This window comes from Bufo gargarizans, chromosome 1, assembly GCF_014858855.1.
Source record: "Bufo gargarizans isolate SCDJY-AF-19 chromosome 1, ASM1485885v1, whole genome shotgun sequence".
NCBI lineage: Eukaryota > Metazoa > Chordata > Amphibia > Anura > Bufonidae > Bufo > Bufo gargarizans.
The window spans coordinates 122,958,903-123,202,695 of NC_058080.1; the positions used below are offsets into that span (position 1 = coordinate 122,958,903).

At 42.7% G+C, this 243,793-nt stretch overlaps 3 protein-coding genes and 1 non-coding gene across 6 annotated transcripts; 3 read left to right on the plus strand and 1 right to left on the minus strand.

Moving 5' to 3' along the window:
- Window positions 1–25,002: 25,002 nt before the first annotated feature.
- Window positions 25,003–27,127, plus strand: HELT (helt bHLH transcription factor). Its single transcript, XM_044290237.1, has 4 exons — window positions 25,003–25,059; window positions 25,137–25,241; window positions 25,596–25,692; window positions 26,643–27,127. Exons 1-4 carry the CDS (start codon window positions 25,003–25,005, stop codon window positions 27,125–27,127), a joined length of 744 nt encoding a protein of 247 aa, XP_044146172.1.
- Window positions 27,128–34,375: 7,248 nt separating this feature from the next.
- On the plus strand, window positions 34,376–34,447 carry TRNAC-GCA. The gene has a single exon. It is a non-coding gene; the product is annotated as a tRNA-Cys (tRNA).
- A 26,835-nt stretch (window positions 34,448–61,282) lies between these two features.
- On the minus strand, window positions 61,283–221,157 carry LOC122934684 (EF-hand calcium-binding domain-containing protein 6-like). 3 transcript variants are annotated; one of them, XM_044290365.1, is made up of 19 exons: window positions 220,882–221,157; window positions 204,369–204,684; window positions 190,629–190,738; window positions 190,364–190,464; window positions 189,609–189,686; window positions 187,570–187,740; window positions 186,192–186,329; window positions 180,648–180,748; window positions 176,650–176,795; window positions 174,149–174,345; window positions 170,293–170,400; window positions 164,491–164,556; window positions 154,558–154,668; window positions 96,461–96,554; window positions 94,364–94,488; window positions 89,402–89,645; window positions 88,849–89,021; window positions 84,246–84,408; window positions 61,283–61,792 (listed from the first exon to the last, which is right to left on the minus strand). In XM_044290365.1, the coding sequence occupies exons 2-19, from the start codon at window positions 204,658–204,660 to the stop codon at window positions 61,535–61,537; spliced, it is 2,676 nt and encodes an 891-aa protein (XP_044146300.1). In that variant the 5' UTR covers window positions 204,661–204,684; window positions 220,882–221,157; the 3' UTR covers window positions 61,283–61,534. The 3 variants fall into 3 exon arrangements, with proteins under 3 accessions (XP_044146300.1, XP_044146380.1, XP_044146457.1); XM_044290445.1 differs by lacking the exon at window positions 220,882–221,157 and adding an exon at window positions 212,474–212,555; XM_044290522.1 differs by lacking the exon at window positions 61,283–61,792 and adding an exon at window positions 75,915–75,987.
- Window positions 221,158–235,853: 14,696 nt separating this feature from the next.
- On the plus strand, window positions 235,854–243,593 carry SLC25A4 (solute carrier family 25 member 4). The gene is made up of 4 exons (XM_044297610.1): window positions 235,854–236,073; window positions 241,268–241,754; window positions 242,049–242,189; window positions 243,138–243,593. The coding sequence occupies exons 1-4, from the start codon at window positions 235,963–235,965 to the stop codon at window positions 243,293–243,295; spliced, it is 897 nt and encodes a 298-aa protein (XP_044153545.1). The 5' UTR covers window positions 235,854–235,962; the 3' UTR covers window positions 243,296–243,593.
- The last annotated feature ends 200 nt before the right edge of the window (window positions 243,594–243,793 follow it).

The window sequence follows — 243,793 nt, forward strand, 5'->3', positions numbered from 1 at the left end:
TACCATGGTGATGGATCATGTGATGACTGGAGTGACGTCACCACAGGTCCTGTTCCTGCAATGAATGCTCACCACAGGTCCTGTTCAGCAAAAGAGACAGAAGAGATGCCGGGTTACGCGATCAAGTGGACTAAGGTGAGAAAAAAATTATAATTTAACCCCTAACCCCTTTTACTATGCATTCTGTATTCAGAATGCTATTATTTTACCTTATAACCATGTTATAAGGGAAAATAATACAATCTACAAAACACTGATCCCAAGCCCGAACTTCTGTGAAGAAGTTCGGGTTTGGGCACCAAACATGCGCGATTTTTCTCACGCGAGTGCAAAACGCATTACAATGTTTTGCACTCGCGCAGAAAAATCGCGGGTGTTCCCGCAACGCACCCGCACCTTTTCCCGCAACGCCCGTCTGAAAGAGGCCTTAAGAAATACGGCAGCCTGTTCAGGTAACCTGTTCAGGCATAAATGCTGTCTGTCGGACAGACAAAAACCGCTGCATGTGGTGCTATTTGTAAAACTGGCATTTATGCCGGAATGTGGCCAGATCCCTGTTGGATGTCATTGTGGCCATAGGGCATCTGGCAGTTCCTGGCATTATCTGGCTATGCTGGATACAGGATTTTATAACTGTGAACACTGTCGTAACTATAGGGGTCGCAGTTGTGACCGGGCCCCTAAGCCAGGGGGGCCCAGAGGGTCCTCTTTGCCAGTGGTGCTGTATATTTCCCTTTATAAGATGCACTGCATTTTATAAAGGGAATACTAGTGAGCGCTTCCATAACGAAATCTCTCACTAGTCTGCAGGAGGAGGGGGAGAGAAGTGCTGTGAGTGCTGTACAGTACTTACCCCTCCTCCTGCTCTCTCTTCCCGGGGCCGGTGCTGCTGTGTCCTGGCTGCCTGCAGCGTCAGGACGTACATAGCGCACTCTGACCTGATGCTGCAGGAGGTCAGGTGACTGCCGCGCGGGACCTGAGAAAAGATGAGAGCCCAGGATACAGCCTGACTGGAAGAGAAGCGGCACAGCAGGAGAGGTAAGTTTGTTTCTTTTTTTTTTTATAGTCTGATCTGAGGTCTGATTAGGGGTCTGAAGAGTCTGATTGGGGGTCTAAACGGTCTGATTGGGTGTCTGAAGGGTTTGATTGGTGGTCTGAAGAGTCTGATTAGGGGTCTGAAGGGTCTGATTAGGAGCCTAAAGGGTCTGATTGGGGGTCTAAAGGGTCTTATTAGGGGTCTGAAGGGTCTGACTGGGGTCTAGAGAAGTCTAATGGGGTTCAGAAGGTCTAATGGGGGTCTGATTGCGGGTCTTGAGGTCTAATAGGGGTCTGGAGGTCTAATGGGGGTCTACACGTCTAATGGAGGTCTGAATGGGTGTCTAATGGGGGTCTAGAGGTCTAATAGGGGTCAGATATGGGAGTTTGGAGGTCAAATGGGGGTCTGAAGGTCTGGTCTGAGGTCTAATGGGGGTCTGGAGGTCTAATGAGGGTCTTATATGGGGATCTGGAGGTCTAATAGGGGTCTTATCTGAGGTCTGATATTGAGGCAGGGTCTGACATTGAGGTCTAATGGGGGGGGGGGTCTGATATGGGATCTGACAGAGGTCTAAAGGGGGTCTGGTCTGAGATAGGGGGTCTCATCTGGGGTTTGATATGGGGGTCTGATCTGAAAGGTAAGTGGGTATTTTTTTGTACTGGCATACTATCTGTGTGGTACCAGTATTTTTACGGGGACTGTTTCTACAGTATAGTATTGGGGATGGGGGGGGGGGCAGAATGGGATGTTGAAAAGGTGAGGAGGAGGATGGAAAAGTAGGAAAGTAAGATGTCTGTTTGTTAAACTCTGCAGCTGGAAGAAATCACCATGGTGGTCTGGTCTGAAAGAGAAGATGAGGAAAGAGAATATCTACATCAGAGGAGACATCACTGGATGTAAGAGGTACATATGTGGGTCTGTATTACCCTGTATGTTCTGTAGCGCTGTATGTAATGTTTTCCAAGTATGTCTTTAAGGGGTTGTCTGCTTTATTTTTTATACGAGGGCTGCCTTCTCTGCTCTGTTTACCTGCTCACCACTGCAATTGCTGCGGTGAGCAGGTAAAGAGAGCAGAGAAAGTAGCTCTCATACCAGCACTGACCTCTCTTCAAACAGCTGATATCCCGACACCCCTTTAGGATAGGTCATCAGTAGTAAAAAGAGGACAACCCCTTTAACAGTAGGACTGGAGGGAATGGGTTAGGCTTCTCTCACAAGACCGTAAGGCTTTTTCAGTGTTTTGCGGTCTGTTTGTCACGGATCCGTTGTTCTATTTTTTTGTTTCCGTTTTTCTGTATGGCATATACAGTAATTACATAGAAAAAATTGGGCTGGGCATAAAATTTTCAATAGACGGTTCTGCGTAAACAGAACGGATACGGAAGACATACGGATGCATTTCCGTATGTGTTCAATTGTTTTTGCGACCCCATTGACTTGAATGGAGCCACTGAACATGATTTGTGGGCAATAAGGCTCTAGTCACATGTCCGCAATTCTGTTCCGAATTTTGCGGAACGGAATTGCGGACCTATTAATTTCTATGGGGCCACACTATGTGCTGTCCGGATCCGGAAATGGGGATCCGCACTCCCGGGTCCGCAATTCCGTTCCCAAAAAAAATAGAACATGTCCTATTCTTGTCCGCAATTGCAGACAAGATTAGGCATTTTCTATTATAGTGCCGGCAAAATGCGGAGCGCATATTGCCGGTGTCCGTGTCTTGCGGATACACGGATCCGCAAAACACATACGGATGTGTGAATGGACCCTAATAGGACATGTTCTATCTTTCAACGGAAATACAGAAACGGAATGCATAAGGAGTACATTCCGCTTTTTTTTTTGCGGAACCATTGAAATGAATGGTTCCGTATACGGAATGCAAAAAACGGCCCGTATACGGAACGCAAAAAAACGTTCGTATGAACGAGCCCTTCGCTTGAGAATTTGGCATGGGGTGGGGAATGTTAAAATTTTTGCCTCAGGCACCAGAAAGGCTAGGTGTACCCCTGCCTCTTGCCATAAAGCACTGAGGGAAGCTGAACTCCTGCACCAGGGCCCATGAGCCTTTAGCTACGCCCCTGACTGTGAACGTAGCCTGAGGAAAAACAATTCTTCAAAGAAGTATGAGCCAAAATTTCTCCACACAAATATGCATCAAAGGATCCTTACATGCATGAATTTGGATCTGTTGTTTTTTTACCAGTGAAAAATCGTCAGAATAAGAACTTTTTTTTTTTTGCCATCTTCTGGGCATTTTTTTCACAATGTTTTTTGTACTTTATCTTACTACTAGTGTTCTTCATGGTATTTTTCCCCTATAGAATGTGCTGTTAAAATACGTTTTTTAAAAGAAGCAAGAAATACAAAAGAAGACACCTAATAAACAAAAACACCAAGAGAAAAAAAAAGAACTCCAGCGAACATCTGAAGCTGGCATTGCTACAAAAAAAATAACTAAAAGCTAACAAGCAAAAAACTTTGTGCAAAAGCAGCCTAATGGTGGCTGTGCACACGGGGACGATTTATGTGCAGAAATCCACACCAATACCGGACAATAAAGTACATAAATCTGCACTATTTAACCCCTTAAGGACCGAGGACGTACCGGTACGCCCTATTTCCCGAGTCCTTAAGGACCGAGGACGTACCGGTACGTCCTGACTTAAAATCTGAATTCCGGCGCCGCGGGGGTTAATCGAAACGGGATTTCGGCTGAAATCATTCAGCCGGCATCCCGTAACAACGCAGGGGGGGGTCATTGGACCCCCCCGTATCTGCGATCGCAGAAAACCGCAGGTCAATTCAGACCTGCGGTTTTCTGCGTTTCCGGTCCATTCGGGTGTCCTGTGACCCGATGAACCGGAAAAAGACTGCGATCGGTGGCATAATTTTACACCACCAATCGCAGTCCGAGGATTTGCAGAGGCGGAGCTGGCCCTGGTGCTGAACGCCGCTGTCCAGGGTGCTGATTGGTGCAGGGGAGAGAGGCGCGAGATTCAAACTTCCTGCGCTCCTCTCTCCCCTCCTCTTCCTGTCCAGCACCCTGACCGTGCAGCATCGTCCAGCACCAGCTCCTGTGTCCCCCTAAATCGGCATCCATCACCCTCCTGCACCCATCGCCACCCAGGTAGGTTAGGGTCAGTGAGGGAGAGGCACCTTTAGGCAGGGATAGAAGGGAAAAGTTAGAAAAAAAAAAAAAAAAAAAAAAAAGCACCATTATTCCAAACTTTTTTTTTTCAACTTTCAGACCCCAGACCCCCCCTGCCACTTGCCCCCCCCGCATCCCCCCCACCACCAGCCCCCCCACCACCACCAGCCCCCCCCCCTACCCACCAACCCCCTCCCCCCACCACCAGACCCTTCCCCCACCACCACTTTTTTTTTTTTTTTCTGCGTGCGCTGACTGGCCGGCACTTTTTAGCGTCCGTCCACTGTTAGCGCATCGCCCGCCCCACCACCCCACCGACCGCTGATCAGCGTTGAACCGCTGATCAGCAAGTTTGAACTTTTTTTTTTTTTTTTTTTCCTAACACTTGCCCATTTTTTTTGCCTGGACTTTTTAGTACGTGAACACCCGTGCCCCCACACACACGCACATAGAATAAAGGTTTACACGCACGCACATACACACGCACACACACACACCCATGGCCCGCCGGGTGTTCTCGGCCGAGGAGGCATATGCCCAGATTGCCTCCGACTCTGAGAGCCCCAGTGAGGATGAGGATGACCCCACGTTCCTTTTGTCATCCGCATCCTCCTCATCATCATCGGATGACGATGAGCCACCAAGGCAGCGGAGACGCCGCCAGGCGGAGCCAGGGGCCACACATGCTAGGGATCCTGTGGCCCACCCTAGTACGAGCCGCCCTGGGGTTCGTACTGGTTTCCCGGCCCACCAAATAAGTTCACCGGAGCCCCCTGCCGATGAACTTAGCTGGTGTCCCCCAGTGGACTTTGAGCCTGAGATTCCGGATTTCGCTGGCAATCCTGGAATCCAGATTCCCACAGTGGGGTTTACTGAAATAGACTTTTTTAGTTTTTTTTTCAGTAACCCACTGGTGAATTTGATGGTGGAGCAGACGAATCTGTACGCCCAACAGTTCGTCGCTCAAAACCCAGGCTCAGTTTTGGCTAGACCCGGTGGCTGGACGCCGGTCAGTGCAGCCGAGATGAGGACATTTTGGGGCCTCGTGCTGCATATGGGTCTAGTCCAAAAACCCAGTGTCAGGCAATACTGGAGTGGGGACGTCCTGTACCAGACCCCACTGTACAGTATGGTCATGACACGTCACCGGTTTGAGGCCATCCGGAAATGTCTGCATTATTCCGATAATGCAGCATGTCCACCCCGAGGTGATCCTGCCTATGACCGGCTGTACAAGATACGGCCGGTCATCGATCACTTTGGGGCCACATTTCAGCAGGCCTACGTACCTGGAAGGGAGGTCGCGGTTGATGAGTCTCTCGTTGCGTTCAAGGGGAGACTCAGTTTCCGCCAATACATTCCCACAAAGCGGGCGAGGTATGGCGTGAAGCTATACAAAATTTGTGAGAGTACCTCAGGGTACACTTACAAATTTCGTGTGTACGAGGGGCGAGATTCCCGGATTCAACCACCAGAATGTCCCCCCACTCTGGGTGTTACCGGGAAACTCGTGTGGGACCTTATGTACCCACTGCTGGATAAGGGTTACCACTTGTACGTGGACAACTTTTATACCAGCATTCCCTTGTTCAGGTCCCTTGCCGCCAGATCCACGTTCGCTTGTGGGACCGTGCGGAAAAATCAACGCGGCCTCCCTGCCTACCCCCTCCAGGTACCTATCCCCAGGGGTGAGACCCGTGCACTTACCAGTGGAAACCTGTTGCTGGTCAGGTATAAGGACAAGAGGGATGTCCTTATGCTGTCCACAATCCACGGTAACAGCACCACCCCAGTCCCTGTGCGAGGTACCGCGGCAACGGTCCTCAAGCCCGATTGTATCGTCGACTACAATCGGTATATGGGAGGAGTTGATCTCTCTGATCAAGTCCTCACGCCATATAACGCCATGCGCAAAACCCGGGCATGGTACAAAAAAGTTGCGGTCTACATGGTACAGGTTGCCATGTACAACTCTTTTGTACTATCCCGAAGCGCTGGCAGCACAGGGACATTCCTCCAATTCTATGAGGCAGTCCTCAAAGACCTGATCTTTTCGGACCGGGAAAGAGCAGGCCGGAGTACCTCGGGAACTGGAGGCGCCCGGATCGTCCCTGGCCAACACTTTCCAGGTGTGGTCCCCCATACTGGAAAGAAGGGACGAACCCAAAAAAAGTGCAGAGTGTGTCACAAGAGGGGGATACGGAAGGACACCACAACTCAATGTGACACGTGCCCCGATCATCCGGGCCTCTGCATTATCGATTGCTTCAGGGAGTATCACACTTCCATGGAGTACTAAATTTTTATAATCCCCAACAGTTCACTAGAGCAGTGTTTCCCAACCAGTGTGCCTCCAGCTGTTGCAAAACTACAAATCCCAGCATGCCTGGACAGCCTTTTGGCTGTGCGGGCATGCTGGGAGTTGTAGTTTTGCAACAGCTGGAGGCACACTGGTTGGGAAACACTGCACTAGAGAACATAAAACACTATGGCTCTCAGACTTTGGAGACACGAAAACAATTTTTCTTTCCCCAAAAAATATTAGTTTTAGTGCAGGCATCCTCAAACTGCGGCCCTCCAGATGTTGTAAAACTATAACTCCCAGCATGCCCAGACAACCTACAGCCATCATCAGGGCATGGTGGGAATTGTAGTTTTACAACATCTGGAGGGCCGCAGTTTTAGGATGCCTGCTTAGTGTCTCCAAAGTCTGAGAGCCATACATATTGGGCATCGTCGCGTGCGTAAAAGTCGTCGCTATAAAAATAACTTTTTACCAAACGCCTCGGATGAACGGTGTTAAAAATATAAAATAAAAACGGTGCCAAAACACCTATTTTTGGGCAAAATTTAAATTTAAATCCATTTTGCCGGTAATAAAGCAAGGGTTAACAGCCAAACAAAACTAAACATTTATTGCCCCAATTCTGTAGTTTGCAGAAACACCCCATATGTGGTCGTAAATGGCTATATAGCCGCACGGCAGGGCATAGAACGAAGGGAACTCCATACGGTTTCTGGAAGGCAGATTTTGATGGACAGTTTTTTTTTTTACACCATGTCCCATTAGAAGCCCCCCCTGATGTAGCCTAGACTAGAAACTCCAAAAAAGTGACCCCATCTAAGAAACTACACCCCTCAAGGTATTCAAAAATTACTTTACAAACTATGTTAACCCTTTAGGTGTTCCACAAAACTAAATAGCGAATGTAGAAACAATTTTAGAATTAAATTTTTTTGTTACATTGCCTCAAAAAAGAGTAATATAGAGCAACCAAAAATCTAATTTACCCCAAAAATTTTCCCAAAACAACAACCACCTTATCCCGTAGTTTCCTAGATGGGGTCACTTTTATGGAGTTTCTACTCTAGGGGTGCATCAGGGGGCTTGAAAGGGTACATGGTGTAAATAAACCAGTCCAGCAAAATCTGCCTTCCAAAAACCGTATGGCGTTCCCCTTCTTCTATGTCCTGCCGTTTAGCCAAACAGTAGTTTACGACCACATTTGGGGTGTTTTTGCAAACTACAGAATCAGGGCAACCCATTTTGAGTTTTGTTTGGCAGTTAACCCTTGTTTTACTCCTGGAAAAAACTGATTATATTGGAAAATTTTCCAAAAAATAGAAATTTCTAAATTGTTTCTCCATCTGCCATTAACTCTTGTGGAACAGCTAAAGGGTTAACAAAGTTTGTAAACCCAGTTTTGAATACCTTGAGGGGTGTACTTTCTTAGATGGAGTCACTTTTTTGAAATTTCTATTCTAGGGGTGCAACAGGGGGCTTCAAATGGGACATGGTATAAACAAAACCAGTCCTGCAAAATCTGCCTTCCAAAACTCATATGGTGTTCCCCTCCTTCTATGTGCTACCGTTCGGCCAAACAGTAGTTTACGACCACATATGGGGTGTTTTTGCAAACTACAGAATCAGGGCAACCCATTTTGAGTGTTGTTTGGCAGTTAACCCTTGTTTTACTCCTGGAAAAAATTGATTATATTGGAAAATTTTCCAACAAATTGAAATTTCTAAATTGTTTCTCCATCTGCCATTAACTCTTGTGGAACACCTAAAGGGTTAACAAAGTTTGTAAACCCAGTTTTGAATACCTTGAGGGGTGTACTTTCTTAGATGGAGTCACTTTTTTGAAATTTCTATTCTAGGGGTGCAACAGGGGGCTTCAAATGGGACATGGTATAAACAAAACCAGTCCTGCAAAATCTGCCTTCCAAAACCCATATGGTGTTCCCCTCCTTCTATGTGCTACCGTTCGGCCAAACAGTAGTTTACGACCACATATGGGGTGTTTTTGCAAACTACAGAATCAGGGCAACCCATTTTGAGTGTTGTTTGGCAGTTAACCCTTGTTTTACTCCTGGAAAAAATTGATTATATTGGAAAAATTTCCAAAAAATAGAAATTTCAAAATTGTTTCTCCATCTGCCATTAACTCTTGTGGAACACCTAAAGGGTTAACAAAGTTTGTAAACCCAGTTTTGAATACCTTGAGGGGTGTACTTTCTTAGATGGAGTCACTTTTTTGAAATTTCTATTCTAGGGGTGCAACAGGGGGCTTCAAATGGGACATGGTATAAACAAAACCAGTCCTGCAAAATCTGCCTTCCAAAACCCATATGGTGTTCCCCTCCTTCTATGTGCTACCGTTCGGCCAAACAGTAGTTTACGACCACATATGGGGTGTTTTTGCAAACTACAGAATCAGGGCAACCCATTTTGAGTGTTGTTTGGCAGTTAACCCTTGTTTTACTCCTGGAAAAAATTGATTATATTGGAAAATTTTCCAAAAAATAGAAATTTCAAAATTGTTTCTCCATCTGCCATCAACTCTTGTGGAAGACCTAAAGGGTTAATAAAGTTTGAAAAAACAGTTTTGAATACCTTGAGGGGTGTAGTTTCTAGAATGGGGTCATTTTTGGGAGGTTTCTATTATCTAAGCCTCACAATATGACTGCAAACCTGAACTGGTCCATAAAAAGTGGGATTTTGAAGATTTCTCAAAAATTTCAAAATTTGCTTCTAAACTTCTAAGCCTTGTAACATCCCCAAAAAATAAAATATCATTCCCAAAATGCTACAAACATGAAGTAGACATATGGGGAATGTAAAGTCATCACAATTTTTGGGGGTATTACTATGTATTACAGAAGTAGAGAAACTGAAACTTTGAAATTTGCTAATTTTTCAAAATTTTTGGTAAAAAATGTATTTTTTTATGCAAAAAAATTAACTTTTTTGACCCAATTTTAGCAGTGTCATGAAGTACAATATGTGACGAAAAAACAATCTCAGAACGGCCTGGGTAAGTCGAAGCGTTTTAAAGTTATGAGCACTTAAAGTGACACTGGTCAGGTTTGCAAAAAATGGCCTGGTCCTGAAGGTGAAAATGAGCCTGGTCCTTAAGGGGTTAATGTGTTTTTATGCGGTTTTGGTGCTGATTCAATGCACATTTTCTGCAGATCTTACCCTTTAATTGAAAACAGTGAAATCCGCATAAGAAAAATGCTACAACAAATGACATGCTGCAGATTTCAAAATACATTTTAAATTTGTCTAATCTTATACATTTTACAGTGTTTACTGTATTCTGCATTAAAAACAGGGCAGAAAACATGCACAAAATCTGCATCATGTGCAGGCACCCTAAGAGTTCACAATATCTGGGCACCGGCCGTTTGCACCGCATCATAGATGCGCAACTATTCACTTGAATGGGTCTGCATCCAGAAGGCATGGTGCGGAATGGAGTCACGGAACCTGTCTTCTGTCCGTGCCGAACTTGTTCTATTTTTTTTTTGCGGTGCGGAGGGATCACTGACCCATTCAAGTTGAATGTGTCTGCATCTGTCTGCGCCAGCCACACGGACGGTGCCTGTGCACTGGGGACCGCAATTTTGTGGTCCCAGATGCACGGAATGGGCGGCACACGTCCATTAGGGGGCCTTCACACGGGGCTGATTTTGTGGCAGAAAATTCTGGAACTGAAAATCAGTTTGGATGTGATAAACAGTAAAAATAATAAAACGAAAACAAAATCAGTTCCATTCATTTGAAAGAGGCAGCAAGCACATGGATTTCTGCAAGCCCCATTAGGGTGAATGGAACTGATTTTCAGTCCTGGAATTTTTTGCCACAAAATCTGCCGCATGTGACGGCACTCCCAGGTTGCTGCTATTAAAAAAAATGAGAGGCGGTATCTGGTTACTGACTGCGCCATATTCCCCTTGCACTACTTTAGATTAGGGTCCATCTGTGTCTTTTATTCGAGTAACATAGTACATAAGGAGTGATATTTATTATAGTCAGAGAACCCCTTTAACAAACTGGAGACATTTACTTAGGTGTCAGGTACAAATGATGCAGAAAGAAAGAAAAAAAAAACAATATCCATAAATGTAAAGAAAAACTAAACTGGTAAAACGTCTCCATATGCAAATGAATCATTTAAACCAAATTAAAGGGTCACCGGCCCTTTAACAATGGAATCAAAGTGCCTGAATTAAATAAATAAATAAACAAATAACCAATTAAATAAATAAAACCCAGCAGATATCTGGTTGTAATGCTATAAATGGAGAGCTGATACTGATCTCAATGCCATGATTCTGGTGCCAGTGAATCCTGTTGGGCATGGCATAGTTGTGCCAAACAGCTGTACACTGCATTAAGTGATTATGCCCCCAAATCCTCCCAATGGACACAAAAACAGAGCCTGTACCTTGTCAAAATAACAAAACCGAGGAGTTATGTGAGAAGTAAAGTCCCCCCAGATCCAAGCAGCTTTCCCAATGCATTAAACGTGCCTTGAACGCGCTCCAGACATGGAGCTTGGGTGAGGGGGCCCTGGGGTGCCCACTTCTCCCCTCCTTCTAATTCTCTGCAATGTGCCTGTTGTTCTTTTCATATCATTTTCCAGTCAGAGACAAGACAGCTTGTAGGAAGCCCCCCTCCTCCCCTCCATTCCCAGGCACAGACCCCCAGAAGGTGGTGGTGTGATGGAGGCGTAAAAACCAGCGCTTGGCACCAGAGCACACAGACACCCAGCCTGACAATGCTGGGCCAAATATGTTTGCAGAAAATTAGACAATTGTTGGATTAAAACGTATTCAAGTATGAAATAATACCCTTTCTTGTGTGGCAGGGAGTGAGAATGCCGCGATGTGGAGGCTACAAAAGTGTCCACTGCGCCTTTTGTCAGGTTTGCGCCTTGGCGTCCTCTCTTGGCGCATTACCCGGGGAACCTTAAACGCGATTGTTTCATTCCTTTTAATGACATTTACCGGATCAAAACATGCTGTTAATTCGATCAGAAAGCTCTCCCCTCCGCAACAATGGCGCCATCATTTCTCCTGAAGTTTGTTAAATTGACCAAAATTAGGCAAATGAATAGAAGGGGTAAAGGGTGGCGCTGGCCGCGTCCCGTGCCCCTCTGCTGCAGGTGACACTGAATAGTCCGACACGTTCAGGAGCAGCTGCATTCCGCTTTATTTCTTTTCTTTCGGGGGAAATTAGGCCCATGCAAGCATTCACACTTTCTCAATGGGACATTTTCTTATAGGATAATAGACTACAAATTGAGCCTCTCCAAAAAAAGAGAAGAAGAAGGGGAGTGCGCCCGGGAGCCCTCGTGTGCCAAAAGCCTGCAGGAGCCAAGAGCCTCGTGTGCCAGCCCCAGCCCCACACCTGCCGGGCAAAGAAAGGAGGGCAGACACAAAGCTTGCCATCTCTCATAAAGATAGACGTGTCAGCAAGTCGTGTGAGAAATCCGCCGAACAAACGTCTGGCATGGGGCTCCCTTCAGCTCGGCGGAACAGCCTATTAAAGGCTTACTTAATTGCTTGAAGGACTCTGGACAGGCAGTCAGGGGGCTCGGGGTGGACCTGGGGTGGCTTCTTGGAAAATCCTTCCACACAGGAGATCGTGGGAGAGAGGAGAAGAGAGGGCGCCCCCTGCGCGCCATGCGCCCTGGTGGAGCTGTGGTGCGCCGCGGGACAGCACCGGAGGCCTGCCAGGGATGGGGCAGGAGTGCTTCAGACCCCCTCCCAAGGGGCACCCAGCTCCTGCAAGAGTGCTTCAGAAGACCCCCTCCCAAGGGGCACCCAGCTCCTCCAAGAGTGCCTCAGACCCCCTGCTAGGGATGGAGCCTTTAAGGCTGCTTTATAGTTTCTTCCCATGAAGATGTTAATGGTCTATGGTCAGCTTTTCAAGGACGGATCTTGGAAATAAACTAAACTAAGGAAATCTATTAGAGCCATGTGTTTAACCATTTAACCCTTTATTGCTGTGCATATTGCAAAGCAGCATTTCCACTAATTGGAGAGGTAACATATTACAGGTTCCTGCACCCATGTGTCTGACAGGTCACGTTGTAGATTACATCTTACCTATGTTACTATGTGTAATATTCAGTATGGATTCACACATATTCTTATTATATACATATGATATATATATATAGTGTAACTATCATGAAGCTATATATATATATATATATATATATATATATATACACAGGCTGAAGCACTCTCCACGTATTGTCCACACAGGTACAGCCACACGGTCAGGTTTCTTGATGCAGTTTTGGAAGCTAAAAACAGGAGTGAATTCAAAAAGAGATGAGAAGTCGTACCTGTCTTTTATACCTTCTCTCATTGTATGATCCACTCCCGAAAACTGCATCGCAAAACCTGACCGCGTGGCCGTACCCTAAGGCCACCTGCACATGCGGAATACGCAGCGTATTACAGCACCAGCAAAGTATATAAGATTTCACAGATCTCATGTACACTTTGCGGGGGTTTTTCCATGTGAAAATTGAGCTGCTTTGCGGTTTTCAAATTTTAAAAGCATGTCAATTATGTTTACTATTTTAGCTACAGATTTTGCCCTTTTCAATTGAATGGTGAGATCTGTGGCAAAACCGCATCAAATCCACACCAACATTGCGGATTTTGGGGCATATACGCTGCAGAAACACACATAGATCCACACGGAAACTAGTGCGGATCTTACGTGCGCTCACCCGTGGAGGTGGCCTAAAGGTGGTTTCATGCATACAATGGGGCAGATTTACCAATCCTACAGCTGTCCACACATACACCAAATTTATACCACTGGCTCACGCTGGATGATAAATTTTGAGCATGGTTAGACACCTTTGTCCTACTTTATACCCATTATTAGGCTACATGCACACGACTGTTGTGTGTTTTGCGGATCCGCAAAACACGGATGGTGTCCGTGTGCGTTCTGCAATTTGCGGAACGGCATGGACAGCCTTTGATATAACTGCCTATTCTTGTACGCAAAACGGAACAGAGCAACGGATGCGGACAGCACACAGAGTGCTGTCCGCATCTTTTGCAGCCCCATTGAAGTGAATGGGTCCGCATCCGAGCCACAAAAACTACGGATCGGATGCGGACCAAAACAACGGCCGTGTGCATGAGGCCTTAGGCTGAGTTCATATCAGCTTTCAGCCTTTCCGTTCTATGTCTCCAATATAGGAGCAGGAGAATGGAAAGGACGGATTCAACACATAACTGAGCCAAACGGAACCTAAGGACCCCATAGACTATAATGGGATCCTTTCAGTTTCTGCTCAGAGGAAGATTTTTGACGCATGCAGGACTTTGGTCTCTGCTTCATAAATCTTCCTCTGAGCGGAAACCTAACAGACCCCATTATAGTCTATGGGGTCTGTAGGCTCAGTTATGTACCGAATTTGTCCTTTCCATTCTTCTGCTCTCATAACGGAGCAGAAGAACAGAAAGGCTGAACGCTGATGCGAACTCAGCCTAAGCCAGAAGTGAATACAGCAGGAGGACGTCCTTTCTTTATATTTTACATTCCTTTGGAAACCACTCTGGATTTGGTTCTGAAAAAAAAAACGCATGAAAACATGCCACAAAAAATGGTGGCGTTTTTAAAAACAAATGCTGTGCATAAAATCACCCTAAGGCCACTTTCTGGTCAGTATTTAGCATCAGTATGTGTTAGGTCCGTTTCAAATATGTAAGGCTTCCCTCTCAGTTTTTCTCTGGAGTAATACAGAAGTGCCGAAGGGAATTGATGCTACAGATCCCATAGTTCTCGAATGGGGTCGTTCATGGCATCTAGCACATCAGTTTCTATGCTGGATGTCAAATAGCTGTGGACAAAATGCCACATGCAGCGTTTTTCTGTCCATCGCTATGAGGCTATGGAAGCCCGCCTGTACAGTAAAGTGCCCAGAAACATATATCAGCTGTAACTGGCTGGACTCATATCCATCACTAACACTGTAATGTAAATAGTCACAGCATTTATGCCGGAAAGCAGCTGGATAACCGCCAGTCAATGGGGATCTTGCAGTGAACTAGAGAATACGGCAATGCTGGTTCTGGTAAAAAGTTCACCAGAGATGTGAACGCGCCCTGTCCTAGGGAAAGCTAGAGAAGGCCGTGGTTCAAACTGTTGGCCCCCCACTGATCAGATACTGATGAACTAGCAGTAACTTACATTACTCACCTTACTGGTTCACCCCCACTGCTGCTCTGTCCCTACTTCCTGGCCCATTCTTTTCACACAGGAAATGGGAGCCATTTACTTGCTGCAGGAGTGATATGTCTCCGCCAGTGATTGGCTGAGTGGGCCTTTCATACCACTTCCTGTGTGTTAAGATTGGATAAGAGACAAGTGAGGACCTGATAAGCATTGGAACAACAGTGGAGGGGAACTGGTGAGGGGAGTAATGCTTCCTTTTATTTTTAACCCATTCTGAACCTTTTCTAAACAATGTTATCCTGCTTGACAAACTGTTTAATGTTATACCATGTGCAGTACCCCAGAGGACTTGAGGGTTAAAGTTATTGAGTGAAATGTTTTAGATGATATTGTTAAAGCACTTATTTACTTGTGAACTATGTACATTAATAGCAATATATGGGCAACACATAGTTAATATTGGCAGGCTGGTTAGGTTGCCAGGGTAATGGACTATGTCCACTCCCTAGTTAGTTAGTTAGTTATTCTGAGCAGAGCTAGCAGGCGGATGTGTGTGAGAGTTCGTTCCAACCAGGCCATAGTCCAGAGAACCCCTGTCTCTGAAACTACAGCTGCCAAAAAGCTGCTTTACTACTAGAGTAACCCTATGGCTGGGTTCAGACCTGAGCGTACTGAACGTACGCTCTGTATGCGCTATTGTACGGGCGTTTGCAATCACGCATACAGAGACAAGCGAACGCCCATTGTCGAGCGTTCACGCTGAAGTCTATGTACGGGAACGCGCGACAAGACGCCCCAAAGAAGCTCCTGTATGAACGCGCTGTAAACCGCTCAGGTCTGAACCGGCTGTAAGAGAAAGAGACCAGACATCTTAGAAGGTCCAGAACCAATGAGGGAATGCAAGCTTCAGACAACAAGGTATTCACTTGTTTATGGCATTGAGACTTTGTGGAAAGGATTATTGCCTCTAGCATCTACCACACTTTGAGACAGACTGGTCATCAATATTTAAAATTCTGCACCCCTCATCCTGGGAACTGAAAAAGGAGATAAGGACAATATATCACATCTATGGTTATCTTGAGAAGATAGCAAAGCATTTGGAGTGAGACTTGTACTACAACTGCCATCATTGTTGTTGTCTATACACAGCCATTGGGAGAAGATTGCACTGTGATATACACTGTCCGTCCCAAAAAAATAGTCGCCACCAAAAATATTTAGTTGGACCCCCTTTAGCTTTCATTACGGCACGCATTCGCTGTGGCATTGTTTCGATAAGATTCTGCAATGTCACAAGATTTATTTCCATCCAGTGTTGCATTTATTTTTCACCAAGATCTTGCATTGATGATGGTAGAGTCTGACTGCTGCGCAAAGCCTTCTCCAGCACATCCCAAAGATTCTCAATGGGGTTAAGGTCTGGACTCTGTGGTGGCCAATCCATGTGTGAAAATGATGTCTCATCCTCCCTGAACCATTCTTTCACAATTTGATCCTGATGAATCCTGGCATTGTCATCTTGGAATATGGCCGTGCCATCAGGGAAGAAAAAATCCATTGATGGAATAACCTGATCATTCAGTATGTTCGGGTAGTCAGCTGACCTCATTCTTGGAGCACATACTGTTGCTGAACCTAGACCTGACCAACTCCAGATCATAGCACTGCCCCCACAGGCTTGTACAGTAGGCACTAGACATGATGGGTGCATCACTTCATCTGCCTCTCTTCTTACCCTGATGCACCCATCACTCTGGAACAGGGTAAATCTGGACTCATCAGACCACATGACCTTCTTCCATTGCTCCAGAGTCCAATCTTTATGCTCCCTAGCAAATTGAAGCCTTTTTTCTGCTTTGCCTCACTGATAAATGGTTTTTCTTACGGCTACATAGCTGTTTAGTCCCAATCCCTTGAGTTCCCTTCGCATTGTGCATGTGGAAATGCTCTTACTTCCACTATTAAACATAGCCCTGAGTTCTACTGTTGTTTTTCTTTGATCTGATTTTACCAAACGTTTAAGTTATCGCCGATCACGATCATTCAGGATTTTTTCCCGCCACATTTCTTCCTCGAATACGATGGTTCCCCACTATCCTTCCACTTTTTAATAATGCGTTGGACAGTTCTTAACCCAATTTTAGTAGTTTCTGCAATCTTTTTAGATGTTTTCTCTGCTTGATGCATGCCAATGATTTGACCCTTCTCAAACAGACTAACATCTTTTCCACGACCACGAGATGTGGCTTTCGACATGGTTGTTTAAGAAATGAGAAGCAACTCATTGCACCAGTTGGGGTTAAATACAGACGTGGACAAAATTGTTGGTACCCTTTGGTCAATGAAAGAAAAAGTCACAATGGTCACAGAAATAACTTTAATCTGACAAAAGTAATAATAAATTAAAATTCTATAAATGTTAACCAATGAAAGTCAGACATTGTTTTTCAACCATGCTTCAACAGAATTATGTAAAAAAATAAACTCATGAAACAGGCATGGACAAAAATGATGGTACCCCTAGAAAACACAGAACATAATGTGACCAAAGGGACATGTTAATTCAAGGTGTGTCCACTAATTAGCATCACAGGTGTCTACAACCTTGTAATCAGCCATTGGGCCTATATATATGGCTCCAGGTAATCACTGTGTTGTTTGGTGATATGGTGTGTACCACACTCGACATGGACCAGAGGAAGCAAAGGAAAGAGCTGTCTCAAGAGATCAGAAAGAAAATTATAGACAAGCATGTTAAAGGTAAAGGCTATAAGACCATCTCCAAGCAACTAGATGTTCCTGTGAGTACAGTTGCACATATTATTCATAAGTTTAAGATCCATGGGACTGTAGCCAACCTCCCTGGACGTGGCCGCAGGAGGAAAATTGATGACAAATCTAAGAGACGGATAATCCGAATGGTAACAAAAGAGCCTAGAAAGACTTCTAAAGAGATTCAAGGTGAACTTCATGCTCAAGGAACATCAGTGTCAGATCGCACCATCCGTCGTTGTTTGAGCCAAAGTGGACTACATGGGAGACGACCAAGGAGGACACCATTGTTGAAAACGAATCATAAAAAAGCAAGACTGGAATATGCCAAACTACATGTTGACAAGCCACAAAGCTTCTGGGAGAATGTCCTGTGGACAGATGAGACAAAAATCGAAGTTTTTGCCAAGGCACATCAGCTGTATGTTCACAGACGAAAAAATGAAGCATATCAAGAAAAGAACACTGTCCCTACTGTGAAACATGGAGGAGGCTCTGTTATGTTCTGGGGCTGCTTTGCTGCGTCTGGCACAGGGTGTCTTGAATCTGTGCAGGGTACAATGAAATCTCAAGACTATCAAGGAATTCTAGAGAGAAATGTACTAGCCAGTGTCAGAAAGCTTGGTCTCAGTCGCAGGTCATGGGTCTTGCAACAGGACAATGACCCAAAACACACCGCTAAAAACACCCAAGAATGGCTAAGAGGAAAAAATTGGACTATTCTAAAGTGGCCTTCTATGAGCCCTGACCTCAATCCTATTGAGCATCTTTGGAAGGAGCTGAAACATGCAGTCTGGAAAAGGCACCCTTCAAACCGGACACAACTGGAGCAGTTTGCTCATGAGGAGTGGGCCAAAATACCTGCTGAGAGGTGCAGATGTCTCATTGACAGTTACAGGAAGCGTTTGATTGCAGTGATTGCCTCAAAAGGTTGCGCAACAAAATATTAAGTTAGGGGTACCATCATTTTTGTCCATGCCTGTTTCATGAGTTTATTTTTTTACATAATTCTGTTGAAGCATGGTTGAAAAACAATGTCTGACTTTCATTGGTTAACATTTATAGAATTTTAATTTATTATTACTTTTGTCAGATTAAAGTTATTTCTGTGACCATTGTGACTTTTTCTTTCATTGACCAAAGGGTACCAACAATTTTGTCCACGTCTGTAACTTGTTGCCAGCTGAAAGATAATCGCCCATGCAGTAATTATCCAATAGGAGGCTCATAACTATTTTCTTAGTTAAATCCAGGTGGCGACTTTTTTGGGGACAGGCAGTGTATATGTATGTGTATGTGATCCAGCGCTACTTGACCGTAGGAGCCACATTGAGATAATAGACCGCCGAGGAAGGCCTTGACAGGCCGAAACGTCCGGTCGCCAAATCTAATTATCTACTAATTATGAGCGTTCATCGTGTGAACACTGCCATTTTTCTTTAAAAAAACAATGTTAAACTGCTGTGAAATTTTATGGAGCCACAATATCTTCCTTGCATTTTTACTGAAATGATAAATGATACATTTGTTGGGGTGGCTGGCCATGCCCCCTTGCCGCGCTCCTTTTAGGGAAACTGACAAGAGCAGCGTAATATCTGAGAGAAGCGACAATTTTTTAAATTCGCAGTTAAAAAGTTGCTAATACATAGTATGCGACTTTTTACCCCACTTTTCCGGCACAAGGGAGATGATAAATCTCCCCCATAGTCTTTTGCAGAGTTCTGTCCTGCCTGTGAGTAATGGACACTGCAGGAGGACTCATACATGTTAGGGCCTATTCACATGTCTGTGTCTGTGATGACTTTCGTGACGAGACGGTCATTGTTTCATCCATTAACGTTTCATTGTCCTTGTGTCTGTTTTTTTCCCTCTGCGCATCATCTGTACTCCCTATAGATTTCCACAGCATTTTCTACCAATGCTCAATGTAAAACACTGGTCAGAACATGGATGCCATGCATGTCCTGTTACCGGTTTTCACTGTTCTTTAGACTTCAATGGGCATGTTTGGTCCTCATCGCAGACTTATAAGGCCTCATGCACACGACCGTATGTATTTTGTAGTCCACAAAAAATGTATCCGCAAAAAATATGGATAACATCCGTGTGCATTCCGTATTTTGCGGAATGGAACAGCTGGCCCCTAATAGAACAGTACTATCCTTGTCCGTAATGTGGACAATAATAGGACATGTTCTATTTTTTTGCGCAACAGAAATGCGGACACACTGAAACGGAATGCACACGGAGTAACTTCCGTTATTTTGCGGACCCATTGAAATGAATGGTTCCGCATACGGTCCACAAAAAAAACGGAAAGGACACGGAAAGAAAATAAGTTTGTGTGCATGAACCCTAAAGTAGTGCATATCTCTACTGCTTTTCCACTGGCCCATGGTCAGTGAAAAAACAAGGATAGTGAATAAATACTATGAATGGATATGTTCGCTGTCCTTGTTCTCCACGGACAGGATACGTCTGTGACTCAATAATGTGTAAACGTGTTCACGCCACATTATTGCCTCTACTTAGTATGAATGCCAGGATGCTAAGCATGTTCATACATGTTTGCCCTCTGTTGGACCAGTATATATCGGTATATCACAAAAAAAGTAGTAAAGTGTAGTAAACCACTGTACACTATTCGATACAGTAGTAACCTGTATGTGTATATATATATATATATATATATATATATATACATAACAGAGGCATACAAGGGCAGCTTTTCAGGACGGATACGTAAAGCAGACAGGCGTGAACATGGTCTTATCTGCCCTGATACATGGTAGCAAGCTTCACAGCTCACAGAGGACTGCCTACACTCCATTCAGTTGTATATAGCTATCCGTAGGCTGAAAGTAACTTCTTAATTCAAGTGAATGGGAGCAGCGGAGCAGTGACCGGTAACGGCCAATGCACAGTGTCCGGTGTAGCTCTGCTGCCCGGTCCCAGCCATCTGATATCGATGACCTATCTTAAATCAATCTCATTTTAAGGCACCTGAAAGTTGTAGAATCTAACAAGGTGTTCCGTACAGGTACGGTCTAAAATAATCTAACACTTCATATGGCTGCCGTTCTCAGTGATAAGGCAAATGAAATAATGAACACAAATGGGAATTGTAAGTAATGCAAATCAGTACATCCACATCAATGTAACACTTATGAGATATTCATTACACCTAAAAGTGGACCTGTACATGTTCTGTATAAATGGAAGCTGAGCCCTCAGGTCATTTCCTCTGGTGAACCCAGGGAAACCCTATGCAGTAGTGTGTTCTGTAAACTTAAAGGGGTTTTGTCACAAAACATATTCAACATTTTTCAATCCAGCACCTTGATCTAAATACTTTTGTAATTGCATATAATTAAAAATGTAGTATAGCCAGTGAGCTACTCAATAAAATGTATCTGTACAGCGCCACCTGCTGTTTGTTCTTTTCCTTATTTTTTATCTGTTTCGCTGAGCTGGTAGAACGTGCTCAGTTTAAAGGGGTTTGGAGGCTTTCACTATTGATGACCTATCCTCAGGATAGGTAATTAATATCAGATCAGTGGTGGTCCGACTCCTGGCACCCCCGACGATCAGCTGTATGAGGAGATTGCGTGCGCATGTGCCGTCTCCCATCTGCCTTCCTGTTCTCTGCTGCTTTGCCATAGACATACAGCAGCAGAAAGAGAAACAGGAGACTGCGCACTGCGCACGCCGTCTCCTCAAACAGCTGATCTGTGGGGGTGCCAGGTGTTGGACCTCCGCTGATGTGATATTGATTACCTATCCGGAGGATAGATCATGAATAGTGAAATCCCGGACAACCCCTTTTAAATATTCAACTGCCACCAGCAGCTGTGACAGTTAGGCCCCATGCACACGGCCGTTGTTCACAGCCGTGTGCGGGCCGTGGAACCGCGGCCTGGATCCCTCCTGTGAGCTGGAGCGCACGCTCCAGCTCACAGGAGGGATCCAGGCCGCGGTTCCACGGCCCGCACACGGCTGTGAACAACGGCCGTGTGCATGGGGCCTTAGGCTACATTCACACGACCGTATGTATGAGTCCGCATTCGTTCCGCAATTTTGCGGAACGAGTGTGGACCCATTCATTTCTATGGGGCCTCAAAAGATACAGACAACACACTGTGTGTTGTCCGCATCCGTAGTTCCGTACCGCGGTCCCGCAAAAAAAATAGAACATGTCCTATTCTTGTCCACATTTGTGGACAAGAATAGGCATTTTCTACGATAGTGGCGACAAATTGCGGAACGCACATGGGCCGGTATCTCTGTTTTGCGGATCTGCAATTTGCAAATCCGCAAAACACCACGTTCGTGTGAATGTAGCCTTACAGGGAGAGAACTGCAGCAGAAAGGACACAACCGCGAGCTGGCAGGCTGCAGATAATCTAGCAGAGCAATTGGAGCAGTGACTGTGGAGATCTCTGGACCCGTGTGCAGTACAGGGCTGGGTCTAGCTTTGTTAGAAAGGGATTGTCATGTAATATATGGTGTCTGATTTCCATTTTTTACATTAGTCATGGCATAACCCCTCTTAATGGTAAATGTCCAGGTTTCTGTGGCTGCAGGGAGGGTCACTGTTTTATGGACCTCATGGGGGATATTTACTATTATTTTCAGAAAGGTTGACAAGATAAACCTAAAAATATTAGGGCGGCTCTGTGATGTGTGTGGATGGTAACAGTCACGTGCACAGTCAGACGTAAGATGCCTGCTGACAAAACAACCCTGTTCTGGTTATGGACCTGATTTTCAGTGGTGGGAGTTTCTGCAACACAATCTGTCACATGTGAATACGCCCTTACTAGTCACAGTGTGTACATCGACTGTCTGTCCAGTGACAACCATAAGGCTGGGTTCACACCTGAGCGTTTTACAGCGCATTCCTACGCACTCTAAAACGCTCAACAAGGAGAAACCAATGCTTCCCTATCGGCATGGTTCTCACCTGGGCGTTTTACAGCGTGTACGATCGCGCTGTAAAACGTCCGACGCCCCAAGAAGTACATGAGCTTCTTTGGGGCGTCTTGTCGCGCGTTCCCGTACATAGACTTTCGGGAACGTGCGACAATGGGCGTTCGCTTGTCTCTGTATGCGCGATTGCAAACGCCCGTACAATCGCGCATACAGAGCGCTCCATCGCGAACGCTCAGGTGTGAACCCAGCGTTAGGTGGGTGTCATGGTAAATAAACAATAATGGCAGCCTGCGCTGTTACCGACTGGGACATTCGCAATAACTAAATAAAAATGAAAGGTAAATGGGTACGATAAATTAAAGGGCAAAATGAAACTAGGCATGGCTAAGGGTAGTTTCACACTAGCGGCAGGGGACTCCGGCGGGTGAACAGCCTGTTGGACGCGTCCTGCTGCTAGTTCACATTCACTATAATGGGGGCGGCGGAGTTCCAGCGGTGGCATGGCAGCGCACGGCGAGAGGCAGCCGGACTAAAAGTACTGCATGCATTAGTACGGCTGCCTCTCGCCGTGCGCTGCCGTGCCTCCGCTGGAACTACGCCCCCGCCACCAATATAGTCAATGGGGACAGAGCGGCAGTCCGGGGGCACACGTGAACTAGTGGCAGGACAGATCCGACATGCTGTTTACCCTGGCAGTACCCTAAGCAATCGGCGCTTGCTGTGCTACACTGTATCTGTAGCATGCTATGGGAGTGCAAACCACTCATCAGTTTCTGTAGCTCCAACCCCTTTGACTTCTGAAAGTGACGAGATCCCTAATTAGTCTAATCACATAGCTGCCTCTCCACACTGCCGACTGGTTAGTGGCAATTATACCCTAATATGTCACAACAATACTGCTAGGATCAATCAGTCAGTGCTGGAGACTGGCAAGAGTTAAGGCATTGAGAGTCTCCAGGACTAGGACTGTATATTCTCTTTTTAATTATTTGATAGATTTTATCAATATTGTTGTGACATTTTAGGGTATTATTGCCACTAACCAGTCAGCTATGTGACAGTACTAGTTAGTGATCCCATTATTTCTAGAGTTTCATTTTTTATACCTTTTATTACTTATTGTTGCTATTTTGTTTATATTATTGTTTCGTTATGGCAAATGTCCCAGTCGGTAACAGCGCAGGCTGCCATTACTGATTATTCATCCTGACAGCTCCTTATGGTTGTCACTTGACAGCCAGTCTATGTAAAAAACTAAACCAGAAAGATATAACCGGCTTCAAGTTTACCAAAGTGGTGCGCACCGTAGAGTGAATTCAGAGCGTTTTGTTAGACGCCAAAAATACAGGTGCAGCCACCCATACATCTGGGGCATATCACAGCTCTTGTAAGCCTCACACTTTACAAAACTTTCCAGCGAGGCATAAAAAGTGACTTAGGGCTCATGCACACGACCGTATGTAATTTGCGGTCCGCAAAAAATACAGATGGCGTCTGTGTAACATCCTTTTTTTTTTTGCAGATCCATTGTGACATTGCCATTCCTTGTCCGTAAACCGGACAAGAATAGGACATGTTCTATGTTGTTTTGCGGAAAGGTCATGTGGACATACGGAAACATAATGCACACAGAGTCATTTCAGGGTTTTCTGCGGACCCATTGAAGTGAATAGTTCTGCATATGGGCTGCAAAAAAAACGGAACGGAGACAGAAAAAAAGTTGTGTGCATGAGCCCTTAAACACATAATACATGTCTTCCACTTTTTTGAGACAACGGTTTTGCGTAGTAAATCTCTCCTATGTTTGTAAAACACGATTCCTGCACATTTTTGACAGACCTTTTGCCATTTCCAGCTGTGACATCTGTGATTTGTTTTCTTTACACCAACTAGGAACCTGAAGTTCCCCTCTGCCCTGTGCTCATATTAGGGTACGTCTACATGGCGGTGTTGGCCACGACAGCTGTTGCTAAAGTAGTGTAGTGCAGTGGGGGTACCATAGGAAGCAATGGGGTCACATCGCAACTCACGTGTTTGCTGAAGTCACAAAAAATCCAACACTGCTTCACGTGTCGCAGTCGCAGCAAACATGCGAATCGCACTGTGACCCCAATCGTTCCTATGGTATCCCCGGTACACTGTGATACTTGGGGATGACACAGGCACATGGCATGTCACACCCAAAATCATGATGTAGACCTACTCTTATGGTAAGCTATGGCTCTTAAGAGGAACTCTTCTACTGAGGGAACTGCCTGGTGGAATTGTCATTTCTTTTCTTGGGATCATAAGAGATGATCAATAGAAATCCCACAAGGAAATGAGTGCAGACACAGGAGCCCCACCTTTTACCAGTGTGTATCCAGTATAATAGGGGGGATAATGGGCACCTCTGCTGATGCCACTTGACATTGGCAGCTCCATGCTCAGGGGTCCCTGTCTCCTCACCTCTGTCAGGGCCCACGTGGATTATGAGAGCAGCCTGGCCCCCTCCCCGGCTCGCCCTCCCTCCCCTCTAATCCCTGAATGCACACGGCTGAGAAGTGATCGCTTTATAAGCGCAGCCCGGGAGGGAGAGGCAGACAGGACCAGCAGCTCAGCAGCATGGACATCAGGCTCATGGGGGCACCGGCCAGGATCGCCAGAGTCAAGGAACGCAGAGTGAGTACAGCGCCCTGCCACCTGCGCCTCCTCCCTGCCCGCTGCACTGGGCACTAATGCCATTTGTTTCCTTCCAGAGGACCCCAGTGTCCCATAAAGTGATAGAGAAGAGGAGAAGAGACAGAATCAACCGCTGCCTCAGTGAACTGGGCAAGACTGTGCCAATGGCCCTAGCCAAACAGGTGAGGGGGCCCCCCCTGGTGTGCCATCTAATCCACACTATATATATGTCTCATATCTATCTATCTATTGTCTAATTTATATCTGTCTTTCCTCCATATTCACCACCTGTTTCCCCCACGTACTTCTTACCCCATTCCTTGACTTATGAAATCATGCTCTTGAATGTGGCCATACACAGCATAATGACTGGTCAGTGGTGACTGATCACTTACCATCTTTTTGTCTAGTGCACTGCAAATTTCAGACAGATTTTAAAGAACTATTTTGGCTGTATGTGGCGTAGCGTACCGCGGCATTATCAGAAGTTTTGCCTTGTGACATCTGTATAAACTAAATCAATGTCTCATCTGCAGAATTCCGGAAAACTAGAAAAAGCTGAAATTTTGGAAATGACTGTCCAGTATCTTAGAGCGTTACATGCTGCTGATTTCCCGAGGGGGAGAGATAAAGGTGAGACTTCGTCTGCTTTTGTATACTAGATATCTTTTTCATATCCTTTAGGGCTCATGCACACGAATGTATTTACTTTCCGCTTCCGTTCAGGTTTTTTTGCGGACCGTATGCGGAACCATTCACTTCAATGGGGCTGTGGAAAATACAGAAGTTACTCCGTGTGCATTCCATTTCCGTTTGTCCGCATGTTCGTTCCGCAAAAAAGTTGTGCATGTCCTATTATTGTCTGTGAAAGTTCTCATTTATCCAGGTCATGGTATATCTGTAAAGAATAAATCAAGGCAACTGGACTTACTGTAGATTTCTTGAAAACGTTTCACTCATTCTTCCAAAGCTCGTTGGAAGAACGAGTGAAACGTTTTCAAGAAATCTACAGTAAGTCCAGTTGCCTTGATTTATTCTTTACAGATATGTCCTATTATTGTCCGCAAATGACGGTCCAAAGCCTCATTCAAGTCAATGGGTCCGCAAAAAATAAGGAACGCACACGGAACACATCCGTATGTCATCGGTATTTGGCGGATCCATACTGTAGAAATGCTATGCCCAGCCCATATTGCTCATGTGTTTGGTGATTAATAAGTTACTGTTTCTGTATACGATCCGCAAAAAAAGTATCAAATACGGAAACCATACGGATATGTTTTGTGCAATAACGGAACGGAAAAGGACTTAAATCAGAGAAAAAAACTCATATACGGAACAATGGATCAGTTAAAAACGGACCGCAAAACAACAACGGTCGCGTGCATGAGCCCTTATATTGTAATTGCTTCACGTTCAGACCATGTTCACACAGCGCAGGTTTGTTGTAGCTACGATGCTTTTCTGGATGAGTTATAGCTAGGTGTATATGTGTGTATTGATCCATATCTGTGCTTCTGAATATCTGTGTCCTCTTGTATCATCTCTGCCCCTCACTCATTCCTACTTATACCTCTCAACAGACCTTCTCTCCGAATTTGCCAATTATTTCCATTACGGCTATCATGAGTGCATGAAAAACCTGGTCCACTACTTGACCACAGTAGAAAGAATGGAGACCAAGGACACTAAATATGCCCGAATTGTTGCCTTCCTTCAGTCTAAGGCCCACCTGACCACAGAGCCATTGTTCAGCTCCTTGCAGGAAGTGGACATGTCCTGCCAGCTTCATTCCTCTCCGCCTGACTATCCAAGTCCTGGTGACTCCACATTTACGCAAAGTCCAAGTGGATCATTTTCTTGGCATGGCACCACCAGGAGCCCCGCACTAAATTACCTCACAGGTCCGACCACCATGCCTCTGCCCTGCACGCCACCTCAGCAGACTCAACATAGCAGCTTCTTATCACCGATGCAGAGTCTGGACAGACATTACCTCAACCTGCTGGGCCATTCCCATGCCAATACTTTCAGCATGCACAGCGCACAGCATCCTGCTGTCCTGTGATGACCTTGAGAGACTAATTTGCTAAAATTCCTGCGCCACTCCCACAACCCAGAAGAAAATGGTCTGATCAGCAGCAGCCAATCAGATCCTTACTTTCATTTTCAAACTTGCACTACTGAAATGATAGCTAGAACCTGATTGGTTGATTTGAATAATTACCACCTCACAATACAGAAATCTATGGCCTTGTGTAGTATTGGTATTGCAGCCGTTGTGGCCTCGCATGAGCTGCCTCGAGTGCGCCCAGCCGCCATGAATCCTGTTTATTGTTAGTGGGTTGAACAATGTGCACATTTTCAATATGTAGTTACCTCAAAATGAGAAAATGAAAGTATAATGACTGTTAATGATCTGACAGAACTTTGTGCCAGCACCTCCCCACGGAGCCTGCTCTGCTCCCTGTGATCAGCCCTTTGTCACGCTGCTCAGCAGCAGGCACCAAGGGTCAGAGTCGCCATTATCATGTAAATACTTGTAAATTGTGACGTGCTCATTAATTTATTGTAATGCAAAACCCCTTTCTTCTGTCAGAGCTTCATAGGTATCAAGTTAGATATATTTATACTGTAAATTTGTAATAAAACTTTCTGGCTCCATGTGTGTCGCCCTATTAGTCATTTATTATGTGGAACATTTTATAATCGTTTTATAAATGATTCTGATGCCAATGTCTGACTGAAACAAGGAATAAGACTTTGTGCAGTCTATACAAAACTTTGGGGGACGGGGTACCATTTGTATGTCCAGTGTTCATGCATAGCACAGGGGCCCTAGAGACAAAGGGGCCACTGCTTCAGTAAAAAGAAAATCTAATAGCACTATCTGTTACACAAGGGGCTATGGGAATGATAATGATTCTCTCCCTTGCAATCACTTTATAAATTGGGGGTTTGGGCTGGCTTTTGGAGAACTTGGAGCTAGCACCCAACACTTATTAATTGAAAACTAGGAGGCGGGCCCCTGGGTTGTTTTGAGCAGGGGCCCACCTGTTGCCCTGGCTTATAAAAACACATATTGATACATAAATAGGGTAGATTAGACAGTGATTTTAGATGGAAAAATTCTCGGGCCTGGGTGATACTGGAGACCAAAAAGCCAGTACACTGTTGGCGTCACTAGTACTGACCCTCATCCGTGCACATATTACATTACTAATAGACAATTGTAGTAAGAACAGGTACAGTATGAGCCACAGCCCATGGCTGGTTACATGACTTACCAACATACATACTTACCAACTTGTAAGAAGGAAAATTTGTACATTTAAGCTCTACCTCTCGCCTCTTTGAAAAACCTGTAGAACTCCCACAAAATACCCCCTTTCACAGCTCAGTTTGCAGGATTGGACAGTTGGCATCCATAGATGTACTATGACTACTCCTATTGGTTAACAGGTTTACATATAGGTTGTTATGTATTACTATAGGGCTGTCTATATGTGTCTGGTGCTCCATATCTCACTGCAGTTCTCTCTCTCTCTCTATATATATATATACACACAGTAGTTATGTCACTATAGGACTATATAATAGCTGTAGGGTTGTACATAAAAGTATGCTGCTATATTTGACTATAGAGCTCTATCCTATCGACTTGCATTTTTCTTTTTTATTGGAGTAGACATTTTGTGACAAATTTATTTGTGTTTGCTCCATTTTTAGGGCGGTTTGCGTAGTTCCTGGCAGTTTACTAAAGGCTGTATTGCACAGCCCAATGTGGCAGGCGATTGTCGGGAGGGAAGTGTTCCTTCCCAGCAATCCCTGCTCACTAGTGGAGGAGACCCCTACTATTACATGCACCGATCTCTGCAGCATGGGAAGGAGCGATCGCTATGCCATCGCTCGTCCCCATGCTGTATGCTGGTTTGCCGACTGCAGATCATTATTAGATACCACGATCCGCCGCCTGCAGATACGTTTTTAACATGTCTAAAGATTGAGCATTTTCTCATTCATCGGGCAATCTGTGGCATTATTACATTGCTAGATGCTCGCTAAGGAGCGCTCATGTGAACCCTCATTAGCAATTAGCTTCCAAAAACATTTCTATGCCCATTTGTCGCTGACTTTTTGCAAAGTCCAGTGGTGGACAAACTGACAGATTCTTTGTAATAATATCATTAAACCTTAGACTGAATAACCCATAGTTATTTTGTGCGACCAATTAAAAAAATGACGCACAACATTTTGTAAATAGCTTCAAACCAAGCAAGCTCTTTAAAAAATGCAAAAGATTGCATATTAATACATTAGCCCCTTTCTGTTACTCACAGTAACCTAAGGCTGGTCTGACTTGGCATTGTTTTTTGTGCCAAATAACAGGAATATATCATTAATACGCCTGGCATATTGTGTGACTTGACAAAACCCTGTCTACTTTTCTTGACACTATCAAGGCACAAACATCTGTTCAATTTGGCATGAAGTAATAATAAATGTGTCTAAATGAATTTGTGCCAAAAAGAAAGTACAATTTACTCTAGATTTCAGGGGCAACAATAATAGCAAATCTACCCCATGTTTCCATTCACTGACAGGAAACAGAGATCATAGACAGTGCAGAATTGAAACCAAAAATGTATGATACAAATTAGACATTACATAAGTTTTCAGTAAATGTACAAATAATTTAATATTTTATGGATTTAAATAGAATTTGCCAGCAGCTTTAACCTCTCCAAACCGCTTACAATGCTGGGTCATGATGTGTAAACCAGTTTAACATATGGCTGTTCCAGTCTCCTGGATGGACGCTAGATCTGTCACTCAAGAGAAGATAGGTTGGGAATGTTTACTGCAGCAGATGCTTGGCATTGTGGCATGTGACAGATTACAACTTCATTTTCTCACTTAGTAAACTAGTATGACCATCAACATTTGTTTTAAAGGTTTTTTGGGGGATTTTGATATTGATGGCATATCCTTAGCTGTGGAAGAGGCCACAGCAATCCTTGGAGTGCTGATGCCTCTTCCTAGGCTAGTGGCGTCACCCTCATCAGCCAAATCCCATTCTAGTGAATTGCTTGGTAAGCTGGTAGGAAGCCGCAGTGCTCTAGAGAGCAGCAGATCAGTGGGGTTGCCTGAAGTTGGACCCCACCAATCAGATACTGATGACCTATAGTGGGGATAGGCCATCAATATGAAAATCCCAGATAAGGCATTTAACTTTCTTACACCTATCTAGCACATTCAGCAGTTTGGAGGGAGTAAAATTACTCCACATTCTCTTTAAAGGGGTTCTCCAGGAATGATTAAAATTAGCCGCAAGCAACCTGTCCTAAAATGTGAATTTTTGCCTCCACTTCCAGAGCTGCCTAGGTGAGGGGTTAGGGCCCCACTACACTGCTGTGCAATATATAGTAATGATGTGATCCTGCCTACTAAATGCCATCATGGCTGAGCAGCCTGACAGGAATGCTCACCAATATGTAGTATATGCATGTGCCAGAGAGTAGTATTGTCATGGTGTAAGGGGAGGGGAGAAACACCAGAAGGAAAATGACCTGGAACTAGGTCCTAAGGTTAGGGACAGGGAAATGGTCACCACCTACGGAAACCCTAGCTCTGACTCCTGTCAGTATGAATAGACCCTGAAGGTGGGAATATTCATACACCGGAAATCTGGGTCCTGGAAATCCCTAGGATTAGTGACAGGGTCTGAGACTATTGGTTACTTCCCAGATGAACGAACTAGCGTCTCCCTGAGGCCTAGTAAGCGACGAGCAAACAGAGTACCAAGAGAAGTACACTTATCTTATATAGAACATGGATGAGCAGGAACTCAGATGATGACAACACACCAGCTCTTCCAACTCCAGGCAGAGAATATCAACCGCATGGTATGAAGTGTGAGTCCAGACTAAATAGAGGAGCAGTAATGACCACAAGCTATACCTGAAACAAGAGATGTGGTCATACCAACAACACTGCAAAGTGAAAATCGTGAGGCTGTCAGATAACCTCATGTGATGCAAGTCTCTCAGATCTTCTAACCTTTGTCACGGGAGGGATCATGACAAATATGTACTGAGGCCCCACCACCTAACCCTGTCCCCCATCATCCCCTAGGCAGCTCTGCAAGTGAAGGCAACCATTCCTACTCAAATTCTACGACATGTTGCTGGTAGAAAGTTTAAACTATTCTAGGAGAACCCCTTTAAGTTACACACATCACTGTGTATGTTCAGCCTTAAAATAGAAGAGCTTTCACATAAAATGTAACTACATAAAAAAGTTGTCAAATACATTGTATAACTTATTTTCTTCTGATCCTTCCGTCTATATTAGGCCTCATGCACATGACCGCTGTGTTCCGTTCCGCAAAATGGAGTTCCGTTGTTCCGTGATCCGTTTCCGTTTTTGTTTCCGTGTGTCTTCCTTTATTTTTCGAGGACCACCAGACATAAAGGAATGTAAAAAAAAGTCTAAGACAGGTTTGCCATGCAAATGATAGGAAAAAAACGTACGCGGACGCGGATGACAATCTTGTGTGCCTCCAGGTTTTTTAGCGGTCCCATTGACTTGAATGGGTCCGCAAACCGTTTTCCGCGAAAATAATAGGACAGGTTATATTTTTTTGACGGACTGGAACCACGGATCACGGACGCGGATGGCAAACGGTGCATTAGCCGAGTTTTCAACGGACCCATTGAAAATCAATGGGTCCTCAGAAAATCACGAAAAATGGTGCAACGGACACGGAATAAAACAACGGTCGTGTGCATGAGGCCTTATAGTCCAGAGCTGCATTCACAATACTGCGGACTTTGGAGCTAAAATCTTACTCTCCCACCCTCTATTGAGAGTTTGTTAGGGTGATTGTGTCACCTTTACACCAGACACTGTGAAGTGATCTGATGTAGGAAAAAATAGTTGTCCCACTTTATTGCAGCTGTCATGTATGTTTACTGTGTATGCCAGGAAAACTCCCAACATACAAGGTAAACATGTTCATAGGTTATATTTAGGGTACATGCACACGTTCAGGATTCATGTGCGGAGAATCTGCACTGAAATCCGCAGGTGTTCGCAGGCAAATCTATGCGGTCAATTCGCATCAATTGGTGCGGATTTGCATACGGATTTGGTGAGGATTTTCCGCATGCAGATTTTACTAAGCGAATGAGGAAAATCCAGTCAGGAAAAATAAAATATATTGACATGCTGCGGAATTTAAAATCAGCAGCGCAGGTCAAAATTTACGCGAAAAAATCTGCATCATGTGCATTGAGAATTTCAAATTCTCATAGCATACAATGTACATGACCTACGGGGGGATTTTCTGCACGAAAATCCGCATAGAAAATCTGCATGCAATCCTGATCATGTGCATTTAGCCTTAGGGATCAGCGAATCAACTTCAGATGAAACATCCGAAGTCTATTTGCATAAAACTTATTTTGAATACTGTACGGAGTGAGCGCTCCGTACTGTATTAGAATGTATTGGCTCAGATGAGCCAAAGTTATTACTTCCAGAATTTGGAAAAAGGTTTTTAACAGTAGAAATAAAATTTTTAAGTTATTACCCGCTTGCTCCATACAGTATTCAAATGAAGTTTTATGCGAATCAATTTTGGATGTTTCATCGGAAGTTGATTCGCTCATCACTAGTTATATAAGCCAGATGGAGGTCAAAACAGTAGATAACGTTTTTCTATAAAAGAGTTTCCAATAAGAATGTATAGAATAATGTTATATTTTTATGTACAGTGGGACCCTATGAAGAAAACAGAAGTATTGAGCAGCTCTCACCTGCCAGGGATTCCACTGGTATAGCACGGAACAGCTCCTTCACCCGAATCAGGAGAAATACGGAAGTATAGAAGAAAAGAGATTTTGTCCAGCTTGTACTTGTGGTAATCCAAGGCTTCTTTATTGAAAATTCAGTATAAAATCCAGGTACAGAAAGCAGAGTCTACATGTTTCGGGCACAATGCAATTTTGTGGGACCCTATGGTTGACGAGTGCAACTGGATGACACACATGAAAGTGTTAGGCTGGGTTCACACGGGCGAGATTTCCGCATGGGTGCAATGCGTGAGGTGCACTGAATTCGGACCCATTCACTTCTATGGGGCTGTGCACATGAGCGGTGATTTTCACGCATCACTTGTGCGTTGCGTGAAAATCGCAGCATGCTCTATATTGTGTGTTTATCACGCAACGCAGGCCCCATAGAAGTGAATGGGGCTGCATGAAAATCGCAAGCATCCGCAAGCAAGTGCGGATGCGGTGCGATTTTCATGCATGGTTGCTAAGATGAAAGTCTATTCACTGTATTATTTTCCCTTATAACATGGTTATAAGGGAAAATAATAGCATTCTTTAATACAGAATGCTTAGTAGAAGGTCAATTGACGGTAAAAAAATTAAAAAAAATTAACTCACCTACTTCTCTTGATCGCGTAGTTGCCGATCTCTTCTTACTTCTTTAATCATGAGCTGCCAGCTAAAGGACCTGTGGTGATGCCACATCACATGGTCCAATCACATGGTCCATCACCATGGTGATGGACCATGTGATTGGACCATGTGATGAGCTCAATGATGTCACCACAGGTCCTTTGACAGGTCCTGAAGAAAGAACAGGAGACCGGCAGCTACGCGATTAATTGGAGGAGGTGAGGTAATTTTTATTTTGTTTTTTAACTCTCAATTGACCTTGTACTATGCATTCTGTATTAAAGAACACTATTATTTTCCTTTATAACCATGTTATAAGTGAAAATAATTACATCTACACAACACCGAACCCAAACCTGAACTTCAGTGAAGAAGTTCGGGTCTGGGTACCACATTCAGTTTTTTATCGCAAAATGCATTGCACCCGTGCAATAAAAACTGAACAACGGAACGCAATCGCAGTCAAAACTGACTGCAATTGCATACCTACTCCCGCGGGTTTGCCGCAATGCATCCGGGACGCATCCTGAGCCAAAACATGACGCCCGTGTGAACCCAGCCTTAGAAATGTGCCTGTCAACCAACTTTCCAAGACCAGCAGAAAGCAGCTCTGGACTGGAGTACCTGCTGTACCTAGGGTTAGATCACATCAAGAGATCAGCAATACGTTTACAAAATTACTCAGCAGTTTTCCATAGATTGTGTATAGGAATATGGTAAAGGGAAGGTTAAAGGTCAACATACAGTTTAAATATACTGTAGAAAAGTCAGGATTGCCCCTCCTCCCAAATCCTGTTCTGACCTGGGGATAAACTGGTTACACTGGAAGCAGGCTGAGCAGCGTTGGGGGTATAGCTCAGTGGTAGAGCATTTGACTGCAGCTCAAGAGGTCCCCAGTTCAAATCCAGGTGCCCCCTGTTTTTCTTAATATTAATTAGAAAAATGAAGAATTAATCTACATCAATCAACATGTGTCTTTCAATACCAGTATGAAAGCACAAACATGGAAGTGATGCAATGTAAGAGGAACAGAGTGCTGGCTCATACTACTTGTACTACTTTTATCCTTTCTCTTAGATAGAATCTTATTGCATGATTATGCAGATTTGCCATTCAGACATCTAGGAAAGCTGGGTAATCAACATTGTGGAAGCAGTGATGTCAGTCATATTATTGACTGTCACCCACCTTGCAAAAAGATAAGGGTACTTTCACACTTGCGTTAAACTTTTAGTTCAAAATTGAGTTTTGTCCTAGGGGCTCAATACTGGAAAAGAAACTGATCAGTTTTATCCTAATGCATTCTGAATGGAGAGCATTCCGGTCTGTATGCATCAGGACGTCTTCAGTTCAGTCACTGTACGGTTTTTGGAAGGAGAAAATAACGCAGCATGCTGCTGTATTTTCTCCGTCCAAAATTCCAGAACACTTGCATTATTTTACATTGAAATGCATTAATCTGGCCCCAAGTGTTCAGTAAAAACGGATCCGGTTTTGCATGCGCAGACCTTTAAAAATGTGAAAAAGATAAATACCGGATCAGTTTATCCGGATGACAACCAGAGAGAGGGATCCGGTATTGCAATGCATTTGTGAGACGGATCCGCATCTGGATCTGTCTACAAATGGTATCCGTTTGCATACAGATTGCCGTATCTGGCAGGCAGTTCCGGCAACAGAACTGCCTGCCGGAATCCAACAACACAAGTGTGAAAGTACCCTAACATTTACCTAATAGCAGATTGAAATTTCTAATTTGTAATTCGCAGACATTTTCATTTCCTGTAGTTTGTAGGCAGCACAGTCAAATAGGTACAAATAGACAGAGACAGGTTAAAGGGGTATTCCCATCTCATACAATGGGGGCATATAGCTAGGATATGCCAACATGGTCTGATAGGTGGGACCCACACCTATCTCTAAAAATAAATTTCTCTAAAGCAGTGCGCTCGACTGCAGTAGCGTCCTGGTTGCCATGGTTACCGATCGGAGCCCCAGCGATTAAACTGGGACTCCGATCGGAACTCCGCTGCCACCAATGATCGGGGGGGGGGGGGGGGAGGGCCACCAATGTTATTAATACAATAGAGGGAGGGAGGGGGTCGCACACTGGCCACCAACGTATTAATACAATAGAGGAAGGGAGGGGGGGCCGGGGGGAGGCCGCACACTGGCCACCAATGTTATTAATACAATAGAGGGAGGGAGGGGGGGCCGCACTGGCCACCAATGATATTCAAACTGGGGAGGGAGGGGGGTCTGCCCCCTGCTGCCTGGCAACCCTGATCTCCTACAGGGGGCTATGATACGCACAATTAACCCCTTCAGATGCGGCACCTGAGGGGTTAATTGTGCTGATCACGGCCCCCTGTAAGAGATCAGGGGCTGCCAGGCAGCAGGGGGCAGTCATGTACACAGTTTGTAGTATATTCTAACTAGAAGCGTCCCCATCACCATGGGAACGCCTCTGTGTTAGAATATACTGTCGGATATGAGTTTTCACGATGTAACTCAAATCCGATGGTATATTCTAACATAGAGGAGTTCCCATGGTGATGGGGACGCTTCAAGTTAAAATATACCATCGGATTGGAGAAAACTCTGATCCGATGGTATAAAAGGGACTCCTGACTTTACATTGAAAGTCAATGGGGACGGATCCGTTTGCAATTGCACCATATTGTGTCAACTTCAAACGGATCGTCCCCATTGACTTGCATTGTAATTCAGGACGGATCCGTTTGGCTCCGCATGGCCTGGCGGACACCAAAACAACTTTTTTTTCATGTCCGTGGATCCTCCAAAAATTAAGGAAGACCCACGGACGAAAAAACGGTCACGGATCACGGACCAACGGAACCCCGTTTTGCGGACAGTACTGTCGTGTGCATGAGGCCTAAAGGAAAGGAAAATTTTAAGCAAATACATCTTCATTTTCCTGGATGTCTTAAGGCAGCACAGTCACAAATGGGACTTACAAAGCACTGTTTAAATGGGTGGGACAAAGGCTACATTCATATATTCTATAATAAACAGAGGCCTATGGAGGGAGAAAGTCTAGCCTATAATTTCTGTCAAAATGTTGACCAGCATTGCAGATTCATTTTAATGCGTGTATTCCGTGTTGATGGATCCATCATGCCCATTATAGTCTATGGGTCTTTGAAAACTATGGATGAAGGGATGCTTTGAAAATAATTTTTCAGCTGTGCAGGGTCAGCGAAACACTGATGACACATAGACAGCAAAAAAAAACTGACACACGGACCCAACACGGATCAAATTGTAGCACTTGATGGTTTTTGTGACTGCACTTAGGGACACTTTCAAAGTTTTTCGGACTGACTGACCTTCATTTCTTAAAGTAATGATGGCCACTTGTTTTTCTTCACTTAGCTGCTTTTTTCTTGCCATAATACAAATTCTAACAGTCTATTCAGTAGGACTATCAGCTGTGTATCCACCTGACTTCTCCACAACGCAACTGATGGTCCCAACCCCATTTATAAGGCAAGAAATCCCACTTATTAAACCTGACAGGGCACACCTGTGAAGTGAAAACCATTTCAGGTGAATACCTCTTGAAGCTCATCAAGAGAATGCCACGAGTGTGCAAAGCAACTAATCAAAGCAAAAGGTGGCTGCTTTGAAGAACCTAGAATATGACATTTTTTCAGTTGTTTCACACTTTTTTGTTATGTATATTAATTCATAGTTTTGATGCCTTCAGTGTGAATCTACAATGACCCCAAACACACCTCCAGGCTGTGTACGGGCTATGTGACCATGAAAGAGAGTGATGGGGTGCTGCGCCAGATGACCTGGCCTCCACAGTCACCGGACCTGAACCCAATCGAGATGGTTTGGGGTGAGCTGGACAGCAGAGTGAAGGCAAAAGGGCCAACAAGTGCTAAGCATCTCTGGGAACTCCTTCAAGACTGTTGAAAGACCATTTCAGGTGACTACCTCTTGAAGCTCATCAAGAGAATGCCAAGAGCTGTGCAAACCAGGATTTGGTCAGCTGTTCCTATTTCCGTCAGCAAAACTCGGACATATATGGATGTCTGTACGGGTTTGACTGTTTTTTATGGAACCATTCAATTAAATGTATGAGTTTCAGAATAGTGCATGCTGCGGGTTTCCCAATGGTTTGTGCTAAAAACTGATGTGTGAATTGCACCGTTCACTTTAAATGCCTTCCCGCGACCCACCATGCATGTACTATATGGCAGATGTTGGGTGTTCGATCACACCTGAGTTGGAGCCATAGCCAACAGGGGCTTGCTGTTCAGGTCAACTATGGCCATGACATCTAGGGGGGTCATTTAGAGGGAGAAAGCTGCCTCCGACCACTGAACATTTTCCTCCCCATGATGAGCTGTTTGGTTACTATGGCAAGCAGGAGCTTTCTAAAGGCCTATCATTGGAAAATTTATATTAAGCCTTGCCTCAGTCAGGGTTTTATAGGACCATATGAGGGGATTTATCACGAGCGGAATATTTTAAGTCAGTTTTGCTTGAGTCTGTGTTGGACTACTTTGCACCAAATTTGTCAAATGTTGCACGTTGTTTGTTAAATTTGGCACATCTTTAAAACTAACATTTTGTTCTAGAAATGCTACTCCAGTTTTTTCTTATTTTTTACCCCACCCTCCTACTGGAGTGAGTATGCAGCTTCTTTTTTCTTTGCTTCTTTTTTTTTTAAGTAGCAGTGATACATCCGGAGTGAAACTAATTAATTGTCTATCATAATACAGGTCCTTCTAAAAAATTAGCATATTGTGATAAAGTTCATTATTTTCTGTAATGTACTGATAAACATTAGACTTTCATATATTTTAGATTCATTACACACCAACTGAAGTAGTTCAAGCCTTTTATTGTTTTAATATTGATGATTTTTGCATACAGCTCGTGAAAACCCAAAATTCCTATCTAAAAAAATTAGCATATCATGAAAAGGTTCTCTAAACGAGCTATTAACCTAATCATCTAAATCAACTAATTAACTCTAAACACCTGCAAAAGATTCCTGAGGCTTTTAAAAACTCCCAGCCTGGTTCATTACTCAAAACCGCAATCATGGGTAAGACTGGCGACCTGACTGCTGTCCAGAAGGCCATCATTGACACCCTCAAGCAAGAGGGTAAGACACAGAAAGAAATTTCTGAACGAATAGGCTGTTCCCAGAGTGCTGTATCAAGGCACCTCAGTGGGAAGTCTGTGGGAAGGGAAAAGTGTGGCAGAAAACGCTGCACAACGAGAAGAGGTGACCGGACCCTGAGGAAGATTGTGGAGAAGGACCGATTCCAGACCTTGGCGGACCTGCGGAAGCAGTGGACTGAGTCTGGAGTAGAAACATCCAGAGCCACCGTGTACAGGCGTGTGCAGGAAATGGGCTACAGGTGCCGCATTCCCCAGGTCAAGCCACTTTTGAACCAGAAACAGTGGCAGAAGCGCCTGACCTGGGCTACAGAGAAGCAGCACTGGACTGTTGCTCAGTGGTCCAAAGTACTTTTTTCGGATGAAAGCAAATTTTGCATGTCATTCGGAAACCAAGGTGCCAGAGTCTGAAGGAAGACTGGGAAGAGGGAAATGCCAAAATGCCTGAAGTCCAGTGTCAAGTACCCACAGTCAGTGATGGTCTGGGGTGCCATGTCAGCTGCTGGTGTTGGTCCACTGTGTTTTATCAAGGGCAGGGTCAATGCAGCTAGCTATCAGGAGATTTTGGAGCAGCTCATGCTTCCATCTGCTGAAAAGCTTTATGGAGATGAAGATTTCATTTTTCAGCACGACCTGGCACCTGCTCACAGTGCCAAAACCACTGGTAAATGGTTTACTAACCATGGTATTACTGGGCTCAATTGGCCTGCAAACTCTCCTGACCTGAACCCCATAGAAAATCTGTGGGATATTGGGAAGAGAAAGTTGAGAGACGCAAGACCCAACACTCTGGAAGAGCTTAAGGCCGCTATCGAAGCATCCTGGGCCTCCATAACACCTCAGCAGTGCCACAGGCTGATTGCCTCCTTGCCACGCCGCATTGAAGCAGTCATTTCTGCAAAAGGATTCCCGACCAAGTATTGAGTGCATAACTGAACATAATTATTTGAAGGTTGATTTTTTTTGTATTAAAAACACTTTTCTTTTATTGGCCGGATGAAATATGCTAATTTTTTGAGATAGGAAATTTGGGTTTTCATGAGCTGTATGCCAAAATCATCAATATTAAAACAATAAAAGGCTTGAACTACTTCAGTTGTGTGTAATGAATCTAAAATATATGAAAGTCTAATGTTTATCAGTACATTACAGAAAATAATGAACTTTATCACAATATGCAATTTTTTTTTGAAGGACCTGTATATCATATATAAGAAAATATATAGAAAAAAAATAACATTGGTAACACCAATTTCCAAAATATCTGAATTATCAATATATAAGTGTCTATTCCAGTGATGGCTAACCTTGGCACTCCAGCTGTGGTGAAACTACGACTCTCAGCATGCTCCATTTATTTCTACAGAGTTCTGAGAGCAGCCAAGCAAGGGGGGTATATTGGGAGTTGTAGTTTTACCACACCTGGAGTGCCAAGGTTAGCCATCACTGGATTCTGTACAGTGAACACTGTAACAAAAAAAACTAAAAGTGTCCAAATTGATGCTTTTTGGTAACTTTGCCTCCCTAATGAATTAAATTGAATAAAAAGTGTTTAAAAAGTCATCCATAACCCAAAATGGTATGTATAAAAACTACAACTTGTCCCACAAAACAGAGCCCTCACACAGCTCCATAGATGAAAATATATAAAAGTTATGGGTGTCAGAATATGGTAATGAAAAGAAAACTTTTTTAAAGTTTATTGTTTTAAAAGTATTAAAACAGAGAGGGGTGGGAGGAATACTTGTATTGCTTGGAAGTTCTCAAAGGACTATAATGGATGCTGTGATTTCGAAATGTAGGATTTTACACGATTGATCCTCTTGTTATACTTTATAAAACTTAATAAAGTTTTAAATAACTAAGAAAAATAAAACAAACAGTATCAATTTGACATCACTATAATTATCTAGATGTCCTCGTAAAACAGAACTTATAAAAGTATTCCACAATTGCATTTTTTTCCAATTCCACCCAATTAATTATTTTGTTTGTTCCCCTTCATCATATATTTAAATTGGACCTTTAGAAAGTACAACTTGTCGTGCAAAAATGAAACCCTCCTATGACTATGTGAATGAGAAAATAAAAAAGTCATGTGTTTTGTTAGGCAGGGAGTGAAAACCTAAAAAAACTGAATATGGCTGTGTCAGGAAAAGGGTTAATGGGTTCATATGCTATGCGGTTGCAGTCTGGATAGCACACTGACAGAAAGGACTATTCCCTGCATCTAAACATCAATACTGTATTATATATGAGATATAGATCAGGGTTATGCATGGTCCAGAAGGTAGCTAGAAGACACTTGATTCTAGTCAGTATGCAATATACTATTGATTGTGATGACAACAATGCCTGTTGTAGAGGGAAACAAACATTTGACTGGTTGGAGTTTGACCTATGGTTGTTTCATTGTTCCAAGACGTAAACAGCACCAAGTACAGGTGAAACTCCAAAAATTAGAATATTGTGCAAAGTTCATTCATTTCAGTAATGCAACTTAAAAGGTGAAACTAACATATGAGAGACTCATTACATGGAAAGCGAGATATTTCAAGCCTTTATTTGTTATAATTTGGATGATTATGGCTTACATTACAGCTTATAAAACCCCAAAGTCACAATTTTGAGGTACCCTTTGCTCAGGGGGTATGGATTAACTAGCTGACTAGAGGGTGACTGCATTAATGCAAATCCATTCCATTACTGAAATAAATGGACTTTTGCACGATATTCTAATTTTTCGAGTTTCACCTGTATGTCTGGCAGCTGCTTATCTCCTTTATTATAATAGCATGCACATGCAGCTGAGCCAAACAGGCATGTTCGTGAGCCAGAGCTGATTTTTATGTCATGTCTACAGCCAGATTAAGAATTCCCTTTACACGAGTAGATAATCGTTTGAAAAATTGTAAAATCAAGTGAAAGTGATCAATTATCAATTAGTAGTGTAAAAACATAGAACGATCAAACAATAATTGTTTATGGCTAGTTTCACATGTCTGGATCCGCCATTGCCAGGCGCTACTTGATACCTACCTGCCCCATTCACTATTAGGTGGACCACCGAAGATCCGGCCGCAATCTGCCAAACATGCCAAGAATTTTATCCTGCAAATTCTCGTCAAATTGCGTCTTGATCTCCACCAATCCTCATTATACTAGTGAGGATGTCAATGTGGTAGCTTCTGTCAACGTCGGAAAGCAAAGTGATCCGTCAGGCTTTTCCTTGGATGTAAAAGTAGTTAGTGTGAAACTAGCCTTATTTGTGCATCTAAAGGGTTGTCATTCATTGTTCAATTGAATCAGTTATCTACTCATGTAAGGAGGCCTTAAGAGGCAAAGATTAAAAATCCACAACCAGCATTCTTGTGAGACAGGTCAAGAAAAAGTTTAACCTGCAATTGGTACCCATCACATGACCTTCACTTCTGACATAAGAACCTCAGCAAGACATGACAGCGTTCCCTTTTCCCTTGCATTTTCTTTACGTTATTTATGCTTTTTGTCTTGCTTTATTGATTTCCACTAAATGAAGTGTGCATCATAATGTCAAGTTATGAAATTCATGAATATGAAGCAGAGTTTAAGATCTATAAACTGTTAAAAAAAGAAATTTATTTTGGAAACTTGAGAATACTTTATTTACAATATATTCTCGAGTTATAAGAATGTACTTTATTAGAATGTACAATGCCGCCATTCACAATGGTGGGCCACAGGCTCCTCTGGGCTGCAGCCTGAGTTGCCCGTGTAGCGGCACAGGTGGTCACAATTATTTCATTGCACATCTGAGGACAGCAAAACAGTTGTATGTTCGGCAGCCACAATATTTGGGGCCCTATGCAAAACTTCTGGGTCCCAGGCCCTGGATGTTTTGGCCTACTGATGCACCAGTGGAAGGCTGTGTGGATTAAAGCTGGCCATGCTCTTCTAGTCGACATCTTTCTCTCCCAATCCACCCATACATATACATGTTTGGCTTGGCTGAGCATGCATAAGTAGTGAATGGGGAGAAAGTCACTGCCAGGCACCTTTGGTAGCAGCTTGTCTCATGAGAACAAAAGGATCGGCAGTTGAAATCTAATGTGCCCGATTGGCAGGGAGCAGGGAGGAAAGCCAGGGTCCAAAGCTGCCAATTTCAGCACGTTTTGCAGAAATAGATCTAATGTGTATGGTCAGCTTTAGAAATACAGACATTAATGACCAACCTGTTATGTCAACCTAGAAAAGTGAGACTGTGCAAATAGAATGAGCAAAATGAATTAAAGATATTCTTCTTTGGTATATAACTTGATATATTTGGAAACCTGGACAATGGCTTTTATGCATTTGGGATCAGGGTCTTCTGGCTCATGGCAGGACATACTTCACTGTTAACTGCCGCTACATGGAGTCTTTTTGTAATACAGTTTCCCAATTTTAACTTCAGATTAAAAATTCAGCGATATGTCGAGTTGCATGTAACACCAGACTAAATCTGTCACTCAATCCATGTAGACTCAGCCTAAGGTGTCTTCTTAAAGGACTTGTCCAGAATTAGAAAAATATGGCTGCCTTTTTCAAAAAACAGCACCACACCTGTCTATAGGTTGCATGTGGTATTGCAATTTAACTCCATTCTCTGCAATGGAGCTGAGCTCAACCCATGAACAGGAATAGCGCTGTTCCTGGAAGAAAGTAGCCATATTTTTGTAATCCTGTGACATATGCGGCTATTGTGATGTCATAAGGGTGGCTTGAAATCTGGCTCCATCTATTACACTCTGTATGAATCCCAGGTGTGAATACCCTCACTTTGTACCACTGGAGTGTGAAAATAGTTGTTTGGCATCTCCGGACACTCTAGCTACAGTTTTGGGCAAAAGTCGAACCTGACACAGTTTAGGCTTTACAAAAAAAGATTAAAAATGTTTGATCAGCTTAGCAGGGGGAGATTGATTTAAACCAGATTGTGATTAAACATGTTTCCTCTGCTCTCACAATGCATGAATTCATTTATCCGTATTCCCTCTTTTCTTTAAATAAGTTGTGTATGGCTGATTTCCAATCAAATCCCTGCAAAAAAAAAAAAAGAAAGAAAGAAAAAAAAGCTAGCCATGGGTTTTGGGAGCTAATTCATTGCAATGGCCCTGAATGGGACAATCCCTTGTTTCTTGGGTTTCACCCTTGAGTAGGCAAGAATAAATATCATCATCTCCATGAAATCAAAGGTTCTGCACTGTTCTCTGGAACAAAGCTACATGACTCCTTTATTTTACCAAGCTCGAAGTCTTGAGTCTGCATAGGACTCCCCTCCTTTTCCTTAATACAGAGCTCACTTGTGCTCCCATGCGTTATTGAACAAACAGATCACCATGCTGTAACCAAACCACCACAAGCTATTCCAAAGCCACTGGGACCTCTTTAGAATGAGCAGTGCAGGTGCCTCTCTGGCAGCTGCCTGTAATGCAAGCAACAAGTACTAATCTTTTTCCCCGACCAAGAGCCAGGAAGAGCTCGTAAGAAAGCCTGCCTTAACGTATGTGTGAGCGGGTGAGGATTGTGTCCTTAGGGAGGTTAGAAAGGCGCTATGGTCAAAAACTGACAGCTTTTTTAAATATTCCTTTTTTGGTAAAAACTTGTGTCATTCTTACATTAAAATGACCTATCTGAACCAGTCCTTGCAATTTGGTTTATTTCTGAGGTCAGTGAAGTTTTTTTTAGAACTCAAGGAATGGCGTTTTAAGGGTGCAATCACACCGGTTTTAGCGGCATTTTTCCTGCACCGAACGTTTTTTTTTTTTGCACCATTTGCACTCCAGTTTTATAGCCGAAAGCTGATGGGAAATATGAAACACAGGATACACCAGAGATTTTTTCCCCCTGACGTTTTTCTTAATTAGGTGCCATTTTATGTCTTTCTGACTTATTTTCAGAAGTGCTACGTGTTGTAGCTCTTAGGCCTCTTTCACACGAACGATACGGAATAGGTTCGGATGCGTTCAGGGTGTGTTCAGTGAAACTCGCACCATTTTGCAAGCAAGTTCAGTCAGTTTTGCCTGCGATTGCGTTCAGTTCTTCAGTTTTTTCCGCACAGGTGCAATGTGTTTTGATGCGTTTTTCACGAGCGTGGTAAAAAACTGAAGGTTTACAAACAACATCTCCTTAGCAACCATCAGTGAAAAACGCATTGCATCCGGACTTGCTTGCGGATGCAATGCGATTTTCACGTAGCCCCATTCACTTCTATGGGGCAGGGCTGCGTGAAAAACGCTGAATATAGAACATGCTGCGATTTTCACGCAATGCAGAACTGATGCGTGAAAAACAACGCTCATGTACACAGACCCATTGAAATGAATGGGTCAGGATTCAGTGCAGGTGCTATGCGTTCACGTCAAATAGAAGTTGGGAGTACTCCCATAGCCTCTCCAGCTTTAAAATAAAAATGTCTGAAAAGCTGAGTGAAGGAACTACTACATAACATGAATACAGCTTAGTTTTTTTTTTCTGTTACGGCACTCACACATAGGACATTTTTATGATATTTTAATAGTTTGGACTTTTCAGACGTGGCGATATGTAATATGTTTATTTATTTATTGTTTACATATTTTATATGTAAAATTGAGAAAGGGGGTGATTTATATATAATATTTAGGTGTTTTTTGTAAACTTTTTTTTTAAACTTTTTATTTAATAACTATTTCCCCCCTTAGGGGCTAGAACCTGGGATCTTTTCATCCCTTGTCCTATTCACCCTGATAGAGCTCTATTAGGGTGAATAGGACTTTACACTGTCTCTGCTGACCTGTGCATAGTACACACAGTAGCAGGGAGATTACCATGGCAGCCACGGCTTCAGTAGTGGCTGCCATGGTAACCGATCGAAGCCTCGGGATTACACTGCTGGGGCTCCGATCAGAAGCTGCCACTGCCACCAATGAGGAGGAGGGGAGAGGGGACCCTGTGGCCACTGCCACTAATGATTTTAATACTTGGGGGCTGCACTGTACCACCAATGTTTTTAATACTGGGGGGGAAGGGTGCACTGCGCCACAATGATAATTCACCTTTAATACAGATATAGGAGGCGGGTGCAATAACACATAGCCGGCACCCGACCTCTGACAGGGAGCTGCGATCAGCGACAGTTAACCCCTCAGGTGCCGCACCCGCCTCATGTATCTGTAAGAGGGCCTTCCATTGGTCCATACTTTATTAACTAAGTAGCAGTACATGTAGAGCGGTGACCAGGGATCTCCCTGCACTTACTATTATATCTGGGCGCAGCTCCGTTCGCCCGCTGTGGCCACCATTACCGTCTCCCGCGCGGTATGCTAATTACTACTATTGGAATAACAGGGAGGAGATATCAGCTTCTCTCCCTGGGTGTTCCTTCTCCCTGGCTGTAGCGCTGTCCAATCGCAGCACAGAGCGTCACAGCCAGGAAGAAGGAGAGGTTTTTTTCTCCCTGGCTGTGACGCTCTGCAAGGTGATTGAACAGCGCTACAGCCAGGGAGAAGGAATGCCTAGGAGAGAAGCTGATGTCTCCTCCCTAGTGTTCCAATAGTAGTAATTAGCATACAGCGCAGGAGATGGTAACGGGGCCACAGCGGACGAACAGAGCTGCGCCCAGGAATAATAGTAAATTCAGTAAGATAGTTAATAAAGTCCGGATCCATGAAAGGTCCTCTGGTTAATTTTTATTGGTGGCACAGTGGCCACAGTCCCTCCCCTCCTCCGCCCACTCTCTCCTCATTGGTGGCAGTGGCTGGCCGGCATCACAGTTGGAAGGAAGGAACATTCTCCCTCCTTCCGGCTGTACGGCCGCCCGCGGGCGCCACCGACACGCTTCTGCAAACATTCTTGAAGTCAAGGAGGCAGCTTTAAGTCACAGTTCTATTATTTCTGCAGATTACTATTCCAAAGTAAGTGACTAAACCGGAAGCTATGTAACTCCTCATTCGACCACTCAATTAATTGAGCAAAACTTTGGATTTATAACACACACTGCAAACATTTAGGGACCTCATTAACCAGGGGCGTACATTGAAATCAAGGGGCCCCATAGTAAATCTCATAACTGGGCCCCCCACCCAAATATAAAGTACAATTATTGTATTAGTGTATGCTTATTTATACAGTTGCAAGAAAAAGTATGTGAACCATTTGGAATGATATGGATTTCTGCACAAATTGGTCATAAAATGTGATCTGATCTTCATCTAAGTCACAACAATTGACAATCACAGTCTTCTTAAACTAAAAACACAAAGAATTAAATGTTACCATGTTTTTTTTAACACACCATGTAAACATTCACAGTGCAGGTGGAAAAAGTATGTGAACCCCTACACTAATGACATCTCCAAGAGCTAATTGGAGTGAGGTGTCAGACAACTGGAGTCCAATCAATGAGATGAGATTTGAGGTGTTGGTTACAGCTGCCCTGCCCTATAAAAAACACACACCAGTTCTGGGTTTGCTTTTCACAATTATCATTACCTGATGTGAATGATGCCTCGCACAAAAGAGCTCTCGGAAGACCTACGATTAAGAATTGTTGACTTGTATAAAGCTGGAAAGGGTTATAAAAGTATCTCCAAAAACCTTGCTGTTCATCAGTCCACAGTAAGACTAATTGTCTATAAATGGAGAAAGTTCAGCACTGCTGCTACTCTCCCTAGAAGTGGCCATGCTGTAAAGATGACTGCAAGAGCACAGCGCAGACTGCTCAATGAAGTGAAGAAGAATCCTAGAGTGTCAGCTAAAGACTTGCAAAAGTCTCTGGCATATGCTAACATCCCTGTTAGTGAATCTACGATATGTAAAACACTAAACAAGAATGTATTTCATAGGAGGATACCACAGAGGAAGCCACTGCTGTCCAAAAAAACCCATTGCTGCATGTTTACAGTTTGCACAAGAGCACCTGGATGTTCCACAGCAGTACTGGCAAAATATTCTGTGGACAGATGAAACCAAAGTTGAGTTGTTTGGAAGAAACACACAACAGCATGTGTGGAGAAGAAAAGGCACAGCACACCAACATCAAAACCTCATCCCAACTGTGAAGTATGGTGGTGGGGGCATCATAGTTTGGGGCTGCTTTGCTGCGTCAGGGCCTGGACGGATTGCTATCATCGAAGGAAAAATGAATTCCCAAGTTTATCAAGACATTTTGCAGGAAAACTTAAAGAGGACCTTTCATCAGTCCAAACATTGTGAACTAAGTATCATGATCTGTACAGCGGTGCCCAGGTATCTCACTGCACTTACTATTATCCCTGGGCACTGTTACGTTCTCCTGCTATGCCCTCCTGTATCTTCGGTCACTTGGTTATAGTAGGCGGAGACTGCCCTTGTTCTCCGGGGGGTCTCCTTCTCCTAGGCTGTAGCACTGGCCAATTGCAGGCTGTAAGCTCTGCGCTGCGATTGGCCAGCGCTACAGCCTAGGAGAAGAAGGTGCATAGGAGAACCAGGGCAGTCTCCTCCTAGCAGGAGAACGGAGCGGCGCCCAGGGATAATAGTAAGTGCAGTGAGATCCCTGGGCGCCGCTGTACAGATCATGATACTTAGTTCACAATATTTGGACCAATTAAAGGTCCTCTTTAAGGCCATCTGTCCACCAGCTGAAGCTCAACAGAAGATGGGTGTTGCAACAGGACAACAACCCAAAGCATAGAAGTAAATCAACAACAGAATGGCTTAAACAGAAGAAAATACGCCTTCTGGAGTGGCCCAGTCAGAGTCCTGACCTTAACGATTGAGATGCTGTGGCATGACCTCAAGAAAGCGATTCACACCAGACATCCCAAGAATATTGCTGAACTGAAACAGTTCTGTAAAGAGGAATGGTCAAGAATTACTCCTGACCGTTGTGCACATCTGATCTAAAACTACAGGAAACGTTTGGTTGAAGTTATTGCTGCCAAAGGAGGTTCAACCAGTTATTAAATCCAAGGGTTCACATACTTTTTCCACCTGCACTGTGAATGTTTACATGGTGTGTTCAATAAAAACATGGTAACATTTAATTCTTTGTGTGTTAGTAGTTTAAGCAGACTATGATTGTCTATTGTCTATTGTTGTGACTTGATCATCTTGTCAGATGAAGATCAGATCACATTTTATGACCAATTTGTGCAGAAATCCATATTATTCCAAAGGGTTCACATACTTTTTCTTGCAACTGTATATAAATATATATATATATATATATATCCATAGAAAAGGTCAGGCAGCACTCCCTTGATATGCAGCTATAACTGTAAGGTGCCCGCGGTGGTCCCTCGATTCAGGACGAAGACAGCAAAGAAAATCTGCAGCACTCCTTGAAGTATAAAAAATGTGTAATTTTATTCACACATGTACAGACCAGTACAGACCAAAAGTTTGGACACACCTTCTCATTCAAAGAGTTTTCTTTACTTTCATGACTATGAAAATAGTAGATTCACACTGAAGGCATCAAAACTATGAATTAACACATGTGGAATTATATACATAACAAAAAAGTGTGAAACAACTGAAAATATGTCATTTTCTAGGTTCTTCAAAGTAGCCACCTTTTGCTTTGATTACTGCTTTGCACACTCTTTGTATTATGGCAAGAAAAAAGCAGCTAAGTAAAGAAAAGACGAGTGGCCATCATTACTTTAAGAAATGAAGGTCAGTCAGTCCGAAAAATTGGGAAAACTTTGAAAGTGTCCCCAAGTGCAGTCACAAAAAACATCAAGCGCTACAAAGAAACTGGCTCACATGCGGACCGCCCCAGGAAAGGAAGACCAAGAGTCACCTCTGCTGCGGAGGATAAGTTCATCCGAGTCACCAGCCTCAGAAATCGCAGGTTAACAGCAGCTCAGATTAGAGACCAGGTCAATGCCACACAGAGTTCTAGCAGCAGACACATCTCTAGAACAACTGTTAAGAGGAGACTGTGTGAATCAGGCCTTCATGGTAGAATATCTGCTAGGAAACCACTGCTAAGGACAGGCAACAAGCAGAAGAGACTTGTTTGGGCTAAAGAACACAAGGAATGGACATTAGACCAGTGGAAATCTGTGCTTTGGTCTGATGAGTCCAAATTTGAGATCTTTGGTTCAAACCACCGTGTCTTTGTGCGATGCAGAAAAGGTGAACGGATGGACTCTACATGCCTGGTTCCCACCCTGAAGCATGGAGGAGGAGGTGTGATGGTGTGGGGGTGCTTTGCTGGTGACACTGTTGGGGATTTATTCAAAATTAAAGGCATACTGAACCAGCAGGGCTACCACAGCATCTTGCAGCGGCATGCTATTCCATCCGGTTTGCATTTAGTTGGACCATCACACCTCCAGGCTGTGTAAGGGCTATTTGACCATGAAGGAGAGTGATAGGGTGCTGCGCCAGATGACCTGGCCTCCACAGTCACCGGACCTGAACCCAATCGAGATGGTTTGGGGTGAGCTGGACCGCAGAGTGAAGGCAAAAGGGCCAACAAGTGCTAAGCATCTCTGGGAACTCCTTCAAGACTGTTGGAAGACCATTTCAGGTGACTACCTCTTGAAGCTCATCAAGAGAATGCCAAGAGTGTGCAAAGCAGTAATCAAAGCAAAAGGTGGCTACTTTGAAGAACCTAGAATATGACATATTTTCAGTTGTTTCACACTTTTTTGTTATGTATATAATTCCACATATGTTAATTCATAGTTTTGATGCCTTCAGTGTGAATCTACAATTTTCATAGTCATGAAAATAAATAAAACTCTTTGAATGAGAAGGTGTGTCCAAACTTTTGGTCTGTACTGTATATATTGTGAGGTTTTGCTCTGGTAGACAGGCTAGTGGACGCAGTATAGAGGCAATCACAAAGTCTTTAACTTAAACAGTTCAGTGTTTATTCACACATAAGGAGACACAAAATGACCGTTCACAGTCTTGGTGTTTGTTCAGACCATGCAATATCTATAGAACAAAATCTTCACCTGGTTAGCAGTCTTTCCCCCAGTCGTCCACAGCAGGCTTTAGGTGCCTGTTTCGCAGCAGGCGGCTTTCAAGCCTTTAGCACGGCATTAATTCACAGATCCCAAAACAGAGTCTCCACAGCTTCCCTGTCAGATGGAGGATCATCCACACCCAGCTGAGACTGCTGGCTGGATTTTATATAGGCCAATAAAGACCCGGCCTGGAGCGTGGGGAGCAGCCACCCACCCAGCACTTTGGCTACTCTCAGTAAGAGCCGGCCCAGATCGGCTTTACAGCCATACTAACAACCATTGTCAATCAGCACTAGCTGCCGCTGACACTTAAAACTACCGGCTCTTACCTCACCGAGGCCAGGAACCTTGGTTATACATACCTTCCATCAATGACGGCCCCTTGCGCCTTCATACATACCTCCCCCCTTTGTTCAACCCTGAGCGGGTGAACACCCGCCAGACAGTGTAACTGGGACAGGGCATCTGTGTTTCCCTTTAACCTGCCTACACTATGTTCCATGGAAAATTTTAAGTTTTGTAATAACAAGAACCACCTGGTGACCCGCGCATTCCTCTCTTTGGCCTGGCTCATCCACTTGAGAGGAGAGTGGTCGATCACCAGACAGAACTTTCTCCCCAAAAGATAATAGAGGAGAGACTCGAGTGCCCATTTGAAGGCCAGGCACTGTCTCTCCACTATACTGTAGCTAGTCTCGGCTGGGGTAAGCTTTCGGCTAAGGATGTTCCTCCCCATTAATGTCCTGAGAGAGTACAGCTCCGAGGCCTTCAGAGGCATCGGTCTGTACCACAAACTCCCTCTTGAAGTCAGACATCACCAATACCGGGGACCCAAACAGGGCAGACTTCAAAGCGGAGAAAGCCTTTTCCGCCTGCTCAGTCCACTGAACCGTCACTGACTTGCGTCCCTTCAAAAGGCCTCTCAATGGTGCAGCGACTGTAGACAAACCTCATATAGTACCCCACCATACCCAGGAACGACTTTACTTGCCGAGTAGTGACAGGTCAGGGCCAATTCCTAATTGCCTTAATTTTATTCACCTGAGGTTTGATAATTTCGCACCCAATTACATACCCCAGGTACATGGTCTCTTCTAACCCTATCGTGCACTTTTTTGGATTAGCGGTTAAGCCAGCCTTCCTAAGGGAGTCCATTACAGCCTGTACTTTAGGTAGGTGACTTTCCCAGTCGGTGCTGTGGATAACATTAGTCTTTGAAACGTGGCGGGAGCACCACAAAGGGTAATACCTTGTACAACCCCTCTGGCGTGATGAAAGACGTTTTTTCCTTGGCAGCCTCCGTCAATGATACCTGCCAGTACCCTTTGGTGAGGTCCAACACAGATAAATACCGTGCTTGGCCTAACTTCTCAATAAGCTTATCCACTCGGGGCATGGGATATGCGTCAAACTTGGACACCTCATTCAGTTCGTGGAAGTCGTTACAGAACCGCAATGTCCCGTCTGGCTTGGGTATTAAGACTATCAGACTGGTCCATTCACTTTTTGACTCCTCGATGACACCTAGCTGGAGCATTAGCTGCACTTCCTCTGCAATGGCTTGTCGCCGAGCCTCGGGTACCCGGTATGGTTTTATCCAGACTTTTGCCTGAGGCTCAGTGATAATGCCATTTTGGACTATGGAAGTGCGTCCAGGAAGGTCCAAGAATACATCCGTGTTCTGACTAATGAACTCCCTGGCTTCCTGAGCCTGTTTAGAGGAGAGGCTGTCATCAATTTTCACTGTGGCAGCCATTTCCCTTGCTTCAGACAGAGGGGCCGAAACCGCTTCCCCTAGGAACCCTGGTTGTGGGCTGTCTTTCATACAGGTTTCCCTATCTTTCCAGGGTTTGAGCAGATCCACATGGTACACCTGCTCCGGCTTTCGCCTCCTTGGCTGGTGTACCTTGTAATCTACCTCTCCAATTTTTTCAAGCACCTCGTAGGGGCCCTGCCACCTAGCTAGGAACTTACTGTCTACGGTTGGTACCAGAACCAATACCTGATCACCCGGGTTAAAGGTCCGGACCCGAGCCTGCCGATTATAGATCCTACTCTGGGCTCGACTGTGCTGCCTCCATATGCTCCCTAACCAGAGGTAAAACTGTTTCCATCCGTCCTTGTATCTGGGTGACGTACTCAACAACACTTTTGTGCGGTGTGGGTTGTTGTTCCCACGGCTCTTTGGCAATGTCCAACAGACCGCGAGGGTGTTTGCTGTATAGCAGTTCGAAGGACGAGAACCCAGTAGAGGCCTGGGGCACCTCTCGCCCTGCGAACATGAGATAGGGCAGAAGAAGGTCCCAGTCCCTCCCATCCTTAGAGACCACTTTTTTTAGCATATTTTTTAATGTTTGATTAAACCTTTCTACCAGGCCATTCGTAATACACAGACGTCCGTAGCTGTTTTATGTGGAGCAACTTACAGCGTTCCCTCATGACCTTGGACATAAACAGGGTCCCTTGGTCAGTCAGAACCTCCTTAGGCAGACTCACGCGAGAAAACATCTCCATTAGCTCCTTAGCTATGAGTTTGGCTGATGTATGCCGCAGTGCATTGTCAAGGACGACCAAGATGTGTTGGTGTCCTCTAGCAGACTTCGACCTGCGATATCCATAGCGATTCACTCGAACGGGACCTCGATAATCGGGAGGGGTACCAGGGGACTACCGAAATGTGGCTGGGGGCTCGTTATCTGGCAGGTTTGGCAATACTTACAATATCATTCTACCTCTCTGAACACACTGGGCCAGTAAAACTGCTGTAGAATCCGGTCCTGCGTTTTTTGCATTCCCAGATGACCCCCCAGAACATGCTGGTGGGCTAACTCTAACACGAGTTTGCGATAAGCCTGGGGCACCACCAACTGTTCTATGGATTCACCTGGCAGCTTGTTTACTCGATACAATATCTCTTGATGAACCACAAAACGGGGAAACACTGACTCTGCCCCCGGTTGTTGTGGTTCCCCATCTACTATTAATACATTTTCCCAGGCTCGGGATAGGTTTGGGTCCTGGTGTTGTGCAGTACCAAAATTATTCCCGGAGACATTGAGGTTGGCTAGCTCCGGACCTGGCGGCAAGTCCTCCCACCATCACACTTAGCGGGGTTGTATCCCCCTCTTCCACTGAAGTGGCTGTCAGCCCCTACTGCTGGCCCTTCCGACTCTGTTCCCAGGGTTCTGGTCTCCCCCCTGAGGGGGGCCACTCTGCTAGGGTTACATGTGTCTCACAGGTATCGGTAACTTTCGTATCCGGCCATAGTGCCATGAATGCACACAACACTAGTCACGTAATAAGTGACACCTAGCAAAAGGAAAGGAGATGAGAAAGTGAAACCAAAACAAAGAACATCATACAAGAGGTAGAGAAGAACATCTGCCAGATCTTCTCACAGAATTGGCGGTGACATATATATATATATATATGCACATATTCAACAGACAGAGGCCAACGTTCACAGCTCTCTCCTCTAAGGCATTGCAGCAAAGTGTGTGTTAATGAGTGATTATTATAGCCATAGTAATAAAGTCCTCTGTGCCCCTCCATAATAATAAAGCCCTCTGTGCCCCCTTTATAGTAATAAAGCCCTCTGTGCCCCTCCATAGTATTAAAGTCCTCTGTGCCGCCTCCATAGTAATAAAGTTCTCTGTGACCCCTCTGTATTGAAAAAAACTAAAAAAACAAAACAAAAACACAGTAACTACTCACCTTGTCCTGAAGCTCACATACCTCTCTTCCCTGCAGGCACAGATCGCTCTGCAGCACTGTGCCTGCAGGCTAAATGGTGGAGCGGGGAGAAGTCTTCCTGCTTTACCATTCAGAGCGCCGTCGGCCTGAAGGAGGGGAGGAGCGTGGGAAGCTTAGCGGTGAGTGACAGGACCGCAGCTCCCTGCACTCCAGCAATGAGCGCTTCCATCTGATTATTCTCATTGCTTCTGGCACCCCCGTGGGATCCGGAACTGGGGGCAGACCGCCCCCCTTGCCCCCCCCCCCCCTTAGTATGCCACTGATGCTCCCTTCCTCTGCTGCTGTGTAACCCGTCTTGTAAGCTGTAAGACTAGAAAGTGAGGGGGCAGGGCCATTCAGCCCTACCAGGCCCCCCAACCTCACAGGCCCCATTGCGTTTGCGGGGTCTGCTGCCATTGACGATACTCCACTGTCCTTAGCCCTGTTTTTACATGGTATATACCAAGCTAACTATCCCCCTATGTTCCATTTTTTTTATGGCAGACCTTAACACTTACATTCATTCCATGGCATCACAGGTCTCCACTGCTGAGCGCAGCCTTTTTCTGCACTGGTCACATGATGGTGACCTCATCACAGGTCCTACCATCACTTACGCTGCTGAAAAGATCACATGACTATGATGTTATCGCAGGTCCTTCAGCTATGGAGTATAGGCAGAACTGGCAGCAGATTCACAGTAATTCCTAATCAAAACTTTTGTCATTAGATGTTATTTCTTTCAATAAACTCTTTCGAAACACTATTTCAAAGTGAGGCTTCGCATTGTTTCAACATTGAATGTGGGATCTATCTGGAAGTAACAAATCTCCTGCAAGTCAGTGATATAGTGGCCACCATGTTAGGATCCGATGACCCGTGCTTCAGGAAGAAGAGACATATTCCAGGCTTGGTCTCTGTTCTAAGTGCTGGACATGACGTTTACCTGTCTTTCTGCAATTAGATGTATTCACGGAACAGGCATCAAGAGACAGATCCTGAGCCCAGCCTCTGTTCTCACCAGTGGACATGGCATTTACTGGACTTATGCAGGTTACGATATTCACAGAGCAGTTGGGTTATATATTTGGAGTGTATATTGATAACAATCTCAATTTATTATAATAAATTGCGATTGTTATCAATATAGACTCCAAATATATGAGTGCCTGTCCACTTCTATATTATTACTATAACATTGAAGAGGGTGACTCAAAAGAGGACAAGAGCATCATACCTAGGATACAGAGAGTGAGCCATCTCACAAACAGTTTTTTAATCCCGTTGGGTTATATGCTGCAGAGAGAGGCAGGTTCCAAGTTCAGTCTCTGTTTTTACCAAGATACATGACATTTATTAGTCATTTTGCAGTTATATGTGTTAACAGAAAAATGAGTCATGTTGAAACCGCTACATGTACCCTCATATTTAATAACTGTAAAGCATGTCTACCTATAAATATGAAGATATCATCGTTTCCTCCTGTGGAAAGACTTACATGTAAATATGTACGGTAAAGTTAAGTTTGAAATCTCTATTATGGGGCCTGCGTTGCATGAAAAACGAAAAAATTAGAGCATGCTGCAATTTTCACACAACGCACAAGTGATGCGTGAAAATCACCGCTCATGTGCACAGCCCCATAGAAATGAATGGGTCCGGATTCAGTGCGGGTGCAATGCGCTCAACTCATGCATTGCACCCGCGCGGAATACTCGCCCGTGTGAAAGGGGCCTAATAGAGATTTCATGTCTATCAAGTAGCAATGTATCTGAGGCTTTCTATGGATCTTAACAGTACTTAAAGGGGTTCTCTACTGTAGTTCAATAATGAAATTGTTAATGTTTCCAGAGTACCCCAAATGTTACAAACGTATGTCCCATATACCTATTTTTCATGTCAGCATTTTTCTTCCCCTATTATCAGTATCACTGCTTCCTGGTAGGAGGTTTCTATGCAGAACTTCCTATTTTCAGTATCTTTCTGTTGGGTATGCTAACCAAACCCACCATGCTTTGCTTTATAATGTTTCTGAGGGCTTGCTTTGCCTATTTAACACAAAGAAGGAAGGTGAGTGGGTGTAGCTTTACAGAGAGAACATTGTGGTAGGTGGGGCCAGCCATGAGAAACATTACAAAGCATAGCCTGCTGGGTGTGATTTGCAATCTCAGCAGGAAACTGATGAAAACAGGAAGTTCTACGTGTAAACATCTTGCCAGGCTGCAGTGATGCCAAGAACAGGGGAAGGAAAGTATTGATATAAATGACAGGAATATGGCGTAATTTCATTACGGGACTGTAGAACCCCTTTAATAGTTGGTCATCTGACATATTAAAGGAACCTCAGGAATAGCTCTTGCTTAATCCTAACTCCATACATTACATTCCATAACTTGTGTCCACATTTGCAGTCACTCTCCAATATGGAAAGTGGAAAACAACAAAAAAGCCTGAGTCTTTGGACATGTGTGACAACATAATTCCAAAACTGTCAAGATAAGGGAGTTAACTGTGCATTTGCGTGTTCCAAATTTCTAGGTACCTATTTTCCACCTTAATAGTGTCAGGTACAGGGTGAAAATAACAAGAAAGTCACAGCGCCTTATACAGTGATAGGCACAGAGTTCCCAAATACAGTGACATCCACATGGCCCATGAACAGACCAGCAATATGACCCCTATTTAAATTGCAGCCATATTTACCCCATATACAGTAAAGGCATGATCCACCCATATGCATGACATATGACACCTACACTATATACTTCTATTACTAATAGAATTACCAATTCTATTGAAAACTTAGGCTGTCTAGACATGCATCAGATTTATCACAGTGGCTCAAGCTGGATGATACATTTGGTGCTTAGCTGGACAATTCTGTCTAACTTTAAACAAACTATTGTATGGCTTAAGACGAAACGGAATTACTGCAAAACAGCTGGTATTAGACCACGTCCCCTTACCTGCTGAACTGCACCCTGTTGGCGAGCTAAGACCAGTGCACCAGAAATCTGCACCAAATTCTGTTGCAATATGCAACAAGTTCACAAGGTGCAGTAATATTAGTAAATTTTTTCCACTGTGTTCAGGTGTTCAGATGCACCCACTGCAGACAACTAAATCAAGCATACAATCTCTATGGACAAAAAATGTTAGTAGTAAGGGTCATACTGAAGAGCTAAGTGACTTTAAGCATGGCACTGTCACAGGATGCCACAAGTAAATTTGTGAAAGTCATGATCTGCCAGATTTGCCCCAATGAACTGTAAGTGCTATACCTGTGAAATGCATCTAGGAGTGACACCAGCTCAGCTTGGAATTCCATGGCGGTGTAGCTACATAGAAGCCTAAGATCACCATGCGCAATACATCAAGCATCACTTGGACTGATGTAAAGCATGCTGCCACTGGAATGTGGAGTAGTGGATTTTGTTTTTGGGAGTTATAAGTGATGTTTCACTGTCTGGCAGTCTGATGGATGAATTCAGTTTTGGTAGATGCCAGAAGAATCGTACCTACTAGAATGCAGAGAGCCCACTGTACCATGTGGTGGAGGCCGGATAATGGCATGGTGCTGTTTTTCAGGGTGTGGCATCTTGTTTCTAGTGAAAATTCTTGTTTATAATACAGTATACACAGACATTTTACACAATTGTTGCTTCTAAGGGCGGACTGGCCATAGACCCTACAGGGAAACTTCCTGATGGGCCGATGGCCAGGGGGCCACCTGAGACGTCCTCACAACCACCAGCTAGGAACAGTATTAATTAATGCTAGAAGCGTCAAGTACTTATGTCCCTGGTCAGCAGCTGCAGGTGCCCTCCTGAATTCAACTGTATTACCGTCCTCAAGACAGGGGCACAAGTATTTTATGCTGCATTGTGGTATTCGGTTCTGCTGGGGCAGTATTTTGTTCTGCACCAAGGTACTGTTGGCCCTGCTTTATTGTGTTGCCCCACCTTCTGTCAATCTGGATCTACCTATGACATGGGGCCCATTTTAATTTTTTTCCAGGACTACTTTAAGTTTCCAGTCCGCCCCTGGTTGCTTCCAACATTGTGGTAAGAATTTGGGAAAACCATTTCCTATTCCAGTATGAACTTGCCTCTATGCACAAGGTGGGCCACAAAAGACACGGGGGGAGATTTATCAAGACTGACACTCTCTGTGCTGCCAGAGCATGAGCCTAATTTATGATGAGACGCACACCTCACCATAAATTAGGCACATCTTCCTACAGTCAGTGCGCCTAAACTCAAATCTACGACAGCTTAGAGACTGACGTAGATTTCTGGCCTTATTTGCACCAGAAAACTGATGTAAATTAAGATAAATTTGTCTCGGCTGTTGGCCATGCCCCTCACCATGCCTTCTTTTGGAAAAAAATTCAAAAAATTAAAAATTCACATTTAAAAAGTCACAAACATTATAAATCTCCCCCATGGTGTGATTAATTTAGTGTGGGGGAACTCAAGTGTCTTAAGTGTCACAGATCCCTGGCCTCAACCCCATCAAACACCTTTGGGGTGAATGGGAATAGTGACTGCGAGACACACTTTCTCATCCATCAGTGCTTGACCTATCCAGAATCCTGTGGAAAGCAATGCCATGGGGTGGAGGCTATTAACCAGTTTTCAAATGAATAAATTTAGATGAGTTGAATACTGAACATGCTAATGCCTGTATTACACAGCCTGATGTGGCAGAAGATTGTCAGGAGGGAAGCGTTCCCTACCAGGAATTGACTGCTCGCTAGCGGAGGAGACCGCTGCTATTACATGCAGCATTCTCCTCTGCAGCATGGCGAGAAGTGATCGCTATGTCATCACTTGTTCCCATACTGTATAGTGGTTTGCCGGCAGCAGATCGTTATTAGACACCACAATCTGCCGCTGGCAAGCAATTTTTTAACATGTGAAAAGATTTTAATTGCTTGGGGATCGAGCATTCAAACGAATGCTTGTTAGCAATTATCTGACATGCCAATAGGTTATCTCAGTATTAAAGCGAACCTTTCACAAGGATTTCACTTAATAAACTATTACCAGTACCTTATAGATTATCCTCATTGTGTTTCAATGCATTCTTGTGCCGCTTTCCTGGAATGGATATTCATGAAAAAAACGACTTATAAAGTCCTCGTATCCAGCTCCTGAAGTCACGCTAGCAGTCAAGGGGGTAGCCCTTCCCTCACTCCGGGCTGTAACGCCCCTGCCCTAACCCCGCTTCTAAGTAGTGTAACTGACACCCGGCTCAGTCGCCGGGACCGCGCTTGTACAGGCGGCGCATGCGCCGTCGGACTCGAGCGCGATCCTGTAACTAAATTGCGCGTGAGGAAGAGAAGACAGACAGGCATCGGGGACGGCGCATGCGCGATTCAGTTACAGGATCGTGCTCGAGTCCGGCGGCGCATGTGCCACCTGTACAAGCGCGGTCCCGGCGACTGAGCCGGGTGTCAGTTACACTACTTAGAGGCGGGGTTAGGGCAGGGGCGTTACAGCCCGGAGTGACGGAAGGGCTACCCCCTTGACTGCTAGCGTGACTTCAGGAGCTGGATACGAGGACTTTATAAGTCGTTTTTTTCATGAATATCCATCCCAGGAAAGCGGCACAAGAATGCATTGAAACACAATGAGGATAATCTATAAGGTACTGGTAATAGTTTATTAAATGAAATCCTGGTGAAAGGTTCGCTTTAAGTAAATTATAAAGGTATTATAAAAATAAAATAAAACCAGGCATGATGATAAAAGTGTATTTTTAATATAGTAACTATGGTATTTTGCCAGAGACCTATAAAACAGTGCTGCAGTATATAAGCTATTTAGTGCAATAAGTACAGAGCATCTTTAATGGTAAAAGATTAACTAGACATAGATATTTGTCAGAATATGAAATCGAACCCAATTATTTATGAATTTCAGATATTAAAAATGTATTAAAAACATAAACTTCAGCTTTAACAGTGAGTTGACAATGGTTAAAAGGGTCCTTTGGGTTTAGTACATCGATGACCTAACCTCAAGATGGGCTATCATTACAATATCAGTGGAGCACTAACTTTTGGCAATCCCGCCAATCAGCTGTTTGAAAAGTCAATAGCACAAGGGTGCTGGGAGTTAGCCCAGCATCATTCTGATATTGAAGGTTTGTCCTGAGGTTAGGTCCTCAATATTCAGAATCTGAAACACCAATAGCCCATCAATATCCAATCAGTGGTGGTCCAACTCCTGGCACTGCCATCAATCAACAGATTGAAGGGACAGTGGTGCCCAGGCACGCCTACTTCATTGTTTACCAGGCATAGCTCCATCTATATTTTGTAGCAACTGTACCTGGTACTGTAGCTCTCTGCAACTCAGTCTCTTTCAAGCGATGGGCGCTGAGCTGTGATACCAAGCACAGCCTCTACCAAAGGCATCAGGCTTTTCCTGGTAAACAATAAAAGGGATGTTGCTCTCGCCCAGGCACTATGACCCCTTTTAATTAACTGATTGGTGGGAATGATAGGAATAAGACCCCACAATCTAAAATTTATGGCCTTACCCAAGGATAGGCCTTCAATATGAAAGTCCTGGAAAGCCCATTTAACTAATGGAAAACCCCTTTGTGAAAAAGTAGAAAACGGACTGTTTAAGAATTGATGGGAAGATACCACATTCACAAAATTACTTAAAGATCACCTATTTTATATAAACTTTAGAGTAAGATAGATTTGCCATAATAATTGGAAAGGTCTATTTTGAAGTACATTCGGGGTCATTTATCTAACTGGTGTAAAGTAGAACTGGCTTAGTTGCCGATAGCAATCAATCAGATTCCATCTCTCATTTTCCAAAGGAGCTGTCAAAAATGAAAGGTGGAATCTGATTGGATGCTATGGGCAACTAAGCCAGTTCTACTTTACACCAGGTTGATAAATGACCCCAATTAATTTCACAGACTTGAGTTTCACCTACAATACATACCACATGAGCCTATCTTTATCATCTTCATTAGTGAGGTGGTAGAATGGTTTTCCAGTGTGGAGGAATTACAAGAGCCACATGCTCAGACAACCTTTGCTCCTCAACAGCTGGAGAGCCACCATTATAGAAATGTGAATAAACAATCTAGGTGTTTATGTAAAATAAATTTAGACCTTTACACTGTGTTTTCCAGTGGTGTTTTTGGACTGGAACAGTTCTCTTTCTTACATGTGTGTTCTAGAAAAGATTTGTAGTTAATACGGCCATCCATATTCTGGTCATATTTGGACATGATGTGAAAAATCTCATCTTCGTCAAGTACAAAGTTGCAGAGCTTCAAAACGGATCTAAATTCTGGTAGAGATAAGTAGCCACTGCTGTCCATATCCAGCTTTTTAAAAGCTCTACGTAGAGTCTTCCATTCTCCTTTCAGCTGCATATTAGAAAAAAATTGGAGTTTAAATCCCTCTGTGCCAATTAGGAATGTTGACTATTTAAATACGTATTTGTTTATGGAGATCAAAATTGTTAAAATGCATTTAAAGGGATTTTCTGGGAGTTAAATATTGATGACCTGTCCTCAGGATCATCACCAGGATCGGATTGGTGGGTCCAACTGTCAGCATCCCTGCCAACCAGCTGTTTGAAGAGGTTGTGGTGCTTGGAAAAGAGCTGGGGCATATTCATAGTATACCAAGCTCAGTACTGTACATTGTATAGTGGATGTGCTTGGTATTGTCGGAATATTTATGCTGTCTCCGATTGACAGTCTATATGATTTATGTGAATAAATTAAAATCGGTAATAAAGGAGATTTTAACTTATTATCATAAATATCAAGCTAAAACAAGCTCATGATCTGCGTTGAATTGAAGACAAAACCCAGTTACAGACAAAATATATATGTAATTTATTAATACAATTTATAGTGCAAAATAATATATATAACAAAATTGGCGGTAATAAAATTCAATCAATGATATGCAAAATAGTGGTATAGACAAAAATAATTGAGAACATATATCTATATATATACAATTATGCCTTCTTATAATAATACTCCTCACTTATATTAAAAGTCAATTTAATACTTGATTTCTCTCAGCCGACAAATGTCTGATTAAACCCAAATCTGGTTTATCTTTTATCTATATAAATATATATATATTATCAACCATACTGGTCTAGAACTGAATTCAGTTCCTTGGAGATAATACCGTGTTTTCACTAGTATATTTTTAATCTCCCTGTATTGGATTAATTTTCAGGATGATGCTGCAGGTACACCCCAATCTTATTCCAAAACAGATACTATACACAAAGTATGGTTAATTGAATATATCTATAGATATGTATTATATTAATTAATTATCCTATAAAATATAGGTAAGGTTATACTATACCAAAATGTCAGCTAGCAGAAATCAGTTTCAATGGTTCTAAGATGGCTGCCTCCAATGACTGGCAAGATGGTCAAGATGATGTTCAGAGAGAGAGCGAGATCGATCCCTTCTATCAGCCCATACCATCTTTTTATCCTATCTTAGAAAGGGCTTGGCCAAGTTTTATCATTAACTAGTGACCTCACTTTATAATTAATAGAACCATCCTCTAGGGAAAAATATACCCTAGATCTTTGTTACCCTAACACTAGATGGCACTAGTATTCCATACAAAAAAAATCGAAGCATTCATTTATTTCTCTTATTCATATAATAGCACTAACATGTAATCTAAGGTTTCAGACAAACCTTGAGAAGATCTTAAAGAGACAATGAGTTTTATACTTGGTCAACTAACTTGTGTATCCTTAAGTCTTTTGACCAGACTTGATTAAATCAAAATAAATATGGCTATCTCAATTCATTGTTCTTGGATGAGACAGGGTTTGTTCATGATCACCTGTGTCCACATTTTCCCATTCCAGGAAAGAAATAATTAATTTGTGTGTTCCACTGAGACAGATTCTAAACATGACAGAGGAGTTTATACCTCATTTCTAATCTTACAATTGAATATATCTATGAGGACTATACTTTTATATATATACTATATATTCAGCACACCTATTAAAATTGGTTATAAAAAATCAATCTACTCCTATATTGATTAATATAAAAATCACAAAGAAAGATTAGAGTCTTTCTATTTACTAAAATCATCAGAATTCAAATACATTGTCTTATCTAGGCCATCACATTTCATTAGACCTTGGGACATCTCCTTCTCACAAAACAAACCTAGGTAAACACTTTGGTATATATCGTAAACCTTAGGTTAGCAATTTCAGAGTAAAAAAAAATCCTGAATTCACTCTGCCTTAAAATAAGACAAAATGGTTGTCCCTTAGGCTCATGTCCATACACTTATATAGGCCTTATAATTATGGACTTTATTCATACTCAATAGTTCTGACAGTATTGTAGTTTAATCCTATTCACTTAAATGAGACTCAGCTGCACTAAGTTCATGTGACCGATGGACATAACATCAACGTTCTGAGGAAGAGGCCTCCTCCCTTGCCTGAGTGCTTCAGTCCCTTACATTAGCTGAAATAGCTGAACGGCAGAGATGCCAGGAGTCAGACCCCACTCATTTGATATTGATGACCTGTCCTGAGGATAGGTCATCAATATTTAACTCCCAGAAAACCCCTAGAATTATAATAGACTTCAACCCATTCCCCAAATCCTATTTATAGAAGACTGAGGGAGCCTACTAGCTCTGTGGTGTGTAAAGATGTTCCAAGGTGTTCAGCATTTTATACGTATAAAGGTTAATAATCACTGTATAATGAAAAATTGTGCAACTTTCTACTATAATTTGTTTTTCAGTTGCTCAACATTTTTAAAGATCTCTGCTGTGAGTGGGAATATTCTCATTTACATCAAGGGACTGAAAACCTATACAGACCTAGCTCTACTCACACTTCAGGGTTCACTACAATTCACTACAATGTGTTGTAGACAATCCTCTATTCATCAAAGATGGCTCTCATGTCCATGATTATTTACTATCTTGTGTCAGTTCAGCTATAGTGTATGGGCCTTGAAAGCTGTTATGTTTACATTGGTGTCACAGCTTCCATTTTTATAACGGAACCTATGATGCCGTGTACAACCTGTTGTATGGTGGATCCAAACTGTGATTGACAGACCACATTGGCTTATAATTGGTGTCATGGTTCTTAAACATAGATCTACAAAGGGTGAGGAACAAAACAACAATTAGTAGTTGTACGGCATGGCAGGAAACAGTCTGCTGGATTGCTCTGCCTTCTGGCATGGCTGGAAATTTGTAAAGCTCCTTCTGGCTTCATTCACTATAATGGGGTCCGAGTGGAGACCCGAGCGCAATACAGCAAATATGCTGAGAATCAGCTGGAAGAAAACCACTGCTCATAGCAATTTTCTTCCGGGCGATTCTCTGCATATTTGCCATAATGTGGCCGGATGTCTGCCCATTATAGTGAATGAGGTCAGGTGGAGCCTTACAAACCTCCTGCAATGCCAGAGTGCGCAGAGATCGCAGCCACTAGTGTGCAACTAGCCTTAAGAAAGCTGTTGAACTTATAATTATACAATGGTTTATCTATCCATTCAATAAGAAATCTTATTAGAATGGATAATTTATAGAATATGATGTTATAAACAACTAGCAGGAGCTTACCTATAGTTTAAAATACATAAAGCAATGATGTTAGAGAGTGATTTTAAGTTCTGGCAATCCAGGAGAATGAAAGAAAAGATACAGTAAGAATAGAAGGATTTCCAGGAACAAGCGCCACAAGATTGATAAAACAGAACTACCTTATTAACTTTAGTAGACTAAGTGTATTGGTGTCCATATTGTATGAAGTTGTGTGTATGTCCTAATAATTTGACGAAGGGGCTTGAACTTAAAACAGGTAATTAACCGGACTTAATAAAATAATTCTGCTTCACTGATCTGGTAACGCTGGTGGTTCCTAGAAATTCTTCTATATCCTGCTTGATCCACTACTGTCATGGCGCTGTGTGGGTGGTAAACTCCACACTGAACACAGGAGGGAAGGGAAAAGGTACTAGGCCTGGAAACTAGGGAAAGGGGAAAGGTCACCACCTAATAATTCCCTAGACCGAGACCTGACTACTATCAGTATGAACAGACCTTGATGGTAGGAATGTTCATACGTAGGAACCTAGAAGCCTATTTGACCCTAAAGGGCCCTGGAAATAGTGTCAGAACAAAAGATGACCTGTTCCTGCCCAGCTGAAGGAACAGGAGACACCCTCAGGCCTAATACCAAAAGATAGGGGATTACAACAAACAAGAAATAAGGAAAAGACACTTAACTCCGAAGTACGCAGACGAGCAGGAACTCAGTGGTGAACCTAACACCAGCACTTCCAACACCCAGAAAGGAGCTGTCAACCGCATAGCAATATGGGTGAGACCAGACTAAATAAAGGAGTTGAAATGACCACTTAAGCTACACCTGAGACAAGAGGTGTGGTCATAACCAGCAACAAAACAGAAACAAGTGAAACCAAAGAGGCTGTCACATCACATCACATGCAGCCAGTCTCTTAGATCTTCTAACCCCTGTCACGGGAGAGACCGTGACAACTACTGACCACCAGAAAACAAGTCTGCCGAATAGTTCCTGCAGCCCTAACTACATCCACGATGAACATTCATGTGCACCTAGTACACCAACCACTGTAAATTTTTCTTTTCCTTACAATATTACCCTATGTAGCACTCCATTTTTACTAGTTAAGTTGAAAAGCAAGATAATCATGCTAGTGTTCCTAACTGGGTAACATGCTCCTTACTTTCAAAAGTGGGAGAGACATCTTATTAGAGACATAGTACTCTTTACCTCACAGGAGGTCCCTAAAATGTGTTCTGTTACAAATGGCATCACGGGAAAAGATGGAAAACTTGAAGATTATTTCTCGCTGGTACTATTGTCCAGTTGTTGTACATCATATGTATCTGGGCATTTCTGAGATGTGTTGATGTGGGTTGGCACGAGGCACTATGTTGCATATCTGGTGCAAGTACCCTGTATCAAATCCTTTGGGACATATCATGTACATATACAGTATGTTAGGTATTCAGGGAAACACCTCTCTAATACATCTCAATGTATGCTTCTCTCTGATCCATGGGACTTTGGCTCAGGTTAAAAACAGCATACTGAGCCATCTCCTTACATCAGCTAGATTGGTGATTCCTAGGCACTGGAGATTGGTGGAACTACTCACTTTCCTTGAATGAGCTGCAGAGGTTTGTCATATTTGAAGAACGGAGGAGCAGGTTACAGAAACCCATGAACATTTCTTTGACTTCTTAGCTTTCTGGATCCCATGGATGGCTTTCGTGGACTCATCAGAATTTGAGAATTTCATAGGTTAGCTGTAAGGGGTAGGTTAGATCCTCTCCTCAAACACATAGTATCCCCACTCTTCATAGTTTATTTTTTCCTTTATTAATTTTATGCTATGTTGATTATTATTAATCTTTCTTATCTCTTCTACCCATACCTCTATATCTCTAGCTTGCTCTCTTCTCTAACGCTACATCTCTTGACTCTTCTTTTCAGGAATAGTATTGAGAAGAGAATGGTATATTGGCATGACACTAAGCTATACTATCAGCTTTAGGCTACCACTCGACTGATATCCCAAGTTTTCCACTTTCTATTGTGGGTTAGGCTGAAAGTCATAGGGCTATTTTTATTTTTTCCTGGAATATGTTTGAATGATACATACAGTGCATTTGGAATGTATTCAGACCCTTAATTTTTCATGTGTTTTGTTATTTTGGGCCTTGTGCTAAAATAAAAAAAGTTAAAATTTTTCCCCTTCATTCTGCACTCAGTATCCCATAATAACAATGTGAAAACAGACTGTTCAAAAGCTGTTGAAAATTTGTTGAAAAGGAAAAACTAAAATCTTGCATTGACATATGTATGCAGACCCCTTATTCAGGAATTAGTTGAAGCATCTTTGGCATAAATTGCAGCCTCTGGCCTTCTTGGGTATGATGCCATAAGGTTTTCACATCTGGATTTGGGGATTTTCTACCATTCTTCACTACAGATCCTCTGAAGCTTTGTCAGGTTGGATGTTCAATTGGGTTGAAGTCAGGACTCTGGCTGGGCCATTCAAGGACATTCACGTGTTGTCTTGGCTGAGTGCTTAGACTCATTGTTTTGTCCGAAGGTGAACCTTTGGCCCAGTCTGAAGTCTAGAGCATTCTGGATCAGTTTTTAACTAAGAAAATCTCTGTACTTTGATTCATTCAACTTACCCTCAACCCAGACCAGTCTCCCTCTCCCAGCCACAAAACAGCCCCACAAGATGATGCTGTCACCACCATGCTTCACTATAGGAATGGTGTTGGACAGTGCCTGGTTTCCTCCAAGCATGACACTTACAATTGAGGCCAAAATGTTCAATCTTGGTTATATCAGACCAGAGAATCTTGTTTCTCACAGTCTGAGAGTCCTTTAGGTGCTTTATTTGCAAACTTTCATGTGTCTTTTCCTGAGAAGAGGCTTCTTTCTGGTCTCTCTGCCCTAAAGCCCAGATTGGTAGACTGCTGCAGTGATAGTTTACCTTCTGGGAGTTTCTCCCATCTGCACACAGAATCTTTGGAACTCATCCAGAGTGACCATTGGGTTCTTGGTCATCTCTCTTACAAAGGCCCTTATCTGGTTACTTAGTTAATAGGGTGGCCAGCTCTAGGAAAAGTCCTGGTTGTTCCAAACTTTTTCCATTTAAGAATTATGAAGGCCACTGTGCTCTTAGGAACTTTTAGTGCAGCATAAATTTTTCTGTATCCTTCTCTAGATCTGTGCATCTATACAATCCTGGCTCTGAGCTCTACAAGCAATTATTTCCCCAGAATGGCTTGGTTTTTGCTCTGATATGATTTGTCAGCTGTGAGACCTTATACAGACAGGTCTGTGTATTTCCAAATCATGTCCAATCAACTGAATTTACACAGGTGGACTCCAATCAAGGTGTAGAAACATCTTAAAGATGATCAAGAGAAATTGGAGGCCCACAGTGCTAAATTTCAAGTGTCATAGCCAAGGGTCAACGGAAATTTTTAATTTTTCCTTTTTAATTCATTTGAAAAGATTTCTAAAATTGTGTTTTCACTTTCTCATTATGGAGTACTGAGTGCAGGATGATTTTTCGGAATGCACTGAAACATTGGTTATCTGATAATGTACAATGATTGTTTGTACCTTACTCTATGCCATATACCAGGGATGCTCAACCTGCGGCCCTCCAGCTGTTGTAAAACTACAACTTCCACAATGCCCTGCTGTAGGTTGATAGTTGTAGGCTGTCCGAGAATGCTGGGAGTTGTAGTTTTGCAACAGCTGGAGGGCCACAAGTTAAGCATGCCTGCCATATACCAATGGCTTTATTTTCTCTGGCTTTGTATCTTGCTCCTTAATGTGAATAAAATACAGGTTATACATGTACATAAAAATAACAATAATAATTAGAGATGAGCGAATTTTGAAAAAATTTGATTCGGCTGGTCTTCTGAATTTTTGAAAAAATTTGATTCGATCCGAATTTATTCGCAGCGAATCACGATAAAAACAGCTGCAGAGAGCCTTTATAGTGGTGTAGAACACTGTGCCTTGCAGTAACATGCATAGGGAGTCTGCTGTGGTAGTGAAATAATACTGTAAGTCAGTATGACATGCAGATGACAGGCATAGCTCTTAGAATCACTGCACACTTCACTTATTTGGGCAGTCACGGGGCCAAAACTGACCAAATAACTCAAGTATGAACTCAGCCTTACAGATCGATGTTAGCGCCAAGAAGAAGTGCACTCCTTTTACACCATCAGCTGATTCCACATAGATGTCTACAGAACCTGTTCTATTAAACGCTTATACAAGTAGAGCCCTCCGACAGAGTGGAGAGGGTGTCAGCAGTAAGTTTGTGTTGACGTCACTGATTATTTTGCCCTTCCTCTGATCCGTCAGAACAATAACCCACAAAAAACAGATCCTGTCTCTTGAGCATCCGCTTTCACTCAGTCAGCATTTGTTTAGTAATCCATCAGTATTGCTAATGCTAAAAAAAACAGGAGTGGATCCAAAACAGAGATAACACATGAATGGAATATTTGCATGTCTTCTTTGTTTTGTACCCACTCCTGCTTTTGGCTACCAAATCACAAGCCAATTCTGATGGGATCATACAGGCCTTACAGCTGCTACACAGACAGGATCCGTTGTGCGTCTCATTTTTCCTTCCTTCTGACAGATCAGTAGAAAGGTCAAATAAATGATGATGTCAGCCAGGACGAAAGGCAAAATAGTGGCCCAGTCATGAAGTGGGGAGGGTGGGAACAGCATAAGAAGTCCACAGAGTGGCCCTATGACATAGTGGTGAGGTGGAAGTAGCATGAGGAGGCCACAGAGTGGCACAATGACATTGTGGAGGTGGCATCAGCAGCATCAGGAGGCTACAGAGTGGCATCAGAAGCAGCATCAGGAGGAGGCCACTAAGTGGCACAATGACAGTGTGGAGGTGGCGGCAGCATCAGAAGGCCACAGAGTGGCAAGGTGACATAGTGTGGAGGTGGCAGCAGCATGAGGAGACCACAGAGTGGCAAGGTGACATAGTGTGGAGGTGGCAGCAGCATGAGGAGACCACAGAGTGGCAAGGTGACATAGTGTGGAGGTGGCAGCAGCATCAGAGGACCACATAGTGGCAAGGTGACATAGTGTGGAGGTGGCAGCAGCATGAGGAGACAACAGAGTGGCAAGGTGACATAGTGTGGAGGTGGAAGCAGCATGATGAGGCCATAGAGTGGCATAATGGCAGTGTGGAGGAGGCAGCAGCATCAGGAGGAGGCCACTGAGTGGCACAATGACAGTGTGGAGGTGGAACAGCATCAGTAGGCCACAAAGTGGCAAGGTGACATAGTTTGGAGGTGGCAGCAGCATGAGGAGACCACAGAGCATAGTGTGGAGGTGGCAGCAGCATGAGGGGACCACAGAGTGGCAAGGTGACATAGTGTGGAGGTGGCAGCAGCATGAGGAGACCACAGAGTGGCAAGGTGACATAGTGTGGTGGTGGTGGTTGCAGCAGCATCAGGAGGCCACAGAGTGGAAAGGTGACATAGTGTGGAGGTGGGTGGAAACACTAGTACCCGCTGAAGATGGTGGGTGAAAGAAGGAGCACTTGGCATCAGATGTGTGGCATCAGGGGGGTGGCAGCATAAGAATAGTAGCTGAGGCAGGTAGCCAGAAGAAACTGGTCTCTTTTGTCAAAGTGTTGGTGTGGCACCATGGATGATCTAGTCTGATGCATCAGGCATTGGTGGATGGAAATCCTGGCTGATCCACACCTGATTCATCTTGACAAAGGTCAGTATCTCCACATTTTGGGTGGAGAAGCGAGTTCTTCTTGGGTTAACTATAGCCACCGCCGCACTAAACACCCACTCTGATGTCACACTAATGGCCGGGCAGGACAGCTTTTCTAGGGCAAACTCTGTTAGTTGCGGCCACAAATCCAGTTTGCCTGCCCAGTAGTCCAGCGGATCTTCAACTTGGGGTGGCACTATGCGGGTGAAGAAAGCTGCACATCAACGACTCTAGACTCAGGCTACTGCTGATGGAGCTTGTACTGCTCCTGCTACCCCACCCCTCCCCAGCAGCCATGGCAGTGGAACGTAAGTGCAGAGGGCCCCCCAGTCAGACCTGCGAGAGGATGGATGATGGCGCAGATAGGCAGCGGCCAACTGACTACATAGGATGTTTTTTATAATAGTTCAATTTGTCTTCCCTCTCATCAGGTGAAAAAAAATACCCCATTTTGGACCAGTAGCGATGGTCCAACAAGGTGGAGAGCCAGAAGTCATCCCTCTGCCGAATGGTGACAATTCGGCTGTCACTATGCAAGCAAGTGATATCGGGCTATTTGTGCAAGTGACTCGGAGGGACTCCCTGCCTCCTTTTCCGCTGCATACTGCCACGGTGTGTCTGGGTTCTCTGCCTCATCTTCCTCATCACCCTGTAGCTCCTCTGGCTGGTCCTGCTCCTCCTCTCCTGTCACCTGTGTAGAAAAACAACCCACTTCACTAAACATTGCTTGTGCTCCAATGTCCTCCTCCTCCTCCAGTTCAGCCCCCACAGGGCTCATGTGGCTGTGAGATCTAGGCGCCAGGTCTCCAGTCCACTGACCAGCCAGATTTACCAGCATCTGTTCCAGGACATGAAGTAGTGGAATGACATAGTTCATCTCGTAGTCCTGGCGACTGACAAATAACATAGCCTCCTCTAAAGGCCTGAGCAAAAGGCAGGTGTCACGCATGAGCTGCCACTAGCTGACATAAAAGTTACACAGGGGAGTACTCCTGTCCGCTTGGATCATCAAGATATCATTTATGGCCTTTCTCTGTTCGTATAGTCGATCCAACATATGGAAGGTGCATATCAGCCTATGTTGGGGGATGTCGTTCTGCCGCTTTAGCTTAAGGAGGGTGTGTTTTGCGGTGTACGAGTGGCTGCAGTGCATGCAAAGTTTCCTGGCCATTTTTAGGATGTCTTGCAGATGGGTGGAAGACTTCAGGAACCTCTTGACAACCAGATTGAACAAGTGTGGCAACGTGGAGGCGGAAGCGGCGTCATCTGACCAAGTTGCTGGTGTGCAGGAACCTCATTCACCCAGTGGACCGTAAAGGACACGGCGGCGCTGTCGTGCACTTTGGCAGACACCGACAGGCTCAAGGACTGGCCCACCTTCTGTTCTACATGTGTGTGCAGGGCTGGTACTGCCTTTTTGGCAAAGAAATGACAGCTTGGGACTCTCCACCTCGGCTCGGCACAAGCCATCAGTTCTCTGAAAGGTGCAGAGTTCACCACTTGCACCAGCAATTCGGACATAAGCACATTCAGCTTTTGCGCCGTTGGATGAGTGCACGCATACTGTTGTGTCTTGGCAATCACTTCGGTGATCGATTGCTGATGGAATGATTGACGAGGAGTAGGAGGGCGAGGAGCAGGAGCATCAGAACCAGCAGATGATGGGAAGGACAGACAGCTCTCTTCGGCTGAGGTGGTGGAGCCTTGACTGCCTGAAACCAGGTGCGTGCCACTGGGTGATGTAGTTGTTGCTGTGGCAGGATGGACCACGACATTGGAGCCACGGTTCTCCCAGGCCACCTTATGGTGATGCTGCATATGTCAATTCAGTGCCGTGGTGCCAACATTGGCACCCTGGCCACGCTTCACCTTCTGCCCACAGATTCTACATAGGTCTATGTTCACCTCCTCCAGCGGCTTAACAAAAAACTGCCACACCGCCGAGTAGGTGATTTTACCCCCAACAGTCCACACCGACTGACTGCTACCGACGCTGCTTCTGCGAACCCCGGGCATGTAGGCTCCTGGGAAGCAGGTGGTCTACCCCGGGCACGTTTGGCTCCCGACCTCCCACTGCTGCCACCCTGCTGTCTCCTGGCCACGTTATTGTCTTGCTGGCTCACGGGCAAGCTGCCACCCTCTTCGCCTGATGATAATGATGATGAAGGCCCTAAATCACCCAGCTCCCAAGTGCGATCAGCTACATCATCATCATCGAGTACTTTCTGCACATCACTGATGTCTTTCTCAACGGTCTCTGGGTCAGGAGCCTGACCGCTAGCAAGACCAGCTCCCACGCCACTCTCCTCATCACTACTTGCCCGCCTACTGGAGGAAGCGGCTGATGTCTCCTCCAGATCTTTGCTGGGCAGTAGCTGCTGACTGTCCTCTAGTAGATCGTGATTGCTGAAAAGTGGAGCCGAGCCTACGGCATATAATACTTCTCGCGCTTAGGGAACTGAAAATGACAGAGGAAGGTTCAGGGAAGGTGGGGGCACAGGGCCTGCTCCCGGGCTGTGCCAACTAAGAGTCGTGTCAGAGGAACCCACCGACTCTTGGCTGGGGTTGTCTGATGTCACTTGGGATGAAGTGGATTACTAGTCAACCATTCAAGAAACGCTGGGTTGCTGGTCAAGACACGACTGCTAGGTAACACAGGGAGCTCAGGCCTCTCGCTGCAACCCCTGCTTCCACGCCCCCTTACTCTACTGCGACCTGTGCCTGCACCAGAATCATTTAGGCCTCTGCCACTCCCCTGTGCAGGGCCTGGCACTTCTCTGTCTGACATACTGTTAGATCAAATAAATAAATTAAAAGGAAATAAAAACACCCCAAAAAAGTCTTTAATTTTCTCACTTCAGCACACAACTGCTATTAAGCCCTTTTTTTTAACACTAATACATGCCAAAAAGAGCTGTAATTTTCTCACTTTACTACACAACGGAAAACACTTTTTTGTGCCACTAGTACATGCAAAAAAGGGCTTTAAAACATATAACTGCACCGCTGAACGGCAAATATATTTTTTCTTTTGCCACTAATACATGCCACAAAAGGCTTTGGAACATATAACTGCACCGCTGAACAGCAAATATATTTTTTTCTTTTGCCACTAATACACGCCACAAAAGGCTTTAGAACATATAACTGTATTGCTGAATGGCAAATATATTTTTTCTTTTTCCACTAATACATAAAACAAAAGGCTTTAGAACATATAACTGCACCGCTGAACAGCAAATATATTTTTTCTTTTTCCACTAATACACGACAAAAAGGACTATAATTTTAGCACTTCACCACACAACGGCTAATAAGCCCTTTTTTCCCACTAATACAAGCCAAAAAATGCTTTGGAACATATAACTGCACTGCGCAAGGGCAAAAAAGACGTAGAAATATTTTCTTGTAATAAACCCTGTCGATGCCTGGATCAAACAGTACTTGCACCCTAATAAGAACGGTTTGCTGGAATTACAGAGCTGTATAATGGCAATTTGGATACCCAGTCAGTGCAGCAAGGTGTAATAGGATTGTTCCTATTACCCAGGCTGTAACATCCCCTACTGAACCCTGTTCACCATAAATGCTGTGGAATGATTCCTCTCTATCCTTTCCCTACACCTTTAATAATCTTTCCCTGCATTTGCAAATCATTTTTTTTAGCACAATTAAGTTTTTTCTAGCACTGTCCCTAGCGCCTGCTGACGTCTCTCCCTGCACTAAGAACACTGGAAAATGACAGAATCCAAGACGGCTGAGGCTATTTATAGGGCTGTGACATCACAGGGCTGGCCGTTGATTGGCTGCTTGCATGGCATTATGGGTGATCCCGTCTTCCCAGAGTTCCTTGCTCCATGTCCTCACACGTGCAGCAGCCATTTTAGGAAAAAATGTGATTTGTTACCACGAATGGCGCGAAAATTTGGATTCGGTGCGAATTGAATAAAACCTGAAATTCGGATCAAATTCCACTTGCTCAACTTCGATTCGCTCATCTCTAATAATAATATCATGCTTGTATAGTTTACACATAGCTTGCACAGAGTAGTGTATTTACTTGCACAGGAGCAACAGCTCTTAAATGAGAAGAAGTTAGCAGGAGAAAGCCTAGCATTTCCATCCCTTAGAATACATGCATGATGCAGTACTCTTCAGGACACACAATTTATCATTTCATGCATGATCAGCCATGCACATAATATAGGCGGGTGCCAGATGCAAATTGTCAAGACCTAATATCTGTCCTCTGTGAACTTCTTTATATCAATACAAAACCTCAGCTAAGCTGTCATTATTAAGGGACGCCCATTTTCAGTCTGCAGCAGGTAGACCCTGCTTTGGTTTAGTGATTTACTGGATGTCCATTCTAAGTGTTTTACAGCCCTCAATAAGTATGCACACATACAAAGCATGTCTCGGACAAATACTACATTAGAAATGTCTGGGCTGGGAACAGGTGGAAGGAACAAGAGTTCATGTATTAGGCCTCTTTCACACGACAGTATGGTTTTAAGGTCCCTTTTTAACGGATCCGTTTTTTTGTTTCAGTAGTGTTTCTGTTTCCATTCCGCTTCTGTTCCGTTTTGCTGTTCCGTTTTCCCGTTTGGTTTTCGTTTGGGATTCGTTTTTTGGGGGATCGCAAATGGAAACTGAAGCATACAATAATGTTTAAACAGTAAGTACATAAAAAAATTGGTCCGGGCATAAAATTTTCAATAGATTGTTCTGCAAAAATGGAACAGATACGGAAGACATACGGATGCATTCTGTTTTTTTTTGCGGAACCGTTGACTTGAATGGAGCCACGAATCATTATTTGCGGGCAATAATAGGACAAGTTCTATCTTTCAGCAGAACGGAAATACGGAAACGGATCCATTGAAATGAAACGGAATCCACACAAACGGAAACGGAAAAAAAAGCGTTCGTGTGCAAGAGGCCTTAGTCTAATTTACCCAGTCTGACTATCCAATATAGTAAGGTAAATCTGTTATTGGAACATAACAGACAACTCAAGCAAAATGAAACTTTAGGTTCTCGCCATACATTAGCTATTACAGGATGGTTTCTACGTTGTAGCAGCTTGTGGTTGAGACAGATTTTTTTCCCCACAGATGTAAATTATTAATTGCCTTTTCCTATGCAGGTAAGTCCAGGACTGATATTTTTCCCCTTCAACAGAAAAACATTTAATGCAGCATTTTTCTGTCATGCAAATAAATTGCCTATAATAAATGACAGATGAAAAATGAATATACCGGTACATTTATACGATTTTAAAGCAAAGCTGATTCCCCCCACTGAGAACGATGACTTGAACATTATATTTGCTCTACCTTTTTAAAGGGAACCCCTCTCACTGACCATGGTGGCTGATCTGCAGGCAGCATTTTATAGAGCAGGAGGAGCTGAGTGACTAATAAAGTTTTAAGGGAAAAGATTCAGTATAGCCTGTATTTTATTAATTTAACCCCTTAGTGACCACCAATACGCCCAATATGGCGGTCACTAAGGGTATGGCGGTCACTAAGGGACCTTAGGCTGAGCCGCTGCCTTTTTATGGTGGCCCAGTCTTAGGGCTCGTTTACACGACCGTATGGCTTTTTCAGTGTTTTGCGGGCCCATTGAAATGAATGGTTCTATATATGGACCGTATACGGAACGCAAAAAACGTTCGTGTGAACGAGCCCTTAGTGCTGCACGGATGTTCCAAAATCCTTACTGCGTGGCACTTGCGGTCAGAGCATAAATTATCCGTATGTTATAACCAGTGTGTTCTACGGTCATAAACATGTATGAAAAGATAACGATAACTGTTTATTTATGGCAGCTTCCACTCTTTAGGGATCACAGCTAAGGCTACTTTCACACTAGCGTTTACGTTTTCCGGTATTGAGATCCATCATAGGGTCTCAATATCGGAAAAAAACACTTCAGTTTTGTCCCCATTCATTGTCAATGGGGACAAAACATAACTGAACAGAATAGAATGCTCAAAAATGCATTCCCATACCGGAGAGCAAACCACAGCAAAACGGATCCGTCATGAGTCATGACCCATAATGCAAGTCAATGGGGACGGATCCGTTTTCTCTGACACAATCTGACACAATAGAAAACGGATCCGTCCCCTATTGACTTTCAATGGAGTTCATGACGGATCCGTCTTGGCAATGTTAAAGATAATGCAGACGTTTGTATTATCAGTAATGGAAGTGTTTTTGCTGAACCCTGCCGTATCCAGCAAAAACGCTAGTGTGAAAGTAGCCTTAAGCCGCATTCTGTAAGTCCCCTTGCAGATGAGCTAGAATTCCGCGCGGGGTGCAATGTTTGATGCGAATGCATTGCGCCCGCACAGAATCTGGACCCATTTATTTAAATGGGTCTGTGTACATGAGCGGTGGTTTTCACGCATCACTTTTGCGTTGTGTGAAATTCGCAGCATGTTCTATATTCTGCGATTTTCACGCAACGCTGGCCCCATAGAAGTGAATGGGGCTATGTGAAAACCACATTGCATCCACAAGCAAGTGCGGATGCGATGCGATTTTCACGGATTTTTGCTAAGAGATGTTGTTTGTAAACATTCCGTTTTTTATCATGCGCGTGCAAAACGCAGTAAATTGCATTGCACCAGCGCGATAAAAACGGTCAGTTGGCTATGTTTGCGAAATCGCGCAGATTTCACTGAACGCATCCGGACCTAATCCAGACACGCTTGTCTGCAAGGGGCCTAATAGTTCTAGAGAGCTGTGATTGCAATATATATGTCAGATGACAAAAAGCAGCAGCTCACGCTACTTTTCTGCGCCTCTACATAACTTAGGTGCATCTGCCATCAGTGCAGGGGTATCTTAATAAATGACCCCTATATCCTTACCTGCTAAACTGAGGGTAAAAATATTCACATCCAGATCTCGGAATTAATCAAAGGGGTTATGCCATTAATAATGTAAAAATGAAAATCAGACATCATATAGTATATGACAATCTAACAAAGCTAGAACCAGCCCTGCCCCTTCCATGGATCCAGAGATCTCCCCATTCATTGCTCTGCTAGAGTCTCTCCAGGCTGCAGCTCAGGGAGTGTACCCTTTCTGCCGTAGCACCTTCCCTGTAACTGCCACAGCTTGTAACGGAAGATATGGCTCGTGGCAGTCAATTTCAACTGAGTACGTGCAAGGTGTGACCCCTAAAGAGTGGAAGCCGCCATAAATAAATAGTTATCTATATCTTCCAAATATAGGAAAGAGACTGTAGAACACTCTGGGTATGATATATGTTATGAAATTCGTTCACGCTCTGTTTACTTGTAAAAGCAGAATTGCGTTATGGATTCCGTTACCACAGACCATAACGCAATTCTATGATGGAATGTATAACGGAATGCCTTTAGCGGCATTCCGTTATTCATTCCCTCATAATAGAAGTCTATGGCCTGCATAACGGATCCGTCCCGTTTCCGTTATACAGGAAAGGACTCCCCTGCATAACGGAAACGGGACGGATCTGTTTTGCAGCCCATAGACTTCTATTATGACGGAATGAATAACGGAATGCCTCTAAAGGCATTCCATCCACCAAACGAACCGTGAACGAATTTCAAAATATGAAATTCTCTCATCTCTAGTTCTGACCGCAAGGGTCACGCATTAAGAATTTTGGATCAAGATTATGTGTACTTTGTTAATTGTACATGCATTTTATCGGATAAGCTATGTCTATTATTAGGAATTGGCTACAAAGTGATACTGGTCGTGTGACAGCTGTCACACCCAAGGATAGCAGTGTAGCGGGATTAGCACAGAAATGAATGGGGTCACAGCAACTTGCATGTTTGCCACAACCGTGCCCACAGCCGCAGAATTGCAAAAAATCCAGCAGTGGGGTCGTGTTCATGGCACACATGCGAGTCACACTGCAACCCTATTCATTTCTATGCAAACCCACTTAGGGCCGGCGCGTCCATATAGGCAAAGAGGGCAATTGCCCCCGGGCCCCCAAGTCCTTAGGAGCCCCCGCCGGCCCGCAACTAACTATATTTTCGTGGGGGCAGCGGCTACAGGACAGTCACACAGGGAGATGAGCACTTCCATTGTGGAAGCGGAGAGGACTACTATGGGGTCATCTACGGGGGCACTAAGAAGGGATATTTTATACTTACAAATTATGGGGGACACTGTGGGCATCTACTGGGGCACTATATATGGGGAATTTTATACTGGTACATTATTGGGGGCACTAGGAGGGAGGGGGGAGAGGAGCACTATGGGGGCATTTACTGGAGGCACTACATAGGGGTATTTTATACTGGCACATTATGGGGGCACTATTTGGAACATTAGCTCAACTGGGGGCATTACAAAGGGGTATTTTTGCACTGTTACATTATAAGGGGAATTATTTCTACTGGGGGGGGCATTATGGTGGGCTTTATTACTCCCCCATGGTATGACCCCCTAGTAGCAGCACCGGCCTCTCCCTGCTCTGCTATCCCTCTGCCCCTTCTCCAAATCCTTATTATGAAATCTTTCTCATTAGGATAAAACACATCATCAGCTCCACCGAGCCCCCGGCCAAAGTGTGGAAGTGGCGTCCGAGATCCCCAAGGGCCAAGCCAAGTAACTGTAAGTTTCATGTGAAACAATTATAGCACACTTTCTGTAAATCCAATAAACTTCATTTCACTTCTCAAATATCACTGTGTGTGTCTCCTATATGATATATTTAACTGACATTTTTTATCGTAACAACTAGTGTTGAGCGCGAATATTCGAATTACGAATTTTTTTCTCGAATATCGCAATTTCGAGATTTCGCGAATATTTAGAATATCGTTCTATATATTCGCGAATTCGAATATTCGTATTTTTTTTTTTTATTATTATATTTTTTTCTTTCCCACTTCTCTAAAGTTGTTCTTACCTGTCCTTTGGATTCCTGGCTTCCTGGCTGCTCCAGTCAGTGGTGTTTTCAACTTACTGCTATATTCCATATTAGCTAAATTACAATCTAATCTATATGTGTATTTTACGAAATTTCGCAAGTTGCGATGCGAGTAATATAACACGAAATAATCGCATGAAGATTTCAATTTAGCACTGCTGTATTCCATATTAGGCTAGAATATGGAATATAGCAGTGCTAAGTTGAAATCTTCATGCGATTATTTCGTGTTATATTACTCGCATCGCAATTTCGGCTTTTGCAAATGTTCTTAATATTGCTCTAACTTCGTCTTTTAGAATATTACGAATATTCTAAAAGACGAAATTTCGTAAAATACACATAGATTGTATTTAAGCTAATATACTGCTATAGTAATATTTTTTAATAGTGTACATATTTTACAAAACTTAAGTTCAGAAGAGGCAAAAAAAAAATTAGAGGCAAAAAAAGGGATTATAGCAGTATATTAGCTAAATTACAATCTATATGTGTATTTTACGAAATTTCGTAATATTGCTCTAACTTTGTCTTTTAGAATATTCGTAATATTCTAAGAGACGAAGTTAGAGCAAATCACGAAATTTCGTAAAATACACATATTAGCCTAGCCATAGTCAATTAGCATAGGAACGTTGCCTTATACTATCAAGATAAATAATCGCAATACGCGAAAAAAATATTCGTATATTATTCGCGATAATTGGAATAATTACGAATATTCGATTTCGACGAATATAACACGAATATTTATTCGAATATTCGCGAAATATCGCGAAATCGAATATGGCACCTCCCGCTCATCACTAGTAACAACCAACGATTTATACAGGAAAATCATGACGATTAACAAGGTTGCCCAAACTTTCGCATCCCACTGTATATCTGCTCAGCTCTTCCAGCAATATAACATGCTGCCTACACATGGGGCTGTTTGTAAAATGTGACAGGTTCCCTTTCAAGTAATACAGGATGGAAATCAGAAGACAATTTTAACTGACCCTGATCAGGAGACTTATACATTTTTGGGGAAATTTGCTGATATTCTGTCAAAGAGGGTAATACATTTCTGACAACAGCAGCTACAGGCTAGTTGGCCCATGTTTAGATTTCTTGGACACGATTGCTTCTAGTGTGGTTTACGTCAAGAAAACATCACCTCAGAGTATGTGCAGTGTTATTACCATTATGTAATAATTTCTTATTAATAAAGCAAAATCTTAATTGGGGATTGACAGTGCTTTTGTTAGGGTGGTGTCACACCACTTTTCGTAGCACTTTTTTTGAGCCAGAAGTGGATCCAGCAGAAAGAAATATAAGTCATTTTTATTATATTTTTCATTCCCTTCCAATACACATCTGGCTTTGGCTCATAAACTGCATATAAAACTGCCACAAAAAGCTGTGTGACACATGGACATCGTGAACAAAAGCAGAAATAGACTGTACATGGGGTAACCTTCAGCTGCCTACACCTAGCTGCCATTGTACAGGATTAGGCTACATGCACACGACCGTATGTGTTTTGCGGTCCGCAAAAAAAAGGATGATGTTATGTATGGCATCCGTTTTTTTTTGCGGATCCGTTTTTTTTGCGGATCCATTTGTAATAATGCCTATCCTTGTCCGCAAACTAGAAAAAAATAGGACATGCACTATTTTTTTAGCGGAGCAACGGAACGGACATACTGTCACGAGGGTGTCAAGAGCCACGTCTGACTCCGTTATACCCGGGGTCAGGAAGTCGCAGCGGGTGGCTGCGCGCTCTATGTCTAAAGATCACGTTGTTTCTTAGTGATTGTTTTCTGTGTTTGCCTTGCAATCCTTTTTGTCTCACTCAGGGATCCGTAGCTTCTCCTCCTCAGCTGTTTCTTGTCTGCCACTCCCAACCTCCTTATATTCTCCTCTCACACTTCTCTAGTTGCCAGTTATAGAGCTTCCTGCCTGGACTTCTATACTGACCCACTGGAGCTGTGAATCCTGGTTGTTGTTCCAGAGTGCTACCCTCCGGATCCCTGTTGGGCTTTTTGTTGTCTCCTGTTGTCGCCCACCTGGGATTATATGTTGAGTCTGTATTGTCTGTCCTCCCCTTGGTGTTTTCCTTTAGAGCTAGTGGTGCGGACTAGTGTTCCCACCGCCCTGTTCACTATCTAGGGCTCATCTTAGGGAAAGCCAGGGTTTTAGGCACGTGATCGGCGTACGGGTGAGGAACCCGTCTAGAGACGTCAGGGCAGCCAGGTGCCAGCCGCAAGGTGAGTCAGGGGTCACCACCTTCCCTCTCACTTGGGCAGGGCCTTCCTCTTTCCCTCCCTCTGTGTCACATATGTAATAGTCACGCCGATCGTGATACATACTGATGCGGACAGCACACGGTGTGCTGTCCGTGTTTTATGCGGACCCATTGAAATGAATGGGTCCGCATCCTATCCGCAAAAAAAACGTATCAGACACTGAAACAAAATACGGTCGTGTGCATGTAGCCCTATACCATCATGTGGCCCTCAGGATTATTCAGTTACAAATACACTTGCACAAACTGCAATTTCCTTATAGTTTACAGAGATCTTATTGCACAAATCTCCAAGAATAGTCATGTTATACAACAGACTATCATTTCCAACCACTCCAGGCTACTTTCACACGTTTCGGTGTCCGCCTGTGAGATCCGTTTAAAGGCACAGATTGCATCAGTTTGGCTCCGTTCCCCCTCCATTCCACTCTGGAGGCGGTCACCAAAACGCTGCTTGCAGCGTTTTGGTGTCCGCCTGGCCGTGCGGAGCCAAACGGATCCGTCCTGACTTACAATGTAAGGCAACGGGGACAGATCCGTTTGACATTGACACAATATGGTGCAATTGCAAACGGATCTGTCCCCCATTGACTTTCAATGTAAAGTCTGGACGGATCCGTCTGACTAACAATTAGACTTAGACTTTTTTCTTAAATAGAATGCAGACGGATCCGTTCTGAACGGATACCATCGTTTGCATTATAGGTGCGGATCCGTCTGTGTAGATACCAGACGGATCCGCACCTAACGCAAGTGTGAAAGTAGCCTCAGACTTCTCAGCTCAACAACCACATATTAAAATAAAGCAGACCCAGCAACCAGGTAGAAAACAGGTAACAGGAACAAATGGCTTTGGATAGAAAAAGCACACATAACCATCTATAAACAACTAAACTACATAATAATAATGATAAAAAACAATAAAGCTAATCTACTGCAAAGAGCCATGGAAATACAAGCAAGAACAGTCTTGTAGGTTTGAGAGGCATTAATTTTCTATAATTTTACTGTAAAAGCAGCAAACATGAAATGATATAACTGATGATCTTATATATTTTCAGGAACAATGCATTACTACATAACTGGCCATACTGTTTACATGCATTTCGCTTCACTATGTCTAGTGTCTGATTAATCTGGAGGATTGGTAAGACAAATAAAAGTCTGATAAATGCTCTAATATAAGGCCTCATGCACACGACTGTTGTTCTGGTCCGCATCCGAGCCGCAGTTTTTGCGGCTTGGGTGCGGACCCATTCACTCCATGTGCTTTCCGCATCCGTTGCTCCGTTCCGTGGCCCCGCAAAAAAAAATAACATGTCCTATTCTTGTCCGTTTTGCGGACAAGAATAGGCATTTCTACAATGGTCCGCCTGTTCTGTTCCACAAATTGCGGAAGGCACATGGACAGCTTCCGTGTTTTGCGGGACTGCAAGAAACGGAACGGTCGTGTGCATGAGGCCTTAGAAAAATAAATTCCATGGATCCAGCATAAGGACTCCAGCAATCTTTGCTGGTCTTTATTTACAAGCTATGAGCATGTGACCTCTGCAGCCAATCATTGGCCTCAGCGGTCACACATTTTACTATTTGCCTCACCACTCGGTGACAGTGGAAGCCACTTATTTGCTGCAGCAGTCACGTTCTGGTATGGCACATCATTGCTGGCAGCGTGTAAACATGGGCTGGCAGGGGACTGCCATAGTGTCTCTGCTGGATCATTAGGGGATTGAAGAGGTACCGTTATTTTCATTTTTAGAGCATTTTTTTTCAAGGAGCCATACAACCCCCTTTAAAGGAGTTCTATCTGAAACTGACCACTTCAGGTCCAACTTATCTAACCTCCAGCAACCAGCTGTTATCACTGGGGTAAAACTCCATCCGCCCGCGTATTGTCATGTTGTGGTATTCTCATACCATTATGTGCCCATTCAAATGACTGGCAAACTTGGCTGCATCAAGTCTGCGAGTATGGGAGCCACTCTTTGCAGGGGCCCTTCATTTTATCTCATAGAGGGAGATCTGGAAGGGAGATATGTGCTTTTCACATTAACAGAACAGACAGATTATACCATATAATGAATAATAAAAATAACAAAGAATAAAAAGTGCAAACCTGTGGATTAAAGGTCATGTATCAACCAGCTGCTTTGAACTTAAAAGCTTTCTAACAGTACATTGGACTGATATAACATGTAATTCATTTCTGTAATAGCTCTCTAACAGAAAGAACTCAAGGGAATTTACCTTCTTACGCATTCTTGAAGTCAGCGTTCCCAGGTCATTAGCATGATTTTCAGATGGATCTGCCTGTGACTGAGAACTCCGCATAACGGCCTCCATATTGGTTTTAGTCTTCAAAGCTTGCCGGCGGGGCACAAAAGGCTTTAGGAATTCAAAGTAGGATACTCTAATGATGAAATCAAGAGCAAAAGCCAATAGAATAAAAATGGCAGTTAAAATACTAATGTATTTCTCCATGTATTTGTAGTTATGAATCATATGTTGTAAGGTCTGACCACACCGTTACCATATTCTGGATCTATGTACAGGGAAGTTTTTTGGACAGCTTTCATTGCTGATTTGTGCTGCAGTAAGTTGAATTAACAAATGGACACTCGTTTGGCATATGCTGCGTCGTTTGGGCCATGTGGATACTTTCTGCACATGCTGAAATCTTTTTAATTGCATACACCAAATGCAGTGTTCAAATGTAATATGGACATCCTGGTCTGCACATTAAAGCAGCTCTGTCACCCAGATCAACACTATTAAACCAATACTGGCCAGTACGGCTCGTCATGCTGATGTCACGGCAGACGTGCACTCAGACTCACAGATAAACCACCAACTAGGCTCTAGGCGAGAGGCAGGGGAAGGGTTACCTCCTAGCTAATCCCTGACCTCTCTCCCTGCATTGCTCAGCCCACATGCAGACCTTGGTGATAGGTTTGATGTGTCCCCGTGCCAGGGCTGAAACACCCTAAATTCCCTGAGATGGTGAAGAGGGGAAAAAGGAGCAGCCTGCTCGCACAGAACCTGGATGAGAGAGATGACACAAAACAACCAAGACAGCAAACAACAAAACTTGAAACCACACTTATCTTTCTGAGCTGGAACAAATAACCTTCCTTCCTAGCTTCCAAGGCCAAAGTGATTCCTATAATCCACTCAGAGCACTGGGATGGAGTGCTATTTAAACTAATGAACCCACGCAGTGCACCTGATGAGAGTCGGATCCAGCACGGCTCTAAAACAAAACACTAAACTCGTGCTGCTATTCTGGCCGACCTCCGCACATAGTCAGAGTGGGGCATGACAGCTGATTAAAACTATACCTTTCTTTTGTCTTACAGGGAATTTCCCGGTGGGTCGATGTCCAGGGGGCTACCTGGGCCTTCCTCACGGCCGGCCAGTGGATGTTTTTGGGGATGCATTTAGTGATGGACTGTGGTATTTGGCTCTGTTGGGGTGGTATAATGTGCCACAATATGGTATTACTGGCCCTGCCTTCCATCAATTTGGACCCAACTACAAAACGGGGAAACTTTTAGTATTTTTCCAGGGCCACTTTAAGTTCCCAGTCCGCCCCTGATATTATATACACAGCTCTGCCCTCAGCATGTCTAGCCCTGTCAATCAAGGGGAGGGGAGAGGAGAGTGTGCAGAGCACAGGGGGTGTTACAGAGCAGTGCTCAGAATATTCAGCCCTGCCTCTTGGTGCTCGAATTGCTCATTTGCATATGGATACAAATGCATATTTCTCTGCAACTGTTTAGCATAAAGATAAAAGAAAGGTACAGTTTTAATCAATCAGCATGATGAGCCCTACCAGCCAGTATGCCTGGTTTAATAGGATTGTTCCTGGTGACAGAGCCTCTTTAAAGGGAATCCGCCACCAGCGAACTCCCTTTCAAACTGTTTGCATAGACACATAGTTGTGGTAACCTGATTAAAATGCAGTTTTTCTTTGTTGATCTGAAGCTCCGTTCCACAGTTATGATACCTTTTCTTAATATGTATATTAGGCCTTTGGTGCAACGAGGATGTCACCATTGCTCTTGTTGCTCCCAAGCTCCACCACTTTCCATGGCCAGCCCCTGCCTGGATGCTTTGATTAGCAGGGCCAAGCAGTGGCAAAGCAGCTCTTTATTTAGTACTGATGTATTATTGCTGGTGCTTTTAGCCTGAATTTATCTAATATGCAGCTGTTGTTTACTACTATTGCTTGTTCTTCTTATTGCACTTGCACTTTATTTAATTGATATACTTATTTAAGTTTTATTAGTTAGTATACAATTCTTTTGCACAAATTTCATTTATTGCTAATATCCAGAATAGGGTACAGTCATGGTAATGGATCTTAATTATTATACCTGCAGTGATCCTCTATATATGTATTTTGTTCCATAAATTCTTTATAAAATTTGGATCATTGTGTAATTTCATAATTTTTTATTATCAGTAAACAATATTTTAAACTATATCTTGATGGTATTTGTGATTAACAGAGGATTTTTAAGTGTTTTGTTTCAATGGTATGTTCTTGGTTTATTAGGGTAATATCTAATATATACAGTCAGATCCATAAATATTGGGACATTGACACAATTCAAACATGTTTGGCTCTATACACCACAACAATGGATTTGAAATGAAACAAACAAGATGTGCTTTAGGCTAGGTCTACACGACGACATTTGTTGCGCGACAAAAAGTCGCGCGACAGATAGGGCGCAACAGTTGTCGCGCGACATTTTGTTGCACTAATGTCGCGCAACAATTTTTATAATGGCAGTCTATGGTGTCGCACTGCAACATGCGACATGTTGCGACTGTCGCGTCGCAGTCGCAGCATGTCGCACGTTGCAGTGCGACACCATAGACTGCCATTATAAAAATTGTCGCACGACATTGGTGCAACAAAATGTCGCGCGACAAATGTCGTCGTGTAGACCTAGCCTTAACTGCCGACTGTCAGCTTTAATTTGAGGGTATTTACATACAAATCATGTGAACGGTGTAGGAATTACAAAAGTTTGCATATGTGCCTCCCACTTGTTAAGGGACCAAAAGTAATGGGACATAATATTAATCATAAATCAAACTTTCACTTTTTAATACTTGGTTGCAAATCCTTTGCAGTCAATTACAGCCTGAAGTCTGGAACGCATAGACATCACCAGACGCTGGGTTTCATTCCTGGTGATGCTCTGCCAGGCCTGCAACTATCTTCAGTTCCTGCTTGTTCTTGGGGCATTTTCCCTTCAATTTTGTCTTCAGCAAGTGAAATGCATGCTCAATCAGATTCAGGTCAGGTGATTGACTTGGCCATTGCATAACATTCCACCTATTTCCCTTAGAAAACTCTTTGGTTGCTTTTGCAGTATGCTTTGGGTCATTGTCCATCTGCGAAGGGCCGTCCAATGAGTTCTGAAGCATTTGGCTGAATATGAGCAGATAATGCCCGAAACACTTCAGAATTCATCCTGCTGCTTTTTTCAACAGTCACGTCATCCAAAAATACAAAATAACTAGTTCAATTGGCAGCCATACATGCCCACGCCATGACACTACCACCACCATGCTTCACTGATGAGGTGGTATGCTTAGGATCATGAGCAGTTCCTTTCCTTCTCCATACTCTTCTCTTCCCATCACTCTGGTACAAGTTGATCTTGGTCTCATCTGTCCATAGGATGTTGTTCCAGAACTGTGAAGTTTTTTTTAGATGTCGTTTGGCAAACTATGATCTGGCCTTCCTGTTTTTGAGGCTCACCAATGGTTTACATCTTGTGGTGAACCCTCTGTATTCACTCTGGTGAAGTCTTCTCTTGATTATTGACTTTGACACACATACACCTACCTCCTGGAGAGTGTTCTTGATCTGGCCAACTGTTGCGAAGGGTGTTTTCTTCACCAGGGAAAGAATTCTTCGGTCATCCACCAAAGTTGTTTTCTGTGGTCTTCCAGGGTCTTTTGGTGTTGCTGAGCTCACTGATGCGTTCCTTCTTTTTAAGAATATTCCAAACAGTTGCTTTGGCCACGCCTAATGTTTTTGCTATCTCTCTGATGGGTTTGTTTTGTTTTTTTCAGCCTAATGATGGCTTGCTTCACTGATAGTGACAGCTCTTTGGATCTCATCTTGAGAGTTGACAGCAACAGATTCCAAATGCAAATAGCACACTTGAAATTAAATCTGGACCTTTTACCTGCTCATTGTAATTGGGATAATGAGGGAATAACACACACCTGGCCATGGAACAGCTGAGAAGCCAATTGTCCCATTACTTTGATCCCTTAACAAGTGGGAGGCACATATGCAAACTGTTGTAATTCCTACACCGTTCACCTGATTTGGATGTAAATACCCTTAAATTAAAGCTGTCAGTCTGCAGTTAAAGCACATTTTGTTTCGTTTCATTTCAAATCCATTGTGGTGGTGTATAGAGCCACACATTTTACAATTGTGTCGATGTCCCAATACTTATGGACAGGGCAGGAACGAGACGATCTTAAACGATACTGTTACATGCTTTTTGTTGAACAACTCTTAGGCTACTGTCTGTGGAAGACCGGACCTTGCTGGGGTGATAAGGAAAAGGTTTTGGAGCCCAATGCCATCCATCAGTGACCGGGGAATCTAGTCTAAAGCAGCGCGGTTCCAAACTTTTTATTACTTGTACTGAGTGTGAACACCTACCACACTATCCCGGAGCCTGCAGCAGCGCAAGTATTTGCCTTTATTGGGACACAGGACTGACTTTCATTGTGTGTTTTTTTCTGAATACTTATGGACCTGACTGTAGGTGTTTATTATTTTTATAGAAGAAAATCTGTGAAATCTCACCGGCCATCACCATTAGATTCAAACTTCTTTGATAACATTTCTCGTTCATAGTCATTCAAATGTATGCAAAGTTCAGATAACAGATCCTTAAATTCCTCTTTGCTGACAAAGCCTGTGCCATAGGGATCAAGGTCTTCAAATTCTCTGCGGAGGTCGTCCCACAAATACTCCACCTAAGATAGAAAGACAAACAAGCATGTCCCTTATCATAAACTAAAGTATTATTATTTTGGTTAAAATATTTCATTTTCTATGTTGCCCATTCCAACTAATCACAACACAGTTTTCATTTTTCAAGAACATTACATAAAATAAAATTTGCGCTGTGATTGCCATGAGCAACAAAGGCAGTTTTTTTCTTTTAGACAGTTTGATAAATTCTCCCCATCCACAGTGATCACTAACTGCTTATAACTTCCCATGATCCTCTCACTATGGAGTTGGGGTCCCTCAGATACTAGACCATACAGCTGCCCACAGTTTTCCACATACTCTACTCTAGTTTTAGAATTGTCCTAAACTTTTGTTGCTAATGATAGAATTTTTTTTTTACCTTTGCACGGACATTATCTATAAGTATGTCAGAGTCACAGTTCAGCTTTTTAGACCGGATCTTAAAATCTCCATCTCCTTTCTTTGGGGGGCTAATCTTCGCATTTGGATAGCATGCTGATTTGGGGGAATATCCAAAATGCCTCACAAACTCCAGATAGTCAAGAGTTTTGTCCTGGTTAGTAATAAAGGTGCTCCAAAGTCTGCGGATCTCTCCTCGTGTGACTCCCGGCTGGATATCCAACCTTGAAGAAATAATACAAAATAAAATGTATGAAAAAGTCAAATACAAAGTATATAATCCTTATTCTTTAAATATAACAGTTTTTTCTTGTATTAACAGGTAACGCAAAGCTTTACAGCCCTAGATAACATGCAGACCCACGTCCGTCACTGTCTGTTCAGGAGGTTCACCTCACTCCACATAACAGCAATCAATCCAACGGAACAGACCTACTGTCAGCAGCTCAAGTCGGCTGCAATACAACTTCAAACTTTAATTTATTGAAGATCGATTTCTTATACAAAATTCTGTAGTAAAACATGTAGGACATTGACTCCACCTTCATCCTGTCCTCCTCCCAAGCCACACAACATTTCAGGAAACACTTCCCCCTTAGTCACGCGTGTAGGAGGAGGAGGAGGTAGCCAGGTTTAAATAGCATTATAATAAAGTTTTTTCATCAATCTATAAATGGTACAAATACAATTAAACATACAGTAGATTAGATATCAGTGACTAATCAAACCCACCCAGAAATGTGATCACAAGAAAACACTAAACTTGCAGGCCTCATTCAGTACTGTTGGCTCCATGGTTTTCAGATTGACTATCCACCATTCTGTGCACCTCCCTTTGCAACAATACTCTTCTGTTTAACTCCTCATTGTCCTTAGCCTCAACATACTCCAACACCGGAAATTTCAGATCGCATACGTAAAATGTGCCATGTCAAAAAATGACATGCCATGGTAGTTTCACCTCATCTCTTTACTTGATTTCTCCTGTTTACCTTCCTTCTCTTCAATTTCATTCATTCCGATTTCTTGATTTCTCCATATTTCCTGATGTTTGCTCTTTGCTCATTAACCCTTATCTACCTCACTGTTCAACATACAATTTCCTACACAGGCATTTCAAGCAATAAATTACATAGCTCGTAATGCAGGTGGCAAAACAATAGATATCCCACATCCTATTGTGGGGAAAAATGCGTTCGCCTTTCATTATTGCATGACGGTTCTGGCAATTCAGACAGGTAAACGTTTTTCTTTTTTACAGTTACTCTCTGTCTAATATCACTTCTAATCAGCATATTATTCTGAGGTTACCCTTTCGATATGCAAACAAGGTGACATCCCTGAACAAATGTCCATACTTCTGATTATGTCTCAAATGGTACCAATATTTAAAAAATGTTTGTTTTTTGTTGTTTTTTATCATAGACGCATGTCGGTTGTACGTAGATACATAAAGGAAACTTTCTTTCTTCTTATTCCTCTGGATATTCCAAAGTTCATTTCTACTCTTTGCTCCAACGTCTCTGCTAATTTTGACCATCTCGGTCCTAGAATATCTGTTTATTAGTAATTCTTTCTCTATTTCTATCATATTTCTTACCTAAGCTTGAAACCCACAAAGCATGCATGAATTTAGGTATACTGTGGAAGGCATGGGGGCGTGATGACTTGTGGATATTAACAGACTATTTCGATCAATTGGCTTAATACATTGAGTAGTTTCTAATCGCCCCATCCTCAGTGTCAGTTCGAGATAAAAAATTGATAGTTGAATGAGAACTTAATCGTCTTGGGACAAGTATGAACAAGTAGGAAACAAACCGCAATAAAAAAGTTTCATTGTATTTCCATAGGAGAAAAATGTCATCCACATATCACAACTGTCCCGATGGACATGTGTAATTTATATGTATCTCAGGCAACAGATACAGGACAAAGGCTATGGGATAGGAACACGTAAGGGCCTTTGCAATTCTCTCTTCCATTATTAAGCTCTTGTAGGAATAAATGAATATCCTTCTTAAACGTACCTGTAGGATCACCTGCACAATTTTTTATATACTTTTTTATATACTTTACAATACTTTGTACCATTGCTCTATAAGCATTCTACAGCATTCCTCTAGGCCAGTGATGGTAAACGTTTAGAAACCGAGTGCCCAAACTGCAACCCAAAACCCACTTATTTATCGCAAAGTGCCAACACAACAATTTAACCTGAATACTACAGTCCCATATAGTATATCTTCCATGTACTTTATCACTTAGCTATAATACAAACCGGATTCCAAAAAAGTTGGGACACTATACAAATCGTGAATAAAAACTGAATGCAATGATGTGGAGGTGCGAACTTCTAATATTTTATTCAGAATAGAACATAAATCACGGAACAAAAGTTTAAACTGAGAAAATGTACCATTTTAAGGGAAAAATATGTTGAATCAGAATTTCATGGTGTCAACAAATCCTCAAAAAGTTGAGACAAGGCCATTTTCACCACTGTGTGGCATCTCCCCTTCTTCTTACAACACTCAACAGACGTCTGGGGACCGAGGAGACCAGTTTCTCAAGTTTAGAAATAGGAATGCTCTCCCATTCTTGTCTAATACAGGCCTCTAACTGTTCAATCGTCTTGGGCCTTCTTTGTTGCACCTTCCTCTTTATGATGCGCCAAATGTTCTCTATAGGTGAAAGATCTGGACTGCAGACTGGCCATTTCAGTACCCGGATCCTTCTCCTACGCAGCCATGATGTTGTGATTGATGCAGAATGTGGTCTGGCATTATCTTGTTGAAAAATGCAGGGTCTTCCCTGAAAGAGATGACATCTGGATGGGAGCATATGTTGTTCTAGAACCTGAATATATTTTTCTGCATTGATGGTGCCTTTCCAGACATGCAAGCTGCCCATGCCACACGCACTCATGCAACCCCATACCATCAGAGATGCAGGCTTCTGAACTGAGCGTTGATAACAACTTGGGTTGTCCTTGTCCTCTTTGGTCCGGGTGACATGGTGTCCCAGATTTCCAAAAAGAACTTTGAATCGTGACTCGTCTGACCACAGAACAGTCTTCCATTTTGCCACACTCCATTTTAAATGATCCCTGGCCCAGTGAAAATGCCTGAGCTTGTGGATCTTGCTTAGAAATGGCTTCTTCTTTGCACTGTAAAGTTTCAGCTGGCAACGGCGGATGGCACGGTGGATTGTGTTCACTGACAATGGTTTCTGGAAGTATTCCTGAGCCCATTCTGTGATTTCCTTTACAGTAGCATTCCTGCTTGTGGTGCAGCGCCGTTTAAGGGCCCGGAGATCACGGGCATCCAGTATGGTTTTACAGCCTTGACCCTTACGCACAGAGATTGTTCCAGATTCTCTGAATCTTCGGATGATGTTATGCACAGTTGATGATGATAGATGCAAAGTCTTTGCAATTTTTCGCTGGGTAACACCTTTCTGATATTGCTCCACTATCTTTCTGCGCAACATTGTGGGAATTGGTGATCCTCTACCCATCTTGGCTTCTGAGAGACACTGCCACTCTGAGAAGATCTTTTTATACCCAATCATGTTGCCAATTGACCTAATTAGTGTTAATTGGTCTTCCAGCTCTTCGTTATGCTCAAATTTACTTTTTCCAGCCTCTTATTGCTACTTGTCCCAACTTTTTGGGGATTTGTTGACACCGTGTAATGGTCCTCAACCTTTTATAATATTCTCTCTCAGAGATTGCCTCTTAGCACAGTTGCTTTTCTGGCAGCTTGATATATCACAGGGATGGAGTCTCCCTGGACAAGGGTTCTGTCTTGGCCTACTTGGCAGCAACATAGACAGAACAGGTCTTCTTGCAGCTTTTTGTCTGGCCAAATCCCAGCACTAATGCCGGAAACAGGCCGGATCCCCACCAGCGCCTATTATAGTCAATGGGAGAGGTAGCATCTGGCTATGCGGGATAAGTCCTGCAGGCTGCTCCTCTGCGGCAACAGCCTGCCGGAAGATTTTAGCGCTAGTGTGAAACTAGGCTAAGCTAAGCAGCAGTACTCAGTGTCAGCCAGCAGCTGCAAAAGTAAATAGAATTTTATTGTATAAAAAGAGAGACAAAAACCTGGATCCCAATGCAATATTGCCCTTTATATATCCCTCATAAGGCGAAATCATGAATTTGGGAAATAAAAGATATAAGTGAGCTAGAAAGCTTGAGTATTGATTGGGTTTAAGACTCTTCTAGACGCACCGCAGCCTCAAATTGGTGTGCTATTCCAATGTACATACACTAGAAAGGTTCAGCGACGGGCAACCACATTATTAAAAGGGATGGAAGGTCTCTCTTATAATGAGAGGCTCAGGAAAAAGACACCTTAGAGGTGATCTGGGATAGAATTTATTTATTCCAAGGACTTTTACAAAGGACCAGTTGACAATCTTTGTGCGCGAGAAATAGCAATTTAAACATCAATACAGGAAAGGATTCTTTACAGCGCTGGTCGTACAGTGTTGGCAACACACAGTGTATGATGCAGTGGAAAAATGAATCAAGCCAGCAAAGGAGGCAAAATGGACAATCACAATACATTAGTAAGTGTCTTACTTTCTCTACATGATAAATGCCATTTGCTGAAGTGAGACAACCCCTTCAGCCTAACAATTAATGTATAATTGGTCTGAAAAAGTACGAACTTGATAGACCTGTGTCTTTTTTCAACCTGTAGAACTATGTAAATTAGGTTATGAGCTATGAGAATCTGTGTGCATCAGTTTGCTGGCGCTATATAAGTAATGGAGATTACTGTTAATAAATAGAAAAATATCTTTATCTCCTACCTGAATTATGTAAGTTCTGGTTTACAAAAAAACATCCTCCAACATTTCAGTCATTGACAATGTATAAAAACTATGTATCTCTCTGTTGAAGTAAAGCAAACTATTTAAATGAACCTACCGCTTTAAAAGGAAGTACATAGTCTCTTGGGTTAAGCGTCTTGAATTCATTTCGTCCAGATCTTCAAATTCTTTCTCTACTGCTGCATAATTCTTATGAATGAGGCTTTTAATAACCTTGAACAGCTTCAAAAACAAAATGATGTTATTGAATAGAGACAGTGTTATTGGCTGATCACCTGCCTCCTACTCTTACTATGGCATTGCTTTTATACAGTTTTATCAATAAACTGATGTCCATCTTTAAATATCACTTTGTTATTTTTAACATAAATAGGTAAATTCTATGCTGAATAAGGTCCACATTTATCATTTTCTGCATAGATATGGTGTTAATTGACACAATTTTGGTTGCTTGCAGCCACCACTAGGTGGTGTACAAGAGTATACTGCATACTGTTTATACATAGCACTCAATAATACAAATGTAAGTTCCAAAGTTTCCTCTAGAGCTGTCTGTAGGAAACCAGAATGCTATTATTTAACCTAATGAGTATTAAGTATTCTTTATCATAAAAAAAAGAGTTCTGGTCACTATATAGACATATAATGAATCAAATCAGCTCAGAATGTTGGTCTTAGAAATACCATAGTGATAAAGGAAGACATTCAAGCAGAAAGATAACGTTAGGCTTAAACAACAATGAAATAGACACAGAATAACTGAATATGTAGCATTTGGGTGGTGTGATCTGGAACACAAAGTCATTACATTACACATGCTCAGGCATTAACAGTCACTTAAGTATGTAGCTGCCTTCCAGCCTATGTATACATGCAATGTAGTCACTTCTGTGTTCAAAGAAAGAAAGAAAGAGTAATGTTTGGCTACTTCTGACCAGTAGAACTGAACTGTATGTTTTGCTTCTTGTATTGACTGCCATTATAGAATAACCAAAGGACTTTGAATCAACTAGTGTTGAGCGCGAATATTAGAATTGCGAATTTTTTCCTCGAATATCGTAACTTCGGGATTTCGCAAATATTTCGAATATAGTTCTATATATTCGCGAAATCAAATATTCATTTTTTTTCCATCTGAAAATATGATTTCTCCCTGCTTCTTGCTTGTGGGTCAATAAGCCATTGGCCCACAAGCAACTTAAGCAGGGGGGAATCATGTTTTCATATGGAAAATAAAATGACCAATATTCTAAAAAACGAATACATAGCACTATAGTGAATATATTCGTTATTTACAATTTTGGCATTATTTTTTTCCTATCTGTACAGTTGTTCGCATACTCCTCCCCGACAAGCGTCCCCGTCACCATAGCCTGTGGGTTAGAAAATACCATCGGATCTGAGTTTTCCCTGAGATCGTGAAAGCTCAGATCCGATGGTATATTCTAACGCACAGGCGTTTCCATGGTTACGGGGATGCTTGACGGGGAACAGTATGCCAAAGTGGAATAACAGTACACATAAATTACAGTCTATATGTGTATTTTACGATTATTCGGAATAATGCTTTAACTTCGTCTTTTAGAATATTCGTAATATTCTAAAAGACGAAGTTAGAGCAATATTACGAAAATTCGTAAAATACACATATAAACTGCAATTTAGCTAATATAGTGCTATAGTAATTTTTTTAATAGTGTATATATTTTCCAAAACTGAAGTTCAGAAGAGGCAAAAAAAGTTAGACAAAGAAAAAAGATTATAGCACTATATTAGCTAAATTACAGTCTATATGTGTATTTTACGAATATTCGTAATATTGCTCTAACTTCGTCTTTTAGAATATTCGTAAAATACACATATTAACCTAGCCATAGTCAATGTCATTGGAACGTTGCCTTATACTGTCAAAAGAAAAATCGCAATATGCAAATAATTAAATCGCATATTATTCACAATAAATAGAAAAATGACGAATATTCGATTTCGACGAATATAAGATGAATATTCAATCGAATATTCAATCGAATATTCGCGAAATATCGCGAAATCGAATATGGCACCTCCCGCTCATCACTAGAATCAACATGTAATATGTAATTTCATACAATGGTCACAATATATTGTGTTATGACATATATTCCCCAATACCATTCTCCTTGCAACAAAAAAAAAAACCATGAATATCATTTACCTGTTCTGGTGTTCTCCCTGGTCCATATTCTCTATCCTCTTCAAATGCTAAACTTCCAATTGATCGCTGGTCAAAAAGACTTGGCACTCCTTGTCTGTAAAGGGAAAAGCATATTTGCAAATCATGCCCATTATATAAATTACCAGTAACAATACAGCAACATGAATTACAACGTATCTACTAAAAATATAATAACATAGGTCACTCAGCAGCTGCCAACATAGCATACCAGAACTTCATGACCTATTGTTAATAAACATAATAGATATATAGAAGGGACAATGGAAATAATACAGAAACAGAAAGGTTCCAGTTTGCAGTCAGTTACATCCTCAGCTTTCTGGTGACAACTTTTAAAACAAATTCATTGTATTTCTCTAATTCGTTTTAAAAGTTGTCACCAGAAAGCTGAGGATGTAACTGACTGCAAACTGGAACCTTTCTGTTTCTGTATTATTTCCATTGTAAATAAGAAACGTCAGACTTTGATTCTATAATTATTTTTTTTAGGAATAATTTAGTGCTACAATATTATTAATATTATCATCCTCATCATCATTGTTATTAAGCTTTTCTGTTATATAATAGCAATGTTCTGCAGCAGTTTTCATTCAGTGGAAACAATAAAAGACAATATAAACAAAATGAACAGCACCAAATAATGAGCAAAAAGGAGAAAGGACCTAAAGGGAACCTGTCACCGGGATTTTGGGTATAGAGCTGAGGACATGGGTTGCTAGATGGCCGCTAGCACATTCGCAGTACCCAGTCCCCATAGCTCTGTGTGCTTTTATTGTGTAAAAAAAACGATTTGATACATATGCAAATTACCCTGAGATGAGTCCTGTCCCTGACTCATCTCACGTACAGGACTCATCTCAGGGTAATTTGCATATGTATCAAATTGTGTTTTTTTTACACAATAAAAGCACACAGAGCTATGGGGACTGGGTATTGCGGATGTGCTAGCGGCCATCAAGCAACCCATGTCCTCAGCTCTATACCCAAAATCCCGGTGACAGGTTCCCTTTAAAGGCTATGGACACCTTACAGACATTTTTTTATTACTGCATTCTACTTATTTTGTACTAGAAATCATTTCTTAATTGGTCTTAAAAATAATAATAATAATCAACAGTTACTTTCTACAGCTTTCAGTTTCAGAGCATTTGCAGAATAGCAAGGGGTTGTTGTGATGGCTGGATCTATATCTCTGAACTCCGAACTCCTTATTAAAGCTAAATTCTTCTCAAACTGATTAATGCGCTAAGAAAGAATAGATAAAGGCTACAGATCAAGCCATCAGAAGAGCTCCCTGATGGATTCAGTTTGAGGCAGAGAGCCCTGCTCATCTGACACTGCACTGGGGAAGCTGGGAAGCTGTAGAAGAAAAAATGGTGAAAAGGTTTAACAAAGACCAAATTAAAAACATTTCCCCCAAAGGTGTCTATAGCCTTTAAGACCTAATGCTGCATCCACAACTATATCAGGGTGTAACACAAACCTCTAACTATATTTTGTCATGATACAGTAAGAAATATATATCATAGAAATGATAGATAGATAGATAGATAGATAGATAGATATTTTGTCTAGAGATACAGTAGATTAAATGTTGCTTTCAGTTTCATATTAAATTAGCTTGGCTAAAAACATATACAGTGGAGTCATTCTTCTTGACAGTCAATAGCAAAAGTACAGGGCGTGCAGTAGAAATAGGGGTGTTCTCTAATGAGCTTTATCTCCGCTTCAATGAGCAATACAGACGCCTTGACAAGGCCAAATGCTGCAGACCTCCAAGGCTTTTGTCCGGAGGAATGGCTTGCACTTTGCATCCCTTTAAAAAGCACGAAGGCCTTTCCAAGTTCTAATGAGTGATGTGGATTTTGAGGGCGACCCTGGGTCATACAGGACTAATCAAGCGAAAACAATACCCAAAATTTGCCTGACAGACACCAAGTATCTGAGGACTGTATCAAAAAGACTTAGGAATTGACAAACACACAGCCAGTGCCAAAGGATCAAATCTTGAAGGTGGCGGGATTAAAATTATTTATTCATTGTTAATTTATTTATTTATGTATGTGCAAATATCCTGCAGGTGCTTAGAGGACTCTGAAAAGAGGCGTTTTTTTAGCGGTCCATTTAACTCATTCTTTTCCTTAAGGCGATCAAAACATTGGCATTTATGAAGCATAGGGAAGTTAAAAAAAAGTATTGTAAATAATTGTAAAGGATTGGGGACTTAGTCAAGACTGTTGGGCGGAGAGGCCATTAGGGTATTAGCTGTTCAGTGTCCAGCAAATTAGCAAATGAATGCTTATGTCAACACAAGAATAATCCCTATGTGACTTAACATATAGAAAAGTGTCCACTTGGTCTTGGCCAGTTACTGCCAAGGTTGGGATCTTACTATTAATTTCTAAAAAATGTTGTTTCTCAATCATTGGCTAAGATGCTATTACACAATATTCCAATGTTCTTCATCATTACCCTGAAACCAGCAAGTACACATGTTGACCACTCACAGGACACATCTGTGGATTCATGCTGCGTGTGCCCAATTCTGTCCCTTTCCATGCTAAGATTACCTGCATTCATCAGAACAGTAAAGCCTTATCCAGGGGTGGGATTCAAATATTTAACAACAAGTTCCCTACTCAAAGGCGGACACGCAGCGTCACGACACATGTTTACATATGCATACACCATATATAGTATGTGTCACGGATGTACCGAGACATACAGACGTTCCCGCAACAGGTGGCAGAAGATCTGTGAGACTGGCAACATGTGGTTTGATATGACATGTTTTCCTTTTGGATCAATTAACATCTGTGTTGTTTCTGGTGCTTGCCACACCTTCTATCGCCAGGTGTTGCTATTGTGGTCATTTAACCTCTATTGTTGTTTCTCCCACTACGCTATGCGGTTTATAGCTTCTGTTGGACTTGTGGTTAGCTTGTGTTCGGTTCTTGGCTGAGTTCCTGGTGCTACCAAAGCTTCATTGAAGATAAGTGTTTCCGTTCCCTTTTGTATTTTGTTTTGATATATGTTTGTGTTGCCCTTCCCTGTTGTTTGTCATTAGGCCTGAGGGAGACTCCTGTTCATCCTTTCCTTTGGAGGAACAGGTTGACTCAGTCCTGACATTAGTTCCAGGGTCCTATAGGGTATCTTCCTACCTTTGGGGCCTGTTCATACTGGTAGTCTGTCAGGACTGGAGTTAGGGTTTTCTCTAGGAGGTGTCCATCTTCCTTCCCTAGTTTCCAGGCCTTATTACAGTATCCCCTTTCCCTCCTATGCTTGGTGAGGTGTTTTCCTCCCACACACGAGCATGACAATATATTCAACACACACATAAATACACCATATATACACTACACACACATACCACCAAACTAAGGAGCTAAACTATCAGCAGCACGCCAAGCAATGGAAGTGAGCATCTCCAGCTGCCCTGCCACCACCAGAGCACCGGATCCAGGCTCAGCTGGTATCTGGAGAACTGGAGGGAACTGGCTGAATCCCATGCCTGCCCTAATCTTGTTCCTGATTGTCCAGTTTCGATGCGATGGAATTGTGCTAACCTGTTTTGTAGAATATCACCAGAACAATTATGTGACATACAAACTATGCACAGTATGTATAACATATATCACTTATCTACAGGATAGTTAATAGATGTATCATCGTAAGGATCTGAGCACTATGACCCCCATGGAACAGGAGAACATGGATCTCTGAGTCTCTTGTATGAATTGAGTGGTGGTGCGCATGTGTGACCTCCACCACATTCACTTCCATGAGACTGCTCGAGATAACCTGGAGATAGACTAGCACTGTACTCTGCAATCCCACAGAAGTGAATGGAATGTTGATATGCGCTGCACTGCTCCTTCCATTTTTTGGAGCTGTGGTATTGATGACCTTTTCTTAGGATAAGTCATCAATATCAGAACAGCAGGGATCCACTCCTTTAATTTTTTCAAGTCACTAAAAATAAAGGAGTTAATGCTGAGCTGAAATAATATCCTGTTTCATAGTAACTAGGCTCAGAGAACAAAGATCATGTCCACCAAGTTCAACCTGTCTGATATACAGAAAGACAAAATGGGGGATTGTAGAAAATTGTGTCTATGTTTTCACCCTTACTACTGTATTGGGCTAGTTTCACACAGGCAGCAGAGCAAGTTCTCTGTATCCAGCTTAGCCGGATACTGCCTTTCAACGCCAGAGCCCATTGAATATAATGGGAACTGGCAGGGATCCAGCAGCTCACTGGATAAAAACTTGCCCACAGCGATATTTGTTAGGCCAAATCCCTGCCGGATCTCATTATAGTCTGTAGGTATCCAGAGGTCACACGGCACCGTCTGGCTATGCTGGATCATTCTGAACTATTATTTGTAGTAATACTTGACTAGTACTGCACATAAGGAGCCCAGATAAAAAACACCCTGACTGATGTGCCATGTCATAATGGAGAGCACTCCTGTGTATGCACATCATGGTGACATATTTCCTTTAAAGTGTACATAAATGTTTCACATTTTTTCCAAATGCCCTAAAAATCATATGGCTACAGTATACGGATTCTGATTTCTACAATATGTGCTGCAGTGAGCACTGTACTGGCAGGAGTACACATAGCTGCTCCCGCCTGTGACTGTCACCGCCAGTTCTGTGAGAAGGTCTGGCAGACGTCCTTCTCTACCTCTTGCATGATGTTCTTTGTTTTGGTTTCACTTTGTCATCTCCTTTCCTTCTCCCAGGTGTCACCTATTTAGACTAATCGTCTCCCTTTATATTCCCTCCCATACTGCCTCACTTTGCGGTTTATACTACTTCCTGGATGAGTTGTTCACTGCTGGAGGCTGCTGCTGCTGTTTACTCAGATAAGTCTTTTCATGTATTGTGTTTCCTTGCTGGCTTGATTCTAGGTGACCCTGACTCCGTCCGTATTAAGTGCAGGGAGCCGGTGGTCAGTCTTAGGTACGTGGGGCATGCAATCATCTACCATTGAGACCCTTGCATGGGCATAGCAGTCAGGGAGAGCTCTTAGGGTTATATAGGTATATGCTCCTTAGTTTGGGATCAAGCCAGTCAGACGTTTTTTCATAAGTTCCAGCTATCTGCAACATCATCCGTGAAAGTGACTCTGCATAGCACATCACTGCAATGTACCCTCCGACGATGTGCTATGCCAGGCTTTAGCAGAGTGGAGTAAGGACAGACAGGAGCTTTGTACAGCACATCCCTGCTCATGTGTGTCCTTGCTCCAATTAAGCCTGGCATAGCACACTGGTGCAGGCAGGGGCGAAACTAGGAATACCCAGCAACTTCCCCACAACTCATAAGGCGCGGGATCACCTCATGTCCAGACCTGCTATGGTTATCATACTTACCTGATCCTCAATGCTGTGTTTTAGCTTCACCGCAGGTTCTGCAGGTCTTGAGTCTCCTTGGATCAACATGTATTTTGATGTGGGGAATGAGTTTGCTACAGCCAATGACTGGCCACAGCAGTGACGGGTCACGTGCCACAGGGGTGACTTCTAGCATTTCTAGGAGGATATTATGGGCTGTCAAAGGACATTACAAGAAGAGGGGTACAAGAGGAGAGAATTACAACTCCCAGCATGTCCAGACTGTTATTACATGGCAAGAAAATTTAGACTAGAACCTTCAGAATCACAGGTGCATATCCATGAAGCAAACATCATTACAAAAAACAAAATGGCTGCACACCGTTATATATACAAACAATAGAGCTAAGAAATGGGGGTCATTCTAGATAAAAGTGGTACAATACCGACTATATATGAGTAATGGAAGTTAGGCAGTATATTTAGTGATAGGGACCCATCTGGGGAAGCCACTTTGACTCCTGGTAGATGGGCCCGACACGTATGTGCGCTAAGAGCTTCCATTACTCATATATAGTCGGTATTGTACCACTTTTATCTAGAATGACCCCCATTTCTTAGCTCTATTGTTTGTATATATAACTGTGTGCAGCCATTTAGTTTTTTGTAATGTTATTACATGGCATCAGTGGACATTAGATAAAAAGATAAATGTCGCACTAAGAACACCACTCACCAACCGGTGCTCCTGTATATCGAGACCACTCGCTCGATACAAGAAAACGTGAATTGTAAATGAATGAACAGGGCATGAATGACCATGTTTAGTAGGTAAATATGTATTTATTCCTAAACAGACAAATAACTAATACATAAATTGTCTAAAATAGCAATCAATAATGGATAGCAGTATGATATACAATGTATTGAAAGCAAAACCATAAATTGATATACAATATAAAATAAAATATATTAAAAGGACAAATGTTCAATATAACACCATATGCTGGATCCAATGGTTATAAAGGTCCGAAATGATAACTATGTATCGATGGAACTGGCAACTTAGTATTGAGACTAAGATCAAGTGTCTCACAATTAGTCACAGCGGCATCCCGCTGCAAAAGCGTAGGTAGCGGCGTCCCGCTACTAAATAACTTGCAGATAGGAGTATTCCTTTACCTTGTAATCGACCAGAAGTTTTTCAGGAGTTTTCATCAGAACCTTAGAATGTCCACACTGCCCGGAGGTGCCTTTGGTATTGAAGCACTATTCAGCCGGGAGATCAAAGACGGCTCTTTCTTTGGTTAGTGGTCGATTCTCAGGTGCGGTCGGTCCTTTGGTACAAAGAGGGGGTGCAGCACCAGACGCATTTCGGGGTTCAACCCCTTCCTCAGTGGTCTGCTTCACCCCTCTCTAAACCCCTCTTTTATACTCAATGATCCACGGTCTCATTAGTCCCAAATCGGACGTCATATCCTGTTCATCGGTTCATCTTCCGATATAAGATCAGATGAAATTATAGAAATAAGAAAGATTGCTAGGGGTGTGAATAGCACTTTTTAGTTTCTTGATTATAACACCATGTTTGCAATTGAATGATAATGGAGAACACATGAACCGATGAACAGGATATGACGTCCGATTTGGGACTAATGAGACTGTGGATCATTGAGTATAAAAGAGGGGTTTAGAGAGGGGTGAAGCAGACCACTGAGGAAGGGGTTGAACCCCGAAACGCGTCTGGTGCTGCACCCCCTCTTTGTACCAAAGGACCGACCGCACCTGAGAATCGACCACTAACCAAAGAAAGAGCCGTCTTTAATCTCCCGGCTGAATAGTGCTGCAATACCAAAGGCACCTCTGGGCAGTGTGGACATTCTAAGGTTCTGATGAAAACTCCTGAAAAGCTTCTGGTCGATTACAAGGTAAAGGAATACTCCTATCTGCAAGTTATTTAGTAGCGGTACTCCGCTACCTACGCTTTTGCAGCGGGACGTCGCTGTGACTAATTGTGAGACACTTGATCTTAGTCTCGATACTAAGTGGCCAGTTCCATCGATACATAGTTATCATTTCGGACATTTATAACCATCGGATCCAGCATATGGTGTTATATTGAACATTTGTCCTTTTAATATATTTTATTTTATATTGTATATCAATTTATGGTTTTGCTTTCAATACATTGTATATCATACTGCTATCCATTATTGATTGCTATTTTAGACATTTTATGTATTAGTTATTTGTCTGTTTAGGAATAAATACATATTTACCTACTAAACGTGGTCACGGTTATCCTGAGTGCCCTGTTCATTCATTTACAAATCAGTGGACATTAAATGGAGAGAAATATGAGGAAAAAACTTCAACTTCCAGCATGTCCAGACTTTTATTATCTGGCATCAGTAGACATTACAGGGAGAGGGATAAGAGCAGAGAAGTACATTTTCCAGAACATCCAGACTGTTATTATAGGGCATCAGTAAACATTACAGGGAGAGGAGTATAAGAGGAGAGAACTACAACTCCCAGCTTGATCAGACTGTTATTATGGGCTATCAGAGGACATTGAAGCAACTTATATATTGCACAATAGAATTGTCTATACTACTACTATTACTAATAATTATTATTACCTGTGTGATAAAAACAGGGGTGGAGCGAGGGGCGGCAGATGGGGCACGTGCCCTGGGCACAGAGGCTGGGGGTCGCACCCAGTTCTTTTTCTTTTCACTGCTGGGTAGTTCATTAGCATAGTGAAGCGGGGAACCATCAGCTCCCTGCTTCACTGTTCTGCTGAGCTCCCCCCTCAGGCCACACATCATACTGTTGGCTGTGGGGGTAGTGTCGAAAGTCCAGGAATCAGCCTCCCGCTCAGCCAGCAGTGCGATGTGTGTGTGGGAGCGCTTCGTCAGGGAAACAGGTAAGTATTTGTGTTTTTTTCTTTCTTTCATGTAGCTGGAGAGGCCACTGGGGGCCAAAGGGGGCCACAAGGAGGACATAATAATAATTGTGAAATAATTGTGAGGGGGTACAAACGTTGGCATAACTACACTAAGGGGGCACATATCTGGCAATAACTACAAAGAGGCGCCACATATCTGGGCATAAATACAGTGAGAGGGCACATATCTTGGCATAACTACTGTACAATGAGAAGGTACAAACTGGGCATACCTACTGTAAGGGGCACAAAGATGGGCATATCTACTGTGAAGGGGCACAAAGGTGGGCATAACTAATGTGAAGGGGCACAAAGGTGAGCGTATCTATTGTGAAGGGGCCACAATGTGGGCATAACTACTGTGAGGGGGCACAATGTGGGCATTAGTACTGTGTGGTAGCACTAAGGGGAAATGCCCTAGATTAACCTATTATACATTGGGCTGGCTCGGTCTTACAGTCCAGCAGAGCACCCCCTCGTAGGTATTTACCAGGTACAGTGACCATCCCTTCCTTATGTGATAATTCTTTTTTCTCCACAGGGACCTTGTTCTGGATCCACCAGACATCACGCCGACATGCCAGCAACACCCTGGATGCGGTAGGACCAGTTGGGTCTTACCGTTATTGCAAGGTGCATTGGTACCGCTGTGTACCATCTATTTTGTGCGGACGCACATCACTATCCTCTGAGCATTTCCACCGCATCTATACTTCACTATACCCACAGTCACCAACAGCACCAGTTTGAAAAAGTCCATAAAGGCCGAAATGTCACAAATAACAGCCGTCCTGCAAAATAAAGATAATGAATCTTTCCATTATACCCTATGATTGATTTTATTAGGTGGGACTGGGTGAGTATAGTTATGGATTGGGTAGAGTTAGAGGAGTGGCTTAGTGTAAATAAAAATTTGCCGCGGCGCGCTGCTTAACTTCCCCCTCTTTATGTAATTTTGAGTCGCGGCGAGGGCCGCAAATCTGAATTCTTGCTCCGGGTGCAGCTACACCTCTGGACAAGAATTTGGAGAAGTGAGGTCAATCACTGCCCCATGCCTGCTGAAGATGCGAGCCCATAGCACTGACTCACATGAGCAAATTCTGCCTCATAGGGCACCTTACACTGTGTTCCTGTTGGACTACAACCTGTACTGTTGACCATATCACTTAGGCACTGGAAACATTTTTTATTTCAGCAGATAACTGACTCTTGTGCTATAATAACAGCCATAGGTCACTCCAAGATATTGGATTGCTACTGACCATGGCATGGTGAATTGACATTGAAAAAAGCATATAAATAGTAAAGCAAATAAAACTTATTATCAGCAGTAGGCAATGCTGCTAGAGCTCTAAACGATATATATTAGAAATATTCCAATTCGTCTAGGCTACATATGAATTTTGGCACAGAAGCACTACGTGCCATGGTATCTCCACTGTTAAAATCATTGCAACATAGATATTAGCTTAACAAGTGCAACGAGATTTGACCAAAACACTATGGTAATGGCTTGTAGACACAATGGTTGGTGAGTGCCCATCTATAGGTCTCTATCTGAGGTATAAGAAAGATGTTACACAACTGAAATCACCATGTGGTACATAGATGTATTATAAGCACAACATATCCACTCGGGGGGCAGTTGTACTGTTTGGCAGTGCTGCCACGAGAGAGCTTTGTCCATGGACAATGACTCTGGCAGTAAGCGTACAGAGAATGAGCACTCTGATGCTGACCTAAGGCAGCATCTCAGTGGGGTTTCCATGTACAATGTGACCCTGAGGGACAAGCTACACAAGAACTCAACAGGACACAGGATGAGCCTGAAACTGATACTTACATGTTTTCTCAAAGAGTACTGTTCTGGGGTTCACAAATCACCCGTGATTGATACTGTTTCCATATCTATTAATGGTTATTACTTACAATTCTAAATTTTACAGTTCTTCACCGTAGAGAAGTAATGATTGCTGCATGTCAGTGATACCTGAGGAGCATACAAGAACCATTTCTTCCAGCTGTAAACGAACAGGTATGCGTACTATTGCAATGGTGTCCATCATTACTAGAAAATAATAAAAGCAGGTCCGAATGTTTGTCTGATACACTTTGTCCAAATTGAAGCTATTGACACAAATAAAGGGTTTGTCCCATTCAACATGGATCAGCAACTTTCGGCACCCCAGCAGCTGTGAAACAACAACTCCCAGCATGAACACTAACTCGGCTGTTCTTGTAACTCCCATAGAGGTGAAAGGAGGATTCTGGTTGTAGTTTCAGAACAGCTAGCGTGTCGGAGGTTGCTGATCCCTAAATTACAACAGTGTATGCCCTGTCCACAGCATAGTAAATAAGTGATTGTCAGGGGTCCGATCACTTGGACCACTGACGAAAACAAGGACAGGAGCCTGTGCACTCCCGCTCGAAGGGAGCAGCGCACATGCATGTGCGCTATCACTCCATTTAGCTCTAAGCGCTTGTACTCGGCTCTCTCCAGCAATCCCATAGAGGTGAACAGAGTGGCAGACACCCATGCTTGTTTGCTGATTCATTCAAATGGAGGAACACAAGCCCCCATTCTCAGGATCGTCAGGGGCCCCAGAGGACAAACCCCCACCAATCAAACACCTATCCCACCGGCGTAGCTAAAGGCTCATGGGCCCTGGTCCAAGGGTTCAGCTTGGGCCCCCCCCCCCCCTGTTTTGTGGCTAGAGAAGCACATAGCCTTCATGCTGCCTGCGTCAAAAAATTGAAACAGTAGACCACCACCCCAACCCCCCCCCATGCCAAATTCTTGACCTAACCCCTTCCCTCCAGCCAGAGCTAAAACTTGACCAGCATGCATTTTCTATAATACTGGTGTCTTCTTATGCGGCACAAGTGTCTTTGGGCCCCTTCAGGCTCCTGGGCCCGGTAGCGACTGCTACCTCTGCACCCCCTATAGCAGTGGTCGGCAAGCCGCGGCTCGCGAGCCACATGCGGCTCTTTTCACACTTTAATGCGGCTCTTCTGTGTGCCGGGTGCCCGCTCCTCTCCCTCCTCTCGGGCGGCCGCACCAAAAGTCAGGACTCTGCAGCTAGCCAGACTGTCAGTGCGCGCCCTGTGTGCAGCCCCGGCGGCCGGCTCCACGCAGCTCCAGTGCGGTCATGTGGTATGGGGGGGGCGTGACTTTCTGTGTAGTGCCGCGGCGGCGAGGCAGCATCCTCTCTCTGTCTGCCGCCCTCAGAAGACTGTGCCTCCCAAATCCACAGCGTGTCATCCGGTAGGTGTAGCAATGGCCTGGCCTGCCTGCCTCTGGGGACTCAATTTCTGTGACATAAAAAGGAAGGGTTGGGGGGGAAGGGATGAATATAAACTATATGCCTCTGGAACTTGAAAATGAGAGATGTGGGCAGGGCCAGGCAAAAAGAAAGGGGTGACTGATGGCCATCATGGGAGGGGGGGGGGGGGTGATTATGAATTAAGTGTGCCTAACTATAGAAATGAGAGATGTGAACAGGGCAGGGTAAAAAGAAAGGCGTGATGGCCATCATGGAGGGGGGGGGAATGTGACATGAGGGGGGAGAAATGTGACACGAGGGGCATAAATGTGACATGAGGGGGTGAAATGTGACACGATGGGCATAAATGTGACATGAGGGGGTGAAATGTGACACGAGGGGCAGAAATGTGACATGAGGGGGTGAAATGTGACACGATGGGCATAAATGTGACATGAGGGGGTGAAATGTGACACGATGGGCATAAATGTGACATGAGGGGGTGAAATGTGACACGATGGGCATAAATGTGACACGAGGGGGTGAAATGTGACACGAGGGGCAGAAATGTGACACAAGGGGGTGAAATGTGACATGAGGGGCAGAAATGTGACATGAGGGGGTGAAATGTGGCACGATGGGCATAAATGTGGCACGAGGGGCAGAAATGCGACACAAGGGGGTGAAATGTGACATGAGGGGCAGAAATGTGACATGAGGGGCAGAAATGTGGCACGAGGGGCAGAAATGCGACACAAGGGGGTGAAATGTGACATGAGGGGGTGAAATGTGACACGAGGGGCAGAAATGTGACATGAGGGGGTGAAATGTGACACGAGGGGCAGAAATGTGACACGAGGGGCAGAAATGTGACATGAGGGGGTGAAATGTGACACGATGGGCATAAATGTGACATGAGGGGGTGAAATGTGGCACGAGGGGCAGAAATGTGACATGAGGGGGTGAAATGTGACACGATGGGCAGAAATGTGACATGAGGGGGTGAAATGTGGCACGAGGGGCAGAAATGCGACATGAGGGGGTGAAATGTGACATGAGGGGCATAAATGTGACATGAGGGGGTGAAATGTGACACGAGGGGCAGAAATGTGACACAAGGGGGTGAAATGTGACATGAGGGGCAGAAATGTGACATGTGGGGGTGAAATGTCACACGATGGGCAGAAATGTGACATGTGGGGAGAAATGTGACATTGTGGGATTGACATAAAAAGGGTTGATGTGAAAAGGGGGGTGTGGACATAAAATTGCGGAATATCGTAATCTAGGAGCCAGCAAAATAAGTTAGTGGCCAGGTTCTGAGGTCAATATATAACAGTACCAGTGAGGACTATTTGAGTGTGTTTTCACATACTTTTATATGTACTTTTTTAGTTGTATCTTGATTTTTATTTCATTTTATGTTGTTTTTTACTTTTATTCAACTTGACTGCAGAGCCAGTGCAATGTGTGCATGCCTGTTTTATTACTTTTACTTCTTGCCTACTGTTTGAGTGTATCCATCAAGGTGGAGAACCCTGCTTAAAATATCCATGATGAGCCCCACTAATTTTATAATACTATTTACACACACATAAGATGCCATATATCCGTCATCCACAGATAAATACCAGTGTGTCATCCACAGATCCCCCATAACAGTGCGTCATCCACAGATAAATACCAGTGCGTCATCTACAGATCCCCCATAACAGTGCGTCATCCACAGATAAATAACAGTGCGTCATCCACAGATAAATACCAGTGCGTCATCCACAGATCCCCCATAACAGTGCGTCATCCACAGATAAATACCAGTGCGTCATCCACAGATCCCCCATAACAGTGCGTCATCCACAGATAAATACCAGTGCGTCATCCACAGATAAATACCAGTGCGTCATCCACAGATAAATAACAGTGCGTCATCCACAGATAAATAACAGTGCGTCATCCACAGATAAATAACAGTGCGTCATCCACAGATCCCCCATAACAGTGCGTCATCCACAGATAAATACCAGTGCGTCATCCACAGATCCCCCATAACAGTGCGTCATCCACAGATAAATACCAGTGCGTCATCCACAGATCCCCCATAACAGTGCGTCATCCACAGATAAATAACAGTGCGTCATCCAATATTGCTTCTTTTATGTGATTAAGGATGCCGGTTTGGTGTTGGTGGCTTTATTTTAAAATGAAACATTTTTATAGGTGCCCTGTTTGACATGGCTACAAAGAAAAAACAACGAAAAACGGAAGACGAAAACCGTGAATTTAAAGTGGAATGGACCGAGACTTTCGCGTTTCAGAACGTAAATGGCTTTCCGACCTGTCTTATTTGCAAAGAAAAATTGGCGCATAACAAAAAATCTAATTTGGAGAGACACTTTACAACAAAACACTCGTCCTTTAGTAATAAATATCCTGTTGGTGATGCTAGGAAGAAAGCAGTTGAGGAACTTCTGAAGAGTCAAGAAAAATCAAGTTCTGCGTTTAATCAGTGGGTGCAGTCTTCCAACTATGTTAATTTTGCAAGTTTTGCGGTTAGTCAAGAGATTGCTAAGAGAGGCAAACCATATACAGATGGCGAATACATAAAACGTTGTTTTATAAGTGCATCAGAAGAGTTATTCAGGGATTTTAAGAACAAAGAAGAAATTCTAAAAAAAATTAAAGAGTTGCCATTGTCTGCTAAAACAGTGAAGGATAGAACAGCCAAAATGTCTTCCAATATAACCAACCAACAAGTTGATGATCTTAAAGTAGTTTCAGCTTTATCAATAGCAGTTGACGAGTCTTGTGACTTAAATGATACAGCTCAAGTTTCACTTTTTGTGAGATTTATGTCAGCTACAGGTCCTAAAGAAGAACTTTTAGGATTATTGCCACTGAAAGGTCAAACACGTGGAGAGGATATAGCAAATGCTGTAATTGGTTGCATTGAAAAATATCATATTCCACTTGATAAAATCGTCTCAATTGCAACAGACGGGGCAAAAAGTATGACCGGCGTAAGAAAAGGTTTTGTTGCTATTATGAAAGAAAAAATTAGTCACGAGATACTTACATACCATTGCATCATACATCAAGAAGCACTTTGTGCGCAGACATTTCCAGAAGAAATGTGCAAAGTTATGGAATTGGTGATTAAGATGATCAACTCCATTGTAGCTAAAGCTCTTCATCATCGCCAATTTAAAGAATTTTTAGTTGAAATGGAGAGTGAGTACGCAGATCTTCTGCTGCATAACAAGGTACGTTGGTTATCAAGAGGAAACGTTTTGAAACGTTTTGCTTCCTTATTATCAGAAATCAAAGCATTTTTCCTCGAGAAGGGTGTTCACTATCCAGAATTAACAAACGATCAGTGGATCCAAAAACTGTATTTCATGGTGGATGTTACTTCCCATCTAAATCAGCTTAATCATAAACTACAGGGGAAAGGAAACATAATTTTTTCGATGTTAGAAGAAGTTATTTCGTTTGAAAACAAATTATCTGTTTTTGCTCAAGATTTTGACAGAGAAACTTTGATTCACTTTCCAAGCCTGTTGAAACATCGCCAAGAAAATAATTCTGATATTGACATTACCTATTTTAAAACAGCACTTTTAAATATCAGGGAAGCTTTTCTCAAGAGGTTTCAGGAATTTAGAAACAGCAAAGCGACGTTGGCCTTTGTTAAAAAACCTCTGGATGCCACTGTAACGGAATTAAATTTTTCTCCCTTTAATATCGACATTGGCAACTTTGAAATGCAATTGCTGGATTTAAAAAACAAAGAACTGTGGAGCTCGAAATTTGAACGTCTTTGTGCTGATTTAGAAAGATTGGAGAAAACCAAATGTGAACTTAGTTCACAGCACAAGTGGTCTGCTTTGAAAGACCTGGAGAAGGAAGATATGTTGATTTTTAACACCTGGAATAGTATTCCTGACTCATATAATCAACTAAAAAAGCTAGCGTTTGCTGTTCTTTCCTTGTTCGGGTCTACATATTTATGCGAACAATCATTTTCAAGCATGAACCTTATCAAGAGTAAATTGAGAAATCGTCTCATCGATGAGAACCTGGAATCGTGCCTAAAATTAAAAACAACAACATACAAACCTGACTTACTCAAACTATCCAAGGAAATGCAAGGCCAATGTTCACATTAGTGGTTGTGACTTTGTCAGTCATTGTCAGAATGTAATTTTCTCTATATTGTAAGGCAAATTTTACAGAATTTAACGTTATCGATAAATAATATCGTTCTAAAGTTTTTGTTTTATTAGTTGTGTTATTTGTATCCTCCCGACCTATGTGGATACTTGCATGCAGAATATTCTCAATAAAAACTTATTGAAACTAAAAACAGTGTACCATCCTATGTATTTTCGGTTTTAAAAATGTGGCTCTCAAAATAAATTTCAATCGTGGTTTTGGCGGGATTTGGCTCAGTTGAAAAAAAAGGTTGCCCACCACTGCCCTATAGCTACGCCCCTGACCTATCCCTAATACTGTGGATAGAGGATAAGTTATATAATGTGACAACACTTTAACTGTGGATGTTTCCTCTTCCATCCAAAGGGGTTGGACAGTTTCTGGCTACTTTTGACCAGTATGTTTTTTAGATGATTTTTTAGTCTTTGTTGAAATTCTGCACCATTTTCTATATTTCATTAGGTATGTCCCCTTGTTTGCCAAGTCTTTTGTGATGTCCACATAGCGGTCTTGTCCATAAGATGGCCGCTGATGGAAGGTCATGTGAACAGACAAATCACCTCCATGTGATGTCTCTTGCATTCCAGCACACTACACCTCCCACTACACCTCTGGAACTCCCTCCCAGAACACATTAGAACAACATCAAACTACCTGGAATTTAGGAAGTTGGTTAAGACCTGGCTTTTTGTGTAGGATGACGTAGGGGCCCACCAATATAGCCGTCGACAAGCGCTTCGATCGGATTGAGTTCCTCTAGAGCGCTATACAAGGACTTAGTAACATAACATAACATAACATAACATAAACTGCCAACAGTGCAAGTGCAGATGTCAGGTGCGGTGTATTTGAAAACAGGAGACATCACATAATTTGCCTGGTCCCATCACCCTCCATCCGCAGCCATCTTATGGACAGGACCTCTGTGTGGACAGCAGAAAAAACTTGGCAAACAAGGGGGTGAATGAAATATCGAAAATGGTGCAGAATTTCAACAAAGGCTATAATAGTAAATGTCAAATAATCATCTTACAAACACATAGGTCAACAGAAACCCCAAAATTGTCAACTCCTTTAAAAAGGTTTACTGTTTTGGAGTAACTATTCTTTTTTCTTAGAAGGGTCCTATGATGATATGTCGATCATAGTGTATCTAGGTTAATAGCCTTGCTCTGTCGTTTGTAATTTAGGGGGGTAAGCTATAACAATTCCTTAAATGGATTGTCTATGTTCAGTTAAAACTTTTCCTGCAACAGTAAACATGCTAAAATAACAAAGGAAGTGATAGCGTAGCTATAGAGCTATAGTGGAAACAGGGGAAGTGGCTACTATGGGGCCCATCTGGGCTGAGGACTGAAAAAAGTTATTGTCAGGGCCCCTTGAGTATTATACAATTACATTATAATTAAAGACAGTATATACAGTGACATGATATACAGTATATAGATATAGGAAGCAGACATAGCAGCTGCCAGGTCTGGTTTGAGAGAGTTATCTAGACTAGCCACAGGAGTGAGGGTTGCACAGGAGGAGGGTGTTGCTGGTGGGGGACCCATTCAAATATTTGCTGTTGGTCCCAGTCACTTCTAGTTACGCCACTGAGTGACATCATCTTCCTGGCTGCTGTAGTGACATCCTGTGCACACCACATCATAGAGCAGACAGTCACTAGCCTCTGCGGAGTACGGCACATGACTGCTGAGCAAACACCGGCAGGAAGGATTGGGGGACAGAGCAGGAAGCAGTAGGGAGGAAAATGATCATCACTTCATTTTTTAGTTTGGCGCATTTACTGTTGGTAGGAGACTTTTTATTGAACTTTGACAAACCCTTTAACTTTGGCTTAAGGGTAATGAAAAAGTTTTTTTTTCTCTCCAAACAAGCTCTTTAAGAAATAATCAAAACCTGAAGAATGTATGTGTAATTAAATCAAGTAAAATGAAATATGCCTGCAGTATACAAGCAAATGATAAGGTACTGTTCTCTAAAAGCAGATCATCAACAGCAGTTGTGTCTTTCAAATAATAAAATTGTCTGCATCTTCAGGCTGTTTCAGTGGCAATAAGATATCTCCAGAAGTATCTATAGAGATGCAAACCCAGCCAATGGTCACTGCATTGACACAGTAGCAAAACAGTGCCTTTCTTTTCATGCAAGGTGAATAAAATGAGATGCAAAGTTAACATTTAAGATGGCATTGTTCTTCGCCTAATCTGACCACCATCCGAGTGGTGATCTGGTTATTAGAAAAAAGGGAGAAGAATGGAAAACATTGGCAGGGATTGAAGCCGGGAGATGAATGTGGAAATGTAGAATGATTGTTTCATTTTTTTTTTTTTTGTCTTTCAGCTGACGGTCATTTCTGTCCGTCTTTTTTTTTTAGAACTGATCCAAGGGGACAGGGAAAGTCAGTGTGGGGAGCTAAGGAAGACCCTTTTCTACAGCTGCGGCTGAGGGGATTAAAGTGCTTCATCCACAAGGCAACATTACACAAGTAGCCTTTGAACAAAAGTCATGGATACTATTAATGATATGGTAATCCTTAATCGAGCTACCTCCCAGTAGTGATTATACTGACATGGGAAGAATATATAAGTCGGGAATGCATCCCACAAACAACACTGTTCTTTTGTCCTTTCCAAGCTTGAGTAGGACTAACTTCAGTAGCATCTATAACGTCACTTTTCTCCTCTATGTATAGAAGAAACAAAAATCTAGACCTAAGACTGGATTTGCTTCCTGCAAGTTCCCACACACATTTTGTGTTGTTTAAGAAAAAGTACCCCTGTCAACCTTAGGGACTGATGGCCATCTGAGAGCAGGACCACACAAAGGTTCCTTAAGGAGGTCTGGCAGAAGATGATTTAATTGCTCAACAAAGCGTGTCTCAGTATCTAGTATGAACATTGAAGTTAAACATTTGGAATAAGGGAGTCATATACTTTATATTTCCCATAAATGTGGACCATTAGGCATGGTGTATTTTATCTCCCCCATTTTCTAGTTACACACGCAGCTGCTATTCAAACACCACCCGTCCATCAATCTGAAAAAGCCCTGAGTCAACATTTTACTTCTGTTCTCCATCACAAAAAGAGCAAATATACTACACAGAAAGGGGCGTTAGAACAAGTGTGCAGGCATATTGGCAGGATTTGCAGAATACACAATGATGACAAAATTGACAATGTTAACACATGTAATATAAATAAGGCTGTGTTCACATTGGAGATTGGGTCTTTCTCCATTTTTTGCTTATGAAAGGATCAAAACTGGTTAAGAAACCATGCAAATATGCATCAATTGTCACTAGAATTTATAGACCTGTGTACTGGGTCACCAGTTGTCAGAACCATTTTCATCAGTAGATTCTAAAAAGTCAATAAAAATATAGATACATAAGAATTCCTTGTCCTGTGAACTGCACCGTAAAAAAATCGTAGATACAAATTTTGTTTGTGCTGGACAGGAAAATGTTGCACACAATGTTCTGCCCTTTGCAAGCAGATTACAACAGATAATGACAAATTCTTCTTCAGACAACACCACGTCCCATTTCCAAACATTATTTGGTATAAAAAATTGGAGAGAAATGGAGGATTGCAGAAATGTTACATCAGCAATATATATTCTAAGTATAATAAATATACTTTATATACTATAAGTATGAAAATATGCAATAACCTATAATGCCAGGACTTGATAAAATGAGCATAGACATGTGGGTGCCTTTACTTTGTATTAATAGGTTTTCAGATAACAGTTTTTTCATGCATTAACCCCCTAGAATGCTTTTTGGGCAACATTTCAGGTCTACAGAAGCCTTGAGGTGCCACAATATAGGAAACAGACCACAAAATAACTCATTTTGATAACTACACCCAAGGAATTCATCTAGAATTTTAACCCCCTCATAGAATTTATTAACATTGAGTGTGAAAATTAAAAATTGTGTATTTTCCAATAGTATATTGCTTTAGCCCTAAATATTTCATTCTCACAAGGAGAAAATGGAAAAAAGTACAGCAATACCACATATTGTAGTCGTAACCTGCTTTTGGGGCAAATTCTAGGACTCAGAAGCGAAAGGAGTGCCATTTAGCTTTTGATTCGGAAATTTAGCTGGAATGCCATATTGCATTTACAGAGCACCTGCGGTAGTAGTACACTAGAGGCCCCCAAGAAATTACCCCGAAAGGAAGTGAGATAGGGGTGTAATAATGGTTTTGACCCCATAAGTGTTTTATAGATTTTATTATTATTTTATTAACATTTCACTATGGAAACAAAAAATCACATATGTTTGTAAACTGCTGTTTGGTGACACAGTATGGCTCAGAAGGGTAGGATCCCCAGTTGGCTTTTGATGCAGAGTTTGATGGAATGTTTTGTGTTTCATGGCACATTTGCAGCACCCCTGAGGTACCAGTAGAGTGGAAACCCCTAAGAAATTACCCCATTTAGGAAACTACAAACCCCCTCCGCTAAATCAACTCACTTAGGAATGTAGTGATAGTTTTGCCCCCACAGGTGTTTCACAGTCTTTCTTAATGTTTGTTAAAAAGAAAAAGAAAAATTTCAATTACTGTGTTGTTTTAGCCCATTTTCACAAGGGTTTATTGGAGAATAAACACCCCAGATAATTGTTATGCAAGTTATCCCAAGTACGGCAACACCACATATGTGGTCATAAACTGCTGTTTGCGGACATGCAGGGCTCAGAAGGGAAGGAGCACCATATGGATTTTGGAACATGGATTTTACTAACATGACTTTTTAAGACCCAGAACTTAATTAGTTTTTTTGTCCACTGGGTTGTATGAGGGCTTTTTTTTTTTTTGGGGGGGGGGGCAAGCTGTAGTTTTTATCTGCACATACAGCTTTCTTATTGCCTTTTTATTTAATTTTTTGGGAGGTGAAGTGGAAAGAATTGCAATTCTGCAGGATTTTTTGTTACTTGGTTTCACTGTGCAGCATAAATAACATGATAACCTTATTCTGTGGGTCAATATGATTATAGTGATATCAAATTTACACAGTCAAGTAACATAATAATAATAATTATTATTATGACTGCAATACCCCAGATAGGGTACTGTTGCACCAGCAGATAGCATATGAGTGGAAATGGGAGTGGATTCTCCATTTCCCCCCCTCTTGATAGGATTGGGCTAGTCCGACTTCCTGTCAGGAGGGCAGAGCTAGCTATCAGATCATTCTCATTAAGGCCTAGGACCAGAATTCCATCTCCACTGTGAGGAACACTGCCCAGAGGAACAGGAAGGTCCAAGGGCTGCAGATACCCATCAAGCTATGGAGTTCCAAAGAGCAGAGTGACCAGCTACATTGAGCTTTAAAGACACGGATGCAAGGTGAGGGATAATGAATTAAACACCCATCACCGCAATCCAAGTCTCTGCAAGGTAGGGAAAAACTATTTAAGACACCCATCACCCCAGGGCAGGATAGGTAAATCTGATAGCCTGTATTACGTAGTAGAAAACTGCAGAAACAGGTACAAGCTTAAAGGGGTTGTCCAAGTTATTTTTATTGATGACCTATCCTCAGGAGAGGTCATCAATATCAGATCAGCGGGGGTCTGACACCCTGCATCCTCGCAGATCAGCTGTTTGAAGAGAAGGCGCTTGCCGTGCCAGCGCTGCCTCCTCTTCATTGTTTACCTGCTTGCCGTTGCATCCGCAGTGGTGAGCAGGTGTAATTGCACCCAAGCCGCCCCATATATTTCAATGGGACGGCTCGTTTCTAAGCACGGCACGCACCTTTTCTTCAAACAGCTGCCGGTCTGAAATTGATGACCTATCCTGAGGACAGGTCATCAATATGAACAGCCCGGACAACCCCTTTAATAGCCATAGTAAAGAAGAATTAGGGGATTATTTGTTAGAGATTTTGTGAGCTAGTTTACCTTGAGTTCCATCTAACCAGCCACCCTACCTTATCATCTGGTGACAGAGATTGCACCTTGTACTCATTATTGCTGGATGTACCGCAAGTTATCATTTGCAACCAGTAAAGAAAGCTGCTTGTTGTTCTCTCAGGTCTGTCTTATTGCTTCAATTCACATTTTCACTGCACCAAACCCCAGGGAACAATGGCCTGAGGGAGCACACCAAGACACAACATCTCATCAGGGCCACTACCACTCCTATTCTCTGGACCAGCTCCTCAGGGGCTTGCTTCATGACCACCAGCTAATATCCAGAGTAGCTGCCATATTCAGCATGGACAGCAGCTAGATGGGCTGAGAGTGACAAATATTTGGAGCCATGCCGACTGCAGTGCATCACACAGCTGCTGGAGAGCGCATGGGGAGGATCTATAGAGCAAACATGATGATCGAAGTGGTCCTACAGATGCTCAACTAGGTTAAATTCTGTGGAATTTGGGGGTCAGGGTAGTACTTGGAAGTCTTGATCATGCTCTTCCAACCAATGTCAGACATTTGTAGCCTTGTGACATTTTGCATTGTCTTGTGAGAAGATCCCATTTGCCCCAGGGAAGACAATCAGCATGTATGGGTGTACATGTTCTACAAGCATGGATTCATACCCAAACCGGCTGAGAGTGTCTTCCACATGGATGATCTGGCACAGTGAATGCCACGAAAACATTCCCCAGATCATAGTGCTGCCACCACGAGCTTATGTTCTTATAGCAATAGTTGCAGTTTTTTTTTTTCCTCAGGGAATATGTGACTCATCATCATTTGTCCACTAACTATACGCTTTTATTACAGCAGCATGCAAACAGTTCACCAACTGCGCACAAAATAAAAGCCAATAATCATCCCTTATTGCAACTCTGAAAAATAACCCCTTTTACCCATGACAGCAACGAGAGATACACTCACCTAAAGAATTATTAGGAACACCTGTTCTATTTCTTATTATTGCGATTATCTAGTCAACCAATCACATGGCAGCTGCTTCAATGCATGTAGGGTTGTGGTCCTGGTCAAGACAATCTCCTGAACTCCAAACTGAATGTCAGAATGGGAAAGAAAGGTGGGCTACAACAGCAGAAGACCCCACCGGGTACCACTCATCTCCACTACAAATAGGAAAAAGAGGCTACAATTTGCACAAGCTCACCAAAATTGGACTGTTGAAGACTGGAAAAATGTTGCCTGGTCTGATGAGTCTCAATTTCTGTTGAAACATTCAAATGGGAGAGTCCGAATTTGGCAAATGAGAACATCATGCCTTGTTACCACTGTGCTGGCTGCTGGTGGTGGTGTAATGGTGTGGGGGATGTTTTCTGGGCAAACTTTAGGCCCCTTAGTGCCAATTGGCCATCGTTTAAATGGCAAGGGCTACCTGAGCATTGTTTCTCACCATGTCCATCCCTTCATAACCACCATGTACCCATCCTCTGATGGCTACTTCAAGCAGGATAATGCACCATGTCACAAAGCTCACAAAGCTTGTATTACTCATACAGACAATGCATTCCAATACAGAAGTATTGGAATGCATTGTAAAGGGGACCAGACCCCGAAAAGTCCCAAATGGGACAAAAAATAAAGTAACAAAAAAAGTTGAAAAAATTAAGTTTCCCCCCCAAAAATGATAAGTTTCAAGTAAAAAAAAAACACACACACATCATTTTCCACAAAATGTTTTTTTCAAAATAAGGAACGAAAGAAAAGTAGACATATTATTATTGACCTAACCCCTCAGATGAACACCGTAAATTTTTAAAATAAAAACTGTGCTAAATAAACCTTTTTTTTACCTTGCATCACTAAAAGTACAACACCAAGCGATCAAAAAGGCGTATACCCACCAAATAAGTACCAATCTAACCGTCACCTCATCCTGAAAAAAATGAGCCCCTTCCTAAGACAATCGCCCCAAAAATAAAAAAACTATGGCTCAGAATATGGAGACACTAAAACTGTTTTTTTTTGTTTTAAAAATGCTGTTATTGTGTAAAACTTAAGTAAATAAATAAAAGTATATATATTAAGTATCGCCGCGTCCGTAAGAACCTGATCTATAAAAATATCACATGAACTAACCCCTCAAGTGAACACCATAATATTTTTTTACAAAAACGGTGTAAAAAAAGCCATTTTTTGTCACCTTACATCACAAAAAGTGGATCAAAAAGTCATACGCACTCCAAAATAGTGCCAATAAAACCGTAACCTCCTCCCGCAAAAATGGTACCCTACCTAAGATAATCGCCCAAAAAATGAAAAAACTATGGCTCTTAGACTATGGAGACACTAAAACATGATTTTTTTTGTTTAAAAAATGAAATCATTGTGTAAAACTTACATAAATAAAAAAAGTTGACATATTAGGTATTGCCGCATCCGTAATAACCTGCTCTATAAAAATATCCCATGACCTAACCCCTCAGATGAATACCGTAAAAAAATAAAAATAAAAGCAGTGTAAAAAAAAGCCATTTTTTGTTACCTTACATCACAAAAAGTGTAATAGCAAGCGATCAAAAAGTCATATGCACCCTATAATAGTACCAATCAAACCGTCATCTCATCCCGAAAAAAAATTGCTCCTACACAAAACAGTCGCCAAAAAAATAAATAAAACTACGGCTTTCAGAATGTGGAGACACAAAAAATATATATATTTTTCAAATGCTTTGTTATGTAAAACTGAAACAAACAACCTAAAAAAGTAGTCATATTTGGTATTGTCGCGTCCGTGACAACCTGCTCTATAAAAATACCACATGATCCAACCTGTCAGATAATTGTTGTAAATAACAAAAAAAACTGCGCCAAAACAGCTATTTCTTGTTACCTTGCCTCACAAAAAGTGTAATATAGAGCAACCAAAAATCATATGTACCCTAAAATAGTACCAACAAAACTGCCACCTTATCCCATAGTTTCCAAAATGGGGTCACTTTTTTGGAGTTTCTACTCTAGGGGTGCATCAGGGGGCTTCAAATGGGACATGGTGTCAAAAAACCAGTCCAGCAAACTCTGCCTTCCAAAAACCGTATGGCATTCCTTTCCTTCTGCGCAATGCCGTGTGCCCGTACAGCAGTTTACGACCACATATGGGGTGTTTCTGTAAACTACAGAATCAGGGCCATAAATATTGAGTTTTGTTTGGCTGTTAACCCTTGCTTTGTAACTGGAAAAAATGGATTCAAATGGAAAATCTGCCCAAAAAGTGAAATTTTTAAATTTTATCTCTATTTTCCATTAATTCTTATGGAACACCTAATGGGTTAACAAAGTTTGTAAAATCAGTTTTGAATACCTTGAGGGGTTTAGGCCACTTTCACACTTGCGTTAGGTGCGGATCCGTCTGGTATCTGCACAGACGGATCCGCACCTATAATGCAGACGATGGTATCCGTTCAGAACGTATCTGTCTGCATTCTATTTAAGAAAAAAGTCTAAGTCTAATTGTTAGTCAGACGGATCCGTCCAGACTTTACATTGAAAGTCAATGGGGGATGGATCCGTTTGCAATTGCACCATTTTGTGTCAACGTCAAACGGATCCATCCCCATTGACTTACATTGTAAGTCAGGACGGATCCATTTGGCTCCGCATGGCCAGGCTGACACCAAAACGCTGCTTGTCCGCCTCCAGAGCGGAATGGAGACGGAACGGAGCCAAACTGATGCATTCTGAACGGATCCGCATCCATTCAGAATGCATTGGGGCTGAACTGAACCGTTTGGGGCCTGCTTGTGAGAGCCTTCAAACGGATCTCACAGGCGGAACCCCAAGCGCAAGTGTGAAAGTAGCCTTGCGTTTGGGGTTCCGCCTGTGAGATCTGTTTGAAGGCTCTCACAAGCAGCCCCAAACGGTTCAGTTCAGCCCCAATGCATTCTGAATGAATGCGGATCTGTTCAAAATGCATCAGTTTGGCTCCGTTCTGCCTCCATTCCGCTCTGGAGGCGGACACCGAAACGCTGCTTGCAATCCGTCCTGACTTACAATGTAAGTCAATGGGGGCGGATCCGTTTGACGTTGACACAATATGGTGCAATTGCAAACGGATCTGTCCCACATTGACTTTCAATGTAAAGTCTGGACGAATCCGTCTGACTAACAATTAGACTTAGACTTTTTTCCAATATAGTTTTTGTTAATTTTCTCCCAATCAAAAATAATAACAATCACAGCATCATCTTTAACATGACATCAATCATAAACACCAAATGTCAAAAAATCATGAATCATGACTATTGATTAAGCAGTTTGTCACATTACGATGCATATTAAAGTAATAGCGCCACCCCCCCCCCCCCCCCCCCCTCGTCCCCTGCATCAGCCGAAACTCTGCATCCAATCACTGAATTGTAGAAGCATGTCATCTGGCTTATATCACCTTTAATGCCCCCAGCGCATCCTTCAGATCCTCCAACAAATACCACACTGTCAATTTGAAAGGAGACATAATTCTTGGGTACTCACCGGGTTTCAGTATACTTTTTTTTGCCCCTAACAGAACTTTATGCCATTGGCGTGACAGGCTCCGTCGTATAATCGTCCGACTGTCCAGACCTGACAATTTGCACATTTAGTATTGCCATTGCAGGAGCAGTGGCGGATCCAGAGCCTGGTCTCGGGAGGGGCACTTTCAGATTATTTTCTGTCCGCCGCCACAAAACAATGGTGCTTATGGAACAGACTACACAGTGTAGGCTATATGTGTATAACAAACATATTTCACATGAAACTTACAGTCACTTGGCCCTTGGGGATCTCGGACGCCACTTCCACACTTTGGCCGGGGGCTCGGCGGAGCTGATGTGTTTTATCCTAATGAGAAAGATTTCATAATAAGTATTTGGAGAAGGGGCAGAGGGATAGCAGAGCAGGGAGAGGATGGTGCTGCTACTAGGGGGTCATACCATGGGGGAGTAATAAAGCCCACCATAATGCCCCCCCGTAGTAATAATTCTCCTTATAATGTGACAGTGCAAAAAATACCCCCTTGTAATGCCCCCAGTTGAGCTAATGTCCCCATAGTGCCCCCATAATGTGCCAGTATAAAATACCCCTATATAGTGCCCCTAGTAAATGACCCCATATTGCTCCACACCCTCCTTCCTCCTAGTGCCCCCCATAATGTACCAGTATAAAATGCTCCAGTAGATGCCCTCAGTGTCCCCCATAATTTGCAAGTATAAAATACCCCTTCTTAGTGCCCCCCGTAGATGACCCCATAGTACTCCTCTCCCCCTTCCCCATAGTACCCACCATAATGTGTCCCAGTATAAAATTGTACTGTACAGAGAGCCCATATAAAATACCCCTTCTTTGTGGCCTCAGTAGATGCCCCTATAGTGCCCCCAATCATGTGCCAGTAATAATAGCCCCCCTGTGCCAGTAATAGCAGCCCCCCTGTGCCAGTAATAGCAGCCCCCAGTAATAACAGCCCCCCCTGTGCCAGTAATAATAGCCCCCCTGTGCCAGTAATAGCAGCCCCCCTGTGCCAGTAATAGCAGCCCCCAGTAATAACAGCCCCCCCTGTGCCAGTAATAACAGCCCCCCCTGTGCCAGTAATAACAGCCCCCAGTAATAAGAGCCCCTCTGTGCCAGTAATAACAGCCCCCAGTAATAAGAGCCCCTCTGTGCCAGTAATAAGCCCCTCTGAGCCAGTAATAAGAGCCTCCAGTAATAACAGCCCCCAGTAATAAGAGCCCCCCTTTGCCAGTAATAACAGCCCCCCTTTGCCAGTAATAACAGCCCCCCCCCCTTTGCCAGTAATAAGAGACCCCCCTTTGCCAGAAATAAGAGCCCCCCCTTTTGCCAATAATAAGAGCCCCCCTTTGCCAGTAATAGCCCCCCTTTGCCAGTAATAGCCCTCCCTTTGCCAGTAATAGCCCCCCTTTGCCAGTAATAGCCCCCCTTTGCCAGTAATAGCCCCCCTTTGCCAGTAATAACCGCCCCCAGGTGCCAGTAAAAGTATTGTATATAATGAAAAAAAAAACACACATACTTACCTCCATGTCAGCGATGCGATGCAGGCCTCTTCTGGCCTGTGTCCCACGCTGTATGGCTCAGGCAGCGCGATGACGTCATCGCGCCGCCTGCGCCAGCCTCTGATAGGCTGCAGGCACTAGGCCGGCAGCCTATCAGAGGAAGGGAAAGGGACACGCCTCTCCCTTCCCTGCCGCAGCACAGGCAGGCATCTGTATCGCTGTCCTGAGGACGGCGATACAGATGCCTGGAGATGAGCGCTTCCACAATGGAAGCGCTCATCTCCCTGTGCCCAGCCGCCGCCGCCGCTGCCCGCCGCCAGCTCGGGGGGGGGGCAATTGCCCCGTTGCCCCCCTCCCCGGATCCGCCACTGTGCAGGAGTAATATTCGCCTCACTCCCACCACAGTTTTTCAGCAGATTAGTCACCTCAGTCCAATATTCCTTCAACTTCAGACAACTCCATAATCCATGGAATAAGTCCGTTTTTGAAAAGCCACATTTTGGGCAGGCGATCAGCCTGTCTTGTCTCGCATCAGAACTGGGGATGTCAAAACCATATATTGCATGATGCAATATCTTTAAATGGGTCTTTCGCCAGTGCTCACTTGGAATGGCTTTGTATAATGCCCCTATACCTGAACATATAGGCTGGTGTATGTCTTTCACCTCTAGAAGTGTCTCCCACTTCCGAAACATTTTTTGGGGATCTACTCTCTCCCATTTGTCTCTAAGGGATTGATAAAGAAGTGAGATCGACGGCCTGGTGTTTATTCTTAGAAGCAAGTCAAAATCATTCGCTCTCCATTCCCTAGTCAGGTCTTTGCATATACTCTTTCCGTAAGACATAAGTTGCATATACAGCAAAAAGGTTGGCTCCTTCAAATCCCACTTCTCTTTCAATTCTGTCTGCGTCATCCACCTAGGTTCCATCTCGTGAAATAAGTCACCTATTTTTCTAATCCCAGCCTGTGCCCCAGCAATCATGAGTTTGCCACTCCTACCCGGTTCAAAATTAGGGTTAGCCACTATTGGGAGATGCTTAGACATTTGATATGGCAAACCGTACATCTTTCGTAATATTTTCCACACAATAATTGTGTCCCTCAACACCAGGGATTTTTTGATTGGCCCTGGCAGCTTAGAGATACTGGTATGCAATAATGCCACCAAGTTCCAAGGTTTCGCTAGCTGTTTTTCCAGTCTAAGGTTGGAATAAAAAGATGTCTGGTTTGCCCAGTCCAATATATACCTGCTGTTACAAGCTATATTATAGCTCCGAATGTCCGGGAAGTTGATGCCGCCTAAGTCCTTCCTCACCTTTAGTTTATTCAAAGCAATCCTTGACCTTTTGCCCTGCCATATAAACTGTATAAACCTACTCTCCAGGAGTGTAACATCTGCATGACGTAACAAAAGTGGGATCGTCTGCATGGGATATAACAGTTTTGCAACCCCCATCATTTTCACGAAGCAGCACCGCCCCATTAAGGAAAGGGGTAATCCCTGCCATCTGTCTAAATCAGATATTAATGGTGGAAAGTTAAGTTGATATAAGGAATGAGGATCCCTCCCAATTTTTACCCCTAGGTATGTTATATATGATTTAGTTATCTTAATTCCTAGCGAGCTAGTCAATTTTTTCTTTAGGGCCTTACGCATGGGTAATAGAGGTAGGAATTCACATTTAGATATGTTTACCTTATATCCAGAGTAGCTTCCAAAGGCCTCCAAAGCCTGAAAAACAATTGGGATATGTTTTCTCTGGTTTAGCCAGAAATAAAACCACATCATCAGCAAAAAGTGCTGCCCTGACTTGTGACGAACCCACCTCTATTCCCTCATACAGATCCGACGAACACAAAAGTCGCGGCAGAGGTTCCAATGCCAGGTTGAACAGCAGAGGAGAGAGCGGACACCCCTGCCTCGTGCCTTTCTTTAAACCAAAAGGTTTCGATAAATAGCCCTGGGTGTACACCCTTGCCTTGGGATTTTTATATAGATTCTCAACAAATGTTCTAAAAGCTCCCTTGAATCCTAGTTTATCCAACACTGCCTCCAGTCATGCCCACCTTACAATGTCAAAAGCTTTTTCAGCATCCAAGGTGAGCATGGCTGGAGTCTCCCCATCTTTAGGTCTGTGGCGGACCCTATCCAAGACTGCTAAAACCATCCTGATGTTCATAACTGCCGAGCGGCCCTGAACAAACCCCACCTGCTCAACCCCTCAGGGACGGCAGAAAAGAAGCCAGCCTGTCGGCCATAATTTTAGACAAAATCTTTGTGTCCACATTAATTAGGGAAATAGGCCTGTAAGAGCCAGTTAATAGGGGATCTTTCCCTGGTTTGGGTAAAAGCTTGATGTAAGATACATTTTCCTTATCCAGGTCTATTCTGCCCTTTAGCACGTCATTGTAAAGCTGCAACAATATTGGGGATACTTGTGAAATTAACATTTTGTAATACTCCCCCGAAAATCCATCGGGCCCCGGGGCCTTAGCATTTCTTAGGCCTTTGATGACCAATTGGAGTTCCTCCATGGTCACGTCCACATTTAATCTCTGAAGTTGGTAAGATTTTACAGTGGGTAATTTTACCCGCTCTAACAGGGTATCAACTAGTGAAGATGAGGGGTTGTCCTCATACAAAGCCGCATAATACTGACCTACCACCTCATTTATACCCGCCGAGTCAATAATCACCTTCCCCTTACTATCCTTGAGGCTGGATATAAACTGGGGCAGTCTCTGACCTTTAGCCAAGTTTGCCAACAAGCGGCCAGCTTTGTTACCATATCTGTACATTTTGGCTTCAAATTGCGTTTGTTTGAGAGATTCTCTTTCCCTTTCGCTAATTTCAAAGGCCTGGCGCGCTTCCACCCAATTCGCTTTATTTTCAGCAGTGGGAACTTCCGTAAACTGCCTGTACGTTTGTCTGACTCTAGCACTCGCCTGTTCTAACGCTTGCTGGCATGCTTTCTTTCTGCTGAATATATATCCCATAATACGCCCCCTCATAAACGCCTTAGACGTGTGCCAGAAAAGTTCCGGCGCACCGAAATGGGTCTGGTTATCCTCCTTATACTCCTCCCACCAACCCACCAGTTTATTTTTAAAATCCTCATTGTCTAGTAAGTTCGAGGGAAACCTCCACAGATAATCTGTGCCCTTTAAGAAAGTGTCCCTCAAGACCAGGGTCACTGGAGCGTGATCCGATATAGCTATATCCCCAATATCAGTATGTTCCACTAAGCCTGATAAGGTACCCTGAGTGAAGATACAATCAATGCGTGACCATGAATCCCTGGCGTGAGAATAAAAGGCGAACGCCCTATCATCTGGATGATATTGCCGCCAGGGGTCCACCAGCCCTAACGATTCCATCATAGGCCCCAGAACTGCGTCCTGCGCCATGTTAGCCCTAACTTCCGCGGATTTGGTTCTCCTATCCTCCTTTCCCACCACTACTGAATTGAAGTTGCCCCCTACTATTAGGTTAGAGGTCCTATCCGTGAGTAGGTTACCTTCCAGTGCCCTGAAAAATTGAGTGTTATTGGAATTCGGGCCATACACATTATAAATAGTGTACTCTACATTTTGTACTCGTATCGATACCTTGACCCACCTCCCTTCGTCATCAGCTACCGAACCTAACAGGGCAAAATTGAAAGCTTTGTTAAACAATATCAGGACTCCTGCTCTCCGCTCAGAGGAAGCTGATCCAATCACTTGTCCGACCCACAATTTTTTCATTCTCCCAAAATCTCTAGCTAACAGATGAGTTTCCTGAAGCAGAGCTATGTCAGGTTTCATCTTCTTAAGGTGACGGAGGATCATCCACCTCTTCTGCGGTGAGCGTAAGCCCTTTACATTCCAGCTAACTATTTTCATATTCTCTACTATTGTCAATATATGACATTCCAAAGACGAGGATTGCAACTGGGTGGTTATAACTCCTGATCAAATGATTCCGGAAGCGAGCGTTGGCTGATGCATGAACATGAACAACACCCTTTACAACATAGTAAAAACAAAAATAAAAGACACCCCCCTCCACCCCCTTGTTTACTAGGGATACCCCCTAGCACTGAACTCCTACTGTAACACATCAATCTATGCATTACCCCCTCACTATTCCTTCTGACTTCTCTTTATTCTGGACTGCATAGACTGACTACCCGCCCCCCTTAACCACAATAGTGCAAACCGCATAACATGCAGAAACATTATTAGAACAAACATATAGGGTCTACCCCCTGCATATGCCTGAATCTACCAAGCTCCTTGCGACACAACCACCTCAAAATGCAGACAATATACGAGCTACATGAGTCCCGTGCCAAAATTTAACTCGTCCACCTGCAGTGACCGCGACCATGAGTCCCTTCTCCTGGGACGAGGGATCCGCTTGTCTACCGGAACCAGCTCCCAGTCCCGTCTCCGCCTGTCTGTAGGTGGTGAACGTCTCCAATCCGGGCTCTTCGTTCTTTCTCTGCCCTGCTGTCGGTGTCCCGGAGATCTGCCTCTTTGTCGCTGCTCTCCCACTCGGTGATTCGCATGGAAAAAGTTCCGCTGCAGCGTCTGGATCTTGGAAGGTCGGCATGGTAACTTTCAAAATCACGGGTACATTAGTTGGAATCTCATCTGCTGTCTGTATAGCTCCGAGCAGAGATTACTAAATTCACGCCGCCTCTTTGCCACCATAGCAGAGTAGTCTGTGAACATCAGTACGATGTGTCCTCTCACTTTCAACGGCCCTTTGCGAGCTCTAAAGGCCCTCAGGATAGACTCCTTGTCGGTATAGTCCAGAAATCGCATGATGACTTGGCGCGGTTTTGATGGCATGTTCTGGGAGTTAGTGCTACTTTGCGTCTGAGAGTCCATAACGGGTCCCACACGGTGAACCCTCTCCACCTTATGCTCCCACATAAATTCAGGGCTTGTGTTATCTCAATCTCATATATTTCTCTCAACGCTGGCTGCTTGATATTCTCTGGCAAGCCCACTATCCGTAAGTTATTCCGCCTAGACCTGTTTTCTAGGTCTTCTAAGCGATCTTTCAGCACAATGTTCTGTTTAAACAGATCCTGGTTATCGTGATTACACCTGGAGACATCTTCCTCCATTGTCGCAACCCTGTGCTCCAGCTTCTCTATGTGCACCTCATGCCTCGCTACTGTATCATGCAGTTCGTGCAGAGACTGTGAAAGAGTCTTAGCGAGCGTCTCCTTAATGTCTGGAGCCAAATACTTGGCCACCTCAATGGCTAAAGTTTTGTAGTCGATTTTGAGTAAATCCTCATTCGGCTTACCACCGTCGGCTGTCGCTTTATCAACTCCCGCGCTGTTAATCGGGGATGCAGGGCGGGAGTCCGCCATCTTGTCCAGCGTGGTATTTGCGGTCTGGCTTGCCCCGCTTGTAACTTGCCGTCTGCCGCTACAAAGTAAATAACGGTCCATAGCCCGGACACCGTCGCTGTGTAGGTACTCCCAGGCGACTTTCGGAGTCCCTTGATGCCGCTGGAAAAGGAGCGCAGGAGATAACAGGGAGAGCTCACTCACTCTGTGTCCTGCATTCCAGCGCCGGAACCGGAAGTCTCAAAACTTTTTTTCTTAAATAGAATGCAGACGGATCCGTTCTGAACGGATACCATCGTTTGCATTATAGGTGCGGATCCGTCTGTGCAGATACCAGACGGATCCGCACCTAACGCAAGTGTGAAAGTAGCCTTAGTTTGTAAAATGGGGTCATTGTTGGGTGGTTTCTATTATGTAAGCCTCACAAAGTGACTTCAGACCTGAACTGGTCCTGAAAAAGGGGGTTTTAGAAGTTTGCTGAAAAATTTCAAGATTTGCTTCTAAACTTCTAAGCCTTCTAACATCCCCAAAAAATAAAATGGCATTCACAAAATGATCCAAACATGAAGTATACATATGGGGAATGTAAAGTAATAACAATTTTTGGAGGTATTACTATCTATTATAAAAGTTGAGAAATTGAAATTTGGAAATTTGCTAATTTTTCCAAATTTTGGGTAAATTTGGATTTTTTTTTTATAAATAAAAATACTTTTTTTAACTCAATTTTACCACTGTCATGAAGTACAATACGTGACGAGAAAATAATCTTAGAATGGCCTGTATAGGTAAAAGCGTTTTAAAGTTATCACCACATAAAGTGACACATGTCAGATTTGCAAAACATGGCCGGATCCTTAAGGTGAAAAATGGCAGGGTCCTTAAGGGGTTAAAAAATTATTTGTATTTTGTGTTGTAGTATCCAGCCATAAGTTTTTCTTTCGAGGCAGCTATATGAGAAGGTTTTTTTGCAGGATGGGCTGTAGTTTTTATAGCTACCACTTGCAGTTGACTTTTTGATGATTCTTATTTTGTATGGGTTTCACCATGCAATATAAATATGATTACTTTATTCAATTGATATGATTTTTATAACTTTTTTATGGTTTACTACTTTTTGAATCAAGAAATCACTTTTTTATTAAAATCATTAGATTTTTGTGTCATTTCAATTTTTCCATTGAGGCATTTGTTCAAGTGCATTTTTGTGGAATAGACTCTAGTTTTTATTTGTACCATTTTGGATTACATATTACTTTTGATAGGTTCTTATTTAATTTTTCTGGAGGTTAGATTAACAAAAAACAGCTATTCTGTCAGTGAGTTTTATGGGGTTCATCAAGCAGTATAAATGGCATAATAATTTTATTGTTTGGGCAGCTATGTTTATGGCAATTACCAAATTTATATAAATGTTTTTTTTTCTAGTTTTACACCATAAAAATCACTTAAAAAATATATATTTTGTGTCACCATAAGACATAACTTTTTTTTTTATTGATGGAGCTTTATTTTTTTGTGGGAACAGCTGTAGTTTCCTTTGGTGCCATTTTGGGATACATATGACATTTTGATAACTTTTTATTCCATTTCTTTAGAAACAAGCTGCCAAATAGTAGTAATTCTGTGAATTATTTTATTTTATAAAGGGTTCGTAGTGAGAGGGTAAATAACATGATACCTTTATTATGTGATTTCATATAATTATGATACAAAATGTATATACAGTACAGACCAAAAGTTTGGACACACCTTCTCATTCAAAGAGTTTTCTTTATTTTCATGACTATGAAAATTGTAGATTCACACTGAAGGCATCAAAACTATGAATTAACACATGTGGAATTATATACATAACAAAAAAGTGTGAAACAACTGCAAATATGTCATATTCTAAGTTCTTCAAAGTAGCCACCTTTTGCTTTGATTACTGCTTTGCACACTCTTGGCATTCTCTTGATGAGCTTCAAGAGGTAGTCACCTGAAATGATCTTCCAACAGTCTTGAAGGAGTTCCCAAAGATGCTTAGCACTTGTTGGCCCTTTTGCCTTCACTCTGTGGTCCAGCTCACCCCAAACCATCTTGATTGGGTTCAGGTCCGATGACTGTGGAGGCCAGGTCATCTGGCGCAGCACCCCATCACTCTCCTTCATGGTCAAATAGCCCTTACACAGCCTGGAGGTGTGTTTGGGGTCATTGTCCTGTTGAAAAATAAATGATGGTCCAACTAAACGCAAACCGGATGGAATAGCTTGCCGCTGCAAGATGCTGTGGTAGCCATGCTGGTTCAGTATGCCTTCAATTTTAAATAAATCCCCAACAGTGTCACCAGCAAAGCACCCCCACACCATCACACCTCCTCCTCCATGCTTCACGGTGGGAACCAGGCATGTAGAGTCCATCCATTCACCTTTTCTGTGTCGCACAAAGACACAGTGGTTGGAACCAAAGATCTAAAATTTGGACTCATCAGACCAAAGCACAGATTTCCACTGGTCTAATGTCCATTCCTTGTGTTCTTTAGCCCAAACAAGTCTCTTCTGCTTGTTGCCTGTCCTTAGCAGTGGTTTCCTAGCAGATATTCTACCATGAAGGCCTGATTCACACAGTCTCCTCTTAACAGTTTTTCTAGAGATGTGTCTGCTGCTAGAACTCTGTGTGGCATTGACCTGGTCTCTAATCTGAGCTGCTGTTAACCTGCGATTTCTGAGGCTGGTGACTCGGATGAACTTATCCTCCGCAGCAGAGGTGACTCTTGGTCTTCCTTTCCTGGGGCGGTCCGCATGTGAGCCAGTTTCTTTGTAGCGCTTGATGGTTTTTGTGACTGCACTTGGGGACACTTTCAAAGTTTTCCCAATTTTTTCGGACTGACTGACCTTCTATTCTTAAAGTAATGATGGCCACTCGTTTTTCTTTACTTGGCTGCTTTTTTCTTGCCATAATACAAATTCTAACAGTCTATTCAGTAGGACTATCAGCTGTGTATCCACCTGACTTCTCCACAGCGCAACTGATGGTCCCAACCCCATTTATAAGGCAAGAAATCCCACTTATTGAACCTGACAGGGCACACCTGTGAAGTGAAAACCATTTCAGGTGACTACCTCTTGAAGCTCATCAAGAGAATGCCAAGAGTGTGCAAAGCAGTAATCAAAGCAAAAGGTGTCTACTTTGAAGAACCTAGAATATGACATATTTTCAGTTGTTTCACACTTTTTTGTTATGTATATAATTCCACATGTGTTAATTCATAGTTTTGATGCCTTCAGTGTGAATCTACAATTTTCATAGTCATGAAAATAAAGAAAACTCTTTAAATGAGAAGGTGTGTCCAAACTTTTGGTCTGTACTATATATATATATTTTGCTATTTTTGTATAATGAAATCACTTTTTTATGAAAAGTAATTTTTTGCATTACTGTATTCTAAGACCAATAACATTTTTATTTTTCTGTCTAGGCAGCTGTATGAGGGCTTTTTTGTGTGGGACGGGCTGTAGTCTTACTGGTACCATTTTGAAGTACATTTAACTTTTTGATTGATTTTTATATAATTTTGTGAGTTGAGATGACCAAAACTAACAATCCCAGCATTATTTTTTTTTTACTTTTTTATGGCCTTTACTGTGTAGCATAAGTATCAGGCTCATTTTATAGATCAGTTATTATGAATGCTCCTTTCCTCTGCAAACCAAAAGATCAGAGGTTCCTTTACTCCTTCATGACATCCATTGTACATGTATGGAGGCTGTCCCACTTTAAAGATGGCGCCCGAGTGCGGCGGATGCCATAGCCGCTGGGTTTCTACTGTTTCATACAGAAGATACGTGGGGCTAATGTGTTTGATCCAGAAGTCACTCTGGGCACATCCTGACTCCTGGCAAACTATGTGCAGAGTATGACATGGTTGCCCAGGCTTATTGAGGACCACTCAAAGTGAACAAGAGTTAAAGGGGTTGTAATTAAAAATGTAGTATAGTCAGTGTTTTCGTCAATAAAATGTACCTATATAGTGCCACCTGCTGGCTGTTAATTTTCTCATTTCTCTGTCAACCTCACTGAGGTGGACATATATGTTGAGTTCCATCATTCAACTGCCTCCTGAGCTGTGATAGGGAGAGAGCTGCAGCTACAGCAGAAAAGACACATTCCCTGGGCTGGCAACTTGATATAAATTTAGCAAAAATTTAGCTTGATATAAACAATTGGAACAATGAATAAGGAGATCTTTGGATCTATTTGAGGTACAGGGGTCAAATGACAGGCAGACATTCTCCTTCAAGATTTGCTGATAGAGAGCACAATTCATGGTCCCATCAATTATGACAAGTCCACAGTATGTCAGCACTGGTCCTGCAGAAACGAGGCAAATCCATCATACTAACACCGCTATGTTGGACTTTTGGTATGATGTTCTTACGATCAAATGCAGTGGTAGCTTTATAGCAGATGTCACATGATCTATGTCTTCCCAAAACCTCGTCAGTCTATAGAATAAAGCCCCCAAAGTCTTGCGGGTTATATAGATTTTTTTTTTCTCGTTCTTTTTTTTAAGCAAATGTGTGATGAACCTTGGATGCCATTTCCCATGGATGCCATTTTTGCCCAGTCTCTTTCTTATTATGGAAAGGTGTGTGTAGACCTTAACTGAGGTAAGTGAGACCTGCAATTCGTTCATCTGGATTCTTTTGTGACCTCCTGGGGGAGTCATCAGTGTGCTCTTGATAAAAGTTTGATAGGCTTGCCAGTTCTGGAAATGTCCAGCTCTGTCCCTTGTTTTCTTCATTTGTGGATAATTACTCTCACTAAAGTTTACTACAGTCCCAGATTTCAATGACTTTGTTTTGCACCTGTATTTAAATCTCTTTAGAATATGGCATTCTGTGCTGCTTTTTGAGACCTTCTAGCCTGCTTCACATTGCCAGACAAGTTCTATTTAAACTCTATTGAAACTGTTGGTGGCATTTTACTCATTTTGGGCTAAAATATTTTTTTTCTGTCTTTATTAAAAAAAAATGTAACAGTCTTCCCTCTACAGATTTCACTTTCACTACATCTTCAGATTAGTGCATTCTGTTTTATACTGAATCCATCAGGGAGCTGCTCTGATGGCTCAATGTGTATCCCCTATCCCTGAACTCCTGACAGGTCATAAACACCCATTATGTCTACATTCCTATCAGTTTGAGTGTTTAAGATGTCAGGAATTCAGAAATAAGGGCAATACATCTAGCCATCAGGGAAGTTTCCTTACAGTTTAACTATAAAACAGAAAGTAATAGTCTGTAGATGTGGTGAAAGTAAAAGCTGTAGAGTAAAAACTGTTGAAAATGAAAATTAGGTGTCCATAGCCTTTTATTTAGATTAAATCTGTCTGGCAGTAAGCATGCCTAGGTATCACTAGTGAAATTGAACTCAATTGTTAATTGAATTTGGTTGATTTACTAGCTAAGGGTACTTTTACACTTGCGTTTTTCTTTTCTGGCATAGAGTTCCGTCCTAGGGGCTCTATACCGGAAAAGAACTGATAAGTTTTATCCCCATGCATTCTGAATGGAGAGTAATCCGTTCAGTTTGCATCAGGATGTCTTCAGTTCAGTCGTTTTGACTGATCAGGCAAAAGAGAAAACCGCAGCATGCTACGGTTTTATCTCCGGTGAAAAAAACTGAAGACTTGCCTGAACGCCGGATCCGGCATTTTTTCCCATAGGGATGTATTAGTGCCAGATCCGGCGTTCAGAATACCGGAATGCCGGATTCGGCGTTCTGTTATGCGTATGCGCAGACTGAAAAAAAGGTGAAAAAAATAAATGCCGGATCTGTTTTGCCGGATGACACCGTAAAGACCGATCCGGCATTGCAATGCATTTTTTCGACTGATCAGGCATTTTTAAGACTGATCAGGATCCTGATCAGTCTTGCTAATGCCATCGGTTAGCATACATTTTGCCTGATCTGGCAGGCAGTTCCGGCGACGGAACTGCTTGCCGGATCTCTCTGCCGCAAGTGTGAAAGTAGCCTAAGGGGATAATTGCTTTTTCACATAAAGTCATTGAGCCAGTCAGAATCCTACTCCAGTACTGATGAGACATCTCACAGTAAACGCTGGTAATGAGGTGCTATCAATATATGGAGCTATAGACATGCATTACTTATTCTCTTTATCATTCATTATGGTTTTCCAATTTGTCTGTAAAAAATGTTGACTGTCTGTGATCTTGGGATAATTTGTCCAGAATTAAGATTCTGGTTAGAAACCCCATAGGTGGTACTAGTGAGATGGTTCTCTTTCTTGGGAGATAACTTTTTGCATATTACTTTCCCATGGAGCATTGCCAATAAGTCTCTATACCCTGGATCGCTTCCAGTAAGTCACCATACAGGACTGCTCTCTTTAAAGAGATTCAGCACCCTGCCTAAATCACATAATGCCAGGTAGGGTTGAAAAGCACTTTCTGTCTCCAAATGTGAGCTGTTACCCCTAGCCCAAGGGGACAAAGGCTCTTATATCAAATCCTTAGGTTTCGGTATTTCTCAGGCCTCATCGCAAATCACTTACCTGGGCATCAAAATAGGGAAATCTCCACATTCCATTTATCAATTGAACTATCCACCATTGCTGACCAAAATAAAAAATGACCTGGACAGATGGCAGAACCTGCCTTTGTCACCGGTAGGACGTTGCCACTTGGTTAAGATGATGGGGGTGGCGATACTATTATACCCACTTCAGACCATTCCTATACTCCTGTGTCATGCTGATGTCAAAGGGCTAGAGAGCAAGTTCATTCACTTTATTTGGAATGGGAAGAAGCCTAGAATTTCCCTGAGGAAATTAAAACTGTGGAAAGAACACGGAGGTCTCAACTTCCCAGATATACAGGGTTACAATATAACCTGCCTCAGCAGGCACATATTAGATTTGTTTAATGGCACGTCTTACTATTCCAACTATTACGTATGGAAAGACAATTAGCTGTGCCCTGGGATCTGCTGGCTCTCTTACATACAAAATTGCCCAAACTCCCGTATGTGGCAAGTCGATCACTAATCTTAAGGGATACTATTATAGTATGGAAAAATATTAGGAACCTATTTGGTCTCTCGTACCAGTTCTCCAAACATCTCCCCATACATAATAACCCTAATTTTATCCCGGGACAATATGAAAATGGGGGATCTCTTTCATGAACGGGAGGCTAGGTGGGCTACTATATCGGAATTGGAAGATAGATGGAACTTGTAGGGACGAAATCTGTTTCCCTATGTGCAAGTGAGGAACTATGGGAAGAGCCTAGTCAAGAATGTATAAATTATAGTGAGCACTCAATATCTGTGGTCATATATCAGGTCTGTTAATATAACTAATTTATTAGATCATGAAATTACGCATACAATAGATAGGATAGAAATAGACAATATAAAATATAGTACCTTAAAAATTATAAATATAAATAATAAAAAAATAAAATATAGAGAAACACAATTTGTTATACTGATAAGAGCAAATATATCACTAGAAATTGGTCACTTAAAATTAGTATTGTGTCCTTATAGAGGCTGCGACTTTGTTGTTATGGGTGTCGCAACATTGTTCCCAACGTTAATGTCTCAGTTATATCACTGATATATCCGTGAGTATAATTATCCAGAGGTACTCACTGTTTGGGGTCCGGCTCGTGTGTAACTGTCCGTGGTGGCGTCCCACCGTGGGTCAGTGCACTCACCCGGTGTGGCGTTGTGGAATATCTTCCGATGTTCACGGTCCGCGGTGTTGTTACGGTAATCCTGCTCCCCAAGAGACCGCTGTGCATCCCACGTGTAGCTGGCGTCCTGCGTTTTTTGCTGGCACTACACGTGATCAGGGCGCCGGGGAGGTCTTTACCCAATGCAAGGTTGTGGGATATCTCCCGATGTTCAAGGTCCGCGATGTGATTACGGTAATCCTGCTCCCAGGTAGCCGCTGTGTGTCCCACGTGTGGCTGGCGTCCTGCGCTTTTTGCCGGCACTCCACGTGATCAGGGCGCCGGTGAAGTCTCTACCTGTAATTGGTTCAAGACTCCTGTGATGGATTAGGAATAATTTTGATCACCGTCTATGCGGTCGTGTCCGTAGTTACGTGTGCTGATCAGCTCCGATGGGTTAAAGTGTCCAGTCGTCTGTAAGGATCCCAACCGCTATACGCGTTTCAAGGTCTCTGACCTCTTCCTCAGTAGCTAGTTATGGGATCCAAAGGTACTTCCTTATATATCCTGGACGGGTTACACCTTGTTTGCTTAATTAGGGATCATTGCAAAATCTGGTTTGGAGTCAGGTAATTTAAAATACCTCCTTATGTTTTTAAATGAAGACATTCATCATTATATAATGCTCCTTATGCCTTGACATTAAATAGACCTGACTAAAATTCATTATAAATTATTTCACAATCCTTAATGTATTTAGCATAAATTCATATATATTTATAATCAGTGCATGTTAAAATTGATAAAATAATAATATAATAATCATGGTAAAACTATACAATTGCGCTTCTTCTCTGTATATAATGTTAAGATATTAAAAGATACATAGTGATATTTATTCGATTAAAACATTAATTTAAAATCTATATATATTCATCTGTGTTTTCTTATTTGTAGTGATGTAAAGGAAGTGGGGGCTCCCAACTAAGCGGAGATCGGGGTGCTGATTTTACCGCTATAACACCGATGTCCCGTCCGCTGAGAGCACCCACCTCTTGATCTACTAAAAGCCAAATATTTCAAAATCTGCATTAAGACCCTCTGGTAATAAAGTGTTAAAATCATATATACGTCTCGCCTCCTGTCTTGACATATTAGAGATGTGATCACCTCCTCTCCAATGTATATCTATTTTTTCGAATGCCATAAACTTTAATAGGGAGGGATCCTGATTGTGGTGATATTTAAAATGCTTAGATAGTGAATGTTTCTCGTATCCTGTTCTAATCTTAGTCATGTGTTCTGCAATTCTGACTTTTAGTAGTCTCTTCGTTCGCCCTATATATTGTTTTTTGCAGGGACACTCAATCATGTATAAAACGTTTGCTGTGTTACATGATAAAAATGTATCAATAACATACGAAAATGAGTTTGATGTGGAAGAAATTAAATTTGTTTTTTTTGGAAATTTCGTGTTTCTACAATTGCTACAAGTATTACACCTATAAAATCCCTTTAGGTTAAAATAATTTTTATAAACATTTTCCTTTTTATTTTTTACAGTTGGTGCTAAAGTAGCACCAACTGTAAAAAATAAAAAGGAAAATGTTTATAAAAATTATTTTAACCTAAAGGGATTTTATAGGTGTAATACTTGTAGCAATTGTAGAAACACGAAATTTCCAAAAAAAACTAATTTAATTTCTTCCACATCAAACTCATTTTCGTATGTTATTGATACATTTTTATCATGTAACACAGCAAACGTTTTATACATGATTGAGTGTCCCTGCAAAAAACAATATATAGGGCGAACGAAGAGACTACTAAAAGTCAGAATTGCAGAACACATGACTAAGATTAGAACAGGATACGAGAAACATTCACTATCTAAGCATTTTAAATATCACCACAATCAGGATCCCTCCCTATTAAAGTTTATGGCATTCGAAAAAATAGATATACATTGGAGAGGAGGTGATCACATCTCTAATATGTCAAGACAGGAGGCGAGACGTATATATGATTTTAACACTTTATTACCAGAGGGTCTTAATGCAGATTTTGAAATATTTGGCTTTTAGTAGATCAAGAGGTGGGTGCTCTCAGCGGACGGGACATCGGTGTTATAGCGGTAAAATCAGCACCCCGATCTCCGCTTAGTTGGGAGCCCCCACTTCCTTTACATCACTACAAATAAGAAAACACAGATGAATATATATAGATTTTAAATTAATGTTTTAATCGAATAAATATCACTATGTATCTTTTAATATCTTAACATTATATACAGAGAAGAAGCGCAATTGTATAGTTTTACCATGATTATTATATTATTATTTTATCAATTTTAACATGCACTGATTATAAATATATATGAATTTATGCTAAATACATTAAGGATTGTGAAATAATTTATAATGAATTTTAGTCAGGTCTATTTAATGTCAAGGCATAAGGAGCATTATATAATGATGAATGTCTTCATTTAAAAACATAAGGAGGTATTTTAAATTACCTGACTCCAAACCAGATTTTGCAATGATCCCTAATTAAGCAAACAAGGTGTAACCCGTCCAGGATATATAAGGAAGTACCTTTGGATCCCATAACTAGCTACTGAGGAAGAGGTCAGAGACCTTGAAACGCGTATAGCGGTTGGGATCCTTACAGACGACTGGACACTTTAACCCATCGGAGCTGATCAGCACACGTAACTACGGACACGACCGCATAGACGGTGATCAAAATTATTCCTAATCCATCACAGGAGTCTTGAACCAATTACAGGTAGAGACTTCACCGGCGCCCTGATCACGTGGAGTGCCGGCAAAAAGCGCAGGACGCCAGCCACACGTGGGACACACAGCGGCTACCTGGGAGCAGGATTACCGTAATCACATCGCGGACCTTGAACATCGGGAGATATCCCACAACCTTGCATTGGGTAAAGACCTCCCCGGCGCCCTGATCACGTGTAGTGCCAGCAAAAAACGCAGGACGCCAGCTACACGTGGGACGCACAGCGGTCTCTTGGGGAGCAGGATTACCGTAACAACACCGCGGACCGTGAACATCGGAAGATATTCCACAACGCCACACCGGGTGAGTGCACTGACCCACGGTGGGACGCCACCACGGACAGTTACACACGAGCCGGACCCCAAACAGTGAGTACCTCTGGATAATTATACTCACGGATATATCAGTGATATAACTGAGACATTAACGTTGGGAACAATGTTGCGACACCCATAACAACAAAGTCGCAGCCTCTATAAGGACACAATACTAATTTTAAGTGACCAATTTCTAGTGATATATTTGCTCTTATCAGTATAACAAATTGTGTTTCTCTATATTTTATTATTTATATTTATAATTTTTAAGGTACTATATTTTATATTGTCTATTTCTATCCTATCTATTGTATGCGTAATTTCATGATCTAATAAATTAGTTATATTAACAGACCTGATATATGACCACAGATATTGAGTGCTCACTATAATTTATACATTTCTTTACTGTTAACTCCTTATGTGGTTAGGGTGAACCACATCATAGTTAGAGCACCGAACCTGGTAAACAGAAGGGTGAGCCACTATAAACTCATACTAGTCAAGAATGTATCCAAGGAATTGCGACAGAACAAATTTAATTCCTTTCTTGAGAACAAAAACAAAACCTTCATTTCAGTGTTATATAGTGTACTGAGAGATGCATAGGATGATTCTATATCTGAAGGGCTATTCAAAAAGTGGTGCAATAAGCTGGGCATCGAGGATGTTCAATCAGTGGCTCGTGCTGGCATACTTGCCTTAAATAAGGCAGTGTTAAATGAAAGGATGAGGGAAACACATTTTAAGATTCTCCACCATGTACTGTACGGTTTTGACCTGCTGGTGACAGTGGCTAGACCGAACAGAATTACAGCCTGCCCTAAGTGCGCCACTGCAAAAACTGACCTTTTCCACAGCCTATGGAGTTTCCCGAAGTTGGGAGAGTTTTGGAAGCAGGTGACCCAAATCTTGAGACGGACCTGCAATCGTCAGACAGCAATATCTCCGGCGTTAGTTGTACTTCAGGCAGATACCAAATGGGAACCCAGGGTTAGTGGGGTGGGGGACGAGACGGGACTTACCATGTTAGGACACAAAGTGGTAGTAGGAGCTAAATGATGCCTGTTATCACGGTGGCTTGAGTCAGAGGTCCCGAGTGCCGTAATGCTACTCAGACAACTACACCAAATCTTTTATTTAGAATGGCTAGACGCTCTAACCAGAAAAGAAATCTTAGGAAAAAAACTATATCGGACATGGAGAAGGTTCATTCTGGATTATATACCTGACTCTGAGTATAATACACTGATGGAACCCTTTCAACTGACAGCATGGTATTTACAAGAAGAGCTGAAAAGCCAGCTAGGTAGATTGAAAATAAGAGGATGATGGCTTTCTAGATGAGGTCCGTGTCCAGTGAACCATGCCTATAATGAAGAAGATCAGGGGGAGTATAAGGGTTATCCAGAGAGGTGAAGGGTAGGGGGAACTCTTGGAAGGGAGGGGATAACTGAGTAAAATAATAGTTGTGTTACCAGATAGTTATAATTGCCTCAGTTTTGTAATTCATTTAAGATATGATCTACTTTGAATGTAATGTATCATCTGCTTTATTGTAACACGATAATAATAAAGAATTGTTAAAAAAAAAAAAAACTTTTTCCTTCAATAAATGAAATCAGCATTTGTGTTTACTCTGGTTATCTTTGTCTAATGATAGAAGCAGTTTTGATGATCAGAAACATTCAAGTGTGAACAAATATGCAAAAATCGAAGAAATCAGGAAAGGGCAAATACGTTTACATATATGCCACAGTGGTACAGTTTTCATTCCCATTGAATGCAACCTGGAATATATAGCATTGAGTCATGTGGGACTAGACAAGCTTGTGTAATTATGGCTGAATATTTCATAGGTTTTTCCAAGACTTCCAAATATTGTGGGATAGCTTGGAATACTATAAAAGTAGGAAGAAACTCGAATCCCCTGCCACTCCAGCACTGCTGTTCAAGTGCTGTTAGTGATGTATGCCTCCAGCACTGTTGCAATGACAACCCTGACCTACCCACATGACCGCTGGAGCCAGTTTATGGCCTCAGCCTTTACCTACGGTAGTCAGGTATGTAATCTGTGCATTGATGACATCTGTGACTACATCACATAACGATGAGGTCAGTGATTGGTTGTAGCTATCTTATGGAGTAGTCGGGCATGACAAGCACAGACCACCAGGAGCACTGGAGCTTCGGGTCTGGAACAGGGGATATTCAATAGGTGAGTAAGGTTTCTTTCGATTTATTTTATAACATTGCCAGCCTTCCCCCAAATTCACCTTTTATTTACCTATATATAAATTAAACAATTAGAATATTCATTTGTGAAAAGGGGTTAATGATGTAATCAAGAGATGCACTTTTGTCTTATTAGCTGCAAAAAAAAAATTATACTGGCTAAATGGATATATCCTTCACCACTTTTATATGCACACAAGAGGATTCAATTAAAGGGGTTGTCTCATCTGAGGCAATGAGGGAATATTGCTAGGATATACACGTAATGTCTGATAGGTGCGGGTCCCACCGCTAAAATCCGCACCTAAATCAACAACGGAGTAGGCACAGTGGTGGCTGGAGGACTCCGGTCTGGCCATCATCAAGCGCTCTCCCTATAGACAATGTAGGTTGTAGGACAGCGCTGCATTAAAACTTCCAGATGTAGAGCCAGAAGCACTTTTAGGCATAGGAGAACATCAACACTATGCCAGTCACCTTCGCTCTAATTGAGCCCATGTGAAATTTAACAAGGGTCGCACAAATAGTGAAGCACCACAAATACCGGTTGGTTATAAAGGGTTTAATATACTCACAAACAGCAACGAATAAAAGCTTTTCATAAAACGCTGAGGGCGGGAACATTTGAACTCCTTAGTGTTTTATGAAAAGCTTTTATTCGTTGCTGTTTGTGAGTATATTAAACCCTTCATAACCGACCAGTGTTTGTGGTGCTTCACTATTTGTGCGACCCTTGTTAAATTGCAGAGGGGCTCAATTAGAGCGGAGGTGACTGGCGTGGTATCGATGTTCTCCTATGCCTAAAAGTGCTTCTGGGCTCTACTTGAAAGGGAATACATCTGAAAGTTTTAATGCAGCGTGGTCCTACAACCTATATTGACTGATAGTGTAAACTTTTCCCACTTCACTTTGGGACCTGCGGCGCAGGAAGAACAGGCAGCATATCTGAGACCTTTTTCGTACCTCTTCCTATAAAAGTGAATGGGAGCACATCGCGCATGTCCGGCCACTGCTCCCATTCACTTCTATGGGCCGGACGGAAATAGCCGAGTGAGTGCTCAGCTATTTTCGGCGGCCCCAAAGAATGAATGGAGGGTGGCTGCGCATACTCAGTGTGCCCTACACCATTTTAGGGTCTCCTTTCTCACCACTGGGACCCGCACCTATCAAACAATGGGGTGACATCCTAGCGATATGCCCCCATTGTCTCAGATGAGACAACCCCTTTAAGGATCCCAAAATAATATTAATAGGTACAAAAATATAAAGTAAATAAATGGGATAATCTCATTGACATTTTATTCTCGATAGAAGAGAATGTTGTAATTATAAGATTACTAATAAAGTTTTAAAAAAAGAGGGGGTTCTCCAGGAATTAAAAAAATGAAAATACTTAAATATTACTTAATTATAAATATAATTCCAAATCCCTTTTTATTAGTTATAATGGCTCGTTTGTCTGGGGAGAAATCATTAGGAGAAACAAAATGGCCGCTGTCCTATTAGTACACACAAAACCTTTCCTAATCACACAGCAGGACAAGTTACTTCACGACACTGAGGTAAAGTGCTGCCTCATCCTCCTCCTCTACTCTGCTTGTAAGGGATTATGATCCTGAATACAGATAAGAACAACTTTAGCTGAATCTCTGTTGGAATTGAGTTCATGAGCAGATGTGGCTAATGAGCAGCAGCACTTGTATACAGTCTTCATTACCACAGCCCCACATTACCACAGTCTGTCCTGTCCATCCTTTCTGTACTTCATGTCTCCTCATGAACTCCATTCCCACAAAGATTCAGCAAAATATCATATTAAACTGTATTCAGGATCATAATCCCTGACAAGCAGAGCAGAGAGGAGGATGAGGCAACTTTTTACCTCAGTGTTGTGAAGTAACTTGTCCTGCTATGTGATTAGGACAGGTTTTGTGTGTGCTTAACAGACAGTGTCCATTTTGTTTCTCCTAATCATTGCTCCCCAGACAAAACAAGCCAATTGAAAGGTATTTGGGAATATATTTATAATACAGTAATATTTACGTATTTTCATTTGATCGGAACCCAGTGCCTGCTCAAATCATTGAGCAGGCACCTAGGCTAAATGCGCCGGGGGGTTCTGTGACCCCCCGATGTCGGCGATCGCAGCAAACCGCAGGTGAATTCAGACCCACAGTTTGCTGCTCTTTCTGCAGTTTCTGATCCCAGCGGTCCCTGTCCCTGACCGCGGGGATCAGAAACTTTAAAATGCCGAAAATATATATTTTTCACCCCCCCCCCCTGCACTCCTGAATGATTATTATGCGGCAGGTGGTGCAGGAAGGGGGTTACAGGCGGTGCGGGAGGCCTTCTCTTGAATATTCAGTGTCCAGTGGGTATACCAGAGTGTCAGCACATTGCTGACACTCTGGTATAAACGGCTGACATCTGTGCGGACCGCTGTATGGAAAAGGTTAATAACAGTCAGGGAGCTCCCTCCCTCTCCCATCGGGGGGCTGCTGTGCCTTTTCAACCCCCAGACAGGATGGGGTGACAGAGGGAGGGAGCCCCCAGACAGCTCCCCTACTTCCCCTTCCCAGTCTGCTCAGTTGTGGCAGACGGGGAAGGTTCCCATGGCAACAGGACACCTTCTCAGGCATCCTGCTGTCCATGGTGCTGAACAGATCTGTGCTAAAGGCATAGATCTGTTCAGACAAAGTGTAAGTAAAATGCAGTACAATACACTATATAGTGTACTGTACTGTATTATACAGACATCAGACCCACTGTATCTTCAAGAACCAAGTGGGTCTGGGTAAAAAAAAAAAAAAAAGAAGAAGTGGGGAAAAAAGTAAAAATCAAAAAACACATTTATCACTGATTAAAAATGAAAAAAATAAAATTCCCTACGCATATTAGGTATCGCCACGTCCATAACAACCTGATCTATAAAACGGTCATGTTACTTTACCTGAACGGTGAATGCCATAAAAATAAAAAATAAAAAACTATGATGAAATTGAAATTTTGCCCACCTTACTTCCCAAAAAAGGTAATAAAAGTGATCATAAAAGTCATACGCACCCCAAAATAGTGCCAATCAAACCATCATCTCATCCCACAAAAATCATACCCTACCCAAGATATTTGCCCAAAAACTGAAAAAATTATGGCTTTTAGACTATGGAGACACTAAAACATGATTTTTTTTTGTTTCAAAAATGAAATCATTGTGTAAAACTTACATAAATAAAAAAAATTGTATACATATTAGGTATTGCCGCGTCCGTGACAACCTGCTCTATAAAAATATTACATGATCTAACCCAACAGTGTAAAAAAAAGCCATTATTTGTCACCTTACATCACAAAAAGTGTAATAGCAAGCGATCAAAAAGTCATACGCACCCCAAAATAGTGCCAATCAAACCGTTATCTCATCCCGCAAAAATCAGACCCTACCCAAGATATTTTCCCAAAAACTGAAAAATCTATGGCTCTCAGACTATGGAGACACTAAAACATGAATTTTTTTGTTTCAAAAATGAAATCATTGTGTAAAACTTATATAAAAAAAAATAGTTGTATACATATTAGGTATTGCCGCATCCGTTACAACCTGCTCTATAAAAATATTACATGATCTAACCTGTCAGATGAATGTTGAAAATAACAAAAAATGGTGCCAAAACAGCTGTTTCTTGTTACCTTGCCTCACAAAAAGTGTAATATAAAGCAACCAAAAATCATATGTACCCTAAACTAGTACCAACAATACTGCCACCCTATCCCGTAGTTTCTAAAATGGGGTCACTTTTATGGAGTTTCTACACTAGGGGTGCATCAGGGGGGCTTCAAATGGGACATAGTGTAAAAAAAAAACAGTCCAGCAAAATCTGCCTTCCAAAAACTATACGGCGCACCTTTCCCTCTATGCCCTACTGTGTGCCCATACAGTAGTTTACGCCCACATATGGGGTGTTTCTGCAAACTACAGAATCGGGGCAATAAATATAGCATTTTGTTTGGCTGTTAACCCTTGCTTTGTTACTGGAAAAAATGGATTAAAATGGAAAATTTGCCCAAAAATCTAAATTCTGAAATTGCATCACCATTTGCCATTATTGTGGAACACCTAAAGGGTTAACGATGTTTGTAAAATCAGTTTTGAATACCTTGAGGGGGTGTAGTTTCTAGAATGGGGTCATTTTTGGGTGTTTTCTATTATGTAAGTCTCACAAAGTGACTTCAGACCTGAACTTGTCCCTAAAATGTGGGTTTTTGAAAATTTCTGAAAAATTTCAAGATTTGCTTCTAAACTTCTAAGCCTTGTAACATCCCCCAAAAATAAAATATCATTCCCAAATTGATCCAAACATGAAGTAGACATATGGGGAATGTAAAGTAATAACTATTTTTGTAGGTATTACTATGTATTATAGAAGTAGAGAAATAGAAACTTGGAAATTTGCAATTTTTAAAAATTTTTGGGTAAATTTGGTATTTTTTATAAATAAAAATGAATTTTTTTTACTTCATATTACCAGTATCATGAAGTACAATATGTGACGAAAAAACAATCTCAGAATGGCCTGGATAAGTCAAAGTGTTTTAAAGTTATCAGCACTTAAAGTGACACTGGTCAGATTTGCAAAAAATGGCCTGGTCCTTAAGGTGAAATAATGCTGTGTCCCTAAGGGGTTAAAGGGAACCTGTCACCGGGATTTTGTGTATAGAGCTGAGGGCATGGGTTGCTAGATCGCCGCTAGCACATCTGCAATACCCAGTCCCCATAGCTTGGTGGGCTTTTATTGTGTAAAAAAAACGATTTGATACATATGCAAATTGACCTGAGATGAGTCCTGTATATGAGATGAGTCAGGGACAGGACTCATCTCAGGGTAATTTTCATATGGATCAAATCGGGTTTTTTTACACAATAAAAGCACACATAGCTATGGGGACTGGGTATTGCGGATGTGCTAGCGGCCATCTAGCACCCATGTCCTCAGCTCTATACACAAAATCCCGGTGATAGGTTCCCTTTAACATTAGTGCTTGATGACTCCTGATACTGCGGTTTGCTCTTGTACTGGATAAATGTGTATTTTGGAGTGGAGATAGGAAATTTCCCCATGCCACGTTAGACAAAATCAAATGGTTGAATTTAATCATCGTTTCAAAAACTGAAATAATCAAAATTATTCTGTGAAGTCCTTTGTACTGATATATTATATACATTCTAGAAGAATGTAGTGTATATAACACCTATAACAATAAGTTTTTTGTTCTGTGTGGAATTACAATGATAAACACTGTAAGAACGTACCTAGAATCATTGTGGATGGAAGGTATGTGTCACCGAGGTTCCAGGCTTCGGTGAAGTAAGAGCCGGTATTTTATGTGTCAGCAGCAGCTATTGTTAACTGACACTTTGAGATTTAGCATGGCTGTCATAGCTGATCCGGGACAGCTCTTACTGGGAGAAGTCAAAGTGCTGGGTGGGCGACTACTCCCCATGTTCCAGGCCGGGTTTTGCCAGGCATAAAAATCAAATTAACTAGTTGTTCACAGTAGCGTTTACGTACTAACTCAATGTGTATCTTTTTACTGCCTAAATAAAGTACGCTAAAATTATTTTATTATATTATTTATTAAAATTATCTGCAACAAGTTAGGCTTGGTAGGGTGAGAGGGGATATCTCAGACTGATGATGCTGATCCCTACAATCATCCCTACCACTAAAACTCCAAAATATAAGGAGTCAATGATATGTGGCGTGTTCCTCTATCTGCCTGGGGTGTACTGGTGACATCCATACATAGGCACCTGATTGAAACAGTGAGTGAATGTGACAGGTCTCCTATAAGAGAGACTCTGCACACCACACAATGTCAGGTAACACTACTAGGCTAGTCCAATCCCCAGCCGATGATAAAATATAGGAACAAGCCACTAGGCTCCTACAGTCAGCAAGTCAATCTGTAGCTGTTTCCACAGAAATAATTTGCTCGACGCGTTTCTCTTGTCCAACTTGTTTGTTGGTTCATCAGGAGCAAGTTACTAAAGCCACTGTTGTCACCGTATGTCACCCCCTCACACCGGGTGCATCACAGAGCAACAGGAAGCCTTAGAAATTATCTGACTGAGTAGGAACTACATGCAGTTGGTATAATGCATGTAGCCCTGTTTTAAACACCAAGCTCACTGTCACCGTTTCGATATTATCCCCTTACACTGGGGATAACGGTTGACAAAGAACTCAGGAGCATTTTATATTTTCACATGAGATGTGCTGAACGCCACTGATGACGTGCGTGCAGCAGAGAGCCTTCGGCAATGTGGCCGTAACCCGCGCGTAGCGCGGACTTGTTTAAATGGAGGAAACACCTCCCATCTATGAGGCCACCTCACCAGATGCCCAATCCGGAGCAGGGCACGTCATCCGGCTGCGCATCATTTGTCCCGTCGCAACCGGATGACGCGCATCCCATCTCGTCATCAGTAAAGGACTAGGAGAGCTATCGCTCCACCCACCCATCGACGTCATCCATAGGGGAGGGGGAGAAACCGATGACGGATGTCTTCTCTCTTTACTGCATTAGTTATTATAGCAAAAAGGAGGAAATATATCAGTTCTGTAATGATTGCTAGAGTTGCACATATCAGAGGGCATTAGTAATAACAAGATGCATAGCCAGCAATATGAACACCTACAGTATTATAATTATTCAAGGAGGATGATCCCATACTTCCCATACTAAATTACAATGAGGTGACAATATTGATGGAAAAGAAATGTACAGGAATAAACACCAGAATTATCCAGTTTAGTACATCCAGTGTTTATATAGGACATAGCGGATCTCAAGGAGGTCAGCATGTCACTACTCCACAGATGTCATATCGTAAAAATGATTTCACGGCAAAATGGAGAGTGATGACAGCAATTAGAGGTCATTCAATAAAACAGGCAAAAGAAATCGTGTCATTAAGGCCATTAGGTTTCACAGTATTAAGAGTGAATGTCCACTGTGCCTCTTTCTTAAGCAGCAGCGCGTCGATGTCACCTCCCCTCGGTGGTGGCCTAACATGTTCTATACCTTGGAATTTAAAACAGTCCAAATTGCCAGGGTGGCAAGTGGCCACATGTTGTGCCACCGGGGTATCTCCAGAATTTTAAATTTTTAGGAGATGCTCACCAACACGCCTCCTAAATTCACGATTCGTTTTGCCTGTATATTGAATGCCACAGATACAGGTAGCTAAATACACCACTCCAACTGTTCTACAATTAATGAAGGACTTGATAGAGTATTCGTGTCCTGTGATGGAGCTCTTGAATTTAGTACTTTTCAAGATAGCTCTGCAAGCAACGCAGCTCCCACACTGATAGGTGCCATTAGGTTTGTTGGTTCCCAGCCACGTGGCATCCCTGGGGCTAACAAAGGCACTGTGAACCGAGTTTGTCCCTGATATTGCCCCCTCGTCTATATGTGATCATGGGGCTACTGCCTACCAAATGACCAACATCCGGATCAGTTTTCAGAATGTCCCAATTTTCAGTGAGTAGCCTGCGTATCTCGCTACTTGCTGTATCGAAAGTACCGATAATTCGTATCTGTGCCTCTTCAGATGTTCTATTCCTAGGATGCAACAGTTCTTCTCTATTACATGCTGCTGCATGTTGATATGCTTCCTTCAGAATAGGTTTAGGATAACCTTTATCTGTAAACTGTACTTTAAGGTCATCAGCCGAGGCCTTGAAGTCGGACCATTGGGAGCAATTACGTCTCATCCTGAGATATTGCCCCTTTGGAATGCCCCTCTTGAGCGGGTAGGGGTGTCCACTCTCCCATCTCAAGAGGGCATTCGTGGCCGTCGGTTTACGAAACACCTTTGTTGCAATATGACCCGAAGGGTCAATCTCAATCGTAAGGTCCAGAAAGGTGAGTCGTTTTTCATCAATATCTGATGTAAAAAACAGACCCAAAGAGTTGCTGTTCAGTCATTGAAACAAAATTCAAAAACCCCTCTTTCGTGCCTCTCCACAGAATGAAAACATCGTCAATGAACCTCATCCATAATAATATGGAGGAGGTCCACTGTTCCATTTCCTCGTTAAAGACAACCTCCCTCTCCCACCAGCCCAGGTAGAGGTTAGCAAAGGTTGGAGCACAAACTTGCCAGTTTGGATGTCGAAGCTTTATATAGCTCCATCCCACACAAGCAAGGCTGTGATGCAGCGAATGCTTTTTTTACTGGAAATGGGGTCACAATTTTGTGAGCACAATGAATTCGTGATCACATTGTTGGATTTTATTCTGCATCACAACATTTTCTTGTTTGACCGTTCCCTCTACCGCCAGCTCAGGGGGGTGGCAATGGGGAGCCCTTGTGCTCCAACCTTTGCTAACCTCTACCTGGGCTGGTGGGAGAGGGAGGTTGTCTTTAACGAGGAAATGGAACAGTGGACCTCATCCATATTATTATGGATGAGGTTCATTGACGATGTTTTCATTCTGTGGAGAGGCACGAAAGAGGGGTTTTTGAATTTTGTTTCAAGACTGAACAGCAACTCTTTGGGTCTGTTTTTTACATCAGATATTGATGAAAAACGACTCACCTTTCTGGACCTTACGATTGAGATTGACCCTTCGGGTCATATTGCAACAAAGGTGTTTCGTAAACCGACGGCCACGAATGCCCTCTTGAGATGGGAGAGTGGACACCCCTACCCGCTCAAGAGGGGCATTCCAAAGGGGCAATATCTCAGGATGAGACGTAATTGCTCCCAATGGTCCGACTTCAAGGCCTCGGCTGATGACCTTAAAGTACGGTTTACAGATAAAGGTTATCCTAAACCTATTCTGAAGGAAGCATATCAACATGCAGCAGCATGTAATAGAGAAGAACTGTTGCATCCTAGGAATAGAACATCTGAAGAGGCACAGATACGAATTATCGGTACTTTCGATACAGCAAGTAGCGAGATACGCAGGCTACTCACTGAAAATTGGGACATTCTGAAAACTGATCCGGATGTTGGTCATTTGGTAGGCAGTAGCCCCATGATCACATATAGACGAGGGGGCAATATCAGGGACAAACTGGTTCACAGTGCCTTTGTTAGCCCCAGGGATGCCACGTGGCTGGGAACCAACAAACCTAATGGCACCTATCAGTGTGGGAGCTGCGTTGCTTGCAGAGCTATCTTGAAAAGTACTAAATTCAAGAGCTCCATCACAGGACACGAATACTCTATCAAGTCCTTCATTAATTGTAGAACAGTTGGAGTGGTGTATTTAGCTACCTGTATCTGTGGCATTCAATATGCAGGCAAAACGAAACGTGAATTTAGGAGGCGTGTTGGTGAGCATCTCCTAAAAATTTAAAATTCTGGAGATACCCCGGTGGCACAACATGTGGCCACTTGCCACCCTGGCAATTTGGACTGTTTTAAATTCCAAGGTATAGAACATGTTAGGCCACCACCGAGGGGAGGTGACATCGACGCGCTGCTGCTTAAGAAAGAGGCACAGTGGACATTCACTCTTAATACTGTGAAACCTAATGGCCTTAATGACACGATTTCTTTTGCCTGTTTTATTGAATGACCTCTAATTGCTGTCATCACTCTCCATTTTGCCGTGAAATCATTTTTACGATATGACATCTGTGGAGTAGTGACATGCTGACCTCCTTGAGATCCGCTATGTCCTATATAAACACTGGATGTACTAAACTGGATAATTCTGGTGTTTATTCCTGTACATTTCTTTTCCATCAATATTGTCACCTCATTGTAATTTAGTATGGGAAGTATGGGATCATCCTCCTTGAATAATTATAATACTGTAGGTGTTCATATTGCTGGCTATGCATCTTGTTATTACTAATGCCCTCTGATATGTGCAACTCTAGCAATCATTACAGAACTGATATATTTCCTCCTTTTTGCTATAATAACTAATGCAGTAAAGAGAGAAGACATCCGTCATCGGTTTCTCCCCCTCCCCTATGGATGACGTCGATGGGTGGGTGGAGCGATAGCTCTCCTAGTCCTTTACTGATAACGAGATGGGATGCGCGTCATCCGGTTGCGACGGGACAAATGATGTGCAGCCGGATGACGTGCCCTGCTCCGGATTGGGCATCTGGTGAGGTGGCCTCATAGATGGGAGGTGTTTCCTCCATTTAAACAAGTCCGCGCTACGCGCGGGTTACGGCCGCATTGCCGAAGGCTCTCTGCTGCACGCACGTCATCAGTGGCGTTCAGCACATCTCATGTGAAAATATAAAATGCTCCTGAGTTCTTTGTCAACCGTTATCCCCAGTGTAAGGGGATAATATCGAAACGGTGACAGTGAGCTTGGTGTTTAAAACAGGGCTACATGCATTATACCAACTGCATGTAGTTCCTACTCAGTCAGATAATTTCTAAGGCTTCCTGTTGCTCTGTGATGCACCCGGTGTGAGGGGGTGACATACGGTGACAACAGTGGCTTTAGTAACTTGCTCCTGATGAACCAACAAACAAGTTGGACAAGAGAAACGCGTCGAGCAAATTATTTCTGTGGAAACAGCTACAGATTGACTTGCTGACTGTAGGAGCCTAGTGGCTTGTTCCTATATTTTATCATCGGCTGGGGATTGGACTATCCTAGTAGTGTTACCTGACATTGTGTGGTGTGCAGAGTCTCTCTTATAGGAGACCTGTCACATTCACTCACTGTTTCAATCAGGTGCCTATGTATGGATGTCACCAGTACACCCCAGGCAGATAGAGGAACACGCCACATATCATTGACTCCTTATATTTTGGAGTTTTAGTGGTAGGGATGATTGTAGGGATCAGCATCATCAGTCTGAGATATCCCCTCTCACCCTACCAAGCCTAACTTGTTGCAGATAATTTTAATAATTAATATAATAAAATAATTTTAGCATACTTTATTTAGGCAGTAAAAAAAGGCATAAAAATCAGCCAGCACTGCCAGGTGTGGTGGTTTTACCTCCCTCTGACAGTGGAGCTCAGGAGTCTGTGTGCTGTGAACTAAGGGCTGTTCTGGGATTTGAAGTTTGAGTCGGGCTGAAGGACTCAGGCCCCTCTAAAGGCGAACAGGCCGCCTATGGACTTGATGAAGCTGAACTGCTAACAGGGTGTGAATTAACACCCAGGAGAAAAGGTGACTTTTATTGTTTATGGACTTTCCTTGTGTGTGAACAAACACCAAGCCACCTGCGTTTTGTGATACACCTTATCTGCATTTTGTTATACACCAATGTGTGAATAAACACCGCTGTTTGATTTAAGAACTGTGTACTTTGCCTCTATACTGCATCCACTAGTTCTAACTACCAGAGCGTATCCCCACAACACCAATAAGCAAAAGAAGGGACTGCGATCTCATCACCCCAACGTACTTTTCGCCCAAAGCTTATTCCCGGGGGTCCCTTGGATCCTCTGGTCTGGTATATTTATTTATTTCTACATGTTTTAGACTTTAGGAATGCTAGATTGTTTTTGAGAGCGTTTGCCTGCAATAGATTATATGGATATACGACCATATCATGGTTATATTAAGATTATATTAAAATTATACTGTTGCACTATAACTATTCAGGCAAACCACTATATTGTAACTATACAATGTACTAGCTATGCAGCCAGAACCAGAATTCGTTATGCCTAATTCTTGACAACCAATTTACTTTTGACTATTATGTGATCCTTGGGATATGCTTTTTGGTGACATGTGGTGTCTACTCAAGACTGTGGATATTTTAATGTGATAATTTATTACTACCTTTTATTATGTTCTAATAAAAATTTACTATTTATGGATACTGTGTGGTCTTTTGCTTGTTGGTGTTTATTCTTCTAGAATGTCTGTAAATGAAGCATTGTCTAAAGCAATGCTTGTGGAGAGTGTATTCTAAGTGCAAACTGCCTGCAAAGAATGGACGAACAGAAGACATTAATTACCGAGAATCAAACATTGCCATGAAGTGAGGGTATCTGACATTCCCATCTTCGTCAAGGGGGATTCTGTCAAGTAGCTGCTCCAAATCTTCATCAGTAATCTCCACACCGAACCTGAAACAGAAGTTAGTGCCAGTCAATGACAGAGCTCTTTTGGCTTGCAGGCACCCTCAATAATCCAAGCATATGGTTGCCATTAACTCTGCGTCACCTCATTGCCCCTCGCCAGCCAGTGCGCACACGTGAATATCAAAGGTTAATCAGGTTTTTCAGCAGTGAAAGAATTTCAAACCAAAAACCCTGAGCTTGGCCAAATGAGATACCAGCATACAGAGCCATGTCGGATTGTCCTCTCTGTAAGACTGTATTCATTAGACTAAAACAGTGGTATCGCTTAAACAAGCTAGCACTTCAAAAAGGCTTTTCACTCGCCCTGGATGGCATGAAAGGAAATGTACAAAAACATTGCTTTTCATGAGAAAAAGAAGTGAATTTGGAAAGCATATTGCAAAAAAAAAAACTAAAGAAACCTTGCAGACGTATATTCCAAAGGTGGTTGTATGTCTTCAATAGCAACTAAAGTGTTTTTATCCCTGGAGCACAATTTAAGCATAATCCCTAAAACACAGGCATAAATCAGGATGATTTACGAAAATAATGATGAACAGGGCTTCATTCATGATGTGGAGAGGCTGATAATGGACAGCTGACTTCTGATGGAAGAAGGTTGCAGAGGGGATGGGAATAGCGGTACGTTCCTTTACTTGTCGCAAGGGTAAAGAACACTATGCCAAAAGTAACCATTCAACTCATGGTGCGGACTGTTCATCACTTTGACAGATTTATGTAAATAAAATAGACCTTTGGAAAAATACAGAAAGATTCCCTGTCATGGCTTTAGACATAAATGTCTTTCTCAGGACTAAGTAGGCCACTTACTTAAATGTCCTGTAAAGTTATGTATATCACAGCTGATTAGCATATAAAAGGCGATTCTTCTTTCCAGCCCTATATCTTACATACTGAGTATATAGCCCTTTACAATAAAATATGGTAATACACTTAATGCAATTATATCGGCGCACACAGCTCTTTAAAGGTTAGATACATTAACCTTAAAGAAACACATAAAATGTAGACGAGTAATATTTTGCATCACAAACGCACATATTTAGAACGTGAAGATATTAAGGATTCAGACGATGGGTAAGGCAGACATCTGCTCAGATGCCAAGCAATGATGTGTCAGTATTACAATGAATTTTACATACTTAGTTTATGTTATATCAAGTGTATGAATAAAATAAACCAGAAATTAAAATATGTATTCATACACTAGATTATCAAAAGTTTAACGTTGTTACCTATAGGTAATTAAAGAAACCTACGTGAAGACGGGAAGACAGCAGCATTTAAAACTGTATCTTCTGTTTTATATGGGGCTGTTCTCTATATTTTTCCTTGTTGACCTCCTCTTTGTAGGAGGAATATGATAATTCTCACTATCCTGAAAGCTACAATGATATCAACTTATCTAAAAAAAGGTAGTATTTCCAATAACAACATTAAAGGGAATCTGTCAGCAGTTTTGACCACTAGGTAGGAAGTGGCCAAAGAGAAAAGGCGTGAGTAGGCACAAGTGCAAAAAACTTCAACGGGGTATATGTTCTGCTCATCTGTTTCTGACCGGGCGCAACTCAAGTGTTGGCATGTAGCAAGGCATAGGAGGTTGGTGCAGCTGATACAATCTGGAACCCCAGAGGCAGGAGCCGAACTGTCAGTGGAGTGGATGAGATGCAGTTCTGACAGTACTGGGTCCCTACTGCATCCAGGTCCCTGTCAGAACTGCAGCCATGGGAGATTGGTAAGAGGAGACAAAGCCCAATGAGGGTCGAAGTCTCACAAGAAGTCTCACATAGGAGGAGGTCCTATGTACCCAAAATGCATTGTCAATAAAAAGTATAGCAATCATCCAATCTCCGGTCGTGTTTTGCGTCCACAAGCTATCAATCTAGAAGTGAGACAGAAACAGTCCAGGTGCTCCTTCCCATGCAGCACTAGATAGGGGCAGGGAGAGCAGACAGACATACTTTGTGGAGTTTTTATTATTAGGTGTAGTGTGGATATGAAATTTCATTCTACCAAATTTAACTGCTTAAGTCCACTGGAAGGAGCTCTTCACACTGAGGAGCTTTCTGCTGTCATGTAAGGTAGGGAACAGTGCAGCCCTAAGTGCCACCCACACCACTGTCCCTTCCTACTTGGACGATCCGCCTTAAACGGTGGCCCCCAACTGGTCAACGGTCCCAAACCTGGATAAGTTCACATTAGCTAAACTAGATGAGAAACAATCTCGGAGTCCAATAGGAGACAAGCAATACCGGGATGTCATGTCAGGAGGCAAATCAGCGGCCAAAGGCAAAGTCAGGAGTGGGTTAGCAGTCAGAAATCCCTTGTGGGGCAAGGAAGACTAATCACAGGCAACTGTGGACAGCTGTTGCCTGTTTAAATACCCCGCCAACATGAAGCACATGGCGCCGGCACCGAACCTGATTAGCCCTGCATCCCTGATAGGCCGACCAACTCTATTGGGGTTGGTTGCCACATTATCTGGACGACACTGGTGATGCCACCATAGCAAGGCAGGAATAATTGCAGAAGGACAGGCAGGTAAGTACATGACACATACACTGAGCTGTTTTAGAGCCCCTCTCCTGTGCTCTGAATGGTGGCTGTAAGGGTGTCCTGATTGGATGCTACATCTGTCAGCCAGAGCATAGGGTGGGAGATGGCCTGTCTAGGAAAAAAAAAGGCTGACCCAAACATGTATGTGTATGGAGGTGGCCGGAGGAGTATCTTTAGACCGAAGAGGCATTTTGACCAGCTATTGCTAGCAGCCACAATTACTGGGGCAAACAGCTCCGACAATGTAGCACAAACAGTGCTGTTCTGGGTCTACTTACACCCAGCAGCTCTGCATATAACTGTTTTGTCTCTATCAGGACATCATTCATCCCAGTACATAATTGCTGAGACCAATAGCATCCCAATAGTGTTACTACTGCTGCTTCTATTGTATTCACAGTGCTATATTTCATCCTACTGGCATTAAAACTGAGACACAGCACCTTTCCATCCATTATTTTTCAATCCCAGAAGTGTTACAATATTGAATCTACTGTCCATTAATTGACCCTACTGAATTGTGTGGCCGGGAATGGTGAATGGATGATAACACAAATGCATTTCTTCCCAAATTGGTTTCTCATTCATTTTTTCCTTTCATCAGAAACATGAGCTAAATATCTATCTATCTATCTATCTATCTATCTATCCATCCATCTATCTATCCACATTATCATCGAACAAACAACACTGAAGGCTGAACTCAGTTTGAGATACCGTTCACTGAATGGTTCAGCCACTTGGGATCCATATAATTTTCCCACAGCTATTTATTTCTTTTATCTATGCATTCAAGGTGTCCCTGTCTACTGGTGCCATTGGGGCAGCTGAACTAGGAAACTAGTCAGACATGTGTTTAGCATACAACAGGCTTTACTATGAAAGACCACACCATTCCTATAAAACTTTCATTTTTATGTCAGTCGTCCACACTTCAACAATGGCTGTTATGCATGAGGGGTGAATGGGAGACAATGATGGAACATTGAGACAATGATGGGATTAGGAGACAATAGTGGGAATCAAGGCGACAGAGGTTGTGAGACAGTGTAGAGGAAGGCACATGAGCAGCAGGGGAAGATGATGAAGGAGGGGGTGAAAATACTCAGAAATATCAAGCAAAGACTAATATGATGTCGGGAACATTAGCAACACAAGTAATACACTAAATGAAATATGGATGTATAGCTAGCGAGATAGATCTGACAGGCAGGCGTTATCTAACTTTAGGACCTCAGCTATTGGGAACTATCTAACAAGGACAAAATAGCCAATCAATCAGTGGGACCACCACCAACCAACCACAGAGTATATCTTGTGGATATGCAATAAATGCTTTCAAAAGCAAAAAAACTTTAAAGGAATTGCCCAACAATAAGAACATATCATCTATGCAGAGAACAGGTGATAAGTATCTGATCACTGGGGGCCCAGTAACATTGTAGGTAAGCATCAGAGCTGCTCCTCCATTCATTCTCCATGTGGCTGCTGGACATAGCGGAGGACAGAGCTTGGCTATCTCCAGAAGGAGGACAGAGCTTGGCTATGTCCAGTAGTCCTATAAAGAATGAATGGAGCAGCAGCACCATTGTTCCATTTACTCCATAGACTACCGGTTCTTGTGACTGGTGGGGGTCCCAATAATTAGATAGGTGAGTTGTAATGGTGGGACAAGCACTTTAGAGAGCACCAGGGTCAACCAGGGTTGAACCTGCTCTTCAAAGGGTCATTGAGTTTTCAAAAAAGTTTTGATATTGTCATAGAGAGCAGAAGTAAGATGATAATCCCACAGGCTAGCCGCACGTCCAGTCACCGGAGCAGGCCGAACTGAAACTTGAATAACGGTGAAAAAGAAGAAGAAGAAGAAGGTCAGTGCACTGAAGGAAGGTTCGTGGAACAAGATAGAGCGTATGTAAAGTCTTTTAATGGGATATCAGAGAACGTGTTTCGGAGCCGAACAGGCTCCTTCTTTAGATCTAAATGGCTGCAGAGCCTGGACCTCAGCTTCTCCCCTAGGAATTTCTGAAGATACCTGTCAAATGGATACATCCCAGCAGAGATCCTCTATTGGTATCACCCAGGTGACATCCAAATGCATTCATTTGACAATGGGACATCACTTACCACAAACTTAGGCAACTGGTCACAACTAGAGAATTTATTTTTATGAAGAGGAAACTGAATGTTTCTAAGGAGTTAATTGATGGGACAATACGCTGCCAACCTGGAGCAGCTGAAATCCTGCTGCAAGAAATATATGTAATGTAATTTTGATGAGATCTGAAGCAGGAGCCGAAATGCGTTATCTGACATCCCAGTAAAAGAGTTTACATAGGCTGTATCTTGTCCCACGAAACTTCCTACTACGAGAAGCGTGCAGACCTTCTTTCTCTTTTTTTCTTCTCTGTTGTTCAAAAGTTTTTCTCTGTGACCCTATATTTAAAAAGGAAGAAAGGTACCCCTTTAAATCTAGATCAGGATCTAGACTTATGATAGGAGATGTGATGGCAGAGGATTTAATAAATGTGATGGAAAATAAGAGGACATTTTGAAGGTAAGTCTGCAGCAGTCTGCAAGAAAACCTTGACTTTAGAAGATTAATCCCACACATTAAGGCAATGTTAATGTTCTGGAGTTAGCAGTACAGAGCACCTCATCCCAACTCACAATTTGTAGCTGATTTTGAAAATAGCAGTTTATTCACAATTTGTCATACAAACTGACAGAGCTAGAACCATTACAGTAAATATAATCAGGGGCGGACACACCGCATGTGCAGCCGGTTCGGTTGCACAGGGGCCCAGAGCAAGAGGGGCCCCTTCTTACCGGCGGCAGGGGGAGATGAGCGCTTCCATTGTGGAAGCGCTCATCTCTATTCATCTCTATCGTTGTCCTTAGGACGGCGATACAGATGGATGCTGCGGCGGGGCAGGGGAGAAGTGTCTCCCTTCCCCAGTCCTCTCATAGGTTGCAGGCCTAGTGGCTATAGCCTATCAGAGGCTGGCACAAGCGGTGCAATGACATCATCGTGCTGTCTGAGCCGTACAGCGTGGGACACAGGCCTGCATCGCATCGCTGAAAGCAGCAAGGAGGTAATAAGTATATGTGTTTATTTATTTTTTATTTACACTTTGCTAGGGGCCCTATCTGGCACTCATGGGGGGAACTACTGGGGCCCTATCTTATGTACTGGCACACATGGGGGGGAATATGGAGGGGGAGGAGAAATATGGGGGCTCTATCTTATATACTGGCACACATGGGGGGCACTATATAGGGGAAAGAACACTATGGGGACCCTATCTTATATACTGGCAGACATGGGGGGCACTATGGAGGGGGAGGAGCACTATGGGGACCCTATCATATACTGGCACACATGGGGGCCACTATGGAGAATGGGGGAAAAGGAGCACTATTGGGGTCATTAAATAGGGGCATTATACTGGCACACATTATGGGGGCATTTTATACTGGCACATTGTCAGTCACCATAAGGACAAGGGGAGGTGCACTTTTGGTGCACGATATAGGAGTATTTTATACTGGCGCAAATTATAGGGCACTATGGGGACTTTGGCTCAACTGGGGACACTAAGAGAGTTTTTGGGGCACACAGTAGGGGGCATTGGCACACATTATGAGGGTACTATGGGGACATTGGCTCTACAGGGGGCACTAAGAGGTACTAAGAGGAGGTATTTTTTATACTGCCACAACAGGGCACTTTTATGTACTGGCACACAATATAAGGGGGCATTTTCTACTGTTACACAAAAAGGAATAAAGAAAATTATTACTACTGGGAGCATTATGGGCTTTATTACAGTTGAGGGACTATGAGGAACTTGAATACTAGTATGAGCACTATAGGAGCATTATTACTTCTGGGAACCAGTGGGGGCATTATTACTGTAGGGGCACTATTACTACTACGTGTTGTCTGGTAGATAACCATTTCTACTGATTGGATTTTGGGAGCACTGTTACTGTGCGGGGCACCCTGGCACGGTATCAGCTTAGCACAATTATTTTTGGGGAATATTATGTTTACACTATTAGTGTCAGGGACACTGTTTCCTGGGTGTAGTTTTTTTTAGGACACTGTGTGCCAATAATTATTGAAGGGGAACTATCTGTGTGTAACTAGTATATGGAGCACAGCAGGCACAGTATTAGAGGGGTGTTGATTAGGTGGGAGGATGATGGAAAATTAAGATGTCTGTCTGTCAAACCCTGGACTATATAAAGCCATTTTAGCAATACAGCTTTGAGACTGACTGAACTGCAACAGTTGGAACTGTTATGCTGTATTTATTACAATTAGTATATTTGCAGCGATGAAATTGGAGAGGGTAGTTGGCAAGCATTGCGCCTCATTTATTACAATAAATAAAGGAGTTGTGTTATCCTAGACTTTGATGGTATATCACTAGGATATGTTACCAGAGTCAGTCCCACCTCTGAGACCCACAACTATCTCCACAACAAGCCTCCAAAAGAGAATGAGAGTGCACTGCGTGGTGTGCTCTACATTTATATCAATGGGAGTTACAAAAAAAGTCAAATGAGCACTTTTGGCTACTTTTAGAAATGGCTACCCATAGAAATGGATGGCGAGCGCACCATGCAAGAGTGCCCACCACTACATTTACTTCTATGGGACTGCTGGAGATAGCTGAGCCAGTGCTCTGTTATTTTCTGCAGTCCCATGGAAATTAAGGTGGGACCAGCATCTATCTGACATTGATAGCATATCCTAGCAATATGCCATTAATGTCTAGACAACCCCTATATCAGGAATCAGCAATCTCCGGCACTCCAGCTGTTCTGAAGCTACAACTCCCAGAACAGCCGAGTAAGTGTGCATGCTGGGAGTTGTAGTTTCACAAGCAGCTGGAGTGCCGAAGGTTGCTGATCCCTGCCATATATGTATTCCCCCTGTGGATTTGTAATTGTCTTGCTTTTGGAATTTCTTTTTATACCTTCTATGAATACATTTGCACCTTTTTTTTTCTTTAAGTGAGCCTAGATGTACTTCAACCTGACCTCCTAATCTTGCTAGTTTTCTTTTTGGAGTGAGAAGACAGATGTCGAAAATTCCTCATCAGATTTGTTGCAATGATACAATGATAGACAATGATAATTAATGTGAACTATTGTGTTTTGTAAGAATCCCATGTACTAGAAACTTGCATGAAATTGGACAACCAAATCAAAATGATCATGATTTGAACCCCATTATGCCAATGCATGTTTTCTAAAAATGGCGTGAGACTAACTGTCTAACCTTCACAAGTCCAAGGATTACTACTCACCATGCCCCTACCCATTGGTATCAGGGCATCCCTGGTTCATAGACCAGCTGCCTGAATTCTTACTTACAGACATTTTTATTCTGGTTGAAAACCATTCGCAGGCACATTGGCATTTACTAGCCTACTTTAACCATTTCGCAACCACCTATTGACTATATATGTCCAGGCGGTGGTCCTTCATCTCTTAAAAGACGTTTTAAAATATCTGTGCAAAGATCACAGCTGCACGCTAATCGTGCAGCTGAGGGAGTGGGTATCTGGCTGAGGGAGCTGGGAGCCGGCTGTCAGTGACGGCAGGGCACATCATAGAGAGGGCAGGGATGGTTTTTTACTGTCCCTGCCTTCCCCATCACTCTTCTAGCCCTGCCTCCAGCGACCATAACCTATACATTCCATATATCAAAGCATCCATTATAGAAAGGGGACATAATAAAAAATAATATTTTAGTTTAATGTTGTGTTATTAGCAAAAAAAAAATATTAAAAGGAGACAATTTACATTTTTCCTTGTTATAAAAAATAAAAAGAATGCTAAAATAAAATTAAAATAGAGCCCCATGTATCATGTAAAAAAAAAGACACAAAAATTATTTACATAACCATAGCATGCTTTAAAAGACACATGTATTAAAAAAAAAAAAAATTTGGAAAATGTGCCGGGTCCGGAAGGGGGTAACTGACCCTGTCTTGAACTGGTTAATTCTGTTTTTGTTCACATGTTACCCCTTCTCTCCAGATCCCCTGAGGAGTTGTTGTACTTAGGACAGAAACATGTCAAGTACAGAGTTAGGGAACAACCAGGGCTAGCTGGCCTCAATAGGGTCAGGTTCTGGATGGGGTTGCCCTCATCAGGGCAGATGCTCTGTATTACATAGGTAGAGTGTAATAGGCTTCCCTTGCCACTTCTTAAGGTATATCATGGACTTTTCAGATACCACCTACTATCAAGATCTGAGTGGACTATACCCCAACCCAGGGGAGTCGTTAGGTCAAAACATTTGGGGCTTGAGCCCCGGATGTTTTGTCCAGTGCCCCAAATGTTACGTTGGCCCCACCCCCTTGTACTTGTTCCGCTACTTGCGGGCTGCGCGGGCATGAGTTCAGTCACTTCGGTGTGCCATCCTGTCCTGCAGCGCGTGATCCAATGAGACCTGCATCTGTAGGTTATGGGTCTCGCGGGATTGCGCGCCGTAGGACTCGATTGCGCACCGAAGTGACTGAACTCATGCCCGTGCAGCCAGCAGAACAAGTACAGGTGAGGGGATGATCTGTGGGGTTGCGCAGATGGCTAGGCCCTTCACAGTAGTTATTAACTCCTTTCAGCAGTCCCCATTTCACTGAAGAGGGAACTGCTGAAAGGGGTTTAATAACTACTGTGAAGGAGGGACTGCTGAAAGGGGTTAATAACTACTGTGAAAGGGGACTGCTGAAAGGGGTTAATAACTACTGTGAAGGGGGGAATGCTGAAAGGGGTTAATAACTACTGTGAAAGAGGGACTGCTGAAGGGGGTTAATAACTACTGTGAAGGGGGGACTGCTGAAAGGGGTTAATAACTACTGTGAAGCCCCCCCCTCCCCCCCACCCGCGATGGGAGCATGGTTTCATGGGGTGGGGGCGTGGCTTCACGGGGTGTGATACAGTGGGCTTGTGCCCCGGATGTTTTCAGACCCTAGCAACGCCCCTGCCCCAACCTTTATCTTGGACTGACTATTGAAAGCTGGAAATATATATTTAGCAACACAATGAACACCCATCGACTTTTGGGTAAGATGGTTCCTTTTTCATACTTGTGATTTGAGAACACACTTACATTTATTGATGTGTTCTGAAGTTATATGCCACATAATCAGATTTGCCAGCTGGCGAACTAACAGACTATGAAGTACTATGCCCATGCATAACTATGACCGGCACATTCATAAAAAACAATACCTGCTCTCTATTGCTGCTCGGAATTCCTCTTGGCTTATAACATTTCTCTTGAATTTATCAATTTTCCTATATAAGAAGAAAATAAAGTGTTATTATCTAAAGCATATTTTATTTTTTAATTAGTAGATTCAGCATACATCCTAGCTGTCCCTGTCAAAAGACTTGCATACATTGCATGGTAAATTAACCACATCCCAAAACCACAGCAATCACGGTAAAGCCAAGTGAGTTTTCAACAGTGTTTTTTTTTTTTACTGCATAGCCAAAATGTATGTAGCTGCTGCATACCTCAAAGCAATAGGCAGCTCTAGCCAAGCTAATAGGGGGTGTGAGCAATAAATGTGCTTAGAGCAGCATAAATTCTAAATACAGCCCTGATAAGAGACACTGCATTGATGGTACTAATAAGAGGCACTGTGCAGCTGGTATAGTTTGGACCAATAAAAGGCACTGTGTGGCGGGTATTAATAACAGGCAATGTGTAGTTGGTACTAATAAGAATAATAATAATGGGGAAAATCCACAGCACTCCTCCGTTTTGTAGAAGATTCCGGTGACTTTATTTAGCTAAGCAGCATACAATTGCGACGTTTAGACTATAATAAGTCTTTATCAAGCAGTATATGTATGCTGCTTAGCTAAATAAAGTCAGCGGAACTTTCTACAAAATGGAGGAGTGCTGCGGATTTTTCTATTATTATTCCAAGGGACCCTTAGCCTGGATATCGACCTGCGAGCACCATGTCTAGACCATAATTGCTGGTACCAGATGAATTGGACTTTTCCCTTTGGTGGGGTATGTAGTGCTGCTTACTTTGATGTTTAAGAGGTACTAATAAGAGGCACTGTGTGGAAGGTACTAGTAAGAGGCACTGTGTGGGAGGTACTAATAATAGGCACTGTGTGGCAGGTACTAATAAGAGGCACTGTGTGGCAGGTACTAATAAGAGGCACTGTGTGGCAGGTACTAATAAGAGGCACTGTGTGGCAGGTACTAATAAGAGGCGCTGTGTGGCAGGTACTAATAAGAGGCACTGTGTGGCAGGTACTAATAAGAGGCACTGTGTGGCAGGTACTAATAAGAGGCACTGTGTGGCAGGTACTAATAAGAGGGACTGTGTGGCAGGTACTAATGAGAGGCACTGTGTGGGAGGTACTAATAATAGGCACTATGTAGCATGGAACTAATAAAAGGCACTATGTAGCAGGTACTAATAAGAGGCACTATGTAGCAGGTACTAATAAGAGGCACTGTGTGGCAGGTACTAATAAGAGGGACTGTGTGGCAGGTACTAATAAGAGGCACTGTGTGGCAGGTACTAATAAGAGGCACTGTGTGGCAGGTACTAATAAGAGGCGCTGTGTGGCAGGTACTAATAAGAGGCACTGTGTGGCAGGTACTAATAAGAGGCACTGTATGGCAGGTACTAACAGGAGGCACTGTGTGGCAGGTACTAATAAGAGGCACTGTGTGGCAGGTACTAATAAGAGGCACTGTGTGGCAGGTACTAACAGGAGGCACTGTGTGGCAGGTACTAATAAGAGGCACTGTGTGGCAGGTACCAATAAGAGGCACTGTGTGGCAGGTAATAATAAGAGGCACTGTGTGGCAGGTACTAATAAGAGGCACTGTGTGGCAGGTACTAATAAGAGGCACTGTGTGGCAGGTACTAATAAGAGGCACTGTGTGGCAGTTACTAATAAGAGGCACTGTGTAGCAGGTACTAGTAAGATGCACTGTGTGGCAGGTACTAATAAGAGGCACTGTGTGGCAGGTACTAATAATAGGCACTGTGCAGCTGGTATAGTTTGGACCAATAAAAGGCACTGTGTGGCGGGTATTAATAACAGGCAATGTGTAGTTGGTACTAATAAGAATAATAATAATGGGAAAAATCCACAGCACTCCTCCGTTTTGTAGAAGATTCCGGTGACTTTATTTAGCTAAGCAGCATACAATTGCGACGTTTAGACTATAATAAGTCTTTATCAAGCAGTATATGTATGCTGCTTAGCTAAATAAAGTCAGCGGAATTTTCTACAAAATGGAGGAGTGCTGCGGATTTTTCCATTATTATTCCAAGGGACCCTTAGCCTGGATATCGACCTGCGAGCACCATGTCTAGACCATAATTGCTGGTACCAGATGAATTGGACTTTTCCCTTTGGTGGGGTATGTAGTGCTGCTTACTTTGATGTTTAAGAGGTACTAATAAGAGGCACTGTGTGGCAGGTACTAATAAGAGGCACTGTGTGGCAGGTACTAATAATAGGCACTATGTAGCATGGAACTAATAAAAGGCACTATGTAGCAGGTACTAATAAGAGGCACTATGTAGCAGGTACTAATAAGAGGCACTGTGTGGCAGGTACTAATAAGAGGGACTGTGTGGCAGGTACTAATAAGAGGCACTGTGTGGCAGGTACTAATAAGAGGCACTGTGTGGCAGGTACTAATAAGAGGCGCTGTGTGGCAGGTACTAATAAGAGGCACTGTGTGGCAGGTACTAATAAGAGGCACTGTATGGCAGGTACTAACAGGAGGCACTGTGTGGCAGGTACTAATAAGAGGCACTGTGTGGCAGGTACTAATAAGAGGCACTGTGTGGCAGGTACTAACAGGAGGCACTGTGTGGCAGGTACTAATAAGAGGCACTGTGTGGCAGGTACCAATAAGAGGCACTGTGTGGCAGGTAATAATAAGAGGCACTGTGTGGCAGGTACTAATAAGAGGCACTGTGTGGCAGGTACTAATAAGAGGCACTGTGTGGCAGGTACTAATAAGAGGCACTGTGTGGCAGTTACTAATAAGAGGCACTGTGTAGCAGGTACTAGTAAGATGCACTGTGTGGCAGGTACTAATAAGAGGCACTGTGTGGCAGGTACTAATAATAGGCACTGTGCAGCTGGTATAGTTTGGACCAATAAAAGGCACTGTGTGGCGGGTATTAATAACAGGCAATGTGTAGTTGGTACTAATAAGAATAATAATAATGGGAAAAATCCACAGCACTCCTCCGTTTTGTAGAAGATTCCGGTGACTTTATTTAGCTAAGCAGCATACAATTGCGACGTTTAGACTATAATAAGTCTTTATCAAGCAGTATATGTATGCTGCTTAGCTAAATAAAGTCAGCGGAATTTTCTACAAAATGGAGGAGTGCTGCGGATTTTTCCATTATTATTCCAAGGGACCCTTAGCCTGGATATCGACCTGCGAGCACCATGTCTAGACCATAATTGCTGGTACCAGATGAATTGGACTTTTCCCTTTGGTGGGGTATGTAGTGCTGCTTACTTTGATGTTTAAGAGGTACTAATAAGAGGCACTGTGTGGCAGGTACTAATAAGAGGCACTGTGTGGCAGGTACTAATAATAGGCACTGTGTGGCAGGTACTAATAAGAGGCACTGTGTGGCAGGTACTAATAAGAGGCACTGTGTGGCAGGTACTAATAAGAGGCACTGTGTGGCAGGTACTAATAAGAGGCGCTGTGTGGCAGGTACTAATAAGAGGCACTGTGTGGCAGGTACTAATAAGAGGCACTGTATGGCAGGTACTAACAGGTGGCACTGTGTGGCAGGTACTAATAAGAGGCACTGTGTGGCAGGTACTAATAAGAGGCACTGTGTGGCAGGTACTAACAGGAGGCACTGTGTGGCAGGTACTAATAAGAGGCACTGTGTGGCAGGTACTAATAAGAGGCACTGTGTGGCAGGTAATAATAAGAGGCACTGTGTGGCAGGTACTAATAAGAGGCACTGTGTGGCAGGTACTAATAAGAGGCACTGTGTGGCAGGTACTAACAGGAGGCACTGTGTGGCAGGTACTAATAAGAGGCACTGTGTGGCAGGTACTAATGAGAGGCACTGTGTGGCAGGTACTAATAAGAGGCACTGTGTGGCAGGTACTAATAATAGGCACTGTGTGGCAGGTACTAATAAGAGGCACTGTGTGGCAGGTACTAATAAGAGGCACTGTGTGGCAGGTAATAATAAGAGGCGCTGTGTGGCAGGTACTAATAAGAGGCACTGTGTGGCAGGTACTAATAAGAGGCACTGTATGGCAGGTACTAACAGGAGGCACTGTGTGGCAGGTACTAATAAGAGGCACTGTGTGGCAGGTACTAATAAGAGGCACTGTGTGGCAGGTACTAACAGGAGGCACTGTGTGGCAGGTAATAATAAGAGGCACTGTGTGGCAGGTACTAATAAGAGGCACTGTGTGGCAGGTACTAACAGGAGGCACTGTGTGGCAGGCAATAATAAGAGGCACTGTGTGGCAGGTACTAATAATAGGCACTGTGTGGCAGGTACTAATAAGAGGCACTGTGTGGCAGGTACTAACAGGAGGCACTGTGTGGCAGGCAATAATAAGAGGCACTGTGTGGCAGGTACTAATAAGAGGCACTGTGTGGCAGGTACTAATAAGAGGCACTGTGTGGCAGGTACTAACAGGAGGCACTGTGTGGCAGGTACTAATAAGAGGCTATACGTTGTATAATATGCAGCTTACCAGAAAATCTAGTCACCATAACTGTTACTGCAGCCCTGAGGGGGCAATGTGTGGCTGGAGTTTTCCTCTTGGTGCTTTTTCTGGACCTGTGTGTTCTGCAGTCATCCCCTGATTCCTCCACCACACTGTCTATCCAGAGTGATTGTTAAGGTATTTCCAGCTGATACATTTAGAGCATAATCCTTGATCCCTTTTTTGGCACACCACAGAAAGGGGCACATGTGTTTGTGTTTTCCCAGTAGGTGTGAGGCCCAAACGTCGCACACCCACCTTTCAGAAACTTATGTCTTGTATTACTGATATGCCTTAAGTGTCCCAGATGGAGATCTCTTTAAGTTATGTTGTGCCCCTTGACAGTCTAACGATTTGGCTATTGGAACAGGAAAGGTTGTGCGCCCCTGATATAGATAAATTCAATAACAAACTTTAGCATTATGGGGGTTAAATAAAAAATAGGTGGTAGAGGAAATCGTTATGCACTAATAATTAAAATGTTTTTTTTTTTGTTTTTTTTTAAAGACGCTTTCTATCATTATGTATTTTTGGCACGTTTTATAAAAATAGTTGGTGAAAATATCAAAAACTATTAAAGGCAAAAGCAGTAACAGTCTTTTTTAAAGTAAATATAGACATGACATATTACAGGAGTCTTATTGTTATGACATATTAGGATTTTTTATGCTTTAGGCTTTTTTCTCTCTGAATATACAGTTGCTGCAGAATTTGCAGGTGCCTTCTACTATCAACACAATGTCCACTAGGGGGCGCACTACAATATAATTTTTGATAGCACATATTGACTGATTCAGTTAAAAAATGCAGAGTTGAGCTACATGCACACGACTGTCGTTCGGGTCAGCTTCCACACACAGACCCATTCATTTCTATGGGTCTGCAAAAAATATGTACAGCACAAGGATGTCATCTGTGTGCTGTCCACATCCGTGTGGCTGGTCCGCAAAATATAGCACATATGCTATTCTAGTAGAAACGTGGCATGCACACGGCCAGGAAGCGTATTTTGCACATCCACATAATGGATACAGTCTTGTGCATGAGGCCTTATACAGTATTAGGGTTTTCTCACTTTCTATGTGCAATCTGTTTTGTTGTAGCGTACTAAAACTCTGCAACTGCTACCAATCGGTTCCATTCTATTGTACAATCTACACAATATGTTGACCATACAGATGCAATGGGAAATAGTTAAAAATTGTACCAAATTAAAATTCTGCTTGGCTCTATTCTCCCTGCTCACAAAAAGAAGATGTCATTAAAAAAACATACTCAAAAGTTGCCAGCAGGGCCAGGAAGTCTGACTGGAAGAGGTTTGCTAGTCTTGCTTCCACTGCAGTCAGTGTAGAGGATGGACTAATGGCTCCTTCACGGTGAAATCTGCAATTGAAGAACACAATCAATGCTGTAAAAAGGCCCACAAATAGCTGACGGCAGCAGGACACATTTATTACACACACCAGTCCGCAAAACCCATATGGGTAATAGAATTGCTAAAACTATAGGGTGAATTACACCTGACGATTTTTCGGAAGATGAACGTTAATGAGCGTTCGTAGTAACGCTCGTTAGCGACTATCTGGCAGTGTAATACTACCATTCACCTACCTACCATCACCTATTGAGCGCAGCTTTCTTACCATACTTCGCCATCTTCCCAAAAGCGGCAACAGTTTGATAAAGGTCATATCCGGCCGAAACGTTACTGTATGTTAAGGCCGCACTTCAAATAAACGATTCACCTGTTTGCAACATAACTGCTGGAGTTTTCTTCATTATTAGTGTAATACTACCGCCAATTACCCAATAAACGAGCAAACGCTTGTTCATCCGGCAATCCAAATCTTTTGACGGATTAAAAAATCATCGTTTGTCTGCTGCCGGCAAACAATGATGCCGTATAGGGAAGAGCAAGGGTATAAAGATCGCTCCTCTCTCTACTAAAGTGGTAAAAGCAGTGGTCTCCTCCTCTAGCGAGCAGACGATTGACGGGAGGGAACGCTTCCTTCCCGACAATCCCCAGTTAAAATTGGCTGTCTAATACACCCTTAACATAGAGCGGCTATCTGTACAAGCCTAAAAAAAATATATATATCTAAAACTAGAGCTCGGGGTTGTCTCACTTCAGCATTTATCATGTAGATAAATTTAATACAAGGCACTTACTAATGTATTGTTATTGTCCATATTCCTTCCATTGCTGGCTTTATTCATTTCTTCCCCTCATTTTATACTTTTTGTTTCCATGGCTACGACTAGGGGTGCACCACCAATGAGGCCCGGTGAGGCAATGGCAGCACTAGGTAGGGGCAAGAGGGGGGCAGCAGAAGGGCCATGGGCAATGAGCACTTATATTGTGGCAAAGGGGTTAGGTTAAGAAATTGACATTAGGAGGGGCGCCGTTTCAGTTTTCGCCTCAGACAGCAGAAAGGCTAGGTGCACCCCTGGTTATGACCACCCTGCAAACCAGCAGAGAGTCCAGTGCTTTTTTGCTATAATGTGCAAGCACGACCACCACTAATGGATTGCAGGGTGGTCGTAACTGTGGAAACAAGAAGTGTATAATGAGATAAAAAAAAATAGTAAAAGCAGCAAAGCAGGAAATACAACCATACATTAGTAAGTGCCTTGTGTTAACTTTGTCTACATGATAAATGCCATTTAGTGAGACAATTCCTTTTATCCTCAATAACTAAAGGGACTCTGCAATCAGAAGTCGAAGACCCTCACAGACCGCCTACACTAATGTACAATGCTTCTTGTGTTAATATACTGTACATATAGGTACATTATTCTGTATTAATATACCCTAATTACCTTACTCTATATACAAAACTAGCTGAAGGTCCCGGCTGCGTTTGGGTATATTTAATCTATTTCATTTAATGTTCGTGTGTGTCATTAAAAGATATCGACACTATCCACTATAACAGTGACCTCCACAGCCCCCCACCCCTTAACAGTGACCTCCACAGCCCCCCACCCCTTAACACTGCACCCCCCACACACACACAGTCTACACACACACACAGTGCCTGAGGACGGCAATATAGTTGGATCTATCTGGCAGGCAGGACATTCGGGGCCTGAGACAAAACAGGGGCACAGGCCCCGAAATGTTTTAACTTAGCAATGCCCCTGAAAAAATGGCTGGGTTGTTATGAAAACCTGGTGTAAAACTGTGTCTATGTGTAGACTAAGGATCTGCGAGCTTCTATTGGCTGATAAGGGACATGTGACCGTGTGTATGGCAGTTGGGATATGAAGAGAAAGACCTGCAGACTTCTATTGTAGGTCATGTGATGTACCATATTTGCTTTTTTGGGGGAATATCTCAGGAACGGTACTAGAGATCTGAGACCTGGTCTAAAACCTTCCAGGACACCTGATGTACCTGTGTGCCAAATTTCGTGATTGTAAATGCGACGGTGTGGATTCCTTTAGTGGACACACACACACATACATACACTCAGCTTTATATATTAGATAGATATGCATTAATTCAATATGGAAACTAAACTAATGGTTATTGGGCAGACTAGATGGGCCAAATGGTTCTTATCTGCCGACACATTCTACGTTTCTATGTTATGGCTTTATAACTATGAAATTCTAGTAGCTGCCCAGATTGCAAGACTATAACAATGCAGACTTTAGTGCCATCTGGTGGACAAACATGCCAGTGCATGACATCACACTGAAATGTATGAAAAAGGAAGGAACCCCATCACAGAATGTACAATACACGCTCCGATTTACTTATCTATTGCTGGATTATTAATAGAGTGAAACCATTATCTATTCTTATAAATTATTAATATTTTATTGAAACATTTAGAATGAACTCACTAGGTGAGTAGTAGGTAGGTTAGTTTATGATAAATTTACATTCCCAGTTTTTTTCCTTTCTTGACATTTTTCTAATTGTAAATGCAGGCAAAATAGTTTAAATCACATAATTATTTCAGGAATCAAGATGGAAATTTGAATCTACATTTCAGGAGGCATTTCCAGTTTCTTCCTACCCCAATATCACACCCATAATGCAGTTATAGTTCGGAAGTCGAGATGATGGGATGAGAGGAGGCTGCTGGTTGGAGTGCTTTAGGGAAAAATCATCAGTAGGTTGTTTCCTAATGGATTTTCGTATTTTATATATTTAGTACTTAGGGAATCTATCACCAGAATATTCATTCTTCAAGCGGTCACTATGCCTTGTAGGGCTAGCTGAACAGAATGTATTGTATCTTTCACTTAGTGATCCAGTGCTTTAAGCACTTTTTATAAATATGCAAATGAGCAATTAGGTGCACTGAGGGTGGGCCCATGCCACTCTGTGCACCCTAGCTCTGCCTACTTTGTCTGCTAACCCCTCCCTCTCCATTATTGACAGGGCCAGGTGCCTGAATAATCATCTCACCTGGCCCTGACAGTCAAAGAGAAGAGAGAGATGCTGGCAGAGGAAGCAAAGGAGCAAGGATGCAAAGAGTGCCAGGGGCCCACCCTCGGTGCACTTCATTTGCATATTTATTAAAAGTACTTTTCCTCCAGAAACAGATCGTCAAGTGAAAGGTAACATTACAATCAGCTGAGCTAGTCCTACAAAGCACTGCATTGCTCCAATTGTTCTGCTAGATTTATTTCATGCTGGCAGCTCAGGGGTTGTCCTCTCTCAGTGGGATGTGTCCTTTCTGCTGTAGCTCTTTTCCTGTAACTGCCACAACTTCTAGATTTAAACTGAGCACATGTGACCACCTCAGTGAGGTGGACGAAGAAAAATGGAAAAGAATAAACAGCAGGTGGTGCTATACAGATACATTTTATTGAAAATCTCAGTGGCTTTATTACATTTTTAATTACATGTAGCTACAAAATTATTCAGCTCCAGCTGCTGGTTTAAAAAATGTGGAATATTTTTAATTGAACAACCCCTTTTAAAACCTACCCATGGGTAAGTGATAAATATTGTGCATGGGACAACCTGTTTAACTTCTCTGAAGGACGGAACAGCCATGGCCCATAATAGTTCTTATATTAATAATGTGGTTTTGCTAATGCTGTGATTAAGGTGAACTATAATAATCAAGGTATTAGAAATGATCGTTATGGATCTTTCTGGGCTACTTACCTATGGTTTGGGTCAGAAAGTATCTTGTGTGTAATCCCTTTCTCACTACGGTCCTGAAAATTTCTAAGAAGATCCATGTAACTGACGCCTGTCAGAGAGTCCTCAAGCCCACATCTTGCTAAGAACAGGTTAAAGTGTTCATCTTTTAATTTTAATTCAAACTTTTCAAGTACAGCCAGGAAATCATCTTTCTCAACCTTAATACAAAAAAAAGCATGTATAATATTTTCATGATCCACCCATTAAAGATAATAAAAAAATTCTGTAAAACTAAACAAAAAAATACATTCTGTGCAATTTACTGAATATTATGAAAATATAAAGACCATCAACTTTTTTCAACCAGTTGTTGGCCATTGTTGGATTTTGAATAAATCATGTATTTACATGGATAGTAGGGTCTCAAAGGTTAAACATATAAATAGCTACAGTATATAATAGATAAAGGTTAAAAACATAAAAATCTAACAGAAAATATAAAAATATTTATACACTATTAGGTCCCTTTAACAAGCCAATAACAATCAGCTGTAAAACTGTGGGGAACCCAGCAGCAAGTGTTCAGTTCTCATGCAGCACCTTACCCTACAGGTAAGTGTTACAAAGTCTATTTTGAAATGATGGGTCCTACAGAGTGTTAGACACCCTTTCTATTTTGGCATTGTCCACTTTAGTTAAGTGTGAAGTTTCTTGAATATTGTGCCCCCCACCCCATTTATTTACTTAGAATTACCTAATATGCTATTTGAACATGGGTTTACTAATCCAGATATGCTTGTTATTTGACTTCAAAGTAAACTAATGGATTTTATTATGAGCTTCTAGCATTTTTTGCATTATTTAGTTATATCCCCTCCAAATCTCCATACTGCCGTGCAAGTGTATTTGTAACTACATATAATTTTAAACTGCATATTGGTTCCATTACGGCTACTCCCCGACTTCACACCTGCCTGTGTATATGCTGTCATGTCCTACTGTCACCGCCAGATCTCTCAGAAGCTCTGACAGATGTTCTTCAGTACCTCTTGCTTGAGGTTCCTTTGTTTTGGTTTCGTTTTGTCATCTCGTTTCCCTCTCTCAGCTGTCATCTAGTTGCACTGATTGCATCCCTTTATATCCCATACTGCATCACTTTGCGGTTTATACAACTTCCTGGCTTGTGCTCACTGCTAGATGCTGCAACTGCTGGTTCCTCAGTTAAGTCTTTTCCTTTATTTGTGTTTTCCTGTTGGCTTGATTCTAGGTGACCCTGACTCCGTATTAAGTGCAGGGAGCTGGTGGTCGTGTCCCCTCACTATTATAGGGTTTTCAGGTGTCACACAGTCTAGGTACGAGGGCATGCAATTTTCTATCATAAAGATCTTTGCATGGGCTGAGCAGTCAGGGAGAGCTCTAGGGCTTTTATAGGGCTCACCCATATGTTCCTTAGTTTGGGATCAAGTCAGTCTGATCTTTATTTGTTACTTCTAGTTTTCTGCAACACCATCCGTGACATTATAAACCGCCCTGGGGTTAAAAAAAAATGCCCTGGCCGTCTCTGCTCTTTACCCTGATTTTTAGGCAGAGGTTCAGGCAGCCCAGGCAGAGGCTTCTGATCTTTGTCCTCCTGAGAGGTTGTTTGTGCCTCTCGCTTTACGACACAAGGTTTTTAAGGAGCATCACGATACTGTCCTTGCTGGGCACCCGGGGAGCAGAGCCACAGTGGATCTCATTGCTCGGAGGTTCTGGTGGCCGGCTCTTCGTAAGATGGTTGAGGGTTTTGTGGCAGCCTGCGAGACCTGCGCTCGTGCCAAGGTCCCTCATTCACGGCCATTGGGTCCTCTCCTCCCGTTACCCATTCCTTCCCGTCCTTGAATGCAAATGTCCATGGACTTTATTAGGGACCTGCCTCGTTCCTCGAGGAAGACTGTGGTTTTGGTAGTAGTAGACCATTTTAGCAAAATGGCGCATTTCATTCCTTTTCCTGGGTTGCCCAATGCTAAAACGCTGGCGCAGGCATTTGTTGATCACGTTGTCAAACTGCATGGCATTCCTTCAGACATAGTCTCGGATAGGGGCACGCAGTTTGTTTCCAGATTCTGGAAGGCCTTCTGTTCTCGCTTGGGGGTTCGGTTGTCGGCGCCCAGGGATAATAGTAAGTGCAGTGAGATCCCCGGGCGCCGCTCTCCATGTCTGTATTCTTAGTTCACAGTGTCATAATCGGTGAAAGGTCTTCTTTCAGTGGTGGTCGTGTCCCCTCACTATTATAGGGTTTTCAGGTATCACACAGTCTAGGTACAAGGGCATGCAATTTTCTATCATAAAGATCTTTGCATGGGCTGAGCAGTCAGGGAGAGCTCTAGGGCTTTTATAGGGCTCACCCATATGTTCCTTAGTTTGGGATCAAGTCAGTCAGATCTTTATTTGTTACTTCTAGTTTTCTGCAACACCATCCGTGACACCTACCCTACTTCTGGTATGGTTACAATAAATTTTACATAAAATGCCATTTTACCCACCTTGCCAATTCTTTGTGGGTCACGCTTTTCAAATTCCTCTTTCATGCTCCGAAAGCCTTCTCTGAATTTATCTTTCAACCACTTCTCAATGTTGAGTGAGGCTTTCCGTTCTAGCTCTGCCCAAGACATTTCTCTAGATTGTGGAGCTAGAGAGGTGGATTATAAAACACAGACTGGTGAGGTGACATGAACTATAGTAAGTACATTAGGTATTACCTATACAAAAGCAGCGCAGATGTACGGCAAATACCATCTTATTAACATGATGAGGTTTGCAATTGTCTGTATTATCTATAACTAAAGGTGGCCATACCCAGATAGAAGTTTGTTGATGGTTGGACATTCTGCGAGCAATTGTTTTGCAGATGCAGCCATACACATTAAGGTGGATTTAAGGGTTTATATAGGCCAATGGAGTGGCCGATTGTCAGGAATGAAGCGTTCACTGCTCGTTCAGTGGAGGAGACCACTGTATTTACCTTCAGGGATCACCTCCACAGTATGAGAAACATACAGAATCATTGTTTCTGGGAAGCAGATCACTGTTTAGATAGCGCAATCTGCTGGCCAGAAACGATCAGTGGTGCCTGCACAAAAGATAGGATCACCCTATAAACAAGCGGTTTACTCGTTCAATGGGCGATCGGCGGTATATTTAGATGGGCAGATTATCGGGAACAAGCGTTCACAGGAACGGTCGTTCCTGATAATCTGGGCAATTATTGGTTCATCTAAATACAGCTTTAGACAGGCAGATGAGCAGCAGATTGTCGGGAAAGAAGTGTTCCTTCCTTACAGTCGGCTGCTCGACTAGTGGAGGTGAAGCGTTACATTTACATGCAGCAATCACCTCCAAAGTATGAGGGATCACTATTGCTGTTGCTCGTCCTCATACAGCTGCATTGTTTCTGGCCAGCAGATCGCTGTTTAGACCACATGATCTGCTGCCCAGAAACCGTAATTTAGGTGCCTGCATGAACGACAGGATCAACTGATGAACAAGTTTTTTGCTTGTTCACCAGGTGATTGGCTGTACCTTTAAGCGGGCAGATTGTTTGAGAACGAGTGTTCACAAGAGCGTTCTTTCCCAATAATCTCGCCGATTATCTGGATGTGTAAATCCAGCTTCATAGTCCACAATGACCATTACAAACTGTTCAAACTGCCCATACATGTTTAGTGAAACTGGGCGACGGACAGACGATCTTTCTGGGAACGTTATTTCTAAGGGCGAGTGAATCGAGCTTCAGCTCCTAGGTCCGAAGTCGATTTGTTCCCCAACTTCGTTTTAATGCTGTACGGAGAACTGTCTCTGTACAGCATTAAAATGTATGTGCATTGGAGAGACAAAATTCATTAAAGAGGACCTTTCATGGGTCCAAACATTGTAAACTAACTATCAGGATATGTAGAGCGGCACCCAGGGATCTCACTGCACTTACTATTATTCCTGAGCGCCGCTCTATTCGCACGCTGTGGCCCCCGGTATATTCTCCTGCTCTGCATGCTAATTGCTAGCATTAGAGCAAAGGGGAGGAGACTGTCCTATTTCTCAATGGGCGTTCCTTCTCCCTGGCTGTAGCGCTGTCCAATCAAAGCGCAGAGTGTCACAGCCAAGGAGAAAAAAAAACTCACCTTCTACCTGGCTGTGACGCTCTGCACTGCGATTGGACAGCTCACAGCCAGGGAGAAGGAGACGTCCATTGAGAAAAAGGGCAGTCTCCTACCCATTTTTCCGATGCTAGCAATTAGCATACAGAGCGGGAGAATATACCAGGGGCCACAGCGGGCGATCAGAGCGGTGCCCAGGAATAATAGTAAGTGCAGTGAGATCCCTGGGCGCCACTCTACATATCCTGATAGTTAGTTTACAATCTTTGGACCCATGAAAGGTCCTCTTTAAGTCCAAAGTCTTGCGAGACTTCGGTGAACAAGATCAGGCTTTGATTCTGACTTTAAAAACATTTTAAAACAGGAATCTAAAGTCGGCTTCGGCTGGCTCGTACCTCAGTACCGAAGCCGACTCCGAATTCCCTTTTTAAAAAGTTTTCAAAGTCGTATAATGGAACCTGATGTTATTTACTGAAGTCTCGAGTGACTTCAGATGAATTTTGCCTCGAGGAAGCACATACATTTTAATGCTGTACAGAGACAGGTCTCCGTACAGCATTAAAAAGAAGTCAGGGAACAAATAGACTTCGGATTTTGGATCCGAAGCTCGATTCGCCCATCCCTAGTTATTTAAAAGAAATCAGCGAATGATCTTTCTTTGAACAAAAGATCTTTCATTCATCGGCTGAAAATTTTCTAACAATTCTTTTCAGACCATGATGGTCTATCATTGGTCGGCTAAAACTATCATTCGTTGTTAAATTTCGACTGACAAATGATCTATTTGGTTGAAATCATCTGTTTTGAGCAGATTTAAAGTAGACTATGGTGCATACCTTTGGGCCTTTTGCATACTGCCATGTTGTAGATCTATGTAATACGGATCAGTAATATGGGTTATAAGGAGTTTTTATGAAATCCCCCAAAACATGTGACATGTCTCAATGCATTTTGTACTGCAGAGCCATAATGCTGCTGTAGGCACCGGCATAGCTGTTGGGGGGAAGCACGGGAGCAGTAGCAGGGCTGTGGCCAGTAGGGCCATATTTCTAATAATTACATTTTTTATTTATTTCTCTCTCTGCGGGTGGAGGTGGGGACGCAATGCTGTGGCGCGTACAGAAACGAGGAGCGGGGAGAGAGGGAATCTCCTAACTCTCCTCTGCTGTAATCTGATTGGTGGAGCAGCAGTGGGTGGAAGCTGCTGCTCTACCAATTATTGAAGTGGAACCTGGATGTGCCCGCCCGTTGGCCTGCACACCTATCCGCCTGCCTGCCTTGCCTGTCTGCCTTGCCTGTACATCTGCCTCGCTCCTACTCTAGCTATGAAAGACAGCCAAGAAGTATGGTGATGCTATCTAGTCATAGTATGGGGCTATAATGTTACACTGTTTGTTAACCAGTTGTTGTATGAGCTATTATCCAGTATGGCGCTGTTATTTAGTCTCTGTATGTTGGCAATATATGTATTGTTATTTGGGGGTAGGGCAAATATATGTACAATATATAGATTCCAGTATATTTTACCGTTGTGTGCAATGTATTTTCCAGTAGAGTAAATGAGCCTTGGGAAACACAGTCCACACCACTGATCACCAGGCCCAGGCTGTGCTCTGTCCCGCTGCTGTGTACTAGTGCTTGTTCTGGCACACAAAAGCTGGTTCACATAACGTTTTTGCCATCTGTTTAACGTATACAAAAAATGCATACGTTAATGGATGTCTCAGACAGATACCATACACAGGCATCCGTCACCGTAGAGTTCCATTGTAAAAAAAAAAACACATACATTAACGTATACATTTTTTTACCGGACTCTGCAGCATACAAAAGTGTGGTGTGCTGCACTTTTGTATTCTTTTTTCCCCCCAATGTATACGTCAAATAGATGGGAAAAACATGGTGTTAACCCACACTTACATATGCACACAACCAATATCAGGATGGTCATGGAGGGTGCCCTGTACAGAAATTTGCTGTGCGGCGCATACAATTCTAGCTACGCCAACTGGCTCTAGGTGCCATACAGAGCCCTCATACAGCAGCACAGGATGGACCTATAAGAAGTCCATGTGCTGCCCCACAGGCCTGTGAACAGTACAAGCCGTTCAATCCGCTAATAGTGACAACCAACTGAATGATAATTAATGAGAATATGTCCAGCCCTGCTCATTGGCTTTCTATATTACTGGACAATATTACTGACCCAGAAATATTGTATTTCGAACAGTTTCTATTTTATAGAGGAGAAGGTGGTGCCAGATTCTCTCTCCATGTCTAATATATTCCCATAAGGTCCAAGGAGATCACTTTGCGTGATGCAAGTACTTTATAAACATGGGTGAAACAGAGTGGAATATACTGTAAATCACTTTCAGTATTATTACCTTTAGTTTTTGGATTGCTTGAAGTCTGGTTCTGGATTTCATTTCCAAGTCTTTTCAGCAGATAATCTGCCTTAATCACACTAGTTCCATCCACGTCGTACCTAATGTACGGGTACATGACCAATATAATACATTACAACTGAATTCAAAGAAGTTTTTAACACATAACACAATAACGACAGTCAACAGCAATACATATGATATGATCTGCATGTGCATCCAGCAGCCAGACCGCTTCATGCACCAGCACCCTTAGGGGGGGGTTCACTTTTATGCAGGCAGAATTTTGGCTCAGACACCACGCCAAAATTCTGCGGGGTTTACATGGTGTCTGTCTCCCATTTTTTTCAGTGGGAGGCAGCTCTGAGGACCATAGGGTAGTGGTGCTGTGTGTGGACAGCCAAGGTTTGAAGCCAAGGCAGTTGTCCATCATTGAATAGAGCTAAGGCTACTTTCACACTTGTGTTTATATATTCCGGTATTGAGATCCATCATAGGATCTCAATACTGGAAAGAACACTTCCATTTTGTCCCCATTCATTGTCAATGGGGACCAAATGGAACTGAACAGAACTGAATGCTCCAAAATGCATTCCGTTCTGTTTGGTCGCGTTCCCATACCGGAGAGCAAACCGCAGCATCATGGGATAAGTAGCAAAACTGATCCGGCATGACCAACAATGCAAGTCAATGGAGACGGATCCGTTTAATTCTGACACAATAGAAAACGGATCCGTCCTCGGGGGTGGAGCCTGACCGCAGAGTGAGATGGCTGCATGATTTAGCAGCTCCACACAGACACTGTGTTACCCCTATCAGAAGCATCTACAGCTGACCCAAAATGGTCAAAATCGGCAAAGACAAATCGAGGGACCCTGCTGAGACACTGGGGACCGCCAAGCAACAAACAGACATGGACAAATTCCTGCACAAAGCGGCGGCTCCAAATCCAATGCGCACCTCCAAGATGGCGCGGCTTCACGCCTCGGATGCAGAGGATGACTCCGACATTGATGCGGACAGTGTAGCTCCACAGGCAAGTGATCAAGAGCCTATCACTAAGGCTTTCCTTAAGAAAACTATACTCCACGCTCTGAATCCGATGTTACAAGAGCTTTCGGAGATTAAAAAAGAGATCCAGTCAATAGGCCACAGAGTTGACCAGGTTGAAAAAGTAGTCTCTGACTCTCTTAATTTTTGCGACATGGCAGGGCATATGATTAGAGCCCAGGAAACCCAGCTTAACAGAGCCTTCACACTGTTAGAAGACATGGAGAATAGAAGCCGCCACAATAATATCCGTATCAAAGGCTTACCGGAAAAGTACACCAGCGACATGCTGGAGGCAGTGGCGCATCAGATATTTACTTCACTCCTGGGCCCAGAAAGAGCCGCTAAAATAGTAGTGGAACGTATACATAGAGCCCTGCGCACCTCGCCTAAAGAAGGAGAGCAAGCTAGAGACATCATATGTGGTCTCCTTAGCGTCGTGGACACCGCCGCCATATTACAAGCCAGCAGAGGCAAGCCTAAACTGCGTCATGAGGAGCATCAAATACAACTCTACCAAGATGTCTCACCCACCACATTATCGAAGAGGCGCATACTACATCCCTTCCTTCAGAAGCTGCGGGATCTACAGATACCATACACATGGCTGTACCCGTTTGGCCTGGCAATATATAAAGATGACCGCCGGATCACCATCCATATGCCAGAAGATCTTTCAGCTGCCTGGGACCGATTGGGGATCCCTCCCTTGAACATACCATCTTGGATGCCAATTCCACCAGAGGTCACCCTACCCGATCTACCTCACATGGAACCGTGGAGACAGGTGTCACACACGCGCTCTTCTAAGAATAAAGGTTCAACTCCCAAAAGCCCAAGAAAAGCACCAGTCTGAAACCTACAGGACACATGTTCTTCTATACCTTGGATCCCTTTTATCAGACTCAAGTCCTGAGGCTGTGGTAATATGTTGTACGGCAGGCTGGAGGGGTGGGACTTGGGGGTGATCCAACTCTAGCCTTGGCACTATTGGGGTATGTAGAGGATTGCATTGGTGCTGCTTTGGGGAGCGGGTGGATCACACTGGCTGGCTGTCCGTCATCTTTCGGCTTATATGCCACTTTCACATATGAGCTTCAATAATATCAGGAGTTATCATCATCTCAAGGGTAAACATGAAGTGTCACTGCTCAGGATGTTTCCCTCCCCCACAAACCCTAAACCCCCCAGGGTGTTCTGGTTACACATTGTTCTTAAAAAGTTATATCATGCCACTATCACTCGCGAGCATGCATACACGTGGCCTGTGGCTTTACCTACCTATTTGGGGGTTGTTATAATGCCCTGTACACTTTTTGTTTTTATCCGTTCTTTTTACTCTGTTTGTTTTTTGCCCTATCGGTGATTCTCATTGAGATAGAGGACCTATCACTCTACCACTTTGATAAATGGCAGACCTTATAATTTGCACATACAATGTAAGAGGCTTGAATGCTCCCATGAAACGCAGTAATTTAATGAAATTGTTAAAGAGGAATAAAGTATCTGTGCTGATGTTACAGGAGACACATTTCAAAATGAAAAAAACTCCAAAACTACCTACTTCGCGTCCTGGTTCCACCACACCAATGATACCTCAGCTTCCAAAGGGGTATCTATCGCCTTTCACAGAGATATTCCCTTTGTACTTACATCAAAACACCAAGATTCCGATGGCAGGGCCTTATTCCTGAAAGGTAAAATTGGTTCCACTATGTACACCTTCGCTAACATAAATGCTCCGAACACTAGACAGGTTTCATGGATTATGCAAAGACTAGAGGAGCTGCAAGCTTTTGCAGAGGGCCCCATTATACTTAGAGGGGATTTCAATCTAGCATTAAACCCCAGGATAGACTCTTCATCAAAACACACTGCACAATCTAAAAACAGCCTCAATAGACTGAATAATCGTTTGCAATTACTGGGCCTCTCTGATGCATGGCGAACATTGCACCCAACTGAACTAGATTATACGTTTTTCTCTAACACTCATAAAACACATCAACTAATTGATTACCTTTTCACCCACGACAGCACCTTACCAGCCCTCAAAAAAGCTTATCTTGTGAAGATACAAGATGTGCAGCACCTGAAACTATGGATACTGAAAGCCTGTGCTAGCATTTCTCCTGCTGTGTTGCTATCAGTGTGTGAAGAGTGGGAGAAGAGGGTTGCATTGACAATCCAACACAATGGGCAGCACATTGAAAACATTTTATAAGTGGTCAGAAACTTGTAAATAACTCATGAAAGAATAAAGTTACGTTAAAATCAAGCACACCATTGTTTCTCTTGTGAAATTCCCAATAAGTTTGATGTGTCACATGACCCTCTTCCTATTGGAAAAACAAAAGTTGGATTCAAAATGGCCGCCATGGTCACCACCCATCTTGAAAAGTTTCCCCCCTCACATATACTAATGTTCCACAAACAGGAAGTTAATATCACCAACCATTCCTATTTTATTAAGGTGTATCCATATAAATGGCCCACCCTGTAGACTACTCAAAGAATATAACTTCCTATATTTATCTTGGATGGGCTGCAAAAATTTAGTGCAGACTTACATCCTTCCTCAAATCCTATACTATTTACAGATGTTGCACATGTACTTACCTGAGACTTTCTTCACCACCACTAGGAAATATCTATCCACCTTTATATGGAGAGGAAGGAAACCTAGAATATCATATCAGATACTTACCCATAAAAAATGTAGAGGAGGACTGGGACTACCAGATATTAAGCAATATTACACAGCGCTTCACTTGCAAAGATGGCTTGATTTGGTAGATACCGCACCCACAGACCCATGCCACAGATCGGATTTAATGGTCTTAGGACCTACACACTCAAAAATCCTGTGGCTCCCAGAACAGAAAGACATCCAAACCCTTTCTAATACATTAGTACAAGGCACAATTAAAATATGGAGATCCCTTCATCACTCCAACACAACTTTCAAAGGTACTTCACCACTCCTACCGACACACCTAATCCCATATGTGTTAAAGAGGGATGAAGTAGTTATGAGATCATTGTGGTCACAACTACAAGATATGAATGTTGCTGCATGTCTCCCCGCTAACAAAATACCAAATTTTACTAAACTACAGTCATTTATCACAACATCAGAGGTCAATTTCCTGCAATTTGAACACTTTTAAGCCATATGCACATTATTCATATTACGCAATCAAGCCAGCAGACCATTATCCTGGTTTGAGCAATTATTCCTCCTCCACAAGAGCAAGAAACAAACACTATCCTCTCTATACACCCATCTACTGCTCAATACCTCAGTCGAACCCTCCTTTTCTTGAAGTCATGGGAAAAAGAATTAGACATAGTGCTTTCTGAAGAAGACACAAAGTTCATATTAAAATACAAGAAAACCACTATAAGCTCTTATCCAGATGGTATAAAATGGGATTATCAGAATCAAACAAATGGAGATGTCAACTGCGGGTTGGGACCTTGGGCCACATTTGGTGGTCGTGCCCGGTGGTTAACTCCTTCTGGACAGCAACACATTTACTAGCAGCGGCCACCTTCAACCACCTTTGGAACAACAATGGTTCAGAAAAGTTCACCAAATTTGTCGTATGGAGAAGTTGACCAGCTGGTGGACAAATAGACATGATCTCTTCTTAAAAACGTGGGACCCCTGGTTGCACTATACCAGAATATCTAACTAAACTTGACCCTTCTTACATCATTGTCACACGCAGATGTGGCTGCACACTGAGTCATTAAGTTTAGCAGCTTAAAACAATGTGAGATGATGTATTTACATTTTTTCTAGCACTTGGGTTAGTAACAACAACATGTAGCAGACACCCCATGGGTGAGAAGTGAGAATTGGGAGGTAGAAATTATCACACGGTAAAACCCCACGCTTCTGTAGATTCCTTTTGTCCCCCTGCACCGTAAAGGAGCTAGGAGAGTAACGAAATAAGATTGGGCTCATCTTTTGCTCTGACATCTAGAAAGAACAGTATAGCTACCTTATAGTTTTCTTATTAGATATATCTGCAAAGGAGTGAACTTCACAAAATAGACTTTGAAGGAGGTGCAAAGCCTTCATACCAATGTTTGTTTTATACTGTTTATGTATATTGTACTGTTTAACGTACTGTTTCACATTGGTACAATCAAACTTTCAGTTTTCATGTAAAATACAAATGTTTTATGTATTACTAAGAAAACAATAAAAACTGATTTGACAAAAAAAGGAAAACGTATCTGTCCTCCTTTGACTTTCAATGCAGTTCATGACGGATCCGTCTTGGCAATGTTAAAGATAATACAACCGGATCCGTCCATAACGGAAGCAGATGGTTGTATTATCGGTAATGGAAGCATTTTTGATGATCCCTGCCGGATCCATTAAAAACGCTAGTGTGAAAGTAGCCTAAGCCATGAGTTCTTCATGAAGAATGAAAAACATTCACTATGTTTTTTTAATTAGAAAAAAAAAGGAAGCACAACCTTCCACAAAGTTTATGGAACTCTTCATCTTCCATACAGAATCCAAGTTGTCTGAGAATATCTCTGAACTCAGGGGGTAAGATCCTTGTAGAACCATCAGGCTTCGTCTTTGATATTACCTCAGTAAGTTCTGCATACCTAGGTTTAATAAATTAAAATCAGTTACATGTTGAATGGAAATAGTTAAATCTAATACAAGTATAGGTGAAACTCGAAAAATTAGAATATCGTGCAAAAGCTCATTTATTTCAGTAATGCAAATTAAAAGGAATTGCATTAATGCAGCTCAAATTTAGAATATTGTGAAAAGGGTTAATATTCTAGGCTCAAAGTGTCAGACTCTAGTCAGCTAATTAATCCTTACCCCTTGAGCAAAGGGTACCTCAAAATTGTGACTTTGGGGGTTTCATAAGCTGTAAAACCATAATCATCCAAATGATAACAAATAAAGGCTTGAGATATCTCGCTTTGCATGTAATGAGTCTCTCATATGTTAGTTTCACCTTTTAAGTTGCATTACTGAAATAAATGAACTTTGCACAATATTGTAATGTTCTGAGTTTCACCTGTAGGTTTAACAATTATCCTTTTCATTTGGGATGAATAAAAGCTTATTTCTACTTTGTTTGCAAATAACCTGGTCATCCTCAACCCCCCTTGGGGGGTTATTTTTTATATATAGAGTTTATGTCTGAATCTCTGTGATTATAATAGCAATAATTAAAAGTTTGTGGTTTGATGATGTGAGAGCTCAAGAAACACCTAAATCTACATGAGCTCATGGCTGCTTTAACCATATGACAAACAGTGCAACTGCACCGGGACAGACATGTCCCATTGTGACTCTGATACACTTTGATTTTCATCCGCTTGTCTTGTTCTAAAAACTTATTTTCACAGTATGAGTTGCAGGAAAATTGGACATTTTCTGTCAGGCCCCCCCCCCACCACCACACACACACACACACATTACTACTGACTGTATTGGGTCCCTGTAGAGTTATAGCCTTCATTAGCTGGACATGTACATTAGATTATTGTCAGATGAACCTACTGATTTTGGGAGGACTGGCTAATGTATATGTGTGCCTCCTGACTTTTCTCTGATGGAAGGTGTAGAAGGAGATAAGTATGGGGCAGTTGTATTTTTACCATGTCCAATCTATTAGTTTTCAGGAAGATAAGCCACTACCAGAGGTGTCTGTCATCATCTTCTTTTCCATTCAGAACAAATGCATGTTCAGCTGGGCTGAGTGTATGAGAGGGAGGATGGGGGGGTCAAATGAGATAGCCTTCAGCCAAATGGGTATTTGACTGACAGCTCTCTAAAATATTTCACCAGTTACAAGCTTGCTTAGTTTAAGGATTCTGCTCCTACTTCTGTTTTGTCTTCAGCTGTGCATGGACTTGGGATGCTGTCATTGACACGTCTTCTTCTGCTTTTCTGTTAACTGGATCCAGCCAAGTTGGACGTCCTGATGCTACTGGATCCCGTACTGCTGCATAAAGCTCTTCATACTTTATTATCATCTTCTCACTAAGGTTCAGCCTAGAGCCAGAAATGAGGTACATTAAATTGAAGCCAGAGATGTGGCATTCTTATATAGAAGTTTGTATAGAAAAACTAATAGGTGTTGATTCAGAAAAAACGTTACTGAAATTTTAGGCTGTAAAAAGAGGTGTCCTGAATGAATTCTTAAAATGACGCCTTCTTCTGAAACCCCAAGTTCTCAGCTAATATCGCTGGGGGACAAGCAGGGGTGGACTGGCCATAGACCCTACCGAGAATTTTCTGGTGGGCCGATACCCAGGGGGATGCCCAAGCTCTTCTCACTGCCGCTGGCTGGGTACATAATGATCTGATGCTCTCAGTAGTAGTTAACACTAGGAGCATCAGGTACTTATATACCTGGCCAGCAGCTACAGGTTCACTCCTGAATTCAATTGTATCACAATCCTCAGGACCATGATACAGTTGAATATTGTGGCCGGGCTCAGGAACCCATGGCTCCCTGCCCTGCTGTATGAGAACAGGAACAGGGACACAAGCGTCTCAGGCTGCAGGCTGGTAAAGGCCTGTGGCCTGAATGGGAGATGGTGACTTGAAACTGGACTCAGGTATTTTTTTTATTTTTTATTCTTTCCTTGGCCATTTGGGCAGCATACTACTGGGGGCACTATAGGGGTCATTACTAGGGGAACTCCAGGTGGCATTCGGAAAGTAGGGTCGGCTTGATGCTGTAGCCTGTATCTCACCCCCTGCTCCATATACCGTATATACTCGAGTATAAGACGAGTTTTTTGGCAAAAAAATCGCATTCAAATTTTCGCATAAAAATTCGCATGAACTGGTATTTTCCCAAAAATCGAATATTCGCTTTAGTTGGTTTTTGTGCTGTTAAAGTTATTGTTGATACCATATTGTTTTTCTTTGAAATAAATATTCAAAAACCTTTAACCTACTGATGCCTCAATTAATGTAATTTTATTGGTACGGTATCTATTTTTATTTTTGAAATTTACCAGTAGCTGCTGCATTTCCCACCCTAGTCTTATACTCGAGTCAATCATTTTTCCCATTTTTTGGGGGTAAAATTAGGGGCCTCGGCTTATATTCGGGTCGGCTTATACTCGAGTATATACGGTATTAATTAGAGACAATTGGAGCTATTGATGGCCACCACAGAGGGACAGCTTATCCCGGGTATACACACCATGGATGCTATGGAGCCCACAGATATATTGGTTCAATCTTTTCCGCTATTGGGTGAGAAATAAGGGCACAGGACTCTCTTCAGAAAAAAAAAAGACCAACCTAGGGTGTGTAGAATTGGCCAAACGGTTATGGAAAAAACAAAGAAAAAACAAAAGGTCCTTTCTATCCTGGCATGTAAAACCCTGCACTATAACAAGGGCCGATTTTAATTTTTGTTAGTGAGTTCACTTTCTTCAATGCACAGCAATGGTAAGGGGAAGTTGTGGGCAGCTAAGTTATACTGAATCTCACACAAAACTATATATCAATGTGATCAGCTCTTTCAGCTCTGTGACATGATGGCTGCAAATTGGACTGCTTTTTCAATGACAATTTGCCTTTAATACTCGGTTATAAAGAAAATGAATATGTTCTGTTAATGATATTTTACATAGGCAAACACAATGCCATAACTAGAATATAATGTGCATGTTTTTGAAAAGTACAAATCTAATCTCTTCTTTGCAGTCTTCTACATACTGAATACTGAATTACTGATAACAGTGGCCTATTAAAAAACATTTTATTCATAGAAGTATTTTTAAAATTTAGAATAATGAAAAACTGCCAACAAAGCAGAATATGACTAGAATTGGCAAGTAAGAAACAATGGAGAAAGTATATATACGTTCTCCATTGTTTCTTAGCAATTGGTCACATACCTCAAAAGAAGTTGTTGAAATGGTCTGGAACCGATTGGTCTTCCAAGAAATTTTGATAGCATCATAAGAAGAACATCTCTGGAATACAGAAGATGTTGACCATCATTAGCATATGGTGATTGGGAGAACTGAGGTTATATAGCTATTTATATGTTATTTTTAAAAAACCTTTAAAACATGGGGGGCAGCCATACTGGGGGCACATACTTACTTCTGGTTTAGTCCTGCATAGTACAGCAGGGTATGGACGCTTTATGGCAGGTTAAGTAAATGGAAGACAATTGACAGATACATGTCATAGACCAGGAAAAGGTGGAGTACAGTCTACCACCAGAAACCAGCATAGCGGTTGTATATAATGCTATGTATATGTGTATACTGTATAGTGCTGCTATCCTACAAAGTAATAGGGTTGTGATTTATTTCCCCACCTACTAATGATATTGAGATGACTCTGCTCATCCTGTCCTAATTTATACAGCAAAGCTGACAAGTGATATACAGAAAGCAGAAAAACGTACTTGTCACTGTTTTATTACTTCAATCTCTGAGCCCCTAGAGCTTGCTGTTTGAGAGTCAGGTCTATAAAAGTCAGATCAAAGTCACTTCAGTCCTTTTATACTGTGTCTATGCGGGGAAGTATGGCTTGACCTGCACCAGGTCCACCATATCTAGATCTAAAACTCCCTCTTGAATATCATACATTCTCTTCTTAATAGTTCAGATGTAAAATATAAAGATCTATATTCTCCAACCTGTTCACTTGTCCTTTTCCCTCAGGATCATTATTTTTAAACAGCTGTTTGAGACTGAAATATCCGCCAGACCTTAACTTTTCACGTAATGTATGTTCCAGCTGAAAGAAAAAGAAATTAAAGGAATACATATTCTGCATATTAAGTTATATGTTGCCAATAAAAATATAAGCATTGGGATATATCAACGGCAACTCTCTAAAGACAAAAGAGCAATCATCAATAAGAAATGCACTGCAGTGAAAAGAATAATACGCTATTTTACCTCATCCACTTCAAGTCTGAGCTGGGTTCCAGGCCGAGAAACAAAACTGTCCCTGCTGGTTGCAGTGCTCACTCTACTCTCAGCACGACTCCCGATGTCAGCCCTTTGACCTGTGAATGAGCATAATTAATAGGTTTCAGGTAATAATAATGTAATGTTATAATTAGCCAATAATACGGCTCCTAACTCACCATACGGTATTTATAATTACAGTGTAATCTCATGTGGCAGTAGGGCCTTTAGGCCCTCTCAGAGACCGGAGCCTGGCAGGATTGCTACTGCTGCAGCTTCTTACCGGCGGAAGTCAATGGAGCTAGATGATGGGACAACCTCCTGTTGATTTGGCAACTGTTATTTAATCCCAGGCATGATATCACAGAATGGAGTGAGGATGTGAGTGATGCAATACTAAGGCTTGGCGTCAACCTTCAGATTATGTGTCAACCCAAACAGGTAAATAAGATCAATATGTACAGTGTCTTGAACCTTAATGTGCCACTGATAGAGAAAATAATTAATTATGGAAAGGCAGGTTTAAATAATAAATTTCAAAACTTAATAATAAACTTTAACCCCTTCAAGCGACAGCCCGTTTGGACCAAATGCCGGAGCCCCATTTTTCAAATCTGACATGTGTCACTTTATGTGGTAATAACTGTGGAACGCTTTTACTTATCCAAGCCATTCAGAGATTTTTTTTTTCTCGTGACACATTGTACTTCATGTTACTGATGAATTTGAGTTGATACGTTTTACCTTTATGCATAAAAAATCCCACATTTGCATAAATTTTGGAAAAAATTGCTATTTTCAAAATTAGAATTTCTCAAGTTATTCAAAACTGATTTTACAAACTTTATTAACTCTTTAGGTGTTATACAAGAATTAAAACAAAATGGGGAATTTTAAAATTTCTTTTTTTTTTGCAGATTATTTATTTAAATCCAATTTTCCTGTAACACAGCAAGGGTTAACAGCCAAAGAAACCTCAATATATACCCTGATTTTGCAATTTACATAAACCCCCATATGTGGTCGTAAACTGCTTTATGGGAACATGGCAGGGTGCAGAGGGAAAGGAGCGCCATATTGTTAACGGAGGGCAGATTTTGCTGGAATAGTTTTCAGGTGCCATGTCACATTTGAAGAGCCCCTGAGGTACCCCTAGAAAGAAACCCCCCATTTTGGAAACTAGTGGAGGTCAAAGTGGAGTAGGAGGTTGAGGAGGCGGTGGACGTGGCGGTGTAGATTAAAATGGTGGTGGAGGAGGTAGCCAACACTGTTTTTGTTTTTTTACGTTGGCTGTGGACAGGCGGCTGTGCTTGACTGTGATCACCCCCCCCTTCCCACCTGCCGTGCTAAACACACGTTCGGACAATACACTGGCCGCAGGGCAGGTCAGCACCTCCAAGGCATAAATGGCAAGCTCAGGCCATGTGCCCAATTTAGAGACCCAGAAATTGAATGGGGCAGACCCATCAGTCAGTACATGTAGGCATGTGCACACGTACTGTTCCACCATGTTGCTGAAATGCTGCCTCCTGCTAAGATGTTCCGTAGCAGCTGGTGGTGCTGGTTGTTGTGGTGTGCTGACAAAGCTTTTCCACATTTTGCCTATGCTAACCCTCCCTTCTGAGGTGCTGGTGGTGCCCCAGCTGCGTTGGCGACTTCTTCCTCCTCCTAAGCCTTTGCCTTGTGCTTCCACTGAGCTCCGCTGTCAGGTGGGAATGCCATCAGCAGCGGAATTAAGAATGGCACGTTGTCTGTGTAGTGGGAATCCAGCAGGGTGGTCACCCAGTAATCAGCACTGGTTAGAATGTGGGCAACTCGGAGGTCGTTGCACTGCAGCATGTAGTCGTTCATGTGTGCCAGGCTGCCCAGAGGCAACGACAAGCTGTCCTCTGTGGGAGGTGTATCGTCTGTGTCCTCTTTATCCCTTTATCCCCCCAGCCATGCTCGAGTGATGCCCATGACCTGCTTTGGATGCCACCCTGCCGTGAACACTGTTCCTCCTCATCATCATCCTCCTCCAGAACTGTGCCCTGGCTGGACAGTTGTGAACTAGCCCTCTGAGCCACTTGTGAAATGACTGGCCTGATTACTGTGGAAATGATCCCTCTTCCCCCTCCTCTTCCTCCTTTGCCACATTCTCTTCCATCATTGCCCGAACTGTTTTTTCAAAGGGACATAGAAGTGGGATAGTAACGCTGAGGACGGCATCATCAGCACTAGCCATGTTGGTGGAGTACTCGAAACAGCGCAACACGGCACACACGTCCCGCATGGAGGCCCACTCGTTGGTGGTGAAGTGTTCCGCAGAGCGACTCAACTGTGCGTGCTGCAGCTGAAACTCCACTATTGCCTGCTGCTGCTCGCATAGTCTCTCCAGCATTTGCAAGGTGGAGTTCCACCTTGTGGGTATGTCGCGTATGAGGCGGTGAGCGGGAAGGCCGAAGTTACGCTGCAGTGCAAACAGGCGAGCAGCAGCAGGGTGCCGAAAGCGCGTAGTAAAAAGTCGCCCTATCCAAATTCTATGTCAGTAAAGTGGAACGGGTGCCTCATAAATTTGGCACTCATTCTGACCACCATATTTCTCAATGTATTCATGCCAGACCAGTGGCATAAATGCATTTATAAATCTCCTGCTTCCCATCTATTAGAAGCTGGCTGTCTGCAGTCACCATTAGGAATTAATGCAGTTACAATTGACTGAAATGGAAGCTGTAATAATGTGTTAGTACTCAGCTCCCCCTATTAGTGGTTGAAGTGTTTTCACATGGGAAAGAGAAGTAGTTGAGCGTCGGGCCCGCCACCCCCTGGACCCCATAGAAGTCATGTGGCCTGCCTACACGGTATCACCTACATGGCAGTTTAAAACTAAAATGGAAAAAGAGTTTTGTGTGAGCACTTCTGTAACCGGAGAAGAGATGAGAGTGGTTCTCTGGTTTATAGTCTCCTATTTGCTGCTTACTATGTAATGAGAGCCATTATGCACTAGGTAAATAGATTATCCCGTTACCAACAAATGCCGGGCAAACCAAGTGAGCAAAGCAGACTGTAACCAACACCCTGGATTATACTAATATACTATTAGTGGCCGCATTGAGCAAAGCAGTATGGTAAATAAGCCTATACTTAAAATGAAAACAAGAAGGTTATGTTTCCAAGAGCAAAAGGAGGGATAGCAAAATTAGCTTTATGATTTTTCCCTGTTGTTGGTGACATAGCCATAACTACATTGGTACATGAACCATAATGCTAATAAATGCTGAATGTGCCAAGAAGGGCTATAATTAGTGTTGAGTGAACTTGGGGTTTTAAGTTCAGTGTACAAGGTTTAGGTTTGGGTTATCTAAGAATTCCGTTATGGATTACGCTACCACAGACCATAAGTTATGGTCCGTGGTAGCGGAATCCATAACGGAATTCTTAGATAAACCGAACCTTGTACGCCGAACTTGAAACCCCAAGTTCGCTCAACACTAGCTATGTTAAGGCTAGAGCATATCATAAAAATACATAATTTTATCACCTACAGTCGCTCTCGTGATTCATGAACCATACCTAGGATAAAACAAATGTTTTGGTAAAAAAATATTTTCTAGAATAACAAAAATGGATAAAAAAAATTGCATTCAATTTACTCTAAATCGATAGCAGAAAACAAATAGTGGTAGGTGAAATCGTTTTTGTACAGTTTCAATTGCCTTTTGGAAAGGACCAGAATAAGCCAGTGAACTTTCTCTATTTGACCACTAGGTGGAAACACAGGCAGAACGTAACTCAAGCATCTTCATTCCGAGAGTCACTGTAAGGGACTGTTCACATCTCGTTTTTTCTGTATGTCAAGCTGATACTTTCCGAAGTCGATTCGCATAATACTTTGTTTAAATACTGTACAGAGCGAGCTCCGTACAGTATTAGAATGTATTGGCTAAGATGAGCTGAAGTTATTACTTCGGGTAATAACTTCATAAATTATTTTTTACTGTAAAAAAACATTTCCCGAACTCGGGTTCGGTTCCAAGTGGTATGGGATGTTGCAGATAGGATGTTTCAGTAGTCTAGGCGGGAGATGATGAGGGCATGTACAAGCATTTTTGCAGACTCATGGTTGAGGAATGCACGGATGCGGGAGATATTTTTGAGTTGGAGGCAGCAGGTGGTGGAAAGGCTTGGATGTGCGGTTTGAAGGACAGGGTTACTTGGTTACTCCAAGGCAGCAGACTTGGTTGACCGGGGAGATCGTGATAGATAGGTCTGTTGGTGGGGGAGCCAGATGGGGGAAAGATGATACATTCTGTTTTATCCATGTTAAGTTTTAGAAAGCGAGAGGAGAAGAAGGAGGATATGGAACATAGGCATTGTGGGATTCTGGATAGTAAGGTGGTGATGTCTGGTCCAACTTCCGGCACCCCTGCCAATAAGCTGTTTGAGGAAGACATGGTGCTCACTGGAGCGCCACGGGCTCCCTGCAGCTGACCAATCATGGCACTGTTCATTTGATAGCAGCTGTGCTTGGTATCACAGCTCAGCCCCATTCACTTGATTGACCTAGGTCATGATCAATAAACTTAACCTCACATGGCCTAAGACGAGACCTAAGTGCTCACGGAGCACTGTGGTCTTTCATACAGCTGATCATGGGGGTGTTGGCATAGGCCTGGCATGGCCAACCTGCGGCTCTCCAGCTGTTGTAAAACTACAACTCCCACCATGCCCTGCTGTAGGCTAATAGCTGTAGGCAGTCTGGGCATGCTTGGAGTTGTAGTTTTGCAACAGCTGGAGAGCCTCAGGTTGGCCATCCCTGGCATAGGCCATTAATATGAAAATCTCAGAAAACCCCTTTTTGAACTACACGTTTAAAAAAATAAAAAATAAAAAAAACAACCTCCCTGTAGCATCTCGAGAAAGCCCTTTCAGTGCAATATATGAGTATTTCATACATTGCCGAGACTGAGTGGGGGGACAGGTACAGACTGTATACCACGCTTTTTTGTATGGGTGGGGATCTAAGAACTGGGTTCTGGTGCAATATGTACATGTAGCTTCACATACAGATACATTTACATTCAATAATCATGTGATTCAAAAGCCCTCTTAGGCCTTGTTTACACAGTACGCATTTGCCCTAGCCAAACCCAGCATAGATTGTTCAGAAAATCTACGGCAACAACCTGATGGAGAAGCTCAGATATCTGCAATCCACAAGAAATTAGCCCTATTGTATCAATAGAGCTAATCCATGGCTTCACATCTGTACTATGCTGCAAGAATGGATTTTAAAATCTGAAACATGCTCGTTATTGTGAGTCCTGAACATGTGAACGTAGCCTTAAAGGAGCAGTCCAGGCAAAACTGATACACTGCGTTATACCTAGGTCAGGTTCAGACACAGTGGTGGATTCCTGTGCACCTCTCCCTCAGGTCCCTAATGCAGTAGCAGTGGAGTATCAGTGAGGAAGGTAGATGTGGTAGTTGTGGCCCTGAGATGGGTAGTAGTGTCACAGTTCCTGGAAGCAATCCCCTCTCTATCTCCCACTAGAGCCGCGCAGTGACAGGAGGGTGCACCCTTTCTTCCCTCTGGCACACCCTGGTATTGGGTCTCCTGCCTGGTGGTAGTTGAGGTGCCCTTGTTGAGGAATAGTTGGCAGAGTCCAAGGCAGGCAGACAGATGTAGTGTCCAGCAGATGGATGGAGAAGTCAATTACCAGGCCCATGAATAAAATATTTCTTTACTGAACCAATGATAACTGGTATAGTAGTACAAAGAGCAGCAATAGCTATGGTTCCAAATTATATCACTGTGTACTCTTTGTCCCAATAGATATAGAGACATCATCAATAATGGAGGTAGTAGTACTATCTGACTCACTCTCTCTAGAGGACACTTCACAGTCTCTCCAAAAACCACAAGCATGCAATTAGGTTCTTATTAACTCCTTCTGAAATCCCCAGACTGAGGGGTGCATATTTTAGGCACAGATGGCCAGTCCGTCTGAAGGTGTGGTAGGTGCCAGAGGCAATATTCCCTTTCCACAGCAGTAAAGGCTCTTCTGCCATAAATGAGCAAATACCTTACTGATGTTATGTTTCAAAGTCTGAATGGCTCAGACTAGACTCACTAACCAGGGGACAGGCAAGTCCATCAGCCTAGTAACCTAACGAGTCTGCCATTGTGTTGCCCATACATAGCTATTAGGATCACACAGTGCATAAAGAAATAAATGCTTCAATAATAAATCACAAATTTAACTTAGGAACATTAAATTAACCCTTTCGGATAAACACAATGGGGCAGATTTATAATCCTGTCTAAATAAAATGTAGACAGTGTAAACCTAAAGGGTAATTTATCAAGTGTGCCGCATCAGAAAAGTGGAGGGATTTTGCTCATGTTGTCAGTGTACGCCAGTCACTGGGTGAAAAAAAACCTGACTTGGTCAGGGTCGTGACTCCTTGGGAGCCGCATGCAGTTGCCCGCGGTTTGGTGTTGTGTCAACCGCAGCTGGGGGCACTTGGTGGTTTGCCTCAGGTGCGGTTGCCGCGGACAACAGGCATGCGTGCGGTTGCCCTTGGCAATGTGTGTTTGTGTGCACTTCCTTTGTCTGTTTGTTTTGCACGAGGTTATGTTTGTATGCACTTAGACACCTCCCTTCACTTGCGGTTGTCCGCGGCAACGTCTGGTGTTGAGTGCATGTGGTGGCAGTGTCTCGGCCTGCTGGCTGATCCTCAGGACACGGTTGCCACGCATGCCATTGCCGGCGGTAACAGGTGAGTGTGTTTGTGTGCTTTTCCCTTTGTGTGGCTTCACTACCCTGCCTGGTGTTAGAAGGGTTAACTCCCTTCTTTCTGTGTGAGCACTGGGTGTGTCTGACTGTTGGGTGTGGCTTCTTGGCCCTATAAAGCCTCAGTGGAAGCCAGTAGTCAGAGAGGGTGCTTCAGCCATGCTTGCTGGAGCCTGGTTATTTAACAACTGCCAGTGGGGGCCACCCTTCTGGTCATAAAATATTGTTACATGGTGTTAGCAAGGTGTGTGGGGGGTTTCCTTATCATTGCAGCTTATGGTCCTGGGTTCCTGTGTGATGTCTGGTGTGTGCTGTGTTCGTTGGTGTTCTGAACTGCAGCACCTGCACATGGGTTCCAGGCTTTGTTGTCTGTGGCAGGTGAGTGATGTGTTGGTTGCATTTGCCTGTCACTGCCATTAGGTGTTTCTGTTCCCCTTGTAGCTTGGCGACTTTAGACTCCTGTTTCTCCGTGTCCAGGAGGAACGGGCTGTCTACCCAGCTCCTAGCTCAGGGACCGACAGTATGACCAGAATGGCTCCTCACCTGGTTTCCTTCGAAAGAGGGTGAAGCATGCATCGCCATAGGCTGATGGGGTGCATGCGTGTTCTCCGGAGGGAGAGCGTTATGGGGTTCACCGTTAACGGCACGGTTGGTGGCTTTTCCCCGCCACCTTGCTAACCGTGTCCGTGTTGGTGACCCCTCGTCCCTCTCAGGGTTCCTATCTCTGGTCGTCTGCTGGTAGCATTCCTTTGGTGTTCCGGCAGGTGTGCTGGTTGGGGAGTGTATGCTGGCAGCGACCTGGAGTAGGAACGTTTTCCTGAGTTGGACGCGGTGTCCAGTGTCACTCCTCCAGACTGCTTTGGTGGCTGGCTGCCTGGGACTGAGGTGTCGGTCCAGGTATGTTGGCGGCAGTTCTGGAGGAGGATACGGGTACCTGTCTGGCAATGCCTCCAGTTGTTCTTTCCTCCAGTCTGCTTTGGTGGCTGATGACCTGGGACCGTTGTGTCGGTCCAGGTTTATTGGCGGCAGTTCTGGTGGGAGACACTGGTGGTTATCAGGCATTGCCCCTCCTCCCCCCTGTTTGGTCCCACCAGCTTCCCTTTTCGGTTGGGGGGGCTTTGAGGGGAGGGAGTGTCACGACCCTTGGTCATGGTCGTGACTCCTTGGGAGCCGCATGCAGTTGCCCGCGGTTTGGTGTTGTGTCAACCGCAGCTGGGGGCACTTGGTGGTTTGCCTCAGGTGCGGTTGCCGCGGACAACAGGCATGCGTGCGGTTGCCCTTGGCAACGTGTGTTTGTGTGCACTTCCTTTGTCTGTTTGTTGTGCACGAGGTCATGTTTGTATGCACTTAGACACCTCCCTTCACTTGCGGTTGTCCGCGGCAACGTCTGGTGTTGTGTGCATGTGGTGGCAGTGTCTCGGCCTGCTGGCTGATCCTCAGGACACGGTTGCCACGCATGCCGTTGCTGGCGGTAACAGGTGAGTGTGTTTGTGTGCTTTTCCCTTTGTGTGGCTTCACTACCCTGCCTGGTGTTGGAAGGGTTAACTCCCTTCTTTCTGTGTGAGCACTGGGTGTGTCTGACTGTTGGGTGTGGCTTCTTGGCCCTATAAAGCCTCAGTGGAAGCCAGTAGTCAGAGAGGGTGCTTCAGCCATGCTTGCTGGAGACATCCTCCTGGTTATTTAACAACTGCCAGTGGGGGCCACCCTTCTGGTCATAAAATATTGTTACACGGTGTTAGCAAGGTGTGTGTGGGGTTTCCTTATCATTGCAGCTTATGGTCCTGGGTTCCTGTGTGATGTCTAGTGTGTGCTGTGTTCGTTGGTGTTCTGAACTGCAGCACCTGCACATGGGTTCCAGGCTTTGTTGTCTGTGGCAGGTGAGTGATGTGTTGGTTGCATTTGCCTGTCACTGCCATTAGGTTTTTCTGTTCCCCTTGTAGCTTGGCCACTTTAGACTCCTGTTTCTCCGTGTCCAGGAGGAACGGGCTGTCTACCCAGCTCCTAGCTCAGGGACTGACGGAGGGTCAGTAGGGAACCGAGGTTCCTGAGTATGGGCCCTCCTACCTTTAAGGGCGGCCCATGCAGCTAGGAGTCAGGGTCAGATTAGGGAAGCACTAGGAGGTGACCTGCTCCATAATTCTGTGGTTCTGGCCCAGTAGCAACCTTACCATCACCTGGCACCGCACGGCTGAGGGTTTTCCCCATCCCCAGCCGTGACACTGACAGACCATTTGCCATATGACTAGACTTTACACTGAAAAATCCATAGATATTTTGTGCAACAGATTTAAAAAATGACGTGTAACATTCAAAAATTTTCACAAATAAATATTCAAACCAAGCAGACACCCTAAAAAAAGTTGCATATTGATACATTACAACCTTTGACATGTTTATATGCATTGCCTCTTACCTCTAGCCTGTCTGAAGTCGAAAACTGGTGCCGATAGTGGGTCATGTGACTAGTCCGATCCATCAGCGGCCTCTATTGACTTGTACTGCGCATGGACAAGAGAACTCACACATCTGTGTCTAAATGGAGGGCACTGATGGATGGGACTGATGACCCTCCATTAGCGCCCATTTGAAACGGACTGCAGGGACTAGGCACGTAAAAATGAATTAAGCATATTTAACCATCAGAATCAGCATCACTGGTTTAATAACAGTGATTCCTAGCACACATGCAAATTTATCATCCCCCTATTCCAGGTTTCTGTAGTAAAAAACAGGGTTTGTGACTTTTTAAATGCTATTGCTCCTAAATCTAGGTGCAAGTAGTGTTTCTATGCTGCCCGTGCCACTTTTTACAAGAACAGCCACTATGATATTGGCACATAATTATGGTACATACACCATATTATGGCTACATACACGGTAATGTACATTTGCACATAGTCACCAAGGTGAATATATGTGAATCCTGTATATAACCAATTGGATCCATCCCGGATTTTACCAGCATCCATGACACTCTACAGATCCCTCCCCTATAAATAGGATGGTGATTAGTAATACTGTCTGCCACTGATGAAGGTGAAAGTGTGCACCGAAACGCGTTTGGCTTAATTCAGACAGTACCTTGATCAACTTATCAAATGGTTCAGTAGCTAAAGATTTCTACCAACAGAGACTTAAAAAGTCACATAATAGAGCCGGCTGCAATAGATAACGTTCTGAGTCAGCTGACCGCAGTGAAGCAGATACGCCTCGAGTCACGTGGGACGCCATCCTCTGTACCACGTATGATGCAACCAGAGACGCTGGAACCAAGAGACGCCGCAACGGAGAGAGACGCCGAGCAAGCAACAGGACACGTGCGCACTAACGTTTCCCAGGACCGGACCACCGTCAGCATACAACGCCGATAGCTACCACTTGAGACACACCACAAATGGAGTAAGACTGTTCCAGTCTCCATATACAGCGGACCTCATTTATATTTGGACATAACAAGGGACTCTAATACCCAGTCAGACGAACCATCTAATTTTATTATTATATAGTTTATTGGATATCCGGATACCCACGTCATTGCCAATTGTGCACACAGGACCACACATTGTGCACATTATCGTATATTTTAGAGACATACTAGACAGACTGATCACCTGTACTAGTATTTATTACCATATACCGGAACACTGCATATTATTTTATACGAGTACATTGCATATTGTGGTATATTTTATCTGAATACCTTGATATCAGGAACCACTCGTATTAACCCTTTGTGGTATACATATTTAGATTTTATTTCTAATAAATAATCTACTACATTCGACCTGTATCCACCTATATATGTACCTAGACATTTGAGTGCCCTCCACCTCACAAATCCATGTGTTTATCTATTACTTGGGCAGTAGGTGCTGCCATCTGGAGAGAGCACCTATCCGTGAATTGTTGACAGTAGAGTCTCTGTAATTTCCTATCCACTTGTTATATTAGTTGTGTTGAGCTATTTCAATTGTTCCTGTTTAATTGGTTTATTGCATACAGCTAAAATATTGTAAATTTGGCTACTAAATCTAATTTGCAATATGATTTGAATAATTTTGATTTCTTATATTGACATTTTACCAAATACTGATTTATAGTTAACATTCCTATGCTTTATTGCTGGCCAGCTTACAGTATATAACTAACATGTAATTACACTGGGCAAATGCTGTCTCATGACCAAAGCATTCACCCAGCAGCACAAATTGTAAAATAAGCAGCATAGATGACGGATAGAGTTCTGTGGTTGCATATTGTAAAGGCGGAAATTCAATACTAACTACTTGACCTCTGACCTGGGAAAATGTCATGCTTCTTCCAGACTTTGCATATGCACTTAACTTCTGTATTAACTGTTGTGCCTATTTTTAAAAAAAATGTATTTCCAATTTTAAAATACAGTGAAGCATCTTTTAGAGGACCACCTAAAATTACATTGAAAAGAATAAAGGGTTGGTCTTTTGGAGGGGCGTCACAGTATGCATGAACGTAACGATTGTGTAGATTCACAGCACCACGCTCACCACACTAATTTACGAGGTGAGAATGAGAATTGGAGAACGTGAAATCGGGGTGGAGACAGTGGCTTCTTCTCAGTAACGTCTCTCATGTTGGACAGATTTCCCAGCTATCTCCAGTATGCACCACAGTGAGAATGTGCCCCCGGCTGTACTGAAAAGAGGTGCCCCCGGCTGTACTGAAAAGAGGTGCCCCCTGCTGTACTGAAAAGAGGTGCCCCCTGCTGTACTATTTCCCAGCTGATGTTATTACGTTGTGTGGTGCAACCCCCTAATAATGTACAGGAAACAGAAGGGAATCAAAGAGAGGGAGCAGGTTCAACTTACGTTTTAGTTGAATTGAAAAAAATATAAAAAATCATAAGGCTAGTTTCACATCTCCGACATTGTGATCTGGCAGCCAGTTCCAGCAGAGAATGACGGGAATTGGCTGGACAGAAACCGCAGCGTGCAGCGGTTTCTGCCTGGCCAATTCTCAGCATTCTTGCCAGTTTTCGGCCTGATCTCCACCGGACCCAATCATAGTTTATGGGGTAGACAGGCATTGCGGTTGCATCCAGCAGTGCTGGATCCGGAGAATTACAGCAGGCTGTTTTCTGCCGCTGGAATTGCTGCTGGAGATATGAAACTAGCCCAACAGTTACACTTCTGTTAAACTGTGAGGTCCAGTACATTAAAAAAGAACTTGCATCAGGGATACTGTGGTTCCTTCCCGTTTGGGTTTAGGGCTGGGCTTCTCCCAACTTGACTGGCAAATGGCACAATGGCTCAGGCTGCAGCGATCATCTAATTTTCAAGATGAATCTAGCACAACATGTTCTAAAAATTCAGTCATTATTGGTCACAGTTAAAAGTATCCATAAGGAGCACACATGTCGTCCTTCATCATGGCCTAGCAATGCAACGGAGGGGCCCAAAAGTGCAATAGCATCATCTGAAGGCGGACTACAAATGAAGGTTTTAGTTTTAGAAAACAAAAATCCGGTGACCGATCCTCTTAAAGAAACACAGACTTCTAGGGAGGAACGACCTCATGAACTCAGCCATAACACAGACATCAATGAGTCATAGGCATACATGAAAAGGACACTAGTTTACATATGAAACACATTATGTACAGTATATCAAACATATAAAAAAGGTAATTCAGTGGGTACAAGTCTTTTTCAAGCCTGGCTATTTAGCCTCCATTAAAGTGCAAGTTTTCAAGCTACTAGATCTGTAATATCTCATTCACATGAATGTGTGAATGAGGCAAAAGTGCATTGTCCAGGATACCACAGAAAGAGCCACGATCAGGAATATGTTGGTGCTACACAAATAAAGTGGTATAATAACCATAAATTCATTGTGTCTTTTTGTAGATTGTAATAAAATTTTATTATCAGCACTTAAACCACACAATCTGCTGTGGTCAATTATTATTTTTTGCTAGGAGTATTCCCTATCAATCAGCTGTAACTTGAAGTGGAACATAGTAACAGGTGTCTAGAGAGAGGGAGAAAATACTCTTTGTGAGTCTTCTCTGCACCAGCTAATTGATGCTATCACCAAACCATTATCCTTAAAGGGGTTGTCCAGTATCCCCTTCTGGCCATGACCCAACAGTGATGTGTCCAGTCACTGGCTGCAGTGACACATCTGATCTTGTCCACAGTCCAGCTGGAAGTCAACAAGTCTGGGATGGTGGGACCAGAAGATCACTAAATGCAGCCAGGACACAGGACCGACGATGAACAAGTGAACATGATTCTTGTATTATGTCAATCACACTGGGGGTGCTCACTCAAAACCAAGGGCATCCTGGCCAACCCTTTATTGTAGTGTAGATATATTCATGTTAATCAATATATTGTCAACAAGCAGCCGACCATTCACCAGACATTAAAGCCATCTGTCTTGTCAAATATTGTGAAAAGGTCACAGGGAGAATTTTGAAAGGCTCCCTATTCCAATGGCAACGCATATCCCTCTCATTGAAAAGAGGATTCAACCATAAAATGAGCACTTAGTAACTGGTGCATTCACAGACAATGGATGTGTGTTCTGGAGGTCATAAACTGGGTTATTGTAGTCTCCCTGCTGTCAAGACAATTCCTCCAGTAACAGCAGTCCAGCCCATGGTAGGCCCATCCTAGTACAGTGGTACACAGGTTATATTTATTGGCCCAATCAATCTGTACTTTTCCAAAATTCATGTAGCTCAGTCTCCATCCTATCCATTACAATTTAATTTTTGTAATACATAAAAGCGCAATGGATAAATTACAACCATGTATACTATAATACACAAAAATTAATAGTCTTCAGATATTCAGGGTATTTAAAATGAATATCAAACATAATTATTACCTGATACACATTAACCCCATTCAAATTAATTAAGTACTTATATGACTGTTTTACATACAATATATCGTGTGCAAACTTACCAAATATAGGGAGCCTTGTCTTGTTCTGGTCAGTTGCAATGTTCACCTGTACACCTTCTGGAATATGATGCTTTAAAGGTGTAAGTGGTAGACTTCTGTCTCTGTAGGAGGACAAGGCTGTATGAATGTTCCTTCTGGTCTCCGGTACTTCTTCCCTATGGTATGCCATATCAGCCCTAGAAAATCCTCTTAAAGACAAGGTTTCTGGGTCACCAAGACGTGACAATGGATGCTCAATAATGGGTAGCTTTGGCATTGAGGATCGAGGTGGTGATAGAAGATGACTGGACATCTTGTACAGCTGAGCCGCTATGATCTGGAGAACATAAAGAAAAACCCATAGTGAATATCTCCAATCACATGCACAATCAATGGTATAGTATAATATGTACTGGGTATATACAATAGGTTCATAAGTGTAACATAGACCAATATCCTTTACATGTTGCACATACAGTTACACACACAGTTTGACCAGACACTTCTGGTGATTTGTGTAATCCTATAAAGATCATATTCTATTAAATAATAACCCAGATTAATCTAATGTATGTGCTGTGCACATCACAGCTTAGCTTTGCAGTGCCTTTCTCTTGTACATTCAGTATTGAGGGCCAAACATGTCTTATGTGCATCCCATCCCAATCAGAACAAAGTCTTCTAATGGAACAAAGAGCTGCATTTGTGGCTCCTGTAGCGTGAGAGGCTGACCACCATCTCACTGTTGTAATGGGAGTTCTGCCATACTAAAATGAGAATAAAAAATACTTTGATAAGGTAGTCTTCTACCAAGAGGATATCTTTTGCACACTGGCCAAAATGTAATGATGTTTCTGTGCCAATAAATGGCACAAAATGGTGTAATTTGGTGCATCTAGGGTTTCTACACTTTTTTCCAACATGCTCAACAAGGGGTCGTGGCTCTGCAATAAAGGGGCAGGACCTAGAATGCACCACTTTGAGCCAAAATTTTGGCCCAATTCTGGTGTAAAAATCTGTCTCAATGTAAGCCAACTAATAGTTGGTATAGTGTCAGCCTGAGCCCCTGGGAAAAACCTGGTGCTGGTCCAGACAGCCGGTCTAAGCGTACACCATCTTTGCGATTAGTAAATCTGGGCCATTTACAGAGACGTTTCATTGCTTTTTCCCTTCTGTCTTTACTTTCTACTACAGGTTAGAAAGCCTAGAGAAAATTACCATTATCAGCTTAGAATATCGAGGACAGCTAAATAGGTTGATTAATACCCAGAATACACATCACATAATGACTCAATAGGTGAGAAGAAGGGTAAATATAAGAAAGTAATGATTTCTGTCACTCGTTACGTTTCCAAGCCACAAAGAATGCGGATGCCTGTAGAGCAGAGTAGACAGATCTTTATTAGACACTTTTGTATACAACCAAGGTAACACAACACATGTAACCCTATTCAGACAGGAGCATGCCAGATGCAATCCATAAAATGGAGTATAATGATGTTGCCAGTATGCCAAATACACTAAGGGGAACATTTATTAAGACCATTGTGTTACATGTTGGTCATGCTCTATGCCCCGCTGATGTCAGATGCAACACAATTATTCAGAGACACATAACTTTTAGTAATTGTGGCTCGTGTGTGCAGGTCTGTGTGTCAGAACGGAAATCTACACCATCAAAAGTGTAGATTTCAGGTATAGATTCCTGGTATAGATTATAATACATGTGTCGGGCCACACCGCCCACTCTAATCTTCCCATTATGGAATTTGACAATTCAGCTTTTTCATCTATTCACAGTTTTTGTTTATGAATAATGTGATAGGCCTGCATACAAAGATGTGTTTTTAAAGGGAATCTGTCAGCAGATTTGTACCTATGACACTGGCTGACCTGTTACATGTGCTCTTGGCAGCTGAAGGCATCTGTGTTGGTCCCATGGGAATGCGAGTTTGTGCTTATGGAAGTGTCTCGTTCGGGTAATGGAGGGAAACACCACACCGAACATAGGAGGGAAAGGGGTGAAGGAATAAGGCCTGGAAACTAGGGAAAGGAGATGGGCACCTCCTAGTAAAACCCTAATCAAAGTCCACACTAACTACCAGTATGAACAGATCCCAGTGGTACGTGAGTTCATACCCAGGAATACCTAGAGTTCTAACTCACCCTATAGTACCCTGGTACTAATGTCAGGACTTAGACAACCTGTTCCCCCAAAAGGAAGGATGAACAGGAGTCTTCCTCAAGCCTTAATACAAATGACAGGGAAATGCAGCACACAAAGTAACCCAAACTAAATACAAAAGGGAAAGAAAACACTTAGCACAGCACCAGGAACTCAGCCAAGATCCACACACCAGCAATCCACAACTCAAACAGAAGCTATAAACCACACAGCATAGTGTGAGAAACAACAATAAATAGAGAAGGTAAAATGACCACAATAACAACACCTGGGGAAAGAAGGTGTGGCAAGCACCAGTAACAACACAGACGTCATTTGATCCAAACGGAAAACATGTCAGATCAAACCACGTGTTGCCAGTCTCACAATCTCCTGCCACCTGTCGCGGAAACGTCCGTGACAGGAAGAAGTTAATCTTACATCATTGGAAGAACACAGGGTAGGGTGATAGACAAAGACAGTAGAAGAGTGCAGCACTATGTAGATCCTTGTGTGTGAGAATGATTTAATAATAAATGATAATAATAACTTGATTGGGCAACCATTGCAGAATAGAGGTATCCATGTAGACGGTGGACAAAAAGATGAATCTGGCTGCTTTATTCAAGAGAGAACATACCCCAGACAAGTAGTGCTGCCTAGGAGTAATATTTGTAGCACCCCTCACTGAAAAAGAAATATCAGGATTAAGTAGTTTAGTAGATTGTGGAAACACACCATCGCGACCAAACATGACTACTAGAGCCAATGACTGACAATACATGACAATATCCTGCTAGCCCTAGAAGCAGCTGATTGACATTGTATGATGTTATTCAATCTATGATCTACAAGGACACCCAAATCCTTCTCTACAAATGACTCTCCCAGTGTTGCTTCCCCTAGGACATATGATGCATGTAGATTAATACTACCCAGATACCTAACTTTACATTTTTCTACACTGAACCTCATTTGCCAAGTAAATGCCCAAACAAGCAACTTGTCCAAGTTGGCTTGTAGTTAACGACATCTTCCTTAGACTGCACAGTACTACATTACTTGTGTCCTTTGCAAAAATAGAAACATCCCTTGTATCATTAATAAATACATTAAATAATAGAGGACCCAGCACAGAACCTTGGAGTACACAACATATAATCAGGGGCCAATCAGAATAGGAACCACTGACTATAACTTTGTGGACATGGTCCCTCAGACAGTTTTCAATCCAATTTTAACTATACTTTTTAAGCCTATAGATCTTATTTTAACCATTGTCTATGAGGGACAGTATTAAACGCCTTGCAAAGTCCAAAAGTCCAAATTCACAGCCACCCCTCTGTCTAGGTTTCTACTCACCTCTTCAGAAAAACAAACCAAGTTGATCTGACAATCTCTGTACTTGATAAAACCATACTGGCTATCACTTATAATGTTAACTGCTGACACATACTCCTATATATATATTCCTTAACTAGTTCCTCAAACATTTTTTCCACAAAATATTGTTCAGTCATTTTGAGTTATTAGATAGTGTGGAGATCAGGGGGGTGAAATAGGCTTGTTTGGCATGATGATGGTCAGAGTTGTATGGTTGCCACCATCTGTGTTAGGAGGTTCAGGATGTAGAAGACACTCCTTTGTGCAGGGCGTGTTGCACTGTAATGCATAGTAGCTGGATCTGAACAGGAGAGGGAAGAGAGTGGGGATAATAAAAATTGGAAAGTGTCTATAAGGTAATGAGTCTAGTTTTCTGTATGCGTGTGTTCCTGCTGAGATAGTAGAAACAGTTGTGCACCACATAGTCCAATGCTCTTTAAGCCCTGCTCTCCTTTTCTCCTCTGAGAATGAGTAATTTGGTTCCCAATGACGTTTCACCAAAGGAGCAGCCAACCTAATCTTTTGGGCTATAGGATGGACCCAGCACATCTATACTGTCTATATGGTCCAAGGGCCCCTCTTCTCAACTCTGGAAGCAACCACAATGATTACAAGGGCTTTCTACCCTATTGCAACTCAAGGACAAGTAACTGTGGCACTAACCATATTAAGGCTTCAAGAAGTGAATGAGATTGTTCTTTTTCCATTTGTGGATTACAAATAAACTTTCATTTAACCCTTGTAGATTACAAGCCTTTAGTTTCCCTTCCTCGGATACACCTGAGGGCAAACATCTATGTCTGACAGAGCACCTAAGCTTAGTCTCTTCAAGGATTTTACATTGTTTTTCATGCTGACAGTCAAAATTTCATATTGTTTAAGTCCTTATGGACCACACATCTAGCCTCTTCTCAAGAACTGAAGAAGACTTTGGGAGTGAAGTGTCTGTCTTCTAACATTCTCCTTGCTTTGAATAAAGAAGGTTCGCATTCAGATACCTGCTCAGTCACTACAGCTAGCTCTTATAAAACCTATACTGGTTGCTTAATATATTCATGGGCCCAGATTTACTAATGTGTCTTCTCCAAAAATCTGTTTAAAAAGTGGTGTAAACGGGAGCAATGTTGATGCAAAATGGCACATCTAGGGTTTCTACACTTTTTTTCTAACATGCTTGACAAGGGGACAGTGCTTAGTGCCATTTTGTGCCACAATTGTGCCACAATTCTGGCATAAAACGTGTCTTAAAGTAAGCCAACCAATAGTATAGAGTCAGCGTAAAGTGTCTATCCCTGCACCAGATTTATCATCCAGTCTGAGCCCCTGTGATAAATCAAGTGTAGGTCTAGACAGTCTGTTTAATGCTGGATTTACACTGCCCAATGTTCGGGCCGAACATTCCTACGAAAACGTGTTCATCGCATGACACCAGGGGCGGATTCGCCATAGACCTTACAGGGAATTTTCCCGGTGGGCTGATGACCTCCTCACATCTGGCCAGTGGAAGTTTTTGGGGATGTATTTTGTGCTGCTGGCAGTATTTTGTGATGGACTGTGGTATTTGGCTCTGTTGGGTGGTATAATGTGCCACAATATGGTATTGCTGGCCTTACTTTCCATCATTTTGGACACGACTACAAAACAGGGCCACTTTTAGTTCCCAGTCTACAGCTGCATGACCCAATAGTTCATGTGGACACCTAAATTATCGTTTCTGGGCAGTACTCTGCCACCCACAAACAATTAGTATTCTGTATGGGAATCAGCGACGGCATTAGTGATTGCTCCATACTGTGGAGGGGATCACTGCATGTAAATGCTGTGCTCACCTCCACTGACAAGCAGCGAATGTTGGGAAGAAACGCTTCCTTCCTGACAATCATCAGCTTCATTGGGCAGTGTAAAAATTTACACCATCTATAGGCTTAATAAATCCGGGCCATGGTTTCTATACACCTTACAGCTACAATGCATACATGCATCAAAAAAGAAGGATTCCCTTCACTGTTCCTGGGTAGAATCTAATCAAATGTCATTTTTCAACAGCCATTTAAACATGAATTTTTTTAATCAAATTCCTCCACAGATCATTTTGAATCCAAGCTTTAATCTCACCCTTCCATTTATTATTATTTCAGTTCAATTCTGAATAATATAGGGCACTGTCACATGTAACTAGGCAATTAAGACTCCACCACTTCCTGGCCATTCTCCAGTAGCTCTCTGCATAGCCTGAGAAGAGAAGCCTGGAGGTGCCTTACCCTAACTACAGAGGACAACACAATCAGATCCCTCTTTAGTCAATAGTTCCAAGCAGTGGTGTGGGCCCCCAGGCAATAACGGCCCCCTTACTAATCATAGCTATAATACACTTGAATTGCGTAAGACAATGCTTTTGAGCACCAATAATCTGTTTGAGAGAGACGGGTTGACTAGGCCTGAGCAACAGAATGACCACTCACATGTAGCCTACTGGCTCTACAGGTGAAACTCGAAAATTTTAATATTGTGCAAAAGTCCATTTATTTCAGTAAAGCAAATTAAATGGAATTGCATTAATGCAGCTTAAAATTAGAATTTTGTGAAAAGGTTCAATATTCTAAACTCAGAGGCCCCTTTCACACGGGCGAGTATTCCGCACGGATGCGATGCGTGAGGTGAACGCATTGCACCCGCACTGAATACCGACCCATTAATTTCTATGGGGCTGTTCACATGAGCTGTGATTTTCACGCATCACTTATGCGTTGCGTGAAAATCGCAGCATGTTCTATTTTGTGCGTTTTTCACGTAACGCAGGCCCCATAGAAATGAATGGGGTTGCGTGAAAATCGCAAGCATCCGCAAGCAAGTGTGGATGCGGTGCGATTTTTCACGCACGGTTGCTAGGAGACGATCGGGATGGAGACCCGATCATTATTATTGCTGAACAGGACCTGTGGTGACGTCACTCCGGTCATCACATGTTCCATCACATGATCTTTTACCATGGTGATGGATCATGTGATGGATCATGTGATGACCTGAGTGACGTCACCACAGGTCCTGTTCCTGCAATGAATGCTCACCACAGGTCCTATTCAGCAAAGGAGACAGAAGAGAAGCCGGGCTACGCGATCAAGTGGACTAAGGTGAGTTAAATTTTTTTAATTTTTTTTTTAACCCCTCCAGCACTCTTTTACTATGCATTCTGTATTCAGAATGCTATTATTTTCCCTTATAACCATGTTATAAGGTAAAATAATACAATCTACAGAACACCGATCCCAGACCAGAACTTCTGTGGAGAAGTTCGGGTTTGGGTACCAAACATGCGCGATTTTTCTCGCGTGAGTGCAAAACGCATTACAATGTTTTGCACTCGCGCTGAAAAATCGCGGGTTTTCCCGCAACGCACCCGCACATTTTCCTGCAATGCCCATCTGAAAGAGGCCAAAGTGTCACCCTCTAGTCAGCTAATTAATCCATAGCCCCTGAGCAAAGGGTACCTCAAAATTAAGACTTTGGGGTTTCATAAGCTGTAATCCATAATCATCCAAATTATAACTAAAAAAGGCTTGAAATATCTCGCTTTGCATGTAATGAGTCTCTCATATGTTAGTTTCACCTTTTAAGTTACATTACTGAAATAAATCAACTTTGCACGATATTCAAATTTTTCGAGTTTCACCTGTATATAACAGCAGCATGGAGGTCAGTGCACTGTGGATGGTGCTGGTATGGGGACAGTTGCCACCTGCCTTCTGGTGCCACCCTGACTGGCTCTGATATAACGTGTACTGGTTGAGGTTGTAATTGTGGCTTTGTTATAGGGGACGTTGTTGACTGATCAGGCTACTTGGGCTGGCTTTGATATGGGGTACTATGGATAGTTTGCGTATATATATATTGTGTATGCTTTTTTTTTAAAACTATTTTATAAAGTATGCTATTTATGTTTGTATATTTGTAATAAGAACAGAGTACAACAGAGAAATGGAGAACCGTGCAATGTCTGTGCTATACAGATCACACAATCATTTACCTTTCTATCCTTTACCCTATGAACATTCATACAATTGTACTTTGAATATTAATTTGTGATTAATTTGTGACTTCGGTCAATACTCTGAGATGTACTGTATGTCACCTAACGTTTGTAAATCTTAAAACATCCTTAAAATGAAATAGTAATAAGGAAAAAGAAAAAATATAATAATTAGAAATATTGTTACACAGTTAAATTGCCATTCGCTTCCCTTTTATGTTTATCCCATCTCTACATTGCATAATACTAACACATATACATTTACTTAAAAGTATATACTGTGAATGGTGATTGCAATCAGTGTGCTGGTTCAATCTATTTCTTTTTAAGCCTTTGTATTTAAAGAGTTAATAGACTATTAATCTGCCAAAACATCCGTGCCTTTCATGCCTGCAGGATCTGTACCGTGCATTTAAATGCAAGCTATTCAATCACATTCTCTGCTTGAAACACAAAACCTAAGACTTGATTTTACTTTCTTAGGCAGAAAAAAAAGGTCAAACTTTCAGAATTCTCCATAGATTAAGTAAACAGATTCCAACCACTACTTACTGTGAGCCCGGTTGTGCAGTTTTGCTCTTTAATTCCTTATTATCCGGGCTCGCTCGCTTTGTAGTCCTCACAGCGTATGGTCTAATGTTGTTCTCTTTTATTGAACGGAGACAGGTTGCTAGAGGCAACATGGAGAAACCTAAAATCTCCGGCCAATTTATTGTAATAGGAGGCAGCAGCCAGCTCTGGGAGGCAAGCTGTCAATCAATGCATTGACCAAGCCCCTGCATTCATTCCCATTGTGTAAAGCGGTGACAGCCACACCTTTACCCTGTAACTAAAGACTATTCACAATGTGCACGCTGTCATGTAAAGTCAATTACCCCCCTCTCTGTAATGTTTGGCATCAAGTTAACTCTTTTGCTATAATGTAACAGTTTGAGGTTCAGGCTCGGACTGGCCCACAGGGGTACAGGGGAATGCCCCGGGGGGCCACTGAGCAAGGTGGGGCCCCCAGTCTCCTACCCCCTGCACAAGTGGCACATAACACATTAGATTTTCCTGCACTACATATACATATATTCAATGTACCGCACCTCAACCAGCCTACGTTCATATAAAAAACTTGTTCGATTATTTATTATATTTGAATGTATCCGTATGGTGGGCCCCCCAAAATAAATTTTACTGGTGGGCCCTAGGTAGCCCAGTCCGACACTGTTGAGGTTATTATTAGGGCACATAGAAGTAAAATTGAGGCACACAGTTTTCAGTATTTGCAATTTCAGGGGATTTATTTATTTGTATCATCTAGTGGTATCATCCATTTGCCCAATCTATTTCATAATTTGAACATTTTCATAAACCGGACTTTTCGGTCGCGCAGGACCTTCATCTGCGGTTTTATCTGTTCAGACGGGTGTGTGAGCTTGTGAACAGATAAAACTGCAGATGAAGGTCCTGCGCGACCAAAACGTCCGGTTTATGAAAATGTTCAAATTATGAAATGGATGAAATGGCAAATGGATGATACCACTAGATGATACAAATAAATAAATCCCCTGAAATTGCAAATACTGAAAACTGTGTGCCTCAATTTTACTTCTATGTATATTGGCTGCTTGCAGCCCTTGACCGGCACCAGAATATTAAATAGTAGAGTGCGGTTCTCAATCTTCTTCAAATTATTAGGGCACAGTCAGACGTGTCCAAGCAGCCATGTCCACTGCATGACCTTGGAAGTTTTTGAGGATGTATTTTGTGATGGACTGTGGTATTTGGCTCTGTTGGGGTGTTATAATGTGTCCACAATATGGTATTGCTGGCCCCGTCTGCTTGTGTTGGCCCTGCCTTCCATCAATTTGGACCCGACTACAAAACGGGGATACTTTTAGTATTTTTTCCAGGCCCACTTTAAGTTGCCAGTCCGCTCCTGCTTAAAGGGGTTGTCTCACTTCTGCAAATGGCATTTATCATATGGGCAAGGTTAATACAAGGCACTTACTAATGTATGGTGATTGTCCATATTGTTACCTTTTCTGGCTTGATTTATTTGGCAATCACATTATACACTGCTCGTTTCCATGGTTATGACCACCCTGCAATCTAGCAGCGGTGGTCGTGCTTGCACACTATAGGAAAAAGCGCCAGCCTATGGGCACTCCCACGGTCCCAGCCACCAGAAAGGCAGACGCCTTTTCCTATAGTGTGCAAGCATGGCCACCGCTGCTGGATTGCAGGGTGGTCGTAACCATGGAAACCAGCAGTGTATACTGTGAAGGAAAAATGAATCCAGCCAGCAAAGGGGGCAATATGGACAGTCACAATACATTAGTAAGTGCCTTATATAAACTTTACCTACAGTATCTCACAAAACTGAGTCCACCCCTCACATTTTTGTAAATATTTTATTCTATCTTTTCATGGGACAACACTGAAGATCTGACACTTTGATACAATGTAAAGTAGTCAGTGTACAGCTTGTATAACAGTGCAAATGTGGTGTGCCCTCAAAATCACTCAACACAGCCACATGGTCCTGATGCAGTTTTGCAATTCAATATTAATTTATAAAAGAGAAGTTATATCTGTCCTTTACAGGTTCTCTCCTTTTATAATCCACTCCTGATTTTAGCTTCCAAAACTGTATCAGCAAACTTGACCGTGTGACCATACCCTCATACAGAACCAGTAAAAGGCCCTGCACTGGCGGTGGATCCGCTGGAGTTATGAAAAGGCGCCGGCCTCTATTTAGATTGTTTCCTTGCTGTCTTACATTTAGACATTTTCTATGCCTAAAACAGCAGCCCATGCCTTGCCCACACTTTTAGACCTGGAGTGAGTGGGGAGAAGTCGCAGATTGCGGCGCAAAGGATCTTTGCACTGCAATCTGCACCAGAAATACGCCTAATTTTGGAATATTTCTGCTTAATAAATGACCCCCTATATATTTATTAGGAGTCTCAATTATTACCATTTGATGTGACTCATAACCTGCAAAGGTTTGCGGATGGCTTCTATATACATACAATAAATATTTTATTTGTATTTACATAATTGCCTCATAGTGAATGTCGTGAGTTGTAAAGTGGCAATACATGTCTAGGTAGATGAAGAGAAATGTGACTCCATCTTGTCTTCTCTTACATGTACAGAATTGTTATTATATCTCACCCAAGCATCCCCCCCTCTGTGAGTTAGGTTTCCTTATCTGTCCCAGGACAGATTCTGGGAATATCCTAGAACTAGAACAAACATTTTGTCTCATTCAGGGTCATTCGGCACAACTGTGTACATTCTTATATGTGACGTATTACATACCATAAAAGGATGTTCCGGTAGTATCTGCACCGATGTTTATCTTTTATGATTGGTTTAACGCTGTTGTTATGCAAACTTTTCTACTGCCTTTATAAGGCCGAGTGATAGCATAATAAAGTTAGAGTGTTTCTCAGTAATACTTGTGTGTGTCTGTTATTAGCAACTGAGAAACATCTCTACTGACGTCAGTGTCTCAAACCAAGGTTGTCGTAGAGGTCCAGAAAGGTCCAAATCCTTTCAATTTGGGGGCTCCGGATAGAGAAGGCCATCCTCATGTCCGGTAAGAGAGATATCCCTTTTGTCCACTGCCGGGTCCGAGGGCACTGGCCACATCTCTACCCGTGAGTTTTTATTATGTATCCGGGATACATTGTTAAGCCTTAAAAATAGACTCCGGGAGTTTATAATAAGTACTTGGAGTACTTTCATGAATAAGGCTGGCACTTGGAGTGCCACGTATGGCATAGAGTCTCAGGGAGATCTATCCGTAAGTTGGTTTGTGTCAGGGACACACCATAGGATCTCCGGGAGATCTATTTACTTTATCTAACTGTCAACAGAGATTTTTTTAGTACCAGGAGTACATGTAAGAGAACAGTCTCAGGTAGACTGACCTACCTTGGTTTGACGCATACCTATATTTAGAGCATAAGATACATAGAGTGTTAAGATCCATCTGTTTGTGTGAGAGCTATTGTTCTGGTACTAAGTGTAAGAACATATCTCACTGTAATATTATCACTCTGTCATTTGATGAATTTTCTTACTGTGGGTGGAGGAAAATCTAAGTGTGAGTTTCCCCCTCCCAACCAGGGACTGCAGGCTGCAAATAGTGACAGCCTAATTCTCCCTCCCAATCTCATGTTGATTGTAAAGCAGAGCGTTTTCTCATGGACCTCAGACAAAATACAAGACTTTGAGAAACATTTATATGAGAAGGAGGCAGCGGGATGCTTTGAGATCAGGAAGATACAGACCCCCACACATAGTTACAAAAGTTCAGGAGCCAAAACCGTGAGTAAACAGAGACAGCCGAGACATTTCTCAGTTGCTGTCAGCCATTTACTGCAGATGCTGTCTGTTTCAGCGTGATAGACTTGAAAAATGCTTTCTTCTCTATCCCGGTTGACAAGTAGACCAGACTCTTTTTTCTTTTTCCTTTGAGGGTCGCCAACTCACCTGGTGCAGGATGCCCCAGGGATATGCTGATTCACCTGTAGTGTACAACATTGTCCTCCAAGCCAGTTTAAAACCATGGCACCAGGGTTCTGTACTCTTGCAATACGTGGATGATTTGTGATTTGTGCAGTGTGTCACAGGAGGCCAATGTAACAGATGGTTTATCTTTGTTGAAATGGTTGTCTGAATGTGGACACAAGGTGTCACACAAGAAAATGCAATGGTGTAAAAAGCAAGTTGAATACTTGGGCTTTGTTCTCACAAAGGGAGAAAGGAGAATCAGCACAGAAAGAGTCCAGTCTGTTGCGGGCCTGGTCACCCCACACACCAAGAAAGAAATGTTATCTTTCCTTGGTATGATAAACTACTGCAGACAATGGATTCCTGATTGCTCCTACTATGACAATGTAACGAGACAAGCCACTCTGGCAGACATGCCAGATCTCATCAGGTGGGCTGAGGAAATGTTTAAAGGGATTCTGTCACCTCCCCTAACCCAAAAAACGATTTTAAAGCAGCCATGAAGCACAGCTTACCTTGATTAGGCTGTGCTCTTTTATCTTGTAATCCGTCCAGCAGTTTCTGCAAAAAACGACTTTTATTGATATGCAAATGTGTCCTGAAGGTGCCCAGAGGGGCGTTTTGTTCCTCTTAGAGAGCCCAGTACCGCCCCTCTTACAGTGCCCAGCCCGCCTTCCTTTCACTGTCTAACCGCCCCCAGCCTGCCACAGCCTCTCCTCCCCCCTCCCTCACGCCGAACGAACTCTCACACAGGCGCAGTACCCACTGAGGGCTGCGCCTGTGCGATCAGCAGGAGACTGAGGGCAGGAGCTTCATCCTCGTCACTGGGCATGTGCTGAGCCCAGTGACGTCCGATGCTCGCTCTTCCCTGCTGACTGAGTTCGTTCGGCGTGAGGGAGGGGGAGGAGAGGCTGTGGCAGGCTGGGGGCGGTTAGACAGTGCAAGCAAGGCGGGCTGGGCACTGTAAGAGGGGCGGTACTGGGCTCTCTAAGAGGAACAAAACGCCCCTCTGGGCACCTTCAGGACACATTTGCATATCAATAAAAGTCGTTTTTTGCAGAAACTGCTGGACGGATTACAAGATAAAAGAGCACAGCCTAATCAAGGTAAGCTGTGCTTCATGGCTGCTTTAAAATCGTTTTTTGGGTTAGGGGAGGTGACAGAATCCCTTTAATGCATTTGATTATTTGAAATGTTCTTTAAGGTCCAGGTTTGGGCCTCCCTGACTACAAACTCACATTCCACGTATATGCTTGACAAAATTGTAAAACCATGGCGGGTGTGCTGACACAGTATCACAGAGGCAAGTTACGTCCTTGTGCCTTTTTCTCAAAGGTGGTTCTGGCATCTGTCCAAGGAATGCCGGCCTGTCTGAGATCTCTTGCAGCCTGTGCTATGATGGTTGAGCTTTCAATGCCACTCACAATGGGACATGAGACTATCCTGTACACCACACATGATGTATTAGGCCTTCTCAAAGGCATACACACACAGCACATGTCTGCACAAAGATTATCTGGATATGAGATTCTACTCCTCAGCAATCCCTCCCTCCAAATCAAATACGCAACACACACCTCGGGTCCAGCACCTATCTTGAATTCCCTATTAGGACGTAAAGGACCTGAGGATCACTTGACAGAGGTTGATTGTATACACGCCATACAACATGACACACATATTGTCCTGGAAGCCAGACCCATCACATACCATTCTGCACAAGCAGCAGAATTGATTGCACTCAAGAGAGTATGCATACTACATGAAGGCAAGCCAGTCACCATTTACACTGACAGCAGGTACGCATATGAAGTGGTCTGGGCCACGGGGTCATTTGGCAAAGGAGACGATTCATTGCAGCTGATCGTAAGCACATCTCACATTCAGAACTTGTCATACTACTTTTAGAAGCCATAAGATTTCCCTGACAGATTGTCCACTGCAGGGCGCATACTGGTGGTAAAGATCATGTGTCCCAATGCAATGCCCTGGCAGACGCGGAAGCCAAGAAGGCTGCACTGATGGCCCCGGCCACATTGCAAATGGTGAAATTAGTACCTCCTTCACTTGAGTTAACTCAGATGCTTGTGGATCTCCAGTCCTCAGCTACTGATGATGAAATGGCCGATTGGTGTTATCCAATCTTGCAGAAGAATCCTAGGACAGGATTAATCTGCAAAGAGGGAGAACCATGCATACCACAATACAGCTCCCCTCTGTTCATTGCACATTTTCATGGAGTAGGACACAACAGCATTCAAAGAACACACATGCTGCTAGCACAGAATTTCTATATTACAGGCATTAAACAGTTAGTGTCAGATTATGTGGGAAGGTGTATCACATGTTTGAGGAACAATCCAAACACTATTGTAACCAGATTAATTAAAACCCTAAGTGAAATTGAGGAAAAAGTTGCTTGTAAGTCTCCTTGTCTTCCACAGGAACCAACTTACCCATTCCAAGTGGGAGATATTGTGTTGATAAGAAATTAAAGAAAGGAAAATTTGCAGGAGACTTCACCTACGGACCATTGACTACAGTGGTAGCCGCGACCCGCATAGCAGTACTCACGGAAGAAGCACCTACTTGGATCCACGCCACCAGAGTGAAACTGGTAAAGGAGGCACCCCAAAATGAGGTAATAATGGGGACAGACAGTCCTGAACTCGAAAAAGGACAAAGTGAGGTACTAACGGGAGCAGACAGCTCTGACCTCCACCAGGATGCACTCCCTCAAGTCTGGAAGATGGCACAGACGGTCCACTTAGACTGTGGGGTTACTGATGATCCTAATGACTCTGCCGGAGGATAACAAAGCTGAAGTTGCTATAACTCAGAAAGGTGGAATCACTACCTTCTGGTACAATTCCTCCAGTGCTCATCACGTTGCAACTTACTCTTTCTGTTTATGTAGCATAATGAAGTGCAGTCCTTCCACGAGATGCGGCAACCACTATAGGAATGAACATACCCTCAGAAACAAACATACCCTCTACCCTCTAGATACCCCGTATCTTAACTTTTAACAATATGAGAGCAATATCTGACCCAACATATGAGGAGGCTCTTGCAGCAGAAACTGGGTTCTCTGATGCCAACCTATGGTTAGAATGGATGAAGTACAGCGCTGCTTCAGTAAATAAAAGTAATTGTTATATATGTGGGACCGCTAAGCCTCAATTAGGTACTGTGCCCTTAATATTGCCCTCTAGTGTTGAGGAATGTTTTTTGCAATGATTCTCAAATTCTTCAAGTAACCAGTCTGCAAGTGAAAAATGGAAGCAAAAATACCCACTCCTCATAAAAACTCCCCGCCCTGGTGCAGGTATACATATTTATCCTGGTAACTATACCTGCCACAGAGGGGGAGATCAAGGAAGATCCCTGGGTAATTTCACTGAAGGATACTGTGCAACTTACAGTGAAACAGATACCTCCCTCACACAGAATCAAGTATACTCGATTGGAGATGTATATTGGATATGTGGGGATGGAAAGATAAGATCTAGACTAGAGGGTTCCTGGAAAGGAGTATGCGCCCTTGCTAAAGCCATCATGAACATACATATCTTCACTGAAAATGAAAAAGACACCAACACACATATAAGCAACCGTCGTGCCCTCCCAAAAGGTAGCTTCGACCCACACGTGTATATTGATGCAATCGGGGCCCCAAGAGGGGTCCCTGATGAATTCAAGGCAAGAAGTCAGATGGCAGCAAGATTTGAATCCATAATTTCCCACATAACAATCAACAAAAATGTAGACTGGATCAACTATATTTACTATAATCAACAAAGGTTTGCAAACTACACCAGGGATGCGTTACAGGGTGTAGCAGAACAGTTACAGGCAGATTCCATTATGACATTTCAAAACCGCATGGTACTCGATATGATACTTGCAGAAAGAGGTGGTGTCTGTAAGGTATTGATGGACCCCTCATCCTGCTGCACGTTCATACCCAACAATACCGGCCCAAATGGTAAGGTCACACTGGCAATAAAGAAACTCACGGATTTATCAATCAAGCTCAAAAGAAACTCAGGTGACGATAAAGCTTGGGATCCGTATTTTGGCTGGTTCACTACCTGGAAACAGGCACTTGTACAGTTGGGACTCATTATCCTGATAATTATTATAGTAATAGCATTAGTTGCAACATATATCATACCATGTGTACGGAAACTGATAATGAAAGGAGTATCAAATATGTCATTTTATGAGACTCTGCTGCCTAATCCTGAAGACAACTCAAATGAAGGATATAGAAAATATCTGGCGGTATACAGGGAAAAGGGCAAGGCTAAGAACCATATTATCTAAGGAATTTGGTTCTAAGAGGGGATTGAAGAGAAATGTGACTCCATCTTGTTTTCTCTTACATGTACAGAATTGTTATAAGTCGAAGGTAATGTAGGATGAAAAGAAATAGCGGCACTCACCAGTGTGGTCGGAAAAAGTTTGCAGCTTTATTATAATCCAAAGTAACATCAGGCAGTGGGGGAGAGGCAGTTCACAGCACGCATGGATCAGCTTTGTTATAATATGTCACCCACGCACTGTTTCACATCCCCCCTCTGTTAGTTAGGTTTCCTTATCTGTCCCAGGACAGATTCTGGGAATATCCTAGAACTAGAACAAACGTTTTGTCTCATTCAGGGTCATTCGGCACAACTGCGTACATTCTATTATGTGACGTATTACATACCATAAAAGGATGTTCTGGTAGTATCTGTATGAGCACCAATGTTTATCTTTTATGATTGGTTTAACGCTGTTGTTATGCAAACTTTTCTACTGCCTTTATAAGGCCAAGTGATAGCATAATAAAGTTAGTGCTTCTCAGTAATACTTGTGTGTGTCTGTTAGCAACTGAGAAACATCTCTCCTGACATCAGTGTCTCAAACCAAGGTTGTCGTAGAGGTCCAGAAAGGTCCAAATCCTTTCAGTAGATAATATTAACTTTAAGATATAATAAAGTACAACATACATATGCATTGTATTTGAATAGGTAAACACTCACACACACAAAGAAGAAATATACACAAAACACCACATACAAGCATCCATTGTGGTACATTCTATGCCTGAAGCCAAGAGAAAAGAAAGAAGAAAAAAAGGACGACATTAATAAATAAGGATATATTATTCGTTTAGAGAAAATTGATACAGTACATTGATATTGCTAATAGCAGCAGCACTGGTCATTGACTATGTATTCAATTGCACATGCCATAAAGTGCATTTATGCCATTCAATGTTTACTTTTTGTGATCATAAAGCAGAGGCTGAATGTGCAGACAAAAGCGTGTTGACATTTCAGTTTAAAGTCATCCCGCTTTTGTATTTCTCAGTCACAGGATTCATTGTTACCTGGAGCTAACACTCTGCATCTGTGTTTATGTTCAGCAGATATTACTATGTTACTATGTTAAACCTCTCATAAAGTGCGCTTGTAAGTGGCTCAGTCCTTACAGATGATCTTTTAGGCCAGTGTGTGGTATAAGTGGGCCCCCCACTCAAGGATGGCAAAAGGAAACAGGCAGACACAGTTGTAAATTGCAGTTTTTATTGAATTTTTGTGGGAAACAAGTTTGGTGATTACAAATCTCAAGACAGGCGACAAGCTTTACACTACTCACGAAAAGTTAGGGATATTTGGCTGAAAAACGTAAAAAGTTCACGCTAAGGTATCATGCAATGGTGATTTCCTCATCTCAAACAATTTATTGAAACAAAAGCCAGCAACAGTGGTGGGCATACCCCTACAGAAAATGTCAATGTCTCAAAAATTTGTCATGTGGCCTTCAGCATCAATTACAGCTTGACAACGAGGACTCATGCTGTTCAGAAGTCAACTTCTTGTCTGCTGAGTCATGGCATCCCACTATTCTTGAAGGGCAGCCCTCAGACCGCTAATATTCTGGGGTACAGAGTTACGAGCCTCTACACAGCGACTCAGCTGATCCCATAGGTTTTCAATGAGATTCAAGTCTGGAGAAAGTGTAGGCCAGTCCATTTGAAGCATCCCAGTCTCCAGCAGCCGTTCCCTAATGATGCGACCTCGATGAGCTGGCGCATTGTCGTCCATGAAGATGCAGAGCCATAAGGACTTGATTAATGATGTTAATCAAGTAGTATGGGCTTGTCACTGTAACATTCATAAAGTGTAGGGCAGTTCTGTATTGACTAGACGCACCTGCCCACACTGTAACACCACCACCAAAGGCTCGTCTGGTGACAATAGTGGCTGATGCATAGCGCTCTCCTTGATCATTATTTCTGCTCAGCGTGAATCGACTTTCAACAGTGAACAGCACTGAGGCCCACTGGTCCCTCATCCAGCGTAGATGCTCCTTAGCCCATGCAAGATGATGATGCCTGTGTCTGGTGGTGTGGTTAGGTACCCTTGCAGGTCATCTAGAACGCAGACTACATTGAGGTAAATGGTTTTGATGTGACACTTGGGTGCTTCTAACCTCCCTTAAATGTGCCTGGAGTTGTGTGGCATTAATCATCTGGTTCCGCAGGGCATTGTTCACAATGAAGTGGTCATCAGTGTGGGATGTCGCCAAAGGACGTCCACTTCTATGCCTTTCTGTGACTCTTCCAGTCTCACTGTATCTCTGTTGCAACCTGCTGATGACACTCTAAACTCAGTGGCCACTTCCGTCTGAGAACATCCTGCTTGAAGCCTCTCAATGGCAAGGTACTGTTGATCAATTGTTAGATGTCGTCTTGGTCTCATGATGTCAAAATGTGACCAGCATTATGAGGAGGATTGTTTAAATACTAATTCTAGTTGTTCCAGAAACTTTATGGGACAATTTTGCTGTTAAGTTCCTTGTTAGAGAACAGCAGGTTGTACTAAACGTACTAAAACATTTAACAGTTGGACATGTGCATTCAATAGTTTAGAGAAGGTAACATTAAGTTCACCTGTAAAGCGGACAACCCATTTAACTTACAGTAGCACAATTCTACAAAGGCGTTTCAAAGCTGTCTGTTGCATCGATGGAAGGCTCATGGGTAGAAGGACTAGGAAACACTATGGATAGCTGCCTCTGTTAAATGCTTAGTTTCAAAAATACATCTGCAAAGTCTTGATACTGTAAAGGAATGTCGGAATGAAATTCTGTCAGAATTGAGTGACAAGGTAATAGATTGAGGAATAGATTTAATACATTGCTGGAAACAAGATGGACACCATTGGATAATTTTAACCTATCAATCATTGGTCATTTACAAGTTGCTACGGCTATCCAAGGAGCACTATAGTTCTAGTAGGAGGAAGAACTAAAAAAATAAATCTCCTCAAAATAAAGAACTCCTTTTTGGAGTAGCACATTTACAGTACAGTACTGAATTAGACCATGTGAAATTGCAGAGAAGATTGCCAGAGAAGATTTAAAAAAATAATCTGCAGCTTGAGAGTTCACAAACACTTGGCAGGAGAAATAAGAATGATCCCTCCATTCTCACCTGGTGTCTGGGGTTCCCCTGCTTTGCTTTGAATCTGGGACAATTCATCCAGGAATGAACATCTGTTTCACAGTATAGAGAGAGACCTTAGATGATTCCTTTAAGAGGAAAGTATGGTATAATGTCTAAGTTGCATGGCTTCCATAGATCTCTACAGGGTGGTGACTTAGATGGAGTATTAGCCCATGGTACCCAGTGATCCTGCGCTTTAGATAACTGCCGGAATTGCAAATCTACCCTAGTTGCAAGAGAGATCAGATCATCAAAGGATGTAAGTGGAACCCTTCTGTCTAAGTCATCTTTAAGATGGCTCAACAGCCCTGCATAGAACATTGTCAGTAGGGCTTTGTTCCGAGTGAGTGGAACTGGTTGATGTATTGTCCCAAGAAATTGGACCCTTGTCTTAACGAAAGAGGGCATTGGCCGTAGAATGAGTGTACATATAGGGTCATCCTGTTTTCAAAAGAGTGCTGTCTTAGAATTACTGTTGAACCAGGCAGGTATAGGTAGTTGGAAAAAAGATCCTCAAGTCGTGGATTCTGGTCAAGAAGCGAATTGGGGGATAGGCAGTAAAACAGCGGGTAAGGCTGCTGCAACAGGTTCCTGGGCATCCATCCATGCAGAGAGGTCACACACAGCCTGGAGTGGAGACAGTTCAGCTAAGTTGTTGAGGTCTAATGACAATAGTATATAGATGTTGTTGCACCTTTGGGATCTATGGCCTGACTTTTTTGTTAAGGTCTTACCTGGTGAGGTATATCTACTAAGCCTCAGGTCTGGAAGAGCAATTTTTATTCAGAAAATTGATGTGGCAGAACAATCATGAAAATACTGATGTATATCAGCAGAGATACCAGATGCTTCTTTAATAGTCAGGAGGCGTCTCGCCCCTTCGGCTGGGTTTCGTTCACCCTGTTGGATGATGTAATTGCTGCATATCTGTAAAGAATAAATCAAGGCAACTGGACATACTGTAGATTTCTTGAAAACGTTTCACTCGTTCTTCCAACAAGCTTTCTCAATTCTGAGTGACTGTACAAAAATTCTGGGAATTCACTCAGAATTGAGAAAGCTCGTTGGAAGAACGAGTGAAACAGTTTTAAAGAAATCTACAGTACGTCCAGTTGCCTTGATTTATTCTTTACAGATATACCCTGACCTGGATAAATGAGAACCTTCACAGACCTAATTGCTGCATGTCAGGTAGCTGCAGAAATGTATTGAGCAGGAGAACAGACTGAGCTGTGCTGAGGAGGGGAGCAAGGCAGCGTGTGGCACTGGAACTAGGACAGGTGAGTAACAATTGTCACAACACCCATAGTCTACAATGGAGATAGCCACAGGCATGCATGTCCTCTTCCTCTATATGGTGCTGATTGGAGAAAAGGGGATCCCCATTCTCCCTATAGGTCGGATTTTTGAAAATAGAATCTGCACCCATCAGACATTTTAGCATATACTTTTAATGTGCAATAAATGCCTCAAGTGGTGATATCCTTTTAGGTTTTATTGCAGTCCTTGCAAGTGGTTCATTATGAAACTGTTGCCCCTGGACCAGAAAAGGTTGTATATGCTGCTTTACATTGGCTATAAAGGCGTGTTGTGTGACTATATCTATGGTGCCATATGATATGTTGGAGAGTAATACTAATTGTGTGCATAACGTATGCGGGTGCATATATTTATTTTACATAACTTACATACCAGTTGTTCACTAGCTGTTCTACCCTTTATGTGCCTTTTGCATTGTTTCAGCTAACATGTCCCTGTGACGAGCTTGGCTGGTCTCTAATACACAGGAGCAGCAGGTGTATTATTGCTGCCATGGTTCCCATCTGAAGGTAACAATTACAGGCAGCTCTTTTTCAGTGGAATTCATTCAGTGAAGGCAGCTGGAAATGACCTGTGTGTATAGTTGCATCATAAAAACCAGATCAGACTCCAGGACACAAATAACAATAAAAATCTTTATTTCTATAGCGCCACCATATTCCACAGCAGTTTACAAATCAGAGGGACACGCACAGTACCCCAGTTCCTCTTGGTAGAAGTGGGCTGGTCTTACTTCCTGTCTAGAGGGGGGAGTATAGCCTTGTGAGGGAGGAGGCAAGTCCATGTTCTCCTTATTCTGAGGCATCAGGATCCAGAGACTAACTGATCTCTGTGAAAGTTACTGCTTCTGCTACAGCAAGGAGTAGATAAAGAAAGAAGATCCTAGACTCTGCATGGTCAAGCATAGGAGTCATCAAGGTAAACTGCAATTACAGCTAACCACACTTTGCTGTTTGTGAGGGATTACAGTTAAGACACCATCATGCTTAACTACTTCCTAGCCAGATTTGACTGTGAACACTACAGCCATAATTGCCAGATTACAGTTGCCAGATTACAGAGAGAGACTGTGCAAGATAGCATACCAATAGTGCTATTATTCGCACTTTGCCAGCCTCCATACTTCACCCTCTGGAAAAAAGGATTTGCATTCTGCACAGATTATTGTTGGTTGTACTACAGCCTCTATTTTGCACTCAAATAAAAAGAGATGTTTATTCTTCTACCTCTGGCCTGGTTTCCTGGCTCCTTTTACACGATACGCTGGACATTGCACTACCAGGCACCCATGCAACCACCAAAATCAAGGATACCCAAAAATACCACCAGGCAGGAGCCTCAACTACAGGGAGTGCTCCGAGGGAAGAAAGGGTGAGCCCTCCATTCACTGTCTAACTTAATCGGATTCTGATGCCGCTATGCCTGCACACTGGATTGTATCGGTGGCTGTAACCCCTGGATACAAGCAGTGTTTAATGCGATGAAAAAATGAATCAATTCACCAAAGGAAGCAATATGGACAATGACAATACATTAGTAAGTGCCTTGTATTAACTTTCTCTACATGATAAATGCCATTTTCTGAGGTGAGACAACCCCTTTAACACTTTTACAGAGAATACTTCATTATCTTTTTCACCAAGGTTGTTGTCTTTTAGCACACATTTATATAATGTGAGTTTACTGTATATACTTTGACGCATAGCACCAAAATATTTCTACAGTATTTTTTTATTGGATGTTATTTTTTTTCACTCACATAAACCATAGGCTTGTATCACACTGCTGTTAGATTCCAGCAGGCTCTTCTGGCATAGAATTCACGGAATCGGCCGCACAAAAAACGGTATTTGTCTGGCCGATTCTTGGCATATATGTTGGATTTTTCTTCTTTTCAGTGTATTACTACATTTATATGTATACACGTTCTCTGTACAATTCATTTCACTTATTTTACTTCTTATTATAAATGATGGTGTTCTAAAATCATGTCGCTCCAAAATTCCGTTTTATCTACATTAGCTGATTTATTACACACCATGGGCCAGATTTATCATTACTCTGACAGCTCACTCCACTTTCACATATGGCTAAAGTCAGTTTTAGCCAAGTCAGATTTATGATCGGCCCTTTAAGACTGTAATAAATGTGGTTTGACGGTAGCAGTTTATCCGTCAGTAAGCAGCTTTACAAAAGTCGCACATCTTTACGAAAAAGTCGCACGTCTTTAAAAAAAAGTCGCATGTTCTATTAAAAAGTCTCATAAGATAAGCATGGTCCTCACTGGAGTGAAATTGCGCAATTGTTGGCGACTTTTTTGCAACTTTTTAAATAGTCACAATAGTAAATCTGTCTAGAGATTCATTTACATAAGAAAACACGCCCACTTTCAGAAAACTGGCGAGCATAGTGCAGAGCAGAAAAAAGTCGCAAATTTTTGCGCAGTTTTAGTGATTGCGCAAAAATTTGCGACTCTTTCACTCCATTATTCTGACTTGAGCTAATGATAAATCTGGCCCCATGACTTTATAAATGCAGTTTATGTTTTGTAATTGTTATCTGTAAATTGCTAAGATTCATTCTACTCAAGAGACAATTTTACTTTCTGTAAGATGGCCACCCCTATGTGCATGGGTTCTCAGCACCTAGTGATGACGTGAACAGTGAATTTGACATGTGCACATTGCGTCTTTCGGATGCGAGGACATGTCCAAGACAAAGGCATGATTAGACATGTGCATGTGTGTTATATAATGAGTGGCAATATGTATGTGACAAATCACTTAATGCACTGATAATATATTCATATATTATACTTGCAGTCCTTTTTCTTATTGGTTTGATGCACATTAGTTCTTCCCATTTGCTGTGTATATACAGAGTATATATATATAAATAGGTATAGAACTTTGAACTAACTCATATCGTCCCTTGAGAAGGCTGACCTAGAAACAGGGAGGTGAGGTGATGGTCCATTGGTGGTCATGTTTTTATTTTAGCGTATCCTAGTTATTATTTACAGTGTACATGGGGGTATTTTCTTTTTTTCTTACTTTGTATCTTGGGATTATATAAATTTATGGATATTTTTGACTTTCATGTATTTTTGCTTTTTTGAAACTACTACCAAAACATGTTTTGAGTGTGTATGTGTGTGTGTGTGTGTATATATATATACACCATGCAAAGTGGATGAACAAAATATATAGTTTGATCATTTTTTTGCATTCAAAACAGCATTAATTCTTCTAAGTACACTTGCTTATAATTTTTGAAGCAACTCAGGGAGGTTGTTCCAAACATCTTGGAGACCAAACTACAGATCTTCTGTGGATGTAGGCTTGCTCAAATCCTTTTGTCTTTTCTTGTAATCCCAGACAGATTCGATGATGTTGAGATCTGTGGGGATCATATCATCACTATCAGGACTCCTTGTTCTTCTTTATGCTGAAGATAGTTCTTAATGACATTGTCTGTGCAGCATCCTGCACATAACAACATGTATATGCTTTAATATGTAATACCTTAAAGTGTATGTATTTGCACAAGGTAATCACATGTGTAACATCAGCCAGTCCATTGCTTGTAAGAACTGTCCTGAACTGTTTGCATTTGAATTCTTCAGTAAAGACACTGAAATCCCCTCCTCTGATCGGAACTGTTATTCTCTCAATACTCTGTGCTTTCAATTTGGAAGTATCCCCACCATGACAAACCGCAAAGTGCAAACTTACCGCAGACACATTGTGGTTTTCATGGTGGGGCACATCAGAAATATGTTTACGTATTCTCCCCTTTATCTGGTTAGAGGTGCATCCCACATGTTGCAGCTGACACTCAATACACGTCACCAAATAGATTGCATTCTTCGTGTTGCAATTAAGGTAGGTCTTGATGGTAAATTTCTTATCATTTGCAGTAGATTTGAATTGATTCGTGACCTGCATGTGGTTAAAGCAGATACATCTGCCATGACCACATTTATAACTACCTTTACTGCTAATCCATGTAGCCTTCACAGCTCCAGGCTCTTTAAATATACTAGGACTGAGTGTTTGGCCAAGGGTCGGGGCTTTACGTGCTGAGCACCTAATGCCCTCCTCCACTGTGCCTGACCATTGATTATCATATCTCAGGAGAGGTAGATTTTTTTTATTTTACATATTTATTTATTATTTATTTTGTCATATTGTTCATTATATTGGGTGACAAAAGTTATGGCGTTATTCTTAGTATAGCTTTGCCCATACCTGTTATTAATGGCTTTTTTCTCAGGAAAAATAAGTGTGTTTCTCTCCATTTTAGAAACCGTTTGGTAGTGGTGTGATGTTATTTGTTTAGAGAATGACCTACATGCAAGCCTCCTCATGATACTATTAGCCTCAAGATTAAAAGAAATCTCATCTGTGCAATTCCTCTTAGCCCTAATCAATTCACCTTTCAGGATATTCTGGATAACATGTGGTGGATGGCAAGAGGATGCATGGAGTATGGTATTTCCTGCTGTATCTTTCCTATAGGTACTTGTATAGACTGTTGATGTATCTTTGTTCCCCCTCAGGCACAAATCCAATAAAGAGTCCACACATGAATTTAGGTAGCTAGTGAACAGCGGTATGGCCGCCACATGACCAGACCAAACCATCAGCAGGTCATCGATGTAGCAGCCATACCACTGCACACAGCCACCAAAAAGGAGAGTGTCGATGAGGAGAAAGTTCCTCTCCCACCATGCCATAAATATATTGGCTATGGAGGGAGAGAACTTAGAACCCATCGACACTCCCGAAATCTGTAAGTAAAAAATCATTATTGAACTTTAAAAAATTGTGCCTGAGGAGGAAGTCAACAGCTGTACCCATAAATTCCTGTAGTTCTCTAGTATAATTGCTGTATACATCAAGGAACCAGGCCAGTGCTCCCAGGGCCAGATCATGGGGGATATTTGTGTACAGTGACACCACATCCGCGGTAATCCATCCGAACCCCTCACACCATTTGAATTCAGAGAATGCCTGAAGTACAGACCTGGTATCCTTCAAAAACCCAGTGATCAGAGGAACCAATGGTTGTAGTAAAGAATCTACCCACTCAGAAAGCTTCTCTGAGAAGGATTCAATCCCCGCCACTATGGGTCTCAGTGGAGGATGGAAAACACCCTTATGAATTTTCGGCGGAGCATGAAAGATCGAGATGACTGGATTGGGTACATATAGAAAATCATATTATTTTTTTATTAAAAATACCCAATTCCATACCCATTGTCAAAATATTGACCAATTCCGTTTGATAAGAGAGGAGAAGGTTGCCTCTGAGCGCGGTATAAACAGAAGTGTTATTTAACACATCTGTACCTGTGACTTATATACCGCGCTATCTAATATGACAACAGCTCCAAGCAATTCTTGGTAACGATCCAAAGCCGGCGACCTTGACTGAAGGGGATAAAAATCCCTATTACTCGTGGTAAAACATACCGCTCTATTACTCAGTTCAAGGTCAACCGGCTTTGTGACAATTTCTTGCAGAGAGGCTCCATGCACTAATTCAGGAAACAACATTGTATTCCCCCGAAAATTAACATTATCTTGTGCAAACTCCAATATATAGGTTGACTCAACTCTACACCAACAATACCTTTATCTACATCAGGCATGCTCAACCTGCGGCCCTCCAGCATGCCCGAACAGCTTACAGCTATCAGCTTACAGCAGGGCATTTTGGGAGTTGTAGTTTTACAACAGATGGAGGGCCACAGGTTGAGCATGCCTGATCTACATCCTCAAAATGTTTCTTTAAAGTAAGACTTCGGGCAAAATGATTTACATCTAAAATGGTTTTATATAAATCAAACTGATAGGTTGGGGAAAATGACAAACCCCTCTTTAAGGCTACTTTCACACTAGTGTTCGTCGGTCCGCTCGTGAGCTCCGTTTGAAGGGGCTCACGAGCGGACCCGAACGCTTCCGTCCAGCCCTGATGCAGTCTGAATGGATGCGGATCCGCTCAGACTGCATCAGTCTGGCGGCGTTCAGCCTCCGCTCCGCTCGCCTCCGCACGGACAGGCGGACAGCTGAACGCTGCTTGCAGCGTTCGGGTGTCCGCCTGGCCGTGCGGAGGCGTGCGGATCCGTCCAGACTTACAATGTAAGTCAATGGGGATGGATCCGTTTAAAGATGCCACAATATGGCTTAATCTTCAAGCAGATCCGTCCCCCATTGACTTTACATTGAAAGTCTGGACGGATCCGTATGAGGCTATTTTCACACTTAGCTTTTATATGCTAATATAATGCAGACGGATCCGTTCTGAACGGAGCCTCCGTCTGCATTATTATGATCGGATCCGTTCAGAACGGATCCGATCGAACGCTAGTGTGAAAGTAGCCTTACACATCAATCTGCTCTATCGATAGAATAGTAGCTGACATATTCACTACCTGCAAGTCCGCTACTCTTTCCTGTGCCGGGAGGGATATCGGCGTGTTTTTTCTGTGCCGCCTCCCCGCCCTTCGTTTTTTGCAGCTCATTTGTGGTGCGGAAAGTTCGCAGAAGGAAAACATTCACCTGGTGTCTCACAGTTAACCCTGGATTGTCTGTGGTTGCTGAATCCGAAGAATCCATATCGGTTGAGCTGAAAGACACTTTAGAAGACGGTCTTCTTTTCGAACGTGATCTCCTCAGTATGGAACGAGGTAGGTTAGTTTTGAATTCAGTCCAGTTATAGACCGTATTGTTGTTATAGTCCAACAGATCCCTGTTATATTTTGTTTGTTTGGATTGGATAATGATGTCTTCCAATTTCGTGAGATTTTCTCTTAGCTTATTATCCAGATCTTTGAACAACAAATTATCCACAAATGGTGACAGTGTGCCCTGGTTTTTTCTTATTTCATCTCTTAACTCAGTAAGAGTTTGTTGTTCCTGTTGCACAATTAATTGCATGAGTTTAATTGAACAGTCCGAGAGGATTGTCTGCCACTACACGTCACCCGCAGGGGTTAAATAAAAGACATGATCTCATACTGCAGTATTAGGATGGATGCTTTTTTCTTGAGAGAATTCTCATAATCCAGCCATCAGTGAAAAATAGTTTTTATTAATAGTAATGAAGTGCACTTAGTTTTATTCTATTATATAATACATGTTTGATATGTGCTTTGTTAGTAAATGACTGCGTGTGAACTTGATTGCACTGAGTATGTCAGAGCCACGCAATTTCCTGATGTCAGGGTCAGGTCTGGGTGCGGCATATAAAGTGCACTCTTTTGAGTAATGTTGTGTCGTGAAGAAGGACCTATATTGATTATGGTCTGAAACGCGTAACACAAGTGTACCTGTGTATTGGAATATTTTAAAACCGCTTGAATAAAGATTTATACCTTGAACTTTGGAGCTGGACCTAAAAAGTTTTTTCTGAGGTTTAACTGCTATGTCCGGGCTCAAGACAAGGACACACAGGTGAGAGCTGCCTTCGTTTGTTCGTGAGTACAACTACTACTACACCCATCCATCCACATCTTCACTCATGCACGACCCTGCGGCATGCTGCACCTGTATGTTTGTGGTCATTGTCCTGCTGCAGAATAAATTTGGAGCCAGGCAGATGCCTCTCTGATGGTATTGCATGATAGATATGCATCTGCCTGTATTTCTCAGTATTGAGGACACCTTTGAGATTTCTGAAGAGTTTAAAGGGAACATGCCTCTTCGAAAATGCAGTGCAATCTACAGGGAGTATGTTATAGAGCAGGAGGACCTGAGCAGATTTTATATAGTTTCGTGGAAAAAAAATCAGTAAAATTGTAATACATTTAAACCTCTTTCTATGCTTAGGAGTCTTATCAGTGATTGATTTCTATCTCTGTATGCTTTGTCTATATGCAGAGACTGTGTAGTGGATGGAGCTGATAATGACTGAGCTGCTCCCACTGTAGTGAATGAGAGAAGTGCTGCGCAAGAGCTACTGCAGAACAGCTTATGCGTGGGAAAGCAGAGTGTTGGACCCCGCTGATCAGATATGATGGCCTACCCTGAGGATAGGCAATCAAGAGTAAAATCCTGGAATACCAGTTTACGTAAAGTTTGAATGACATAAGTCCTTCTTGGACTGCAGTCCTTTTTGTTTACAGAGACTCTCAACAGTTGTCCATGCAACAGCTTATTACAAAGGTCCTGTAGCACCTGTAGGACAAATAAGGGGGTATATTGGGGAGCAGTTAACCAAAATCAATAACTAATTTTTTTAAAGTATTGTTTTTCAATGTGACTGGCAGCCTATCAGCTATTTAATTCTCACAGGCATACACAGAGAGCTAGGGTACATCCACATGGATGGGGATTTGTGTGCGGCAAATAATCCCAGCAAAGTGGATGAAATGTTAAGAAATCTGCAGCGTAACTTGATCTGCCGTGTTAATTTAAAATTTGCAGCATGTCAATTTATGTTGCAGATTTTTTATTTCATCCCTTGCAATGCATAGAACAAAATCCACAGCAAAATGTGTTCCACTCGTGGCCGTACCCTAACTTCCTAATACCTTTTCTCCACAAAAAAGAGTTGTTAAAATCCTCAGAAAAAAACTGCCTGTTTTAACTGCCTGCAAAAATTCTACAATATTGGTCAATAAATACTTTTATCATTTGTAGATTTAGGACAAACTGAACTTCAAGCCGCTGACAGCGAGCATACTGGTACTGCCAACCTTGGAAGAAGGCGTTTTTATGCAAGTGAAGAGAGAAGACCCTGACTAATCTTTAGCTCTTCCTGTGGCGTCATGTGCAGACCTATTTGTAGCACCAGTGTCCTGCCAAGCCATAGTAACAGTTATCCAGCTCCGGGACGAAGCAGCTTGTGCTCTCCAGTCACACCAAGTGTCACATGGTGACTTTACTTTAACTGGCATAGTTGTACCTAGAAGCAAGGCCTGCAATGTCATATGGAAGTGGTTGTGAAGGTGACTTGTGCAGAATATGAAATATCTACATTACGCGCTAATGAACAAAATGCATTACCTTTGTACAAGTAACAAAAAAAACTTTATATGAAACCAGTAAGTGAATGGAGAGTGTGAAATCACTAAATTGTTGCAGTTAAAGAGGTTGTCCCACAAAAAATATTCTACAGTTTTCAAACCAGCACTTGGATCTGAATACTTTTGTAATTGCATGTCATTAAAAATGTAGCATAGCCAGTGAGTTATTCAATAAAATCTGTCTGTATAGCGCCACCTGTCTTATTTCTTTGTCCTGCTCAGTGAGAAGGCCGCACATGCTCAGTTTCATCATTCAACTGCCTCCTGAGCTGTGATAGGTAGAGATGAGACACGCCCCCTGAGCTGTGATAGGTAGAGCTGTGACACGCCCCCTGAGCTGCAGCAGATAAGACACTCCCCTGAGCTGTCAGCCTGATATAAACCTAGCAGAGCAATGCATGGGAAGATCTCTGGATCCATGTGAGATACAGGGCTGGTTCTAACTTTGTTAGAAAATGACTGTCATGTACTATATAATGTCTGATTTTCATTTTTACATTAGTCATAAGATAATCCCTTTAATGTGACAAACTGAGTAAAGCCGATTACAGATCTAACTATATTTGTACAAATGAAAAGTAATAAAGTGTCCAATAAAGGAAGAAATCAATTGCAATGCAACAATTTTATTCTGTATAAAAAAAAAAAAATGGAGCAGCCCCCTCTCAAGTATTGGTTGATTTAGCCTTACCCCTGATACCACAACAGGAGGGCCCAGTGCTGTACTGGTTCACATTGTCCATGAGGGAGTGGATGGGGCCCCCTCTCTGTGGGCCCATTAACCAACTCTAGGGTCTGTCTCTACAATATGTCACGACAGTATTTAATGTCCCTCACTGTAAAATAATAAAATCACATCATGGCCTCATGTATGCGACTGTATGCGTTTTGCGTTCCGCAAATCATAGATCCGCAAAATATGGATGTGGTCCATGTGCTGTCCACATTTTCAGCGGCTCAGTGGTCCACATTTTGCGGACATATGGATGCACTATGTATGCTTTCTTAAAACAAATGTCTATTCTGCAAGAAGATAGAACATGTCCTGTATTTGACGGCGGACCAATTGAAGTCAATCCAAAAAATGTGGATGCAACAAGGACAGTATTCATATTTTCAGGATCGGTAATTTGCGGACCGCAAAATACATATGTTTGTGTGCATGAGGCCTAACATTGTCTTCAAAATTGTCTTTAATATTTTTCAGTCTGGTGCAGGTCAATATAGTTTATACATTTTAGGGCAAAACTTTGTTTCATAGGGGTCAAGAAGTCATCCTATTAATATCCCCATTATTCTGATTCCGCAGTGTCCCTAGCTTTTCTTAGACTACCTAGCATGCTATTAATATTATGGGAACATGCCGTGACAAAACGCTGCTCACTCCGGAGCAGATAACATTAAAATGCCCTTTAAATGTCCCTATGTGAATCATGGGGGTCTCCATGAAGCAACATGTCTCCCATGCCCCCCTGTGCCCTCTAATCTGGACATGGCAGCCAATTACAAGAATCATCCACGATCCCACCCCTGGAGGAGATCCAGTGTCTTTATAAAGAGGAGTTGGTTTGTCACTCGTCCTATTTTGGCTGTCAGTGCAGACAAGCAGCTGCCTGGAGAAGGACTGATATTCTAGTATAAGGAAGCAGGTGCTTCGTCTCCACCACCGTCAAGATGAGTGACCAAGCGATCAGCTTTCTCAAGGACTTTTTAGCTGGTGGTATTGCTGCAGCTATTTCTAAGACTGCTGTGGCCCCAATTGAAAGAGTTAAACTGTTGCTGCAGGTAACATCATTAATATTCTTATGAATAGTAGTCACAATGGTAGTGGTGGTAGTAGTAGTAGTAGAACAGCATGTCTACTTTTACTGTATATGCATCAGTTAGATTCTGGAATATTAGGGGAGAATTACATGCTTGCATATGTTTTCGGATAGAATATGTACTATTTGCAGTATGGGATTGTATGTGGGGCTAGTAAATGTTTGCATGCTTGTATTCTTCTTGTAAGTCATGGAGTGCATGGAGCTTGGAAGGTCACAAAGCAAACCGCATTCTAGTGTCAGAATACACGTGAGCCAGAATGGGCAGCGCTGGGACTGTGGGGAGGGCACTACGCGACATATTCCAGGCAAAGCTAGGACTGACTAAATATGGAAAGCGTCTCCTGCTCGGCCCATTGACTGTTTTTAGAACTGACTTGTCACATGGTTGTCCTGGGACACATGCCAAGTCGGCCTTCCCAGTGCTGGCTTCTTACAAGTGACGCTGCTGTGCAATTATTGGTGTATTCTGTTATTTTACGCTAGTGAGCAAGCAATAAAAGCAACCGACAGTCCGACAAGCCAAACGCTTTCAAACAAGTCACTTAACTGTTGAGAAAGTCACTTATCTTCCCGTGTAGTCAATGCAAGTAGCGCAGATCATTCGTGCACTGATGTGACGTATTGGCTGGGACCTCTTCCTCCTCTTTCCTGCTCCTACAGGCAGCAGCCACTATCTTTTCCCCATTCAGAGGATCTCCGAGGATCCACATCCAGGAATCTGGGTGATATAACAGGCTTCCAGCGGTGAAGTATATTACATCAGAATTAGGTGTAAAAACACGTGATTGGTTGGACAGTTTGTAGCTTTTATTGTTTGCACATTATTGTGGAGCTGTGATATATACGACCTCCGGTTGAGTACAGTATAAACCCATAACGAGTGCCTATAGTTTGGTATTATATGTATATTCCGTTATTTTAATGCCAGTCGTGTGCTTTGATACAGGCTACAGCAATATCAATAGTAATCATAGTAATAATAGTATGTGCAACAGTAAGAAGCAATTTACTTTTCATTGATTGCAATGTTAGTGCTTTGTATACTGATTTTAGAATCAGTTCAATGAATAAATGTGTAGAATAAATGAATTAAAAGGAAGAACTTTTTGCTTTTTATAACAGACTTACGACAGTGTATTTCTTTTATCTCCACAATGTCACAGACACTCATCTGCGACATGGAAGGACAGGCAGACAAGGGGAGAAACTGACGTTCTGCATGCTATTCTAGTGAATCTAGATGACAATGGCCAATGGATAGTTGTAACCATAATGACATCCCCTACACAAGACACATTCATCTACAGCCTCGGTTCTCCACTTGTGGTACTTGGACCCCAGGGAGGTACACTCTGTGTCTTTAGAGGGGTCTTTTTCCCAGAATTAAATAATGATGACCTATCCTTAGGATAGATCATCGATATCAGATCAGTTGGGATCTGACACCCAGCACCCCCTACAACAGGGGTGTAGCTATAGGGGAAGCAGGGGAAGCGGCTGATTTGGGGCCCTGACCCAGACGGGGCCCATCCAGGTGGAGGAGGAGGACTAAAAGATTTTGTCAGGGCCCCCTCAACAGTATTACACAATGAAATTATATACAGTGGCAGTATAGACGAATGGAACAGCTGCCGGGCCTGGTCTGAGAGAGCGATCTGTACTAGCCACAGTAATGGGGGCGGCTTGAAAGTAAGGGGTTGTGAAAAAATTACTGGGGGAGGAGGGGCCCCATTCAAAAATTTGCTGTGGGGCCTAGTTATTCCTAGCTACGCCACTGCCCTACAACAAGCTGTTGGAAGGGCACATGCCGCAGCTTCCTCCTCAGCCTGTGACGGCACACGGCCTTCCTGCAGCTTAGTCGCATTCAGGGACCTCCTCGATAGAGGTCATTTTGAGAGGTCAAAACCCCTTTAAGCAATACTTACACCACTCTCATGCTTTGCTTCTATTGTGCAGTGCAGTGTAAACCTGAGGGTACTGCGATGCAATTTATTGGAATAGGGGTACGCGGCTTATGATCTCCAGGAGATCCATTATTGACAGATCTGAATACATAAAGAACACGAGTTCAGCTACAGAGGACCATTCCAGACAGACAGACGCAGTAGTTGAATGGAGTACAGCAACATGGACTTTTCTGCTCAATATTCTGATATTTACGGATCCGTTTCAGGCTGGGAAGTGTATGACTGCAGTGAACATCCAGGAAAAACCCAACACTTATCGCTAATGCGCATTATCCGAGAAGCACCAAAACAATGTATATACTGTACGTACAGGCGTGAATAGTATTAGAGTGTAGGCAACAGTACTGCTTTTCTAAGGGCTATATTCCAGGTTCAGTAATGCATTAATTGGAGCTAATTTACCAGTTCATAATGGAGCAATGAAAGAAATGTGAAAAACCTACCTACAAAATCCGCATCTATGCCTCTGTCCGTCTCTAGATCATCTCTATCTATCCATCTATCTAACCAACTATCTATCTATAAATCCGTCCATCTATGTAACCAACTAGGAATGATTACCTGACCTTTCTGCTGGTCCTTATCCTCTGTTTCACAAATCATAGCCCCATCCCAGGGCCATAAAGCTATTTTCAGGTCCTTTAGGACATGTGGCCGGTGACATCAGGCTTTATTGGATATCATTTCCCCGGACACACTGCAGAACATAACATTACTGTTGGTGACTTACTGGCTCACAACATATTACTCGAATGTATTTGATTGTGACAACTGAGCAGTCACCCATAGATGCAACAGACGAGACGCAGTAGTCAGGACATCTGAATCAAACCTACAGAAAAACATAAAGACTGAGTCCCGCTATGCCATGGGGGGCCCCAATAAGACTGCACTGCAAAACTCAGCTTATACTTATGTTTCCAATATGATTTCTATATCCTTAGCTCCTAGTAAAGCTTTAGTGCCTTCCATAAATGACGTTATCTAGTGACATTGAAGATAACCTATAATAAAGGGAGTCCTCGATTTAGGATTTTCATTAATTAGCTATAGCAAACAGAAGCTATAGAAAGCATTAATTCCTATGTAAAACCAAGTGACTATGAACATGTGTAATGCCTTTATTTACCTCATGGTGGCGCTGCAGGAGAGCTGAAAACTTGCTGCCAGGTTCATATACAGATTACACAAACTGTGGGTCACAAAAACAGGACACTTTATGACCTTAAAGGCCTTAAAATTATAAAAACAAACGCATTTCCTTTCTTGTCCATTTCACCTGTTTTCTGGTATTGCATCTGCATTGGATCTGTCACCAGATTTCACAAAGCAAAAGCATGCGATATTAAATAGATCTCTTAGACCTAATGAGGCTGGTGTACTTTGAAAATCTATGTAAGAATGGCTGTATAATGCTTTTTTGAAAGTTTTGCCACCTAGGGCTGGACTCATTTTAATATCAGACAGAGAAACCGTTAAAAAGGATAATGCAGTCCTTCTGACATTGATTTTCAGAGTAAGTATACCAGCCGTACCAGGGCCAAGGAATATTTAAAGGTTTTCAGGAAGTTCAGTTTTGCTGGCCTATCCTTAGGATAGGTTATCAATATCTGATTAGTGGGGGTCCGACTCCTGGCACCCTGTTGATTAGCTGTTTGAAGAGGCTACGGTGCTGTGGTGAGCGTTGCGACCTGTTCCTAGGCCTGTGATGGCTAACCTCCAGCTGTACACTTCTTTGGCTGTTCTCAGAACTCTATAGAAATGAATGGAGAATGTTGGGAGTCATAGTTTCTCCACAACTGGAATACCGGAGGTTAGCCCTCACTGTCCTAGGCTAATGACATCATGTTCATAGATCAGATGGCCTTGGCGCAGCTCAGTCTGATTCAAGTGAATGGGTCTGGGATGGAACACCAGGCACAGCCACAAAACAATGTGCAGAGCAGTGCTTACTTTGCTCTGAAGATGCCACGGAGCACTTCTTAAAACAGCTGATCGGCTAGGATGCCGGCTGTCGGACCCCCATCGATTGAATATTGATGACCTATCATGAGGATAGGTTATCAATACTGAATTCCTGGAAAACCCCTGACCAAAACATGACCATACAGTAAGGGTCCATTATGGGTCTGCATTCGTTACGCAATTTTGCGGAACGGTTGCAGACCCATTCATTTTCAATGGGGCCGGAATGTGCTGTCCGCATTCGCATTTGAGCACTTCCGCATCCGTGCTTCCGTTTCCGCTGAAAAATAGAACATGTCCTATTCTTAAATGAGCAAATGAGCAGCTTCTGCATTTGCAGATCCGCACTTCCGCATCCGTGCTTCCGTTTCCGCAAAAAATTAGAACATGTTCTATTATAGTGCTGGCGATGTGCGGTCCGCAAATTGCGGAATGCACATTGCTGGTTTCCGTGTTTTGCGGAATGCAAAGACCTTGTTAAGAAAAATACGTTTATCAACAAATGTATTAATGTATTTTTTTTTTTAGACGACTTACTTTGGTGGCAGTGCTAGCACCCCCTAGTTCTTCTCTTCACCAGTAGCTGTATCAGCGTGGTGACTCAAGCTGTGGTGGACACACATGTGCTGATTGGCTTTGTCTGCTACATGCTCATTAATCCAGCATGACGATACTTTTTCTCTACTTGTCAGAGGTAGTGGAGTATGTGCAGTCACCTCCTCTGACAAGTAGAGAAGAAGCTGTACCAGATTGGATCAATGCGCAGCCCTTAGCCAGAGCTAGCAGACCAAGACAAACAGCACACACATGTCCACCACAGCTGGATTCACCAGGTGGACAAAGCTATTGGCACTGAAAACCCCCCCACTAAGGGCACTATAACTGACACCAATTTAAATGACTTCAATAAAGTACTTTTTAATACATTTCAACAGATAAATTACTTATTTTAAAGCGCTTTGCATTTATCAAAATCTTTCATGGGATACCCCTTTTAAATTATGATCCTTTAACATGTGAAAGTAAAGACATGGAGAAGTGTGAATGTGCATCAATGCCAAACATTCAGATGTGTGTCGACATATATTGTTCAGCTTATAAATGTAATAAGCACATATAATCTGCAATGGAGATGACTCCTCATACAGTAGTTAGACTACTATTAATATATAAGCTTCCCAGCCTACAGAAATACTCACCTTCTTCAACCTTTCTCTTTAGGTCCAGCATGCCAGCAAGCAGATTACAGCAGAAATGCAATACAAGGGGATCATGGACTGCGTGGTCCGAATTCCCAAAGAACAAGGCTTCATTTCCTTCTGGAGAGGCAACCTTGCCAATGTCATCCGTTATTTCCCAACCCAAGCTCTCAACTTTGCCTTTAAGGACAAGTACAAGCAGATCTTTCTGGGGGGTGTAGACAGGCACACTCAGTTCTGGAGGTTTTTCCTTGGTAACCTGGCATCTGGAGGAGCAGCTGGTGCCACTTCCCTGTGCTTTGTATACCCTCTGGATTTCGCTAGAACCCGTCTAGCTGCTGATGTGGGTAAAGGCTCAGCCCAAAGAGAGTTTAATGGTCTCGGAGATTGCTTAACCAGAATCTGGAAGTCAGATGGTGCTAAAGGTCTCTACCAGGGATTCAATGTGTCTGTCCAGGGCATCATCATCTACAGAGCAGCCTATTTTGGTGTCTATGATACTGCTAAGGGTAAGAGAAATCATATAATGATGCTGTATGTAGATGTATGTAAATGTTACTCATATCAGACATGATTTCCTAGTTATACGTATGGTTCAACTAACTCCCTAATCTTTTACTGTTTATTTAGATGAAGCCTATAGTATTTACCTTGGTGTACTTTTCCTCTAAATTATTTGGATGTTGGTCATTTCATAACTTATCAGTTTGACCTAGTGACAAATCATTAAATCCAGAACAACCCCATGTGGCATACAATGTGGCATTCTCACACGGAGCTATTCCTTTGTGATTTTCTTACAGGTATGCTGCCAGATCCCAAGAATGTGCACATTGTAGTAAGCTGGATGATTGCTCAGAGTGTCACTGCCGCGGCCGGTATTGTCTCCTATCCTTTTGACACCGTCCGACGTCGTATGATGATGCAGTCTGGTAGGAAAGGAGGTAAGATAAGAATGGTTAAATTCCCAAAACTAGACTACTGGAGGTCACTTTGGGTGGTCTTGTTGGGTGGTTTATCTTGCATTCTTTTCATGATAAATGTGGAAGACATTGGGCCATTGTTTGTTTGCATAATATATGATACTTTTACAGCCTTTGGTTGCTTAAAGTGAGTCTATCAGCAGTTTTCCCCATGTTAAACTGCTGCCAGTGCCAGGTAGGTACCAGGGAGAGCAGGCCAGCTTTTATTATCAGGAATTATAAGATTCCATTCTGCCAGTGCACTGAAGGTGGATCTTTACTCTGAAAGGCTCTCTGCATTGAGCTCCTTCACCCCCCCCCCTGCTTTGAGTGACAGCTGTAACATCCAATCAGGAGTCACTGGATTGTGAAGAAGCTGAATGCACAGGTCTGTCCAAACTGCCTTGCAGGAGCAGCGCCCAGTAAAAAAAAGTGCCCTTTGTACTACTCTCCACAGTCCCTAGCTAACGTCACCAGTTTTGCACGGACTGAACTGTTGACAGACTCCCTTTAGAGAGAACATACCACCATGAAAGGCTATGCAATCGGCAGGCAATATGTTATAGAGCAGGAGGAGATGAGCAGACTGAGCAAAAGATTTATTACAGTTTGTAATTTATGCATTTAAATCTCTGCTCTTTCTCAGCTCAGTTGCCCCCGTGGGCTGACTGTCAGTGACTGATGGCATCCCCCGTATGAGTGTGTACACAGAGATAGCTGTCAGTCACTGATAAGCCCACCCACTTGACTACTGAGTTTAGAAACCGCAGATATTAATGCATAAATTACAAGTTTTAGCCACAAAACGATACATCAATCTGCTCAGCTCTTCCTGCTCTATAACATGCTGCCTGCAGACTGCATAGCTTGTCATGGTGACAGGTGATTTTTTTTCTTTCTAATATTTTGAATGTTTTACTTCCCAAACAGCTGATATCATGTACAAGGGAACAATTGACTGCTGGAAGAAGATTGCCAAAGATGAAGGACCTAAAGCCTTCTTCAAGGGTGCTTGGTCCAACGTCCTGAGAGGCATGGGTGGTGCATTTGTACTCGTATTGTATGATGAAATCAAGAAATATGCATAAACTAATAAATAAGTCCTGTTAATCCATTCTATATTCGTCATAAAGACTCCGTGATGCATCTGATTTCAGGGACAAAAATCCTATTTCCTAGGGAAATTCACAGAGCGTAATGGGCAGGTATGCAACAAGAACACAGTAATAATACTCAGCCTGTGCAGATGTACATCATGTGTACATGTGTAGAATGGTACAATCTCATGCATTTTGTATACTTGTAGCTGGATCCATGGAAACCTGTGAAACACATTTAAAGGGTTGATGTTATGTAATTTATAATTAAAATATGTCTTACAAAGAATATGATAGTTTGTATTTCCCTTTCCTGGTTAATATGTCATAATTGTGCGCTATACTGCAAATCATAATGACAACTAGTCAGCTACTGGACATGGTCATTCCACGTGCCATCAACATCTGACAGACAAGCGTAGACAAAAGTCGTCCACATTAAATTACTTCATCTCACTGTGAAATCTGTTTTCAAGGATTCCCTTTACT

Bases quoted from the DNA above. Each gene is read 5' to 3' on its own strand.
- SLC25A4 (XM_044297610.1), top strand. From the start codon at position 235,963: ATGAGTGACCAAGCGATCAGCTTTCTCAAGGACTTTTTAGCTGGTGGT. The intron at 236,074-241,267 runs GTAACATCATTA...CTTTCTCTTTAG, and splicing joins GAGTTAAACTGTTGCTGCAG to GTCCAGCATGCCAGCAAGCA. The intron at 242,190-243,137 runs GTAAGATAAGAA...CTTCCCAAACAG, and splicing joins GCAGTCTGGTAGGAAAGGAG to CTGATATCATGTACAAGGGA.
- HELT (XM_044290237.1), top strand. From the start codon at position 25,003: ATGGACATCAGGCTCATGGGGGCACCGGCCAGGATCGCCAGAGTCAAG. The intron at 25,060-25,136 runs GTGAGTACAGCG...GTTTCCTTCCAG, and splicing joins CCAGAGTCAAGGAACGCAGA to AGGACCCCAGTGTCCCATAA. The intron at 25,693-26,642 runs GTGAGACTTCGT...ACCTCTCAACAG, and splicing joins CCCGAGGGGGAGAGATAAAG to ACCTTCTCTCCGAATTTGCC.
- LOC122934684 (XM_044290365.1), bottom strand. From the start codon at position 204,660: ATGTCCAGTCATCTTCTATCACCACCTCGATCCTCAATGCCAAAGCTA. The intron at 189,687-190,363 runs GTTGGAGAATAT...TCTGTATTCCAG, and splicing joins GGAAAAGGACAAGTGAACAG to AGATGTTCTTCTTATGATGC. The intron at 84,409-88,848 runs GTGAGATTTCAC...TTTCATCATTAG, and splicing joins GAATCTAATGGTGATGGCCG to AGTATCCTACTTTGAATTCC.